At 39.0% G+C, this 288,358-nt stretch overlaps 1 non-coding gene across 1 annotated transcript; it reads left to right on the forward strand.

The window, feature by feature from the left end:
- The first annotated feature begins 241,530 nt into the window (after window positions 1–241,530).
- Window positions 241,531–241,603, forward strand: TRNAE-CUC (transfer RNA glutamic acid (anticodon CUC)). The gene has a single exon. It is a non-coding gene; the product is annotated as a tRNA-Glu (tRNA).
- Window positions 241,604–288,358: the final 46,755 nt, after the last annotated feature.

Below are 288,358 nucleotides of genomic sequence, written 5' to 3' on the forward strand. Positions count from 1 at the left end.
TTCCTGCAATTTCAGGCATTTCCACCAGGTGGACAAAGGAGCTGCTGCAGTTTGGTTAAGAAAACTAAGAAGGGAAATAAAAATATGAATGAACCCTGTTATTTTTTAGAAAAATTAACTGCTCGTTTCTATGTTCTTACAAATTAGATAAGTTGGTAAGAGATGAAATAAACACAAAGGAAGTGTACAACAAGATTTTTTTTTAGATATAGTATTTAGGCATAATGTGTTCACTCTTACTCAGTTTGCACAATAACCACTAACTTTTTTCTGGTTTCCTCCTTTATTCTCAAGACATCTTACAAAACAAGTACGAACTTTGGCTTATCTACAAACAGGTTACTCTTAGATTATTCATAAGCTGTTTTGCAAGCTTTAAAATTAAAATTCCCTCAGCAATTTTCCCCTGCTTGTTATGAGACCTATTGCTTCCCAATTACTTATTTAAGGAAATTCCCCCACTCAGCCTCTGTTTTCAGATTTTGTTACTTTCTCTCTATTCATTCTCTCCTAAGGGAAACACCAGAGTTTTTGTTTTCAATAATACTCTAAACTTTCAAAACACTGTTAAAAATGATATCCTTCGTTTGTTAAGCCTGGGAACTATGTGTTCCAAATACATGTTAAAGAGGAAAAAGAAATCTCTGAATAAACATTACTGTTTCCTTGTATAATTCCCAAAGTGATTTCATTAAAGAATATTAATAGAGCCTCTAGCATTATCTACTTGCTGTTTGATTGTAGATTATCCAAATCAGTTTTGGATGGAATAAATAAGATGGTCTTACTTTCTTTAGGAAGTAAAGGCTTTAGACCACAATATTATTCTGTACTCTGATATGTCAATAAAAAAGCTCTTCCCATGGGTCCCAGGTTGAGCAAGTCATGATATCTCTGAGCCTTAATTTTTACTTATTTTTGTTTAATGGAAGTGCCCACAATGTTTCAGGTAGAATAGTAGATTCCGGGGGTACAGTGATACACAGGACAAAGTCCAGGCTCCCAAGGAACTTACAATCTAGTGGAAAGTGAATAATAGAAAAATGGGAATAATAATATAACCTCACAGTGAAGTTTTCGGGATTAAAATGAAATAATTTATATGAAACTGCTCTGTAAACTCTATAACATTAATTAAGTACTAGATATATTAAATTGCATGGTACTTTTAAGAATCCAGTGAGAGGGAATATGAATATATATATATTATATGCTTATTTTAAAGATGAAACAGCCTTAGAGAAATGACGTGGCTTACTTCAGATCAGGTCATAAGCTCTACGATTTAATTAAACATTATACATTGTGTTAAATTGCTTTATGTTTTTAAAAAATCTCTAGTGAATGATCCACTAGTGAATGACTAGTGTAAGTGTGTGTATTATACATGTATTTTAAAGATGAAACTGAACTTGTGACAGATGATGTGGTCTGCTCCAGGTCACACTGTTTGAAGTCATACCGTTGGTTTGAGCCTAGGTGTTCCAACTCCTATTTTCATTCTCTAAACATTTAGGACTCTCTAGCCCATTCTGTTTATCTTTGCTGGTTCATTAAGGTATGCATGTATTCCTTTCTTATTTATGTCCATATACATTGTGGAATTGACAAAGCAGTCCTTCCAGGCACCATCTTCCAGAAGCAGGCTGGACTCTGTCTGTGCTCATTGGATCTTCAGTGTGCGGTTTGTCAAGTGGATACAATAGTTCTGTAGTCCGAATCAGGTTCATGTAGTAAAAATCAGCTGCAGCTCTTCATGCTTCAAAATGTTAAAGAGCGTTTTCGGAGTATCTGCTGTGTGTAGAACTCTGGGTTAAGTGCTTTAATAGAGGATACAAAATAAATGATAAGGCTGGGCCTCTGTTTCAAAGAGCACAGAGGCAGGGTCTTTCCGGGCTCCATGCAGTGAAGTGCCTCAGAGAACAACTTCTCACCATTTATCCCGGGTAGACCACGCTCCAGACTCAAGTGGGACTTGCATGACACCATTCACATTAAGATCTAGATTAAGCTCCTTTTGAGAAAACAAACAAATGCCAAAGCAACAGTAATAACAAGCAAACAAAAAATAGGGCAGTGGGGCATAGAGGGGTGTGTGTGTGTGTGTGTGTGTGTGTGTGTGTGTGTGTGCGTGTAGTTAATCCCACCATGTCTAGTAAGGAGATATCTCAAAGATAATTTGATCCACATTGTCTCCTATTCCCTAAATCTCCCAGGGGACAGAAAAGTGATTCAAACATCACAGATTCCAATGTTCAACAGACTGAGTTCTTTCAGTGTCTGTAATTACATATCCCATAAAGCACTTCAGGTGCATTTCTTTTTGTTCTGTTTACTCATTCCCAAATATTTATAGATGACCTATTATGTGCCAGTCATTGTGCTAGTAGCAGTTACAAAGAGTCATAGAAAATAGCCATGGTCCCTGCTTTCATGGGACTTCTTAAGAATGACTTTCTGAATCACCAATAATTTTTAAAAGACTATTTTCTAGATATTGCTTTCCCAAATTAACACATTAACTGAAGAAAAATAGTGAGGACTATTACTTTTAGTTGCTCTACTCATTCATATGATGTTCACTAGTGCAGAATAGAAAAGATTTTATTTATTTGGACTTCAGATGCAGAGAAAACTGAGCTAACCTTACTCCTTAGTTCATGGCACACTGTTGCTATTGGTCTGTGTACAGCTTTTCTCTTGTTTAGTTTTATTATCTTAGCCTACCCCATCATTCATGAAATCCACTCTTAGTCCCATCTTTCTACTTGACAGATGCCTTAGCATATATATCCTTGGATATGCAAGCAACCTTGAAAAATATATAATGCTGTTTTCTGGAAATATATCATTTTAATTAATACATGATGTTATTCTACATATTTTTCCTCTCCTTTTCATAATCAAGGCTATGTTTTTAATATCTACCCATGTTGTTGTATATATATGGAATTCAGTGCTCCTAACCACTACATCGTATTTCATAGTATGCATTTTACTTATTAATTCACCTACTGATGAATGCGGAGGTTGTTCCCACTGACTTGTTACCACAAACAACAGTATAATATGTACATCCTCATAAATGTCTTCTTATGCATCTGTGAGAGTTTCTTAGGAGTATATCCAGGAATGAGATTGTTGAGTCACTGGACATTTGCAGAGATAATTTCATTGAGAACTGAATGGCTGTTCTAGTTTATATTTCACCATAACGTAAGGTTTCTTGGTACCCCATACTCTTGCCAACAATAGGTATTGACTTTCGGACTTTTGCAAATCTGCTGGGTATGAAGAAATAAATTTTGTTGTTTCTGATGTGAATTTCTCTGATTGAATATGAGGTTCTTATATTTGTTAGCCAGTTAGATTAGACTTCTTCTGCCATTTTAAAATAATTTCTTGCTTTCTTATTAACTGGTAGATGTCTCTTGTATATTACAAATCAATCCTAGTGGATTTTAGAAGGTACAAGTATCTTCTCTCAGTCTGTTAAAGATTTGTTACCTTTGTTTTAAATTTGATGTAAAGTACATTGATTTTTCCTCCAATGACATGTTTTCAAAGGTTTTGTCTTAAGAGACCTTCTTCTTACCAAAGTAAGCATTTTTCTATGTTTTTTCCGTTACCTTCATAGCTTTAAATTTTTACATTTATTTTTTGATTTGGTTGGAGCTCACCATTAATAACTAGAGATTTGATTTTACTTTCCTCCGTCTAGCTTTCATAAGAGTATCTATACTGAGTCATCCACTTTTCGTGATGCTACATCCATCATTCCGCAAGTTGAATTACATATTTATAAGTTGTTTATTGAGTTTAATTTTGTATTAATCTGTTCTTGTGCCAGTAGTATATTGTACTTATTACCATGACTTCAGAAGGTGTCTTAATAATCTGGCTGAATGAATCTCTTCTTTTTCTTCAAAAATTTCCCATGAATTTTAGAATCACTTTGTCACGTTCCCCTGAGGGGGGGAAAAAAAACTAGCTATGATGTCTTATTTTACAGTTTTATTGAGATATGATTGATCTACAATATCTGCACATATTTTAAGTACACAATTTGATAATTTTGCCATTTTTATAAATCATCATCCCAATCAAAATAAATGCATCCATCATTCCCCCAAGTTTCCTTGTGCCCCATTATAATCACTCTCTCCCACTGCTTCCTGCTACCCCTCCAACTCCCAGGTGATAATTGATTTGTCTTCTATCACTATTGGTTAGTTTGTGTTTTCTAGAGTTTTATAAAAATGGAAAAGAAGTCCAATATCTACTCTTTTTTTTTTGAAGTGTTCAATCACTGAGCATATTTTGGGATTCCTTCATTTTGTTGTGTGTATCAGTAGCTCATTCCTTTTTTACTGCTGGGTAGTATTCATTTGTGTAGATTAAAAACAAGCACCTGTTGAAAGACACCTGAGTTGTTTCAGTTTTTGGTTTTTACAAATAAAGTCTTTGTATAGACGTATGTTTTATTTCGTTTGGGTAAATAACTAGAAGTGGAGTGGCCAGGTCATATGGTAGATGTATGTGTAACTTTTTGAAACTGCCAAACTAATGGAAAAGGGGTTGCACCATTTTACAATGACATCAGCAGTGTATGAGAGTGACTTTGAATTCTTTACTCTTGGATTTCTTTTACATCCTGAATAGACTTAACACTTTTTACTATAAATAAAGCATCTTAAATTCCCTAGATATAAAAGTAAATTTTTGTAAATTGATCTTATATCTGACAACATTACTGAAATCTAATGTCTGTTGATTTTATTTGGAGCCCTGGGTAGAGTTAATATCTACACATCTGCAAATAACTACTATTCCTTTTCTGATTATATTATGTGAGGACTTCTGTTGTTTCTATGTTTTATAGAAAATAATAATGGCTATCCTTATCTTATTCTTAACTTTAATGAAAATATTTCTAAAACTTCCTTATTACTTATGTTGTTTGATCTACTTTTTTGGGTAGATTGGCTTTGTCTTGTTAAAAACATTCCTTTCTATTCCTATTTTTATTTTTTTAAAAAAACTATAAATGTATGCTAAGCTTTATTGAATATTTTTCTCTGTTAAAATAATATGACTTCCTCATTTTTTCCAGTAGTGTGCCAACTATCTTGATAAATTTTCTCATGTTAAACCTTGAATTCTTAGAATTATTTTTAACATCCTATTAGGTTTAGTTACCTAATATTCTATTTAGAATTCTTACGCCTAAGTTCAAAAAGGAAATTTGGCCTATATTTTCTCTTCTTCATTTCTTTTCATCTTGTTTTGGAATAAAGATTTAGTTTTGGAATACATTTCATACTAGTTTCATAAGACAAATCAGGCAGATTTCCTTTTTTTTCCCCCCACAATAACTTGTATAAAATAGGGATTTTCTGTTTCTTAAAAGTTTAATAGAACTCACATTTTAAACTAACTGGGCTTGGCTCTACAGGACATGGCAATGGAAATTAATTTTTAAACATTTTATGTCTGTAGAGATTGTTTATTGATCTATTCAATTTTTAAAATTTCTTCTTGTGCAAATTATGACATTTTATATTTTTTCATAAATGTGTCCCATTTTGCCTGGGCTCTCATATTTATTAACATATGGTCATTTATAACATCCTTTTGTGATGGTAAAAAAACTCTATTTATAGTTATCTCCCATTTTTATTATGCATTGGTTTATTTAATTTTTAAAACACTTTTTAGTGCTTTTATTGGTCAGCCTTATCAGATGTTTATCATACTGATCTTTGTGAGAACCAGTTTTAGTTTGGTTAATATCTTGTTGCTGCTTATGTCAGTGATTTGCATTATTTCCTTTCTATGTTCTTCCTTCTAGTTTTTTGGTGGGGAGATAATGGCTTTTGAGGGGGGTGGTTGCCTCTATTCTTTTCCTAGTTTTTGTGTTGAAGCTTGAGCTTACTGTTTTCAAGCTTATTTTAGGATGAAAACATCTGAATGTTTAAATTTTCTGTTTATCACAAATTTTGATATGCAGTGCTTTCTTTTCTTTCAGTTCCCTGTATTTCATGTTTTCCTTGAAATGTCCTTTCTAACCTAAGATTTTTTTCTATTCTTTTGCTGCTGCCTCTTGTTGTTTGAAGATTATTTTTTTGTTGTTGTTTTTCGGTACTCGGGCCTCTCACTGTGTGGTCTCTCCCGTTGCGGAGCACAGGCTCCGGACGCGCAGGCTCAGCGGCCATGGCTCACGGGCCCAGCCGCTCCGCAGCATGTGGGATCTTCCCGGACCGGGGCACGAACCCACGTCCCCTGCATTGGCAGGCGGACTCCCAACCACTGCGCCACCAGGGAAGCCCCTAGTCACCTGTTTTTAAAAGCTTATAACAGGCGATGGTTTTTCCTTTAATAACACGTCACTGGAAGATAGAGTAATTTAACAATATATTCACGCAGCATGCCCCAAACTGAACTATCTTACTCCTCAAACCTGTTCCGGCTCCTGTGCACCCTGTCTCAGATCTCTGCATCTTCAGTTGCCCTGAAGGTGACTCTGCCCCTCCCCCATCACACTCTCACCCACCAACCACTGGGACCTGTTGATTTTCTTGGATTATCTCAAATGTCTCTTAAATGTCAAATGTTGCCTGAGGGGGATGTGGCCCCATGGGGATGAGACTCTGTCTGAGGAAGAGAGCAAGGGCTCTTTACTGCCAGGTGGAGTGCTGTGGTGTGTATGTGATTCAGTACTGCAGATTTGAATTTCTTTTTTTTTTTTTTCTGTCTCTCTACAGATTTTGAATTTCTAAGGAGGAGTTGGAAATTTCGATTTTATGTGAAATCAGTCTCAGGATTTTAAAATCTTGGCAACGAATTCAGGCAAAACAAGCTTACATTGCATGTAGTTCAAACAAAACATTACGACAAGGTTGAATTTGCAAGCTGTTTGTGATGTTTTCTCTAACCCTATTCTTTTTTTTTAGTTTTTTTTTAAATCGAAGTATAGTTAATTAGCAATGTTGTGTTAATTTTAAATGTAGAGCATAGTGATTCAGTTATATATATATATATATGTATGTATGTATATATACTTTTTCAGATTCTTTTTCATTATAGGTTATTACAAGATATTGTGTATAGTTCCCTATGCTATACAGAGATAAATTAGGAGTTGGGGATTAAGAGATACACACTACTATATATAAAATAGGTAAACAACAAGGACCTACTGTAGCACAGGGAACTATACTCTAACCCTATTCTTGTTCTCCATTCTCACTGCTCCTGTACCATCTTCTGTCAGCAGCGTCCTCACTGTTCTTGACTTCTGTCATGTTCCCACTAATCATGCTTCATCCTGGCTCTTGAGTGAAGATTTAAAAACACACAGTTGATCATATTACTCCACTGTTAAAAAGACAAAACAGAACAAAGCATGTTTGATGATTGCTGTGGCCCTCAGGCTAATCCTAGACTCTCTGACCTGGCTGGACCTTCCAGGTCCAACATGATGTGGACCCTCCCAACCTTCCTAGGCTCTGTCCCTGTGGTTTCCTTAACCATAGCCTTAGTTTCAGCATACTGAACCACTCATGAATCTCAGAAGAATGTGTAACTTCTTTTTAGATGTTGGTTCTTTAGCAGGGAATATCTCTCTCAAGTTCTGCTTATGCCGCAAAACTCAAATATAATTTCCCCTATGAAATGCAGGGTATAGTATGCACTCAAAAAATCATTGTTGAGTGAATGACCAGCTAATAATTTCTCTAAGCCTGCTCCATAGCAACCATTACCACTCTAGTCAAAATTAGTTTCTTCATGTTTGTTTATACCAGTAGTTTTGCACCTGTCACTCTGATCATGGTTAGAGGTACAGTGTGCCTATATTTCCTGTATTGAATTGTGACCTTCCCCTTTTCACAGATTCTAGCACAATGCTTGACATATGATAATCAGCAAAGAAATACTGGGGAGTTTCAAGGTCTGGCTTATACTCTAAGAGTTCTCTTGGCCTCTAGGTGAAGGATGGACTATAGGGGGCAAGGGTGGAGACACAAGACTGGGTACAAAGATTTGTGGTGACAGATAGGAGTAATTTGGGCAAAGGTGGTAGCAATGAAAAGGGCAAGAGTGGTCAGATTCAAACTACATGTTAGAAGTAGACCTAACAATGGGCTGATGGATTGGAGACAGGATGTGAGAGGAAAAGGGGAATCAAGGATGACTCCTGGGATTTTGGTCTGAGCAACTAGATGGATAGTGGTACCACTTATCAAGATGGAGAAGACTTGGGGACAGTGAATTAGGGAAGGAGGATGAGATTTAATAATTCTGTTTGGTCTGTGTTAAGTATGCAGTGAAAATTAGACAACTAGAGTTGTGAAGGAGCAGTTGGATACATAAACATAGAGCTTAAGACATTGGTCAAGTTGAAAAATAAGATTCTGAAAATCACCAGTTTAGATACACTATTTTTTTCAGCTATATATACATATATATTTTCAGATTCTTTTCCATTATAGGTTATTATGAAGTATTGAATATAGTTTCCTGTGCTATACAGTAAATCCTTGTTGTTTATCTATTTTACATATAGTAGTATGTACCTGTCAATTCCATACTCTTAATTTATTCCTCCCCTGACCCCTTTCCCCTTTGGTAACCATAAGTTTGTTTTCTATGTCTGTGAGTCTGTTTCCATTTTGTCAATAAATTCATTTGTATTATTTTTTAGATTCCACATGTAAGTGATACCATACAACATTTGTCTTGGTCTGACTTATTTCACTTAGTATGATATTTTATAGGTCCATTCATGTTACTGCAAATGGCAATATTTCATTCTTTCTTTATAGCTGAGTAATATTCCATTGTGTGTGTATATATATATGTATATATATGTATATATATACATATATATATACACACACACACACATCTTTTTTTTAATATCTTTATTGGAGTATAATTGCTTTACAGTGGTGTGTTAGTTTCTGCTTTATAACAAAGTGAACCAGCTATACATAACATATATCTCCATATCCTCCCTCTTGCATCTCCCTCCCACCCTCCCTATCGCACCCCTCTAAGTGGTCACAAAGCACTGAGCTGATCTCCCTGTGCTATGTGGCTGCTTCCCACTAGCTATCTATTTTACATTTGGTAGTGTATATATGTCCATGCTACTCTCTCACTTCGTCCCAGCTTACCCTTCCCCTTGCCATGTCCTCAAGTCCATTCTCTATGTCTGCATCTTTATTCCTGTCTTGCCCCTAGGATCTTCAGAACCATTTCTTTTTTTTTAGATTCCATATATATGTGTTAGCATACAGTATTTGTTTTTCTCTTTCTGACTTACTTCACTCTGTATGACAGACTCTAGGTCCATCCACCTCACTACAAATAAATCAATTTCATTTCTTTTTCTGGCTGAGTAATATTCCATTGTATATATGTGCCATATCTTCTTTATCCATTCATCTGTTGATGGACACTTAGGCAGCTTCCAGGTCCTGGCTATTGTAAAGAGAGCTGCAATGAATATTGTGGTACATGACTCTTTATGAATTATGGTTTTCTCAGGGTATATGCCCAGTAGTGGGATTGCTGGGTCATATGGTAGTTCTATTTTTAGTTTTTTAAGGAACCTCCATATTGTTCTCCATAGTGGCTGTATCAGTTTACTTTCCCACCAACAGTGCAAGAGGGTTCCCTTTTCTCCACACCCTCTCCAGCATTTATTGTTTGTAGATTTTTTGGTGATGGCCATTTTGACCGGTGTGAGGTGATACCTCTTGGTAGTTTTGATTTGCATTTCTCTAATGACTAGCGATGTTGAGCATCCTTTCATGTGTTTGTTGGCAACCTGTATATCTTCTTTGGAGAAAAGTCTATTTAGGTCTTCTGCCCATTTTTGGACAGGGTTTTTTGTTTTTTTGATATTGAGCTGCATGAGCTGCTTGTAAATTTTGGAGATTAATTCTTTGTCAACTGTTTAATTTGCAAATATTTTCTCCCATTCTGAGTGTTGTCTTTTGGTCTTGTTTATGGTTTCCTTTGCTGTGCAAAAGCTTTTCAGTTTCATTAGGTCCTATTTGTTTATTTTTGTTTTTATTTCCATTTCCCTAGGAGGTAGGTCAAAAAGGATCTTGCTGTGATTTATGACATAGGGTGTTCTGCCTATGTTTTCCTCTAAGAGTTTTATAGTGTCTGGTCTTACATTTAGGTCTTTAATCCATTTTGAGTTTATTTTTGTGTATGGTGTTAGGGAGTGTTCTAATTTCATTCTTTTACATGTAGCTGTCCAGTTTTCCCAGCACCACTTATTGAAGAGGGTGCCTTTTCTCCATTGTATATTCCTGCCTCCTTTATCAAAAATAAGGTGACCTTTTGTGCATGGGTTTAGCTCTGGGCTTTCTATCCTGTTCCATTGATCTATATTTCTGTTTTTGTGCAAGTACCATACTGTCTTGATTACTGTAGCTTTGTTGTATAGTCTAAAGTAAGGGAGCCTGATTCCTCCAGCTCCGTTTTTCTTTCTCCAGATTGCTTTGGCTATTCGGGGTCTTTTGTGTTTCCATACAAATTGTGGAAGTTTTTGTTCTAGTTCTGTGAAAAATGCCATTGGTAGTTTGATAGGGATTGCATGGAATCTGTAGATTGCTTTGGGTAGTAGAGTCATTTTCACAATGTTGATTCTTCCAATCCAAGAACATGGTATACCTCTCCATCTTTTTGTATCATCTTTAATTTCTTTCATCAGTGTCTTATAGTTTTCTGCATACAGGTCTTTTGTCTCCTTAGGTAGGTTTATTCCTAGGTGTTTTATTCTTTTTGTTGCAATGGTAAATGGAAATGGTTCCTTAATTTCTTTTTCAGATTTTTCATCATTAGTGTATAGGAATTCAAGAGATTTCTGTGCATTAATTTTGTATCCTGCAACTTTACCAAATTCATTGATTAGCTCTAGTAATTTTCTGGTAGAGACTTTAGGATTCTCTATGTATAGTATCATGTCATCTGCAAACAGTGACAGCTTCACTTCTTCTTTTCTGATTTGGATTCCTTTTATTTTTTTTTCTTCTCTGACTGTTGTGGCTAAATATTCCAAAACTATGTTGAAAAATAGTGGTGAGAGTGTACAACCTTGTCTTGTTCCTGATCTTAGAGGAAATGGTTTCAGTTTTTCACCATTGAGAACGATGTTGGCTGTGGGTTTGTCATATACGGCCTTTTTTACGTTGAAGTAAGTTCCCTCTATGCCTACTTTCTAGAGGTTTTTTTTTTTTAATCATAAATGGGTGTTGAATTTCATCAAAAGCTTTTTCTGCATCTATTGGGATGATCATATGGTTTTTCTCCTTCAGTTTGTTAATATGGTGTATCATATTGATTGATTTGCATATATTGAAGAATTCTTGCATTCCTGGGATAAACCCCACTTGATCATGGTGTATGGCCCTTTTAATGTGCTGTTGGATTCTGTTTGCTAGTATTTTGTTGAGGATTTTTGCATCTATGTTCATCAGTGATATTGCCCTGTAGTTTTCTTTTTGACTGATTTTGGTAGCAGGGTGATGGTGGCCTTGTAGAATGAGTTATGGAGTGTTCCTCCCTCTGCTATATTTTGGGAAGAGTTTGAGAAAGATAGGTTTTAGTTCTTCTCTAAATTTTTGATAGTATTCGCCTGTGAAGCCATCTGGTCCTGGGCTTTATTTGGTTGGAAGATTTTAATCACAGTCTCAATTTCAGTGCTTGTGATTGGTCTGTTTATATTTTCTATTTCTTCCTGGTCCAGTCTCAGAATGTTGTGCTTTTCTAAGCGTTTGTCGATTTCTTCCAGATTGTCCATTTTATGGAATATAGTTGCTTGTAGTAATCTCATGATGCTTTGTATTTCTGCAGTGTCAGTTGTTACTTCTCCTTTTTCATTTCTAATTCTATTGATTTGAGTCTTCTCCCTTTTTTCCTTGATGAGTCTGGCTCACTCAGGCCAGGGGAAGGGAGGGGTATGGAATGTGGGGCGAGCCTGCGGCAGAGGGCGGCGTGACATTGCACCAGCCTGAGGTGCTCTGTGTGTTCTTCCGGGGAAGTTGTCCCTGGATCACGGGACCCTGGCAGTGGCAGGCTGCACAGGCTCCCTGGAGGGGAGGTGTGGAGAGTGACCTGTGCTCGCACACAGGCTTCTTGGTGGCGGCAGCAGCAACCTTAGCATTTCATGCCTTTCTCTGGTGTCCGCACTGATAGCTGGGGCTTCTGCCCTTCTCTGAAGCTCGTTTAGGTGGTGCTCTGAATCCCCTCTCCTCGCGGACCCCGAAACAATGGTCTCTTGCCTCTTCAGCAGGTCCAGACCTTTTCCCGGACTCCCTCCCAGCTAGCTGTTGTGCACTAGCCCCTGCAGGCTGTGTTCACACAGCCAACCCGAGTCCTCTCCCTGCGCTCCGACTGAAGCCCGAGCCTCAGCTCCCAGCCCCGCCCGTCCCGACCCGCAGACAAACCTCTCGGGCTGGTGAGTGCTGGTCGGCACCGATCCTCTGTGCGGGAATCTCTCCGCTTTGCCCTCCGCACCCCTGTTGCTGTGCTCTCCTCCGTGGCTCCAAAGCTTTCCCCCTCCGCCACGCCCCGTCTCTGCCCGCGAAGGGGCTTCTAGTGTGTGGAAACCTTTCCTCCTTCACAGCTCCCTCCCACTGGTGCAGGTCCCGTCCCTATCCTTTTGTCTCTGTTTTTTCTTTTTTCTTTTGCCCTACCCAGGTACGTGGGGAGTTTCCTGGATTTGGGGAAGTCTGAAGTCTTCTGCCAGCGTTCAGTAGGTGTTCTGTAGGAGTTGTTCCACATGTAGATGTATTTCTGGTGTGTTTGTGGGGAGGAAGGTGATCTCCATGTCTTCTCCACCTTCTTGAAGGTCTCCATATACACATCTTCTTTATGCATTCATCTGTTGATGGACACTTAGGTTGCTTCCCTGTCTTGGGTATTTATAAATAGTGCTGCTAAGAACATTGGAATGCATGTAGAGATACTATTAAAAGGCATGGATTAGGTGAGAACACCCAGGGAAAATTACAGAGAAGAAGGAAGAGAGTAGATCCCTGAGGCATTCCCAGATTAAGAGTTATAAGAAAGGAGAAAAATCCTGCAAAAAAGTCTCAAAAGGAGGGCCAGTGAGGTAGAAGGAAAAGCCAGCAATTGCAGTGTTATGGAAGGCTATAGCACAGAATAGTTCAAGTAGGGTGGAGCCATGACTATAGTCAATGCTATCTAGAGGCTAAAGAAAGATAAGTGATGTTGACTTTGGCATGGTGTAGTATATTTGTGACCTTGATCAATGCAGTTTCAGTGACAAGTTAAGAATAAAAGTCCAAATGGAGTGGGTTAAGGAAAAGACAGGAGATGAGGAAGCTGGGCTTTGCTGAGAAAAGAAAAAGAACTTTTTGTTTTTTGAAAAATACTAAGTAAGTATAAAACACATTCATAAACTCTGTCCCACCTACTGTCAAAACATCTTTCTCTTCACACAAATCTGTATGTAAGAGTTTGTCATTATTTATTTCAAACATGATTCACTCAGTATTTTACTTCTACAAAACTTGGATGTTGGTAGATCCAGCCTTGTAGATTACACATCTTAGATCATTTCCAAAAGAACTGACAATGAAAGCTTAAGACACAAACATAATTATAAGACATTCTTAATTATTCTGCTCAGAACAATACATGAGGACTTATTAGTACATAAGCTTTAGAAAAACAGTTTTATTAAATATGTCTCAAACTTAAACTTAAGCAATGAACTTTTTGGTCATTCTGGTATTCTTTTCCAGTTTATCTTTATTCTGGTTTCTCTGCTCGTTTCTTGGAAACATTGTTTATATAATAAGATACAGACACAGCATGATCTTTGGCCCTCCAACCAGATAGTTGCCATTTTGATCTGCCAGTCAAACTCAAGTGTCTGCCCTGAAAGTTGAGACAATCGATCATAGTTTGGACACTTGAGCAGTGTCAACTAATTTTAGTCTCCAGGGCTGGAATGATGTGAGCGGTGACTGGCAAGGCACTTGTTCCAAATCCCAGCAAGGGTTACGACCGTCCTTATGGTTAACAACTGCACAAATAGAAACAGGCTGAGTATGAGGCTACCTCCTATCTGTATTTATTATTCCAGCTCTTGGCATAACGTAGATGAAAAACTCTGTTTACTTTAAGCTTTCCCATTAAAGGATCAGTGATGCTTCTCTTCCCTACTCTGTGTGTACATAACCAACCATATGCCTAGGCCAAGACACTACCTAAACAAAACCCCAAACAACCCTCCACCCGCACCCGAATATGAGGTCTGTATGAAGAGCAAGTCTCCTTGGCTTTACCTTTCTTCCTTCATAAATTTTTGGGGGATAGGGAAGAGATGAGCAAAACCCTACCTTGAAACTGGAATAAATACATTAAAAAACAAATACAGGAAGTGAAAGTTTTAGAGTCCTGGCAAGTCTTCACCCTCCCCTGTGATATGTTTCTTTCATGAAGGAGCCCACCCAGAACTTCAGACAATAGAGTGGGAGTGTGTGTCTAGGAGTCTCTGTGAAAAGTTCTGGATGGGAATAAAAAAGTCTGTTTGCTACTTTTCAGTTGCCTTATGTGTTGGACACTGATAACAGAAGATGACATACAAAGATATCTATTCAGGTTTTATGGCCCTTTAAGGTTGGCGTGCTCTCACATGACTGCCATTGGCTTGGAAGCTGGGGAAACGTTGAGCTGTCAAAATTTTATTGGGTCCCTAGCTGTCCATAAAGCAGCTTCCCAGCTTTCCAGGTTTTGTGCCCAGAGTTCCAGTAGTTTAGCCACAACCCACAACTTTCAGAGTCTCTAAGTGATTGGTGTCTCTGATGACAGTGATGTCCCTTAATCTATTCTCAGCCAAAATCGACTTACTTTTATACTTGACTGAAGCAATGTTTTTTATCTAAGGTGTTAGCACTCAAGGTGTTGAAACACAAAACCTAAGAATTTAGACTCAATCTTTTAAAAATTAATTGTTGGTGACATTTTAAATACATTTAAAATCTTTAATTTTTAATTACAAAGTAACAAATACTCATTGCAAAGTTTTAGAAAATGCAGCAGCCTGTAAAATAAAAAATTCTCTTCTTCCCAATCGACTGCTAGAACCTTAGAGTTTATCCTGGCAAAGATTTTATTCTATGTATATAATTCTATATATTTGTAATTATACACATACACATACGCATATTCTTTTTAAAACTGCAATTTTTTACTTAAATTTGTCAGAAAAATTTGTCCATGACACATATAACATGTCAGAGATAGATAAAAGCTATTTGTCCAGTCTTTCAATAACAGTACTATATAAATGTACAAATGAATGTATATTGGAACATTCATTTATTCACTTACAAACATTTATGGAGTCTTTAATATATTCTAGGCAGAGATGAACCAGGTTTGTTTTTCAGTTTGCGAGTTTTTCAGTTTGCGAGATTATCCATTCACTGTGTACTGTGAAAGATGAGAAGTTTGTACTGCGAAAGATGTGAAATATGAGAACTAGAGTAACTCTCTAGTTACTCCCAACGCACACCATATACCCACACCACACCACACACACACACACACACACACACACACACACACACACACACAGACTCATACTTCTTCATACATCTCAAAATAGTTATGTAGCTTTTGTTAAACAAGTATTCAAGTTTTTCATTATTATGACCATGTGACTTTATTCACAGCTGAGCCACACGGTATACTTCGATTACCTCTAATTTCTCTCCCCAGTGTTCCTGAGGGAAAGTGTAGCAGGACAGTAAGAACAGCAACTTTGAGACCAGGCTGCTGAAATCCATACCCCTTCTTGTCCATTTACTAACTGGGGTGACCATGGGCAAGATTTTCAACGTCTTTGTGCCTCAACTTTTTCATAAGAGTTATGACTTCACAGGAATTCTGCAAGGAGTGAGTGAGTTACTATATATCAAATGCTTAGAACACTGCCTGACACACACTGAATATTATGTAAGGTTTGTTATTTTTGTCATTACAGTCTCCCAAGAAAGGACATAAGTGAGGTCATTTTATCAACCTGTGTCTTTATTCTATACCCTCACTTGATTAACAGTCCTGTGTATAGGAACTAGGTTGAAAATCATTTTCCCCCCTCGGAATTTGAAAGCATTTCTCTATTGCCTTCTCATGAGTGGAGTCTCTTTTTTTTTTATGAATTCTAATGTTATTTCATGTCTTTTTTGGGTATGTGTGTTGATATTTGTTTGTTTGTTTTCACTGGTTAGTTTTGCTTTGTTTTGTTTCTCTGGGACTTTTAGTGACCTCTCCCAATACCTAGATGATGCAATATTTCATGATGACATGCTTGATTATGGATCTTTCTCATAATTGTTTGGGATATATGTTGGATCCTTTTAAATCTGGACATCACATCATTCAGTTTGGAGAAGTTTTCTTGTATTATTTTTTTATTATTTACTTTCCTCTAGTTGTTCTGTTTGTTCTTCCTGGAACTCTTACTAGTTACATATTGACCCCTCCCCGGAATAAAACATCTAATTTTCATATCTTTTGCTCCCTTCTTTCCATCTCTTTGTCCTTCTGTTTTAAATTTAGGGTATTTCTTCAACTTTGCTTTCCAACTCGTCTATTGAAATCTTTATTTTAATATGTTTTAGATTTCAGTGAGTTTATTCTTCCCTGAATAGCCATTATCATTATTCAGTAACATTCTGTTGTTTCATGGCTGCAATATTTTATCTTATCAACAAATATTGGTCTTTTACAACCATCTCAGCTCTGTCCTCCGATTGCAATTCCTTTTGTTTGTTTAGATCTCTGTCTTCCAAGTGAAAGCCTTCTCCAGAGAGTATACTTCCACTTTCCTGGACCAGGGAGAGGACTTGGGAGGGCCTCAATACAGACTTTCAACCAATCGTCCTGCTTTCATTTTTGCACCCCACCTTGGCTTCCATAAATACCTTGAACCTCCAACTCCTGGGCCTGGCTCAGTTCAGTAGCGTGAATTGTTTATGACTTGATGGCTTCCTCCCCTATAAGCATGTATGTTTCTGAGTTCTCTACTGTGAAATCAATTTTCAGTCTTTCTTTAGACTTCTTTCTTCAATTTCTTTTGATGTATTTGTTTGCTTTCATTTCCTCTGATGTGTCTTTGTCCCTGTGGTCTATATCTTATTTTATTTATTTATTTTTTTGCTGTCTTCTCATTGAATGGAGTTTCAGGAGGAAATGGGATAAACAGAGTTGTTCCGTCTGTCATGTTTAACCTGAAGTCTACAATACTTTTAAATAAACATTTTTTTAAAATTCAGGACTTTTACTAAATGCCTACTATGTGCCAAACTCTTCTTTGGGAGCTGCTTCTTGGACTTTTAGTGTTTACACTGTGCTTCAGTCTTCATTAAAACAAATCCCCTAAGTATTTCTGCTGAACAATCAATATATTAAACAAATGACTTCTTTTGGATTGTTGAAGTTACTAAATGTGTTTGAAAAGAAAAAGTTAAATGGTATTATGTTATAAAACTGGCATAAATCAGGTCATTTTTCTTCCAACTAGTGTAATACAGAGAGCCTTCCCCTTTAGGTCTTCATGCTTGTGACTGTACATGTATGTGTGCAAGTATATGTATGTGTGTGAGTGAATGTGTAGTGTGTGAGTGTATATATGTGTGTGAGTGTGTGAGTGTAAGTATGGATATTTCCATGTGAAAGTGTATGTGTATGTCTGTGAGCATATGTGTGTGCCAATGTGTATGTTTGTGACTGTGTGGGAGTATATCTGTGTGTATATACGTGTGTGTGTGTGTTTATGGCACCGATAGAAAACAACTCTGCTGGTGACTCTAGCACCAAGGTCCTTGTAATCCTTCTGTGCTCCTGTTTCTCCACTTAAAACACTGGAATTACCATTCATCTTGTAGATATAGAAATACATCATATTATAAAACACTTGGAAATACCTCTATTAGACATAAAATAAACTGCTGCCTATAAAACTGAGATTAATGAAACATTAGAAGCAAAGGTGTTTTCACACACAAGGTTTATGTTCCACTCACGCAGGATTATTGGGTCTGGAATTGTTGTTGCTTCCTGGAATTATACTGCTTTTCGTCTGAGAACCCAGTAGCCAGTTAAAGACGAATGTTGATGAGCAACCACAGAGTTGCCTTTGTTCTTTGCCCAGAGGGCTGGGGGCAAAATGGAAAGAGGAAGAAGTTGGAAAGCAGCTCATCACTAGTACTAAAGGCTCTCCAGGGAGAGCATTATAAAATTTAAATAAAACTGAGTAAATACAACTTCCTTTCAAACCTTGCTGTGCAACACCAGGAATGTTCACATAACTAACCAGCTATCTAGTCTGCATTCAGAGATATAAATAAAAGACTTCTTTCAAAGTGATATCATAGGGTTTTAGATAGCAAATATGCCATCCTTCAGTCTGAAGTAAAGAAACACTTACTTCATTCAACAGTTAAGTGAGCTGCTATCTGGCCCTCATTATAGCTGTGATTTACAAGGACTATGCAGGCCTGTGTTGCCCACGTCAGAGACCACCAATATAAAATGCAGCAAATGGGATTTTTATCTTTCAGCACGCCTCAGAGTTGTTGCACAAGATACACTTCTCAGTCTGCATATAATCAATCTAACGTAAACCATTATCTCTCCACAAAAGACTAAGCTGAAAGCCCCTGTGCTCAAGATCATACTTAAACATGCCTGACATTCACAGCTCCCTGGATTCCTTGCAAAACCCTGGGCCGTGCAAGATGTTCCATGCTGAGACCAAGCTGGGCTGAATGCGTGAGTAAAAAATACACTATCTCAAGAGGAGTTTGTTGACAAGCTGGGGAGTGAACATTTCACCAAAAATCAAAGGGTGATTTCTTCCCAAGCTTCCAAATTAACTGGTAAAAGCTGGCATATCAGGAGTGGGATTGTCCTTAATGTTCAAACTCAAGGTCGTTACTTTTTGTCTCTTGCCATTAAAAAGATGTACATGGGCACCTCGTATTGTCTTTGTTTGCTAGCAATATTATTTAGAGATTCTCAAAGATGATTGAATTTAAGCTTCTTTTAGAAATGACAAAAATGGTATTTTTTGGTAAAGGCCAGAAGAGTAGGTGACTTGCCCTACCATTTTGGCTTCGTATATTTTTACGTATTATTTTGCTTTACAGAGTCCTTATTAAACAACCATCTTCAGGGTGAATGTTCAAGACATATTCTCACCTTTCATTCTCAGTACTGATTTATGCCTTGAGTCCGGAGCTCATTTTCTCCTCAGGTAAGGAGTTTTGCTTCTTATATCATCAACGTCCATTGGGTGTTCACCAGCACTCACTTTGTAATGAATGAATAAACATCTTGATGTCAGCATAAATGACAAGTGAGGTCTGTGGTTCCAGCAGGGAGTCTGGGAGACCAGGCCACGTGTTAGATGCTCCCTCAGGCAATTAGCTTGTCCGCAAACTGCTAGCACAGGCCCTCTAGTCTCACAAATATACCCTCCTAGACACAAAAGAACCCAGAAAGGTGTGTGTGTGTGTGTGTGTGCGTGTGTGGATGAAAGTTTATAAATTAAATTATCAATTTTTTTTTGTGAACTCAATATGTGCCTTATTTTGAGAGAAAGTGACAGCATATTACTTTTTAAAATGAATTAGTTCACATAAGACTGAAAATGGAAAGGAGAGATTGATGACTACCATAGTTTCTCTGTTTCATATATAGAATCTGAGTTAATGTTGACACTGTCAGCATTAAGAAAAGGATTGTTTTGGGGCTTCCCTGGTGGCGCAGTGGTTGAGGGTCCGCCTGCCGATGCAGGGGACGCAGGTTCGTGCCCCGGTCCGGGAGGATCCCGCATGCCGCGGAGCGGCTGGGCCCGTGAGCCGTGGCCGCTGAGCCTGCGCGTCCGGAGCCTGTGCTCCACAACGGGAGAGGCCACAACAGTGAGAGGCCCGTGTACCGCAAAAAAAAAAAAAAAAAAAAAAAAGAAAAGGATTGTTTTAAAGAAATAAAAGGGAGTAAATGAAATATATCAGGTTTCTACAGATATCTGGAATATTAACAAAGACTTCAACATAATTGAGACAATCAAATCGTTCAAGTAAAATTCTGAACACCTGTGAAGACATACTTTTCAGATCTCTAGTAATCTGAAAAAGTAATTTTTCAAATAACTTTCGGTAATTCTATGGCAATTCCATTGTCTCTGGGGCATCACAGGGAGAACGGACTCCACAGCCTGGACAAGACCTCTTTGGCATTTGTCTTCTGCAGCCTTGAAGAGTCTTCGCTGACCACTCTGGGTAAGTAAAAATGCCACAATATTTATTCCCAAATAGTTAAACTGGTTTTGGCCAGCTTCTATTTTGGGAAATTGCACGTTGCCAACATAAAGAATTTCCCACATCATTTCTGTTATAAAGTATTCTTCATTTCCTGCTCTGTAGTGGAACAGTGCTTTCTTTTTTTTTTTTTCTTCCCATGAAACTGGCTGTCTTGTAGGAAGGAGGAGGAGGTGATTTCTTTATTTTGGGACCATTTTTCAGACAGTAAGCTGCCGAATCCATTTGAGTATTTTCCAAGAACCAGCATTCTTATACTTCACCTTGTAGCTGTTTAGGAGATATTCCAGAAACTTCACTTATTGGGTACCATAAAACTCAAGCCTTCGACATAATTCTTTTCCTATAAAAATAAAGACATGTGGTAAGGCAAGACATACTAAGAACAGCAAATATGTGGATAACAGGCTCACAGAAACTTCTCCTTCCCTTTCCACCCCGTTACAGGCACCAGCAATGCCAACATTTGCTAGAAAACCATTATGGTTGTCATGCTTGTTGGGACCACAGCTTGGCTGTGAAAATTACAACTCACTTTTGGTTTATGGAAGTCCTGGTGTATATTGAGCTGATGAAGCTAAGAATGAACAGTAATTTCTGCTCTAACTCAAAGTGACCAGCCACTGTGAAGCTGGGTTCTCCTTTGCTGAAACACAGTGGTCAGCCATCAAACTGAGGCAAAAGGCAGGGAGCCATGATCCTGGGATCAGTACTTGCAAACCTGTTCACAGTGTTACACTTGCCCCTAATGTTTCTGAGGTCCTAGCAAGACTACAAATAGAGGTCTAAATATTTATATATAAAGCTAAGAAACCAATGCACAATATATTCTGTCCTCCTACCTTGACAAGTACACCTTCATAGTGACATGGAAGTCTTAGACTTTGTGGAGTTAATTTATACTATAATGTGAATGGCAGATTTGAGAGAGTGCCTTTTTTTTTTTTTTTTTTTTTTGCGGTACGTGGGCCTCTCACTGCTGTGGCCTCTCCCATTGCGGAGCACAGGCTCCGGACGCGCAGGCTCAGCGGCCATGGTTCATGGGCCCAGCCGCTCCGCGGCATGTGGGATCTTCCCGGACCGGGGCACGAACCTGCGTCCCCTGCTTCGGCAGGCGGACTCCCAACCACTGCGCCACCAGGAAAGCCCTGAGAGAGTGACTTTTAATGGAAGGGGTGGGGCTGTATTACAAAGTCTTGGTAAAAGATACAGAGAGAAGATATGGATATGCAGAGACAAATGTAATACTACTCTGTAACTTTGCCAACTACTGGATTTGCTGTGCTACTTAGAATAAACATATCAGACATGGAAAGACCTCTGTAGATCTTTTTCCAGAGGTCTCTTTTAGACCATGGCTTAAAATAGGCCTACAGGTATGTTTTATCTCAGTCTTTCTTTCCATTCACCTCTCTTACTGCTTTTTTTCCAGGTTGGGGACCCCGGGAAAATTAGATAGCTCCCACTTCACCAAGCTCATGTTGTTCCCATTACTGTATGGAGTTCTTCCTTACTCACTGCTTCTCTATGTCAGATCTTCCAACCTTCTCCCTGCACATCTTCTCCTATTCAGTTTAAATAGAAAGAGAGAAGTTTCCTCCTCCTCCCAGCTTTCCTTAAGCCCAGGGTTGACTTCTTTCTCTTTGCATCACCTAAGCCACTTTCTATTTCTCTATACGGTCTTATCCCATTGGTCTGCTCAGACGTGTCTTAAATCCTACTAGACTGAGTGCGCTCAGTGATGGGCACCTTGGCACGATCATCTTCATATGTCCTATATCACCCTCTGTAGTTCCAGGAACATATTAATGTGCAGAGAACATGTTTTTAAAATTAAAGATGAATAAATAGCTAAAGTTAGTGTTTAACCTCAAGAACTCTACCTTCTAGTTGAGGAGAAAATCCTAAAACACGAGGCGGTATAGAATGATATCTTTGTTTCACCATCATTACTGTTATCATGTGTGATTAAAACTGGGTGGTAATGCCTATGCTTGGGATTTGGGGAGAGAAGCTCTATGAGGGCTGCCATGATGGGAGAGGCTTCATGGAGGAGACAGGACATGAACTTGACCCTGCAGGATAGAACACGGCACGCAGTAATAATACTAGCAGCTAACATTTACTGAAAACATATTTTGTGCCAGACGCTGTATCAAGCCCTTAACGTGCCTGATTTCATTTAATTCCCATAATATTCCTCTATGGACACTCTTTTTATCCCCGTTTAATTATTAGGAAACAGAAGCTTTTGCTGTAGAGTCATTAACTATCTCAAGTTTGGGGCAAAGACGGAATCTGAACCACACTTCCATATAGCTTTCAGGAGTAAGTGCTGATAAATAGGAGGATGGGAACAGTTTGCTGAATGACTAAGTAATCACATAATAGCTAAAAGAAGATGAGGCAGGAGTAGGCTATTCCGCTCAAAAACAACATGAGCATATGGGAAGACAGGCTTTTAACTCACAGAGGGTTTATTATGAGAAGGTTAGGGAGAGAAGGTTTTATTCCCAACACAAAAAGAAGGAAATTGTGGATTCTTACTCAACCCCAAACAGTGGGCCTCTCAGCCACTCGTCTTTCTCCAAGACTCAAGTCGCTCTTCCTGAGGGTTCAGGGATTTTAGGTGTTCATTTCACTAAATTTTGAAATGCAGGGCCTCGTAAGTTCTAAAAGGATCCTGGTGGAGTGTTGTGTGGACAGCAGGCAACACAACTCCTTCTACTAACTGCTGACCCCAGCATCACCTCACTTTTACAGCGAACTTTCACAAGCATTAGCTACTCAACAAGTATTAATGATAGGGACAATGGCTATGGAGTTTCAAAAAGTACATTATATTTGTAATAAGTTTGTCATTTTAAAAGTTGCTTTTTTTTCATTTTAATTATTGTTCAACTTTCTATCCTCCCTTGTGTGTTATGATTTCACCATGTTGTGTTCTTCTGGTAACTCTCCTCCTTGCCCAACAGTATGTGTTCATATAAAGTTATGTGTTGAAAAAATAATTTTTCACCACAAATCCACCGGGCAACACCATAAGCAAGAAAACATTATTTGTTACCATGGCAACAAAGAACCACTCTTCTTTCAAAAGTATATTTGTGGACTTACCAAGCAGTCCTTTTCCCTTCCTTTTTATCAATGCCTAAAAAGAAACAAATAACTAGAATACTGTTAAGTTCCTTTGTCAACATTGAGGTTGTTATGGAATTTTTTCCTAGGATTCTTGCCATGTCTTTTGGAAAGTAATAATTGTACACAAATGTGAGTAAAACTTCAGGTTACAAGCAGTATTTTATTACACAAAGCGAGAAAAGTATAGTTATTTCATTTTTCCATGTTTGCCCTGTGGCATCTTGTTACAGGGCATCTGGTTATTCCTGTCATTGCATTCCACATTTCTGATGGATGACTTAACACATGTCTACTTTGAACATTTCAAACTTGGAAAAGTAAACTCTTCAGTAAGTTTCCCACCACCTTCCCATCCATCACGGGGGTAAGCAGTTGTGTTTCACAGTATCATCTCCTTCAGAGCACTGCCAGACTCTGGAATATGGTGTGGAACTGGGGGAAAACAGATAACAAAGGTTTTGTATAAGGTGGCAATTGACAATTCACTTTAAATAATCTGGTTACTTTAATATGTCAAACTCTTGACAAATGTACAGATTTAGAGGAGGAATATGATGTGATTATTTTTTTAAAACAGGAAAAAAAAAGAAATATTGGCTCTGATTTGGGTTAAAGAATTGTGATACTTTACATGATTTGGTTTGGTGTGGATTTAATATTGGGGAATTCTTCTTTTGGGACCAAGAATAAGTAAAAATCATGACAGTCAAAAAATATCCATCCAGAATGTGAAGTTGAATGGAGAGTTAGGGGGTGATTATTGAAGAGTACACAGAAAAAACAACCATGAGAAATTAAGTGGAAAATATTGGAAAGGAAAAATACACATGGCTTGAATTCTTTATCACTATTAACAAGTCATAAGATTTATTGAGGGTCAGGTACTGGTTTAAATGCTTTGCAAGTGATATTTTTTTATTTAATCCTCACAAAAATTCTTTAATTATCATCTCTTATAAAAATGCATAAGGGCATTACATGACTCAGCTCCACAGCCAACAAGTGATGGAGATGGGGGATGGACATGGTTGAACAATGGAGGTTCCACCCTCAACTACATGACACCACCTTCCTCTAATATTCCTTAGAGGAAAGTCAACTTCCTTAAAAGAAATGCTCTACTAGCGAAGTACTCCTCAGCTGCTTGAGTAGGATCATTTATACCACATATGGGGTAAATCCAAAAATCACTCTTCTCGGGCTGCACCTAATGTCTCAGGGTAGGACAAAGGATGGCTTCTGGATGGACAGCTAGTATCTCTGCTTCTGAAAGTGGCTATCAGAAGGGTGGAGTGGTTGTTGCCTATAACCTCCAAAGCTCTCAAAAGAAATACGTGTGTCACCCCCCAAGGACAGAGGCCACGTGGCATGTGGAAAAGACATAAGATCTCAAGTGATGCAAATTCTTTTTTAATAAAAAACAGTACTTTAGCAATCTTGAAGCCATAGAATTAAAATTTCTCATTTAAATAAAGAGGCAACTGCAGACTTTTCCTAGCTTCTTAGGACCCCCCCTTGTTTGGATCATAATATAGCTGTGTATTTTCCATAGAGTCGGTCAAAATTGATAAAAGACTCTTGCTTCGAGATACATCTTACCTTTACCCTGAGGGATTTTTGCAGTTTGTAAGTGCGGAGACTGTATATACACACTCACAAATCCACGTTTAATCTTTCTTATAAAATTCTTGCTCAGGACAATCTTGTCAGGAATATTAACATATTAACCCTACCCCCATTTTTCTACTGCTTCCTCTTATCCCTTTCCATATATATATTTTAAAGGTAAGGAAGTGAAGCAATAAAGTAAACTCCCAAGAATTTCTCATTGGCTTTGAAGTGAGGCAGACATCAGTTTGAATCTTAGCTCTGCCCTTCCTAGCTCTGAGATCATGGGAAATTTTCTGAACCTCATTTTGCTTATTTGCTAAATGGGGCTGAGGTGAGGAATAATTTAAGAAAATGTACAGAAAGCCTATACATGTGTGTGCCCTGTACAGAGAAAGTACTTAATGAATGATGGTCCATTATTTTAAGGAAGTTAGGGGCCAAAGCACATTTAAACCTCAACACCTCCACATAGGCAGGCTCCAGCTAAACCCCACGCGGCTTGTTTTCCTTAAAAAAAAAAAGCAAGCAGTGTCTTGGGGGAAATGGGTTAATGACAAGTGTTCTAACAGTGCTGTAGCGTTAAAATGTCTTTCTTCCTACATCTTTTTCCATTTTGTCCCTGACAAGCACCGCCTCCCAAGTGATGAGTAGGTAATACATGATCTATGAACGAGCAGACTCATTTCTCTCACCAGCACGTTTCTCTGGAGGAGCTGAGAAAAACTGGTGTTTTTCAGGAAGAGACACTGCCACTGCTTCAATCACCTGCATATCAATCAACTTCTACGAGGCCAGAGTTCAATTAACTGATGACACCCTGGAGACACCCAGAGCAGTTAACAAGTCTCTAGAACTTCGTGAAAAAACAAGTTGCAAGATTCAATCTCCCAGAAATCCCCATTGTGGGGTTCCATCTCCTAATTTATCCTTGTACACCAAATACCCCTTCTGTTAAGAAATACTTTGCAAGAAGATAGCATAGAAGCCAAATATTGAAAGGTCACAGCATAACAAAATGAAATATTGGGACAATACCTTTTATCTATGACTGTGAAGGGATACCATTTTGTTTTAAATCCTATAACATAATCCATTCTTAAGAGAATGCATGGGGGGTTTCATAAAGTAACACCCCTCTCGCCAGCATGCATTTTAGTGTGTCAGCAAGTCCGTGTTCATGTTCTTAAATGTGATTGTCAAAAAGCTGAACCACAATGGGTCATGACTCTGCATGATGTCCTCAGTTATTACAGAGAGGTAGTAGCTTGGAGAAGATGTAGGGTTACAGTACTGATGCTTGGATGAGTTTTGTTAATATAATTAAACAAGGAGACCATTAGGCTGCGGTGGCTTTTGTTATCTATGAGGATACCTTGGTAACCTAGCAAACAAACCAAAAACCTAAGCCCGAGTCAGTGCACTGGAACCTTAGAAAATAAAACTTAAAAACAACCAATAAGAAACAACCAACTAGGATTTCCCAAATAAGGCAACTGTTTAAGTTGTAGCCAATCAAATAATTTCTAGGCTGTGCTTCCTTATCTCCTCCATAAAAAGCCTTGCTCCTAGTCTCTGTAGGAGGAGCACACCAAACCGCTTCCGGTTTGGGGCTGCCATATAGGAATCACTTAAAAAAAATTTTATTTATTTATTTATTTATTTGGGGCTGTGTTGTGTCTTTGTTGCTGTGCGCGGGCTTTCTCTAGTTGCGGCGGGTGGCGGCTTCTCTTGTTGCAGAGCATGGGCTCTAGGCAGGTGGGCTTCAGTAGTTTGGTACGCAGGCTCAGTAGTTGTGGCTCGCGGACTCTAGAGCACAGGCTCAGTAGTTGTGGCGCACGGGCTTAGTTGCTCTGCAGCATTTGGGATCTCCCTGGACCAGGGCTTGAACCTGTGTCCCCTGCATTGGCAGGTGGATTCTTAACCACTGCACCACCAGGGAAGCCGTATGAATCACTTTTTTTTTTTTTTTTTTTTGCTGTATATGGGCCTCTCACTGTTGTGGCCTCTCCCGTTGCGGAGCACAGGCTCCGGCCGCGCAGGCCCAGCGGCCAAGGCTCTCGGGCCCAGCCACTCCGCGGCATGTGGGATCTTCCCGGACCGGGGCACGAACCCGTGTCCCCTGCATTGGCAGGAGGACTCTCAACCACTGCGCCACCAGGGAAGCCCTATGAATCACTTTTGAATGAAGTAAACTCTTCAGAATTTTAATGTGCCTCAGTTTATCTTTTAACAGTTCATTTATGCCACTTGGTGGGTGGAGGAAAACTGGGTAAACCAAGGCTGTTTTCTGGCCCTTGACTCAGAAGCTGAATCCAAAGCTCCTCAGCTGGGACCCCTTTTACAGCAGTCTCTCTGGGAACCTCCAAACAGTCTAGATGATAGCCATACCTACAACTGAGAGAATTTGAAGGTGTAAATTACGGAGGAAGAGGACTTATGGTCCAGGGACAAGATTAAATTGCTTTTTTTCTTTTTCATTATACCAGCTAGCACGTCCAGGTAGTAGCTTTCATAAGACCTACTACAGTAACCACACACATTTGATGGGATCATCTACATCATATCTGTACCCAGGGGGGAAAACGGGGAGCCTTCTAATTCATCCCTTTCACTTTCCAATCTGCAGCACAGCCCTCAACCTGCTACTTTTCTGGTCTCATAACTATTTTGTTTATTGGCCCACATGATGTTTGCCTGTCTGACCCTCACCTATAATGCCAGTCCCTTGAGGTTAGGGTTAATGTCTTTTCTATTCTGGATTTAACCAAGTGCTCAGAGCCATAATTACTGGCTTACTGTCAGTTTATCTCACAGCTCTTTTCAGGGTTTCTATATAGGTAGCATATTTTATTCTCCAACTTGTATTTTAATTCTATGCCTAGTTTAAGAAAGAAGACTCTTCATAGAATCATTTGGTCTGTCATCAATTTTGGAGCCACACTGTCATGTAAACAAAACTAACGTTTCTAATCTCCAATAAAGGGAAGTACAAAAAAGTTCAATGTGCTTCAGTTTATAATGAAATATATAAATACTTCTGCATCTCATAAAAAAACAACACTAGACATATTGTAAGCCATTTGGATTTGGCATCACTCATTTTAGCATTAGTGTTTCATTTAGAGACAGATTCCTGAAAAATAGAACCGTGACGAGACACCTTTTATAAATCAAAGCCATGTTGTCACGAAACTATGAGGTCAATGGGAAGGGGTGAGCCATATGCCGACTTTCAGAACATAATGAGGGTACCTAGGGTTCCATTCTATGTCCCTACCCGGGGCCCCACCAGAAAAATGCTTTAGGACCAAAGTGGAACCCATTAATTTCATTTGTCATCCATAAAACATGCATTTTGTGTGAGTTTAATTGAAATAGAACTAATTTCTTACATTTTTCTTTATTAGAAATCATGAAAATATTTAACATACCCAAACTCATCTCATATTACAACTGCTAGTTAACCTTTTGCTAAAACAATTTCTGAAAGGTTATACTACTTTTCTACTTTGCAGTCACATTTTTTATCTCAATATAACAACTCTTTTACCCCAAAGCCCACTAAATAAACATGCTAGCAGAAGTCATGTATTGACATTGTGATTTCAGGCAAAGACCCATTACTTGACAACAGCAGTTTCTAATTGGAGAATATCATATGGAACAAATTTGAATTGTGTGCCCTGAGTGGATGAACCCAAGATGCTTTGCTTTGCAAATATATATCAAATGAAAGGGATAAAAAGGTAGTGTCTTCTATGGTTCTCCTTTCTATTGGGCATGTGAGCTCTTTCCATGTGCTTCAAAGCTCTCTTGTGCTCAGCATTTATTTTGTTCTAAAGATGTGTTTCTGTTCTCTAACTTTATACTGTGTGGTAGTTTGTTGTAGTAACGACATCCAGTTTGTTCAAACTTCTTTCCACCATTAGGTTTTCTTCTTTCACGATGACAGAACCCAGCCATATGACTTGCTTTAGCCAATGGGACAATGGCAAATGTAATGTAACAAGAGGTTTGGAAAGCACCTGTGCGTTGGGGTTTGCCCTTTCCTGCTGCTCTTTGGACCCTGAAACCACCCAGAAAAAGCCCAGGGTAGCCTCCTGGAGAGTGAAAGATACATGGAGCAGAGATGAGCCATCCTAGCTAAGATGTTGTAGATCAGTGGTTCCCAAGATGTGGTCCCCAGGCCAACAGTAGTAGCATCACCTGTGAACTTGTTATAAATGCAAGTTCTCCAGCTTTACCCCAGTTCTACTAACTCAGAAACTCCGGAGGTGGGGGCCAGCGATTTGTGTTTTCATGCTCTAGGTTATCCTAAGACATGCTCAAGTTTGAGGACCATCCCCTAGACCAACCAACTTGCTAACTGCCAAACACATGAATGAGGCCATCCTACACCAGGGGTAAGCAAGGGACACAGCCACACCCATTTGTTTACATGTTGTTCTGGCTGTTTTCACACTACAATAGCAGAGTTGAGTAGTTACAACTGAGACAACAGAGCCTGCAAAGCTGAAAAATATTGACAGAACAAGTTTGTCCGCTGCTGTCCTAAACCAACCAGTTCCAGCTGAGTCATTAGCTAACAACAGGGATCGGCCAAGCTGGCTGGGACCAAAAAAACGGCCCCGTTAACCCACAGAATAATAAGAAATAATAAATGTTTGTTATTCTGAGCCATTCAAGTTTAGAGTGTTTTAGCTTGCATTAAAATATGCAAGATAACCAGGAGCTCAAAAAGGTTGCCTGTGTGAAAGTCGATCACTGACTCACCACCTTTTCCAGAAAATGACTTGCTTACACTTTGCCTCCAGGCTACCCACCTATAATCAAGGCTTTTCTTTTTTTTTTTTTTTTTCCCTTTGGTGAGTACAATAAACCTTCATTACATTAAATTTTATGATCGGACTGTATTTATTTACTTTTCAATGATTGCTATTTATAGAAACTGATTTCATCATTAATTTGATATATTTTTCTATCTGTACAAGTCGTTTGATACCTTACATTGGGGTGGAACGTGTCATTTTTGCCATTAAAATTAATGGAAACAGTTTTGTAATTTAATGACTTTTCACTTAGCAGCAGGGTTTGCACAAATGAATGAAGTTATTAAAAAAATAAAATCTGGAAAGAAATAGATGTCAGTAGTTATGTGTGTTTAGTAGGATTATTTATGCTTTTTAACTTTTGTATGTGTGCACTTTCCTTTGTTTTCCCATTAAAAAAATCATGAATACATATTATATTAAAAGTGGGACTACTCTTTGTCCCTCACAACAGATATTATTCACTTGTTTTGTTTTGTTTTTGAACTTTGATTCAGTTGTGTAGTGTGTTCCAAAATATTGCCTATATAATTTAAATGACTAATGCCTCTGGGTTTTATCTTTACTACTTACTATTTATTGAACTTAGGGTGTGGTTGGAGGAGGTCTAATTTGAGACATGAAATGCACAAGTCCAAGTTAATTTCACCAGAGAAGACTCTGCAAAGGACAGCTTCTCTGATTTGGCAATTATCTGTGGAAGTGAATGAGACCCACCCCAGCGAGAAAGTGAGAAGAAAATATGCCCACTGGTTGGTAGCGTTCTCCAGTTCTTACGAACATGGCAAAAGGGGAAATGAGTTTTCCTGGGGATAGAAGGGTCATAGCAAAGGACATTTAATGGGGGAGGGAAGGGCAGATTCAAGAGCATTGCCAAGGTAGGGCTGAAAAATGTCCTTTGCTGCATCCCTTTCAACCTACATTAGACTACCATCCACTTGGTATTGTTGAGATGAAGAGCCTGCCGGAGACAGAGGGGCGGATAAAATGACCTATTGAACTCTCCAACCTTGCGATTTTGTGAAAATAAACCAGGAATGTGAGTTTTCGCAAGTAAATGTTCTCCATTTGTTTCAAGTTACCCATAGTGACTCCTGATTATTCAAGGAAGTGCGTGAGCATCTGGAGCTGGGGTGGATTCCCACTCATGGACAGATTCCTGCACAGTGTTTAACAAAGCAGCTTCTATGTGCAAGCAATCCTGGATAGATTGCTGATTGCATCAGCCAGCCTGGCTCGAAAGAGTCATGAATCTAATCAGACGGCACCAGCCTGTTTCAGAAAGTCCAGTTCGATTCTGGCAGAAGTAGATGTGATGTGTGAGGTTTAATGCTAGAGGTTATATGAAAACACATTCTCCACCACTTTCACAATGTGGAAAAGGAACCTTAAATTTTCAACTAAATGAGAAAAAAAGATGAGTAATTTGTTCAGAGACCTTTACAATAAGGTCAGCCTACTTCTGCTTCAGTAAAGTTATAAGATTTTTATGAAGCAGAAGATCTCATCAGTTTGCAAGTACCCCAGATGGGGATCCTTGGGCCTGATTCAGAGAGAAATGCCTGGAATGGGTCCAAATTCCAAGCTGGGGAAATAGCAGGGATTGCTTTCTCCTGACTATGTTCAGTGTTTTTAGTATAAATCACTTATCAGTCAGAGGTCCTTGTAACTTATGTACTAAGGTATTTTTTGTATGTGGAAAAAAAGTATCAGGGGAAAAATGAACTAATCTCTTTCATAAAACTCTGGTATTCAAAGCTCTTTTGGACACAACTGACAATGACTTTCACCACCCAAGATGAGGCGAACAAGCAAGTCTAATGGTCTTACATCTTCAGAGATGAGATGACAGCTGCCACTCACATACAAAACCTTCTATTGCTACAATATCCCCTGAGTTATCACTGTGTATGAAAATAAACAAATTCCAAGCTGGAAGGGTTTTGCCTGATTAACAATAATATTTCAGGGCTTCATATGAGTGTGAAATTACCTGGGACTATTCCAAAACACTGGATATTCTTCTTCTCTTTCTGCAAATGATTTTTCTCAGGGTTTCTCTTTGGCAGGCACTTAGGCTAAGATTGCTTTGGGGCCCTTGGACCAGCGGGGGTCCATCTGTTGGTTGTTCTGATCTACAAACAACGTTTCTTCTCTCTGAAACTATTTCAACTCTTCCTAAGAATTTAGGCCCAATAGTAGAATGTCTTGTGATGAACTTTACAAATCTCATCAAACATGCTAGAGGGGTGAGTAAATCAGTGCTAGCAGGTGCCTGGTTGACATAGCCAGATACTTCTCAGAAGCCAATTGCTGTGGTTTTATGTCTCTAACTGAAGACAGAATCAGACCTGCTAATTGGCCGAAAAAGACGGCAGGAAGCAGATGAGCATCTGACCTCCGTTGCACTGCTTTGAAGGTCTCAGCTGATCAGTCCTGGCAGGTTGTTAATCCACTCAGGCAAGACAAACCCCAGGGCCAGCTCTCTTTGGCGCTGCATGCTGAGAAGTCTACTGTAGTAGATTTCTTCGTAGGAGAACTCTGTTCTGTGTGATGTAAAGAATATTAAGCATTATCTACAGAGGAAGGACAAACAGAGGTCCTGAGAAAGTGGAAGTTTATGCAAATGGAAGAGCTAGTTCTACAAGGAACTCCAATTCCAGTGCTCTTGGTCTAATATCCATACTATCTTTATCATGGGTGGAGGGTAGAACTATGACCTGGGTAGACATGAGATCTCCATCATCACAGAAATTGTTTATTAGGTGCTTACCATATGCAAGGCACACTGTTAACAGAAAGTTGCAAGAACCAGTCCCAGGTCTCAGCAAGAAGGACCAGAAGGTGATGGCTAATAACAGTGGGAGTTTGAAGGGAAGATGGGTTTGGACAAGGCAGGAGAATCAGTGACCTCTTAATATGTGAAGATATGTTTCTCGCAAGCATAGAGTGGGCACTTGAGTTTAAATGTGCCCACAGAAGTTTTATGGTGTTGGATCTTTGTTTTAGTCTTGCCTTTAATTTTAAGAAAAATTTCCTCTGTAGGCTCTGATGATAGAGAGGGCGCTTATTGATCCATTTACTTGGTAACTCTCTGGGTTTGCCAACTCACAGTTGAGTGGCTTTAGAACAGGAAAATAGAACAGAGCTCAAATCACCTGACAATTTGCAGCAAATATATTATTAGAATATTCAAGTTAATTGGCTGATGCAATTAATTTCTTCTGCTTTTAATGGCTTAAAAATCCTTCAAATGCACTGTATTTTCTATTTGTTTTCCCAGTGACATGCTATACTACACTGGATTGCTTTAAATCCCATCTGGCCTGAGTCAAGGATGGTTCCACATGAATGGATCAGTTATTTGTTACAAATTGAAAATGACTATTTTCTATAAAGAGGAACCTTTTGCAATATTCTTCTCTGCCAGGGCTGCCATCTACAGCTCAACAAGGTACAGACTGGGCAGCTCCGCAAGCGTCACTGGGGACTGTGCAATGTTGCGGGCCTGTAAGTGATTCATAAAATTGAAATGGCTCTATTGACTCCTAACTAGCAAACACATCGTGATAAACTGTAGTGTGGTCTTCCCAGATTGTCTAACTCCTGATTCTCTTCTGCTTTAACCTATATGGGTTATACAGAATGACTGAGGCAGGACAAGGTGATGCCCTGTACAGGTATATCAGTTAGGATTTGATCAGGGAAGTAGGACAACTCTGAATGATACAGAATAAGGGATCTACTATAGAGATTAGATCTCACACAAGGATGGGAGGTGGTGAAGAAATCTATGGAAATCTATTGCCTCTATATCTGGTGTGGACCTGAAGTCATTGCAGGCCAACAGGACCAGCTGTTAAGATAGTAAACTAGACATGAAGTGGAGGAGAGCATGGTCATACTGGAACCTGTGAGGACAAACCAGAACCTACCTAGGCAAATTGGAACCTGCCTCTGTCTCTCACCATCTCCAACCTCAATGCCTTGGAGACTTGAAGAAGTAAGTACCTTTGCCATGAAGCTGTATATGCAATGGGCCCAGGGCTTGGAGAAATTGGAGGAAGAGATCCAGCAGGAGGCACTGTGGACCTGGCTGCTGCTCCATGAGCAAGCACCCCGGTGACAAGAGGTGTAAACTACCACAGAACCTGGTGCTTTTTTTGTTTGTTTTTTAATTGAAGTATAGTTGATTTACAATGTTGCACCAATCTCTGCTTGCAGACAAAACATAGAAATGACCTAAATGTCCATCGACGGATGAATGGATAAAGAAGATGTGGTATGTATATACAATGAAATACTACTCAACCATAAAAAAGAACAAAATAATGCCATTTGCAGCAACATGGATGCAACTAGAGATTATCATACTAAGGGAAGTAAGTCAGAAAGAGAAAGACAAATACCATATGATATCAGCACCTGATGCTTTGTACCAATCTTCAGGGTGTAATACCAACATCACTTTTGTCTTCTAAATCTTGTGCAAATTTTTCCTGTGGCCCTTCCTTAACTGGGGGCCATAGAGGATGGGAATTTGGGGAAATGTTGTTCCAACTCGGCTAAGTTGACCTAATATAAAACCAACATAGCAGATGTGTGGAAGACACAGTGACTCACTTTATATTTTTTGGTAGAGAGGGCAAAGCTAGGTGGCACACATATAAATATGTTAACTTGCTGTTCTCACTAAATGAGTCAGTCGCAGTGAAACAATAACTGATTTGAGTAGACATATATTAACGGTATAATTTTATTTTAAAAACTGCTATTCTATTCACTTCCAAAATGAGCCAGAGCTAATGTTCCTTAGATTCACAATTTTTTCTCAAAATCAAATTATTAAAGCGGCTTCAGAAATTCATCTTGGCCACTCCTTTATTACCTGCACTGAGCTAGATTATACTGCATTCATTTATTCAGCAAACACATATTGATCTACCATTGATCCACATTCTGAGGCTAAAAAGATGATCAAAATACAGTCAAAATACAGATCAAAATACAGCTGACTCAGGTCAGCTAGTCATTACAACACTGGTTGAGATGTCCTCAACCTGAAGGGCAGTACCAGGTGATATAGGGGTGTCTGGGAAAGCTTCTCTGGAGAGACAAATCTGAACTTAAATCCAGCCTTGGTTGAGAAACAGAATTTTTATTTTGAGAGGAACCTGAAAGACGAGTCAGTGAATGTGAATAAACTTGAAACGCCCACTCATTTTAACCTCTTCTTCCTGACCTCAGAATGACTTTCAGGAAGGGGAGCCATTCATCTCCTCCACTGGAAACAGCAAAGAAAATAAAAGAAAAGCATTGTGCTTTCTACAGTCACTAATCACTAGAAAAGAAAGGAGGTTGATGTATCACCCTTTAGAAAGTCAAACTTGGTGTTCTGGGGCTTCCCTGGTGGCACAGTGGTTGAGAGTCCGCCTGCCGATGCAGGGGACACGGGTTCGTGCCCGGTCTGGGAAGATCCCACATGCCGCGGAGCGGCTGGGCCCGTGAGCCATGGCCGCTGAGCCTGCGCGTCCGGAGCCTGCGCTCTGCAACGGGAGAGGCCACAGCAGTGAGAGGCCCACGTACCGCAGAAAAAAAACAAGCTTGGTGTTCTGAGTCAGATCATTCCTAAAAGTGAAAAACAGAAAAATTGCCTAATGGTGTTAATAAAAATAGGTAAGACAGGTTGAACCTTTTAGGCCAAGACTCACAGGGTGTTGCAATATTTGGGGACCATCTCGGATTCTGAATCTGGTCCCCAGCACTGCAATTTGAAAGTCTTGGTTTTGCTATTTCTATCCCAATGATCAGGCTCTAAGGAATTGATTTATGTCCCAGAGACATAGAAGATTGATTCATAAACCCAATATTAAGTTATAAATCTAAAGTTTCTTAATGATCTTCAAATGAGAGTAACGTAGTTGGACATTCTTTAGAGATATTTGTATCAAGATTGATGGATTACACTTCTTTACTGTAGAAGCATTTGTTTTTATCTAAAAAATGTGATGGGCCATTTGAAACAGACTTCCCCCCTGCCCTTTCCCCGCAACCTCTCTCTTCAACTGGGAATCACAGAAGAAAATTGTGCTGTGTGCGGGCTTATCGGTTCATCCAGGAATGGTGATAGGGTTCTATCCTGCTTGCAGGCTCTAGTATGTAACAATAAACTGAATATGAAGAAATTTTTATCAGAGAAGCAGGAGGAAGTTGTGGAAATTTGAAGAGAGCAGAGAAGTTTTGAAATAGTCATTATGGAGAAGGGAGAGTGAACTGACCAGGGATAGTGATGGGAAGATGGCTGGGGAGGGCAGTGGTCTTAAACTTATCCATCTTCCTTAGGAACTAATCCATGTCTGTCCACAGGTGCCCAGAGAAGGCAGGTGTTTGGATTCACGCAGGATTGAGCTCTGCCCGGCAAGCAGGTACAAGGGGATGAAGGATCGTTGTATGCCCTGCTCCACATCCCAGATAAACTTTATCTGCCCAGCTCTGAGGACTTCATTATCCATATCTCAACAAACACTGAATTCAAAATGAAGCATCTTTTCTCTCTAACCACTGGACAAAATTTAAATGTTCTTTCCTAAATACAGAGGAATGGACAAGTAAATTTAGCCAAGCTTTCCTGCTGAGTTTTAAAATACTAATTTCAAAAACACTTGGATTTTGGAGAAAAGTGTTTTCACATACAAGGCTTTGTAGTACTTCTAGCTATTTTGTGTCTTGGACTTTATTTAAAATCTAAAGAAAATTGTAACCATGTAAACATTTACAGAAATTTCCAAATGAGTTTAGTCATGAAGTCCAGGTTAAGAGCTCATTAGACATTTTATTAACATTAACTGGTATTTTTGCCTCCAAACATTTACTGCCCTTCCAGCAGCAATGATGATTTCATTCTGAGGAATAGCTTCTCTCCCACTCTGGGTCGTCTCGGTTCGGAAGTAAAGCAAGATACTCTATCCTCTCATAACCAAGAGGTAGTCACAGGTCCAAGCTAGACCAATCACATGTTTTCCCTGTATGCTCAAACACTAGCCAAGTTACAAAGATGACCGGTAGGAAGGTGGTAGGTAAGTAAGATGGCTGGAATGCATAAATTCATTTTGGACAATTAGAAAGAAAATTTACTTAATTAGCGTTAAGTAGTAAGAATTATGAGTCTGAAACAGTCATCCATTTACTCATTCCACAAACAATTATTGAATGCCTACCCTGTACCAAGCAGTTCATCCAGGGCGGAACTGGTGTGTAAGAAGTAAATGGACAGCTACAATACCACATAGTAAGTTGTACTAGGGGAGAAACAGGTGCTATGGGGGCTCAGAGAAGGGGCGGGACTAGGTGCTCATAACTAAGATATGAAAGACGCCATCAAGTAGTGGCTTTCTGAGCCCAGTTTACGGGAAAATGAAGGAATTAGGCACTACAAAGCTAAAAAAAAAAAAAAATGAAGGTCGGGGACCAAGCCTCAAGGGGAATGCCCAGGGAGGGGGACAATGGATGGACGTTGAAGATGAAGAAATAGGTGAAGACAAAGAAGAGAAATGGCAGTTCTCAAGCTTTCCTACACGGGAGAATCTGGGGACCTCACTTAAAATGCAGCTTCCTGGATCCTACTCTCCCAAATTCTGATACAGTAGGTTTGGGGCAATGCCAACGAAGCTGCATTTCTAAGAAGCATCCCAAATGATTCTGATTCAGGTGGTGGCTTCTGACCTCACTTTGAAAAATACCTTGTGTTGTTAAAAGTCCCCATCACAATATGGTCTCCTCTGCTTTCCCACTTCACCTGGATCTTCCCCGTGATCACATTTACACATCTTTCTTGGCACTCAAGTGAACAGGTATTTTGTAAATTTCTTCTAAAAAGATGCTCTCTTTTAAAAAGTCTTCAACATTTTGGAAACACGATGCATTGGTGACTGAAGCTCTGCTAACACCCCTCTCTGTCTTTGCTGCCTTTTCCTGTCCTTGGGGAGCAGGGTCTAGACACCAGGTTCTGTGGAGCCCAGATGTGAGCTGCTCCCTGGGTAACGTGGATGCTATCGGCAGGATAGAAAATGTGACCTTTGTCCCAAGGAGTCTATTTCTCAGCTCATATCCCCTCTTCCCCAGTACCTTCTGTGACCCCTCCGGAGCATGTGAAACTCTCTCTGTAAGCAAAGTAGGCTAGCATCCTGGCTTTGATTGAAAATTGGAGCAATGGAAGGCGTACTGTGAAGCAGTAGCTCCCCACAGCAAGGGTAGACCCTAAAGTATGATTTATAGTTACGCCACTCTCTTCTGTAGTTTACAGACCTCTTTCCCTGAGCAGGGAGTTAAACATGTCTTATTAACACTGGCAATTTTAGCACTTCCTTCCTCATGTCGTAATAGTAACTTCTCTAAGGTTTCTTGTTCGGGAACCAGCAGAAGTTATTGACAGACTGTAGAATCTTGCTGCGGGCCTTCCCAGGGCTGTCCGCTAATTAGCCGGGCTGAGTAAACTTGGTGAAGCCTAAAATTCAAACACACTTTAAAACATACTGCATTTTAAATGTGTTTTGAATGAATCAGATCTGTATTTCAAGAGACTTTATTTTTTTAATTTTTTATGACCTTTTTAAAACACGCATGTATGTAATGAGAATTACATAATACACCCTCTGAGCTCCATTACCCCAAATCAAGGAATATCCTGATTTTTCCATCTTACTTCTGTTTTTTGGATTACTTTTTTTTTTTAAACTGAAATATTTGAAAACAAATCCCATCCAGTGTTGCTTCATCCTTACATATGTTGAACATATTTCTTTAAAAATGGGCATTTTCTTATCTAACTACAGTGTCATTATCTCTTTTAACAACAATAATTCATTGATATCATCTGGTACCTGATCCATAATTAAAATTCCTGAAATGTCTCAAAATGTCTTTTTGCAATTGGTTGGTTAAAATCGGTTTCACAATGAGATCTACCTTTTAATGACTTCATTTTAGAGTTGGGTTTATGAAATCAGCCAATCTAATCATAAGGTGTTTTTTTTCCTTTCTTTCTTTTGGTTTTTTTTTTTTCTGAAACAAGCACAAGATACTGCATTGGTTCTTTCTGCTACCCTCTTTCCTCCAGAAACTTTAGGATCAAGAAACGCAACCTCTTTTCTCATGCCATCTTGCATTTCCTGTCTGTGAGGCTTAACTTTAAGACAGGATTGATATGAAGTCACATTAAACTACCTTCAGACTCCCTGAGCCTCCCTTGCGGTTATTTATGATGAAAATCGGTGGGAAGTTTGTTGTCAGCTCTGTATCGTGTGAAGGAGCTTAGCAGTGTTTCTACATACCCCTCCCCCTGAACCACATTTCTGCAATATAAAGTGATGGGGCAATAGGAACCCGATGTTCTTTTTTTTAAGGCTACACTCTCCAGAACCCCCTGGGACCTGCCACCCTGTTCAGACATTTCTAGTTAAGGCCAGCGTCAGAATGACATGGTACAAGGTTTCAGCATCAGCTACCCCTGATTCAAATACTCTGTCCTCACTAACTGTACCAGCAAATAACTAAATGTCTTCGAACTTCAATGTTCATATCTGTAAAATGGGTATAATGATGCCTATATTAGAGGTGAATTTGTGAGGATAAAATGGGGTAACCTGACTCACCTTGAGGCATAACTGCATTGTGGGCACTTAAATGTGACTTCCTTCCTCTGCCTCCTTTCCTCTTAAACTACTAAAGAAATAGGAAGCCTTTGACAACTTCTTACAAAATGTGTCGTGTGGCCCTTAATCTGCTTTGAAGTACTTTCTTGGAGGGATTTCTCTTCACCTGGTAAAGTTACCCTAACTTGGCAAAACTGACATGCAAATGGGACGGCTGTTACTGGTTTGAGGAGATAATACATGTAGACGGTGGATGGCTTAGAGACAATTTACATGCTGGTTTAGCAGACAAGCCTCCCAAGGCCTCTTTATATCCACACTGGCCAACTGCAGCTTAATCTGACAAGGATAATGTGCAGAATGTAAATATTACCATTTGTTCCATGTCATCTCAGATCAGACACTAATTTGCAAATGTAATTTATCATGTGTAAAGAAAACCAAAATGACAGCTCTTACCAGTATTTGGTATTTTTGTGTTAACAATAGTTCATTTATGATTGTTATTGTTTCAGGCAGAAAATATGTCTCAATATGTTCTGCTGACAATGTGGGCTTTTATATCTCAAACCTCTGCTAGCCTTTTCCATCTTCTCCCTTGTTGCACACTATTACCTAGGTTGGTCTTTTGATTGTTCCTCTCCACTACACTTTTATGCAGCTGAAGGAAATGTTGTGCCAATATTCCAAGTTCTGGGATCTGTTTCGGATGTAGGCTAACATGAAGACTGAGGGTCACATTTGATCTAAAGTGCCTTTTGTCTGTTTTCACTAAGGGTCTCCATCACAAAGGAAATACATAGAGCAGCGAAATTATTGAAAAAAACTGGCTAAAGCCAAAATATAGATGAATTCAGGCTGGCCAATTTGTGACACTCAACTTCAAGCACTAAACAGTGGGTTCACCGAGAAGCCACAGTATCCAAATCGACTAGGTTTTACGCACCACAGAATATTAAATCTGCCCCCAAGGCAAAACCATCTATCTGTGTGGAGGAAGAGGGTTCACTATGTTTTTTATATTAAGTGGGTTCCCATTAGTTCATAATTTGTTATTCTTTCTTCCTCCTCTTCATGTCTCTTTAAAAGTTGGCAGAAGATTCTATGTTGGCAAGTTGATAATCTCTTTTATCTTCGTAAGACCGCTGCCGTACCTTGCCCAGCAAGCTGTAGAAAGATCAATGTGTCCTTATGTGACTGCTGGTGAGTTAGATGCCAGGAAAGAGGGAGGGCAGCGAATTGCCACTGGCCCTGGCAGTCCTTGTTTCAGAGTGGAGGCCTGCCAATCCCAGTAAAACACTCATGACATTTCAGAAGAACTACGGGATCTTTCTGCCTCATTTCTCACATGGAAAAATAGGAAGAATCAAGTATCCCCATCTGGAAGGAATATGTTTTTGTTTATCTTTAATTGAAAACAATGTTCCACCATAGAATTTATACCAGGTCCTGTGCTTCTCCCAGTGGTGAATGGCACAGGAGATAAGAATAGAAAGGGTCCGGGAGGGGCCCGGGACTGCAGATAACACTTTTGTCATCCTGATTGGAAAAGCTTGTACAGCTGCTTTGATTCAGTAAAGCTAAATTTCTAAGATTTCCTTGACCTTTACTTAAACTGCTTTTGAGACAGTCTATTTTTATTATCGCCTGATGAGCTAGATGGAGCTTATAAATTAATCTCAGTGTGAATAAATCCTTTAAAAGTGCAAGATAACTGACAAAGAGTTCTGAGCTGAGAATTATCACCTGGGTGATGGCAACAATGTAAACATTATTCAAGGAGCCAGAAGTTGGATTTTGTATATTTTGTGCTAGTTCCTTAATTGTTGCGGACAATGGTTGTTTCAGACATGCATTTGGGAAGACTCACTAGTATTAACATAACTTGTGTGAAGCTCTTGTGAGTCCTTGCATGAAAAGTCTTAGCTTTGGAGTGGGCTGAATTTTCTTCCAGAACATCAGTGTCCACAGGGGCTTTTCTTAGAGCTTTGCAGTGGTTTTTGAGATAAAGTAGATACCACCACCATCAACACCAACAATGACAACAACAACAGAAACAAAAAATCTCTACATAACTCCATAGGGCAAAGGATTAGGAACTTGGTAAAATGAAGATTACAGTGAAACAGAGAGTGATTACAACTCTACATTTCTGCCGAACATAACTAAAATTCAGTCTCTTTGTTAGCCTGGGGAGGGTAGCTTGTCGTAATGGATATAATCTGAAATCCACACAAGAGTATTTGGGACTTGTGCCATTGATTATTTATTCAACCTCACTTTATTATTAAAAGATGTATGTTGCATAGTCTTCTTGATTTGCTATTATTTGTTAAACATATACTACCCTCCATTATGTAAAAATAAAACAAACTCAAACCTCCCAAGCATGATTTTCTCTTAAAATAAACTACATTATAGTCTAATCATCAATCATTTTACAGATTCCAATCATTTTACATTTTATAGACTACTTTCATAGTTTCTTAATTCCTACAACAAATAAATATTGAGTAGGGTATGGCCAAGTTGCAGAGTAGGAAGAACTCAGGCTCACCTCCTCCCACGGGTCCACCAAAATTACGACTATTTACAGAACAACCATCTATGAGAACTATTTGAAAGCTGGCAGAAAACATTTCCCACAACTCATGATAAAAAGAAGGAACCACTATGAGATGGGTAAGAGGGACAGAAACACAATATAGTCAAGACCCACACGCACAGACAGATGACTCACAAACATATAACCACAACTGCAGATATTCTCCTCAAAGAGCAAGTGTTCCAAGACCTACACTGGCCTCCCCACCCCAGGAGTCCTGCACTGCAGAGACAAGTACCCAGAGTGTCTGGCTTAATGCATGCCTGCCTTTGTGTACACCAGAAGGGCTTGCATATGGGAGAGCCAGAGAGCTGCAGGAAACAGAGGCTCCGCTCTTAAAGGGTGTGCCCCAGACTTCACATACTCCAAGGCCTCACACAGAGACAGTAATTTGAAAAGACCTTGGGTCAGCTGCACTTGCTGATCTTGGGGAGCCTCCTGGAGAAGCAGGAGGCAACCAGGACTCCTCCTGGGCACAGAGAAGCAGACAGCAGCAGTTTGTAGAAGCTCGTGTACCACAAGGACACTGGTGCTGGCAGGAGCCATTTTGGAGTCCTCCCTCTAGCCTACTAGTGCTGGGGGCTTACCCACCCTACCACAGGGCTGAAAGCAACCTCACGGCAAGCCAGGCCCCACAGCCAGCCGCACCGGAACACTGCCGCACTGCACAGCAGGTTAGCAGCCACTCCATGAGAAAAGGCCTGGCAACCAACGGGACCACGGGTCAGCCCTGCTGACAAGCACACCCACAGCAGCCATCCCATCACCACAGAAGGACCCGTGCAGCCCACATAGGCTGCACCCCTAGACATAGAGCTCTGACAAAAAGAGGGGTGTGTACTGCCAAGATGCATAGGACATCTCCTGTATAAGGCCGCTTCTCCAAGATCAGGAGATATAACTGACCTACATAATACATAGAAATAAACACAAAGAATTTGGCAAAAGGAGGAGACAGAGGAATATGTTCCAAACGAAGGAACAAGACAAACCCCTAGAAGAAGAACGAAGTGAAGTGGAGATGAGCACTATAGCCAGCGTCACCCTGATACCAAAACCAGACAAGGTATCACAGAAAAAGAAAATTACAGGCCACTATTACTGATGAACATAGATGAAAAAATCCTCGACAAAATGCTAGCAAACCAAATTAAACAATACATTAAAAGTATCATATACCATAATGAAGTGGGATTTATCCCAGGGAGGCAAGGATGGTTCAGTATCTGAAAATCAATCAATGTGACATACCACACTAACAGGCTGAAGAATAAAAATCCTATGAGTATCACAATAAATGCAGAAAAACGTTTTGACAAAATTTAAAATCCACTTATGATAAAAACTTTCCACAAAGTGAGTATAGAGAGAATATACCTCTACATAGTAAAGGCCATAATGACAAAACCACAGCCAACATCATACTCAACAGAGAAAAGCTAAAAGCTTTTCCTCTAAGATCCGGAACAAGACAAGGATGCTCACCTTTATTCAACATAGTATTAGAAGTCCTAGCCACAGCAATTAGACAAAGCAAAAGAAATAAAAAGAATACACTTTGAAAGGGAAGAAGCAAAACTGTCACTGTTTGCAGATGATGTGATACTATATATAGAAAATTTTATAGATGCCACCAAAAAGCTATTAGAACTAATAAATGAATTTAGTAAAGTTGCAGCATACAAACTTAAAATATAGAAATATGTTGTGTTTCTGTATGCTAATAATGAACCAGCAGAAAGAGAAATTAAGAAAGCAATCCCATTTACAATTGCATCAAAAATAATATACCAAGGAATAAATGTAACCAAGAAGGTAAAAGACTTGTACTCAGAAAACTATAAGACATCGATGAAAGAAATTGAAGATGACACACATAAATGGAAAGATATATTGTGCTTGTGGACTGAAAGAATTAATAGTGTTAAAATGACCATGGTACCAAGGCAATCTACAGATTTAATGCAGTCCTAATTGAAATATCAATGGCCTTTTCAGAGAACTAAAACAAATAAGTCTAAAATTTGTTTGGAAACACAAAAGACCCCCTAATAGCAAAAAGCAATCTTGAGTAGGAAGGACAATGCCTGATGTATCACACTCCCTGGTTTTAAACTATACAAAGTTACAGTTATCAAAACGGTATGGTACTAGCACCAAAATAGACACATATATCAATGTAGCAGAATAGATAACACAGAATTGAACCCACACTTATATGATCAATTGATCTATGACAAAGAAGGTAAGACTATACAATGGGGAAAAGACAGACTCTTCAATAAATGATGTTGGGAAAACTGGACAGCTACATGAAAAAGAATCAAATTTGACAACTTTCTCACAACATATAGAAAGATAAACTCAAAATGGATTAAAGACTTAAATGTAAGACCTGAAACCATAAAACTCCCAGAAGAAAAGACAGGCAGTATGCTTTTCAACACTGGTCTTAGCAATATTTTTGGATATGTCTTCTCAGGCACAAGAAACAAAAGCAAAAATAAACAAGTTGGACTGCATCAAACTAAAAAGACTTTGTATAGTGAAGGAAACTATCAAAAAATGAAGAGGCAGCTTGCTGAATGGAAGAAGATTTTTGCAAATGATATATCCAATAAGGGATTAATATCCAAAATATGCAAAGAACTCGTACAACTCAACATCGAAAAAACAAACAACTCAATTAAAGAATAGGCAGAGGATATGAATAGATATTTTTTCAAAGAAGAGATACATGTATCTGGGATATCAAAAAGATAACAACTAACAAACATTGGCTAGGATGTGGAGAAAAGGGAGTCCTTGTGCACTGTTGGTGGGATGTAAATTGGTGCAGCCACTATGGAAGACAGTATGGAGTTTCCTCAAAAAATTAAAAATAGAACTGGCATATAATCCAGTAATTTCACTTGTGGGTATTTATCCAAAGAAAACAAAACACTTGCACTCCAGTGTTCATTGCAACATTCTTTACAATAGCCACTATATGGAAGCCACCTAAGTGTCCACTGATAGAAGTATGGATAAAGAAAATGTTTTACACACACACACACACACACACACACACACACACACACACAATGGAATGTTACTCAGCCATGGAAACATGAAATCTTGCTATTTGCAATGACATCAATGGATATAGAGGGTATTATGCCAAGTGAAATAAGTCAGACAGAGACAGACAGATGCCAGATTATCTCACTTGTATGTGGAATGTAAAAGCAAAACAAATAAACAAGCAACAGCAACTTGTAGATACAAAGAACAAACAGGTGGTTGCCAGAAGGGAGAGAGTGAAGGGGTGGGCAAAATAGATGAAGGAGATTAAGAGGTATAAATGTCGAGTTATATAATAATTAAGTCACAAGGATGTAATATACAGCATAAGGAATAGTAATAACTTGGTACAGGGAAGACAGTTACTAGTTTTATCATGGTGATCATTTCACAATGTATGCAAATGTCAAATTATTATGTAGTGCACCTGAAAGGAACATAGTATTGTACATCAATGTGAACTGTATTTCTTTTTTTTTTTTTTAAAGCATATAAATAAGTAGATATTGAGCATCTGGGCCTCAGTTTCCTATCTGTAAGACGGAGACAAAACAATACCTACAAGTGCAAGATTGTTTTGACTTTGCATGAGATAAAATTTGTAGAGCACTTATAATAATTTTTATTTTTTATTTATTTATTTTTTAAGATTTGTATTGGAGTATAGTTGATTTACAATGTTGTGTTAGTTTCAGGTGTACAGCAAAATGAATCAGTTATACATATTCGTGCATTTGCTCTTTTTTAGATTTTTTTCCCATATAGGTCATTACAGAGTGTTGAGTAGAGTTCCCTGTGCTATACAGTAGATTCTCATTAGTTACCTACTTTAAATATAGTAGTGAGTTTATGTCAATCCCAAACTCCCAATTCATCCCTCCCCACCCTTTCCCCCTCATAACTATAAGATTGTTTTCTATGTCTGTGACTCTATTTCTGTTTTGTAAATAAGTTCATTTGTACCATTTTTTTAGGTTCCACATATAAGTGATATCATATGATATTCGTCTTTCTCTGTCTGGCTTACTTCACTTAGTATGATAATCACTAGGTCCATCCATGTTGCTGCAAATCACATTATTTCATTCTTTTTTATGGCTGAGTAATATTCCATTGTATATATGTACCACATCTTCTTTATCCATTCCTCGGTTGATGAAAATTTAGGTTGCTTTCATGTCCTGGCTATTATAAATATTGATTTTTAGATCATTATTGTAAATAATGATTTTTAGATCATAGTAAACACTCTGTATGTTCATGATTTTTCTCAACATTTATTCTGAACACAGAATTATTGCCAAGGTGGGGTGTGGTGCTGCAGATATTAAAAATCATAAATTGTGAATACTTTTCTCTGTGATACAGCTAGGAAGGGATACCAACCAATATGAAATAAGTAGGAATAAAGACCTGGAGCCAAATTATTATAACAAGATGAGGATCAACATCTGGGAGTGGGGAGTTAGTCTGAGTTGGTATATTTAGGAAAGTCCTATTAGAAGGGAGATATAAGACTCTTTCTGAGGGATAGGATGGATTGAAAAGAAAGGACAGGGACACTGCAGACCTGGTAGCACAAGATCAAAGACTTTATGTAGGGTGAATGGGGCATTTTTAGGATCAGAGGGGAGCCTTACTTGAGTAGAGACTGCATTGAGGGAGGGAGTACAGGCTAGGCTGGGAAGTACTGGGAGAGGAGATTCTTTGGATAGGCACGCTGTGAGACTATGCATGCCAGATTGAGGAATTTGGACTTGACCCTAAAGGCAGTGGAGAGCTACTAGAGAATTTTGAGCCAGAAAGAAACCAGATAATAATAGTCCTTTACAAAAGCTATTGTGTGAAATGAGAGACCCTAGAGGAAAGTGCAAAGATGAATACGTAAGTTAAGGCACAAAAGGATCAAGATTTAGATCTTAAAAATAATATTTGGGAATTAATAATGACCCATTTCTAAAAATTTCTTAGGCATATGTCTTTGAATCCACCCTGTAAATTAAATTACCATCCATATCTTACCAGTGAAGAACTTCAGGTAGAGAGAGTTTGAATGACAGAGTCACACTTAGTCTTATTCATTAAATATTTATTGAGTGCCTGCCATTTTCCAGGTTATATGTTATGGCTAGTGACGAAATTGAACCACAAACACAAACTCTAAGAAAAATTATACTGTGAGTGTAGACAATTGGGAAATGCTTGTAGAAAGAGTGATTGGCTAAAAAGGAGAATGAATAAGCCACATTACTTATAATGCTTTGGAGTGGTTTCATATCAAAAAATAACCAAGCATGCCGTTAGCCTTCTAATTCAACAAGTATGCACACTCTGTTCTTAGTTTTATCCACTTCAACCTACCATAGGTCAAGCATATCTGAATAACCACTTGGAGGATACAGGAGTTTTCTGTTACTGTTTTAACAAATTTCCACAAACTGTGGCTTAAAATAATTCATCGTATTATCTCAAAGTTTTGTAAGCCAGAAGTCTGATATGGAGCTCACGAGGGTAAAAACTAGGTGTTAACCAGGACTGCACTTCTTTCTGGAGGCTCCAGGGCAGAATCTGTTTCCTTGTTCATTCTGGTTGTTGGTAAAAATCAGTTCCTTGTGATTGTAAGACTGAGGAGCTGAAACCTGGCTGTCAGCTGAGGGCTGTTCCCAGCTTCTGGATGCTTATGGCCCCTTTCCTTCTATTTCAAAGAAATAGTGGTTTGACTCCTTCTCACACTTGGCATCTCTCCTGCCTCTTCTTCTACCACATCTCTCTGACTCTGACTAACCACTTTTTCTGTATTTAAGGGTTCATGGGATTACACTGGCCCATGTAGATAATCTGGGATAATCTCCCTATTTTAAGGTCATCTAATTAGTAAACTTAATCACAACTGCTAAGTCCCTTTTGACTATAACCTAACATATTCATGGGTTCTGGGAATAGGGTGGGGACATCCTTGGGGAGTCATTAGTCTGCCTTCTACAGAGTGAAATGAAGCAACAACATTTAATGGTTAAGATTAGGAGTAGATAGTTCTTTCATTCAGGATTGCTGAAGACATGTTTCTTAACTTCATCTCCTTTTCCCATTCGTACACTCACTATACCATATTTGAGGAAGAAAAACCAGAGGTACATATTGCAAGAAATACTACTTTATTTAAATGTTGAGGCTTTATGGACCAGGCAAAATGTCCTTTATTTGTGAGGAGATTTGCATGTTCAGGTGATGCATTTGTTCATCTCAAGTATTTTCTACTGAATTCATGGCTTTTTACTGGCTACTGTGGATATATGCAAAGACAAACCCTTACTCTCAAGTTGGTGATGTGGAAGATGTGATTAAATGGGCAAATGAGTTACTACAGTTCAAAGAATCCCTTCCTACTGTACGCTACCATAATGGAAGTACAATGCATTGTGGCGAATAGAGGATAAAAAGATTATCTTCCATCTGAGAAATCAGGGGTTAATTCATGGCATTCGGGTATGGAAGGATAGGCAGAGAAGGAAAGAGGCTTTTTGTTGGGGTAAGTTTGGCCAAACAAAGTTGAGAGCTGTGTATCTTTAAGTACTTGGAATTCCTTCAGACTGAAAAAAAAGGGGCTAGGTAAAAAGGTTTAATAGGATGAAAAATGAAGTGTTATATAGATTGGAAAAAAATACCTCAGTGGGTCACATTTGTCAGGAACAAGACTTTCAACTTTTTTTCCCATAGAGAATGGGGAAACAACAAAAGCATTTGAGCAGAACAAGGGCAAGAACAAGCGCCAGGCATCAGGAAGTTCCTAACGAGTGAGATGGAGAGAAGTAAGAGCCTGGAAGTGGGGAGACCTGCCAGAAAGCACTTATAGCAGGTCAGGAGAGAGATAATGAATGACTTCCTAATGAGAGTGGAGATGGTATGAACTTAAGAGAAAATGAGAAGGACATTGAGGACGTAGAAAAAAAAGGAATGTGGCAGTGATTAGAGGTGAAACAGAGGGAGAGAAATGTTAAGTCCAAGATAGTTCTAAAGTTTAGAGCCTGGACAGGAGGCTCTAGGAGAATAAAGAAGGAAATCAGGAGGAGGAAAAGTTGGGTAGAAGCGTGAAGAATGTGAGATTCGTTTGACCTGTGGATCCAGAGAAGCTGATAGAAAATTCAAATGATGTTTGATGTAAGGGAAAGTTCCAGCACAGATGAGATGAGGGCCAAGGAGAAGAATATCTACACTTATGGGGTGAGAACAAACTGATGATCAAAGAAGATGGAGAAGATTCATGGTGAGCACAATGGCATGGGAGGTTTTCAGGAAAGAATCTTATCCAAGATGCTGGGAAGACACTGAAGAGAAAAGCAGACATTGTAGGCAGACACCCACCTCCATTCCACATTTATGACTCCCCTTGTCTTTGGCAGGAGACTTTGGAGAGGAGAGAATCAAGGTGTCTGATCAATTTAAAGGATGATTTTTTGATGCTGTTGAGTAAGCATTCTGAGAGTAGAATTTAACTTAACAAAAGGGGGAAAACCCATGGAATATGACAATGTTGGCAAGTTGTCTAAAGCCAATTTGGGTGAGATGGAAGATTTTAACTCCTGCATTTTATTTACTTTTAAAAACATCATTTTAAACTTCTGAATAAGATAAGTACATTTATTGTTGTTGTTTTAGACTAGAAATTCTAGCAGTAGGATTCATATGCATGTGAATCTCCAATGTATATCCTATTATTAAATAACTTGAATTGTACATATGGTTTCTTATGAGTGTAAAATGCCCAGTCCTGAATATTAACTGACAAGGCTATTGATTTGCCCACAGCATCCCAGCTGAGAGGACAGGAAGGACATTTTCTGATTTCTACCAGAGGCACCACCTGAGCAACAGGATTCAGAGATCCTCTGGTGTCCGACCGAAGAGTGGTCTTTGGGAATTAGTGAGCGTGAAAGGAATGTGCTGTGAGCCTCCATCTCCTGTTTATCTGGGAGGGAAGGGCAGATAGTGAGCTTGACAGTGAAATTCTAACCCTGAAAACTGATGAGATGCCAGCATTTTCCTGCCTCGCTGGGGCTGCCAAGGTATCTCTTCTTACTTCATAGGGGAGTGACTGGTATTTGAGCCCTGATAACAGCAATCTTGGTGGGGGGGGGGACTGAGTCAGGGAGGAGATTCCAGAAAAGCAAATGGCTGAGGAAAGAGCAGGGGCCTGTGTGAGGACAGAGGTGCAGGACCTGGCTTCAGCTGCCACCGCGCAGGCAGGAGGGCAGGGCACCAAGGGGGGACGGCAAGAACATTCTTGTAGAGGATGACCAAGCACTCAAAAGCTTACATTTTTAAATAGGAGTGGTGAAGAGAAGAAGGAATTATGTTTGGTCTCTGGCCTAGAATCACACTGAACTTTGCTGAGGAATTTTTCATGTCACTGATGGTCAGCTGGGGCAGAGAGCCTGGGTTATGGAAATCCCGTCTGAACAGTTGCCTCTTGAAAATCAGATCTACATTCAATAATCCCAATGGGATAACCAAAAGGAAAGATTATATGTTAGCCTAAGATTTCTCAGAACACCATCTGTATACTACGTGGACTTTTCACAGGCAGTTGTATTTCTGTCCTTAGTAACTAAACACCATAGAACACTCTATGGTGACCAATCCTTAATTAGACCCTAAAAATTAAATTAAAAAGCTGTCTACCTTTTCCTCTTGGATTAGAGTGAACCCAAATCTGTATGGGAGGAAACGCCAAGACAGAAGAGAGTGCGGGTTGCCATCCTAAAAATCAGCACAATATTTGGTGAATGTGTTTCTAAATTCTAGCTTCATTTGTCATATTTAGATGAATTTTAAAGAAGTTGTAAACTTGTTAGGCCCGCAGCAAGGGATACAATAACACTGTGTACACAAAGAGCAGCAAGAGGGAGAAGCAAAGGCTTGTGGGAGTAAGATATGGCATGGGCTCAGAGGATTTCCAACTGGCTCGGTGAGACCACAGTGCCAGCTTTGAGGCTGAACAAATTTAAATCTTGTGTCATCATAAATGCTTTAATGATGGAAAATCAGCTTTAGCAATGGTATCTGCTCCAGGGAGGCACATTTATTATCTTTCTGAGTAATACTAAAACTCATCCTCTGATGACACCATAGTGTTCTTAGACACTATGTACAGTGGGTTTGTACATCCTCACCCTCCTTCCTTTCAAAAGTCCCCCAGTGAGCCTGCTACGTTCTACTGAGTGGGGTATTTAGTCATTATTTCTTTCCCTAATCACTTTCCAGAGTTCCTTGCCTTCTTTTGCTGTTAACTTTTTGGCTGTAAGTGTCTGGATTTCCCTGGCAGAGGGCTTGGCAAATGTCAAATACCCATGCATTACATAAGCATTGGATGGGTTCATGGCTTCATTCTCCAAAATATCTCAGAGGCAGAAGGCATTTGCTTTTAAGATGCTAGTCTGCTGAAATTAAGAGGCAATGTTGTTTCCTTGAAAGATTTGTAATGAAGACAGAGAAGTGGAGTCAAATTGCTTATATATAGCAATTACATTTTTATTATGCTCATTCATTTGCTCACATTGATAATGTTCAACTCCACAGTCTGTGCTGAATTTCTGGTGATCTGCACCCATTTCTCCAAAAGGCTTGGGAAACATCCCCTGTTTTCTATGAAACTCAAGCCCAGGTTCAGACATGGTTTAGCCACCAATCAGGCTTAGCACTATGTTAGTTGTTTATATCTCCCAGTGTCAGTATAACACACCAAGAAAGCCATTGCTTAGACAATTACTCTCTTTTTAGGACTAGATTAGATTAGAAATGCTTGTACTCAAAGAAGCACTGAGGATGGAGCGTGAGTTTAGTCGGTTGCCCAGTTAAAGATGTTAGACATGTCTTGGTCTACACTTGTGGTATCCCTCTATCAACTACATTTGTAATACTTTCTTCTCAAAAATATGCAAAACAGATATCGCATACATTTAACTGCTTTACCAAAGAAAATGAGAATTTTATTTAACTGAGAAGAAAAAAGGAGAATTTAAATGATCCTTAAGAGGGAAAAGCATATTTTGTTTGTGGATTGGTGTGGGCTGCTAAATTAATTTTAAAATGATTATAATAATTTCTATTGTATATTGAGCATTTACCCTCTGCCAGGTATCATGCTTAAGACCTTTGTGTGCACACCATCTGAGGATCCTATGTGTTTCATGTCATTGAATTCTTACGATGATCATGAACTAAGTAGCATTATTATTTTCATTCTACATATGAGGAAACTGGGGTCTGAGAGAAGACTTGACCGAGTAAAGCCAGGACCCTTCACCTCCAGAGCCTGCCTGCTTACACCTTAGTTTGGCTGCTTTAGAAGCAAATTACTTAGAAGATACAAAGCAATATGTAAGGATAATTAAGTGTGTGTGCCTCTTGGCGAAAATGAGTTTAGAAACTTACTAGTGGGTAAAGTATCTTATTATTAAAGATATTGTCAGGGGCTTCCCTGGTGGCGCAGTGGTTGAGAGTCTGCCTGCCGATGCAGGGGACACGGGTTCGTGCCCCGGTCCGGGAGGATCCCACGTGCCGCAGAGCACCTGGGCCCGTGAGCCATGGCGGCTGAGCCTGCGCATCCGGAGCCTGTGCTCCGCAATGGGAAGGCCGCAGCAGTGAGAGGCCCGCATACCGCAAAAAAAAAAAAAAAAAAGATATTGTCAGGCCATTTCTTTCCTGTGCAGCGAGGAAGGTGTTCAAGAAATAAATATTTCCTTTCATCCCATGCCTGGATTCTTTCCTCATCGTTCCAAGAAGTGTAATATCCTGTTTCTCTGAGCTGGAGAAAGGGAATTGTGGTTGGCAAGTTGACAGCCAGGTGACTAGTGGGATATAGTGGCTGCTACGTTTCAGGTGACTCCTGCATCACCATGATGGTAGCAAAGAATCCCCCAGTAAACTTCCTGCTCCACGTGATGTGAAGGTCCTAGCTCTGTCTCTTTGCTCACTGGGTCCTTTTGTTTGCCTGGGAGCATAGCTGGAACTCTCCCCAGAAAGTGCAGAATCACAGTGTCACTTTCCCTTTGATTCTAGTTTCCACAGGTGGGTCTTATTTTGTTTGAAATAGATGTATTCCTGAAAAGTTGAGGATAATCACATTTGAGCTTATTGATTTGTAATTGAAATGTAATGTGGTGATGCCACTGTTTCCATTTGTCTTCTTAGCATTGTTAAATAATAAAATTGCAGGGAACTTAATAGCTACAGATATTAAGATATTTGAAGGAACCAAGGAATGCTATGGTCATTGCTTTTCTGTGAACTTCTTGAAAGATGAATAACCTCTCTTTTTTTTTTTAAAGCTCTTCTTTCACTTAGTAAGATATCTCAAAACAGAATGTATCTCTGTATTAGGCTTCCAGACAATAGTAACTAGTACATTTTCACATACCAACTGCAAAGTTGGACATTTATTCATTTTCCCTAGTTCTCAGTTTCCTCATTGTAAGGGAGTAGGACATATTAGTCACAAGATTGTTGAGTGGATTTCTTGTACTGCAGTGTGCTCAGTATTGGCCCATGGTGGGGACCCAATAAGTGATAGTTGTTTTGGTTTTTTTTTAACATCTTTATTGGAGTATAATTGCTTTACAATGGAGATGCAAGAGGGAGGAGATATGGGGATATATGTATACGTATAGCTGATTCACTTTGTTATAAGTGATAGTTTTTAATAGCAATCAGTTTGAAATCCAGAAAGTTCTGCCTGAGAGTAGAGCTCTTTGATTTTAGTCTCAATTCCAGCTCCTACTAACTATCTCTGTGACCGCTGTTACTTCATTTCTAAAATGGGAGTGAGAGTTTACTTGTCCAAAATTTAAAGGACTGGACCAAAATATCTTTAGAGGTTTGTTCTAGGTCTAAAATTAGCATCTATAACCCCTAGAAAAGGCTTAATTCAATCAAACAGTTTAACTTGGGAACTAGTAATAACCAGTTGCTTGAGTAAACCTAGCACTTGTTTCTTCATTGTTTTATATCGTCTTGTAGTTACCACTGCCATTAAAGAGAAAGGGGATGGGCTGATTTCATGCGGGCTCATACACATGGATAATCCTTTTCTGTTTTATGTCAGTGGCATTTTTCCTAAGACCTTCATTCCTTTCAAATTCACCATACTTCTTCTTTTTCTTACCTTTTGGTTTTTGGTTTTTTTTTTCCACCAAGAGGGCTGACTTAAAAAATGAGCTCAGCAGCTCAGCATATTTCAGAGTTGTGATTAATTCTGGGCGCTTGCTCATTTATTAAAAGCTCCAATTTCTCTCTCATCATCCTTTCCTCCTGATAGATTTGCCCTCCTAATACTCTTTAACCCTTTGGGTTTACCTTATCTCCCTTGGCACTTTTGCTTCTCTTATCTCTAACCTGTTAGACTTAACTGATGTAATTTGTTTTCCTTGGGTTTCCTCCTCCTCTGTAAAGACATGAATACTCACTCTAAATATTTCTCACCTCCTGCATTAGTCTTTGTCAGCTGAATCCTAATCTACCCCACTTTTCATGAAAGTTCATAGCCACGTCCAGACTCTTCTCTGCATTTTCACTCCTCTTCGCAGAGTGTCATATTATACTCAGCAAACCTAACTCCTGCAAATTTCTTTTAGATGCTGTTTCTCATTTTCTGATATGAAATTGGTCTTGGTAGCAGGTTTTCAGCAGAATAGTCCATTTCAGCTTTGAGCAAATATTCTCCCAAATGACTTGACCTGTACCTTGCTGAGCTGGCTAGACTTGGGATACGTTGTATGCATAGTTTCTGGTCTCCCCCGTAGTCTGGTCTTGGGTAGGTCTCTATGTCTCTATGGTCTTCAGTATAATGCCAGATTGGATATATCATCATTTTCCAGACCTAAACGTCCTTGAAGACAACAGTCAGGTTCTAAGGGCATTTCTGAATTTTATTTCTAAGATTGCATAATCTCAAGTTTCCTTGCCTTGGGTTAGTAATTATTTCAAGTTACTGTGGGGTGAAGATCTTGGATCAGAAGCTCAGACTATATATGTATCCATATTTATATGGATCTTAGATGAAGAACATTGGCAGATATAGTTAATTATATTTAACATATTCAGTTCAACTGAACAATTTTTTCCAAAGCCATGGTCCACAGCTGAGATGTGGGAGAGGAGATAAAAGGAGTCTTGGCTGCAGGAGCACTTGGGAACTGCGGAACTCCAGGGCCCCAGAGATCTCTGCTGGTTCTTTGGTTGCAATGAGTACATGGCTCATTTGGGGTGGGAATCTATCTACCGAGGAAGCTCTCAGGTCTCAGGGTCTTGACTCTAGTTCAGTGGTGGGATGGAAGCAGGAGATTTTGCTCTAAGAAAGGGTCAATTGTCATTTTCTGCTTTCACAGTGGGTTTGACTTCACACAGGGCAGTGCATCCTTGAGAATTCATTTAATATATATGAAGCAAATGTTGCTTCAAGCACACTTTTACACTGTCCTTTATTTCAGTCTTCAAGCTACCAGAAAAACAACCCAGGGAGAAAGTTTTCTCTCTGTAGGTTCTGTTGATTAGGGTGACAATAATTTGATAAGTTACAAGGTAACCGCAGAATCTGACATGAGTTACAGGCCTAGAATTCAGTGCCATTTGGTTTCTCAGGAAATCTCAAAATTATTGAGTAAGAACCTTTGACTCATCTGGAGAATGAGGTGTCATAGATCGTATAAAACAGCCTGTATAAACCTTCGTATCATGGAGTTAGAAAAGAAGGCAGAGCAAAAAAGGTGATCACATTCCCCATTTTAAAGTTGTTAGGTAACTGGAATAAATGATCAGATAACAACCTAACTGGTGACGTATTTATAGCATATGTGCAACATAAAGCTAAAATTCTAAATGATAATTACATGACATAGAAAGTCATTGCATTAACGTGAAAATGATAGCTTGTTCTATGACATAATTTCCAAACATATCCATGAAAATTAAAGGAGATGTATGGCAATGTTACAGTGAATAGAAACAAAATTTAAAGTTAAAAATAAGGTATTCATTTAAATACCTGTTGCCATACACAGAGGTTGAGAGTAAGGCAGGCCCTGTAAAGAGAATGCCTGGGTACAGATCCTAGCTTCATGACTTACTAGTTGATGACCTTGGATGGCTTACCTATCATTCTGTGCCTCTGTTTTCTCATATGGTAAAATGTGGAATATATTGGCAGTAGTGCCCACTTCATAGATTTGTTAGATTAAATGATAAACACATATAAAGCACTTAGAACAGTACCTGGCACAGAGTGCACATTCAATAAATATTGCTGTGCTAACTAAGGCTGTGTACATCTTTGAACAATCAGAAGAACTACAGAAGATCCATGGATGAAATAAAAGTTCTTAGGAATAATTGAAGAAAGATGACCTGTTTCTGTGGACAAAACCAGTCTCCCCAGGCAATTATAATTGAAAATTATTTGAAAGTGTTAAACAACCAATATTTTGTTAGATTAACCAATACATTTGACTTAATATAGAGAGAGATTTTAATATTGAACCAACTTAGTTTGGAATCATTTAGCTCTTCCCCACAACAAGCAACATATGAAACACCAACATATGACAGACACACATGAAATACAATAGTCAAAATAAAACTAAAATCTGATGTTACTGAGCCAAAAATAAACAGGCTAAGAAAATATATAGACATCAAAGTTTTTTTGTACAGACATGATTTCCCTACAGTGATTTTGTAGGCAGTGAATATGCCCTTTTTAATTAGGACACTGTATGTGATTATGATCATCTCACTAGTTATTCATGCAAATGGAGTGTTTTGTTTAACTTTTTTTTTTTGATGTATAGTTGATTAACAATGTGTTAGTTTCAGGTGTACAGCGAAGTGATTCAGTTATACATATACATATATCTATTCTTTTTCAAACTCTTTTCCCATTTAGGTTGTTACATAATATTGAGCCGAGTTTCCTGTGCTATACAGTAGGTCCTTGTTGGTTATCCATTTCAAATATAGCAGTGTGTACATGTCAGTCCCAAACTCCCTAGCCATCGTTGTTCATCACTATGGCTTAGTGTCTGGAATTATGATTTGTCCTGCATGTTTCTATTGCTGTCTTGGATCCCTAAAAACAGTACGCCTTGAATCATGGTGGTCTTCTTCATTTAAGGTTTATATCCGACAGATAGGTAATACTTATTCATTCATTCACTCAACATATGAACACCCACTATGTGCCAGGCAGATGGGAATATTGTAATGTGTTTGTGCATAAGACAGACATTCTCCATACTTATAGGTCTTACAATTAAAGAAGAAGACAGACATATCAAAATTTTATAAGCAACTGGATAATTGTAATGCAGATATGTGCTATGATGGAAAAGTCCAGGTGTTGTGAGGTTTATATTCATAGAGGCTGGGAAAGGCTTCACTAAAGAAGTGACATTAAACTGAGCCCTGAAAGAGGATGAGGAGTTAGTGAGGTGAAGGGTGCAGATCAGGGAGGAGAGGAGGAGAGACAAGCATCTCAGGAAAGGGAATAGCATGTGTGAAGGAGCTGCAGTAAGAAGGAACCACAAAGCCATCATAGCTGACGTGAAGTGAGTTGTGGGGAAAGTGGCTCAAGGTGAGGCCTCGAGGGCCATGTTAAGAATTCTAAACTGTTCTAGAGGCAATGGCAGCTATGATGAGTTCTAAGTGGAGCTGGTCATTATCAGGCTATTGGTTTATAGGGGTCACCTGGCTGTCAAGACCGATGAGAGGGCATGGCAAGAGATGAACTAGAGAAAGAAGTGAAGAGGCTGTTTCTGAAGACCAAGACCAAGATTTTGGGGGTTGACTGGATGTAGAGGTAAAAAGAAAGGGAGGTATCAGGTTGACCAGCTTTCTTTATGAGTCTGAGGGGTGGTGTTGCCATTTACTGAGATGGGGAATGTTGGTGCAGATGGAGGTTTGGAGGGATAATCAAGGGTTCCATATAAATGTGCTGGTGAGGTGCCCAAGTGGAGTTGTAGAGTGGACATCTAGATCTCCACAGAGGGTCTAGATGTCCATAGAGGTGGATGAATGCCCAGATAGGCTAAGGTCTGAAATGTCCCCTGGAATTAGTTACTTTGAAATGCAAAAAAAAACTGCAGTGAGGTATCACCTCACACTGGTCAGAATGACCATCATCACAAAATCTACAAACAATAAATGACAGAGAGGGTGTGGAGAAAAGGGAACCCTCCTACACTGTTGGTGGGAATGTAAATTGGTACAACCATTGCAGAGAACAGTATGGAGGTTCCTTATAAAACTAAACATAGAGCTAACATATGATTCTGCAATCCCACTCCTGGGCTTATACCTTGCAGCACTATTTACGATAGCCAGGACATGGAAGCAACCTAAATGTCCATCGACAGAGGAATGGATAAAGAAGATGTGGTACTTATATACAATGGGATATTACTCAGCCATAAAAGAGAATAAAATAATGCCATTGGCAGCAACATGGATGGACCTAGAAACTGTCATACTGAGTGAAGTAAGGCAGACAGAGAAAGACAAATATCATATGATATCATTTATATGTAGAACCTAAAACAATGGTACAAGTGAACTTATTTACAAAACAGAAATAGTGTCACAGACATAGAAAACAAACCTATGGTTACGGGGGGGGGAAGGGGAGGAGAGATAAATTGGGAGACTGGGATTAGCATATACACACTACTATATATGAAATAGATAACTAATAAGGACTACTGTATAGCAGAGTGACCTCTACTCAATACTCTCTAATGGCCCACATGGGAAAAAAATCTTAAAAAGAGTGTATATATGTATATGTATAACTGATTCACTTTGCTGTACACCTGAAACCAACACAATACTGTAAATCAACTATACTCCACAAAAATTAAATAAATAAAGTACTAAAGGCTCTGACCAGAGAATTTGTTTTTTGGAAAAGGTGGTTTGACAAAATTGACAGGGTATGATAATTGAAGCTAATCATGACTTTATTATTTGTGAAAAGATTCACGATGAGATAATTTTTAAAGAGTGAGAAAGGAAAACTAAAGTCCCCTTTCTACAGTTGCCCTTTTGCAAGGTCTGGGGTGAATGCTCATATTTCTCTTCTCTTTTTGTAACACATGTTTATTCCAACCAATTTATTTTGCAGGTAATTCTAAACTCTAAAGGTGCAGGCCTAGAATGATTTAAACCGCACTCTAATGTTTTATTCCCTGTTACATTGCTATTTAATTGCTACCTTGCTGCTTCTTAAGTGAAAGTTATATCTTCCAGGTTTGAGGGTCGGGTTATTGGCTTCCATTTATTTACTGGGGTTTCAAAACAAAATACAGGGCATGTACCTAGATGGCTTAAGTAAGCTAATGTAGGGAAATTGTGGGAACTGTGATGTTGGCCAATGCTCCCTCCCACGTTCCTCTAAGGGTCCATGGATTCTCAGCGTCAGGTGTTTGCTGACATCATGATGAAATGTGGGCCTCCCCCAGGTTGCTAGATCTCTCAGTTTAAAAAGATGAGCCAGATATCTGCATTTTCATGTGAACTCTGATTTTCAACATATTTGCAGCTAATTTTTTTTTTTCTCAAAACCCTTAAAGCCGAAAACAAAAACAAGTCTGGGAGCCATCTGGAGGATGGGCGGCCCCGTTGCTCCTCCTGTTTTAGTATTTCCATACAGCATCTCATTTATTGCTCTAAAGAGAGGTTACACATCAGTACAATCATCCCACACTCTGCCAGTGGGTAACATTCAGCGCTCAGTCTCTTAAAATGTTGGAAGTTTTTGATAACTGTGTAAAACAAACCTCGTCACATTCCTCTGTAATCAGGAATTTTACTCTGTTGAAAACGCCTGGGTGATGATGAAGCCTCAGTGCCCCTACAATCCATCTCTCCTGGGGCTGACTATCACAGCGCCTCTGCAGACTGCCATGGCTCCCCGGCAGCACTCGTCCGCATCTCCGCGGTGTCCCCGCCGTCCGGAGTCCCGGGAGCAGGGATGCTCTCCTTTACCTGGGATGCAGCGTCGAGGCAGTTTCTTCCAAAAGCCTATAAAAGAGATGGTGAGGTTTTTAAACCATATAATGTTTTCAGACTAAAAGAGAAATTGCATAGCACAACTCTTGTTTGGGCCAATTTGGAAAAATTGCTTTCACCTTTTCCTCTCCTGACCGTCTCTGCCTCACCATGAGCTCTGGTTGTGGTCCTCTTCACGTGTTAGGAAAGCGGTGATAAAACTGTATATCTTACAACCTACCAGCACTTGACTGGTACTCCAGGGGGTCACGGAATAAATAGGTGTTTGATTAAATATGTGTCTGAAACCATTGGGAGCCTTTGAAAGATAGTGTCAGAGGGCTGGGCCCGTGCTTCTCGGGAAGCTGGTTGTAACAGGCCATGTACTTTCTCCTTTCATCAACTTTCTTTAACGGCTTGATAACATTTCTAGAAGTCCATCTAGGGGAACGGTGTGAGTGAGGATTTGCACAAAATCAAGGCTATTTCCCCTCCCTTTCTGAAGATGATGTCTCTCAGACTTGCTAATTAGAGAGCAAAGCAGGAAAGGATGCCTGAGTCATTGTCTCCAAAGCTAGTAAAACTAACCTCTGAAGAAAAAAAAAAAAAAAATTTCGTTGGAAATGCTCACAACTTAGTCACTCTGTTAAAACATAATTGACAAAACCTCTTTTCCTTTCAGGCCTCGCCTGAAACAACAGTTAAATCCGTGAATCAAGCTGAAGGCTTTCTCCCCAGTTTGTTGGACGTAATGGGGTCATTGCCCAGACTGTCATTAAACTGTTTCCATTCTGATGATTGATTCTAAAGGTCTTAAGGTGGATCCAGAACTCCTCTGGACAAGCCTTTGAATCATCTGTCCACCCAACGCACAATGTTGCCAACAACAGTGATTTATCTTTTAAAAGGGAAGCAATGATTTTCCTGTTAAACAAAAAGCTCAGTTTGGAATCAAAAGATCTGGGTTGGAAATCTGGCTCTACTCCTTATTCACTGTGTGTCCTTGGGCTCCTTATCTTACCTTTATGAGTCTGTTTTCTTACTCATATAATTGGGACAATAATTCCTAACAACAGGATTGTTGTGTGAATTAAATGAGGTAATACATTCATTGATTCATTCATTTATATGCCAAACAAACAATATTTCTCAGTGTAAGTTGGCATCATTTGATCTTAATGAGTAACATAAGTTACAAAAAGGAAAAAGATGATTATTTACTTCAGTTCCTTTCCATTTGAATAGATTCCATCAGTACTGTAAGGAATGTCCTTCCTTAAGAGTTATCCCCTCTTTCTTGAGGCTCCATGCTCCTGCCTTTCATTTGCTCTAAGTGCTTAATCTGTTTTTTAATCTTAAAACTACCAGTAAGTATCAAATTCGTTTTTATATTCTCTGGAGATGTATTCCCTTTAAAGATATATTTTCCTTCATTTTCAGGGAAGTTGCGTCAGTACGTCCTTTGGAGGGTCTTCCCTCTCCTGTGACCAAGCCTGTCTTAGGGATGAGTTGTGCCATCATTCATGGACCTGTGAGGGTGGACATAGGCTCACCTGTGTTTGGTTTGTTTATTTGTGTGTTTTTAATCCTCAAAATCTCCTCTTAATCAGCATCTTTTATTTTTGTTATTTAAAAAATCTGTGGAGCCATTCACCGATGGATCCCAAATCTATACAACCTTTTGGCTGTGCGGAAAGACCTGAAAAATGAATTCAAAACAGTGACTATGTTCAAAGTTAGGGATTGTTATCAAAAGTAGACGAAAAGAAGAAATATCCTTTCTGCCTTTATTTCACGGCACATTTCTCTCCAGGGATTCTCTGATGTGTGGTGACATGTTCAGGACACATCACAGATGCGTCCAAACACCATTCATGGCAAAAGAGGAGGAAGAACCGAACAATATGTTTTTACCTCTGCTATCCCTCCCCTGAAAGAACCTATCTGTAATTTCTGCATTAGTCAGAGGAATTTTTTTCATCTTTACTTTCAGGACATGGCAGAAATAATACAGTGTGTTCTTTTTTAAACAAACAAACAAACCACTTTGCTGTCAATAACTGTCTAACCTTTTGGGAACCACAGAAGCACATGAACATTTATTGAGAACCAATTATGTACAAGGTATTGTACTACAGAAAATATAAAGATAATAGGTGCCTGTCTTCAAGCAACTTATGGTCTTCTTGGGCAGATATAAAACATACCATATATAAAACTGTCATCCAAGGTAGTGGGTAGCACATGACATCTGAATTCTATGAAGGTGCTACGGTAGGGGATATATTGCCTCTGGTAGAGAGGTTATTGTAAACATCTGGGAGGAAAGAGCCCTGAGGATTGGTAAGAGTTTGATGGTCAGAGATAAATAGCTATTCCAGGTAAAATAATAGAATTATATGGGTAGAGCTTAATGACTGAATGAATAACAAAATGAGTACTTTTTTTTTTTTTTTTTTTGCGGTACACGGGCCTCTCACTGTTGTGGCCTCTCCCGTTGCGGAGCACAGGCTCCGGACGCACAGGCTCAGCGGCCATGGCTCACGGGCCCAGTCGCTCCGCGGCATGTGGGATCTTCCCGGACCGGGGCACGAACCCGTGTCCCCTGCATCGGCAGGCGGACTCTCAACCACTGCGCCACCAGGGAAGCCCATTGAATAAGTTTTGAATAGCTAAAAAATTGAATTTAATATAAATGCTAGGAGACAATTTAGTGTGGCTGCTATCATTTAAATTTTTGAATTTCAGGGGAATTCCTACCCAACCATGATGATGTAAAGAGTGCATACTACAAAATGCACAAATACAAACAAATGTTAGATGATGCAATCCAGATGGTCAATCCTGGCCTCAACTGCTTGTGGTCCTTGGATAAGAAGAAGTCAAAAATCAATGCCCAGAACTCTGAAATTCAGCCAAATTCCCTCTAAAATGTTTGCTATCTAGGGTTGCTCTGGGGTCAAAGGAATTTTTGATTCTGGACATTTCATCACAAAATAATTTAGCTCATATCCACAGTTCATGCTGGGTTTAAGTTTCACAAACCCTGAGGGAGATATAACCGGTGGGAGAAGATCTGTGTCATCCCTGGCAATTTTCTTTTGGATGGAGAATACTCCTCTAACAAGGTTGTCAGGCACCAACCCCGTGGAGCAGTGCCTTGTGCAGGAGGATTAATTGGCAAAGCAAGGATTCACAGCTATCAGAATCACCACTGCCGTTCATTGTAGGCTGCCCAAGTGCCGGGCACTGTGCATCCACTCTGCATACACTGTCGTGTTTGCTCCTTGTGGCAGTTCTGGGGGAGGTACTGCCATACACAGTGTGTTTTTTACGTATTAAAACACAAAGGATGAGAAAGATTAGAAAGCCTGTCTAGGGTCTTAACAGATTCAAACACACAAAGCCTGTGTTCTATCCATTTGGGATTGTGACAATTCTAAATAGTACATTATTTGAGAGTTAGTCACACTTGCTAAAGGAAAGTCTTACTGTTAAGCAAACGAGCAAATCAACCAATCAATAAATTGACCCTATTAACAAAAGCATGCTTGGGAAATACTTTCAAGACCTGAAACAATGAATTAGGGGAGAAGTTACTTTTCCTTCTCTGCTGGTGTTTGCAGTGACACAGGAGAAAACTACACACCTACCCCACAGCTTTGCCAAATTCCTCAGGCAGTTTGGCAGATAGGCTAGGTTTTATTTGTAAATATTGTAATTTGAGGAGATTTATTTTCTAAATGCTTTCTATTAAAGGTCCCAAATTCTAAAGTGAAGGTGAAGAAAGAGGAAGAGGAGAAGAGAACAAAATCATATTGGTTAGTTACCTGATAGTTTTTGAAATTCCCTAGTTTTATCAATAAATATTTTCCTAGTCATTTGTTTTCCTCTTCTAATGTCCCAATTGTTAAGAAAGAAATTTGAAATGAAATGTTAATTTTCCCCTGAAATTTCTCAACTCAATACTTATTTCCAAAGGAGTGAAGCACTGAATCATCATCAATTATCATCATCAATTATCTCACATACTGTTTATTAAATGATCTCGGGTGGCTTATTAAAGTCAAGCATCAAATGTAAGTGTAATTCATCAGACTGATGAATCCTAGTTTTCAGCTCAATACACTGAGCTGAGTATATAGTATTCAATAGACAATAACATATATACAATAAATAATGACAATACTGAATTCCAAGGCTTTTACTTGGTCTTGAGCCTTAAGGCTATTCTACAATTATACAATTTTTCTCTTCTCTTCAGAGTATGCTTGATCAGCTATAGATGTTGACGTTTCCTTCCATTTTAAATATTGAGTCATCTTTATGTATTGATATATGCACATACCATTTCTAAAGTGTTGGCTGCAGTTGCAATGCATTTGGTGGGGAAAAGTAAACTCTGCGTGTATCATTCTCCATTTCTCAAGAAGAGAGCATAATGTTTTGAATAGGAACTGATGCCCAGCAAATGTCCTGTACTCATTTTTGTGTTTGACCTTGTCATTATAGAAGTCACCTCGCCACATGAAGACATTGCTAGCACAGAGCTCGAATAATTCCCACTTTAACCAAATATTCAAATAAAACATATCTGCATTCAGAATTCTATGAATTAATGACAATACTCATTTAAAAAAAAAACTCAAAAGGGTAATAAATAATTAAATCTAATAGAAAACTACCCAACTTTTCTTAGGGAAAAAGATCAATGCCCAGAACTCAATGCCCACCTCTTCTAAGCCCTATAGATATAGCACTTGAACAGCCAAAGGCAGAATTGAGGTATTACATGCTAAATATTTTTTTTCTAAAAAACAATTCGGGAACAACAAGATATATTTTTATGTCAATAATAATTTTTTTCATGCTTACATGTGTATTTAACAGGTATCTGAGCTCTTTGGCCAAGACCAGGGAACTATGGGTCATAAGCAAAGTATGTGTTGGATGAGCAAACTCAAACTGCCAAAAGGTATTTCCATGGACTTGAAAAACATTTTTGAGGGGAACATTCAGAAATTTAGCTCATTTGGACCAGATCTTTTTGATTTTCAGTTTCCTTTTTTTCCAAGTCATGGAATAAATTCTTTGATGGAACATACCAGGTTTGCACAGGCTAATGAAAAAGCCACATATACTTTTTTTTTTTTTTTTTTGAGGCAAAACTCCTGGTAATGTTGTTCAAAGAAGACAAGAGCCTTGCAATTAGGTTCATTAATGTAGCTTAGGGTCTGGTTTCCTTTACTCCATGGCTTCCAAAGGAAGATCGATCTCTATCCTTGTCTAGTAAAAGTATCAGTTTATAATGAAAGCATAACTCTTTGATGTATTTCTTTGTAGAATTTGCTCTCAGAAACTTTTGATGCTTTGCTCTATCTCCTCCTATTAGGGCTTTTAGCTAACCCCCAAAAGTCACCCACTAAAGCAGACACTCTGAAGTCCCACTGGGCTCCCATCAGTCCAGTAGAGAGGGCTGACATGACATATTAGTCTTAAATCTAAAACATATGTTTGGAAAATGCCTAGTTTCCTGGCAATAATTAAGAATGCGACTGGCAGATTGGCAGCCACATAAAACAATCGTTAGTAAACCCTATATTTATTATGTTCCCATTTTATGGAAATGAAACCCACATTACAAATATGTATAGGAAACTGGACCCAAAATGGTGCACAGGTAGAATTAATTATGATGAAGATGAAAAGAACATCGGTAGTTTTTACTAATTCGCTTTCTTTATCCCAGAAAAGGTCTCCCCCAAAAGGAGCCACATCAAAACATTTTAAAATTTCTTTCTATTAACTTATACAATAAATAATGACATCTTGGATAAATTTCCTCATCAGCACTCATCTGTCAGTGTGTCTCACTAAAGAGTTCTGGTGTACAACTAATTAAGATAAGATCCTGGAGTCATAGGAGACTTTTGGTGTATAAATGTTGTAAAGAAAATTCCAGATACTTAAAAAGCCCCTTCAACCGTTCTGTGAATACATGCATTATAACCTACATTATATATATATATATATATATATGTATACATTTATATAATAAATAGACACACATATTTAGGAATGATATGCACTAAGAATACACAAGTATAGCTACATTTCTTGTTAAAATATTGAAATAATTCTGACCCAGTTCAAAAATATCTGCTGCCTCCCATGTGTAACTTTGTCTTTTCCCTTTGGACCCATTGGATCTCCCCATAATCTAGCAAATAGTTAATGGCTCCGGCCTCCGCTCCATTGTCCTTTCTGTTCAGTGGGTGCCTGTGTACTGGTTGTTATATACCTTGAAAATTACTTCTGCACACAAGTATTGCCTCATGTGCATGACCTGTCCACACACGAAGTGAGGAAACTCTCTACTCTGAATGGCAACAGTGTTAGTAGAAGCCACATGGTCAAGAAGGCTATGGAACCAGCCAACCAACAGCAAGTGGGTAAACACACACCCACATTATTTTAGTTATTCATGAATGTACAGCAAATTGTCTCGATATTTTTCTCCTGAAGAAGTAAATAAGTTGCTGTAGACTATACCAAAGAGAGGCAAGTAGGTCCAGTTCAGGAAATGTTGGAAAAGTGGCCATGGCCATGAAGTGTGTATAGGACAAAAAATATAGCTGGCCAACTTTCCCATGGTGCATCTTCCATCTATAAAAGTGAAGAGACAGAAGTTTTCATTCTCCATTTGCCTGGTTCTGTGTGAAATAAACCAGGTCATCTAAGCAATAACTCTTATTTTGTTTTCGAAATTGCTGACTCTGAAAAAAAATTCTCTTTGTTACAAAGTTCAAATTCCAAATAAAACCGTGGGATGGGGAATTCAAAAGACTGTCTGGAGAAAATGTTTTAAAATTAGAATCATCGTGTGACTATATCACTGCTTATGCCCATTCAACCATTGACTGGCATGTGTATAATGACCAAGGGTAAGCCAAAGAAGACAGACACAAAAGAGTATAAACTCTGTGAATCCCTCTAAATAAAGTAAAACCTGGCAGAAAAAAAAAAAAAAAAGAGAAGAGCAAATACATATAAATTCAATACTTCCTCCAAATCCCTTCAAATAAACTAAACTTTCCCTAAAAAAAAAAAAATAAAAACTAAATAAAGTAGATCAATTTAAAAAAAAAAATTAGAATCATCTTAAAATATGTTAGAGACTATGACACTAACTGTTTTCCTTTTATCTTTAATTTTTTGCATTTTTATATTCTCATTTGCTGATATTTTCTATATAAATTTTAGAGCACTTTTGGCCATTTAGATAGTAGTTTGTACATTATTAAACAAGAATACTAGTTTCATTCTTTCATACAGTCTTTCACTTTACATGTATTTACTGATTCTGCTTGGGAGTTTTATTTGACTTGGTAGGATGTCCTACCAACTCTAGACATAAGTGCACTTAATAAGAAATCAATAATTAAATTTAACAACCATATATTGTATCCAGCATTTTGTCACAATTCAAGTATTCATTAATTCAATTGAATTAAAGTGGTTTGCCATTTATCAGTGGTTTTTAAGCAACTCTTTGTGAGTTCTAACCATGATTTTGAGGCTCTCCAGAATTATAATGATTATAGCAAATGATGACGGTGGTATAATCCTGTGGTTAAGCACAGAAGCTCTGAAGGTAGAAGACAAGCAAAGTAAACAACCAGTTAGGTTTACACCTGAAACCGCCAGTTACTAACCCTATGACCATGTGCAAATTATTTTAACCTCTCTCTGTCTCAGTTTCCTTAGCTGTAAAATGAGGGTAAGGATTAAATAGAATAATGCGTGTGTCTGACATATAAATAAATAAAAGCCAGTAGCAGTAATAGTAGCATCAGTAGTAGTATTAGTAATTAGCATAAACTATGAAGACAGATTCTCAGAAAGTTATGAAAGCAACACTGGAATGTTTTCATCAGCTCAGAAGAACTGTTAACTCTGACTCTGCTTTAATCACCTCCTCTTTATCCTGTTGGTGAGGGAGGGATTCCCGCCCTAGGGTTATAAGGTGGACCAACAATACCCAACACTGGACGGATGAGATCAACAGCAGTTTGTTAGTCACATATACTCACAACCCAGAGGGTGGGACACTGCATGCCATGGGGGGCCACATGAAGGTTGTGCTCAGGAACAGAGTGATAAACCAGGGGCTGTAGATGTATCAAGAAGATGAAGTGCCCTGTGGTTTCCACAGGAGGATATGATTGACTTGTTTGAATAATTCCTTAGACCGGCAGGGAGCTAAAGCCCACTACTTAGGAATAAGCAGGCACTGTGCCTGGTCCCCTTGATAAGGAGGGCTGTTTGGCTAGGAGACCTCACCCGCAGAACAGAGTACGGAGGGGATTTTGCAGTTAGGCCAGAGGAGTCCCTCCTGATTGCACCAGATGTCACGGCAGCACATATATTGGGACTTAATATAGGCCTTACATCACATCTCTTCTCCATGATGTCATTATTCTCAAAACAAAACAAAAAACCTGAATGATGCTCAATTAAGTTGACTGAGTACTGCCAGGTACAGGAATGTTAAGACCTGCTGAGATTATTCATCTGGGCATGGTTAAGTCTCACTTGTGGGAAGGAAGATACCACCCATGGTTACATCACCACTTTTCAGAGTGAAATGGACACATGGCCACCCAGTACATGGTAAGGGAACTGCATCAGAGAATCCAGGTCTACAGACATGCAAATGCTCTACTCGTGCTCTGATTAATTCAGATCACCCATCTACTGGGTCATTATATAATTATGTGACCAATATTGACATCACTTTTTGGTTTAGAGACCAGGCTGCCAAATAACATTGCTCTCCTATTAGTCCTCTTCTTTATGTACCCAAGAGTCTACTTCATGTGGCTGCCCAGCTAGCTATTTCCAGATGGCAGGAGAACAAAGAGCTAATTGCTTTCTCTGTTTTATCTCACTGCTCTAAAATGTGCTTTCGCATAGGGAATAGTCTCTGTTTCAGCAAGTCAAAGGTTAGGTGTCCTCTTTATACTATTATTTGGGGAGACATCCAAGAATAACCATACTTTTCCTTGTGATCAGCACATCATCAGAGTTGCTTCTTTTATCAAATATTTCCATTTTAAAGAATGAAATGTTGTCAATGACTTAGATATCATTGGATATTCATTTTTCTTGTGTCATTATTGTTTCTCTTGGGTATAAGAATAGAGAGACATTTTAATTTTTGTCCCAGAAAATTTAGAAAAACAGTATTTAAATTTTAAGTACAGAAATTAAATTCTCAAACTGTCAGCAACTGGCCTTGAAGCTTCTGTCAAGAGATGAACCCAGAGCAGCTTGGTGGGTCTGGGTAAGTGTTTACAGTCAGCACCTCATAATTCAAAAGCCTACAGTTTATTCCTTTCCTGCTGTTTTTCACTCCTCTGGAGATAGGGCTTTAGGATTTTACTTTGCTATTAGTATCTCCAGCACAGATTTTGTAGGGGGCATGAAAGAAGAAAGAATTTAAAACCATCAATTTCACTATCTTAGCAACTCTGGTAAAAAAAAAAATATTTAAAGAGCAAAATTAAAATTAAAAATGACACTGGATTATTGCGGAACTCAGTTATACATTCTCACCCTCTCTATATCATATACATCTGATAGAGCTTGACATGGTGTCATTTATAATGTGACATACGGCATTTACGAAGGGGTAAAAATACACATAGCAATGTATTCAATTGGCTTATATCAACTAATTCCAAAACAAATCAACAATTAAGTTTTTGCATCTACTACGTATACAATGTTGCAACATTGGTGGTCAGCTCTGTAGTTAAATATGTGTCATTTTACTTAGCTTCAAAACTTTTAGAGTTATTTGACTAGCCATGCAACCTAATTACAGTTGACCTTTGAACAACATGGGTTTGAACTACAAGGGTCCATGTAATACAGGGACTTATTTTAATAAATAACAGTAATACAGTTTCGCAGTTGGTTGAATCTGCAGATGCGGCGGAACCGGGATACAGTGGCTTGTCTTTGAGACTTGAGCATCCATGGATTTGGGTATCCCCTGAGGGTCCTGGAGTCAATCCCCTGAGGATACCCAGGGCCAGCTGTATGTGGATTTTCAACTGCACAGAGATCAGTGCCCCTAACCGTGGCCTTGTCCAAGGGTCAACTATAATTTCTTTGAATCTCAATTATAATCCAAATGATGGTTGTAGAACTCTATGAATTAATGAATAAATAACCTCAAATAGCATATTTTAAGAGCTAAAGTATTACATGTTAAACTAAATATCATCTTACAGCCCATAAATGCAGTAGAATTTTAGATAAATATTCAGAAAGGCCTCAAAACTTTTAAATTCTAGAATTTGGACACTGTAACTTAATCCTTGTATCAATCACAGACTCACCAGGAAGACAAAGATTTTGGAATATTTACAACAGAGGGGGATTTAGTGTAGGGATTGATTACATAGATGATGGAGAGTCTGAGAATTTAAAGAGGGGATGCTGAGGTCATCAAAGTTTAGCAATAGCAGGAAGCCATTACCACTCATCAGCTGAAGACATAAAGGAAGGAAGGGGTGCTAGTGGTGCCCATGGCAGGAGTTACAGCCACTGCAGAGTCATCACCAGAGGAGGGAAAGAAAATGAGAAATACCCTAAGTTCACTCTTCCTCTTGCCCTCCAGCCTCTAGCTGTGTTTCCCATTGGCCGAACCCCTTTGGAAGCCAGCTTATATGGAAGTTAAGAACATGACCTGCAAGGACCAGTATTCTACCTCTCTGCTCCATTTCCTATCACCTCCTGACCCTGAAACATGGAGCAGAGCAAGAGAAGCACAACAAATAGACGCAATGGCATACAGGCCTATAGCTGGCACTGAGCACCATTCCTACATGTTTCATTCTAAACAATCTAGAGCACTTTCATCAACACATAAAAGTACCTAATTATGAACTTCTTGTTGTAACAGTTATATGGAGATACCTGTGTAAATCCTTGTCTAAATATGTGAGAAATAGTTTTCAAACTGCATTGTCTAGAAGAAAATATTGTGAAAGGGTTATGTTATATGCTGTATGCTTGATGCAGGTCTCTGTATTGTATACAAATGTTATGTCTTGCAAGTAGTTAAGAAAGGAGTATAACGTACATACGTTGTAAATTCTTTTGTTTCTATAGAGCTCAAATATTTTAATAAAAATAATAAGTGCAGTGCTTTTTCTTTATTCAATATGTATTCATGTTGACCATCACCCATTGCTTCTGAAATTCATTGTCCTTTTTCTGTAACACTTATCTCTGCACTTTACAAATTATCTCTCCATTTTTCTGTCTATCTATCCTCTTTCTACCTATTGAGAGGAGATTAGTTTATTAAGATCCTTAAAAAATCCTTTTTCATTGGGCCTAAACTGCTGAAAGCATTTCTTTAGGTCACCATGCAGCATCCCCAATAAGTAATGTATAAAAATATCTTTTACAAACAGTAAAGAGCATTCTTTTTAGTCGACATAATTAGAACCAAGGATTGTTTGGCTAATTTAAAAAACTAGATAAAATCAGGAATCATAAATATCTCTATATTAAAAGTTTTATTTCATGTTACTATACACTGATTTGCCAGTATTTTCATGCCTTGTGGTTTTCCTTGGGGATGCTTTATCAATAATGCTTCATCTAGATGCCCACTACCCATTTATTTAGAGCTGAGTGAAATATAAAAAAATAAATTAAAATATAAATAATATAAATATATAAAAAATATAAAATAAAATGACAAATATAAATTAATATATAAAAAATTATAAAGTATTTGAGGGCTGAAGCATCCTAGATTTTTATGTTGCCCACATTTTTGTTATTTGTACTTATCTAATTCAACAAGATTATTTTTGCAATTTGTTTTTATCAAATCTTTCACAGGTTTAAACTTAGTTTTCAGAGAATAAACAAGTTTCTTTTCACATCCCTGTTTCATTAATATGTGGATAATTAATTTACCTACATACATGGTAAAATCTTATAGGCATAATCAGTTTTAAGGATGAACACAATGGGCTCTCAGTAAGTGTACATCTCAACTAGGAGGAGGGAGACATGCACAGGCAAACGAGAGGTTAGACAGCATTGGCCATAAATGTTCAGTGAGTTCCATGGCTTGAGTAAGTATGGTTTGAGGAAGAAGCAGAGAGAGGTAGTTAAGATATTGAGTTCTTTCCATACAGAGGATTAATGAAGGTTAAGAGGTAAATAAAGCTTTGGTATAGAGGTAAAAGAAGACATAGAAACACTAAGGCAAAAACTCACTGGAATTAGAGGCATTAGGAATTCGGGTATTAAAGGTATTAGAGATTAAGTACAACTATAGTTATAGAGAATTAGTGAATTGAAAAATATACAAGAGAAAATTACTCAGACTGTAGGCAGAGTAAAAAAGATAGAAAATATAAAAGAGAAGATAAAACACTTGAGACAGAATAGTTAATACATCTATTAAGTTTTCTGAAAGAAGAAAATTATAAAAACAGGGCGAGACAATATTTGAAGTAAAAAAAAATGGACATTTGCAGAATTGAGGAAAGACATGTCTTCAACTTGATGGAATATACGGAGTCTTGACTAAGATAAATACAAATGAATTCAAGACTAAACTTATGGGAATGAATTTGAGAAATATCAAAGACAAAGAGAAAAATCTTGAAAGCTACCAGAGATAAAAATTAGTTACATACAAGGGAATACAAGCAGACTGAAAACTGACTTCTCATGAGCAACAACAGATACTAGATCCCAGTGGAATACTATCTTAATAAGGTGGAGGAAAAATTAGAGAACCTAGAATTCCATACCCTGGTAAACCATCATTTATATGACAAAAATAGGTGTAGACAGATTAAAAAGACTATTTATAGATATTTGCTAAGAGAATCAATAAAATATATTCTTCCTTAAGAAAATAATTTTAAGCCAAAAAATGTAGAAAGGGATAAGCAACAATGAGCAAAGAACCTAGAAAGTATATCGGTAAATATAAGTAAGAATTGATAATAATAATAATAAATTTTTACTGGGGACTCTGTGGGCAGAAAAATGCCACCCTCCTCTCCCTTCCTAAAAATGGATATGTTACCTTATCACAGGTTCCCATGACATATCCATGGCAAAAGGGACTTTGCAGATATGATTAAGGTTAAGGTCCTTGAGATGGGGAGATTATCCAGGATTATTCAGGATAATCCCTTCTTAGGTGCTATCTGATCTAATCATGTGAGTCATTAAAATCCAAGATCCTTTACTGGATGCCATGAAAAAGATGCAACAATGTCAGAGAGAGTGCAGTATGAGAAGGATGTGACCTGCCATGGCTAGCTTTGAAGATAAATGGAGACAAGGCAAGGAATAAGGGTTGCCTCTAGAAGCTGGAAAAGTTTAGAAGACAGGTTCTCTCCTAGAGCCTTCAAAAGAGAATATAGCCCTGCTAACAACTTTATTTTTGCCTGGTGAGACCTGTGTTGAGTTTCTGATTTATAGTACTGCAAGATTATGCATTTTTATTGTTTGAAACTACAAAGTTTGTGGTAATTTGTTACAGCAGCAATAGAAAACTAACATGGGGTAAATAGGCAGAACTAAAGGCAATAATAAGAAGAAAATTAGGAAGGGGAATAGAAGAATTCTCTTAGAATGTTTGTGAATATGATCAAGGCATTGTGTAATGTTAGATTTTGTTGAGTGAAGTAAGCAAGTTAAAAATGTAAGTGTACGCTTTTGTGTTTTGTACCGTACCTTATTAGACACTCAGATTGTCCCTCCCATTGGGAGAAAACCTAAAAATTCTATATTAAGTATTTAAATTTTGTTTTCTTAAAAACATCAAAAAAGATGAAAATACAATCAAGACTTATGGGCCTGGATGTGATGGAAGTGGGTAAGGAAAGTATTAACCTGTGTAACTGGTGTGGCTAGGGAAGATATTACCCTGTGTGATGGGGGAGGGTAGGCAATGTAGGGAAAAAAAAAAGACTTGTAAGACCAAAATCTAGCCCCAGAGATATTGAAGCAGCTTTTGCTTTGAGGTTCTCTCTCAAACCTGAGTGACTTATATTTTTATTTTCATTAACTCTTGGGATGGAGTTCAGGAGACATAGCCCAGGCCTTCTCAAGGTTGGAGGCTAATAGGAGATCCTCTGCTTTTAAGTTTGGACTTTAAAAGTCTACCTTCAGGGTGAAATGGTGAACAAGAAATAAATCTCTCCACCTTGCCACACTCAGGAAAAGTTGCCTTATTCCTGTACAAAGCAAGGTGTGGAAATAAGATTTATCAATGGGTTGTATTAATAATTTCTCCTTGGATGTTCAGCCCATATTCACATCACTTGGGTGACCCAAAAAACTTCAAGCTGTAAATTTAAAATGGTTCCATACTTTCAAGAAGTGGCGACTGGAGCCATGTGGAAGCAAAACTAAATCTTGCCTAGAAGACTGAACTTTAATCCTAGGTTTCAAAGATTGCCACAAAAAATTCTCCGAAGAAAATGAGTAGCTTATGGTCAAAAATACCTAAGCAATTATATGAACATAATGGGCACAAACAGGCAAAAAGGACAGATAACAGAAACAGAGTAGCAAATATTTTCAACGTTGATATTTTCAGCCACAGATTACAACATAACAAACCTTGAAATGAGAGAATAGGAAAGAAAAATGACCCAGCAACTTTGTAGCACAGTGAGCGCCAAGGGCAACCAGAGTGCTTTCAATCAGGGGGCTCTGTAGAAAAGATATGGAGAGCAGTATATGTCCACTGGCTTGCCCCAGAGCTTTGTTAACTGCTATAAGTCACAGTATAACTCACAGGGACCTTGATCATCTTGACATCCCGTAGAACATCACACTGCTCACCAATATCGATGACATCATAGTAATTAAATATTCTAAGCAACAGAAACTGTAAAGTATCTCATAACGTATCTAACAAAGAATGTGCAAATTCTTTATTGAGAAAATAGTAAAACATTATTGTAAAACATAAAAGACTTAAGTAAATAGAACAGTATACCAGGAAGAATCTATATTACAAATACACCAACCTTTCTACATTTTACCTATAAATTAATATAATTCCTATCAAAATTCCAAAAGGGATTTTTGTGAAACTTGAAAAGCTTACTTTAAAATTTATGTGGAAGAATAAAGGGCACAGAATAACCAATAAAAATTGAGAAAAAAAGAAAAAGGAGTCAAGAATTACACAACAAGATAATAATTGAAACAGTGTGGTATTGGTGCACAGGAAGACAAGCCAATGGGACAGAGAGAGAACTAAGAAATGGACCCATGCATTTATGGAAATGCATTTTGTGACAGATCTGGCTTTATAAAGGAGTAGGGAAATGATGGACTCTTTAATAAGTTGTACTGGGACAACAAGCCATTGATATAGGAAAATGTAGATTAGATCTTCAATCCACAGCATATACAAAATTAATATAGGTAGAAAAAATACCTTAATTTGGAAAGAAAAACTTGAACATCTTTAGAGAAAAAAATAAGAACATCTTTATGATATTGAACAGGAGTAAATCACTTAAGGCACAGAAAGTAGAAGCAAGAAGAGATTGATTAAAATGACCACCTTAAGGGGAGGGAGATGGGGGAAGGACGGAGTGAGAGGTTGGGCTTAGTAGATGTAAACTTTTATATACAGAATGGATAAACAACAAGGTCCTACTGTATAGCACAGTATTCAGTATCCTATGATAAACTGTAATGGAAAAGATAAACCGTAATGGAAAAGATAAACCGTAATGGAAAAGATAAACCGTAATGGAAAAGAATATGAAAAAGAATATATATACATGTATAACTGAGTCACTTTGCTGTACAGTGGTAATTAATACTACATTACAGTAGTAATTAATACAACATTGTAAATCAACCAGACTTCAAAATATATATATATATACATAAAATAGAGATGTTTCTAAAAATAAAAAGACCACCTTAAGATAAAAATTGTATATCACAAAAAACACAATAAATGCCAAAATAAGCAATAGTTTGGGGAAATACATTTGCACAACATAAAAGCAAAACATTATTGTCAAGACTTTATAAGGATTTCTCCTAAAATCAATTTTTTAAAAGTAGCTGAACAACCAATGGAATTGGGCAAAAATATATGTAAGGACGATTCACTAAAGAAGAAATGCAAAAAGCCAATGATATAAGAATAGATGACCAACTTCAGAAGGAATTGGAAAAATGCAAAATAAAATAAGACACTACTTCATACTTATCAGATTGGTAAAATTTTTAAAGTCTGAGAACAAATGATGAAGAGATTAAAAAAACAGAACTTCTCTGGGTGATGTATACATCGGCACAATAACTATGGAGAATAATTTGTTGATGCCAATAATGATTATGATACGTACACCATACAACCCAGTCATTTTACTCCCAGATATATACCCTAGACAACTAGCTACCTAGACAACTTCACAAAGAGACATGTTGCAGTCATTTAAATGGTGCATCTCCACTACTGTGGTTATTCTTATGGACTCGAGGAATATTACCATAGAAATCACCATCTTCATCATCATGATCACCATCCCAAATGTAGACTTTCTTTTCAGAAGTTCGCGTAGCACTGAGTACAGTACGTGAGACAAACACAGCCCTTATCTCGGAGGGCATGAAATTTGGTACACACACACACACACACACACAAACTATAAAATCATTTGACAAACTCATAAACTATTTATGTAGTGACCTCCTAATTATCAATGGTAATGGAATACAGACTTGATAACATCCTGAAGAGGCTTATTATTATGAAGCCCAGACCTTATTTTAGCCAATAATTTTAACCTTCTTGCCTGTCAGCTTTAATGAACTTTCTCATTTATTGGAAACTTTGTTGAGGACATAACCCTAGCCTAACTGGTTAGGGTTATGTCTAACCAGTCTGAGGTGTAAGACTGGAAAAACCAACAAATAGCTGAAGAATTTAAGGTCATCAGTTTTCTTTGCCTAATTAGCCACTCTAGGGTGTTTTTCTCAATTCTCTCATCAAAATTCTCTGTTCTCAGTTCTGTAGTGTCTATCAGGTTTCTCTCCCCTGCGATCTTCTAAGTGAAGAGTTGAACTCTTTATTAGTAATACTACTAAATTGACATGAAAGGTGGACATGCAGAAAGAAAAGTATGAGGTCATGTCAATTAGTTACTAACCTACAAAACAAAAAGTCCTTTCCAGATGTTATGCAGATGGGTTTACAGTCTTGGTAATATTGGATCAGAAAAGTTTCCCCAAAGCTCCAAACCCAAACGTTGGACACATTTGTGTTGAAGTATCTGAATCTGTGAAGTATAGCTGTGTACTTGCAAACAGCCACCAGCAGCATTATGCAGAGTTTAAATCAATGGTTATCTTTAGCACGTAGTTTTGGGACTCCAGAGAATTTTCATTTAGCCCCAAATTCTCCTGCCACTGAACTTGCTGACTGCTGAGACTGTACTATCAATGATTCATTTCAATCATGTAAGAGTTCCTTCACTGCTGAAATGTAAAAATTCTCCAGGAAGTGAATGAATTAAGCATCATCAGTCATTTAAATCTTAATGGGAATGAGACTGCAGGACCAACCCTACATCTCCTTTTACAAATGATGGATTTCAATGTGTTTGAAACTCAGGTATCGTATGTACTCAATAATTTCATTATTTGAAAGAAATCTGGCTGAAAAATTCTTGTTAGGTTTTTATTTTGTGGATCTATCCAGATTTCAGGTAATATTTGTATGTTTGAATCTGGTTTCCATATTCCTTTAGATATTTTTTGGTGAGGCAAATACCGGAAATATTTTTTAAAAAATAAAAGTATACGTTGATGTGTTTATCCCAGATTTGCACACACATGCAACATGTGTTCATGTGTATACAGAAATTAAAATTCATAGCAATAATAGTTAGTAGAGAAATGTGGTTAGTTTTGCCTTTCAGTAAAACTTTGATTTTTTAGAGTGAGAGTTATTCTAGATAGTCTTATTTTCCCAAATAACTCAAGGTTATTCCTTTAAATTCTGAAAATGTAACATTTTAAATATTAAAAATCATGGTAAAATATAATAAATAGTTACCTGAATTTATTTTAATATTAAATTTAGTTTTCATTAAAATTACAGTTTGACTTAAGCTTTATTCCCTGTCAAAATGGAAATATGGGAAATAGGATACTTTAAAACTATAATTAAGTATTGAAAATAGAACTTAATAAAGAAAAAATAATCCAGTCATGTGTAATATCCTCATTCAAAATACTCACAGTTAACATTTTATAGTATTAGTTTATATTCTTCCAGTCTTTTCTCACGTGCATATGTATTTTTAAGATAGTTGTAATCAACATATAAGTAAAAGTTTTATACTGATATTCTCTAAACTTTGTAAGAACAGTTTTCCATGTTTTAAATGGGCTTCGTATCTGTAATTTTACTTAACAACAATATATTACAATAAATTACTTAATTCCCCTGTGGTTGACTGTATAGTATTTAAATACCAATTTTCAATTTATAAATCGTACAAGGGTTAATATCTTCATGAATGTAGCTTTTTTACAGATCTAAGATAAAGTCCAAGAAATAAAATTCTGAGTCAGAGAATGAGAGAAATTTTTAAAAACTTCTTTTTTTTTTTTTTTTTTGCGGTACGCGGGCCTCTCACTGTTGTGGCCTCTCCCGTTGCGGAGCACAGGCTCCGGACGCACAGGCTCAGCGGCCATGGCTCACGGGCCCAGCCGTTCCGCGCGCGGCATGTGGGATCTTCCCGGGCCGGGGCACGAATCTGCGTCCCCTGCATCGGCAGGCGGATTCTCTACCACTGGGCCACCAGGGAAGCCCTAAAAACTCTTCTTACATGTTGTCAATTTACCTTATAGAAGTTTATTTTTACCAATTTATATAGGTGCAGTATGCATGGGAATTCCCGCTACCATAACAGAGTTCACTAAATATAGTTTAATATTTTCTGATCACTATTATGATTATCAGGGATAGAATATCGGTGCAAAGAGTTAAAATGTCATGAACCTCTGAAGAAATTGTGGAACTTGATAAAGGACTTGATGTTGGACAGTGCTTTATCTTCTCCCTCCCTCCTTCCTTCCTTCCTTCCTTCCTTCCTTCCTTCTTTCCTTTCTTATTTTTAATTATCATGAGGAGGAGTGGTGGTACATTATCTTTTTTCTTATTAAGGTTGAATGAAGTCAGGTAGATGCATGACCTCTAGTCAAAGTATTAAATGTTTTGTTATAAAATTAGCGAGTGAAAGGTGAAGCAACCTCCTTTTAGATTTTACCCTCTAGAAAATCAATTTTTTCCTCTATTGCTTTGAGTTGAAGCACATTAAAAATAGAATCTCTGGACATATAGGTTGCTTCCATGTCTTAGCTATTGTAAACAGTGCTACAATGGGACCTACTGTGCAGCACAGGGAACTCTGCTCAATATATAAATGGGAAAAGAATTTGAAAAAGAATAGATACATGTATATGTATAACTGAATCACTTTGCTGTACACCTGAAACTAACACATTGTTATCAACTATACTCCAATATAAAATAAAATGTTTAAAGTATATATATACATATATATGTATACACACACACACACACACACACACATATATATATATATATATATATATATATATATAAAAATCTCAGTGTACTTGTGGACTCTATTGGACTGCACACAGCTCCCTGAGAGTCTGCACCCAGCGTTCTATCCATTGGCCTTGGTTTGCCAACAGAGCCAGATTCTAACTGCATTTCTCAGTGTGAAGTTTTCATTGCATCATAACAGAACTACTGCTATGTGGTTCTTCTCTTTAGCAGGGCTAATACATGCCCTTAGGGGCTTCTCATCACTACTTGGGACTTTTCCTCCTAATCTTGGTTCTTTGGTCCTTTGGGACACTGGATTCCTTTATCTCTACTTTCTTCCCTTTCCTGAAGAAATGCTTCTTGTTCCATTTATTTTCTAATCAGCAGGCTGCTGGCCTCTGCATCCCCTCCCCTGTCTTCAAATCCCAGTTGCATCACTTACTATGGCATAACCTAATGGAAGTTACTTAACTTCTCACTTAAGTTTCCCAATCTTTAAAATAGAAATAATATTACTTATCATGTGGTTGTTGTGAGTGCAGAAGGTGTGAGTCTCATTCTCTAAACTCACGTATGCAAGAAATCTAACTTCATTTGCCATAATGTACATTTAGTTCTGACTCTAAGCCTCCTTGCCTGGCCTGTAGTACATTTCAAAGCATTTGTCCCTGGAACCACTCACATCACAACTGGGAAGACTTGCATGTTGCCTGGAGAACGGGGAAGGCAGTTTGGACCACTGGTCTGCAGAGTTTCACGAGCATCGCTGATGTCCTGTATGTCCAAGCCAGCAGTAGCACCTGGAGCACATTAGCATCCACTTTTCTTAGGATTTGGTCATCTTTGACTAGGCCAGGGACGCAGTTCCCGTGATCATCCTAGATGCACCCTAGAGCTATTTGTCCTCCCAGTGAGCTCTTGCCCTTGGTGCCCCTTCCTTGGAACCACAACCCCCGCCCCCACCTCCTGCCCGGACTGGAGCACATATATGTGTGTGTAGTGTTCAACTGCTGTTTGTCTGGGGGAAGATTTTCACTCTTGAATCTTTTGGAAACCACTGCTGAAAGAATATTAAGAGAAATGGAATTAGCTTTTTAAAAACAAATCTAGACAACCTTGCTCTTCCTGCTCTTCCCTGTAGAGAAGACACACAGAGCTTGCTAACATCATGAATGAGTGAAAGGAGACAGGGACAAATACAAGGAGAAAGAATCCAGTTATTAATAATCTCAAAATTTCATCTCACCTCGTGGGGATTTAACAAGATGCCTCCTTCTCTTCTTTCTTCTCTCTGTATTTTCTATATTTCACTTCTTCTGCTTCCTACTTGTTACTAGCAAAAAGCTGGTGCTGGGAGGTGCAGAATGATCTTTTATAACCTTCACAAGCCAATCATAATGCTCCTTCCCTTAAGAGTAATTAATGGGCCAATCACAGTGTGTCTGGAGCTTGGTTCCTCTCTGCTGTCACTTATTGGTGACTGGAAATTCAGGACTGTGCTGCAAGAGTTATTGGTTCATTCTTCTGGTTATTTCTGGGCCTAGAATTGTTCTGGAGAGCTGAAGGTCTTGGGAACTTAGACACTAGGGAGCTGGGGTTTTCTGTGTTAAACCTCTACATGTTTTCTCAGGATGTATTGACCAAAATGTCCAATGTAGTATACCACTTTTACTTTATGGGCACTTAGCAAATCCTTGTTGACTAATTGGCAACAATTCCTGGTCTACTTGTGGGAAAATGGGGAGGGAAAATAAATTAACCAGGCCACCATGTTTCCTCAGTCACCCGAGGGAAGAGTTATTAGTGGCTACACACAGTAACTGAAAATAGACATCTGGTCAGAAAAACCTAAAGAATGAAAGACTACTGGGGCTGCTTTCAGTAAACACTTACACAAGATATTTCAGTAAAATGTGAAGGAGTGTTTGAGGTAAGCTTTTTTGGGAAATCATCAGAAAAAGCCCTTATTACCAACAGAGAGGTCATTGAAACATGAATTACTAGTTTAAAATATGATGTCAGAGAACTTTCTCTTTTCCAACTCAGAACTCTCTGCTCTAACAAATGGGAGACTGCTTCATGAAGTAGCCAATCTTGTTTTAAGGAATTCTAAGCAATATTCGAGGAAAAATAGTCAATACTTATTTGGTTGTTTGACAACATTAATGAAGTTATACTCTAGTGAAAATTAAAATATAGCTAGATATAAACTTACTTTGAATTTCTTTTAGAATCTAGGCTTTCCATTATTTTGGAAGAATAGGTGAACATATGTTCCTCCATATACACTTATTTATGGTTTCAGGATAGAAAGCCTTTTTTTCTAAGATGAGGATCTTCCCTGGATGCCTTTAGCCAACATTTGGAGTTCTAGCCAAAAATCTCAGGAAAGTTGACAGCCTGGTTTATCCCTGTAGGGTATTAGTCACCCTATAAAACTTTAGAAGTATTTATATCGGCTATACAAAAACACCTCTTCTATCTGAGAGGGAAAGGTAACCCTTTTCACTTAACTCAAAAAACAGAGCTTCCCTGGTGGTGCAGTGGTTGAGAGTCCGCCTGCCGATGCACGGGACGTGGGTTTGTGCCCCGGTCTGGGAAGATCCCACATGCCGCGGAGCGGCTGGGCCTGTGAGCCATGGCCGCCGGGCCTGTGCGTCCGGATCCTGTGCTCCGCAACGGGAGAGACCACAGCAGTGAGAGGCCCACGTACCGCAAAAAACAAACAAATCAAAAGTCAAACTGGGACGATGTAAATCTCACATATGAAAGATTACCTTTAAAATTATCTGTAAATGCTGGGTCTTCTGAGTTCCACATGCATGTGTAGCTCATGAAGCACATACTCTTTATTTCAGTTCATTTTAGCTTTTACAACAACCAGAAGAGCTGTTCTGGGGTCACCAACTGCCTTCTGCTAACTACAGCTGATCAATATTACTAAACAAATGAGGAGGGACAGGAAGAGTGGAGGGGATGCCACTTGGAGGAGGGGAGAGCAGAGCGAGCAAAATCTCCACATTTCTACAGTTTGAGGAGATGTTTTATGCCAATGCATGTTTTATGTCAATCAAACATATAAAAGTTACCATGGCTGCATAGGCCATAAAGATGCACTTTTAAACTCTTAAAAATAAGGTACCATAATTACATCTCATAAAACTGTGCGTCCCATGAGTCTCTCTGCTGTTTTTAAGGTACCCATGGTGAATGAGGTAAAGGAAGGGAGAGGGAAAGTGGAGAGAAACCCTTTAAGTTGTGTGGAAAAATGCAAAAGTTGTCCAGATTTGCATGTAGGATCTCTCTCTTTCTCTCTGATTTATTAACTTTAATAACTGTGGGATCTCTCTCAACTTTGAGTTTGAGAAATGAAGTCATTACAGTTCAGGACTAATTTTTTTTCCCTGAAGTAATCTCTGGTGGTGTCTGTCATCTGGGAAAGCAAAACATCTTCGTTCCTTTTTCTCTTTCTTTTAACCCTTAACTAACATCTTAGACATTTCTGCTTTTGAAATTGAACTTTTGTGCGTTCATGACGACAATATCTGTTCAGCAGTAATAAACTTAGACATCACAAATGTTTGTAATTGGAGTCACTAGTTTTATTGGACAGCTCTGAGGGTCTCATTTCAGAGAAATAAGTTCACCAGCAGCAGAGCTTCGTAGAGATGTTGCAAAGGTGATAGGAGAGGGCTCCTCCTTCAGCCTCTGTGCTGGGAGCTGGCTGACCTGGCAGACATGGCACAGTCTCCTCTTTCAGAGGCAGAGAGATTATATACCTGCCTTTCTCTGTCCTGTGGTTCTTGATTCTCTGCACATCTTAAGTTTGTCCAGAGCTTTGCTGAGTAAGAACAATGATCCAGACTCAGGAGTTCATGGAGAAAGTGTTAGCCGTGCCCTTAACTAGTGATGTATACAGAACATTTTTCTCTATTAATTTCATTTTTATTTTCTGTGACTAGATGATAACAAAGCAACTTTGAGCAAGTCTTCGGGTTCCACTTGAAGACTAGTGTGTGGGGAGGCCCCGTGATGTGGGCCTTAGGGACAGGTCTTTATCTGTTGGAGATGCAATGCTTCGTATGATTCCAAGTGTATGAACCTCAGTGAGCCAGACTGCTCAGTCTGAGTATACAGTGAATAGGCTTAATCATACTTACTAATCCCATAAGAGGGCCTACCTATGGGGCAACACTGGTTTGATGTCACTGTCATAGAAAGGCCTTGGAAGTTGTGATTCATCTAAGCCTTGAGAGATTTCCACAATTCAATTGGACCTCGTTTGCATAGTCCTATAGACAGGAAGAAAATGAAACAATAAAAGCTTAAAAGTCCATTTCAATTTAAGAATCAAATAAACAGCCTTTTCTGAGTTCCCTCGGGATGAAGACTACAAAGGAGGCCACAAGAACAACTCAAGGAGTAAGTTATGAAGCAATTCCTGCAGTAAACCCATCAGTGTCACCATCAAGCATCTAGTATATGTATACATATAACTGAAACACTTTGCTGTACACCTGAAACTAATACAACATTGTCAATCAACTATACTCTGAGATAAAGTAAAATTGTTTTGAAAGTGGCTCTACTATATATAAAATAGATAATCAACCAGGACCTACCGTATAGCACAGAGAACTCTACTCAATATTCTGTAATAACCTATAAGGGAAAAGAATCTGAAAAAGAATAGATATATGTATACATATAACTGAATCACTTTGCTGTATACCTGAAACTAACACAACATTGTAAATCAACTACAGTCCAATATAAAATAAAAAAAAATTTTATTGGAAAAAAAAAAGTATCTAGTAGCATTTCTGGTTCATACAACCCCAAGTGGATAAGAAGGGACTCCTCAAATTTTGCTTGGTGAGACATCATTGTTTTCTTAGTAGGCTGGAATCTTTTAAGTTCAGGATGGTTTGTAATTAAGTATAAAATGTTTAAAAGAATCAAATACACAGCATTAATATTTTTCTGCTTAAGAATATGTGCATGTTTAATAATTCATATCATTGCAATATGTAAGAGAATTTTACCTATTAAACGGGTCTGTTTTTAAAATTCTTAATTTAGAATGAATAATTGAGTAACTAACTGCTTTAAATTGTGCTTTTCAAGTTGAAATCTTACTATATATATATAGCCTTATAACATTTAAGGGAAGTTAATTCTCATCATATTTATAAGTTTAAATCATTAGATACATGAATTATGTCAAGAACCTGGGAAAGGTTTGTTAAGTCAGATATTTGAGCTACCCCCCCAAAAGAAATCAAACATATCAAATGTACATATGCCATTTAATATATTTAATGGAATTTTATTAAAAGTTTGTAAATTATTCAAAGTCTCTTAAAAGTGATTGCTGTACTGGACTTTAAAATAATAAGATTGCAAGCTAGACTTGAAAGCTTAAGGAAAACTAGGCCTGGAACTTGTAACTTTAATAACTCAGATAATAATTTTAAAGCTAAAGAAAGCTTCACAAATTTTTTAAGGTGCACGAAACACATCATTAAGAAAACTTCATATTTGATAGTTAATACAGTTTAAACTGACTTAAAATGTTGTGTTTAGACTTGCCTTAAAGAAAAATGCATTATTTTTAAATCCACTCCACACAAAGGACAACCTCCCTCTTCCTTCTCCAAAGGTAGAACAGGCTACATTGCTGTGATGCATAAAGTATAAACCAGATAGTCACTATTGAAAAATATTATCCCTTCAAATCTCTGTGGCTTAAACAAACAAACAAAAAAGTTCCTATCTCACTGATACCATAGTGAGTGATTCTCAGGGACTGGAAGGGTCGGGGTTGGAGAAAAGACCCTAGAGACTGTGTGAGAGATACACACCACCTCCACTTCCTCTCCGTTGGCTGAAGTCAGTCACGTGGTTGGGAAACCAGCCACCCTCTGTATCCAGAAGGAAAAAGAAATTGTCTGATGGACATGTAGCATTGTCTCTGCCATACTTCACAAGTTAATTTGCTCCTCTAAAACAAATCCATGATATAAATGTATCATTTTCATAGAAAATACTGATTGTGACTTGAGTGGAAGGAGATATTTCCACAATGTATGTAAATGAACAAAGCACTACGAGTGAATTTTACCCCCTTACCTTAAGAATGCTTAGCCTTATATGTGTTGGTCCTATTAACACAGCCACAAGAGCAGGGGAGACTTGGCAGTTACTAGTTAATGCAGGTATTCTGCATTGAGTAATTTGCATTCTGGGTCCCCTGAAATGTCTTCATCAGTTGTCCGTATACCCTAAATTAAAGATATAATTGCTATATTATCTCTTAGCTTTGTGTCTAGTAAGTCCAGATTTCATCACAGAATAGAGAAAGTAAAAAAATTTTCCCAAATGCCAGTATATGTTTTGAAACTATTTTTCTAATAAATCATTTAAGATTGATCTTACCATTTCAATCCAAAAAAAAACCTATTCCTTTGGAAAGAGAAACTTCAGAAAATGAGAAAAGGGAAACAATTTCATTACATGCACAAAATCATTCATTATTATTTCTTTCAATAATAGTATCTATATTGTGAATGATGTACTCAGCGATTGGTTATTTTAAGCCCAAAAATATTTGCTTGACTATTGCGTATTTTTAATACTAAGCATGTATTAAACACTTACCGTGTGTCAGATTATTAAACATGTATTGTGGGTCCCAGTTCTACTTTTTTGTCTGACTTACATCCAAACACTTTTTATCTATGGTTATGTCTTGATTTATTCATTCACTGAATAAGCATTTTCTGTGTGATTACTGGGTATCAAATCCAGCGAGAGACAAAGTGAGAAAGCAAGAAAAGTAGTCCCTATTCTTGAGAGGTTTCATTTCGGAAAACCTCAGACCTAAGTGCTCAGAACTAAAAAGCCCCAGTTGCCACCCCAAATTACCCGTTATTGTAGAATGTTGCCTGGTACCATAGAATAAAAATACTTGAGTTCTGATCCAAATTTGGAATAATTTGGGTGCATTAACTTTGGGAATTCAGTCTTAAACAATTGAAGTCACCAAATTATGTCTAGGAACATTCAAAATAAGCTATAGAACAAAACTTAAAAATCCCCAACAGGAAAAATTCTTTCTACTTTTGTCATAAGAATTCCCACATTGCCAGAATCCATTTGCAATAAAAAGCTCCTGCAATTATTAAGAATCCATTCACTTGGGCTATTTTACTCATGTAAAAGCTATTTACGGTTTAGCCTCAAAATGTATCCCTCTCGGTATCATTTAAAAAATGAAAATCATGCTGCATTTACAGTTATATCCTGGTAAACACAAAAGTGCTGTAGAATAAGATATCAGTGTCCTTTGAAAGAGCTATTATAAAAATTATGCACTGGTTATTATTCACTACAATCTACAAGTTAGCAGATTTTTGCCCAGGTTAGTGATTTTGTTACAAACCTCATGATTGGTGATGTCAGGTTAAGAAGTACAGTAAATTCAAGCATCAATATACCTCCTTGTGCTCCAAACATATAACAATGATGGATGAGCTCTGAAAAAGAAAATTAAAATTACATCGGTAAGCTCAAAAATAAGACCAGCATCACTGTGGACCAGAAATGGAACAATGCCCAAGTATGGAGCAGATATGCCATACATCTGCTGGGTTCCAAGGCTGGAAACAAGAAATAATGACCAGGAGTTCAGCTTGTGTTGACTAAAAGGTACCAGAATCACTCCAAGTAAGGGAAGGACAGAGACAGATCTACTCTGAACTTCTGTGAACTGTGTATCTTTGAATCTTTGCTGATGCACTAATTTCTCAAATTTCTCTAGAAAGGTGGTATTGATTTGATTCATTACTTTTTATTATTTTGATAAGGAGAAGCAGTTTTAGGGTTTCTACTTGGCCCTTCCTCCCAGAATAACTATTTCTCTGCAGGTTGAGGAATGAATATGGGCATTCTGCTGGCAGCCGGTTACGTCTACTCTAGTTATGAGTTCAGGCACTAAGGAAATAACCTTGGGGTGGGTTCAGGACCCTCTGGCCAGACCCAGATCAAAAATCCATGTGTTACTTCACATTTATGAATACTGGATCACCGTGTGATTTGGGACCCGTAAGAATTAGCAGCAGTTCAAAGCTATTATCCAGTATTTACTGATAGTCTGAAAATGTCCATTATTCCAATAACAAGTCACCCTGGTAAATAGGTCCATCTCACTTTGGGAAAGAGGAGGAGAACGATTCACATCAATTTCTGGGAATGTAGCTGGGTCCATCTTCAAGCAGACTCTCTCTCCTTCTATCAAGAGGTTCTAAGTCTGTGAACTTGCTCAGGTATGAGAGTTGAATTAGATCATGGTTTTCTAATATAGTGACACAGAATAGGTTTCTGTTCATCAGACTTAGAGTCTTTACCATGTATTAATATTAAGTAAGACTTGCATAAACTGTCAACCTATCTCAGTCATAGAGACAACATGACCAATTAACCACCACCAAAGCTCTCTGCTTTGATTACCATTCCAGTCCTACCATGCATTAGAGTAACCATGCATACCTTATTTCTGGTGGTTAATTGCTGCTGACATCATTGAAGAAAGGATCCAACTGTCCCCAGAGAATCCAGGGGGAATTTTTCAATGTTAGCATCTGCCACTCTCATCTATGGCCTGAAGAGAAGGGTCACTACAGAGAATATCAATGATGCCAGTTGGCCCTTCAATAGTATATTTTTCAAAGTCTTGGTGAAAGGAATGTCTGCTGGACCCATTAGAGAACAGAGTTAAGGGGTGGGTGACCAGGTTGCACTTAGTAAATATCCAGTGTTCTTGCCTCCATATGCCTACGAGTTTCTTCCTCTATAGTTTGTCAAGGCAGTTGTAGCATCTCACTCTTTATTTATTTAACATAGGCCACCATTGATTCTAGGTTTTAATCAATCAACCAAGCAATCTGTTAGAGACCGGGTCTGAAAGCAGTGATAGGTGTTATGAGGTCTTGAGGATGACCAGTTTTTCCCTGCAAGAAAATTACTCCAGTTGGTGTCACTGATATTCTTTAGACAAGAGAAAGCTAATGACCTCAGACAGGAGAGGAAAGGCTCTCGTAGTGAAAAGGAATGTTGCAGAATTTGGTGATCCAGTTTATACAGCTTCACCAATATCTACCCAGATGTCCCCGGACCAGTCCTCAGAGTTCCACTATAGCCGAGTCAATGCCCCAACTTTAACATAAGAGTCATAGCAAGGTTGTAAATTCATCAGTGTTGTTTTCATCATCTAAGTGTATAACGCATTAGTTATTAGAAATCTCAGCCATGCAGCTGTAAGAAATAAGGATTCTTTCACAGCAATCATAGATACTATCTAGTTTTCCTATCTGTGCAGGCAGTTCACGCCACAGTTCTATATTTTATGTCACCCACAATATTCTATTAAAATCATACATGGTTTCTCAAATTCTTAGCTTTAATAACTCGACTCTGACAACTACTGATAAAAGGTTTTTAACGTAAAAGTTTTATAACATAGACACAAAAAGTACACAAATCGTAAAGGACCATCTTGATAAGTTTTTACAAAATGAACACACCCTTGTTATCAACACCCAGGTCAAAAAACAGGACATTATCAAACTACCAGAAATCACTGGTTAGTCACATATCACTGTTAGTCAATCCAAACATGAAAACTATCCTGATTTTCACATTTATGGATTAGTTTTACCTAGTTTTAAACTCTCTGTATAGATTAAGTACATAAATTTTAAAATCACCTTATATTCCTAGAACAAACCCTAGGTTGGTTTGCTAATTTTCATTTATGATGTTTGTATCTATGTTCATGAGAGAGACTGGTCTCTACTTTTCCTATAATTTATTGGCCTTCTGAAGTTTGGGTTACCAAGATTTTGCTGGACTTATAAAATGAGTTGGAAATATTCACCTTCTCTTTCTAGTATCTGCAAGAATTTGGATAAGACTAGTGTTATTTCTTCCTGAAATAATGAGAAGAATTCATTAGCAAACAATTTGATCTTGGAGTTTTCTTTGTGAGATTTTTGTTAACAGATTCAATTAATTAAAAAGTTATAGAGTGTATTCGTTCCCTGTGGCTGCATAATAAATTACCACAAATTTGATGGCTTAAAAAATATAGAAACTTGGGCTTCCCTGGTGGCACAGTGGTTGAGAGTCTGCCTGCCGATGCAGGGGACACGGGTTCGTGCCCCGGTCCGGGAAGATCCCACATGCCGCGGAGCAGCTGGGCCCATGAGCCATGGCCGCTGAGCCTGCGTGTCCGGAGCCTGTGCTCCGCAACGTGAGATGCCACAACAGTGAGAGGCCCGCGTACCACAAAAAAAACAAAAAACCAAAAAAACAGAAATTATTCTCTCACAGTTTTGGAGGCCAGAAAGTCCAAAATCAGTGTGTCATCATGGCCACAGTTCCTCCAAAAACTCCTAGTGGCCAATCCTTCCTTGCCTTTGTCATTGGATTTCGAGCTCTCAGATAATCCAGGATGACCTCATCTCAAGATCCTAAACTTAATTACTTCTATAAAGATCTTTTTTCCATAAAGTTGTATTCACAGAATCCTGGTGGACATATCTTCTGGGGAGGGGGGGCACCATTTAGCCCACTACTTAGAGCTATTCGGGTTTCCTATTCCCTTCCTATAATTTTGCAGATTTGTCTTTTTATCCTTACAGTTTTTAATAAAGTATGTTTTTCAAGAAAAATTCCATTTTGTCAAGAGTTCAAAATATATTGGTATAAAGACATTCACTGTTATCTTTTTAACGTTTGCAAATTCTGTATTGATGTTACCTTATTTATTCCTGTTGTTGGCATTTTATGATTTCTCTCTTTTTTTTCTTCATCAGTCTTGCCAAGGATTTATAAATTTTATTAATCTCTTCAAAGAACCACCTGCTGTCTTCACTGATTCCCTCTTCTGAACTTTGTTTCGTAATTCATTGATTTCTATTCTTATCTTTATTTCCTTCCCTTGATATTTCATTTTTCTTTTTCTAATTTCATGAGACAAAGCATAAATCATTGATTTCAGTCTTTTTAACTTTCCTAATATATGCGCTTAAGGTTATGTATTTTCCTTAAAGTACTCATTTGACACCCCTTCTCCAATTTTGAAATGGCATATATTAATCATATTTGATTTAAACCATTTAACATTTGCAATGTAATTTCTTCTTGGATTGTGTGTTATTTAGATATACATTATTTAATATTCAAGAGGTTGGAGATTTCCTAGTTATCTCTTTGTTATTTATTTATAGCCCGATTCCATTATATTTAGAGAACGCTCAATGATTTCTCTCAAATAATTTTTCTTCTGTCTAAAAAATCTCTCTTTCTTATTTCTTTTAGTGCATGTTTTCTAGTGACACATTCTGTTTTTGTCTGAAAATATTTTAATTTTATTTTCATTATTGAAGGCTATTTGTTATGAATATAGAATTCTCAATTGGAGGGTTACTTTCTTTCAGTATTTTAAGGGTGTCATTTCACAGCCTTTTATCTTCCCATTTTTTTAAAAAGTCAGTTCTCAGTTTACTGTTGCTTATTTGAAGGTAATATGGATTTTTTTTTTCTGGCTACTTTTAAGAATCTTCTCTTTATCTTTAGTTTTCAACAGTCTTATTATGATGTATATAATATTATTTTATTTATATTTACCCTCCTTGATTTATCCTGTTTGGGGTTCACTGAGTTTCTTTTTTTTTTTAATTTATTTATTTTATTTATTATTTTTTTTGGCTGTGTTGGGTCTTCGTTGTTCCGCGTGGGCTTTCTCTAGTTGGCAGTGAGTGGGGGCTGCTCTTCATTGCAGTGCACAGGCTTCTCATTGCGGTGGCTTCTCTTGTTGTGGAGCATGGGCTCTAGGTGTGCGAGCTTCATTAGTTGTGGTGCATGGGCTCAGTAGTTGTGGCTCATGGGCTCTAGAGCGCAGGCTAAGTAGTTGTGGTGCATGGGCTTAGTTGCTCCGCGGCATGTGGGATCTTCCCGGACCAGGGCTCGAACCCGTGTCCCCTGCATTGGCAGGAGGATTCTTAACCACTGTGCCACCAGGGAAGCCCATCACTGAGTTTCTTGAATCTGTGAGTTGAGGTATTACATAATTTTTTAAAATGTATTGTCTATTATCTATTCTAATAGTGCTTCTCCACTGGCCTCTCTAGCTTTCATTTTTGTACTCCAGTTATATATATGTTGGCCCTTTTCATCTATCCCACACATCTCTACTCTCCTTTTCTGTGTTTTTAATTATTTTTTTCTCTGAGTACTTCAATTTGGATATTTTTTTATTAAGTTTTCTTCCATTTCACTAATCCTTTCCTCTGCTGTGTCTAGTCTGATGCTAAACTCATCTAATGATTTCTTAATTTAGACATTGTATTTTTCAGTTCTAGAATGTCCATTTGATTATTTTGAATACCATATTTCCATTTCTAGGTTACTTTTATCTTTCCATCTATTTTATCCGTGTTTTCTTGAACATATTAATCATAGTTGTTTGAAGTCCTTGTCATATAACTCCAGTATGTGGGTCATCTTTGGTTTGGTTTGGTTATTGTTGTTTGTTTGTTTCTCTTGTTTTCTGGTTATGAGGTCCTGTTTCTTTGGCAAGTCCCTTAATTTTATTTGAATGCCAGCAATATATATGCAAAGTTGTAGATATTTCAGATAATAGAGTCACCCTTCCATCTGGCTAGTCTGTCTACTGGTGGCTGATCCCCATTATAAATTAGGGATTGTATAAATCAAGGCTGGTTTGCCAGATATGGTATTAGTCCATCTACATGTATTTTGCTTCTGGCCATTCCAAATTATCAACTCAAAGCCTGAGGCACTAAACTCTAATCATTAGCTTATAAGACTGTTGAAAGCTCTGCTCTTCTTTAGAGATGGTTTCCAATTTGACAAATGTTCATAGGGAAGCAATTGCTATTGAGTTTGAGGTCTCCCAATTTTCTTCTGGTTTCCCTGTCCATGTGCCATATATTAAAGTAATATTGCTCAACTTTAAACCCCTTCTTCAATATTCAGCTTGTAACATGAAGGACTCTCCACATTTCTCTTTTGCCAACTGACAACCTGCTAAATGCTTCTAATAGAGTCAATAGAGGGTGCTATGAATCTAGGGATAAATCTAGAGATATAAATCTAGAGGATCATACTGGAGGAGAAGACATTTGTTTATTCCTGTTTACTTTATGTGAGCTTCCTGTTTGCTTCTCCTTCCTGTCAATGGCTCCCCAGGCTCACTTCTTGATAACAACTGTGGTAGTTCATTCCAGTCATGGTAGTTAAGCTCAGTTTGCAGTTTTCCCAATTCTTGAGAGAACTAGCCTCACTGTGCCACCTCAGAGACACGAGAAGCAGCCAGCTCAGAACCCCTCCTCAGAGGTTGGGGTTAAAGCTCATGAGAACCCTCCTTTGAACTCGGAGAGACTAGCACCAACTGACCAGCACTCCTTTCTCAGAGGGGTGAATTTCAGTGTCCTGGCTCCTTCCTCTAAATTTTTATGTTTTACTAATTCTAACCTCTTCTGTTCATTCCCCCAAGCCTTGAGTGTGGTAGCTGTTTCCTGCTATTGTTATCTCTGTGTTCTCTTTTTTGCTTTATGAGGTCTTCAATATGTATTATAAATATATATACTCTCTGTTAAAATAATTGGTATGGTTTCTGTTTCCTGGCTCTACTATAAATGATATGGAACATTTATTTGCAGACAACATGATTGTGTACTTAGAGAATCCTAAGGAATCTACAGAGAAGCTACTACAATCATTAAATGAATTTAACAAGGTCACAGATATCAGCTCAACTTACAAAAATCATTTTATTTTTATAACAAACAATGAAAAATAGGGGGTGGGGTAAAACAAAAAGCATTTACAGCAGCCTCAAAAAAACCTGAAATACTGAGGCATAAATTTAACAAACTATGTGAAAGTCTATACATTGAAAGCTAAACAATATTGCTGAGAGAAATTACAGACCTAAATAAATGGAGACATACACCTTGGTGGTTTTAAAATATGTCTACAAATTTTTTATACTCCTCTTTTCAAGCAGTGGGTTCTAATTCCTTTCCCTTTTGAGTGCGGGCTGATTTGTAAGAATAAGGACATAAGGGTACTTGAACCTTGTCAAAGAGCATGAAGGGGGCTTATGGGCATTGGTAATGTTGTTTTTTAATATGGATAGTGGGTATGGATTGTCTCATTTTTGAAAAATCATTACACTGTACACTTATAATGTGCACTTTTGTGTATGTACATTATACTTTCATAACAAGTAAAAAATAAATATATAAATAAAAACCTACGGCAGGTAAACTTATAGGTGAAAATGGTTATCTTGAAACAAGGATGCTCACTATCACTGCTTCTTTTCAACATTGTACTAGAAGTCCTAGACAACACAGTTATGCAAAGAAATAAATCGTAGTTATTAGTATTAGAAAGGAAGAATTAAAGCTGTCATTATTTGCAGACAACATGATTTCTTATGCAGAAAAGGCAAAATAATCCCAGATAATCCACTAACATTAATTAATGAATTTAGAATTTCTATATATCAATAACATTACATAATAAACAGGTTAAAGAATACTTTATAATGATATCAAAACAGCAAATTCATAGAAATGAATCTAATAAAAAATGTGTAAGACCACTAAACTGTAAATATTGTTAAGAGAAATGTTTTTAAAGACCTTGAAATACACCATGTTTATGGATTAGAATACTCAGTATTGTAAAGATATTAATTTTCCTAAAGTTGATGTTTAGATTCAAAGCAGTCCTAATCAAAATCTCAATAGTGATCACTAGGTCAGTGATGACTTAGATTTCTTGCTTTGAAATTTAGCTATATGATTATGGTATCCACTGGTGTTAGAAAAGGTGGTCTGTACAGATTTTGAGTGGTTATTGAGGAAGTGGGCTTTCCTACTGCACAAAAGATCATGACTTCTGAATTTAGGTCTACATAATGCCACTCAGGTGAATGACTGGTCAGCTAATTTGACAAATTATCATAATTATGATCAATTGCTAATAACTGTAAACAATTATGCAAGAAGCCATGCTAATTACTGAGCTGGGAAAATTAAATTCTAGCATGGCTGGATTAATTAATTTCAAAAAGTCTGAAATATAGGAAGTCCCACTAGTTTGGCTTTTATTTACCAGTGAATTATTTTTAGAATATACAAGGTAATAATCATATTGTGAGTTTATGACAAAGAAAAGAGGATGAAAACCTTTGGTTTTTCACTGCGTCGTATTCAAGGAGACTTTGAAAAAGACATCCTTGATGAAAATGAAAATGGTTCTGGGTCACTTTGATCATCATGATAATTATTCAAACACTAGTATGGTTTTTTTTTTTTTTTTGGTTTAACTTTAATTTCTAGTAACTGTGATGTCATCAAACAGAAATGCACTCAAATGCTGTCCACTTTCACCCTCATCACTCTGAGATTCAGAAAAAGAAACCACCTTCCCTTTCAAAGCAATTCAAAAGCAATGATCCCCTCTTTCTCTTTCATCTCTGTAATATTGCTTTATTTTCCCCTCTCTTCTGTTCCACCCTACAGCCTTGGTTTCTCACTCCAAACAGGTTCACTTCTCTTCCACCCAAAAACAAACAAAAGGTTTTCTATGAAGCTTTATCTTTCTCTTGCTACAGCCTTATTTCTGTTTTCTCTTCAGTCAAACTCTTCAAAGAATAATGTACCATGCAGGTTAAAGTATCCTTATTTTCTAAATGGTCTTTGACTGGCATTTCTCTTCTAACCCGACCATTCCATTAATATCTTTCTAATCATTTTATATGATGTACCATGTTCAGTTCTTATTTGATTTCCCTACCTTCCTCAATATTTATTTCACCACACCTTCCTCCTTGAAATTCTTTCTTCCTGGGCATCTACTCCTCCACACTGCCTTTCTCCCCACCTCTTTATTTCGTCTTAGTCTTCTTCACTAACTCTTCTTTCTTCACTCATCACTTAAATATAAGTATTCACCAAGATTTGTCTTTAATACTTTTCTTTTCTCAATCTACATCTCTTCCTAGACCATTTCATTCATGCTCTTGCCTTTAACTATAGCATGATAAGTTCCCCAATTGTGTTTCTAACATAGAGCTTACCTGAAAAATCTGATTGCCTACTAAAAATTCCCATCAAAATGTCCCATGAGCAGTCAAATTCAACATGACCTAAACCACTCCTTATCTTTCCACCCACTCCCAACTACTTCATCCAATTTTCTTTAACCCCTTTAGTAATTCAACGTCTATCCAGTCTCAAAAATATTTACAACTCAACGATATTTTAAATCTTTATATTCTCCTTCCTTGGCCATATCCAATTAAACATCAACTCTTACGTATCCCATCTCTCAGATATCTCTTGAATGTAGGCCTTCCCAGTCACTGTCTTAGTTCTGTGTTTTCCCATCTCTTACATGGACTTTTGGGTTAATTTCCTGACCTTCCTGTCTCCAATCTTCTCCCTCACCCTCATTCTTTTCTTTTCTGTTAGGTGAATTGTCCTATTAAAATGCAAATCAGACACTTCTCTGTTTTCAGCCCTGCTTGGGGTCTCCACTACCCTTGCCCAAACTCAAGGACCTTACATTGGCCTTACAGTGTCCTCATAGCTCTCTAGTTTTCTCCAGCATTAATGAACTAACTACATCTTCCCTGAGTTTGCTATGTTGCTCAGTCCTCTCTGCCTTTGTACATGCTGTTTCTTTTTCTTACTGTGCTTTCTGCAATTTGTTCATCTGACATATTCCTATCTATACTTTAAAACTGTTCTGGGAAGCCCTTCCCTGACAGAGTCAATCAGTAATTCCTTTGTTCTACCTGTTTACCATCTCCGTACTTCTATTATTACAGTTCCCAGAGTGGCTAGTGATTGCCTATTTACAATTCTGCCTCAGACACTACTCTAAATTTCTTGAGAACAGGAGCCACGGTTTATATATTTTCTAGTGTCTATCACTGTGTCTGGCACATAGTAGGTGCTCTAAAGCACCTAATACCGAGTTGAATGAATTCTTTGTAGATGTCTAGCAAGAGCATGACATTTCACGAATGAATAACAGAACAAATTCAAATGGTTTGAGGTTTTTTAATTCAAAAAACCTCATTGTCATGTGATGTGTGCCAACCATGCCGGCTCTGAGGATACATAGCAAATGAACAATCATTATCTTCGCCTGCACAGAGCATAGAGTCCAGGAATTATCAGGGTCTTCCTCTCCACCCCGCTGAGACCATGGCTTCCTGCTCTCCAGGTTGTCCTGCTTTCTCTCTTCCCTGTTTCTTGTGGTTTGTTTGAATTTTGTGCTAATCTGAATTCCTCACGAACACCTTCCATCACCTGCTCACTGATCCATGACCTGTTCGTTTGACTGAATTGCATTTTAAAGGTCCCTGGCTTGACTTCACTGGTCCCAATGCTGACTGCTGTGAAATGACCTCCATCCCAAGTGACTATCATTCATGTTTTCTCCCAAAAATACAATGTACCTACAGTGTTAATGCAAATAAGCCCCATGTCATATTAGCAAATATGGTAAATTCAAGACCAGTAGACCAGAAATAACCTGCCTCTTGTTATCTTATGCGGTCATGTGCACCAAACTGGAATATTTCTTTCCTCAAAGGTGGGAAGTGAGTCAGAGGCCATCTGTGTGGCCCTTGCTCACCAGTCCTGAGTGACCAATAATTAATTTAGGTCGAATGTGATTAGTCCCTTGTTAACAGCAGTTTTTCTGCACTTTCCTCAGTTGGCTCTGGAGATACACCGTCGAGTGTGATGTATGACTCCTGGCACAGAATGAAACCTGAGCCTGTGAAAGGACGGGGAAGCTGCTCTGTGCCTTGCTAAATGAATTTAGGGCCTCAACACTCTTATCTAAAGTGCAGCAAAGAGGGGTCCTCAAAGAGCAGGAGTCCAGGCTACACAGAAGAAACAACAGGAGAAGCTTCACTTTCTTTGACTTTTCGAGTCCTATCACCTCGGTTTGCGCTTCAAAGCCACTTACGCTGCTCTAAGGGAAAGGGCAAAGTGTGTTTATTAAAGAGAGGGAGGGACCTGAGAGAGGGAGGCTATTTGTAGTGAACTGAAAAAATTATTTTTTATCAGAAGTTATAAAATCAGGCTAACTGAAAATATTTCAATACATAAAATTTTCTTTTAAATGGTAAAAGATCATTCAGCTACTCTCTTACCAATTCACCATATTTGTATATTGCTATCATCCTTCTGTATCTACTTTGTATATGAATTTTATGAAAATTTTATTTTCCAGGAAATAAAAATTGAGAGTGTTTGATTAATATTCATTCCCTGCACTGTAAGGACATATAAAGGAAAGGAAAAGAGAAGAAGGTGGGGAAAAAGAGAGAGGGAAGGAGGAAAAGAAGCAAATAGAGAAAGGAAAGAAAGGAAGGAAGGGAGGGAGGGAGGGAAGAAGGGAAGAAGGGAGGAGGGGAGGAAGGAAGTAATTTTTCCTTCTTACCAAAGTAAGGCAAAATGGTATCCTCCTACCCTCAACTCCCAGCACGAACTTCTACATTAGGACCATGGACAGCCAAGTCAGTTCTTTCTCTCCTAGAGAATATTGGAGGCAGGCTCTCAGACTTCCATATAATCCACGTGGGCTCACCCTCACCCTCATCTCTGCCCGCAGATCTGTCAGGCACATCCCACAAAGATCTCAACAAAGGTGAAAATGACTGACTAGTACAAGGACTTGGTTCTCTGTTTTATAAGAAGTACAAATTTACATTAAACTACCATAAATTGATTAGAAGAATTCTAACATGAGATTTAGAATTTCTCCACACCATATAACTGCTTAAAATTATGTCCTACCTAAAGTGAAACTGTTTTAAAATATGTTTTGGAACTAGGGTCTTGCTTCGTGTTACCGCCTCCAGTCCAAGACCACCAGAAATACACCAGGAGTTGAACTGGTTGCCTTGTTGCAATGAGGGAGAACGCACACCAGAGAGATGGTGGGCATCTCAGTAAGTGGGTGTTAGAAATTATTACAGGGCTTGGGCTTGTGGTAGGTGATTTGGGGCACAGTTCATGGGGGCTTTTCTCTGGTTGGGTCACTTCAGGAAGTGGGGGTAATTCTGTAATTTAATATCAATAAATTTTATCTAAAAGGAGGGAAGACTAGAGAGGACAAGGCTGTAATTGGTGAAGAAGCAGCAGTCACTCATGTAGCCCCGACGGGGCAACTTTTGGTCATCTTTGTGGGTTGGAAATATTCCTGTTTTTGTCTGTGTTCAGGAAAGATCAAGGAGTGCTCTCATTTTTTGTCTTGATCCACATGGACACAGGATGCCTTGGCTGACGTTGGTGTTTTTTTGAAATGGCTTCTGTTCAACAGAAAGCCAAGGCCTAGCTGGTGGTACCAGCCCAACTCCTGGATGTCAGGGACCACTTTCCTCTCGTGGAAGCTAGAATTCACTAAAACAAAGGAAAAATGATAGAATTTTCGTTTGTAATTCAGAAGTCAAAATAAAGAGGTACATTTCTTTCAATTTTCCAAAGGCATGTAAAGGGAACCTAGATTTTAAAGTCAAATGGACGTGGAAGAAACTGAAGAATCTAGTTATCTTGAGATATATCTACTAAAAAAGGCAAAACAATGTAATCATTATTTAGTTGTTTAGGACATGTTGAGATTGAATCTGTGTACTCACTTTTTTTTTATATTATTATATTTTTAACCTGAGATGATACACAGATAAGTTGGCGTGTTTTTTTACTTTTTAAAATAGTTATTGAAAAAAGGAGTAGTTCTATGTAAATACTTTTGTGTAAGTCATGCATTTAGAATAAGACACAAAATATATACATCTGCTGAAAATACAAGAAAATCTTATTTAGTATAGGAATTTTAAATGGAATAGAGTTTGTTGTAGTATTCCAGGATTTAGGACAAGTCTACCTAGTGAAGTCTGGGTCAAAGCATGAACAAAACGTTGAGAACTTAGACAATCAGAGAATATTTGTCAGTGATTCAAAAAAGCTAGTAACTAGAAAGATAGTTTTCCACTGAACTTATCCTCAAAAGTGCCTTACTTTTCAACTTCAATTTGCTAGTATAGACTTGGCTTTAGTTTTGTAAATTAAAAAAAATGTTTGAAAGGTAGTTAGAAACTACAACAAAATTAAGACCAAAACCATGAAAGTAAAGCAAACTGAAAAACCCAAGTGAATACTGTGAACGCTCCTAGACTAAACTGATCAAGGGAGTGAGTTTGGATCATATTTGATATTACATTTAAAATTGACATGTTAATTCTTAATGTTTAAATCTGGGTTTGAAAGAGTTTCTCAAAGATTCCTAAAATCACTTAAGGCTTCCAGAATAGTACAAATTGTTATTCTTGAGAATTTTGCTGAAGGGCTTGACAATGGACTGTTAGAAAATATTTACAGACACTTTCTAAATAATTCAAGTTTTGAACTTTGCAGAACATGTCTTCATTGTGTAGAAAGAAATTATTATTTTGTATATATTGAAATCTCCCTTCAGATGACAATCATACAGTTCCTCTGCAATAAATATATTTGCCTTTGAGGCCATTCTACTTCAAAAATGAACTCAGACATGAATAGTTTACCATATACTATTTCCACTGGAAGACCACAGTTATGCAAGAAAGGGCATTTTGCCTGAGTAGGTTTAGGAGAAACACTGACATTTAGTCTTTGAAAAGACTGTGAAGGGGAGACTGACTCAAGTCAAGTTAAGGTACTTGCGACACAAATCCCTAGCAGGTTTCTATCCCAGGCCTGAGTTGAAAATAAATGGGACATGGGGGTAACCCTGGTAAAAGAGCTGTTTTCAAAATCTCTGCACAATGTACAGAGACTGCTGGCAGAGCAAGTTGTGTGTGCATTTATATAATGGTGGCATCTGAAGAAAAAGAGTTACATGGATATGAAACTGTATATCATCAGAATGATTTGACTTTAATTTAAAGGAAACTCTAAAGTGACAGAGTGAACTGCTGCAGATCCATGTGGGAACACAGACATCACTGTTATCCGATATTTGAGAAAACAACTCAGACAGTGGATCCTAAAATTTCCTCTGGAAATTTTCTTGGAGTCTAGGGATGGTGCTTTCTAATCTTCCCATATCCTTTTCACCTACAGCTAATAACTCCTTGAGGGTGATGGGTAGGGAAGACCCTCAGGTGATGGAAAAGAAGTACTATTTCAAGAACCATGAATGATGCCTTTGGAAAATCTGGTCATTTGAAACAAATAAAAAATAAAGTTTCTCTTTAACAAACACTTACATTGTGCCAGTCACTCTTCTAAGCACTTTATGAATATTGAGTCATTTACTATTCATAGCAACTCTATATATTACCCAAGGGGAAACTGAGGCACCCAAAGTATTTTTTTAAATTTTATTTAATTTATTTTTTTTAGACAGCAGGTTCTTATTAGTTATCCATTTTATACATATTAGTGTATATATGTCAATCCCAAAGTTATCCAGTTCGTAAATGTTGGTGTCAGAATGCAGACCCAGGCATCTTGCTCCGGAGTCTGTGCACTTTATTATGCTCCACGTACAGGTTTTACCATTTGTACATCAGTTCTGCACCAGGTGGCCAGGCTGCTCTGCAGCTGCCGTGCACCAAGCAGAGCACATACTTCCCTACATTCTAGTTACTCCACATGATGAGTGACCTGTTGAGAACGAAAAGTTATAACTTGCTAGGGATTGCCCCCAATCCTAAGCAAGTATTTCCACAGATCTTGCTTTGCCCCTTTCTTGCAACATATCTCTGTATTTCAGGTAAAATCAAGTACCACTTGGCATATGTGGGTCAGTCTTCCTTTAAAGATCTGTGCTCTGGATTCAAACAGCCAGATTTTATTTCCAGATGGGAAAAAACAGACATGATAGAATTGGGAAGCACAGACAGAAGTAGGCAATTTGGAATTTTAAACAATTTTGATGGCTGGGAAGAATGGAATGATGCTGATACACTGGAGACAAAACTTACAGACTGAGTTACAGTTGGTCTGTGTTCTGGGTCCATGCACCATAGATTAGTAGACATGACGGACACTTGAATGAGAAGAGGTCCATTAACCTTGGAACAAAGTTTTTGTTCATCTCACAGAATTTCTGTGTGAATCTAAGGGCAAAGGTAGTGCTGTTTTGTAATCTAAAAGTAGGGGGCAACATTAGTGAGAAAAACGTTCCCCTCTGCTTTCAGTGTGGGCAGTGGCAGTGGAATTGGGTAAGGGGAGAGGTCCTGGCTCAGAAGCCAAGAAAAGAAATTTCTAGAGCATCATGTGCCTGACCGTATAGATTCTTCCTCCAGAAGATGAGCAATGGTCCCTCTAGTCCTTTCTCTAGGGAAAAAACAGCCTTGATAATCCTTTGAAAGTAAATCTGATCAGCTCTTCCCTCCATATCAGTGTTCTCATCACTGGCTAATCTCAGTAATCTTTGAGGAGACCTCTGGGCCTGGCATGATCTGGCCCCTGTCTACGTTTCCGCCTCACCGCTCACCGAGTTCCCGCCCCTGCACTCTGCTCCCAGCCTGTGTAAAGATCTCTCAATTCTTTGAGTCAAGGACATGCTCTCTTGTCTCAGGGAACTTCTCACCCTTGCCTCTGACTTAAATACTCTTTTCCTACTTCTTTTGTGGCTGATGTTCACCTCCATGCATGACTCAAACGTAGAATTCTAGTCCATATTTTTCCTCAGAACTTAAGACCCATATATCCAACTGCAGCTTCAACTTCTGCACTTGAGTGCTTTAAAATTATTTCAAACTCAGCAAATCCGACACTCGACGCATGATCCTTCCTTCTAAACCTGGTCTTTTTCCAGTGCATAGATCTTAGAGAAAGTCCTCCTTTCCATTTAATTGTACAAGTCAGAAATTTAGGACTCATCTTGTCCTCACTGCTTCCCCACATCTGATCTGTCACCAATATGTATGCCTTTACCCTCTTAATATTTCTTGAGCACATTCCCTTCTATCCATCTACCCACCTCCAGTGTAGTCTAAGCCCTGATTTTATTATGCATAAAAGTGAACCACCTGGGGAGCTTGGTAAAATGCAGATTCTGATTCAGCAGGCCTGCATGTCTAACAGCCCCCTAGATGCCCATGTTTTTGGTCCACAGGTACCCTTTTCGAGTAAGAAGGCTGTAAGCCACGAGCAGTTCTTTCCTGGGTGATTGCAGTATCATCCTAACAGGTACAAATAGCCCCAGCTATTCCATCACCCACATTAGAGCCAGGGTCGTCATCACCAAGTACGGGTCTTCAGAGACTTCCGCTGCTATTGGGACCAAGTCCAGGAGTCTCAACACAGCCTATGAAGCATATTCATGAGCAACTCCTCCCTACCTCTACTACCGTCCTATGCCAAGCCTACTCTTACTTTCTGCCCTGTAGCCACGTCAGTATACATTTATTACGCTTAACTATATACATTTATGATGCTTATTAATAATAATTATTATTAGTTATATTATTTATAACTATATACATTTATTACGCTTAACTATATGAAACGCTGCCTCTTTGAGTTAAAAACTTAAATTGAGTATCAGCAATTTTGTACTGTTCAACCTAACAGTTCTTGAATGAGCTGAGCTCCTTCCATGCATAAAGCCTGTTTAAGAAGAACACACGCTCTGTTCTTCCTCTTCATTGCATCATGGCCCATGCATCCTTCAGATCCCAGCCTAATGGCCCCTTCCCTGGGGAAGGCTTCCAGACCTACCTGACCAGGACAACTCTCCAAGTGCTATTAGACCATGTTCTTCTCCTTATTTGCACTAACCACAGTTGCAGTTTGGGATGATTGTTTGATTATTCTCTTTCCTCTACTTAAATGCAAGTTCCAAGGAGTCAAGGATCAATTCTGTTTTGTTCATTGTCATATCCCCAGCCTCCGATTCTGTGTCATCACGTTTGCTTAGTTAATGACTTAACTAAGATGGAAGCAATGTAAAATAGTCTATACAGTGTGGTATTGGCATAATAATAGACAACTTGATAACTGTAACAGAAAGTGACTCATATGTATACAGTCATTGATTTACAAAAAATGTACTAATATAATTTAGGTGGAAAAGAAAATACTGGATCAACCAACTATCTCATGTGGTGTGACCTTTCCCACACCATACAGAAATTTGGTTTGAGATGTTTAATCCTACAGTATTTGTGATTAGTGAAACAATAAACTTTCTAGAAGGAAAAAACAAAGAATAGTGTATAGATCACCTCCCTTGAACTCCAGGGTGGGCTTGGGAAGGAGCTAATGCTCCAGGCGCTGTTGTCAGGGGATCCAAGGAGTTTGTTTCCTTCTGTAACTGTGATCCTTTCCTACAGGTTCCTCTTGTTCACACTGGTTTATACCTACAATAGTAAATTAATCCACACTAAATATAATGAACACCTGCAGAAAGCATGGCCATTTTTTTCATATTGCTTCATAATTGATGAAGCCCTTTCACACACATTATTTTATTTGCACATCCTAAGGATCCTGTTGCTATCAGTAAGGCAAGCATTATTATCAACTCTTTTGCAGACAAGCAAAAGTCAATGCCTAACTTCTAACTGAGTTGATAAACTTATACAACTGCAAAGCAAGTACTTTAACTCGGGCCTTCTACTGCCAAACCTAGGTTCTTTCCATGAGCAGTGCCCCCGAAATCAGGTTAAATACACCTTCCTCCTGTGTCCTGCCTTCTAAGCTGGAGGTGGAGCAGTGTTACTCTGACACTGGCAGCGGGCTGGAATTAGGTCATAAGAATTAAAAATCTCTTTGGGATTCTGTGGTTGATGGCTCATATATCACATAACCATTTTATTTTTAGATCACCCTAGATTTTCCCACATTCCAAACCGTTAAGGACAGAGACTTCTCAAACGTGATAATGCCTGTACCAATAGACACATGTTTGGTACAGCTCATAGGATCCTTTTCCTTTCATCATAATATTTTGCATCATTCACATTGAAAATGACTGTTTCATAGGGAACTAATGACAGCCACTTTCCCAGACATTTTCCAAACGTTTTACAGTCACTGATGGGTGGACCTGCTAATTCTGTGAGTCAGCTCAGAGTCACTAATGATGGGCTAAGAGACCACAAAGAGCATCAGTGAGAGGATAATATTCACTACCCCATGTCAGAGCCGCAATAGACCTTCAGCATTTAGATAAAGCAAAAGCTTTTGAATTTCCCCTACTAGTGACACAAAGAGGCACTTGGATTTTCTGATCCTGTAACAATTTGAATAATATAATCATTAAAATCTTCACCGCAATCATACCTACTCAAGATGCATTTCTTTTGAATGAGAACCTCTTTCTAACATAGGAAAAACAACAAAAACAACAACCAAATTCCCCCCAGTTGGGTCGCCCACTATAAGAGCCAATGTCTGGAAAGAGAGACACTCCCACATTGGAGCAATTCTAGATCTTCAAGAAGCTGAATTAAGAAAGTAGATGTGTAGTCTCTGGACATGAAGATGATAAATCTCTGATTCTTGGGGTAAAGTTTAAGAAGTGAGCGCCTAGAAGGATAAATTAGTCACTTCAGCAGAACACAGAAACACTGGAGCCAGGGGAATCTTCAGAGTCTACTTCACTATCATTACCTTTTTGCTCAAGGTTGTGGGATCCCATGAGCCATAGTCTCTTGACTGTCTTTTCAAGAGAGCCGACAGCCTGATGAAACCTTCCCCAGGCAAGTTCTCAGCACTGTTCATCTGTCCCATTCCTCTTCTCCTGAGGGTCACATCTTTTGTTCCAGAAACCTCTGGCTGCTCAGATGAGCACAGGTGAGGAATGCCATCCAACTGAAGGAATGTAGAAGAGAGATCCTCTTGTTTCTAGAAATGCAGCTGTTTGGAGCATTGAGGGGGCAGTCTCTCTGGATAGCTAAATGAGATTTTTGACGTCTCACTGGATATCTGTGGCTAAGTGGATGCTACCCAAACCTCTAGTCTGCACCTTAGCAGGATTTCAATGACGTAGACATTTTTATTCCTGCTTTAAGAAGTCTAGTTCTTTGAAATGATAAGTATATTTCAACTTATAGTTAATTTCATCTAAAGGCTGCATGTATCCCCTTGGTCACAGGGTTTTAAAGCCTGGATTACTGAGAAAGTCTCCAATCAACTTTAAAATCCACCTTACAGTTTATGGTATCACCAGACTGGTAACCCACACATTTTGTATTCATGATGTAGATCCCCACTTAAAAAGTTTGAATAGGTGCACTTAGAGAATAAAATCCATACTCTTCCCTCTAAGATTAAAGGTTTCCCACCATCTGAGTCCATGCTGACTTTCCAACATGATGACCCAGGACTTCCCAAGGAAAATTCTTTGTCTAGCTAAAAATCCATCTATTCTCTGTCATCCTTCATGTACTCATTTATTCAATAGATATTTATTAAGCACCTATTATGGTCCAGACATTATTCCAGGCACTCAGGATTATATCTCTGAACCAGGTAGATGAAGTTCATGACCTGAAGGAGTTTATACTCTGGAGGGAAGAGACAGACAAACAAATAAATTTAATGGGACTGGTATTGATAAGGGCTATGAAGATAAATAAAGCACAGAGGGAGCTAGAAGCTCGGGAGGTATTTTATGGGGAGGGAGGTCATGATAGTCACTAGCTACATCACAGGTCATGTGGATAGACAGTGGAAGAGGGAACAGCACGTGCCAAGGCCTGGCAGTGGGAATGTGCTTGGAGTTTTCAAGGAGAGCAAGGGGGCCTAATGTGGCCGGGGTGGAGTGAATGAGGAGGATAGGAGAGGAACAAACAAATAACGGGAGAGTGAACTCGGATCGGACAGATTAAGCCATGGTAAGGACTTTGGTTTTTCCAATGAGACACATGGAAGACCATGAGAGGGTTTGAGCACAAAATAACAAGACCTGGTGTTCTTTCTAAGAGGAACACTCTGGTTCGGTCTGAAAGTAGCCAGTTATTGCAATCATCCCAGTGAGAAGGAATGACAATTTGGCCCAGAATAGTGGCATGAGAGTAATGAGAAGTCATTAGATTCTGGATATATTTTGAAAGAGGAGTGGGAAGAGTGGTTGATGGGATAGATTCAGAATGAGAGAAAAAGAGAAGTGAGACATGACTGTAAGATTTTTGGTAGGAGCAAATGAGAGAATAGAATATTCATTTGGGGAGCAGATTGTAGAGGCAGGAGCTGGGAAATCAAAATTTCAATTTGGGGCAAGTTTGTATAGCTTTGACATGCTATTTGACATACAAATAAAGATGTTGAATAAGCAGGATATCTAAGCCAGGAGAGATAAAAATTGGGAAATTATCACTATGCAAATGGCTTTTAAAGCAGTAGAACTGAACGGCATCCCTTAGGGCGCGAGGGTATGTAAAGTTGAGAAGAGATCTGAAGATTGAGGCGTTGGAGGTCAGGAAGAGAAAGAGGAAGGAGATGGAGAAGGAGAAACCCATGAGGCGTGAGGACAGCCACCTTAATTGCTTCCTTGCCTTACTTAGCTCATGTCAAACTCTGTACCAGAAATGCCTAGAAATACCTTTTTAATCTCCTCCATTTATTCACACCCTACCCATCCATCAGAGTCAGGCACTTAATTCTATGCTATGTGTGACTTGTCTTGTGTTTTATTTGACAACTTAACTCTTATTTATGTCTTAGTTCTTTCTAGATGAATTAGTTTTTCTTAATCCATCAATATACTTTTCCATCTCCAATGCTGTCCTCTGCTTCAATTTTGTTAGTTGGTTCCCCTCTGAGTGTATCTAGGAAATCTATCCTTCTATAATTTCCCAGCCATCCCAGACCCCAAGTGTAAAATACACATGAAAATCATTGGTAGCACCAGCCTAACAACAGAAGACAAATGAAACTAGGGGTGCTTGGGGTCTGGGATCCAATTCTGAGGTGGTCCTAACATCTGGAGATGTGGAACTTGTGGCCATCATGCTATGGCACAAACTCAGTAGCACTTAGGATCATCAATCAAAACAAATCAGTAGATAATATGTGTTCAGTAAATTACGGCACAAGGAAATAGACATGTATAACTGCAATGCCTGCCCTTATAGAATTCACTCTCCAAATAAGCCAGGAAATAGGCAACAATTTAAATAAAAATCAAGAGTTTAGGGGCTTCCCTGGTGGCGCAGTGGTTGGGAGTCCGCCTGCCGATGCGGGGGGCGCAGGTTCGTGCCCCGGTCCGGGAGGATCCCAAGTGCCGCGGAGAGGCTGGGCCCGTGGGCCATGGCCGCTGGGCCTGTGCGTCCGGAGCCTGTGCTCCGCAATGGGAGGGGCCACAGTGGTGAGAGGCCCGCGTACCGCAAAAAAAAAAAAAAAAAGAGTTTAGGAGAGCAATTTTAAGTTTTAAAACTAGAAAAATTAGTTTCAAGATACTATTTATACATGGCAAAAATCTACGTATATAGTTAATTGGTATCATTCACAATTGTGCTGTGAAAGGAGAACAAAACATGACATCTTGTCTATCAAAATAAAAGATAACCCCAGAGCCAGGCCTGGCCCAGCACAAGGCCAACTCAGAGTCGGCAAAAGGCAAACACATGTGGGATGCATTGAAAACTGACTCTGAACGCCACTCTGTGCAAATAAGGAGAGCACGGGTGCCCCTCAGCTGACCAAGCACAGCTCTCCAAAGGCAAGGGGCAGACCTGCTGCAGACCTGCAGTGGCAACATCTGCAGACCTGCTTCCTGTCTCTCCCCAGAGACCTGCCATTGTTACATGAAGTTTAATTTTTATTTGAACTAGAGAAAACTATTTTAGGCATTTGGTCGCTGGTACACGAAGTTAGTCCACAGCGTTCTGAAGATGCTTCTCCCCAAGACTGGTATTTTAGAAGGAAGAATGGTTTTGAATCTGTGCTGGTTATAACTGCAAATCAGTTGACATGTACTAATCATAGCATATATGCTCACAGAACATGGGGATGAGTGATGTCATTTTGTTAACTGATAACACAGGCATCGCCATCTAATGAGAAGCCAATAGGAAGCAAGGTGACATGGGCTAATTTTATTCAGGCTAGCCAGAGTGGACAGGTCCACAGTGATCTTGTTTAAATGTTACAAGAAGAGCATAAATTCAGCAATGATGGATGATCTGATCGAGACTCTAAGTAGCACAAGGCGGAGCTCGTTTGTCTTTACAGAAGCCATGACTTAAATGCTCTCTTTTATCAACATTCAGCTTAAAGTTTGTTGTTCCTTTTAACAAAGAGTTTTTTAAAAATCAAATAATGTTGCTCTGTGAGGTTAATGTTGTCTCATAGTTAATCCAACTTTATTAAGTCACAAACAAAGCAGGTAAAGATAAATTGAGGAACTAAAGCAGAGTTTCTATTCAACAATATTTGTGGAGGTTACAATATTGGTAAATAATCCCATAAGTGGGAAAACGATAAATAGACAATAATTACCAACCAAGATTCCTGCAAAACCAGATTTTAGACAATCTTATTGAAATCTTAAGGTTTACAGATATCTTCTAGAATAAAAAACCAATTTATTTACATCTGTTGCTGTAACCTCCATCACATAGAATTTTAAACTGATTCTGAAAACCATACAGGTTATATTTTATTTTACTTAAATGTATTAAATTGTTTGCATCTTCCTTTTGTTCATTTGGTTTATTATATTCTGGAAATATTTGTTGTTTATCTTCAGAGGAACGTAATCCCTTTGGTGAATGGGAATTTAAATGAGTCATCAAATTCAAGATGCTTTTTGGTTAACAAAAATTGCAAACCCAGACTAGCTTTAAAAGTGTTATCATTCTGGTTTTTTAATCTTCCTTTCTCTCGTTCGTGAGCCCTAGACACCAGGTAAATCACCTTGCTTACTGGTAATGCCTCATTTGGGCTTCTTTTCTTGAAATTTTTTAATTTAAATAAGTCTTTGTCTTAAAAGAGCGTGTCATCGGTCAAAATAATGCTATCACTTTTGAAACTATTTTCCTTTTCTGACACGCACCAGGGTGCCATAAGGTAGTGCTGACAACTCCACCTTTAGCGTTCCACAAATCTTATGGAGATATATCACTGGAAAATGGTACCGTCTACATCCGGGCTTTGACAAAAACTGAAACATGGGCTGCCAGCCACAGATAAGGTTTTGAAATGTTAGTCACGGAAAAGGTGATAACAGAAACAAGGATCAAATGCATGTATCCCTTCACCTGCGGCAGCCTGCGGGTTCGAGCCATGCCACCTGTCTCCTGGCAAAGTCAGTGGATATGCCGAGTGTGCTACCACGTGAAAACACACACTGGACATGGTGTTAGATGCACTGCTGGGAGAGGGCTGGCATTAAGAGACGCTAGGAAGCAATACCCCAGCATCTCTAGCGAATTAGCGAACGAGGGACTCCGGGTTGGCGCAGCACAGAGCTGCGAAGATCCAAGCGACACGCCATCACGAGGAGACAGTAGCGGCTCAGGCGGGGACTATGAAACACTCTGGACCAAGTGGCATCTTGCCTTCCTCTTCTCCCTGTCTTTCTCCTCGTCATCCTCTTCTTCCTCCTCCTTCTCTCCTTCTTCTTCCTTTTTTTTTTTTAAATCCTCAAGGGTTTTGAGATTTCAGGCTGTTCTCAACTTCCTATGGAAAATTTCAGTAGATATGAGGGGACAAAAACTCATGACGGTGGACACAGACATGAAATATTAAACCAAAAGTTTTTTTTAAGACTCTGTATAAAAATATAACCAGAATGGCCACAAAGAATACCTTTAAGACAGAATTTATAATCATTTACTTCTTAATGGTTCCTCCCCCATGCCATCCATTTTCAAACAAAGCTGAGTTTATGGCCATCATACAAGATTACATTCCCGTGCAGTTGCAGTATTTCTTCTCTAATGATTTATTTAAAAGGGCTTCACCATGATAGCTCTCCAACTTTGTTCCTTCCTGTATATCACTGTTCAGGGTCAAATGCTGGGAAAGGGCTGGTCCCTGAGGCCTAACATATTTCACCAGTGGAGACTCTGGCTTTTCACTTCTCTTTCCTCATCACTTTAGGCTTAAAGAAGAACAGATGTGGAAACGTTTAGAAAAAGACTAATTGAATTTCACGTAACACAATTTCGCATTGTTTGAGGAAGTACCTAAATCAACAGCACATTTTCCAAAGTCCCAGCCTCGCCTAATTAGAACACCAAACGTGTGACTAATTGGCCACACTTCCACCAAAGGCTCCGCGGCAGATGCGCTGCGGTCCGCTCGCCACCCGGCTCCAGCAGAGGCCGGCGGTTTGGCTGCGAGGGGAGGCACTGGCTCTAAATGAGCTGAGCCTGAGCGGAGCCGGGCAGGATGGGGGAAACTTCGGGACGGGCCGGGAGCAAATCCGGGCGGAGCAGGAGAGAATTTGGAATGTTTCCTCGGCGGCAGCACCCCGAGAATTACCAGGAGATTATCAGTACATAAATTAAGAGATATGAGGACTCCGAAACTGGGACACTGAATAGCCTGCTCTTTATCACGTCGGCTTCGTGGTTTTAGAACTTGACGTCTAATTAAAATATAATCCGATATCGTTAGCGAAAGGCTCCATCTCACCCACCCCTTGACCACGGGCAGATCTGCTTTTTGCATGCAACAGGAGGTTTTTCTTTCTTCCTCATTGTACTTCCTAATGGTGTGCTGGGGAGTGCGTGGGAAAGAAAGGACATAATTAGAGCAAAAGGAGAGGAGGATTCCGGACTGGGTTTTATTATAAAACCCTGAGCACATTGCTCGAGGGGATCTGTCGCCCTCACTTTCTCCTCCTGGGCATAAACCCCACAGAACTAGAAGTGATTTTAAAAGTCATTTAAGGCAGCTTTCACGTTTTATAGATGAGGATTCTGAGGCCAACAGAGGTGAAGTAATTTGCCTAGGGCCACACATCTCTTTGGTGGCCGATTTAGGACTAGAAATCAAAACTGACATCCACCTCTGGTGCCATTTATACTTCCTCATTCATGCTCTAGCTGATGTTGAAAGAGTAACATTAGTGCCGGGGTTTCACAGTTACCTGATGTTTGGAGGGTTTGTCCAATCCCGATTACTTAAACAGCAGAATAATCTGTTTGGTTGTAAATTTGCTAGAGAAATTTACACAGTATTCTAATTTGCTAGTCTAGATCCTGGCTTCAGGGTAATTGGATATGTAAAAATCTGAGTATTTGCTTTAATTCAGTCTTGTCACTTTCCGTATGATGAGAAATGAGAGTGAAATTATTCTTCTTTAACAGGAATGCTTTTCTGAAAGAACAGGCTGTTTCTCTAGACTCAAGCTAAATAGAAATGCTATTCATATTGATTTTGTGTCTGTCAAATCTGTATTTTACACTCATTAAAGACAGAAAACAATCTGGCTTTAAAGTGTAAAATATATTTACACTTTAATATGTGTAATGTGTTTTATGTTTGGGGAATGTTTGAGCTTTTCCTTTGCTACTCAGATTGTGATTTTTATACTTCTTTCTTCACAATTGTTTGATAAAAGGTCAGAGGATAAAAATTAATGTAGCATCTTAACAAGAAAATTATGATTATTCAAGAAGACATGAATATGTCTTTGATCATCTACTACTTAGAATAATCCTTGCTCCTGCGTTTCTCCATGAAAACAAACTAGAGTTGATTATACTCATTTAGAAGTGATCTCCAACTTCCACCTGTCAATGAAAACAAAGCCATAGAACTCTTCTTTCTTAAGTTTTAATCAAATATTTAGAAAAATGGAAATGAAGTTAATAGAAGAAATCAAGATCAGATGTTAGCAAGACACTTCATGCATTAGCAATCCTGAAAGTTCCTTATTGAGAAGTAGCTTAGTTCAGATAGAAAAATACTGTTCTGGATTTTTTTTTTTTTTTATGAGAGGGTGTAAAGAAGAGTGATCGTGACACTGATGGGCCACAGAGGGACTGACCAGAAAATAAAATCAGGTGAAGGTGTAATGACTTTCTAATAATAAAATGGGATTGTCTGTGGAATAGTTAAATCAACTATGTGACGTGGTCAAATAGGTGAAGAAGTGAATCTATCATTTACGAGGAACTGGCCTTGGGAAAATTCCTTCAACTCCATTTGCTTCAGACTTTAAGCACAACTGAACAAATGGACTGTGGCATGATGGTATGTCAGCGTGGTGGGGTTTGGCCATTTCTCTTCGTCCCCCTGTGTTCACCACAGCCAAATGGACTGTTGGGTGGTCAGGATTTGTCATGAAGATAGACGGCCACTGGGAAACAGTGCTGATGGGTCTTCTGGGCTGTGATCCAATGCTTTGCTTCGTGAAAAGGAGTACTCCATGTCACCATGTGTAACACAGTGGCTATAAATTTTCTTTCCTTCCTTCTTTCTTTATTAACTATCTCACTGAGATAAACTGAGAACACCTAAAAGTAAGGGAAGTATTTGACCTCTTAAGAAGAAAGACCATTTAAATGCATGCATTTACTGATAGATTTCCCCATCAAGCAGAAGTGATCACTGACTGACTATCTTTAACACTGATGAAGTTGATTTTAATATCATTTGTAGGCAATAAAGAAGCTATCATTTACATTTAGCAAACAATCCAAAATTACATTCTAAAGAAATAAAGGAAGCCTTTCCAATTAATCACTGTGAAGTATATTCTTCAAATAGCATATAAACCTTTTACATTTTAAATGAATTATTTGGTTTGTATAATGAGTTGAAGTGACACTAGTGGACCGAACACACAGATATAATGAAACACTTTTCTAGAGAGAATAGGCCCACAGAGCACCAAATGGTAAGATGAAAATGGAGGGAAAATCTAGATGTTCTGTCTGTAAGATGTAGATTGCCTAGACTTCTTTTTCTTCAAGTCTGTTTTCTCTCCCCACTTTCCCTACCCCTATCTGTTCAATTTTGTGTCTTTTCTTGTAATATCAAGGAATACACCTCTCTTTGCTTGGATAGTGAGAAAAGACATCTCCAAGATATGCATTATAGAAATACACATTTCTCCCTGTTTCCTTCTAATCAGGTACATTGAAAAAATATGTCTTCTGAAAGTTTTATATCAAAGCAAAGTATTTTTAATTAAAGCGTGGGTCTCCTCTGATCTATGAGGACTAGACCAGACCAAGAGCTGCCACATCATTCTTCTCCTCATTATCACCTCGTTAAGACCCCAGAACATGCCTGAGAGGCAGGGGGTTGCTTAACAAGGTGATAACGAGGAGAAAATGTCTCCAGCCTATTTGGGGCACAGCCCATGCCAGGTCTGATGATGGCAGACCCGGTTGGACTGGAACAGAACACACTTTAGGTACTCAAATGTTGTTCTCTGAATGGGTTGAGCTCTTTTAAGGTGTATTGTGTTTTCTTCCTATTACCATTGGTAAGTCAATGGAAAAATAATGGGGTAGAAAACTTTGGGGTAGAGACTGTAAGCTTCTTCCTAATATTCATTCATCTGTTTATTTATTTTTATTTTTATTTTTTTGCAGTACGCGGACCTCTCACTGTTGTGGCCTCTCCCGTTGCGGAGCACAGGCTCCGGACGCGCAGGCTCAGCGGCCATGGCTCACGGGCCCAGCCGCTCCGCGGCATGTGGGATCTTCCCGGACTGGGGCACGAACCTGCATCCCCTGCATCGGCAGGCGGACTCTCAACCACTGTGCCACCAGGGAAGCCCCTATTTTTAATAATGTGAACTCTGATTCATAGCCAGGCATTGCCATCCAGCTGAAAGACTATATTCCTTATTCTTCTATGAATCTAGAAGCGCCATGTAACTATGTTTCGGCCAATGATATTTAAATGGAAACATGGCACTATAGCAGCCTAGGCAGTCTCCCTTTGGGTTTACCTAAGAGAGAAACCAACTTCTTTTTTTTGGGGTGGTGGGGGGGGCCGTTTATTCATTCAATATGTGCCAAACTAGCAATTTCTGTCGTTGTTGTTTTTATTTTTTTATAAAGCAGGTTTCTTATTAGTTATCTGTTTTATATAAATTAGTGTATATATGTCAATCCCAATCTCCCGATTCATCCCACCACCACCCCCTGCCCCCGCCTTCCCCCCTTGGTGTCCATACATTTGGAGAAACCAACTTCTATCTTGTTTAAGCCAGTTTTTGTTGGTGGTGGTCTTGATGTGTGAACTGAGTCCACTATCGCTACACATATGAAAAAAGATTAACTTTGTGTTCTTGTGGTGCTGTATTTACCTGATCCAAAGTGTATGTCCTTTCATCCTCAGTTCCAAGTTGTCACCCAAGCCAGACCATCTGCTGGTAGCGGGGCATGGAGCCAGTTCATACCAGCTCACACAAGCCAATTTTTACAAACTCAGAACTTTGCAAACCAGTTGTTAAAACAGCCATCATTAAAATTTAAACTATATAAAATTATAATTTAATAAATTATGCTAAAACCAAAGGTCAGAAATATTTGAAAAATCACCATTTCCCGATAATTTTACTGTTTCCTAGGCTCTCGAGTTTATACTGTACCTGTATATTGGAAATACTATATCACGGGTGTTCTATGCATTGCTTCCTAACTCCCTGGTTCGTGACATGACATAGGTAGCTTGAAATCAGTTGCAGTGGGAAATTTTCACCATGGAAACTGGCAAATGCCGCACATCAGGGCTTGATGGGGTTTATTTTGGCTGTCTAATCTTAAGAAAGTGATGGAGAAAAGTGTTAATAATGCAAGTTAAAGCATTAACTTTTCATGTCTAGTGCTGAAGCTGGAAGAAGTTTCAGTTTACTGAATATTACTTGTAGGAGGGTGGGAAATAGTTTAATAGCAGGCCACGTCAGACTTAATGGAAATAATTCTATTGGGTAAAGTGTTAGCAGGTTGGCATGCAACTTCATTTGTCAAACTATGGGTGGATTGCAACTATAGATGAGCCACAGATATGAGTTCAGCAAAAATTAATGAAATGAAAGCATTCTGTGAGAATCAATTGGCCTTATGAAATTTACAGGGAAGAATACTGCATACTTTTATTATTTTTTTTAAATTATGTACTATACATACTTTATATCAGTAAAATTTATAATAAACTTATGTATTTTTATATATGCACACTTTTTTTCTTCAGGGAGGCAGTTGCTAAACATTTAGCATACCACTATCTGAGAACTATTTACTATTTCTCCACTTCCCTCACCCCACATTCAAGTGATTACTAAATCCCCCTAGAGTTTACTTCAGCGATGTCACTTGAATCTATATATTTCTGTCCATCCCATGGATAATGCCATAGGTTAGGTCTCCATTGACTTTCTCCAGTTCGTACTCCAGGCTGTCACTATAAGGGTTCTCTGACAGGGCAGATGTGCTACTGCCACTTCCTGCTTAAAGTCATTCAGTGGCTCTCAGTGGCCTAGAGGATTACACCTTATCTGCTCTGCATGGTTCAAACTCCTGACACACCCCTTCAGTCATTCTGAGCTCCTTGCTATTCTCTTCCTTTATTCCAACATCAAGCCTAGTACGTAGGACGTGGCACTCTGTATTGCGATCTTTTGTTTACAGATCTCTCTTCATGTAATAATAAGGATGACAGTTAGCTATCTTGTATCCCGAGCCCTTAGTACAAATGACTGGCATGTGTTAGGGATTTGAGAAAGATTTGTTAATTAAATGAAACAAAAATCCACTCTAACCGCCAAGCCGTTCTCCAAAAGTACCTTAACCATCTTACATTCTCTCCACCAGTGTATGAGGGATCTCATTTTCCCACATGCTTGTCATCACTTGTCATTGCTTACCCTTTTTATTATGGCCTCCTTAGTGGTATAAAGTGATATCTTACTGTGGTTTGTACTGCATATCCCTAATGGCTAATGATGCTGAGCATCTCTTCAAGAGCTTATTAGCAATTTGTATGTCTTCTTTGAAGAAAAGGAAGGAGACCAACATCATACTTTGCCTGTGGATATCTAATGGATATTTGTTGAGGATAATATTCCCCATTGAATTTCTCTGACACTTTTTGTTTTAGAAAATCAATTGACCATAAATGTAAGAGTGGTTTTTGGGTTGTCAAATCTCTTCCATTGATCTATATGGCTAGTCCTATGGCAGTACCATGCTGTCTTGATTATTGTGGCTTTTGAAACTGGAAAGTAAGTCCTCCAATTTGGTCTTCTTTTTCAATATTTTTTGACTGTTCTTGGTTTCTTGCATTTCCATATGAATTTTAGAATCAGCTTGTCAACTTATGGAAACAAACTAGCTGGGATTTTGATAGGATTTGTGTGAAACTGTAGATCAATTTGGATATTACTGTCGTTTAACAATATTAAATATTCTGATCCATGAACATGCAATGTATTTCCATTTATTTAAGTCTTGTTTAATTTCTTTCAACGTTTTATAGTTTTCAGTGTAAAAATCTTGCACTTATTGTATTACATTTATTCCTAAGTGTTTTATTTTTTGACACTATTGTAAATGGAATTATCTTTTTAATTTCATTTTTGTATTGTTCATTGATAGTGTATAGAAGTAAAATTGATTTTTCTATATTGATTTTGCATCCTGCAACCGTGCTAGACTTGTTTATTAAGGATTATTTTTTCCAGCAGATTTCTTAGGATTTTCTATATACAAGGCCATATCACCTGAAAATAGAAATAGTTTTACATCTTCCTTTCCAATCTAGATGCCTTTTATTCATTTCTTTTTCTTGCCTAATTTCCCTTGCTAGAACCTCCAATACAAAGCTGAATTGAAATGGTGAAAGCAGGCATCCTTGTCTTGTTCCTCATCTAAGGGGAAAGCATTCAGTCTTCCACCATTAAGGATGATGTAAATGTAGGCATCTCTTGGATGCCCTTTATCAGTTTGAGGACACTTCTTTTCACGCCTTGTTTGTTGAGTGTTTTTTGTTTGTTTGTTTGTTTTTTAATCCTGAAAGGGTGTTCGAATTGTCAAACACTTTTTCTGTATCTGTTGAGACATTTTATGGGTTTGTTCTATTATTATGTCTTACCTTAATTGATTTTAATATGTTAAGCCAATCTTGCTCTCATGGGACATGTTGCTGGAATCAGTTTGTTAGCGTTTTGTTGAAGATTTTTAGCTGTATATTCATAAGGGATATTGATCTGTTGCGTTCTTTTCCTGTGATATCTTTGTCTGGTTTTGGGATTAGGGTAATACTAGCCTCTCAGAATATATGGGGAAGTGTTTCCTCCTCTTCTATTTTCTGGAAGAATTTGTGAAGAATTGTATTAGTTCTTCCTTGAATGTTTTTTGGAATTCACCACTGAAGCCATCTGCACCTGGACTTTTTTTTCTTGAGAAGTTTCTTATTCAATCTCTTCACTTGTTATAGGTCTATTCAGATTTCTATTTCTTCTTCGATTTCAGTAATTTGTATTTTTCTAAGAAGTTGTCAATTTCACCTAGACTATCTAATTTGTTGGCACATACTTATTCATAGTATTCCCATAGTCATCCCCTTTATTTCTGTAAGTTTGGTAGTGATAGCCTCTCTTTCATTTCTGATTTTAGTAATTGAGTCTTCTTTCTGTTTCTTTTGGTCAGCCTAGCTAAAATATGTCAATTTCATTTATCTTTTGAAGAACTAACTTTGATATACTTGATTTACTCTATAGCTTTTCTATTCTGTGTTCATTTATTTATGGTATGAACTTTACTATCTCCCTTTTCATGCTTGATTTGAGGTTATTTTGCTCTTCTTTTCTGGTTTTATAAGGTGGAAAATTAAGCTACTCATTTGAGAACTTCTTTTGTAATATAGGCATTTACCTATAATTTTTCCTCTGAACAGTGCCTTAGCTGCATCCCATAAGTTTTGGTATATTGTATCAAGTCACCTCAAAGTATTTTCTAAATTACCTTTCTAAATTACCTTCTTCTTTGACCCATGGTATTAGTGAGTGTGTTGTTTAATTTATACATTTGTGAATTTCTTTGTGTTATTGATTTCTGATTTCATTTCATTGTAGGTACAGAACATACATTGTATAACTTCAATACTCTTAAATTTACTGAGGTTATTTTACAGTGTAACCTATGGGCTATCCTGAAGAGTGACTTGCACATATTTGAGAAACATGTATTCTGCTACTACTGGATGAAGTGTTCTATAAATGTCTATTGGGTCGCATTGGCTTACAGTGTTCAAGTCCTCTATTTACTTGTTGATATTCTGCCTAATTGGCTTATCAGTTATTGAAAGTGGGTTATTGACGTTTCCAGCTATTATTCAGAAAGTGTCCATATCTCCCTTACATTCTGTCAATTTTAGTCTCATGTATTTTGGAGTTTTTTTGTAAGTGCATACAGTTTATCATTTTTATACCTTCCTAATAGATTGACCCTTTTGGTGTATGAAATGTCATTCTATATGTCTAGTAACTTTTTTTTAAAGACTGTGTTTTTAGGGTATCAATATAGCCACTCCAGCTCTTTTATCATTGCTGTGTGTATATTATATCCTTTTTGCATTTTCTAACTTTCAACTTATTTTTGTCTTTGAATCTAAAGTGTAGATAGCATATAATTGTATCTTTTTCTTTACAGCTTTATTGATGTATAATTGACAAATAAATTGTAAGATATTTAAAGTATACAGCATGATGATTTGATATGTGTATACATTGTGAAAAGATTCTCCCCATTGAGTTAATTAACACACCATCATCTAACATATTTAGTTTTTAAAATTTTTTTAACAATTAATTTATTTTTATTATTTTTGTCTGTGTTGGGTCTTTGTTGCTGTGTGTGGGCTTTCTCTAGTTGTGGTGAGAGGGGGCTACTCTTCGTTGCAGTGCAAGGGCTTCCCGCTGCGGTGGCTTCTCTTGTTGCGGAGCACAGACTCTAGGTGCAGGGGCTTCAGTAGTTGTGGCACTTGAGCTCAGTAGCTGTGGCTTGCGGGCTCTAGAGCGCAGGCTCAGTAGTTGTGGCACACGGGCTTAGTTGCTCTGCGGCATGTGGGATCTTCCCAGACCAGGGCTCGAACCCATGTCCCCTGCATTGGCAGGAGGATTCTTTTTTTTTCTTTTAACATCTTTATTGGAGTATAATTGCTTTACATTGTTGTGTTACTTTCTGCTATATAACAAAGTGAATCAGCTATACATATACATATATCCCCATATCTCCTCCCTCTTGCGTCTCCCTCCCACCCTCCCTATCCCACCCCTCTAGGTGGTCGCAAAGCACCGAGCTGATCTCCCTGTGCTATGCAGCTGCTTCCCACTAGCTATCTCTTGTTCATCTGGTAGTGTATATATGTCAATGCCACTCTCTCACTTCGTCCCAGCTTACCCTTCTCCCTCCCTGTGTCCTCAAGTCCATTCTCTACATCTGTGTCTTTATTCCTGTCCTGCCCCTAGGTTTTTCAGAACCATTTTTTTTTTGATTCCATATATATGTGTGAGCATACGGTATTTGTTTTTCTCTTTCTGACTTACTTTGTATGACAGACTCTAGGTCCATCCACCTCACTACAAATAACTCAATTTCGTTTCTTTTTATGGCTAATATATTTGACAATTTTTACAATACTTATTAAATCTACTTAACTACCTCAAAAAGTAATTATAGTGAGAGAAAATTCTGTGGATTAAGATCTTGACCCAAGTACCACCATTTGTATTATCTGAAGGAATTAAGAATATTCATTTGACCAAATTCATAGAAACAGAGAGCACATAGGTGGCTGCCAAGAGGCAGGGGTATGTGGTGGGTAAAATGGGTGAAGATGGTCAAAAGGCACAAACTTCCAGTTATAGAATTGATAAGTCCTAGGGATGTAATGTACGGCAGAGTGACTATGGTTAATAACACTGTATTGCATATTTGAAAGTTGCTATGGGTATAGATCTTTAAAATTCTCATCACAAGAAATAAATTTGTGTGTTGATGGATGTTAACTAGACTTATTGTGATGATGATTTCACAACACATACAAACATAAAATTATTATATTGTACACCTGAGACTAATATAATGTTATATGTCAATTGTAGCTCAATTTTTTTAAAAAAAGAATGTTCATTTGGACAAAAGGATAAATAACAAACAAACAAATATTTGTGTCAGGAAAAATCAGACAGAAGAGTTTAATTACTATTATAGTACCAGCCTGGCCATCAGTGGAGATTGGAGAAGAAGAAATATAAATCAGAAACCAACTTCCTTGGGGACTAGATATTTCTAGTGAACAAACTCAAATTCCTGCTTAATAAAAAAGAGATACTTCTGCTCCAAAATGATCTGATCTTGACTCAGGTTTATTCATGAAATCATTCATTTACTCAACAAATATTTGTTGGTTACTTTCTGTGAGCCAGCCCTGACTTGGATGCCCAGATACAGGGGTCAACAAAACAGACAGGGTCCCTGCTCTCTTGCCACTGTGGGTCTAGAGGAGCGTGTTAAACAGGGAACATGAAGTACATTTTCCCTTCCTGGTGCTGACTCTTCTCTGAAATGCTATCTCAGGGCTGGTCATTAGACAGCTTTCCTCTGTAAAAAAAAAAAAAAAAAAGCATGTGGTTTGCCCAGCCAACACATAATTGTCAAACTGCATCTTAGGATAAGTCTAATTCAGCCGATGATGTGAGTGATTAAAAGGTGATTAAGAGGACAGCAAGTCCCATCTTTCTGACTGAAAAGTCATTGACGACACACTTCTGTCCAAAGGAATCAGTCCCAATTCCCCTGTATGGCTTCCAGGATTCTTCATGGTTCTGCCCCCTGCCTACCTCACTAACCTTACTTCCCACCCCTGATTACTTTCTGCCTGTGCCCCATGGCTAAACACACAATGCTACTGCATACACAGCCGGCCCTCCGTATCTGTGAGTTCTGCATCTGCAGAAGGGGTGTATATGCCCATGTAAGGGTGTGTAACCCTGACTTGTAAGGAACTTGAGCATCCATGGATTTTGGTACCTGCAGAATCTTGGAACCTATCCCATGTGGATACTGAGAGATGGCTGTATTCTTCTCTCATCCTGGAATACAACCCCACTGATATTGTTTGTATGAAAAATTCATATGCGTAAATGAGGATGCTTCCCCATTGCCACCTTCCCTAGGACACTTTCTGTGGCCTTTTTTTACTCAGTTAACGATTGGCCCCTTTATATCACAGTGGTCATAGTCATTGATTACCAACCATTTACATCACAATCATTCATCTTTCTCAGCAAGATTGGGAGCTCTTGAGAGAAGAGGATATAGTATTCACCTGTGCTTCCCAATGGCTTAGACCAATGCTTAGAGCTTAACTGGAATCTAGTTAATTATTTATTGAATGAAAAAATGAATGAACGAAGGAAGGAAGAAATGAAATAATGAGAAAATGAAGAAGACCTAGGCAAGGGATTATTTTATATGGAGACAAGATATTGGCAAATAATTCTGTGAGGATCAGTTAGTGAATTAACCTTATTGTAAATATTGTGTTGAACATCAAGGAAACTTACAAAGTCAACAAAGAAATGACCCCTGACCTCATGAAATATCTAATCTGCAATATTTAAGGAGACAAGACTAATAATGGGATTGACATATATATACTAATGTGTATAAAATAGATAACTAATAAGAACCTGCTGTATTAAAAAATTAAATTAAATATAAAAAAAGACTAATAAAAACAGTAAGTGACACAAATAAATGGAACATAAACTCCCAGACCTAACCCAATCCCTGCAGAAAGACCTGCAGGCTGGAAGAGTGATTTTAAAGATGGTCAGCTCTTTTCATGAAGTAAATGAATCTTATGCAGAGTTTTGAAAAGTTGAGTCATGAAGGGAGAGTATTTTGGAGGTAAAATAAATAGCATAAATAAAGATGGGGGAGAAAGGAATAATTCTGCGCTGGAGCTGGCCTGGTATTCTATAATCCCACTTTGGAATATTGACCTCTTGGTAAAGGATGATTCCAGGGGCTGCTGCAGTGACTACAGTGGCTTTCAGGGTCACTTGGTTTAGCCATGGAATGAACTCAGCTGGCTGCAGAGTGTCTCCAGGGTGATGCTGGAATGAATCACATTTGTTTCTAGCAGTCAATCAGATTCCCAAGTCCAAGTTAAGTCATATTTCTGAGTCAAGGCAGAGTGGTGTGGTGGCAAAGTGTATGGGGGAGGCACAGCCCCATTCATACTTGTTAATAACACAGGTGCTTCACCACCCCAATTTGGGACAGCCTTTGATGGAAAGCCCTTTCCCGATCTGCAAAAGTCTGGCAAAGTACGGATTTACTCTTCTTGTTGTAGCTTAATAGATTGGTCAATGAAGACCTATTCTTTTAAAGGAAATAAGTGATTTTTAATGGGAAATTTCTCCACAAAAATTCTTCTTGGGTAGGAAAAGGAAATAAATATTGACTGAGTGCCCTCTATTTGCCAGGAATATATGAACTCCAAAAGCATCTTGGAATGTGGTATCATTATACTGACGTTACAGGTGAGGAGACAGACTCAGAGAAGTGACTTTCTCAAAGGCACATGTGTTAGGATTCGAATCTTGGACAGCCTGACTCCAAAACCCAGCCTCTTGCTGGTGAATCTCCATTACACCTGCTGTTTATAGGAAACCCACACAGAGTTATAAGATGTAGCAATTGTGTACTTCTCAAAACTAAGAAAATTATTTTCTTTTTTATGGCATTGATATTTAATAGGGAGAAAGAACTTTAAAAAATCTCTATCTAGATACTTGAATATGTTCAAAAATAAGTGCCTGAGAATTGCAACTAAGCAAGGGAGCAAAATGTTCTAGTCTTCCATCTAGTGGAAGGTCAGGACAAAATAAGGTGAAGAGCCAACTCACAAAGCTGCCCACAGAGTGAGATCTGAGGGGTAAAGAGGGTTCCATCTGCCCTCAAAGTTTTTCACTCTTATATGTTAAGGTTTACAGGTTCCTATCAGTAAAGAACACCTCAGGGTAAGACATTCTTCCCAGGAAGTCTATTTTAAAGTGTACAGATTATTTATTAGATTTATTTCAAATAGGATGCCAGACCTGTGTATTTGATTAGAGGTTGGAGAAGGTGAGAGACGGGAGTTCTAAAGGGGAGCCACGGTGCTGGAAGGGGCTTGTCATGCCACACTATGGGGCCCTGGGCCCCTAGAGATTGGAAGCTGGTGACAAGCTTGAAGATAAAACTCAACACAAAAGTGTTATTTCATTCTACCCATGGCTTTCATTTTGGTGGAGACAAAGATTTGGGGAGTGACAGGAAGCAGATGTGTGTAAGAGTCAGAGCTCACCATAAGAAGAGAAGGCCATCCTGTGATGTGGAGAGGTCCCTGAGATGTTCAGGGAGGGTGGCTAAACTAGACAGTCTACAAAGTCCCTCCAATTATAGAATTCTCTGAGGATCCTATGAATAATTTTTCTCAGTTCTCAGAGATCCTTTGGCACCATTTTAGTGCCATTTAAATTTATTGATACATTCCACAAACATTCATTTACTCATTAACTACTGTCTATGTGCTGGGCCTGTTAAAGAAGCTAAGTACATAACCCCAAAGTTCTTAGTGACCCAGGTAAGAGGATAAGTCCAACAAGATATAGGATCTGCAAGAAAAATCATGATCTAAGAGTGTAAAATCATCGGTGCCACTGATATTTCTCTGCACTTCATATCCTGGTGTCAGACCACAGGGTTTCACATTCTGAGATACTTTGCTCTCACTCTGGTAGACTGGCATAGTAGAGATTTATATCACACTTCCTTTTTCAAAAACTATAAAACACTATATTTTAAAAACTAGTCCAAATGTCATGGGGGGAAATGTGTTCACCTGTTACTGCTTGTGGCCAAATGCAGGAGTAACTTTCCATCCTTTTGGAAGGGGCCACTGCAAATCTGCTGGCACCCCAACCCTAAACAAGTAGGACTCCCTGACCTTGGTCATCCCTTTCTTTTTGTCTGTTTCTTCAAGCCTAACATTTGCCCAATTGAACTTTGCACTTGTTCCTCAATAGATGCAGAAGAAGCTTTTGACCAACTTCAACATCCATTTATGACAAAAACTCTCCACAAAGTGGGCATAGAGGGAAACTACCTTGACATAATAAAAGCCATTTATGACAAACCCACAGCTAATATTATACTCAATGGTGAAAAGCTGAAAGCATTTCCTTTAAGATCAGGAACAAGGCAAGGATGGCCACCCTCACCACTTTTATTCAACATAATATCAGAAATCCTAGCCACAGCAATCAGAGAAGAAAAAGAAATAAAAGGAATCCAAATTGGAAAGGAAGAAGTAGAACTGTCACTGTTCGCAAATGACATGATAATATACATAGAAAATCCTAAAGATGCCACCAGAAAACTACTAGAGCTCATCAATGAATGTAGCAAAGTTGCAGGATAAAAAATTACTCTACAGAAATCTGTTGCATTTCTATACACTAACAATGAACTAACAGAAAGAACTAACTAAACTCCATTTACCATCAAAGAGAATAAAATATCTAGGAATAAACCTGCCTATGGAGGTAAAAGACCTGTACTCAGAAAACTATAAGACTTTAATGAAAAATTGAAGACAACACAAACAGATAGAAAGATATACCATGTTCTTGGATTGGAAAAAAATTAATATTGTTAAAATGATCATACTACCCAAGGCAATCTACAGATTGAATGCAATCCCTATCAAAATATCAATGGCATTTTTCACAGAACTAGAACAAATAATTTTAAAATTTGTATGGAAACACTAAAGACCCCAAATAGCCAGAAGACCCTGAATAGCCAAAATCTTGAAAAAGAAGAACAGAGCTGAAGAAATCACACTCCCTGACTTCAGACTATACTTACAAAGCTACAGTAATCAAAACAGTATGGTACTGGCACAAAACCAGACACATAGCTCAATGGAACAGAATAGAGAATCCAGAAATAAATCCACACACTTATGGTCAATTAATCTATGACAAAAGAAGCAAGAATATACAATGGAGAAAAGACTGTCTCTTCAATAAGTGGTGCTGGGAAAACTGAACAGCTACATGTAAAAGAATTAAATTAGAACATTCTCTAACACCATAGAAAAAATAAACTCAAAATGGATTAAAGACCTAGATATAAAACTGGATACTATAAAATTCCTACAGGAAAACATAAGCAGAACACTCTGACATAAATTGCAGCAATATCTTTTAAAATCCGTCTCCTAGAGTAATGGAAATAAAAACAAAAATAAACAAATGCCACCAAATTAAACTTGAAAACTTTTGCACATCAAAGAAAACCATCAACAAAACAAAAATATAGCCTACAGAATGGGGAAGATATTTGCAAATGATTTGACTAACAAAAGCTTAATTTCCAAAATATACAAACAGCTTATACAACTCAACATCAAACAAACAAACAAACAAACCAATTAAAAAATGGGCAGAAGACCTGAATAGACATTTTTCCAAAGAGGAAATACAGATGGCTACTAGGCACATGAAAAGATGTTCAACATCACTAATCATCAGGGAATAGCAAATCAAAACCACAGTGAGATATCACTTCACACATGTCAGACTATCATCAAAAAGAACACAAATAACAAATGTTGGCAAGGATGTGGAGAAAAGGTAAACCTCATATAGTGTTGGTGGGAGCGTAAATTGGTGCAGCCAATGTGCAAAACAGTATGGAGGCTTCTCAAAAAACTAAAAATAGAACTACCATATGACTCAGCAATACCACTTCTGGGTATATATACAGAAAAAACAAAAACACTAATTTGAAAAGACACATGCAACCCAATATTCATAGCAGCATTATTTACAATAGCCACAATATGGCAGTAACCTAAGTGTCATCAACAGATGAATAAATAAAGAAGATGTGGTATATATATATATATATATATACAATTAAATTGTACTCAACCACAAAAAAGAATGAAATTTTGCCATTTGCAACAACGTGGATGGTCTTGGAGGGTATTATGTAAAGTGAAATAAGTCTGACAGAGAAAGACAAATACTGTATGATATCGCTTATATGTGTAATCTTAAAAATGCAACAAACTAGTAAGTAAACAAAAAAGCAGACTCATGGATATAGAGAACAAACTAGGGGTTTCCAGTGGGGAGAGGGAAGAGGGAGGGGCAATATAGGAGTAGAGGTACAAACTATTATGCATAAAATAAGCTGCAAGGATCTATTGTACAACACAGGGAGTATAGCCAATATTTTATAATAACTATAAATGGAGTATAACCTTTAAAAATTGTGAATTCACAATTATGGTACACCTATAACTTGTATAATATTGTACATCAACCATACTTTAATTAAAAAAATAAATTAAAAAAAGTTTTAGTTCAAACGGGTTCAGAATACAGACAGTTCTGGACTTAGGATGGTTCGACTTATGATTTTTGAAGTTTCCAATGGTGCAAAAGAGATATTCACTCAGTAGCCACCGTACTTTGAATTTTGATCTTTTCCTAGGCTAGCCTGGTGTGGTACAATCCTCTCTTGTGACACTGGGCAGCAGCAGGGAATTGTAGCTTCCAGTCAGCCCTGCCATCAGGAGGGTAAACAACAGACGCACTTAAAACCATCTGTACCCATACAACCGTTGTTTTTTTATTTTTTTTCTCACTTTCAGTACAGTATTCAATAAATTACATGAGATATTCAACACGTTATTATAAAATAGGCTTTCTGTTAGATGATTTTGTCCAACTGTAGGTTCGTGTAAGTGTTCTGAGCATGTTTAGGGTAGGCTAGGCTAAGCTCTAGGTTAGGTGTATTAAATGCATTTCGACAAGATATTTTCAACTCACGCTGGGTTTATCAGGAGGTAACCCCATTGTAAGTCAAGGAAGATCTGTATTATCAAAGAATAATTGAAGGTAGGGTTGATAGTCAAACTTCGTAGCAACAGGTATTCTATAAACACTGCCCAATGAAGTATGTTACATGTACTGTAACACCTGGTCAGGCCCTGCCCATGGGTACCTGCTGGATCTCAGCCCTTCCTAAAGGGAGAAAGAACCTGCAAATGGAGACGATCCCAGAACAGGTAGAGACCAGTGCTTGAGTCAACATTCCCTTGGATTAAAACACTGGAACTGGAACGTTAGTTTGGATTCACTGCAATTCAGTGAGAGTGAATTAATCTACCATCTTATAGCGCTGCTCTTCCATCATTAGATTTCTTCTTTTCACGCCGTCCACAGCCTCGTTCCTTTCCCTCTTCCTGTCCCGATGATTTGTTCTCTCTAATTGTGCATCCTCCTCTCCTTTGTCAAGTGCTTTGATAAATATGGACACTGCTTTATTTTCCTCACATTCTCTGCCTCTCCCGAGTAATTGGTGAGGGCACTGAATCATTTTCATCACCGCTCAGCCTCCTCCTGTTTGAAGTCCTTGTCTGGATATAGGCTTATTCATCACCACTCTCTCGGCAGCCCACATGTGTCCGGCACACTGTTTACACTGGGCTTTAAGCTGGTGTTAGTGGCTGACTCCAGCGTTCCCCTTCTTCCTCAAGGGGGCCATCCCTGTTCCTCCTGCCTCTACAGCTCCAGTGGGAAGGCATAAAGAGCAGGAGTTCTGGCCCTTAACCTTGGCGTATAGACTGTGGCCCAAGTCTTCATTCCAGACCTTCCCCTTTTGCTTGTCCTTTATAGCAGCTTCTTCCTTGGTATTGTCCACACTGCCAAAGAGGCAGAAAAGGGGGTTCCTTTCAAGGTCAGCTCAGAGACCACCCTGGGATAACGCACAGTGATGGGAGCCCACGTGTTCCTGCCCTCTCACATGCATTTCCCTCCTCTTACAAATGCCAGTGTTTTCTGTTTGGTTTTATTTTGTTCTGTTTAAACACACTTCAAAGTGCAAATTCTCTAGTTCCCCTTGGTCAATGGCATACACCGTTTTATGACCCCAAACACTGAGATTTTGCACGAATGCATTGATATTTAGTAATTGGTAATAGATCTTGACATTTCAACAGGCTACAGTGGGTTATCCTCCATTCTCCTTTTTCCATCCCCCAGCCAAGTTGCTCTGGAATTGATTTATGAAACTAGCTTTGCTTTTTACTGATTTTATTCCTCATTATTCATATTTAATGTTACCCACACTTGACCTTGTGACTCTAATTCCTTAAACTGAATAATGTACACACATTGACTTTGTTCTTCCTGACAGGTCTTATCATTTTTTATCTTTGCCATCCCTCTTTCAGCCTTTTAAAAGTCTAGGGCTCTCTGAATCGCTTATCTGTTTACATTCTTCTTCATTATTTAGCATTAATGTTCTTCTTTCAGCCATTATTCTCTGGGTTGTTATTTTCCCTCATTTCCTGATTTGGGTTGTCCTGTCACTGAGCCAGATCTCTCACTACCACATTTTAGAAGTTGACTATAGCTTCACCCGTGAAACTAATTCAGATATTATAAAGAGAAACCATGGAACCAGGAATTCAGCAGCAGCTCAACGGATTCTTGCATGAAACGTTTAGTGTCTTTTAGAAATTGTTTCTAAAATTATATGTTTAATCAGACCAGGAAGATCACTTGGTAGTTAAAACACGGGACGTAACTTTTGCCCCTGACTAATTCTTAGGCCACAGATACACCACAGAATACATAAATGCCCATTATTTGCTCAGCAGTGTTCCATAGGAAGAGTATGCAATACTTTGGGAATATTTTTCACAAAGATTTGAACTGGTTAACCACTCATGCCTTCTCTATGTTAAAAGTATATATGATATTCCTTTTCTTAACTTCTTATGAGGTGTTGTAATGATGGTAGCAGGAAATCAAGTATATAACATTGGGGGTTCTGCATATGTACTTTTAACATAACTGGTTTGATTAGCTCAGTTATTTAGACTTTTTTTTCTGCTAAAGCCAAGTGTGGGCCAGTTAGTTTCACATGATCCCCCTGGCTGGGAGAGGAATTACACATGCACGTTATAAAGGGAGTTAGGATGAACCACTACATTTGTCCTAAATTAATCCATTATCTGACTAGAAAAATGATGTTAAACTTTTGAAATATAGGCCGTGAATTAAGCCCATGCTTTTGAGGTGAAAGGATCCCTTTATCATCCCCATAATATCAATTTTTATCATTATTATTTTTATCATGACATGTTACATATTAAGTTTAGTGCAGACAGCTCAAAGGCATTTCGTTCTTATTATAGATTAAAGTTGTGCTAATACTGGTGTATGCACCCATATTATTGTGTTTCTATTGGCTGGTAACAGAGCACTGTGATACAAAATAATAATTACCATGTCCTATGGGAAGTAGTAATACATGCAGAGAAGGGAGTTAGGGATTGGTACAAAGAGACTTCACTCTTTTTGGTATCAACAGCTGTCATGTATGTCAGATTTGACAGTATTGCTTTCTGTCCCAGATTCTCTAAAAGGCATTCTTACCATAAAAGCCAGGACACCATCAGCAAGCAATTTCTATTTGTACGACCCTCAGTCTTCCTTCCTTCCTTCATCTATCTGTCCCCCAAAAATAAAAGATAAAGAATAAATAAATGCCACAACTTTTTCAGTAGGTATCAAAAATTATCTTTTATTTTTGAACTAGTAACTACATTCTGCTGCAAGTCACAATGATTGACAGATTCATTTGCATCACAAAGGAGGTTTACTCTTTTAAGTTACAAACATCCGTTAGTTAGTCATCCACGGCAAGAGCCCTAACACCTAGGAAGGATGTGGCCAACTTGTTTCAATAGGGTTAAGGTAAGTTGCTGCAAAAAAAATAAACTCCAAATGGAATGGATCAAACACTATAGAAGTTCATTTCTTTTCTGCATTACAGTCCGTGGAATAGAATGCGTAGGTGCCTCTTCTCTTCAAGGTCATCCAGTAACTCAGGTCCCTTCCATGTTGTAACTTTGCACATTGCTAGGATTTTACCTTGTCCACATGGTTGATATAAGGTCACTGCCCCAAACCCAGCCTGTGGGAAGGGGGAAAGAGAGATATGGAGGGCAAGCAAATTTCTTTCTAAGGACGTGACTCAGAACTTACATACACCACTATGCTCCCATTTAAATGGCAAGAACTTAGTCACCTGGTCACACCCGGCCATAAGGGGGACCTGGAAGGGAGTTTCTGGCTGGGTGGCTACAAGCCCTGACAGAACTGGAGGATGGGTGTTCTCTATCTAAAGGGATGAAGAGGAAAATGGATCCTGGGGGACAATCTGTGGTCTCTGCTACTTGTTGGGAGAACGCTGTTGTGGTATATGTAAACTTTCAGAGAAATGCAAGTGTGTGTGCTATGTGTGTGTTCTCATGGGCGCTGAGATTTTCCACACATTCACTGATAGCAAGTATTTCCTCCATACATTTAATAAAGGAGAAATTGAAAATGGGCGGGAACATAAGTGATCTGTTTAAGGTCATCAAGTAATTATAGAAAAGTGTCTCAATAGCCCAAATCCTATTCTACTTAGTAAATCAGATCTCCTACTTTTCTATTATTCATCAGAATAGGTGACTATCCTAGTCCAGGAATTTTACTTCCGTCTTTTCCACCTCACTCCCTCTCAGCCCACAGCTTCAATTAAGTTTAAGTGGTTGCTACCAAACGTAAGGTAGATAGGTAGTGGGAAGCAGCTGCATAGCACAGGGAGATCAGCTCGGTGCTTTGTGACCACCTAGAGGGGTGGGATAGGGAGGGTGGGAGGGAGACGCAAGAGGGAGGAGATATGGGAACATATGTATATGAATAACTGATTCACTTTGTTATAAAGCAGAAACTAACACATCATTGTAAAGCAATTATACTCCAATAAAGATGTAAAAAAAAAAGTTTAAGTGGTTGAAGTACTCCTTGAATCCACTTTTTCAGTTTCTTGTTTTATTTCCTGTTGAAAATTACAGTTGTACATTTCACTGACTTTAGTAAACAAAAGAGACAATAGCAATGAAGTTTCAGGGTTTACTACCATTGCTTGAAACCTGCTATGCATTTAAATGCTGTTTTATTTAAATCCTTTTCACCACCCCGTGAAAAAGGTATCCTTATACAGATGAGGGAGCTGAAACTGAACACTCTAAGTCACTTGCCCAAAGTGGCCTGGCTAATGTCCTTGCATTGCAGCCTGGGCTCAAATCACAACACTACCTCTATAGGACCATCAAGTCCTTAAAGCTAAATTGTACTCACATGGACGTATCGATGTAACCTGGGCAACGCATAATCTCCAATTCTCCCAGTGGCCTGGATGCAATACCTTGGAAATCACGGTATTTTGAAAGAAGCTGTCAAAATAGACATATGCTCTTCTCGGCTTTCGTTTACTCTTCAAAAATCATAACACCTTTCAGGATAATAGTCAAATGAGTGATTTAGAACATTCCTTTTTCAAGGATTCATAAAAATGCAAGTATTTTTGATCCTTTCTCTATTGCCAAGTGCAGAGGCACCATCCCGCCTGTTTTCTTACTGGAAAATGACTATAAAAATACAGCCCTCCATCTCTCAGCAGTGATAGATAAGAAGTACTGAAACAGCATTAATAATTAATGGGCAGACAAGATGAAACTCCAGTTGCTCAGACTGCTGTCTCCACATAATCTGTATTTTATACAAAAGGAGAAAGAACTCAATGGAATTTCAGCTGTGACCGGATAAAAACTGCCAGCACAATGTGATAAGGAAAGTCTAATGTGTATATTAATCATGTTTATAGCTCCTCATTTGTTGATATATTAGCCTAAACTCCCTTTAAAAATACATTTTTGATCACCAGTAGATTCATTTAATGCAACCAAACCTCAAATAGGGTCCAATTAAAGTTTCCAATTTTTATTAATCAAAAATAATTAATCTATCCCATAAATCATGGAACAAATGGGTTAAGAATTTTAGTGCAAGATGAGAAGCATTAAGAAAAGAAATCTAGAAAAGTTTGATGCATGATGTAAATATGCCATTGTATGTTTATAGCTTGAGTTAACATTTGGCACTTTTATTATCCAAATTGTTTTTGTAGATATAATGAACATATAATATGACTCAAAGCAAGACACGGTTTACCCTCGAATGGCATAGACTTCAAACATGATGCATTTTTATTTTCTCTGGATCAGTCATAACAAAAGAGACTACAGGGTTGGGGTGGAGAATGGACTGTTTCTAGAAATATCTATATTTTGTAGCTAAAAAGCCTAAGAAAATAAAGCCCAGTTTAATCCAGAAGAAAAGAAGTTGCTAGACACAACTTGGTAAATTTTTTGATGTTGAAAAAGATATATAGAAACTAAAACCTAGGGGAAATTTGTTCAGTTATCTATGTTCAATAATCCTTGAAATTTACACCAAGCTATAGTCATATCCCAAATTTGTCACAAACCTTAAGACTGAATTGCAGATGATGGATGAGAGAGAGTAGGAGAAGATATATTAAATCTAGGAATGTGTCATTTATCCACATTATCGAGGCTGTTGGACAGGCAGAAAACTTTCCCAGGTACATGCAGATCTACGCTCACTGTTTGGAATCGTTCATTACAGATGTGTTTAAACATCTTATAATTTAGCTATTAGTCTAAATACTTCTGTGGCAGTCATGTTTGAATAAAAGCCCTTAAGTCTTGGGACTAAAAGAAATTAGAATAAGCCCTAGAGAAGTCAAGCTGTAGAAAATGTTAAAAAAAAAAAAGCCATAAAAATAAAAGACAAAATGTACTAGGATAATAACCCTTTAAAGCCTTAGGTTTTATGTGCTAAAAGAAGTACAAATTATATCAGTGGAATATGTTAACTCATGCAATCAGGGCATAGTGTAGGAGCAATCTAATTCATGTCTTATAAAGACCAAATAAAGTTACATAGATGAAAATAACTTCCCAGTTACAAATCCCCCCTCCCACAGCCATGGCTGTACATAATAGCCTGGACCACTGGACTCCACTGAGTACAGAAAGGATGAAGAAGGGGACCTGAGTTCAAGGCAATTCGTCACCACTATTGGAAAAATAATTCACAGGTCTTTCTACCAATTGCCAATCGGTATCATCACCAGTTCCATTAAAGAGATAATACATTATTACTGAATGTAGCAAAATTTTAGAGGCTGATATGTTTTGGGAACCTTAGCTGCCAGGTCATCTAAAGCTTGGATGCTATAAAGAAAGCACAAGAGTCAGAGATGCATGACCTGGGGAGGCAAAATCTTTACCCTCCATAAATGTATTTATTCACTTGTAATATGGGGATAATAATACCTGATCTGCTTGGCTCACAGGAATCAAGTGAGGATTTTTCTTTAACGAGAAAAGGTGTGAAAAGGGGCCTGTGGAACCATAAAAACCACAGAGATGTGAAGTGTAATTAATAAGCTATGGGGTTTTTCGCCTTTCCATAAGGATTCCTAAGAATCAAGAATTAAAGCTGGGGCCCTGGTTCTCCAAACCTAGCTCATCTACTCTGGAAATTCTACCATTAGCCTGCAACTGGCATTTCCCCAAAGTAAGCCTGAAGAATACTAGTTCCACGGAAAATCAGCAAGTGTTATTCCAAAAAGAAAAGTCCTGTGGTGCAACCTGCCTGGGAAACACTTGTGTTTAGTTAAACAGGTTTCTTTCCTGCAGTACTTCTCAGAACCTTTAATGTGTATGACAGGAACCTCTAAGAGGAGGGATCTTGGAAGGAATTTTCCCAAACTTATTTGACCGTGGAAACTGTCTATTACAAATCATCTCTTGGGATTGTTATGTTGCAGAAATTGCTTTAGAAAACCCTGATGAAACCTTTTGTAATTTCTCAAAATGTATGCACTGAAGATACACTGGCTTCCAATTCTCTTGAGGCTCACAGAGCTACTATTGAGACCAGCATTCCTCAAAATGTAATTACTTGGGAAGACTGTTTAAAATGAAGATCCCAGAGCCTCACCTAGGACTTCAGGTAGAGTCACGTGGAATCTGCATTTTTTTTTAACCAGCTCCTTAGATGAATCTGAACCAAGCAATCCCAGACCACAGTCGGAGAAATGCTGCTGCTCTAAGATTGGCAATGGTGGTCCTGTGGTTTTAACGGCTCAGAGCATGAAGTGTGTCTCATCTATGACGGACCTGTGCTTTGTGAGCCCTGAAGAGGCAAGTTCATCCTTGAAAATCTCTAGGTAGATCAATTCCTTTAGTACCCACCAGTGACCTCCTGTCCTGCTTGACCAGAAGCTGTAAGGACCATTATATTATGTACATAAATCTCTCTTGATATAATATTTTGCCTTTAAAAATGGCATACTTCAAAGAGTAAGAGCACAAGTCTTTCCCTACATGAATTCTTTGGAACTCCAAATGCATATATCCAGGCAAGTAGAAATGTAACATCCCCTTTGCTAGCAGAGCTATTATAAATAGAGATGGAGAGAGAAACTGGACACCTTTCTTGGACCTTGAACATAATAGAGTGAATTAATACCGTCTAAAAATGGCCAGGCTGCCTACATGACATTATAAATATAGTCAGCCTTGGATAAAGACACAGTTTGAAATTCATCTAGACAGTGAGACATAGGCTGTTTTCTCTGTAAAATCTACTGATCCTGTGGCCCATATAAAGAGTAGAAATGCTACATTTAGTATGAATGCAAAGAGAGGACACATTTAACAGTCTCTGTAGCACTCAAAAAACTTTTGTGCAGGACCCTTTCTATGAATTTCCCAAAATACTATGAGACTATTATGTATATTCTCACTTGTGAATACCCAAGTGAGAAAAAAAAAATGTCTGTACTCAACTGGCTTTGGGCAGTGTTTGTCACTAGTTCTTTGGTTCATCAGATTGCAACCTTTTAGACCAGTTTCCAATCCCATTGATACATCATGGAAGAAATGAGTTCTGGAAGTCAGCTGTCTTTAATTTGAATTCCAGCTCTTCCACTTACTGAGGGTTTTTTTGTTTGTTTTTTGTTTTGTTTTGCGGTACGCGGGCCTCTCACTGTTGTGGCCTCTCCCGTTGCGGAGTACAGGCTCCGGACGCGCAGGCTCAGCGGCCATGGCTCACGGGCCCAGCTGCTCCACGGTATGTGGGATCTTCCCGGACTGGGACACGAACCCGTGTCCCCTGCATCGGCAGGCAGACGCTCAACCACTGCGCCACCAGGGAAGCCCCACTGAGAAGCCCCACCTACTGACGTTTTAAACTCTCTAAGCTTCGGGGTTTTCATCTGTAATGTGGGATAGCAATAGTACCTACACCTCAGAATTGTTACGTGAATCAAATGATAAAATGCACAGTGCTCCGCACAAGCTAAGAGCTCAGGAATGCTACTTCTTATTATCCCACTCATCTCAGGGAGGGTCATGTTTTACGGCTCTTCTCTATCCTTCACTGAGCCTAGAAAAAGGCTTTGCATGTAGGAGGGAACCATTCGATGACTTCTGGAAGAGGAAAGAAGGAAAGTGTTGAACTGAGGATGTTTTAAAAACCTCTGGCTTTTTTCTTTGGACTTTGAGAATATTGTGAGACAATTTGGATATGAGTAAGATTCGTGATGCTATGGTTTTGCCTAGACCTTGCTTCTCTATCCTGGTCCCAGGAATCACGGGTGGGCTTCCCGGGCCTGTGTGTTCTACCCTTCCCTTGGCCTTGAATGTACACTACTTAGAAGATGTCTTTCAGAATGATCCTCTGAATAAGGATGTAGCTAACCTTCATAGAAAACTTAAAGGTGAAACACATTATCAAGTAATAATGATTTATTTGTGGAATTACCACACTGTTACGTGCACTTTGGTATATAAGAAAGTATCTTTTGGTGCAATGCAAATAAAAAATGGTGAAGTATTGATGCTTCATAAGCTGAAAGCAAAATTGCTACTGTGAAAAATGTGGTGTGTACTGATGAATATCACTTACATGCTGGTGTGTAGGGAAGATGTTGCTAGACAGCATGCCAGGAAAAGCTACACTTGCTAATTGCACTTTTAACCCAATGATAAGCGGACGCTGAAAACCCGGTAGAATAAGAACTACAAATATTTAAACTATCATTTCACTACTGCATTTGATGATGTAAAATTTTATCTTAGAGTCTGGATAAAAGTGAAATGAGTTGCTTGTATCTACACATTAAGATTTGGCTAAAACGTAACTGGTATATATCCTTGTGGCCGGTATGGCAGGAATATGGATGCGGTGGTGGTAGACTGACTTTCATAGCTGGTAGAAAGTGCAGCAGTGGCATTCCCTCTCTCCCTGACACTGCCATGTGAGCCCATTCTCAGTCCTGTTGGACCAGAATACACATTCTTTTACTCAAAGCTAAATATGACCCAGTCTGGTACTTTCCTAAATGTGACCTATTGGGTGGAGACCCATTACTAGGTTATAAAATGTGACCTATTGGGTGGAGACCCATTACTAGGTTATAAAATCAATTTAGGGGTTAGGAATTATTGTCTAAAAATAAGATAGAGGGCTTCCCTGGTGGCGCAGTGGTTGAGAGTCCGCCTACCGATGCAGGGGACACGGGTTCGTGCCCCGGTCCAGGAAGATCCCACATGCCGCGGAGCGGCTGGGCCCGTGAGCCATGGCCGCTGAGCCTGAACATCCGGGGCCTGTGCTCCGCAACGGGAGAGGCCACAGCAGTGAGAGGCCCGCGTACGGCAAAAAAAAAAAAAAAAAAAAAAAGATAGAATTAGAATAGGATGGAATAGAATAGAATAGAAGAATAGAATAGATCAAAATGCAAAACACACAGTAAGAGTTAGATTTGTTTGGTAAAATTTTGCTTTAGTATGTTTGTGTGCATGTGTGTATAGCAGGTTAGGATGTAAATTGCATTTCTGACTGAGTCTTAGTTTAGAAAATTCCGAGAGTCACTGGCCAGGAAGCCAGGTTCCCGTGTCCCTTATATTACAGGTTACCAAGTAGCAAGAGAGATGGTTCCACTGTATCTCTCAGGTTGCCAGTCATTGCCTACACATTTTCTGTGCACTTTCTTGAGTTGCCCACCCAGAGTCAACGCAGCTAACAGCTAACAGTTACTTAAGCAGTTGTCAAGCAGTGTGCTAAACTTTATATCTATTTAAATCCTTAAAACAGCCCTACCAATTGGATATTCCAGTTGTGTAGGTGAGGAAACTGAGACCCAAAGAGATTAAATCATTTGCTCAAATTTATACAGCTGGAAACGTTGGAGAGCTAGGACTTGAACCCAGGTGACTTGGCTTTAGGGAATCCACACTTGACAACTATTAAAGTCTAAAGCCCAAGGACCCAGTCCCTCCTTTCATTTTATTGCCAACACTATTCCTTCCTTGCCTTGATTCAAGGACATTAAAGCCAGCACCTCCTGCTGACGTATTATTGAGTATTGATTATCTCAATTTAACACAACACTTACTGGGTTGAACTATAGGAAACTATATGAACAATATGAAACTATATGAAACACTATTTGGGGTTGAATTACATGAAATATTTGCCTACATTTGAACTACTAAATCAGCAGTTTCATATGGTTCAATCTAACAGCCCTATTAATGTATTGTCCCCTACCTTAATACATTTATCATCTAGGGATTGAAGAAGATAGACACTTAGAAGTTTTTCTATTGCACTTTCCATTCCTTTCTAGTTGGGTTTTCACAGGGACATGTTTGCTAGAAAACTTTATATACTAGGATGGTAGAATATTCAAGCTGGGAAGGGCTTTATTGACTGTTCAAACTAAGACCTCATGAGATTAAAGTGATTAGTGTCCACAGCCATTACTGGCAGAGCTAAGACTAGAATTTAGGCTCATATGCTTTTTATTTCCAGTCTTGAAGACTTTCGGTTACACCAGAATAATCACCTATGGAGTAAAGAGTCCTAAGATTTGTAAATCCTGTAAATACTGTTTGGTCCCCCTGCCCCCTGCACTTTGCTTGCTAACATGCTCAGAGCCAAATTTAAAATCCATCATTAGTAGTTACAGTTAAAATTTTATTTTGCCTTTGCCTTTATTTATGTATTTAAAATATTTTTTGGTGCTAATGTCTTTATCTTTTAAAATCTTACTGTGTTGTGTGATTTGGGGAGCTACTTCATTTGTTTTTTCTTCTCCAAATGAGGGAAGGTTAATTTTTAAAAGAGCTCCAGTAATACAAAAGGATTCAATCATATGCGCTTGAATGATTGAATGGGCTGTGAGAGCTGAGGAATGAGGCCAGCAAGGAGAAGCAGTGCGGGGGAAGAAGGAGCAGGGAGATAGAGGACAAGTTAAGAAGTCATGGAAGTTCTGCCATGAAGGAGCAGCATGCCGGACAAGGACAAGCAACAGAGATGCTGCTGCCCACATCTCCTGACATAGAAAGTAGAACGGGTCTGATATGTAACTACAACATGGCTTCAGAGGATGCTTCGTCCCACTACTCCTTACCTGAGCCCCTTATTACAGTAAGGCTGGGCTCCTATACAGGTCCGACTTAATGTGGATCTCAACCTCCAGCTTTGGTTTGTGCTACTGCCATTTGCTCACCTCTAAATATGTTAATCTTTCAAGGAGTACATCCTTCATCATGAACTCTTCCTGACCACTGAATCCCCAAATGATCTCTTCTTTATCTTAATTTCTCTACTACATTTAGTTATCGAAATGCTCATATTTTACGACCATATTTCAGACTGTGAGCTTCATAAAAAATGTGTTCTATGTGTATATGTGTGTGACCCTGAAGACATGCATCAATATTTTATACATTAGAGATGACTATAATGTAGCTTAAATTAAAAGAGACAATGGAATTTTATGGCTCCTTTATGCCTACATATCATATTCAGAAATTTAAAAAAAGATGAAAAGTTTATTCCACCCTTTATGGCTCTAACTTCTGATTTCCTATGATCATTAGGAAAGTCCTTATCCTGACAGAGACAAACAGACGTCAAAACACTTTTGAATATTTTTTGGAGTTTTAATGAGCAACAGGCACTGTTTGCTTTTATCATTTTCAAGAAGTTTAATTTTATGCAATTTGAGCTGAGTCTAGTTAATTCTAATAAAATCAATTGAAAAGTCACAGCATTTCAAACTATTGGAATGTTTTTGTCTGTTTCTTCGTGATCCTTGTATTCTGTCACTGACATGGAAAGGGCAGTGATATTTCAAGGAACGTGCTACCATATCATAATGCTTATTCTGTCATCAGAAGATTGTGAAATGAAAGCAAGATGGCTCCCAGAAGTTTCCTTTGATAGCTGTTACTTCAGTGACCCAGAGCTATGTAACTTTTCAAGTGATAACTCCCTAATTAGTTGGAGCTTTAGTATCCTCTGCCTACATCTTGTCCTCAGCCCAAATGTTCACTTATCTAAACCAAAGTGCTACATGACATTTTTGTTGTTTTAAGAATGCACAGTTACCATTCCCAGGCTGCTCCCACATTATCTCAGATATGTGTTATATGACACATCTTCAAATTCAGAGAAGGGTGTAGGAAAAAAAAAAAAGACCTTAATAGTTTGAATTTTTTTGCTAGCAATTTAAAATAACCAGTTTTTGAAATGCATTTTTACTCTATGTGCTGCTGGGTTTCAGCTTGTGTGTACAGACCTAAAGCATGGAGTGTTTATGCGTGTTCAAGGCAGTGAGAAGTCTAAAAGTTTAAAAGAGGGTCTTTCAGCAGCAACAATATGAATATGAGTAGTAGTTCCCACATGGAAAATACAAGCATTTTGTCTCTTATCTTACAATTGTGAAAGAACAAAAATGTTGGAAAGGGAAATAAGTAAAAAGCATACAGAAAGGGGCCTGTACTTGAGAAAGTATTAAACTGTCCTTTCTGAGAAAAATTATCGAGGGATATTAACAGCTTCTTCCAGTAAATTAGAAGGAGCTAAAGGCATCTGAAAGTCAGAAATAAATAAATAAATGGAGAGTGTGGGGGCTGTATAAAACATAAGCCAGGATGGTCAGCATGGTTATAGTTCAAGATAGTCAAAGGGGTCAGCAAGATCAGAAAGAAGAAGTGACCACTAACGTCATTAATCTGATGATCTCCAACTAGGTGGAGGCATTGAGAAGGCCAAGAGATTTGGGTCTTATCCTTAAAAACAGAGACCAAAGTGAGAAACAAGTGGAAAAAGTGGAAGCAGAGGGGAACATAGCCTAGCACATGCAGTAACATGGGGAAAACGAACGTGGGGTAAATTAAAGAAGGTAGCAATTGTGTACATAGGAGATATATCTAGATAGATAGGTAGATAGATAGATAGATCCCCTATTGGTTTTGTTTCCCTGGAGAACCCTGACTAATACAGGCTCAGACTCAGGAAAAAATGAAGTTGATAAAACTGTTCCTGAGGAATCCCAGATGTTGGATTTACTAGACAAAGACTTTAAATCAGCTATTTGTAATACGTTCAGAGAATCAAAGAAAACCATGTACAAATAATAAAATGAAAAACTCAAAACAATATCACACAAAATAGAAGACGTCAATAAAGAAATAAAAATTATTTTAAAAACAGAAATTGTAGAGTTGAAAAGTACAAAAGCTCAAATGAAAATTTCAATATAGGAACTCAACAGACATTTCAGTTGGCAGAAGAAGAAAAATCAGTTAATTTGAAGGTAGGCCAGTTGAGATCACATAGTCTTAGGAAGAAATAGAAAAAGGAATAAAAAATAATAATAATCAGAGTCTCACAGACTTGTGGGATATCAAGTATACCTACACACAATGGGAGTTCCAGAAGAAATCAGAAAGGGGAAAAAAGAATAGTTGAAATAATGGTTAAAATGTATCCCAAATATGATGAAAACCATTAATCTACACATCCAACAAGCTCAACAAACTTCATGTAGGATAATCACAAAGATATTCAAAGCTAAACATGCCGTAATCAATCTGTGGAAAGAAAGACAGAGAGAATCTTGAAAGTATGAAGAAAACAACAGCTCATCATGTACAAATGATCCTCAATAAGATTAATATCTGACTTTTCATCAGAAAATACAAAGATTAGAAAGCAGTGAGATAAAATGTTCAAAGTGTGGTCAGATAAGAATTCTGTATTTGGCAAAACTGTCCTTCAGAAATGGAAGAGAAACTAATGCACACCCAGGTAAACAGAAACTGAGAGCTTGTTGCTAGCAGGTCTCCCTACAAAAAATGCTCAAGAGAATCCTTCAGTTTGAAATGAAAGGACACTGGACAGTAACTTGAATCTATGTGAAGAAATAAGGAGAAACAGGAATGATAGCTACATAGATAAATATATAAGGCAGTATATTTTTGTTTGTTTTTAACTCTTTTTTTTGTAATTCTATCTGATTTAAAAGACAACTTTAAAAAGCAATAATTATAAGACTGTGTTGATGAGTATGTGATGTATAAAGATGTAATTTGCACACAATTGTGCAATATGAGCAGGACAGGAATGAAGCCAGATAGAAGAGAAGCTTTTATTGAAATTAGGTTGATATTAATCTGAAATAAAGTGTTTAAATTTAGATATAAATTGTGATCCCCAGGGTAACCAGTAAGATAATAACTCAAAATATAGTAAAAGAAACAAGAAAATTAATGTGTGTATTAGAAAATATGTTTAACAAAAAAAGAAAGCAGTGATGGAAAAATAGAGGAAAAAAAAGATGTGGATAAAAGAAAGCAAACTTTAAAATGGTTGATGTAAATTCTACCTTTAAGTAATCACATTATATAAATGGATTAAACACTCCAATCAAAAGGCAGAGATTGGTGGAATAAAATTGTAAAATTTTATGATCCAACTATATGCTATAGAGAGGAGATACATTTTCAAAGATGTAAATGGATAAGAAACCAAAAGATAGGAAAAATATACTGTGTAAACAGTAACAGAAAGAGACCTGTAATGGCTACTTTCATATCAGAAAAAAATGGACTTTAAAACAAATTATTAGAGACATTTTATATTTATCCAAATTGTTATAGGAGAGCATCTTACAACAATAAAAGGGTCAACTCATCATGAGACATAAAATTATAAACATACGTGCACCTAACAACAGAACCCTAAAATGTGACAGAATTGAAGAGAGAACCAGATACTTCATCAATAATAATGTAGACAGCAATACCTTAATTTTAATAATGGATGGAACAAATAGACAGAAGATGAAGAAGAATACACAATTTTCTCAAGTACACATGGAATATTTTCCAGGACAGACCATCCTATGTTAGGCTATAAAACAAGCCTGAATAAATGTACAGGATTGATATAATGCAAAGTATTTTCTACTACCACATGAAATGAAATTAGAAATTAACAACAAAATATTTGGAAAATTCATAAATATGAATTTCCTCACAAGCAAAAAGTAAGCAAAGATTTCTTAAGCAGGACACAAAAAACAATCTTTTAAAAAAAATGATAATATAAACTTTATCAAACTGTAAAATTTTGCTTATCAAAAGATACAATAACAAAAATGAATAAACAAACCACAGATTGGGAGAAAATACTTGCTAAAAATACATTTGACAAAGGCCTTGTATAGAGAATATACAAAAAATTTGCACAACCCAGTCACAGAGTTTCTCAACATTATTTTCATTACAGCTCTCCCTAGGAGACCTTTTAGACATTTGTTTCCCTATTCCCCCCCAATTAAAATTTAATACGACAAATATACTGTATATATTTTTATGTACTGTGGCCCTTTGTATGGCTAGAAACCATTGTAATACTTGATATTTTCACCCCTCCTCTCAAGACACCATTTTCATCCACTTGGGAGTAATATTGCTGCCATTAAGAATTCATGCTTAGGGGCTTCCATGGTGGCACAGTGGTTAAGAATCTGCCTGTTAATGCAGGGGACACGGGTTTGAGCCCTGTTCTGGGAGGATCTCACATGCCGCAGAGCAACTAGGCCCGTGAGCCACAACTACTGAGCCTGCGTGTCTGGAGCCTGTGCTCCACAACAAGGGAGGCCGCGATAGTGAGAGGCCTGTGCACCGCAATGAGGAGTGGCCCCCGCTTGCCACAACTAGAGAAAGCCCTTGCGCAGAAACGAAGACCCAACACAGCCCAAAATAAATTAAAAAAAAAGAAAAAAAGAATTCATGCTCAATTTTTTAAAAAGTTTAAGACGAGCAAACAGTTTGAACAGTCATTTAGTAAAGAAAATATATGAATGGCCAATAAGCACATGGAAAAATGATCAAATCATTAATCATCAGGGAAATGCAAATCAAAACCACAATGAGAGACTGACACACAGCAACCAGAATGACTAAGAAGACTGACATCAAAAGTTGTGAGGACATAGAACAACCAGAACTCTCATACGTTGCTGGTAGAATACAATCTCTTTGGCAAAATGTCTGCCAACTTCTTATAAAATTAAAGATGTAACTACCTATGGGTGAACAGTTCCAATTCTAGGTTTTTACAAAAAAGAAATGAAATCATATGTCTTCACAAAGACTTATAAAAGAATGTTCACTGCAGGTTTTATTCACAATAGTAAAAAGTTGGAAACAACCCACTAATAACCCATTCTGCTGTCCATCAGCAGGAAAATGGATAAAGTAACTGTGCCATATTCGTTCAATGGGATGATATAAATATGAAAACAATGAAAGTAATAAACTATTGACTCATGCAGAAACATGGATGAACTCTCCAAAATAATTATGCTAGTTGAAAGAAGTCTTACACAAAGTAGCTCTTATGGTATGATTGGATTTATATGGTGTACTAGAATAGACAAAAGTAATCTATGGCGAAAAGAATCAGAACATTAGTTGCCTCTGAAGGTAGAAGTGGGGGTCAAGATTAACTAGAGAGGTGCTTGAAGAAATCTTCCGCGTGATAAAAATATTCCACAACTTTATAAGGGTATGGGCATACGTAGGCATATGCATCTGTCAGAAGTCATCAAATGGTATATTTAATATTTAGGTGAATTTTACCTTTAAAAAAAGCCCGAATACATCTAAAACTAATACAATGTTATGTGGTCAGTTATGTCTCAATGTTTTAAAAAAGAAGCCTATAAATCAATATTGAACTCATTAATAATATACATGCTGAAATGTTTAGGGGTAAAACGTAGTGATGTCTATAACTCACTTTGCAATGCATCAAGAAGTAAGATGATTTGATGATTAGACAGATGCTCAGGTGGGTAGATATACAATAAAGCAAATATGGAAAAATGTTAACAATTATAGAATCTACGTCATAGAAATAAGCACGTTCACTATAAAATTCTTACAAATTTTCTATACGTTTGTAATTTTTCACAACACAATGTTGAAAAACAACTGTATTTAATTAAATCCATGGAGATCAAGGTCATGCCTGAAGCCAGCATACTCTTAGAAGAAAAGTGGCCTGGTGAAGGGAAGCATGAAACAAGCAATGCTGTCCAAAGAAAGTTGAGCACCTTGTGTAAACTCTCTTTATCCCATTTCACTAATCTACAAAATAAGTACAGTAAAGCCCCACCTTACAAGTTACTGATAAGGATTGAAGATACTTGGTCTTCAGTGGGTAATGAAAACTTAGCAACTAATTTGTTGTTGCTTGTTATATATTTTGCTTAACTTCTTAGCTTCTTTGTTGTTACCAGATGTTGTAACCACAGTTAATCTGCAAAGGTTGTTAGGATAATTAAGTATATTAATACATGAAAGGTGCTCAACACATAGCCTAGGAAAATAGATGTAAATAAAGATAGGTTGAATATGAAAAGGCTGGGTTTGGTGGGGGGTTTTGTCAAACATAGTTGAATATTGTCAATTTCACATGATTCAATCTAATAGCCATATATAGATATAAAATATATGAAGATGAGACATAGACCCATAAATATGCCTAAGAAAGTCTATATGGAGTCGATACAGTGTTTAAACAAACATTTTGGCACAATTTTGGTGCCTGAGAAAGAGCTTCTCTTCTGTAACTTTGTCAAGCCACCAGCTGTTAGGGTGACCAAGTTGTCCTGGTTTTCCTGGGGTTTTCCTCATTCTGGAATTGAATATCCCACATCCTGGGAAACATTTCTGTCCCAGGAAAACCTGGATGACTAGTTACCTTAGGTCTCACAAAAGTTATTTCCGGAACTAGCACTCAATTGGGTACTTCCTCTGCATTGGGTGCTGCCTCTTAACTCAGTCTTACAAATACATCATAGAAAATTACAGTGAAATCCACTCTCCAGCTGAACAGCTTTTTCATACCTGACATATCTTAATTCCCAGAGAGCAAAAAGAAGACCTGCTAAAGTCTGGACTTGATCAAATGTTGCTACTCTTTAACAATGGTGTTATATGCTGTGAGTCACAGAATCCACTCTGCTCAGTTCAGCTAAGAGTATGTAACATGGAAGTACAGGTGCAATATCACCCGGTGCTCGGACCGGGGTGTCACCACTTATCCAGGGCAAAGGAAGGGTGAGAAATCTGCAGACAACTTAGGTAGTTATATTCAGAATTATGTACAGTAACCCTCAGCAGGAGGCAAGAAACGGGATGGGGACATAGAAGGATACTTGCAGTTACAGCTTTTCCAGGCAAACCCTCTTCTAGAAGCATGTGGAGCCTCCACAGTGTAACCCAATCTAGAGGTGTGTTAAGCATTAACACAGCAAGGCTTCATCTGCAGGGGGGACTCCCTGACACTGAAGGCTGAACCCTGGGGAAATTGCTTATGAGCTCCAGCTGGAAAACACATATGGGTTTATCTTTGCAAACTCTGTTTACAAACAAGGTGCATTTGTTCTCCACACAGTTTGTCTTTGCCACTGGCACTTGAGGAATCCAGTTTCAACTTTAGAACTACAAATTTGGATCACACCCCCAAATCATGTATAGTTTCTTGTCAGGATTTTTAGGTAATTCCCTTGCCCCAGGGTAGGGGAATTAGGGTGCATTCATTCACTCAGAAGTGTATTCCAAGGTTTATTGGACAAGCCCTATGGCCCAGGAGAACGTACCAAGGACAAACAAAATTCAATTAGACTTCCCTACCCTCAAAAGTCATCTGATAATACACAAAACCCAGTAATGTTGACACAACACATGTAATGCCATGAAAGGAGGGTGTTTGCCGTAACGCCAGAAGAATGTGTATGGGAGAATTAGAATGGTCTCAGTGGACACAGTAGCTTGTGAGTCGGGCTTGAAAAGATGAACACAGTTTCAACTGGGAGGAATCAGAGACCAGTTGGTGAAGGCTGGTAGAACTAACAGAAAAGTCGATGAAGTGTGAGGGAAGAATAAGTCATTTAATTTGACTAAAACACAGGGTCCAAATAGAGTGTGAAGGAGATACAGCAAGAAAAGTAGGTTGGAGTCAAATCAGACAGGTCCCCAAATCTCATGCTATAGAGGTTAAAACACTAACAGCTGGGTATAAAGAGTGAGGAAAACAGACACAGTCTCCTGCCTCACGGTGCTTACCTTCTAGTGAGGGGAGAGGGTATCTTCGGGAAGCCAACTGGGATGAAGGCCATAGATAACAACAGCGGTTTTTGCCTACCGTGTGGCAGGCACAGTGTTAGGTGTTTTCTGTACAATATGCCAAATCCCCCAAGAATGTTTTGACTGTAGGATTTGAGTAAGGAAATAGAGGCTCGGGGAGGCTGGCGACTTAACCAAGTGTCCTGCTGTCTGGACCAGAATCCAAACCCACGGTTCTCTGGCACCAAAGCCCATGTCATTCTGCTCCAGGATAAATGAGAAAGCAAGAAGAGGAGGGGGCGGGGGAGGGGGATCGAGAGGCTGAGAGAGCAGTCAGATTTCCGCAAAAATCAGGAGAAAATTAGTAAAGCCTTGAACTAAGGTGAACTCAAGTGAGATGGGAAAGGAAGGGTGACTGAGGCTACTGTGGGGCAGCTAGATCGATAAGATTTAGTGACTAATTGAATCTGGAGGAAATGAAGACCGAAGAAATGGACCAGTGGGAGGGATTCTGGGAAAATGGAAGGAGTGCGTGACTGGAATCAGGGAACAAATGGAAACCTTTTAAAGACTGGGGGATCAGGGCTTACCTGGTGGTGCAGTGGTTGGGAGTCTGCCTGCCGATGCGGGAGACGCGGGTTCGTGCCCCGGTCCGGGAAGATCCCACGTGCCGCGGAGCAGCTGGGCCCGTGAGCCATGGCCGCTAAGCCTGTGCGTCCGGAGCCTGTGCTCTGCAACGGGAGAGGCCACAACAGTGAGAGGCCCGCGTACCACAAAAAACAAAACAAAACAAAACAACAACAAAAATTGGGGGATCAAGGGAACTCTAACAGGTTTATTCAGCCAATTTTTATTACTCATTTGCTTATGTAGCAAATAGGGAGCAGGCCATGTGGCAGGCACTGGTCGGGCACGACGGGTCTAGTGTGGAGTAGAAGCTGCTCTCCTGAGCTTCCGGTCTGGGGTGGGAGAGGAGCACAAGCCGACATCCCACAAGAGTGTGTGATGACAGCCAAGACGAGGCAGGACAGCAGTGGTGGCCAACCCTTCTTGCACATTAGATTCACCTGATACCTACTCTCACCTTCCCAGAGTTTGTGAGTTAAAGGCTCTGGGATGTGGCCAGAGCCTCGGCCATTTCAGAAGCTCCCCAGGTGATTCTACTGTGCAGATAAATTTGGGAACTACTGCGCTAGAGCAGAGGTGGTCAAACTACGGTCCTCAGGCCAAATCCGGCCCATCGCCTGCTTTTGTAAATAAAGTTTTATTGGGACACATGGCACACACTCATTTATGTGCTGTCACTCACACTCACACACAACTGAGTAGTTACCAACTGAGACCATGTGGCCGGCAAAGCTATAAAGATCTACTATCCAACGCTTTACAGAGAAAGTTTGCTGACTCCTGCTCTAAAAGAAAGGAATGAGGTTTCAGACAGCATATAACAGAGCAACATGACCTAGCATCATGGAGGGGACTTGCGGATGCAGTTAGAGAAGCATAGGAAAAGAGGAAGATAAGAGCAATGTGGACAGAAAGAACAGCAGGAGAAGCCCTGTCCCAATATCTGCTGCTATGTAATGATCGCCCCCCAAATGGAGCGGCAGGAAACAACAATCATTATGTGATTTCCTTTCACAGTTGCAGGGGTTGACCGGGCTCTACAAGGCCTCAGGGTCTCTCATGTAGTGGAAGTCAGGCAGTGGCTGGAGCTGGAATCATCCTGAAGGCTTCTTCACTCCTCTTCTGGATGGTGATGCTAGCAGCAGGGTCCCCAGCTTGGCTGTAGACTGATACACCTGCCTACAAAAGGCTCTTCATGTGAGCTCTGTGTTTGGTCACCACACAAGGACTGGCTTTTCACAGCCCAGGAGAGCCAGGTGGGAGCTGCATTGCTCTCTGTGGCCTTCGTTTGTACTTCACAGGGCATCACTTCTGCTATAACCAGACGCCCACTGACACTCCAAGGTGCGGGGTACACAGATCTCATGTCTTCATAGGAGAATCTTCATTGCTACCTTCTAAGAAGTACATGCAGGCTGGGATATATTTTGGAAAATACAGTCTGCTGCAAGCAGGAGGGAGTGTGAGCCCTTCAGCATCTCAGAGAAAGAGCCAGAGAGGTCCTGAGTCCAGACCAGGACTTTTAATCCATGATCAGAATTTTTATCTTTATCGCAAGCTATGGAAACTTAATGGAGAGTTCAGCCTTCAGTGTCAGGGAGTCCCCCCTGCAGATGAAGCCTTGCTGTGTTAATGCTTAACACACCTCTAGATTGGGTTACACTGTGGAGGCTCCACATGCTTCTAGAAGAGGGTTTGCCTGGAAAAGCTGTAACTGCAAGTATCCTTCTATGCCCCCATCCCGTTTCTTGCCTCCTGCTGAGGGTTACTGTACATAATTCTGAATATAACTACCTAAGTTGTCTGCAGATTTCTCACCCTTCCTTAGTCCTGGATAAGTGGTGACACCCCGGCCCGAGCACCGGGTGATACTGCCCCCGTACTTCCATGTTACATACTCTTAGCTGAACTGAGCAGAGTGGATTCTGTGACTCACAGCATATAACAACATCGTTAAGGAGTAGCAACATTTGATCAAGTCACTTTAGCAGGTCTTCTTTTTGCTCTCTGGGAATTAAGATATGTCAGGTATGAAAAAGCTGTTCAGCTGGAGAGTGGATTTCACTGTAATTTTCTATGATGTATTTGTAAGACTGAGTTAAGAGGCAGCACCCAATGCAGAGGAAGTACCCAATTGAGTGCTAGTTCCGGAAATAACTTTTGTGAGACCTAAGGTAACTAGTCATCCAGGTTTTCCTGGGACAGAAATGTTTCCCAGGATGTGGGATATTCAATTCCAGAATGAGGAAAACCCCAGGAAAACCAGGACAACTTGGTCACCCTAACAGCTGGTGGCTTGACAAAGTTACAGAAGAGAAGCTCTTTCTCAGGCACCAAAATTGTGCCAAAATGTTTGTTTAAACACTGTATCGACTCCATATAGACTTTCTTAGGCATATTTATGGGTCTATGTCTCATCTTCATATATTTTATATCTATATATGGCTATTAGATTGAATCATGTGAAACTGACAATATTCAACTATTTTTGACAAAACCCACCCGTTTCATATTCAACCTATCTTTATTTACATCTATTTTCCTAGGCTATGTGTTGAACACCTTTCACGTATTAATATAGAAAAAATAATGCTAGCATTCAATAGACTGGAGTGTCTAGAAGCACAAACTCTGGAGACAGACTCTTTGGATTCAAATCCCCACTCCATCATTTGCTTGCTGTGTAATGTTGGGAAAGTTATTTCACTTCTCTGTACCTTGATTTCCTCATCTTTAAAACAAGGAAGATTGTTATTTTCTGCAATACTTACCTCATAGCGGGGCTTGGGAAGGTTAAATGAGTTAGCACAAGTAAGCACTTAGAACAGTGCCTGGCCCTTAGTGAACACTATACGATTGTTAACCAGTGTTAGTACTCAGTACCAGTACCTGCTAAATAGTTGGTGTTCCATCTCTCTGTGTTAAAGTGGAATCCTAGCTTTCAGGGTAAACTCGGTGTTTTTCCTGCACACTCTGCTCAGGGGTTGCACACAACTGGACCCTTTGTTTTCTCCATCCTTGTTTTTTTAATACTGATGCCCAAGGACATGACTGGCAGCCCCGTGTTGCCATCACAGCTTCTGCTTAGCCCTGCTGGCCCACACTGACATTAAGCATTACCCAGTGGGCTGTAGGAACGAGGTTCCACATCTTCCCCCGCCCCCCAACACATTCCCCAGATGGTTCTTCCACCAAGTAAAGCCCTTTCTCTAACCAGGTTCTTCAGTTGGGAAGGGTTCTTCATCTTGGTGTGTACAGTGAAGTGGGACTCCATGCCCCAAATCACTTCTCTGCATGGCTAACTCCTTATATCTCAAGATTAAGCTCTGGCAGAATTTCTTCTAAGACCCCTTTTCTAACTGTCCCCCTGCCCTACCCCATAGTACACCACTTGCATTTCTGTCAAAACTAGGTCCTGCTACAGAATGTGTGGGACCCAGAGAAAGGGGAAAAAAAAAGGATTGCCTTTCTCAAAAATTATCAAGAATTTCAGAAGAGCGATAGCAGAGCGTTAAACCAAGCTTGGGGCCCTTCTAATTGCAGGGTTCTGCATGACAACACAGGCTGAAGGCCACAAAGCCAGCCCTGGTCAAAGCACTTATCAGGCTACACTTTAGTTGGCCGTACCCTCGACTGGTTGTGCGACTAAACTGTGGGCCACTTGAGGACTAGGACACTCTCTCTCTCACTGCTACAGATAGAGACCCTATCAATGGATAGATATCTGCATATTGTGCTCATCTGTAAAATGGGCAAAACCACAGAGCTTGCCCCTTGGAGCTGCTGTGGGGATTAAATGAGCTAATATATGTTTGGGTGTGGCTTGCAAATTCAAATTAGCTCATTAATAACAATTATCATAAATGAACATATACATCTTCAAAAATGACTTTTACTGGGGTTTTTCATAGCAGTTTTATTCATAATAGTCAAAAATTGAAAATAACCCAAAATGCCCATCCATCAGTGAATGGATAAGCATATCATGGGATATGTATTTTGAAATTAAACTGTATGTGTATATATATATGTGTGTGTGTATATATATATATATATATAAAACAACATATATGAAGGTCAGAAACACTGTATTGATTGAAAAAATACAGATACTATAGTTTTATTATATGAATTCCAGAACAGGCAAAGTAAACTATGCTGATTGAAATCAGATCAGTAGTTTTTATGAAAAGGAGATGGGAAGACTGCAGAGAGGCATGAGGGAACTTTACTGAATGATGGAGATGTTCTTTACTGAATGATGGAGATGTTCTGTGGTGGTGGTTACACAGGTGTACACACTGACCAGAAATTATTGAACAGTAAACATATATGCATCTTATTGCTTGTGTGGGAGCAGGGAGTATATGGAAAATCTCTGTACCTTCCTCTCAGTTTTGTTGTAAACCTAAAACTACTCTAAAATAATAAAGTCTTTTTAAAAATAAAAAAAAATTATCATCAATGGACAGGAGCAGTTAAATTTACACTGGTACTTTCTCCCTTTCAACATAGTTTCATGTTCACTCTCTCATTTGATTTAAATTCCACTAACATTATTTTAAAGATGGGGAAAGGAACATAGGCTTTCGATGATTTATCCAGAAGACAGGGGTAGAATAAGTCAGGCTTATCTCTTTACCCTAATCCAAATTCTTTCAGTTGCACCAAGGGTGTTACTGCTTGCAATGAAATGAATCTGTAAGAAGTTTCCTGCACTGAGCATCCTTTTAATTACATAACTAAAATTTTATTCTTCTCCTGGCTACAGTGCATCGCACATAGCTTTCATATGATTTAATACACTTGGAATTAAGGAACTAGTGAGGTGATTTTAATCTTACAAATGGCTACTTGTTCTTTAACTGCAGCAGAGCATCACTGAGAGATTCTTTAATTTGGTGCCGCTTAACAGTTCACTCCTTTTGCTGATGATGGGTATGAAGTACAGGTCCACAATTAGTTGTCATAGAGAGGGAGTAGCTTCAACCTAAAGATAAAAGCTTCACTGGATCTGCCTCCCTAGACCAGTGGGATGTTCCCTAAATCTTACCATCCTGACTTCTTGCTGACTGATAAGGAGCTCATAGTTTTCTAGGAAAGTTGAACTATTTTAAAAAGAATATTGAAGCTCTCATGGTTGAGTGACAGTGAATGGAGTGGAAGAAAGAGAACCTTTTAGAGATAATGTTAGGTAGAAATTAAAATTTTTTTCCTTGAAAGGGTAAAAGTCCTGAAACGAGAGATGAAGAAAATAATCTCAAACAGGTTTGTTTTTTTTTTTTAATCTCAGACTCAAAATACTGTCTTATAGCGCAGCCTAAGACTATTTTCAATCATTCATTGAACCAAACTCAAAGAGCACATATCTTAGAAGAGCATGACTCAATGGAAACTGTGTATATATATTATTTGTGGAAGGGTAAAATAAGAGGCATTTTTGTGTTGAAAGGAGTGTTGGGTTAGGCACTTTACAAACATCCAGCATTTTGCCCCAGCTCTCCCTCCCCCTTGCCCTTTATCTCCAAAGCCTCAGTTTTGTCACCTGTAAAGTGGGAATCAATAGGACATTGTTCTCAGGGATTTGGGGAAGGATCCAAAGAGTTAACATTTGTGAACACAAATGTTACCATAGAAGGAATTTTATTCGAATGCAAATACTTCTACAAGTACTTCAATTTTATTCATGTACTTGTCCAAAAACACAAGGAAAAAAATATTTTAAAACACTCATTTACTCCAGTGTTAATATTATCATTTCATTATATGTTTTTCAAATGATTTATTTTTTAAAATAGAAAAAAAATTATAAGTTTGGTTTAAATCCTATTTGTGCCCTTCTCTGGCATCATCACCAGTCCTCTCCAGAAGCAACCAGCACCATGAATTTGGTGATATTTGTCCAGTCCTCGACTTATGCTACTACCACATGTGTGTTTCTTAAAATGTATACATATGGTGTCATACTCCAGACATCCCCAACCTTTTTGGCACCAGGGGCCAGTTTCATGGAAGTCGATTTTTCCATGGATGGGGTGGTGGGGGGATAGTTTTGGGATGATTCAAGTGCATTACATTTATTGTGCACTTTATTTCTATTATTATTACACTGTTATATATAATGAAATAATTATACAACTCACCATAATGCTGGCAAGAGGCAGAGCTCAGGTGGTAATGCAGTGATGGGGAGCGGCTGTAAATACAGATGAAGCTTCGCTCGCTCTCCCGCCGTTCACCTCCTGCTGTGCAGCCCGGTTCCTACCAGGCCATGGACCAGTACCGGTCGGTGGCCTGGGGGCTGGGGACCCTGTCATGCTCTATATATTATTCTACAGCTTTCCTCTCCTTCTCCTACCTCTTCCTCCCCCCCCTTCATCCTCCTCCTTCTTCTCAAAACATTATTATTGTGGGAGCTAGCTCATGCTTAAATGATTATACCCACTGTGTGTAATATTTATCCTATTCATTCTATCTACATTTATTTTATCCATTCCACTATTCATTTTTTTTAACAATGAACATCATGTACAAGCTCCAGAGTCTAAGACATATTCTTAAATGTCTTCATTTGCATAACATATTCCTTAATTATATTTACATTACAGATCTGCGATTCAAGTGTGATGGTATGTTTTTATATGGCTTCTATATTACATTTTCCCCAAAATTTCTAAACATGACTTTTACTGATTAAGAGAATTTCTCAGTGGCTTGTAATCCTGAAGGAAACATGTGTTCTCTGGTCCCTCACGCATCTGCATACCATCCTTTTCCCATTCCTGTTGGCATCTCCTGCAGGTGTCCTGGTTCATGTCCAGCTCCTCTCTCCACTCTGTACCTTTATATCCTTCTTTCTGGCTCTAATATCTTTTTGAAGATTATCATAACTCCTTTATCTCCTTGAATTCTATAGCCTTTATTTTCACTCTATTTCAGCCACTCAACATTATAGCTATGCCTGAGATGTAGAGTTGACCTATCTTGCTAACATCTCAAACTCTGCATGACACCTCTCCAACCAAAATCTATTGTCCTCTAAGATATCGGGCTCACCGATTGTACTAGTCACATGACTTCTAGTCCCTTTATCCTGACTTTTTCATCCCCTACCATCTCAGACCTCACTGTTAATCTTTCTACAATTCACTAGCAAGCCCCTAGATATATACATCCCCTCGACATTCATAATATCCTGTTTGCCAGCCTGATTAAAACCAACTTCTCTTCTACTCAACCTTTTGCTGGTAGGGGAAAAAATTCACATTTCCTAATATTGAGTTCATTCCAAAACCAAGAAACCTCCTTTGAGAAGGTGCAGTAGGAAAATGTGGGTGCAGTGCAATAAGGGGGTCCTCACTGCTACTGACCAAGCCTTTTATTCTTCTCTGCTAAGATTTATTTGGGTTTCCTGCTGTAAATGTTTTCCTTCTTTTCAGGTCTTTTCCAATTTGACTCTTCCCGGGTGGCCTCACCTCCTACAAGCTCAAGCTAGGTCACTTAATCCAGTAGTTCTAAACCTTGGCTGTTATTGTGGTCACTTTGGAAGCTTTAAAAATGCTGATGCCTGGGTTCCACTTTTGGAGATACTGGGCTTAATTGGCCTAGGGTGTGGCCGGGCATTTGGGAATTTTTAAATCTCTCCAGGTGATTCTAACTGCAGCCACAGTTGAGAACCATTGATCTGGTCTGAACAATCTTCATCTCCTCTAAATTTATTGTAGTCTTAATGAATTATGAATCTTCTATTTTTCTTCCTTGAGCCTATCCCTTCCCTTCATGAGAGAGATTAACCACATCCTTGGTTAATCAATTATTCTCTCTCTCCCACTCTCACTCTCCACCTCTCTGACTTTCTCCCTCTCTCTCTCTCTCTCTCTCTCTCTCACACACACACACACACACACACATAATTTCTGTGATTCTCTCTCCTTCATCTACATGTTCAGTAATAAGTGGTTCCTGTTTTCAAGGAATTTGACCAAAACTGAATGGTACCATCAGTCTCCTTCATCCAGAGACAAAACTTAGAAGCCATATTTTATTCTAATCCATCTTTCACACCCCTTACATCTATTCATGTAGCTATTAAATCCTATTACTTGTATGCTCAAAATGGATCTTGCATGTTCTCTATCTTTTAAATGCTATTTTCAGCATCTAATTATGTATCACCCATGGAATCTCTAGGTATCTTATTTGAATGAAGAAGGCATTAATACCTCTACACTTGCCTCTGGTTCTTCAGCCTTCCTATCTCAACTTCTTCTCAACTCCCAGCATACATATTTTTACTGTTGCATTCTCAAGGTAAATAACCTTTCTGCTGAGCTCTATACTCATAGTTAAATTGTCTATATTTGCATATAAGTTGATTCTAAAAGTAAAAAATAAATTAATGGCATGATAGTTTTATGATTATGCAGATCACCAATTGCTGTATCAAGTGACCTGTTATGAGTATTTTCTTTCTAATAACTTATTGCTGTTTTCCCTAGAGTTTCTAGTGTCCTCTTCTCCCCATCCCTTGCATTATATACCATTATGATATCCTTACATTTTTCTATGTCTCAAGCATGTCCTGTAAGTTTGGACATTACCTTATTTTTCCTCCAGAGGTGCTATTGTCCTGTCCTCTTGCTAACTAACTGTCTCCTATTTCTTGCTAATACTAATCCTCACTGAGGACTAACTACCTACTAGTTCTTCTGTGCAATGGTCAGTCATCCTTAAACTCCCTTCATTGCCTTCTCGGTAGAAGCTGCTGTTTACTGGAACTCATGCCTTCCTCTCTCCTGTTTACTAACAGACTCAATAAACTGGGGAGGTAAATTTTCTGAGTTCTGCAAGTCTTTATTCTGGCTTCACAATTGATAGTTCGTCTGGGCTGATATTTTCCAGATTGAAAATAGGTTTTCCTCAAAACTTTAAAACCATTGCTTCTACCATTCATTGCTGGTTTTGAAGAATCTGATACCAACTGGATTCTCATCCTATGTAAGGTAGACACACTGGTTAAGTCTCTCCCTTAAGCTATGGGAAGTTTCTTTTATTATTTCTCCATTCTGTCAATTCTCTGCTGAAAATGCTATTCTTCAGATGCCGGATCTCGTGAATTATTCTTCTATATCAGTATTTTCTCTCATGTTTTCCACCTGATTCCAGTAAAGTCTTCTCTAGTCATCCCAAAATTCCATCTCCCATATAAATATTCTCCCTGTCCTGGTTTATTTTTCTCCTAATCACTCATCTCTTTCTAATTTACTATATCAGCAAAGTTAAAAATATATATACATCCATTCTTAAAGAAGATGTGGTACAGGGACTGCCCTGGTGATCCAGTGGTAAAGAATCTGCCTTCCAATGCAGGGGACGTGGGTTCGATCCCTGGTCAGGGAACTAAGATCCCACATGCCGTGGGGCAACTAAGCTTGAGCACCACAACTACTGAGCTCACATGCCTCAACCAGAGAGCCTGCATGCCACAAACTACAGAGCCCACGGACTCTGGAACCCATGTGCCACAACTAGAGAGAGAAAATCCGCATGCCACAATTAGAGAGAAGCCTGTGTGTCGCAGTGAAAAATCCTGTGTGCCGCAACTAACACCTGACGCAGCCAAAAATATAAACAAATAAATTTTTAAAAAGATATTGTACATATATACAATAGAATATTACTCAGCCATACTAAGGAATGAAATTGTGCCATTTGCAGAGCCGTAGATGGACCTAGAGCCTGTCATACAGAGTGAAGTAAGTCAGAAAGAGAAAAATATTGTATATTAACGCATATATATGGAATCTAGAAAAATGGTACAGACGAACCTATTTGCAAAGCAGAAATAGAGACACAGACATAGAGAGCAAACATATGGACCCAAGGAGGGGGAAAGGGGGGTGGGATGAACTGGGAGATTGGGATTGACACATATACACTACTATGTATAAAATAGATAACTAATGAGAACCTACTGTATAACACAGGGAACTCTACTCAGTGCTCTGTTGTGACCTACATGTGAAGGAAATCCAAAAAGGAAGGAGATATATGTATATGTATAACTGATTCACTTTGCTGTACACACATCCATTCTAGTTTTTTCTCCCCCTCCTGGAGCACACTGTGCAGTTCTCTTTAGTAGATCTGGTGTGGCTCCTTGTAGACCATCAACCTTTGAACAAAAAGACATGGTATCTGCCATCCCCACCCAGACATAAACACACCTCCAATGCACAATGGTGAGATAAAGACAGTTAACCTTAAATAAAGGTCTCATTTGGAAAAGAGAAGAAAAACCTGAAATATAAACAGCAGTCACTGGTCCACAGCAATGATAAATCCTGCTGTGGAGAAATTATAAAGGGGTTGCAGTTTTTGATAATGATAAGGTTGGTAATGACCCAGAGAGTAAGGTAGAGGAGAAGAAAGATCACTAGAAGAGAGGCATTCAGGGAACTGAGAGACCCCAGTAATGCAAGGATCATCTACCTGGATAATGCTGTAAAAATCACCAGTCAGAAAATATTTCAAAAGAAGCTGCTTTCATTGTCCAAGTTAACCAATAACCCAAGTATATGTGGTGAGGGACAACATTCAGAGTGCATGTGAGCATGTGTTCCCCAATTGTTGTAAAAAAGGAGATTTCTCAAGGGTAAAGGGCTCACAGATGCATTTTCTAACTTCTACAAGAGTTTCTGCTGCATTACAAAATTATCTGGCATTTCCCATCTTTAGAGTTTAAGCTCTTTGAGACAGAGACATATTCTTTGTGTGTCATCTTCAGTTTGGAATTCCCAGGCCTAGTACAGCAGCAAGTGTCTAATAAACACCTACTGGGAACTAATGTAAACATCCATGAGAAAGAGGTGTCTCTGGTAACCCTCACGTCATCATTTTAAGAAACTTCCACCGAAATAATATATCATGAGACCGTGAGGATTTGGGGAAGACAAAGCCAGAGGGGAATATTCCTCTAGGAATGGATATGTGAAATGGGGAGAGCTCCACATTGACATTAATTTGTTTGAGCATATTTTCTCTGTATTTAGAACAGTTCTGAATCTTTCAAGCATGTGAATCCTTTTGTTACAATACCCAGTGATGTTTTGAAATATCATGTGATTCCAACACATCTTACTCTCGCTTCAAAATGAGAAGTGTTTGAAACTGCTTTAATGCCAGATAGACCCAGTTTGGTATTCTTATTTGCTGTTTCTTTGAGAGTCATGTTCTTGGTGTAAGAACGTTGCTGATGTGAATGCCACTAATTTCAGCAGCACCCCGCTCAGCCTGTGTGAATGATGTGGAAGTTAGGGCACTGCTCTGTTGTGAGCATCTGGAACCCTGGCCGCCACACACAGGGCTCCTCTTCTTCCAGAATGTTCTTGCTCTGCCCACCCAGACGCTCCTGGTCTTTCCTGACTCTGCCCCTTTCATTTCATGATGGATTCCTGGCTTCTCCATGGCTTTACAATGGTCTCTACAAAGTAGAAAGGAAGAGTTGGCAATACCCAGTTAAAAAAAAAAAATCACTCTAGATAAGCTAGATCTTACATGCATTTTCATGGCTTACTTTACATAATTGGACTGTCAATTATCCTCATCACACTCTAAATTATTACTGTAGCCCAAAAGCCAAACGTTCTTCTCATAGTATTCTGCAAGACTTCTGCAGGAGGAAATTGTTATCTTTCTTAATCTAGAGCCAAATATGAGTTTGGTGGTCATCCAATTCACTCCCTTCATTTAGCAGATGAGGGAACCAAGGCCCAGGAAAGATCATGGACTTGTCCTCCATTCTACAACCGATGAGTATTGGAGTTGGGACCTTGTTGTGCTACTTCTTCAAATGGACTCAAATATCAATGTCTGGTTCTCTAATCGAGCCCCCTTGAAACATGATGGCGGTTCCTAATTGAATTATTTCAATGGCTAGTACCCTGTTTCATTACTAAAAACTACAGCCCAAGTCTTAAAACTCATCTGCAGCTATCTAACCTGCACCATGCTTTCCGGGCCCCTCTCTGAGGAGGGAAGCTGGGGGACAGCACTGCACAAATAAACAGAACAACACTGGCAGCCTTTGGAGCTTTGCCTCAAGCTAAGCACTGCCAGGAGTGAAAGTCATTAAAGGCCCTTTGCAAAAGTTGTTAAGAAATGTGTAAACAGCCGTGTAAACAACACCAGGTCAGGTCAAGGAAGGAGACTGGCAACTGGGGAGGCCGGGAGGAGAGCCTGCCAAAGTGTGAAATTCCCAGCAGGGAGAAGACATTTGGAAAAACAACTCCATCAAGTTTTATCAACACAAATCATTTCCTAAGTGGTATATTTTATTTAGAGTATGTGTGGCCTACATTTAACAAGGCAAGCTTTTATCAATCGTAGTTTTTATCACTTCCAGATATCTCGGTTTCTGAATGACTAGCAACGTTTACGGTGTGCTCATTTTTCTGGGCTCTGCTGTCTAAACACACCACGGGTGATGCTCTCGGTGTGGAGAGCGGCAGTGCCCCGCACACACGCTTCCTGGTGGCCAGACCGTGTGGTTCAGGCCTTGCACATGCTGAACTGTAAACAAGCGTGGGCCTGGGGTTCTAATTTTAAGCCTTAGAGAAAACAGACATACTAATAATCATAGCGGTAGAGAAACACCCACAAGTAGGCCGCGTTATGAAATCCCAGTTTCTCTGGCACTGGAAAGGCTTTGGCATTTTCTTTTTTGAAGAGGTTGATGCTACAGGAAAGTGATTTCATGCATAACTTCCTTGACCTTCTTGGGAATAGTGTCAATGGGCACAGACCTTCAAGGGAGTGGTGTTGAATGTGGAAAAGTGTTTTCTCCCTGTGTGTGACTTTCTCCTCACGTGGAGAGTGATTACATGAAGATGACAGGGCAAGTCTTATGCAGATAACTGCCAGGAACCCAAATTCTTCTGTTTTCTCATCCAGATTCTTTCCTCCCTGGCCGTTAAAGAAACTCTTTCTGTTTGGCCTCGTTTTTACTCTTCTTCTGCCAGTGTTTTCTTCCTCTGCCTCTTTTTTTTTTTTTTTTAATGAATTTATTTATTTATTTTTGGCTGCGTTGGGTCTTTGTTGCTGCCCGGGCTTTTCTCTAGTTGCGGCGAGCGGGGGCTACTCTTCGTTGCTGTGAGGGCTTCTCACTGCGGTGGCTTCTCTTGTTGCGGTGCATGGGCTCTAGGCGTGCAGGCTTCAGTAGTTGTGGCATGCGGGCTCAGTAGTTGTGGCTCGAGGGCTCTAGAGCGCAGGCTCAGTAGTAGTGGAGCATGGGCTTAGATGCTTCATGGCATGTGAGATCTTCCCGGACCCGGGCTCGAACCTGTGTCCCCTACATTGGCAGGCAGGTTCTTAACCACTGCACCACCAGGGAAGTCCCTTCCTCTGTCTCTTTTGTCCACCAATAAAGCCCATCTCCTCAGCCTGGTTGTTCAGTTCTGCCCTGATTTAGGAGGGCTAGCCCTCTGAGTACACTCCTGTGTACTCTCTGAGCCACAGACGTCCATGGAAATTTCTTCCACAGCGGTTTCCCCATTGTCTATCATACTGAATATAAAGTGAAGCCTTTTTAAATACAAATAAATCATGGTAAATTTCTGTATCTCTTAAAAATAGTGGGAGAAGTTTGCACCAAATTCAGAGGGTATTTTTGAGCTTCTCTGATTTAAAATATAGACTCTCTACCCTATGAAGATTCCGCCTTGTGGATACAACTCAAAGAGACATGCCTACCCCCGCCCAGGACAGCTGAGAACAGAGTTCATTGTGGGGCCAGGCTATTACGGATGCCCTTGAGAGAGAAATAAATCATGGTCAGATCTTCACCATGAACCCCTGACTGAAAGTCACCATGGTGGATTTTCAGAAAAGAAGGCATTATTTTGTAACCAGGCTGTTTCTCACAAGTGCAGCTCTGCACGGCCGTCACCAGGGGGCTAGAATTAGAGATTTCTTTGTTTAGTGATGACTTTTTATTCACCTGAGTAATGCAAGGAGGGACCAGTATTTTACAATTATACCCCACATGGCACGTCATGTTTTCTTCTTCTTCCCACATGGCACAGGGACTGTTCACTCTTCCAGAAACCCATATTAAGTGTTAGTAAAATACTCTATAAATTATTTCCTCCGCAGAAAATTTAGTTATTTCTTTCTTTGCATTTCTATTCTCAATGATATAATGATAGAATAGTCTATTCCAATTAATGATCACAACTAACATTTGCTCAGCACTTAGTATTTGTCAGGCAGTGTCAAGTACTTACCTATATTTTACTATTTTTAAAATATCTCATTTAACCTGTTTAAGGTATATGATTCAGTGTTTTTTAGCACATTCACAGAGTTGTACAATTACCATTCCAATCTAATTTTAAAATATTTTCACCACCCCAAAAAGAAACCCAGAACCTGTTAACAGTTAGCATGCCCTCACTCACATCTCCAGAGCCAGGCAACTACCAATTATCTTTGTCTCTGAGGACTTTTTGGACCTGTCATACAAATGGAATCATACGATGTGTAGCCTTTTGTGTCTGGCTTATTTCACTTTTTGTAATGCTTCTAAAGTTCATCCATGTTGTAGCATCTATTAGTTCTCTCTTATGGCTTAGTAATATTCTATTGTATGGACACACCACACCCATTAATCAATTGAGTGACATTTCGTTTGTTTCCACATCTTGGCTATTTGGGAGAATGCTGCTATGAAATTCGTGTACACGTTTTTGTGAAGATGTGTGTTTTCTTTTCTCTTGGGTATATATCTATCTAGGAATGGGACTGTTGAGTCCTATAAAACTTTTTAACATTTTGAGAAACTGACAATCTTCTTTCCAAAGATGCTGTACCTTTTTACAATCTACCAGCAATATATGAGGGTTTATTTATTCTGCTAATTTCTGGCTTTTGATTGAAATGTGAATTTATACTTAATGTAATTAATGATAAAGTAGGATTTATATTTGCCATTTGCAATTTGTTTTCCGTATAGGTCTTATGTATTTTTTGTTCTCTATGTCTCTATTACTGCCTTCCTTGCCTTAAATAGATATTTTATAGTTTGTCTTCTTTATTCTCTTGTCATTATTTTATTATATTTTTATTTCTTTTCTTAGTAGCTTCCCTAGTGGTTAACATCTTATCTTATAACAGTCTAGTTCAGATTAATAACAACTTAGTTTAAGTAACATTAAAAAACTTTGTTTCTAAGTAACTCCATTGCCTTCCCCCTCCCTGGTGCTATTATGTTTATGTAAATTACATTTTCATACAATACATGCCCATCAAAACAAATTTATAATCATTGCTTTTTGCAGTTGTTTTTTAAATCAGGTAGGAGAAAAATAAGAGTGACAAACAAAAATATACATTTATGTTGTAATTGTCTTTGTGTTTTGACAATTTGATTATGATGTGTCTGGGAGTGGACCTCTGAGTTTATTATACTTAGAATTTGCTGAGCTTCTTGGATAGGTAGATTAATAGTTATCATCAAATTTGGAGTATTTTCACCCATTATATCTTTAAATAGTCTTTCTGCCCCTTTATTTCTCTCTTTCTTTTCTGGTCTCTCCTTCCTTTCTGGAACTCTGGTTTTGTGTTTGGTATGCTTGTCTGTGTCTCATAGGATGGTGTCCTAGGGCTCACCATAGGCTCCATTCAATTTTTTTCATTCTTTCTTCTTTTCATTCTTTGAACTTGATAATCTCAATTGACCTGGTTTTAATTTATTGATTCTTTCTTCTTCCACTTCAAATCTGCTTTTGAGCCCCTCATTTGAATTTTCATTTGACTTATTCTTCTTTTAAACTCCAAACTTCTATCAGATTTCTTTTTATTTCATTCTGTTTATTGGTATTCTCTATTTGGTGACCTACTGCTCTCTACTTTTACCCTTTGGACATGATTGACTTCAGTTCTTGAACATATTTAAGATATTTTATTTAAAATCTTTGTCTGCCAAGTCCAACTTCTGGGCTTTCTCAGGAACAGCATCTGCTGACCGTTTCTTTTCATTATTTGCTACTCTTTCTTGTTTTCGTGCATTTGTTTTGGGGTTTTTTTGGGGTGAAAACTGGACTTTTTAAACACTATAACATGGCGACTCTGGAAATCAGATCCCCCCTACCCCAGGGTTTGTTGTTGCTGCTGTAGGTTGTTGTGGCTGCTGGCTGCTTAGCTAGTGAGTTTCCTGAGCAGATTGTGTAAGTGTGTATTCTCTTTCATGTGTGGCCACTAAAGTCTCTGCTCAGTTAGTTCAGTGGTCAGCTAATGATCGAATAGAGATTTCCTTAAATACCTGGAATCAGTAAGTCTTCTAGCCTTTGCCAAGGGGCTCTGTGTGTATCTGGGGGCAGGCACACATTCAACACTCGGGAAGGCAATTTACAATTCTGACCTGACTTTGCATCCCTGTTTCTGTGGCATCTCAAGTCATCCAGAAGTGAGAGCTTAGGACTTTCTCAGGCATTTCCGTGGGCATTTCCATAGCCTTACACATGTACATGACCTTGAAGATTCCCAGGAATAGTCAGACCTGCTTAAAGCTCCCTGTGAACATCTCATTCTCCAATTTTTCTTATAAGTGTTTTGGTCAGATTCTTTTTTGCCCCAACTATTATCACTGCCTCAGGTAATGGCAATGTTAACAATCGTTGCTGATTATTTTTGACAAACGCTCCCAGGAAAAATGCTGTTCGTACTGAGTGAGGGCAAGCACTTTGAGTGGGAGTTTTCAGGAACTATCAGACAGCTCAGATAAAGACAGTTCTTTGAGACTGATGTTTCTGAGGAGATCCAAACCTGTTCTGACCTCTCTAGTGCCTGCTAGGCTACTATTTTTCACAGCGATCATGGTTGTGAGACTGCTGGTTTTCAAGGCTATTCCAGAGGTGAGAAGAGGGTAATGGGAGTAGGGCAAGTTCAAACATCACAAAACCTGCTGTTTTTAACCCAAATTCAGATTTTCAAAAATTTTCCATAGATTATTGAAAATCTTTGGTTAATTTCCAGAGTGCTGAAAAAATTTGTTTTTGATGATTTTTGGCAAGGTACGCCTTGCTTTTATGATGAAGCAGCCCTTTGGAGGTCCTTACTCCACCATTCCCCCTAATGTTCACTCTCCTCTTGCCTTATAATAGAATATTCTTGACATAAAAATATTGTTTAGAAAAAAAAAATATTGTTTAGAAAATTCCTGACCATAAAGATTTTAAATTATTTGCAAACAATTAAATGATTTGTATAACCAATGTAATTGTATTATTCTCCTTTTCTGCCAGCTTGTTCTTTGATATTTTTTACCCTATGGAACATAGGTTTTCTTTATCTCTCCAGCTTTCCACATTTATCTAAGGATGATAAGAAACAACAAGAACTTACAACATTTGCTTTGTGCCAAGCACTGTCCAAGACACTTCACAAATAATAACTCATAAGATCCTATGATACAGGTGTCATTATGACTCCTGTTGTAGTCATGAAAAAGCCTAGGCACAGGAAAGTTAAATAATGCATTCAAGGTCATGCAGCTAGTAATAGACAGAGCTGGGTTTTGAAATGAAGCAGCCTTAGCTCTTAGCTCTTAACTAGGACACTACACTGAAGACAAATTAACCAGTCTAAAGGTTGACATATAGATTTTTAAAAAATACAACACTATTTACTTTTGTTATTTTTAGGGCTACAACGACCTTGACTGAACAAAAGGTAACATCTACTTATTTGCTGTCCTCCACATGACAGGTCTATAAAAATGTCCACTGTGGAAAATGTAATGAAGGACGAACATCAACCTACTGATGTTATCTAAGATGTGATTGTGTTATGTGATACAGTGTAAGCATATGCTACATACCTTTTAAAAAAAACGTCAAAGGTACAGATACAAATTTTGGCATTTGAATCTTGAATCTATTCCAAGTCTTCTGAAGCTGTGTGTAAAATTCTACATGCTGCCATGAGATTCATATTTTTTAAGAGTGATTTTATAGAAAGTTGGCACCAGAAAATAAGGTTCTGTTTCATTATTTTGACATATAAAAGTTTACTGAGGTCACAGCATATTCTCTTTTGGAAAAAAAAAAATCATTAGCACATGGTGAAATACACAATTTATTGGTAAAGTCACAGTAGCACTTTTTCTGTGTAAATTTCTCACAGCCCATCCAAAATATATTTGAGACGACTTCTAAATACGGCTGACTGATGAATAGATTAACATGAATAAAGTTCTGCATGCCAGTCTTTACGTTTCTAGCTCTCAAATAGCATTGCTGATCATTTAGCCACATAGGGCCTGCTTTATTTTTAAAATGCCTCTATACATGCTTTGCAATCAACACTTCCCTTTCAAAGGCCTTGTTTTACTCTTTTTATTACAACACCCTCTGTGTGATGGCTCGCTGAGAGTTTCCTTACCTCCCAAGCCTCTTCTCTTTAGAAGAGAGCGCATGTACTTTTTTCCATCAAAACCAGCAACATAATGGAGGTGTTGATGTTTTTCAAACACTAACATTGAGCAAGTCTTGAAATAACTGACCTACAGTTGATTTTGGCCAATTAAACAATTTACAACTTACCTCTCTGATTTGGTGTTAACTCACTGTAAACCTCGAGGATCTTTTGAGTAGAGAAGCAAACCTGGAAAAATATTTGCATTTATAGGTTAAGTCAAAATCTGTACTCTCAGACCCCCCTCCCTTTGAGGAAACCCAGAAATTTCACTAATATAAACTTCGTTTATATGTAAGAATTATGGCAAATTATACCTGAAAAGGATTTTATCAGCTGGCTCAAGCTTTATTGACGAATGAGGAAACTGAGGCCCAAGTAGATGATGAACTTGCCCAAGTTTATACAACTCAGTCACACGTGAAATATGGCTGCTCCAGGCTGGCTTCCTAGGACACCATTAGGAGCCTTGGAGGCAATATTCCTCTGCCTTAATCATCCCAGGGCCGGGGACCAGGCAACCAGAGACCACCCCTATAGCCCAGAGCCCGCTGAAATTCTTCAAACTAACCAATCCTGAACTGTTCACCCAGCCCTGCCTTGCCTTTCTTGAGGAAATCTCAATAAATGTCACAGCCTAAGCTCTCTCCGAAGACCCGTCTTCTGCCTCCTGACCACATTGGGGTTTATCTGCATGGCTCTGCGTGCCTCCTGTCTCTAGGACCTGTGAATAAAATAAAGTTTATTTTCTCCTGAGCCTCTCTTCTGTCTCCTCTCATGACCGGATCTGAATGACCACCTCCTAAAAGGGTATAAAACACTCCCTGTTTCTTAGAGATGGAAGCTGCTGGAATCCGTGGTTACAACTTCTTCTTTTCACCACTCCTACTTTCCCCAAGAGTCCAAAAGACAACATCCCGTTCATGCCTCCTGGCTCAGGGACTCGAGTCTCAGTTGACACGACAGACTAGAAGTACAATAGGAGTTTGACTATGGGTAGAAGATGCTGGTCTCAGGATAAACAGAGCGAACAAGGGAAGAACCCCTGGCTGTAGTCAGAAGTGGTGAAGTCCATACGGGGTAACTACACAGCTGTCATTCTCTGCAGTAAATGCCCTCATCCCCCCGAACTCCCTCCCACACTGCGGATTTGTCACTTGATGCCACTTGAAGAGAAGACAGCACATTACTCTTGCTTGTGCCAACAGCAAGACCGTGAACACTACCACCGAGACACAGCTCTCCACCAATTTCCATTTTCCCCGGGGCTGCTGGTGGGTTTCCTTCAACAGAAAATTGTTACTATATGTAGCCCTTACCAGGTCAGCACTATTGTTCTGGACGTGGGTGGATATCTTTTTGGTCTCTAATGGGAAAGAGCTTCTTGCCTGCAGCACGATGTGTATGTAGGAGAGTATGGACCTTGCAGACAGACAGACTTGTTCACATCCAGCTGTGTGATCTCCAACCATTCTTTAGCCTTTCTGCGCCTCAATTCCCTCATCTGCAAAATAGAGAAAATCATACCCTATTGTGAAGAATCCGCCTGCCAACGCAGGGGACATGGGTTCGAGCCCTGGTCCGGGATGATCCCACATGCCATGGAGCAACTAAGCCCATGCACCACAACTACTGAGACTGCACTCTAGAGCCCATGTGCCACAACTACTGAGCCCACATGCTACAACTACTGAAGCCTGCACGTTGTGCTCCGCAACAAGAGAAGCTACTGCAACGAGAAGGCTGCTGCGCACCACAACAAAGAGTATCTGCCACTCTCCGCAACTAGAGAAAAGTCCGCACACAGCAATGAAGACCCAACACAGCCAAATAAATAAATACACAAATAATTTTTTTAAAAAACCACATGTTGTAAACCGATGTGCTCTCACGGCTTTCTTTTTCCATTTATAGAGCACAGGCAGGGTAGATTTAGCATAATTCTAAGGGCCCTAGCATTTTTGGAATGGTAAGTGAGCATTGGCTTCAACTTAAAGTCACCAGCTGCATTAGCCCTTAACAAGAGTCAGCCTGTCCTTTGCAGCTTTGAAGCTAGGCATTGACTTCTCCTCTCTAGCTATGAAGGTCCTAGATGGCATCTTCTTCCAGTATAAGGTTACTTTGCCTGCATTGAAAATTCTGTTGCTTAGTGTAGTCACACTAAGCATTAATTATCTTACCTAGAGCTTCTGGATAACTTGCTGCAGCTTCTACATCAGCACTTGCTGCTTCATCTTGCACTTTTATGTTATGGAGATGGCATCTTTCCTTAAACCTCATGAACCGACCTCTGCTAGATTCAAACTTTTCTTCTTCAGCTTCCTCACCACTCTCAGCCTTCATAGAATTGAGGAGCTTTAGGGCTTGGCTCTGGATTAGGCTTTGACTTAAAGGAATGTTAAGACTGGTTTGATCTTCTATCCAAACCATTAAACTTTCTCCATATCAGCAATAAGGCTGTTTTGCTTTCTTATCATTCATGTATTCACTGGAGCAGCTTTTTAAAGCTTCAAGAACTTTTGCATTGCATTCTTGGCTAACTGTTTGGTGCAAGCAGCCTAGCTTTCAGCCTATTATGTCTTTTGACATGCCTTCCTCACTAAGCTTAATCATTTCAATCTTTTGATTTAAAGTGAGAGACTTATGACTCTTCCTTTCACTTGAACATTTGGAGGCCATTGTAGGGTTATATTAATTGGCCTAATTTCATATTTTTGTGTCTCAGGGAACAGGGACGCCTGAGGAGAGGGAGAGAAATGGGGGAGAGGGCCAGTCAGTGGAGCAGTCAGAACGCACACAACATTTATCAATTAAGTTCATTGTCATATGGCCACTGTTTGTGGTGCCCCAAAACAATTACAATAGTAACATTAAAGATCATGGATCACCATAACAAATATAATAGTAATGAAAAAGTTTGAAATATTGTGAGAATTACCAAAATGTAAGAGACATGAAGTAAGCAAATACTATTGCAGAAATGGCATTGATAAACGTGCTCGATGCAGGGTTGCCACAAACCTTCAACAAACATGTAAAAAGCACAGTATCGATATCTGTGAAGCAGGATAGAGTGAAGCACAATAAAACAAGATGTACCTGTATAAGGATGTGGAGAAGTTTGACTGTGAGAAAAGAGAGACAGACAGACAGCTGGAGTGGTTATGGAGACCATGGAAGATTGGGGTTTCAGTTGTTTTTTACATGGCATAGAATGTTTGAATACTCCAGCAGTGAGAAGAAAATGGAAAATATGAGATTCACCCAGGAAATATGCCTAAAAACCAATGAGTATGAACATTTCCCCTGACTGAGCTGAGCAGAGTATCTAACTCTAGACAAATCCAAGAGTGGAAAATAAAGAAATTCTTTAAGCACCCTGATAGGGGCTGGAAGCCCTGGAAAACTGCTAGAGAACATACTGCTTTTCAAACAAAACATTTTATTCATACCAGAACTTTTCAAGAAAAGATGTTGCTGGAAATAATAAGACACTGGGCAGTGGTCAGCTTTGCTGGGCTCTTTGAGTCCCTGAGTAATTTGCAGTACAAGCCACCATCCTGATGGGCCTTCATTAACACCCTGTTGGATTTTTTTGGTTGGTTTGTTTTGGTTTTGGTTTCATTCAGTCAACCTAAATTCCAAATCTATATCTCTTCTTATCTGGATTTCTATTTATGACCAGTAGTCCAATGAAAACACTTAAAGAGTATCTTTACTTTTAAGCATTTATGAGAGTGTCTGTGCTTGTAGACCATAGGAGTTTAGTGTGGGATCAACTCAAAGCAGTTTTTATGCCAACAAAAGATAGTTTGCTGAAGGCCTGCTTGCCTCCTCTCAAAAAAGAAGGCAATGTGTTTTAGCCCATTCATTTTATATCTAGATGTTAGATTCCCTTCTTGCTGTCTCTTTAAATGTGTCACCTCCCATGTATTCACAGTTGTTAAACCCTGGGTCATTATCCTTCCTTTTTGTCCCCAATATAATGAGCCCAGTTCAGACTCCCACTACCTCTCACCTGATTAGACACCACTTCCTACATTCTTTTCTAAGGTATAAAACATTCTGTGCATGCCAGAGTGTGTAGTATGGTTCACTATGAGAACCTACTTTGCAGAGTGACTCAAAATCTTTGCCACACTCTTCCAACACATGTGCCAGAGGGCATCGTCTCTTCAGCCTAATTATTTGCATACTAGCGTTGGGATGTACAGTAGTGGTATATGTTTGCTGTCTCTTCGTTTTTGAAACTTTACTGAGGAAACCCAAACCTGCTGTTGAAGGAGCCCCAGGCTGGAGATGGCAGAGTCAGGAGGAATTGCTGCCGCAAAAGTTGGGGATGCAAATAAGACCGCAAGTCATGCTGAGAAGGAGACCAACGTAACTCAATCAAATGATTCTTCCTCTGGAAAATGAGCCTGAATTATTGATGCCTGATATTGCTAGAATTACCACAATACAGGCTTCAATGTACCAAGTTCCAATTTCAAGAATTGCTACCTTCCATTCTCTGATTTTGATAGTGAGTTATATCCTCTGTTCTTCTTCTGTAAAACAAATCACACTAAAACTCAGTGGCTAAAAAAAAGAAAAAAATATATATATCCCTCTCTGTAGGCTGGCTAGGCTCAGCTGGTGGTTCTTCTGCTCCGTGCTGCTGCTGCAGGTACTTGGGACTTTATTTAGGCTGGAACAGACAGTATGCCTACTAACATGTCTGGGACCTTGGTGCTGGTTATCAATTGGGGTGCTTCATCTCTCCTCTACATGGCCTCTTTCCCTCTCCACATGGTTTCTCATTATTCACTAAGAAACCAAAACTTCTTACAAATTGGTAGGCCTCCAAGCAATAAAAGTAAAAGTCACCAGGCCTCCTAAGATCTAAACACAGAAGTAGCACAAAGTCACGTTTGCTGCATTCTTTTGATCAAGACCAGCCCAGAAGAAAGGAGGCATGGCCTGCCTGGATATGGATAGGAAGACATTGGAGGCCATCTTTGTAGATAGTTTATCATGTTACTATTAGTCCTTAAGCATATAGAACCTCAGTTAATTTCTCTTCCACTAAGCAAGAATATTTCAAAACTTGAATAAACAAGACTATGAAACCAAGTTCTACCTAAAAATAGATTGTCCATTATGACTCAATGACTTAACAAGAGATGCTCAGCAATCATGAGATCGTCACTGAAGTTGTCTCAGTGTTCATCCATTTATTAAAGGCATGAAACCTTGCTATGGTGGACCACTGTATTTTATAAGCATTTTGAATCAAATAGAAATTTGCTAAGAGTAATTCATAGCACCAACAAACATAAACACATGTTCTGTTATCTTTGAGGGACAGTCAACTGGAAAATTTTGTGTTATTCTAACTCATTGTATAAACATGTATTTCAAGATTGCTTTTCAAATTCAAGCTCAGATATTTCAGATAATGTCATTTTTTCTGCCTACTTTCAGTTTGATTTCAAACAATTGGAAAACTTTTAAAGACAGAGCGTTATCTCATGTAAGGAAGAATGGACATTGTGTCAATATTTCCTGTAGGGAAGAAAAACAGATTAGATTAGTTATCTATGTCATTTTTCCATGATTAGGTTTTAGCAATTTTTTCTTTTTTTTCCCCCAGAATATCATAAGACTTAGCCGAATCTCTAATAACTGAAGAAAAATGTTTGGGTGTGAGAGACTCTATCAGCGCTTGGAATTTCAAAGCCATCTGAGAATTCTTAGAATGGGTTTTGAAAGATCTAGGTAGTAACTACTTAAAGGTATTTGGTGACTAGAAAAATTAACTTGTGTGGGGAGGAAGCTAGGGTGATTGGTAGGGTAAGACTCTTCCCTGAACCATACAAGAAACATGTAACATTTCAGCTCCTACAGATAACAGTGGTTAGTTGAAAAATCTACTCTGAACCAACTGCTCTACTGGCTGGCTTATGTACATCATCCCATAGTAATTAATGGGCTGTTCCTCTGTTGTCATGTGTAGGTACCACCTAGCAAGAGTCAAAGCTCAGATTTGACCCACATGTCCCTGTTTCTAAATTCAGAGCAGTTTACATTGTGGTATACTGCCCTCCAAACCATAAATGAATGAAATTCATGATAATGTTTCCCCTGAATATTTCTATTTCTATTCCCACTCCTCAGTTGTGAAGTAGGTACGCAAAGAGACTCTCAAACACAGCCAGACAGAGAAAGATCTGGATGGTGCACAGGGAAGAACCTACTTCTGTCAAGTTTCTGATTTCTGGAATGAATTTTGTGATTCTTCCTCAAACTTTTTGTCTTTAGCATTCTGACACTTTGAACTGGAGGATGCCCAGGATATCAGTATTTGATGCGCTGTTTAAGATCTTAACACATCTTTACACAAGAAACTCAGAATCACTGAAGGAACAACATGGGGCAAGGAATTACTGATAAGGATTTCAGACAGTTTTCACATCAAAACACTAAGTCTTCAGAGTCTCCTACCCTATGAGGAAGTTGCAATAGGTACCAAGATCTAATTAAAAGCAGTAAGAGGTTATTTCACTGGTCACTACACAAACAGGGTTGTTTCCTTCCTGTTGAGTTCTTGCAATGCAAAGCAAACTTCTAAGGACCCTGTCTGGGCCACAGATTTGGCTTTACTACAATCCTGCCTCTTCAATATGCACAATAACTTTGCCCACTTAGACCTCATCATACACACCTAATAACTTCTCCTCTCTGAGTGTTGAGTATGCTTCAATTTTTCAGAAAGTTACATAATAATACAGCAGAGGACCTTTAATAATGTTACTGAGCTTGGGTCTTGACAGAGGTCCTTCTGCCTCCAAGTGTAAACTTTGAAGTCCATTCTGAGGATGTTGCCTGGCAACACAGTGTGGTGGTGGTAATGGTGGATTACACATCCTGAAGCTGTGAGGAGCAAGACTCGAGGTAGAGTGACATCGATTGGGGTTCAAACCCAGATTTCCTTCTCTCTAGTGTCTATAACCCTTGGAGTGAGGGAGAGGGAGCATGAAAATGAACCATAAAACATGGATAACCATGATGACTTCAAGTATGGAGATTATTTTACAAAGAAAGAAGAAAGCCATATCCGAAATGATGCAAAATTATTTCTGAAGGATAAAGTGAAACTTCCATTTCAGTCAAGGATTTGCAAGAACAAATGGTTTGTATTTAACACACATCATATATTTGACATAACTATTGGTCCTCGCTTCATCTAATAACTCAAGGTGTATTTTCCCATGAAAATTGACTAGATTTCTCTCTGTATTCCCCACCAGGAAATTAGCTGACTACTATAAACCAAGAAGGTATTCCCAAACAAAAATTTATATGAACTTGGGGAGAGTGTGTTCCACCCCTTCAAGTTCAAGACCAGTGCTGCTGTGAAATCAGGACTGTGTCTTAAATCCAGACTCAGGGACATATGACTGGGAGTGGAAGAGAAGACTGTATTTAGCATAATTGGACCAATGGAAACATTGGTTCTTGCCCTAAGTCTAGCTGGTCGTGATGTGCAACTCACAGCCTTGATCCTTCCCTGAAACCAGTGTTCCTTTGTTGCTGTCCTTCTTCCAAAAGCCAACTCTTCTGCCCTATTGGTTCCAAATTCTGGCAATTTCTTGCTGATTTTCCCTAGTCACCTTTGCTCCTGGGCCCCAGCTATGTGAGGGTGAGCCCTTCCTGGATGTTAGCATTGATATATTCAATAAGCAAGAGTATATGACCTGAGAAGACAGGGTCTTAACTGAATCCTGAAGAAAACAGGAGCAAACCACATCCACTGCTTAGTATGTCATGTGCACTTCCCTCTAACAATAATGAACACGATGATTTTGAGACTGTATTATTCTTGTGATATACATTCTAGTGTTCATTTAATATACATCTTGTTTTGATTCTAATCTTACAGAAGGCTGCAATTAGTTCCATTTCACAGATAGGGAAGCTCAAAGAGCTTAAGTGGCATATCAAAGGTCACACAGCTAGTAAATACAATAACTGAACTAAACTCAGCCCTGACTGCAACCCTTGTGTTTTTTTCTCTGACAAAAGCAATACAAATTCTGTATCGTTTGGTGGTTGTTGTTTTTAGCAGACTGAGACAAACATTTCTAAGGAATATCTCCATATTCATCAAGTATCAACTTCACTGAAATCTCTAGCATGGTTGAACAGTGAACAGGAACCTCTTATAGAGGTCTTCTAGAATAATTCTCTCACCTCAAAATAGAAATATATCTATGAAAGACTTCAGATGGATGGAGCAAGCTGTGTGAATACCAGTTTTAACGTTGGCTCAAAAGCTAAAATGTGTCTCGTGCTTTTGTTCAATTGGTGTTTAAGCAAATTGTGTTGAATATCCATGTTTAAGTCAATAGTGATTTTTGAAACATTTTGGTATTCTTATATAAAGTCTTAACTCCATATTATTATAATATATCAGGGTTGGTCACCAAATGCATAAATACTGAGTGCAGCTGTAGAATTTAATAAAACCCAAAGTTTGAGCTAGCAAATGAAAAATTATATATTATGGAAACTTGTGCTCAAAGTTGAAATCTGAAGGAAATATTTTAGCACTATCACAATATTACATTGCAATCATTATTTAATTTATCTCCTCTGAAATGACTTAGGGGAAGTACTCGCAAAGCCCTATTTACCTCAGCCAGGAAGTAAGGCAATGGTCAGTGAGTGAATGAAGTCATGGAAAGCTGACAATGCCACCATTGTAAGAGCACCTCAGGGTATTGTTTGACGTTGACCAAGTGAGGAATAAGTGTTGGGAAGTTTTTGTTTCATCTTAACAAAAGTTTAGGGCCCGAGCAATAATATAAAACTAGCTTTTTCTTAAATTCTGTTTTTTTCCTTTTAACTGAAAAGTATCAACTTAAGTGCACCTGGAAGAAAGGAATGTCTTAGTAAATTATGAAGACTTTGGAAAAGAGGTTTACATTTTTAAAACATACCTTAAATAAATAGCATTTAAGACTTATCTGTAAGTATATTCTACAAAAATATTCATAAATGCTATGTATCATTCATATATATTTAGATACACATATATATAATTTATATATTCACCAATTTTTCCAGGAGAAACTTCAAGAACTCCTAAGCAACCTGTGCATTTCAATTGTCACTTTGAACTTTGGAACAAAGGAGAGATTGTAAAACCAGTTTATAAAAAGTATTATGAGATACCACAACTGGCATTTTTACCACCTTATTAAACTACATTCAAGTGGCATAAATTATACATAATGAAAGTGAAAAGGATCTCTGACCCGATTTTAATATTGGATGCATGCTTATTAGTTTGAGTTTTTTTCTGAATAGAAACCTTTTTTCAAACTTTAGCAGTTGATATTATGTGGAAGTCATAAATGTCAGATTACATTACACTATTTTGTTCATAGAACAACACAGCCATTAAGTTACTAGAGAGTAATGAACAGGTCTTCTCACAAAGTAAAGCCAAAGGTGTTAATTTAGATTTGAAACATTCCACCTCATTATAAAAGCCAAATTAATCTGCCATGTGTAGAAGCAGGAAAAGCCAATATTTGAAATGTGAAAGACCTCCTTTTTGCAGAAGAATGATAGAAAGGAGCATTACAGAGTTTCTATTTTTGAAGAGTAGGCATACTGGTCCCTCAGAGGTTAATTATTAGGTGTTACAGAGTCTCTCATTAAGAATTTCTATTCGAAAAGTTGAATTGATAGAATTAGTTAAATGTTAATGATGAAAGGAAGTCTGGGCACTTCCTAGTTTGAAAATGTGTAGACAATCATAAATGCAAAGTGAACCTATTTTATCTCCTCCAATTCTCATAATGTATTATGAAGAATGTATTTTCATCTGGTTGTAGAAATTTTGTTTAGGCATTAGTCACAAGATCTTAAAAAGATAAAAGGAAAAGCCCCACTAATTTGGAGGACTATAGAAACAAATCATAGAGGATCTTCAAGTGTGCATTTATTAAGGTCAGGCCAAATGAATAATACCTAAAACATAAAGAAATGAGGACGCTTCACAGAAAGTGTCAAAACAACAGCCTTTACAAACCTAGACGACATATTGAACAATGGTAAAGTGATAAGAATAATGTTGAATTAGCTTATCATTTTTAAAATGTGAGGAAAACCAAAATACAAAAGCCAATTATGAAAAAAAAAAAGGCTAGTTCATAGTAGCCAAGCCCAGAGACCGACAAAAATACCAATCATGGTGTCTCCAGGATTAGGCATACAGAATGGTCACCTGAAGAACCCTAAATGAAGTTGTTCTGGTCAGGATAGCAGGCATTACTGAGGCATCAGTAAAGACCCCACAGGGATTCCTAGAATCTCCACTCTGATCTTAGCAGTAAAGGTATCAGGCAGTGGTATTAGATCCTGAGAAACTGGGAAAGGGAGGTCATGCAGAATCATTTAAATTTAGAGTAAAAAGTAACTGTAATACCTTTTGTTTGTATTTTGCTTTCTAGCTCAGAAAGTGCTTTATATCATCACTGCAACCATGCCAAATGACCAATATTTATATTTTATTTTCCATATGAGGACACAGATTCAGAGAATGTAGATCATCTACCCAAGATTACTCAGCTCGTTAATATCTGAGACATTTATAGATTATCTGGCCAATGGCCATATCATATTGATTTAAGTGTCTCCAGCAAGAATATTTCATGATTTCCTGGGAAAACTCGCTTCACTGATAAAAAATCTTATACAACAAACTTCTTATATTTTTTTAATATCTAGCCTTTTCCATCTCTAACACAGCATTCTGGATCAATAATAATGTACTAACATTTACGTGTCATTTTACAGTTTGCAAATTGTTTTAATACCTGTTACCTAAGTTAAAACATGTAAGAACGCAGCTTCTGCTTTCACACTGCAAACGTTTTTCAAAAACATACAGGCATCTTGTATTTCTCCCTTAACTTTCTCACATATTCAGACTCTTCACTCTTCTCTAGGTGGGCTCCAGTTTGCCCATCCTTTAAAATGTGGTTTCAGCTATAGGGATAATATTCCAGAAGCACTCTGAGCAGAATGGAAATGAAAGAAGAAGAGGGACAGAGCTGGTTGATCCGATACCAACCATCAGGGAGGGAGGAAAGGATGTAGCGGATTAACGGATCATCTGTGTTTGCCTTAACAGATTACTGCCAACTGGTGTCTTATGACAACAAAATTTATTTTTAAATGAAATAAAGAATTCTTTTTAATAAAATAAAGGAATTGGTTTATTTCTGAAGAAAAGGATAATCATCTTAAAATCGTACCTCAAAGGCGTGTCAATCAATTTATTCAAATAGCTTCTAAAGGTAGGCTGGTATAATCGGGATTATAATAATGACTAATGACATTTAAAGAGGGCTTAGTAATTTACAAAATAATATGATGTTGTAAGCCAGCAGTTTGCAGTTCTGGAGTCCAGAAGGCTGAAACCAAGGCATCATTTCTTTCTAGAATTTCGTTCCTTCTAGATGCCATGCCTCCCTCCTAGAGTCTGGTGGTTGCAAGGCAATCCTTGGTGTCCCTCGGCTTATAGACACATCACTCCAATCTCTGCTCCATCTTTACATCACCTTTTTCTCTGTGTCTCTGTGGGTCCTTTTTTGTCTCTTAGAAGGATACTCATTGGACTTGAGGGCCACCCTAATTCAGTACGATATCATCTTGATTCTTAACTAATTACGTCTGTAATAACCCTATTTCCAAATAAGGTCATATTCTGAAGTTCCAGGTAGACATGAATTTGGAGGGGACACTGTTGAACCCACTACAAGGAGGAAAAGGTTTTGAGAGCTTCATGCCTGCCCTCATTCTCAGACACTAGGTGATTTTAAAAACTACTGATTGAGGGGGATTCCCATGGGCTTCCCTTCCCTGGTGGCGCAGTGGTTGAGAGTCCACCTGCCGATGCAGGGGACGCGGGTTCGTGCCCCGGTCCGGGAGGATCCCACGTGCCGCGGAGCGGATGGGCCCGTGATCCGTGGCTGCTGGGCCTGTGCTTCCGGAACCTGTGCTCCACAACGGGAGAGGACGCAATGGTGGGAAGCCCGCGTACCGCAAAATAAAAACCAAAAAAAACAAACTACTGATTGATATGAGCAAATTGACTACATTGATTTTTCGGTGTCTTGAAGACAAGAGAGAGAGAGAGATTAGAGATATCATGTTTCTATCCAGTAAAGTGATTTTTATTAGTAGAGGTGGTACAGTCTCAACGGTAAGGAACCTGGTGTACAATGTGGCAATTTTCAGTGAGGTGCCCATCATTCCATTGGACAGTCACTAGATACTCAGTCACAGCACATGGAGAAGGGCCAAAATGAAATGGAGGAAGGGCAACAACCGAACATATGGAAGCAATGCAGTGATTATATTAAGAAGTGACAGATAAAGGCCATGGGGATTGCAAATCCATCACCCAGTTTTCAATAATATATAAAGAACAGAGACCCTAAAACACCACTCATTTATAAATGATGTCTTTCCCCCTTGTCTAGATTCCCTGAGGACCTTGGCTAACAGTACAGAATGTCAATGGAGATTGAACGTGGGATCTCAGAAAATTCAACAAAGTTAGAAAATAGAGAAAGGGAAAATTGGTGCTCAGGACACTGATTGAGAAAAGTGTGGGTGTCAAACAGCTAAACATTTTCTGGACAGATCTTACCAGGGAGATTGGTTATAAGTTTGGAATCTAGACAATACATGAAGGTGAATATGGTTGGGATTACTTGTCAATGGAAGAAGAAATGAACTCAGTGGATGTCTGTCTTTCATAAGACGTAAGTGGTGGAGTGAGAGAAGTGCTAGTAGTTATAACAGAAGTGCTAAAAGTCAGAGTCTAGTGGAGCAATGGCATTTATTGGCCTCTGTACTTCCTCATTGTGGAGCTGGCTAACCTCAAGTTTGGCCTGAACTTCTCTAGAGAGGTAGCATTGCTATAAAATGAAAATCATTTAAGCCTGGGATGATGGTGGAACACAGGCATTAAAACCACCAATTTTCTCTTTCATTTTACTTCAAATCATTGTTGTTGTACAACTAGAGTTCAGTGAAAACAACATGACAAATTAGAGAACTTACAAGAAACCACATGTTCTTTATTTTATTTAAAAATGTGACCTGTAGCATGTTTGTGTTCTATACACCTAGAAAAAATATATATCATAAGAGCTCCTTCTTTGTCCTCAAATGGAAAGTCACCAGAGTCCGTCCATCCCTTAATAACTGGTTTTTCAATGACCATTGCTCAAGCCCAAGTGGTCACATGTTCATGAACAGCCCAAGTATCATGGAACTCTAATGGATGCTTCAGAATCACTCAAGGCAAAAGCTTTTTTTTTTTCTTTCAAGAAAGGAAGACAGGTTTGCAACCTCACTATTTTCAGAAATGTCTTCATTCTGTTCTTGTGTGCACTAAACACAACCAAGGTTTTATGATGCCTTTCTTAAAAGTATGGAAGTATGTTATGTATTTTAATAATATATGTTAAATCACCCCCCCAAGTCTTACCTAGAAGCAAAATAAACAGTCTTCTGATCTATAGTATCTGCCATAGCATAAAAATGTATTAAAGATACAACTGACCCTTCTGAATACTTGCAAGAATAAGAGGTGAAACGCTGTGAACGCAAAGCAGATTGAGTGACTGGCTCAAGATAGAGAATAAGTCAAGAGCAGAACAGGCCTGTATGTTCTATTACCCCAGAGATTTAGTTACCTGCAGATTGAAACTTTGTTTCCTACTACCTGCTATGCTTTTGATGTTATCACCCACTGGTCTTAGCGTGGTGAGCCTTCCCAGAATGCTCTGCATCTCTAGCATATAAAAGCAAAATGACTACACCTGGTTTTTCATTCATTTATTCCATAATAAAGGGTAAGCTTCTCATATCTCTTAAGGACAATGTTAGTTTCTGGGATTGCAGCAAGGAGTAAAAGGGAAATAGCACCTGACCTCACAGAGCTTATTGTTTTGTCCAGCTATCCAACACATACCCACTGAGTACCCACCAAGCACCATTCTAGGTGCTTGGGATATGGCAATGAACAAAACTAAGATCCCTGCCAACCTAGAGCTTACATTCCATTAGAAGACAATAAACAATAGATGTGTAATAAATATGTGAATTTTACAGTATGTTCAAATGTGATGCTGTATGAGAAAAGTAGACCAGGACAAAGGGAGATCTGGAAGAGTTAGGACCAAGAGAGGGGGTAGGACCATGTGAGTTGCAATTTCAAGATAGGATGGTCAGGGTAGACTTCACTGAAAAGGTAGATTTGGGTAAATACTTGGAAGAAGAGAGTTCTTGTAGCTATCTGGAGTATGAGGATTCCAAGCAGACAAAATAGCTGGTACAAAGACTCTAAGGCAGAAGCACGCCTGGAGTGCTGGAGAAAGAGCAGAGTCTAGCTTAGCTTACTACCTTGGAAATGAGAGAGAAAATGTACTCTACCTGGATGCATTTTTGCAAACTGTCCCAATAAGTACCGGATCATTTCTCCTCAATTGTTTGAGATGTATGTAAGATTCACTTATTTTAGAAGGTGAAATTATTTCTTTGGGAAATCTGGAATTAATATGCTACTATAATCGGAAACCTCTTTTTCTTGAGTTTTATCATATGAGTCTTCCAATGCAGTTAGAAGAAGCATCCTTGGCTATTAATAGTAATGTCCCATACTTTCTATAGTTCCTTTTAGTAGTTTTCTTTATCATCAATATAAATAAACATCTCAGCCTATTCCTTCCCATGGCAAGGTTCAGGCATTTGGATTCAGCTATAAAAGCAATTCTCCACCCCCGATGTTAATCTAGACAGGAATTGACATCAAAACAGGGAACTCACAGAGGTTATATTAATGAACAGATATAGCTCTGGTCAGGACTCTTATCACCACCATACAATGACCATTTTACATGCATAATGATTTAACATAAAGCTGACTTGTGTTAGAACCCAGTTCTTCTTTCAACCACATGTAGACTTTTAGCAATGTGTCTGATTCTTCAATGAAAAGCATATTTTGAAGAAAGAAAATGGATTAGTCAAGATGTCTTTCACTGCTGCTTATAAAATACCCACCTAGTGTTAAGATGAGACTCTTAAACCTGGAAACTATAGCAAAACACGCAATCTGTCAAGGAAAGATTAAGATTTATACTTCCTTTCGAAGTAAAATTTCTTCATTTTTACCACCAGGAAAATCTAGATCCTGGGCCACTTTTCCTCTGTGAGAAATTTTCACAAGGGTATGATTTCAAGTCCCTCTAAATTCAAGGACAATTGAGTCATTGAGATTCTACTGTTTTTCTGTAGAATGCAAGGCAGTGGGAACCGAGATCTTTGCTTTACTGTCACAGCTCAGCAGTTGTGTAAATCTTGAGGGGAAAATGAATTCCAAGTGCCTGTCAGCCACTTTTTCAGTCCAGAATGGAAGGTAGAAGAGACACGTCTCTAAAGCGAAGAGCTGATGGCTTCCCTCGCGCACCTGTGTGGAAGGAGGCTCTTGAATGGCGGTGGTTCACTCTCAACATCTGCTCCTTTCATTGAACAGAGCTGTAAATTGAAATTCCATTGCAATGTTTTTAGAACGAGTTGAAGTAAGGAGACTGTCAGAAATCCTCTTTAAACTCACCCTTATCCAAACAGGAAACTGACCCTTGGCCCCTGGACGTAACAGTACACCAGTGGAAATTTCATTATCCTGTTTCAGATGAACTAAGTGAAAATTAATTGTGTAATTATCTGGATGAGCGCATGTGTAAAATTTTACAATGTGCCAGTTAGATTAAGTAACGTGTTAGAGGCATGGTTTAGTGCAGAGTCAAAGCTGTCCTATAAAAATGGGACAAAAAATCCAACAAGGTTGAAGGAAGGAAAAAAAACCATATGTCGGAACAAATGCTTCACATGAGAAAGTCAGGTTAGGCTTAATTCCATAACCTGATGAAAATCTTACTCTCCCGACCCTAGGTGAATCTGGCAGGGTTGGACAGGGTGTGTGTGTGTGTGTGTGTGCGTGTGTGTGTGTGTGTACACATACACATGCCCACACATGAGACATTTTGTAAATGACTTCTCCATTTATTGTCATTTTTAAGTGAAGTTAGTACTAAAATACTTAACCTGACGACTATTGTATTTTTCATATTTAGTTTCCTTTACCAACCACATAAGAAAATACAAGCTATATTCAGTAGATGGGATTATTTGTTTCAGATATACTTCATTCCCCTGTTCACTGAGCCTCTCTGACTTTCCTTCTGGAATTAATTCTTCAAATGACGAGATAAACGCTGCATCCTGACTTAAGATCATTTCATTAAAATATACAGGCAAAGCATGAACCGGCTTTAACATCAAATGCATGGGGAATTTGGATTTGAAGTTTTATTCGCTTTGATAAAGATTTTAAGGAACATTTTTCCATGAGAGTTTGGCCTCCCCCCTAAAAAAATATTGCTTTATGGAGACAATTTCCATTTCAAAGTCTCCGAAATGTTTAGATAGTAGAATTTCTGGATGAAAGATACAACTTGGGTAGACACTCTTTGAAAGTGAGGACCATCTTTAAACAACATTTGAGTAGTGCCTTGAAATCCTAGCAATTCTGATTGCCAGATTTCACGATGTCTGTGTTGTCTTGGCAAATCCAGATACTCAGTTATGTATCTTGCCAATGAAACGGTTCTCCTGTTTTTCTCATTCCTTGTACTACACATTGTCTCCATAAAGCTATGTTTATGGTAAAATTCTACTGAGATTTTTTTTCCACTACTCCCCTCAAAAATGAAAGTTCCACTAGACAAAAATAGTAACATTCTCAAAGAAAATACACTCAAAATGTGTTTCAACATTTTTTAACCTTGGTTTAATATAATGCCATTAGATATTTGTACTTTGGCTTACCAGCGCTTTAAGAGAGTGTTAGTACTTTAAGAAAGCTGTAACAAATATGTCTACATTTAGTGGAAAACATTCTAATGTATATAAACATGATTAAAAGAAAGCACCGGTGTGATTTATAGAACAGGACAAAGGGCATTTAAAAATAATCAAGACTATTCAAAGGGAAAAGGAGAACCTCAGATCAGGGAACATTAGCCTCAAAATGAAAATGAGACTCTGGTATGAAACCTGCATTTTACCATAAATTAATGATCAGGAAGGCTTTGGGACTGGCCATTTTACTCTGGAACAGTGCCCTTCTCACCAGTTTTAACATGTCAGGAGTTGGTGGGGAGGGGCGGTTGTTGGTCAAACCTTGGAGAACAAAATGGCAACCAGGAGGTGGCCTTGGGGACCGCCCCAGAGCCCAGGGTGGAGCTGGTGTCTGGGGATGTCCTGGTCACATGCTCTATCAGGAACCACGGGCCCCTTCACTGAAGCCACAGTGTTTGCCGCCTTTTCTAAAGCCTGGCCTGGGAATTACTTTGTGCCTTTCAAGTAACAGTTTTAAAAGATATATATATATATATATATATATATGTAAAATATTAACTAATAAATATGGAGCTTTTTCAGTCATAACTGTCCTGACTTGAGAAGAATTAAATTTTTAAATATATTTCAATCCATATTTAACTTTACAGCTATACTTGATATGAACACATTTTAAAATGTAATGTTTTTGTATATTCCTTCTTTTTGAATAATGGAAAAGCTTGGAATATAGCTTCCAGCACTGAACCACTTATATTTTTAAATTATATTTTATTCTTATTGGTTCCAATTAAGATCATTTTATTACCATAGAATTTCAGAACTGAAAGAAGTCTTAAAACTCCCTTTGTCCATTCTGCAGGTAAGAAAACCAGGCCCTAAGGAATACCTTCTCTCTTAGAACAGTGCTGTTTTAACTAATCGACATTTTCTGGTTGTGTGAGTGTTCCCCCACCCCCAAAAGGACAAGAAATAAATATGTGACTATGTAGACAGTCAGATGATAGGTTTAATAGACAAGAGGAGGAGCATGGGATTTAAAGCCAAGAAGACCTAGGTTCGAATCCTTGTTCCCTGTCTTGCCTTCTGTGTGACTTTGAGTGTGTAACTTAACCTCTCTGAACTTTACAATCCTTCGTTTGGTAAGTGGCATCTACTTCATGAGTTAGTTGCGAGCATAAAATTAAACAGTGTATTATGGTTTTCTCGGGGTATATGGAGCTGCCCAGCACTTGATGGAGAACCAACAAAATTCAAATATTTTAGAAGAAGTTTTCAAAGTGACAATCTATTAAATTTACCGTCAAAAGCATATGAAAAAATCTTTGAGAGCAATCGGGGAGGAAATCAGTTTAGCAGAAATTTCCTTTCTAATAAGATTTACTATACATATCCCCTATAGAACATGTTTATTCAATGCGCAAGTAAATTTTTCATTTGGGTATATGGAGAACAGAGTTGGAGAGGAGAGGGAATACCTGATTACTCAGGAGAGAAATGTGTGTGAAAAATATGTATATGTTACTTTTATTATGACTTATTATTTGTACCCACATTTGCTTCCCCAATGAATTCAACGTGGCAATGTCATTGTGTTTTTATTTCTCATTTTGCAAACGTTCATAAAATTTTTAATTTCACAAGTGGTAGACAGCTTTGGATTCTCTTTTCGTCAAATGCTGATATACTTTGCAAGACCAGATACTTCTGCAGAATTTCAGGAAAACCCAGGGAAACAAGACTAGGATATACAAAGTCCAGAGAACCAAGTCCTTTGAGTGAGGAACAAACACTAGAGCTCCCTACTCAGGAGACAGAAGGGGAGAGGGAGGGAAGGAGGAAGAGAGGGAGGGAGAGAGAGGGAGAGGGAGGATACTTTCACTTCAGTCATAAAAGTGAGTATACAGATTTGCTCTCATTGCTTGTGGAATTTGTGGAAGATTTTAATGCAAAGCAGAGCCAGAATTATTTAAGGTGAGAACTTAAGAAATTGAATAATAGCTTTGAAGCTGATTTCAAGTCAGCATTCAGTTTTCTTTAAATATACAAATAGGCTACTCCTCCCTACTGTGGGGTCATTCATTCATTCATCAATTTTTATGCACCAGAAGTGCAGCAGAGGTAAAATCCTTTCATTTATGGAGATTTCATTCTAGTGGACAGAGACAGACAATAAATAAACAAATACGATGCTAGGTGTTGAGTGCTATGAAGAAAACTTAAGCCGACCAAAGGTGACAGAGGCAGGGGGCGTACCATGTTATAAAGTCAGGGAAGCACTTTCTCATAAACTCTCAAGCAGATAGTCTCAAACTTATTCTGACAGTCCACACCTCAAAAACTTCTACTATGAACTATTTTAGAGTATACTAGAAAGGTTAATTACTTCATTAGTTTTTAACTGATTATAATTTCTACTTACGATGGACCTGTGTCCTTCATTTCTACATCAGTCAATAAGCCTATGATGTGTGAAAGGCACTATACCTGTATTTTAGCCAAAAGTGGAATCCCATGAAAAGATCCAAAACAGGAAGAAGCAGAGGGGGAGATATTCCTTTGAAAAAAATGGGGACTGGGGGATGTAAAATAATACAGTTACCAATGCTAAAAATAAACGACAGAGTATCTGATCTTAGAAAACATAACATATTTTCCTGGAGAACAGAAATCTAAGACAGCAAAGGGAATTCTTTTCCTTACTGTCCCACTTTTATCCCAAAGATCTGAGGGAGCCAAATGAAAATTTCCTGGCATCCTGGGGCAATAAAATAATCTTGGTCTTCTTGTGAAACCACATTAGTATGGAGAGGGAACAGAGGCTCTTTGAGCACTCCTAAGTGCTGTGTAAGCTGCATTTTTCTCCAGGAACTCAAAGCTTTGTTTATTTGCAGAGTTGTGCTACGAATACATGGAGGCCCGAATGGCCCAGGTGACAGGCTCGCATCTGAACACTTATCAAAAAGAAGCTCTCAATTAAGTGCTTGTTCAAGAGCTGGGAGAGATGCATCAGTTATTATTGGTTTTTTCAGAGATGTTGATGAGAAGGAAAATGGCATTTCTTTGGGGAAGGTCGACTCAAGATAAAATGTCTTTGGAAAGATACAGCTTATGGGAGCCCTGGGTGATCTGAACCAAGGTTTTCTTCACCTTTACCAGCTTCAAGCACTTAGATCCATTGACTTTCCCATTAAAAAGGACGTTAAGTTTAACTTTTAAGTGACTGAGCTTGTGAGTGCGTGCATGAGCATGTAACTGAGAGAGAGAGAGAGAGAGAGAGAGAGAGAGAGATGGGGTTCTTTGGCCAATAATAGAACTTTGTGAGAGGGAGAAAAGTTCCTTTTACTTTAAAGCTGCCCTATAGAGCAACACTACTTATATACCAAATGTTGTAAGATCAAGTGCTCAGCTGCAGGAAGTTTGTGGATTACTTACCTCCTCAGAAACATAGATATAAATACACACAGAGTCACTGGTATTACTTAAAATCTGGTCTCTATTATTTAGGGCCTGGGTTACCTCCCATCATTCGTTTCTAGCTATAACGTTTGAGTTGAAGGTCTAACTAACATTTTGCTGATGAATTTAGTGCCTGTAACAAAGCTAAATTGATAGCCCACAGAGCAGGTCCCTGTTTATAGAAGTTGGTGTTCTCTCCTCCGGTCCTGTTGCTCAAATTCATCCGTGAAGATACAAGGATCCCACATCGTCCGCTGGGCCACTGGAGGTATGGGTTGTGGGAAAAAGGGGTGGATACAGTCCCAAGTCAACTCATGATGGCTTTTCCTTTGTTCAAGGCACTGTATCTTCCAAGGAGGGCCAGGGGAATGCCTGCCAAATGTCCTAGATTTTCTAGCACAGTTGTGGCTTTGAACATTTTGCCCTGACTCAGACCTGTGTCCCGCCGACCTTGGTTTAGAAAACCTAGTCACCACGGTATTACGTTGCTAACCTTAGTTTCCCCACTGATTTCAGATGCACTTCAGACTCTCCTAACTTTGCAAAGTAACTCCATTCCCAGCATTTGATCCTTCCTGAGTTCTTGCATCTTCACTTTCCAGACCTGGCTTTCTCATTTCTTGGCTGGGCTGTCAGTCTTGCTTCCTGAGCTCTACCTACACCACTTATTATATAATATTGCATTTCCTTTACCTACTAATTTCTCTTACTGAAATCATTACGGGAATAAAATTCAGATTTGGAAATAACCTCCCGTTGAGACCCCCAAATCTTCTAGAAAGAAAAGAACATGTATAGCCAGGGATAAGAAGCAGTCTTTCTTAATGATTGTGTATGGTGTCCACCCATTCCCAATGTATTCCCAAAGGATACTAAGGAATCTTGGAGGAATCTCTGAACCATCCTTGGTCTACTCTCACTCTCCACATATTTCCTGAGGAATTCTATCCACACTCCTATCTGATTTTCTCTCTCTTTTAACTTTCTTATTGTGGTTAAAAAGAAAAAAAAACACTAATATTGAATTTACAATCGTAACCATTTGTAAGTGTACAGTTCAATAGTGTTAAGTATCTTTATATTGTTGTGCAACAGGTTTTTAGAACTTTTTCATCCTGTAACACTGCATCTCTAAACACACTACGCACTAATTTCCCCTCCTCCCAGCCCTTGGTAACCACCTTTCTACTTTCTGTTTCTATGACTTTGATTTCGTTGGATGCTTCATGTGAGTGTAGAATCCTACAGTATTTGTCCTTTTGTGACTGGCTTATTTTGCTTAGCATAATGTCCTTGAGGGTCATCCATGTTGGAGGATGTGACAGGATTTCCTTCTCTTTTAAGGCTCACCATATTCTGTTGTCTGTATATACCACATTTTATGTATCCATTCATCTGCCAATGGACATTTAGGTTGCTTCAACCTCTTGGCTCTTGTGTAGCCAAGACATGGAAGCAACCTGAACGTCCATCAACAGATGAATGGATAAAGAATGCGTGGTACATATATACAATGGAATATTACTCAGTCATAAAAGAGAATTAAAAAATGCCATTTTCAGCAACATGGATGGACCTAGAGATTATCATACTGAGTGAAGTAAGCCAGATGGAGAAAGACAAATATCGTATGATATCACATACATGTGGAATCTAAGAAGTATGATACAAATGAACTCCTTATAGGTTATGTGATTTGCCAGCATTTTCTCCCATTCCATAGGTTGCCTTTTCATTCTGTTAATTGTTTCCTTTGACACGCAGAAGTTTTTGTTTGGGGTAGTCCCATTTGTCTCTTTGTTATTTTGCTGCCTCTGCTTTTGGTGTCATATGCAAGAAATCATTGCCAAATCCAGCATCATGGAGCTTTTACCTGATGCTTTCTTCTAGGAGTTTAATAGTTTTAGGACTTATATTTTAGTCTTTAATCCATTCTGAGTTAAAGTTTGTAAACACTGTAAAGCAAGGGTCCAACTTCATCCTTTTGCATGTGGATATCCAGTTTTCTCAGCACCATTTGTTGAAGAGATTGTGCCTTCCTTATTGCATAGTCTTAACATCCTTGTCCAAAACATTTGGCCACATATGCTAGCATTTATTTCTGAGCTCTCTATTCTCTTCCATTGGCCTATATATCTATCATTATGCCAATACTATACTGTCTTAATTACTGTTGCTTTGTAGTATGTTTTGAAATCAGAGAGTGTGAGGCCTCCAACTTCGTTCTTCTGTGTCAAGAGTGTTTTGGCTATTCAGGGCCCTTTAAGATTCCATGTGAATTTTAGGATGTTTGTTTCTTTCTTTTTTAATTGAAGTATGGTTGATTTACATATTGTGTTTGTTTCAGGTGTACAGCATAGTGATTCAGTATTTTTGCAGATTATATTCCATTATCGGTTATTACAAGACAGGGGTAAAATTCCCTGTGCTATATAGTAAATCCTTTTTGCTTATTTATTTTGTGTATAGTAGTTTGTATCTATTAATCCCATACTCCTAATTTGTTCCTTCCCCCCACCTTCCCTCTCCCGTTTAGTAACCACAAGTTTGTTTTCTATGTCTGTGAGTCTGTTTCACTTTTGTTTTTTTTTTAACTTGGGAAATGATTTTTTTTATATATATAGAAGTATAGTTGATTTACAATATTGTGTTAGTTTCAGGTGTACAGCAAAGTGATTCAGTTATATACATATATATATATATATTTTTCAGATTCTTTTCCCTTATAGGTTATTACAAAATATTGTGTATATTTCCCTCTGCTATACGGTAAGTCCTTGTTGGTTGTCTATTTTATATATAGTACTGTGTATATGTTAATCCCATGTTTTGGTTTTGTGTATACATTCATTTGTATTATTTTTTAGATTCCACATATAAGTTATATCATATAGTATTTGTCTGAATTATTTTGGTAAGCATAATATTCTCTAGGTCCATCCACATTGCTGCAACTAATAGTATTTCATTCATTTTTACAGCTGTTTAATATTCCACTGTATATATGTACCACATCTTCTTCATCCATTCATCTGTTGATGGGTACCTGGGTTGCTTCCATGTCTTGACTATCAGAAATAGTGCTGCTTGGAACCTTAGTGTGCATGTTATCTTTTCAAATTCGTGTTTTTGTTTTTTCTGGTTATATAGCCAGGAGTAGAATTGCTGAATCATATGGTAGTTCTATTTTTACTTTTTTAAGGAAGCTCCATACTGTTTTCCATAGTGGCTGCACCCCAGGACATGGAAGCAACCTAAATGTCCATCAACAGATGAATGGATAAAGAAGATGTGGCACATATATACAATGGAATATTACTCAGCCATAAAAAGGAATGAAATTGAGTTATTTGTAGTGAGGTGGATGGACCTAGAGACTGTCATACAGAGTGAAGAAAGTCAGAAAGAGAAAAACCAAATACTGTATGCTAACGCATATATATATGGAATCTAGAAAAATGGTACTGATGAACCTTGTGACAGGGCAGGAATAAAGACATAGATGTAGAGAATGGACTTGAGGACAAAGCGGGGGAAGGGGAGGCTGGGATGTAGTGAGAGAGTAGCATTGACATATATACACGACCAAATGTAAAAAAGATAGCTAGTGGGAAGCTGCTGCATAGCACAGGGAGATAAGCTCAGTGCTCTGGGACAACCTAGAGGGATGGAATAGGGAGGGTGGGAGGGAGGCTCAAGAGAGAGGAGATATGGGGATATATGTATACATATAGCTGATCCACTTTGTTGTACAGCAGAAACTAACACACAATGTAAAGCAGTTATACTCTAATAAAGATGTATTAAAAATTAATAAAAGCAAAAAAATAAAAGAACTTAGCTCTGACTTTGCTGAATGGCTGATTTAAAGTAAATTTAAAGTAAAAAAAAAAAAACCATAGTGGCTGCACCAATTTACACTCCCATCAACAGTGTATGAGGGTTTCTTCACATCCTCTCCAATATTTGCTATTTGTGGAATTTTTTTTTTATGATAGCCATTTTGACAGGTGCAGGGTTATACCTCATTGTGGTTTTGATTTGCATTTCTAGGACTTTTTTTCTATTTATGCAATATATGCTGTCACAATTTTGTTAGGGATTTCATTGAATCAGTAGATCATTTTGGGTAGTATGAAAGTTTCAACAGTATTAAGTCTTTCAATCCACAAACACAGGATGTCTTTCTATTTTTTTATATCTTCTTTTATTTCTTTTAGCTAGTAATATTTTATAGTTTTCAGTGTATGAGTCTTTCATCTGATTGTTTAAGTTTATTCTTAAGTATTTTATCCTTTTTGGTGCTATAGTAAATTGGATTGTTTCCTTTTCAGATTGGCTATTTTTAGTGTATAGAAACACAATTTATTTTGAGTATTGTTTTTTATCCGGCAACTTTATTGAATTCATTTATTATTTTGTTGACTGTACTTTAAGTTTGCTTTTTTAACAGCTTTTTGGTGGACTCTTTAGGGTTTTCTACATATAAAATAATGTCATCTGTGAACAGAGGTAGCTTTACTTCTTCTTTTCCAATTTATATGCCTTGTTTTTTTTTTTTTTCTGCCTAATTGCTCTGGCTAGAACTTTCAGTACTATGTTGAATAGTTGTGGTACAAGTGGGCATCCTTGCCTTGTTCCTGACCTTAGAGGAAAAGCTTTCAATCTTTCTGCATTCAGTATGATGCTTGCTGTGGGGTTTTCATATATGGCTTTTATTATGTTGAGGTAGTTTCCTTCTATGCCTAATTTGTTGGCTATTTTTATCAAGAAAGTGTATTGAATTTTGTCAAATGCTTCTGCATTGATTGAGATGATCATATGGTTTTTGTCCTTCCTTTATTTTGTTAATGTAGTGTATTACATTGACTGATTTTCATGTTGGATCATCCTTGCATCTCAGGTATAAATTCCACTTGGTTATGATATATGACCCTTTTAATGTGCTGTTCAATTTGGTTTGCTAGAATTTCGTTTAAGATTTTTACATGAGTATTCATCAGGGATATTGGTTTGTAGTTTTCTTGTTTTGTCTTCATCTGGTTTTGTTATCAGGTTAATGCTGGCCGCATGGAATGAATTTGGGAGTGTTCCCTCTTCTTTGATACTTTGGAAGAGTTTGAGAAGGATTGGTGTTAATTCTTCTTTAAATATTTGGTAGAATTCCCCAGTGAAGCCATCTGGTCCTTGGCTTTTATTTGTTGGAAGATTTTTTTTTAATTGCTTCAATCTCCTCACTACTTACAGGTCTGTTCAGATTTTTTATTTCTTCATGATTCAGCCTTGGTAAATTGCATGTTTCTACAAATTTATTCATTTATTCTGGATTATCCAATTTGTTGGCATATAATTGTTCTTAGTAGTCTCTTACAATCTTTTTTATTCTGTGACATCAGTTGTAATGTCTCCTCTTTCATTCTTAATTTTAGCTAGTTGAGCCTTCTCTCTTTTTTTCTCAGTCTAGCCAAGAGGGTCTCAGTTTTGTTGATCCTTCTGAGAAACTTTTCTTGGTTTTGTTCATTTTTTTCTATTATTTTCCTATTCTCTATTTCATTTATCTCTGCTCTAATCTTTATTATTTCCTTCCTTCTGCTGACTCGACCCTCATGTTTTTATTAAGACATTCATATGCTGAAATTTTAAAATATCTTTACATCCAGCCAAGCCCTTTCTCTGGAACTTCAGATGAACATATCAAACTAAATACTGGATGTCTTCACATGGATTCTCAGTACCAAAATGTCTGAGGCTGAACTCAGCCTCTTGCCCTTTAAAACTGTTCCTTTCCCATGATGAAAGTGGTAATTACTTCTATAGTACTTGCTGTGTGCCACCGTAATTTTAAGTCCATTACACCTATTTATTCATTTAATCCTTACAAGAATCTTAAGAAATAAATATTATTAATACCAACCCCACTTTACAGATGAAGAAACTGAGTCATAGAGAGATTAGGTCACCTCCTCAAGGCCACACAGTTAGCAGTGGCAAAGCTGAGATTTGAACTCAGGTCACATGGCTCCAGAGACGATGTTTTGAACTACTGTGCTGTCTCATTCTTACACCAGTTACCCAATCCCCAAGGTTGTATACCCAGGGACCAGCTTCATTATCTCTCCCCCTCACCTCTATACCTAAGCAATTTTGTCTTCCTCAAATCCATCCTCCTCCTCTCAGTTACAGTATTCCATTTTTGCAAATCTACTCAAAATTCTTCAATAACTCCTCAACAAAGAGAGAACAAAGCATGATTTCTTTGTATGATCTGAGCCTGCCCTGCTCCTCCAGCTTCACCCTTTCCCATTCCCCACCTGAAACAAGATGCTCTAGCAACACTCAGCTGCTTCTCTTTGCCCTTAAACACAAAATTGTTCTTGTCTTACAGATTTTCTCATGTTGTCCTTTTGCCTGAAATGCCCTTCCCATTTTCAACTACTTACCTCCAAATTCCTGTTCATTCTATAAGCTTTAGGTCAGACTTCCTTTTCCAGCAAACCTTCCCTAACATCTCTACCACTGCTGTCTGCCCAAGTTGGTTGTTTAGCTCAATCTCCTTCATGCTTCCATAACAACTGATGCATGTTCCCCTCATTGACTTTTCTGATTTCACAATTCTTCTGTTCATTTCTCTGCCCTTCCCACCAGAAACATTTGCTCCTTGAGGGCTGTGACAGCACTCGATCAATCTGAGATCCAGTATGGTGACTGGAAAAATTATAAATTTAATGAATTTTTCATGTGTGAATAGACATGAAGAGAAGCTGAAAATTAAAAATAGATTAAATGTGCATATGTCTATAAGGAAAAGAATGGATAAAGCTTGCTGGATTATTTAACAAATATTTATTAAATACCTGCTTTGCAGCCAGCCCTGGTCACTTGCAGTGACTGACAACATGACAAACCATTGAAATATTTGAATTGAAAATAAGGTCATTCCAAATTAAAGCCAATACAACAATTCATAAGAGGGTTTCCCAGAGCCTAAGTCACTCTCCAGATATCAACCATCCTCTTGGGAAGTGTCAGGACACCTCTTGAATTTCTAGAGCTGCAGGTAATACTAGAAAAGAAGAGCCATTGCATCCGTGTCTTCCTCCTCAAGGTGGATGAGAAGCCAGAAACCTGCCTGCCCTGGTGCTTTTCTTCTGGAGTCTTTCCTTGCTTGGCATGTGTGCTCTGGACTGGACTTCCTTGAAGGTGAAGCAGTGAAAGCTCAGATGCAAAAACAAAAGAGGCTAAAGCCAAATTAGATTTTTCACCATGCTAATGACATATCCTAGATGATGGGATAACCTTTTAGTTCACCAGAGTGCCACTTTGAGATATAACCAAGAGCATAGCTCTTAGTACTTAATACTTCATAGAGTTATTTACATGTAAAAATTAAGTCATCCATCCCAGATGACAGAGTGAGTGAGGCTTCCTTTTCATTTTTCAAAGAACATATGTGCCCTACAAGGCGGCCATTACTGGATGCCCAACCAGAGAGACTAAGGGGGTGGAAAGGCTAATGTCTGAGACAGAGAATGTGGACAAGACCTCAAAGTTTAGATTGGAAGTGAAAATAGAAAGAGGCATGACCAGAACAGTTTCTTGGGTCAATAACCATAAAGATTACACATATTATGCATCTGCCATACGCCAGGAAATGATGGTGCAAAGAGGGTCTTTAGTCCACCCCACTTTCACCTCAATCATATGGTTTAGATAAGAAGAGTGGGATTCATCTGCCAACACAACTTCAAGGCAAATCCTTTAGCTATCACCCTCCTTACAATGAGAAGGTGGCCCGAAGATCTCTCCTGTATGTAGGTAACAGTCTTGGTTTATACCTGTCTTCCAGGAAAATTATTAATAGCACCTTCTTTAATTCTCAAAAACAGTTCTAATTTGGACTATAAATTATCACCTATACCAAGATTCTGGAGTCCAACTGTGCCAGGAACTGGGCTCAACACATTGCTTCCACTATGTTATTAAATTTTCACTGTTATCATCTCTATTTTTACAGATGAGGACTTGAGGTTTGGAAAGTTTAAGGAGTTTTCCCCAAATCCTGCAACATTAAATAGAAATAATAGGAATTAAACTCAAGCCTATCTGAAGTCAAAATGTGGGCTATAGTTTACTTATGTTTCTGCAGTGCAATATGTCTCCCTTGCCAAGAGCATGAAAAGCTACATTCCGGATGAAACTAAATAAAGAAGTACCTAAGGATTTAGTCATTCAAAATCAGTGTATATTTGCCATGTTTCAAGCAACCATGTTCTAACGTACTTTAGTTGGGTCTCAGAGGATGACTAGTTTGACAGTAAAAGGAGGCTAGCATGGGGGATTGTATTTCAGGAAGAGGAAACAGAGATGAGGAAGAATGTGGCCTAACAAAGAACTTCTGCATGTTCAGTAAAATGAGAATAGAAGGTTTAGGTTTGCAGAATAAGCAGAAAACAATTATTAAACCAAACAATTCACAAGGGCCAGAACTAAAACTGTAACAGTGGTGAATGAGGGGAGAGTTATGGTGTAAGAGATACTTGGTAGATACAGTGGACAGATCCCAGTGACCAAATGGGTGGTGTAGGAGCGAAGCAGATGGAAAGGGCAAGAATGATGCCCCGTCCTATCTATGCTTTCCAAGCTACCCACCGCAGTCAACTGAATCAGAATTTCTAGGTGGGAGGCCTTGTAATCTGGTCAACAGGTGTTGCCAGTGATGCTTATCATCTGGGAAGTTGGGGAAACACTGGAGAGTGGATAGTGGTTCCATTAATAGAGTCAAGGATAGAAAGAAGAGCTTTCATAAAAAATATAATAAATTCATTTTGCAAATAATAAATTTGATCCAAGTGGAAATGTTTAACAGGTAACTGCATATCTGAAACTAAAGAGAGGATCATGCTGGAAATTTTTTTACTTTAATTTAGGAAATTTAGGATAACGGTTAAAATCATCCCATGAGAACAGATATTGTGATAACAGTGAGGAACCAAGTACCAAGCCTCAAATAATGGTAACATTTAAAGAGCAGAGGTAGAAAAAGGAACCAATTAGAGAGAATGAAAAGTTCTGGAGTTTCAGAAAAAAATCAAGAAGGGTTGATGGCAGAAGGCAAAGAAACAGTTTCTCAATGAAAAGGGAGTGGTCAGCAGTGTGAAATGCCACAAAGATAAGGAATTTGAATTTTCCCTTGAAATTGGCACTTAGGAAATCACTTGTAACCTTCCTAAGGCCATTAGATTACAGTGAAATAGAAAGTAAATGGGAATGAGGAAGTGCAGACAAGCAGCCTCAGCTACACTTTATAAAACCCTGGCGAAGAAGGAAAGGATAGGAGAGTGAGAAGATGATAACCACAGAGGAATTTGGGGTGGAAGGAGAGCTTTTCTTTTTCCAAGTCCCCATCAAGGCTGTCAGGACTTGTCAAGGAAGCAAGGGCTAGAGACTCAGGCAGAAGAGAAAAAACAGGAGAAGACCATGGCTTGAAACCTTCCATGGCTTAAGACCATGGCTTGAAATCATGTTTTTAGGCCAAGAGAAAGGAATCATGAGGAATGAGAAGATTAACATGTAACAAAGAGCAGATGACTAATGGGTGAATGGCTATAGGAGGAAACAAGACTAAGTTATAGATAGTTTTAAGAGAAGAATGCATTGTTCTCTAAAAGAGGGGTAAAGAGAAAAGAATGGATGAAATCAAGGAGAACTTTTTGAAGGACAAAGAAGAATTCAAGGAATATACATGCCTGGTGGCCTGGTCCGAGGAAAGTAGGAAATCAGGTCATCCATTGAGAGGGGGAGAGGTAAGGATTGGATCGAGAGCCTAGGGTGACAGCTCCGGAGAGAAACATTTGGAAGACTATGGCAAATCGACACTTTGAACCCCTTGGCTCAAAACGCCTGCCTTGCTGCGTCCACCAAACCAATATTATGACCCTTACCCAACTGTATCCCAGCCCTACTTCACACACTAAACCAGATTTCAAAGTGTCTGTAAAGATCCCAGCTTCATCCTCACTTCTCTGAGATGCTGGTGAGTGACCCTCTTGGGATATGCTATCCCAATATGGTATGCAATAAACTTAGCTTTTCCTTATCCACAGATTGTTCTGGCAACGTTTTGGGGAGCCAGCATTCAACAGTTGTTTATTTTAAAAAAAGGAGAAGATAATTAGACCTTTTTTTATTGAGGTAACATTGGTTTACAACATTATGTATGGTCATGTGTACAACAGTATAATTTGACTTCTGTATGCCCTACAGCATGCAGCCACCAAAAGTAATTAGACCTTTTCTTGATGACTAAAATCCAACCATTCATGCGATAACACTAGGTTTCTAAAAATGGATTTTCAGAAACGTAAATGTTGAATAGTTTAGAGATTTCCTGATCAAATGTATCCATTTTACAGATGAAGTAATTGAGACTCAGGGAATGCAAATATGATACAAAGAGATGAATAAATAAAAACCTAAGAAGTGGCTTCACAGGGCTTCTCTTAGTAAGGGATCTTTGTAATCAAGGAAGCTGTTTTCCCTCCTCTTCGTCCCTGGCTCTCTGCTACTCACTGTACAATGGTTCCCATTAACAAGTCCACCAGCTGCTCCTGCTTCTGCTCCCTCCCCTAAAAGGCAAGCACCTGGGAGATGGGGAGAGTCCCTTATTAGCAGGCACAGTGAGAACAAACTGAGAACAAACTTTGAAATATGTCAGAGAGAATTCTAAACTCAAGCCAAAGAAGTATATCCAAACCAGACTCTCCATCTACAGGGCATTCCCTTCACCCCAAATTTCTTTGTTGTATGTTGTTCTTCTAACTCTCTGACTTTTTGCCTTTCTTCAAAATAGCTCACCTTCCCTAGTACCAATCAGAGTACTGTTTTTGTTCATATCACTGAACTAACCAATGACAGCATTATGAACATAATCTTTATTTCATTTCTTTCACTTTTTAGGATAAATTAGTTGATTTTTTTTTTTTTTTTTGCTCACAAAGGCACTTTTTTCCATTTGTTCTGTTTTCTTCTTTATTTGCTCTTCATTAAATCTATGCATGCCTAAAGTTTGGTTTAATTTCTAGGTATATCAGTTATCCATCTCTCTGTCTTACAGCACTAAAATCATAGTTGGAGTTCAGCAAATGCTTTTTGGTTGAGAATAGAATTTTTTTTTAGCTGGACTGATATAGAAGTCCATTAATCCCTAACCTACATAACCCCTGCACCAGATTGATAAATGCTTTAACTATAACCACTAATGACAGCTTACAATGACAGAAAACTCCCTGTGCCAGACATTGTTCTAAGATGTTAACCTGTGTTAACAGATTTCATCCTTAAGCCAACCCTATAAGGTAAGTACTGTTATTATCCGCTGCATTTTCAGAAAAGGAAACTGAGGGCGAGAAAGGTTGAATAATTTGTCCAAAGTCAAGCATGTGAGAAGTGACTGAGCTAGGATTTGAACCTAGGTCATCTGGCTTCGGTCTCTTAACCACTGCACCATGCTAAAGACCAATATAATTTTTTTGTGATTAGAAAATGTAAAAAAAAAAAAAATTACAGGATTAAATTTGGAATTAATAGTTAATTTTAATTTTTTCTTTTGGAATAGATTTGTCCACATGACTTTTTACAAATGAATGGCCATTTTCTGTTTAACAACTTTTAAAGAAATATTATTTGATTTTGAATAATAAGAAATTAATGACTTTTAAATTCTATGAACTATATTTATGCAACTCTATCTTGTTTGCAAAAAAGAATCAAAGTTCTTTCCTTATGATTAAACTTGACTTTTGGGGTAATATACAAGGAGAGAGAGAATTTGATTTATTCTTTTAATTGAGAGAGCTAAAATAAAAATAAGATTGCAAACCTTACAACTAGTGGCAGAAACATTTGGAGATTAATATCTCTGCATTCTCAAAAAAATAAGTGCTAACCCAGGAAAGTTCCTGGGCTCTATTTCTCCTCAAATGTTGGGCTGTGTTTTCTCTACCCACATTCTATTTCCACCTGGGGAAATAGGGAAACCTGGGTGAGTGGCTGTGAAATTCCACTTTATTTTTCTTGAAATAAAATGTGTCTTCTTTGTTCTTTAAGGCACTGCCTCTGTACTTGTAATTCTTAATAATCTTTCCTTTACAGAGACTCTAAGTGGCACAGAAAATGGTTGCCAAGAATTCAAAACCATCACAAGTCATAAGGGATTATGTTTGAGTGAGAAGCTGCTAAAATTGTTTCAAATCACCCAATTTCGCGTAGTTGAAATGTGAACAGGGGAACAGAGGTGAAATGTAAGCTTTTAAAGGAATGTTAACTGCTATCATCAGGGAAAGATATCAAAAAAAAAAAAAAACCTACTGTCAGTAAAAATATGGATATATTCACTAGGATATGGGGGAAAAAAGCCAGATGGGGGAAATGATGGAACAGAAAACAAAAGGGCAGACAATGTGAAATCTGTTTAATAAACACAGCTGGGATGCAGCTGAAGTTGAGGAGACATGGAAGCTACCTTTTTACTCACAAAGAAAATCTGCTAATGGTGGAAGTGAAATTGAATATTTGGTGAATGAATGGACATTTTCATGCCAAGAAATAGGCATGATTATTTATTCCCAACAGCTTGTAGGACTTAACATTAAAGAGAAATTGCAAGAATTGATGACTGCCAGCAGAGGATGTCTGCTGGCTTGCATGGGAAGCACATTGACTGTAAAAAGAAGAAATGTGCAAATCTTTGCAGCCATAAATGTGCTCAGAAAGGCAGCTATTGAGAATATCCTGATGCCCTTGGACATTATAATGTATGCATGATATTTTAATTAAGGAAGAGAAGAATTTTTTATTCCATAAAGGATTTCTTTTATGACCAAATTATTTTATCTATGAGATAAATCAACCAAAAGTAGTGCTTTATTGAAATATAGCTGTTAAAATATAGCCTCCTAGACATGAAAGTTGTAACTTCAGTAGATTTGCAGATCTTAATTTAGATTAATTTTAGTTATGAAAATGTCAACTGGAATGCGTGATATGAGAACTCCTTCTAACCCTAACTGTTATTCTGAGACATGAATTTGATTTTCACCTACCTGGATAATTTCATATGATAAGCTTTGTAGCAGCATGAATTCAAAGAGTCATCATCAACAATTATGAGATATTTTTATTTTTCAGCAAGAGTACACACCTCCTTCACCCAAATTACCTCCCTACCTTGGTCAATACTAAGGCTAAAGCAATGCAAATTTGCTCATCATGCAAGATGATAGTTGGATTTTGCATTAGCCTCAAACTGATTTAATCTTTTAGGAACCTCAACTAAAAATTTCTTTATTCAGTTAGTATAGGTCATGAACGATCTGAATAAAAATATTGCTATACTAGTCCTTTAAATACTACCTTATGATAAAAATGTCCACTCTATAGAGTCCTTACAAATTGAGAGCAGAAAATAATGAAATTATGAATTTTTTTTAGAGAGTAAGCTATGTATGTTAATAACAAATATTTGTTGGGTATCTACTATATATAAAACACTATTGTAAGCCCCTGGTGGATTCAAAGATGAATAAGGTGCAGTCCCTGCCCTCAAGGGACTTATAATTAGTAACGATACACGGACCAGACAAGGCATATGGAAGGGGATGAGGGTGGAGACCAGAGGCTAGAAGAGTTTGCTGTTGAATATCATAGTAACCATCCTCAAAATCCTAAATTGGTGTTTTGCTGTGGCAGTATTGGTTTATGTTTTGCTACGAGTTGTTGTAAATTCCTGTTCCATGCTCAGTATTAAAAGCCATCTCCAGAAAAGCAAAAAACAAACAAACAAAAGGAACGAAATAAAACAGGCTACATATCCTTGCAAAGGGGTGCTCATAAGAGTACAGGTGGAAATAAATGCCACAGCCTGGGAGTCCGGAGATTAGGACATTAGTAGTCTGCTTCTGACTTCCTGTTTAACTTTGAACTAACCATTTAAACTCCTTGGACCACAATTTCTCCATCTTTGAGGTGGTGTTAATAACATCTACTAACAGAAGTTTGGGATGACAAAAATGATATTTGTTTATTTAATGAATTCTACTGGCTAGGTTTAAGTGATCTAAAAAAGCTCTCCAGGCATCATCTGAGGCTGTGTTCTATGTGAATGGCATCCCTGAAGTTGCGTGTTTCAGCATCTTGCAGGAAATCCTTTCCCGAGGGAGTAAATGGGAATTCAAACCCACCAGCCTGGCCTGAGGATTTATGGTCTTTACCACTGAGCAACACTGTCTCTCTGAGGCTAAAGAGGAGATGATGCAAATAGGAATGTTGAAAATGCTGAAAATACCGGAAGTGTTGAGATTAAAGCCCACTTACTTCCTAATTTTGCATGACAGAGAAAAGCCGTCCCATGTAAGGGCTTCTTTCAAGACTTCGAATATTTTTTTCAAGACTTAGGCCCCCAAATCCACAGTGCTTGGAGAAAAACCTCCTCACTAATAAAAGCATTGCCAAGTCACACCTGAACGTAACTGTATAGAAGCGGGGATGCCGGTATATCGTATCTCAGGTAGGATGGATATGGTGGGTTTCCCTGTCCATAGGACCATGAAAGGATAAACTGCCTCTGACCGGGTCATTCAATGAACTGGAAGTGCACTAATATTTTAACACAGCCCTTTATTATTTATGTGACGAAATAAAAAACACATAAGAAGACACATAGCTGCTCCATTTTAATAATCTCTACATTGATGTCATGGGGTGGTTAGGAAAAATAATGGCTGTTCATCCGTTCATCCATCCACCATTCGCTCAAAGGTCGTACTTACCACATGCCAAGCACATTCTAAGTTCCAGACTTCAAAGATGATTGAGAAATGTCCTTGCCCTCAGGGAGCTATAATCTGACGGGGGGGGGGGGGGGTGAGGGCAGGGTAGGGACAAATCAAAAGGTAACTAAGATTTTGTGGCAAGGGCCAAAATAAAAGAAGGAATCATGTGCGATGAGAACACAGAGGACGAAACATATAAGCTAGTGGAGGCATAAAAGGCTTCATAGAAACAGGGACATCTGACCTGGGTCTTAAAGGATGTGTACAGCCTGTTTAGACAGGCCATTCTTGACAGGGGAAAAGCTCCCTCCACCTACATGTCCCACTCCCATCACCCCGCCAGATTAAGGAAAGCAAAATGGCTTTATCTGCAGCTGCTTTTAAAGCACAGGTGAATCCTTTTTTATATTCTACAATGCTACATGAACAGCTTAGATTAGTTATCATTAGTTAATAAGATTATCAGCCCAAGTCAGAATAAATATTACACTCTGAGATAATGAAGACAGAGTGGACCCGGCACGGGAGACCCTTTTCGAATCCCAGTCTGTACCAGCTTTCAGTGCAATCCTGGGCAATACAACTGATAGAATGAGAATAAAATTTTTTTTTTAGTTGCCGTTTGAGCTGGAGCCCTAGAATGTATTAAGAATGACTCTTTGGAAAGAAACGCTCCCTCATTTTAAAACGAAAGAAGGGAGGAACGAAGGGTAGGAGGGAGGGAGGGAACCATATTTGTTGTTATGTTCTTATTGAAAGGAGGTCCCCTGGGTGGGTTCTGAAAGGCAAGCCATGAACAGAGAGAAAGGTAAATCGTCCTTCATTTGGAAAGTCAGTCGTCCCCTGGAGACTCATGAGGTGGGAGGTCCTGGAGATGCCGCGGAGGAGTCTTGGGAGAGGGAAGATTTTACAGGCAGCAGCATGGAAGGCCAGGGCAGGGTAAGAACTGAGATATCTTGCACTCAACGTTAGATTGTTTCCTGCAGTGTGCTCTCTGTTGTGTTATGTCGTGGTGCTTTTGGGAAATTGAGAAGGGGGCTGGGGGGTGGCGGTGTCCATCCTGTGTGAGCCAAATGTGCCGCCACTTGAGAACAGGAACAGGGTCTGCTGTGTCCACCGTCGCATCCCGGAGCTGGGAACAGTGCTGGGCACACTGTGTGTCTTCACTGAGAAAGAAAGAGTGAAAGGAGGGTTTGTGAGAGAGCTTCATATGTGGGAGTATTATTTAGTATACACAATGCAGAAAATAATCTGGTAGTATCTATTAAAATAAAATCACTGCACCCTTAGACACAGCATTTACCACTTATGAGAAACTGTTTGCCAGAAATAAAATGACCAGCAGGAAAGAATTTGTGTACAGAAATGTTAATAGCAGCAATGCTGGGTAGAAGTCAGGAGATAAGAACAACCTGAATGCCTATCACAAGGAGAATGACTCATTAAATTATGTTTTACTATGCCGTCCAGTACTACACAGCTATCTGACATGCGGATGTATCTAAAAAGTGATGTATCCGTGTGTATTAAGATAGAAAGAAGAACATAAGTGAAAGAAGGTAGGCTTTAAAGCCGTGTATATAGGATAAGCCAGAGGAGGAGGAAGAAGGGGAAAGGAAGAAGCCAAAGGATGAGGCAGAACTCAGACTCTAGATCCAGCCTGCCTGGCTTTGAAGCCAGTGCCACCACTTACTATGTGACTTGAGCAAATTATTTAGACATCTCCTGACTCAGCTTACTCATCCGTATATCGAGGGTGATAATATCTACCTCATACATTTGTTATAATAAACAAATGAAATAATTCAGGTAGAGTGCTTAAAACAACGCTTTGCACTTAATAGACATTTCATTATTATTATTTATGATTACTGTTTTGTCATAAGAACACAGACTGAAGTGCAAAACGTTATTCATCAAACTCTAAGCCTTGTTTTCTCAGGAGAGTAAGACTATAGAAGGAGGAGGGGAAAGTCATTAGCTTAATCTTTACACCATGCTCTGTTGTTTAATTTGGTATAAGAGCATGTGTTCATGTAGTAATTTAAAAATCAAAACCAATGCAATATTTTAAAAGAGTGAAAACAAAAAGAGGTAAAATGTTGAGGTCCACCGGTATGACAATATATTGAGGAGTATTACTGAATCCAAGTGGCTCTAGTAATTAAACGTATTTTAATGGGATGTAATAGAAAGGTCTGAAACAGACTGAAGTAGATATCAGATTTCATTATAGGCTAAGGTTGGTATTTCTAATCATTACAGAAAAGTGGGATTACTTAAAAATGGTACAGAAAGAATTTGTTAGCTCTTTGGAAAAGATAATGTTAAATTTCTCCTGACCTCTTACATTGAAATAAATACCAGATGTATCAGAGATTTAATATAAAAAAAAAAGAAAAGAAAAAGTAGAGGAATATTTTTCTGATATTGAGGTGAAGAGGGCCTTTTAAAGCATAAACAAACTAATTATAAGAAATAAAAAGAGAAATGGCTATAGAAGCATTAAAACTTCTGTATCTCTCCCCTTTCCTTTATCCAATTAAAAAACTATACATTAGAAGGCAAATGAATACCTGGAATGATTTTTAAATAATATGAAAAAAGTGAACACCACAGTAGAAAAAGAATTAGCAAAAGAAGTGACGACAATTTACAGAAGAAATACAGGTGGACATACGCAAATCTGTTCAGTTTTCTTAATACCCAAAGAAATCTAAATCTAGACAACAGCATACCACTTCTGCTTATCAAATTGATAATGATTTTTAAAGGTTAACTTCTAAAAGACTTCTTTAAATGAATCCATTCCTAAATGCCCATGACATCATCCAAGTGGCAGCCGACGCCATCTGTTGGTGGCAAGCAGAGGTGACCTGCCTTTGGTCTGAGGCATCCTCTTCATGAAAGCTTGTAAATCAAAAGTTTGGAAGTATAGCAATGCCTGTACCTGTGTGGTTTGGTGTGTGGGGAAATGGCTTTCTCATTCTTTGCTGCGAGGGGGATAAAATGGTACAATCTATGGAGGGCATTTAGCACTAGGTATAAAAATCATTTTAAAAAATGTATCTACAATTATATATTCATGTGTACACATACTGTTTTTTTAAAACAATTCGAAGGGACTATTTGGATTAGTAGAAATCTTGTATAATCCATTTTATGTTCATATTAGTACAAAAGAGTTCATGCCATTCTTTAGGTAGAAGATAATTGAGCTAATATTGGTCACCGACTCTCTTCTAGAATTGGATCCAGTTTACACATTTCTATAACCAGAAAATTTCCCATTTATATATCACTATAACACAGCCAATGTTGTGAACATTCAAATCCATTAGAACTACCAGAATTTATATAAGCTCCATATGTAAAACTAAAATGTACGCATACTGTTTGAATGAGTCAGTTAATATGAAATTATAATAAAGAAATAATCTCAAATGGGGGAAATATTAACTGGAAAGTATTTCCATTAAAGCATTGTAAGGAAAAGCAAAAAAATGGGAAGAATCTACCTGTTAGCAATAGCAGATCCGTTAAATAAATAAATTCAATTTGTTGCACTCCCTAAGATGGTGATGTACACACCTCTGGAAGGTGGAATTATAAATGTGTTTATTTTCTTATTTCTGTGTGTGTGTTTTATATGTTTCATATTTTCTACAATAAGTACATACTACTTTGTAACCAGAAAGGAAAATTCTTGAAAAATAGCTGGAGTGGCAGGCAGGGAAGAAAGAGTCTACTGATTGCCAAGTTCTTTTAATCAATGTAATAGGTGAAAGTGACGAAATCAAGTTGCTAAAAGCCAGAAGCTCCCCCATGGCTGCTCATGGCTGCCTTCAGCTGCCTTGGGGCACTCAGTCCCCAGCTGCCCTCCTGCTCTCTTTCCTCCCCTGCCCCAGGCTGGGTCTCTGCTTCCCTCCAATAGATTTTACAAAAGTCTCCAGCATCTATGCTCCTTGTGCGTCTGCCTCTGTGGAACTACAAACGCTCTCCAGTCTCCTACCTGCCTTTCATTCCCATTTCAAAGGTTGTTTCCTCTAAAAAGTTTTCTGGAGTTCGCCTAACTATTCGCTAATACACTAGAACAACCTGTGATCTTGGGTAAATTAATTAACCTGTGAATCAGTTTTGCTACAAAATGGGAATAATAAGAGTACCTATATCATAGGGTTGTTATGGTGTTTAAATGAGTTAATACATGTAAAATGTTTAAAATAATGCCTGGTAAATAAGCTAGCCACAAGAAATGCTGGTTATTATTTAGCAATTGTTCTTATTTTACTATTTTTCCAGAGTCTATTCTATAGCATCCTTGTTCTATAAGATATTAATAGGTATAAGATTGCAAAAGTAAATCCAAGCATATGAGGGTAACACTGGCTGAACAAAATTAATAAGGTTCTTTATTGCAAAATTAATAGAACGTGTGTTAAGTATGAATGAAAGAGATAGTGTGTGGTGAGTTTTCCAAATTTTCATTTAAAAAAAGTCTCTGGACCCCTTTTCTTAAAGCATCTCAAGGAATGGTTCTTTTGGAAAGGCTAATTTGTTTGTTTATCCTTTATCATAGATTTGTCTTTCTCTCCCTATTCACTTCTGCTCAGTAAATTGAGGGCAAGGACCTGGTTGCTTTTATTTTTAAATTTTAAATTGATTCATTAGTTCTTTTGAAAGCACTTTGAAGTAAGAACCCCGTAAATGCAAGGTGATGGCTCCTTTCTAAAGGGTTTGCATTTCTGAGACATGAAAACTTTCTTTCCTGCCTCATATGAGTTTGCAATAAATTTTTACTGAATGGAAGAATGAACAGATGAATACAAGAAAAACTATTCCACAGTCTTAAATAATGAATTAAACTAGTTTTGAAGAGCTGACTAATGTGGTGGTTCTGGGAAGGGAGACTACATTCTAACATGAAATGTGTGTATTACACGTATAATTGACATTTACATCACACTACACGTTTTCAGAAATTTAACTTAAGAAAAGCTTGGAAATAACTTGGAAACACAGCAGCACAATTGTGTCATAAAGAGAATCCCCAAAACCCATACAAGTGCAGATACAAGAGCTGGTTTAGGCAGTGATCTTGGCCGTCTGCTCTGTTTGGGTTCTTGGCATATTGAGATCAATGAAACAGAACCTTCTACTGATTCGAAGTTGTTCCAGTGGGACACGTGCAGCTGATCTGGGCTTGTAAGCTTGGAGGCTCACCCAGTCCTCAGTTTACAGTTCACACTCTTGTTTCACCCACAGGTAGGCTCTCTGGTCCTCTGACAGGTAGGCTCACCCAGTCCTCAGTTTACAGTTCACACTCTTGTTTCACCCACAGGTAGGCTCTCTGGTCCTCTGACTCTTGGTCACCCAAAGAATTGTGTTTACACCCGGGATAGGAGTTTTATCTAAATTACAGGATGCTTGGGACTGCCTGCCCTTTGCAGATGATGGATGTAGATTAGCCGATCTAAACAATTAGTTAGGGAACAATCTGATCCCTGGTGACAATTAGGGTGTTTAAGGCATCTTGCTGACAGCTGTGGTGACAGCAGACGGACAGTAAAACTCCCCGTCACTGAAATCAAGAAACTGGGTCTTTCTGATTTACAAGCAGTTTCTTTGTTTTTGGTTTGGGGGTTTTCCTTTGTATGGGCTCTTAAAGGACTTAAAAATGACTGAAAAGATGGCTAAGTAGTGGAAATGTCTGCTACATAGTGGAAAATGTGGAAATGGTAACTTATAATTCTAGCTGAATCATTTCTCAGATCTGACTCTTCGAAGGATTAAGCTGATAAGAGAAAATGAAGAAAACTGACACCTTATACTTTCCCTGAAATAAGTCAAATTTAAAATTTAAGTCAAGATATTTTCAGAGACAGTACATGTGGGGATCCCCCCCGCCGTCTTTTAGCTTCCCTAAGTATGAAAGTGATCTGCAGCGTACAGAGCTATACACTTTTAACCTTCACTAAATAAGTTTTAGAAAAACAGTGTTTAGAGAAAATACTTTATTTCAGGAATCTAGAAATCCTAAGATGTCAACAGAGTACTACTTTTTTTGCTACCACTCTCAAAAAGGAAACATTTTAATTATAAATGCTCTGAAGGATGAATTAATTTTTAAAATTTAAACATTTTGGTATGTTTACATAGGATCTTTTCCCAATTCCCCCATCAGTTGAATAAGCCTGTGGATGTTCTCCAAGCTGGCTCCTTCCCTACAGAAAAGAACACATTTCTCCAGAAAGAATTTTGAGGAATGTGTCCAAATCTTAAATCCCTTCTTCCCCATGAGAAAAAATGGGGAGGGAATCAGGACATGGATTTCTATTTCAACTCTTCTTTCTTAGATCTTTGAATTACAGGATAATAAAAATAAACCTAGAAGACATTGCAGTGAATTTTTGGAGCAGCTGGAAAAGAAACCATAAAATGAGTGATTACAATCAGCAAAGTGTGATAACAGCTGAACGCATTAGACCCATCCTTAAAAAGCCAGACCCCACCCCCTTCCCCTCTTGGACCTTTTTGATAGAGAAGGGGGTGTCACAATACAATCCAAACATGTTCTCTGTCCATATTGGGTTAAGAAAATATAGCGCTGGTCGTTGTCTCCAAATGACAGACATCCACAGATGGAGAGTGCAGGATTTTACTGTGCTGCTTATTCCACCAGGCAGATTCTGTTAGGAAAGCACCCACCTGCACCAGGGTCTGGCCTGGGTACTATAAAAAACAAATCCTTCACCATGGTCACTGCTCTCTAGAAGCATAGGTAATTTCTCTTTGCCTGTCTTCCTTTGGCTATGATAGTAAAAGGAAAGTCCTAAAAGTATGTAGCTTTTCTTGCCTTTTGGAGAGTTCTCAGTTAAAAGGGTCTTGTCCTCTTTACTACAGAGCTTTTAAACATTGCCCCGTAGAAGAAATGCCTTTTTTGATGTGTGAATATAAAAATCACAATTTCCCAAGTTGTTATCTGAATGCATGTAAAGTTACTTAAATAATGGGAAAAAAGTTAAAGGTGAAATTTGGTCTGATGAAAATAGTTGTAAGATTTTGAAATATCTGCTCTAAACTGTATTTGGTAATTATAACAGCCTAAGTGAAAAAATTTCATTTTCTGTTAGGAAAAGTCTCTTTTATTTCCTCACTGGCAAATATTTTTAAAAGCAAAAGTTTTTCTTCAGTGGGAAATTATAACTACAATGGGTGTAAACAGAAAGTCAAAGAAAAGACTGTGCTTGAATACCTCTGAAGAAATTCATGCCTAAATATAGAGAGAATTTCAAAGCAGATACCGTAGGCTTAACTCCATATTCAAACATAACCCTATACATCTTCAGGTTTTTTCCCATTATTTTGAGATCATAGACAAATGTCTTCTGTATTTAGCAGCCTGCATGTGGGGAACTCATTTTCATGCACAAAATTAAACACGTGATCCTCTCAAAAAGAATGGCACTCTCCTAGAGTCGGGGCAAAAGTTTTACCCAGCATAGCTCTTGGTTTCCCTTTCAAATCCAAAAACTTCTGTAAAAAGTAACATAAAACATCAATATTTAAATACTAAATTAGGTTTAATATTTCAGATCTGTTGAGTATGAAACCTGACATAAACTGAGATATTAACAGATAGTTCCAGAGGTAGCTTTTATATTTCTAGAAATGCAGCATATCAAAATTCATCCAGGTCGTTTGGGTACCAGTTTACTCTCATTAGGGAATTTAACATCCAGACAAAAAGGAAAAAAGTGTCCATAGCCCATCAATTTTATTTTTTTTATTTTTATTATTATTTTATTTTTGGGGGGGTACACGGACCTCTCACTGTTGTGGCCTCTCCCGTTGCAGAGCACAGGCTCCGGACACGCAGGCTTGGTGGCCATGGCTCACGGGCCCAGCCGCTCCACGGCATGTGGGATCTTCCCAGACAGGGGCACGAACCCGTGTCCCCTGCATTGGCAGGCGGACTCTCAACCACTGCGCCACCAGGGAAGCCCAGCCCATCAATTTTATATCATATAAGCTTATATGGATCTAATTCTGCATAAAGAATGGTTTCTTTAAAAAAAAACAAACCTTTTTAAAAGATCAGATATATTATTTTTCTACTCAAAGAAAACTTCCTTTGAAATTTAAAGACAGTTGCTTGACAAGAATTTATGTAACTATCTCCATGAAAATTTTATTTACAGTAGTTATTAAGCCATTATTTAGAAAAATAGAAGATAGCTGGCCAAATGATTAATAAGCAAATTGTTAAAACAATTATGATATGACCATCAACAATCAGATTTTTTAGAGCATTTAATAATTTGGGGAAGTGCCCATGATATGATATTAAGTAAAACAGGGACTTCCCAGGTGGTTCAGTGGTAAAGCATCCGCCTTACAATGCAGGGGACGCGGGTTTAATCCCTCGTCAGGGAACTAAGGTCCTACATGCTGCGGGGCAACTCATCCCGTGTGCCACAGCTACTGAGCTCCTCAACTAGAGAGACTGCGTGCTGCAAACGACAGAGCCCATGCGCCCTGGAGCCTGTGCACCACAATTAGAGAAGAGAAAACCCACACGCCACAACTAGAGAGAAGCCCACGCTGCAACGAAAGATCCTGCATGCCTCAATGAAGATCCTGCGTGCCGCAACGAAGACCTGTCGCGGCCAAAAATAAAAAAACAAACAAACAAACAAAAATAAGACGAAAAATGGTAGAGCACAATACAAACTACGTATATGGGAGAAAATTTTCCTCTTGGTGATGGAAGTTGCTGGTGGCTGACCAGAGCACTGTCTTTAAGAAGGCTCCATTTTGAAATGAATCATATGTATTTTTGTAGCTGTGAACCTTATCCTCTATGCTTCTTTCCCTTTGAAAATGGAGCACTCTTTTTTCCCTCTGCATAGAGCAATATATCTGCCCTGTTAAACAATAAAAATGATTGAGATTATTAGGGGAACAGAGTTTAAGTTGTAGTTTATTCTAAGACTTTGCATGTTTCTTTAATACTTCTCATAGGGCGTAGTCCAAGGTGCTTAAAAAAAAAAAAAAAAGATGCTGCCCTGAAATCTTTATTTAAAATGTGGTCCCTTTTCTTGTTTTATCATGAAAAAAATACACACCATAACTCTGACTTCAATAACTCTGGGTCGCTTTGCGTCATTGGTTTTTAAAACTGTGTTGTATGGCATAATTTATTAAAAAGTTTAAAGTGGATCCCTGGGAAGTTAGGTATGAAAGTTTTTTTTAATCTACTAAAATATTTTCAGGAAAAAAATTAATTCTAACTTTGAAATTATAGCTACTATTCATTTTATCCAAAACCTTCATTTCTATCACCTGTATAAACATAGTTGGGATAACTAAGTATACAGATGTCCAACCGATTTCTAATTACTTTGTTATTTTCATCAGTGCTGGACGGTCAGTGAGTTTTTCCTGTCAGTATTTTACATGCACAGTGTGAAAGAGCTACGAGAGAGCTTAAGAAGTTTCGTTCTCTGCTGCCTACAATAGCTCAGAGGAGAGGGTGGGCAAATCTGGGCCTTAGAGCGCCACCCCATGGTAAACTGGGCGAAGGGCACCCCGGGGTGTGCTCTGCTCTTTCACTCATTCTCTCCTTAGTCACGGGAAACGGAAAAGGAGCGTCAGTTCACTGGATTTATTCAAAACGTCAGCAATTCTAAATAACTTGCTTTCTCTGCACTGGTGGCCGAGCAGTTGCTGAATTTAGGAAACTCTTTGAATACTCTGCAGTATAACTTAAAGGGCAGCCTTTCTTTTTTTCAGGTAGAATAGAAAATGTGTGAGGATCTGAGTAAATAAATATTGCTACAACAAAGAAAGCCTTGTGAGCTTGTGCCACCAGATTCACTCTCACAACAATTCTAGTTTAATTATCAACTTCGATACCTAAAATCAGTATTCATAATGCTTCTTACTGTGCAAAGGAATCATAAGCTTTGCTAAAATTGCCAAAACCAATAAACAAGAGTACAGGCAGTTGTACCTTTTGGGGTATTAGAATAGAATTTGAATGTGTAAGTCGCTAGATTTATGGATAAGAAACTTAGGAACACAAAGCAAGATATTGTGAAATGACAATTAAATTCTTGCATGGATTAAAAACATTTTTTTACAGCTACAGATCACCTTCATTTTCACCCCAGTGATCTCTTTTATATACAGTCAAGAGAACATTACCTTTCCTGTGTTCATTCCAAAATTACTTTTTTTAGAGTAAAAGGGAAGAATACAATTGAAATTCTACTTGCCACTTTTAAAATCCACGTTAGCAGAATAAAAATGTGTTAATCACCCTGACTCAAAGGCTATGTGTGTGTTTTTACTATATTAAATGTTTTTCTGTTGTTACAGCGTTTGAGATTAATAAATCCTCAAGAATTCCTCACACACAATGGAAAGAATCCATTTGCAAATGTAACAAGTCCTGGCAGAGGCATTTCTTCAGGCAATTCCCAAGGAAGGGAATTTGGGACAAGGGGCCAGATTCAGGAGTCTAGTTATGTCTTTTCTGGAGCCATGCTCCATACTTTTTTCCAAAGTATCTTCCAGTTGACTTCACAAATGGCTTTTGCAGGCATAATTGGGGTGAAAACCAGCAGCAGTTGGGAGAAGAGACATAAACTCTGTAAGAAAAGAAAAAGTTAAGTTTTGGGGAAATTGGACAGGAAGACTAGTTAAATGGCATTTTTCTGCCCATATGCCAAACCTCTCTTCTAACTGCCACTTTACTTATCTCTCAGGATTTCTTTTTCAGAAATGCTAATGATAATAAAGCATGTTTAATGAGCAGAGCTATTGTTTACCATGCTCTGTCCTCACCCCTGATGAGAACTTCCTTTGTGTTCTAAAGATGGGGGTATGACAGTTTTCAACTTAAAGATAGTACCTGTTAAGGGAACTGTTGTTTACTGATTGACAAATAAATGTACAAATCAGGTGTACTGTGGAAATAAAAGATTATATTAAATAAATGGAAGAAAAAATAATACTTTTTATACTTCATAGTCCAAGTTAACCCAGTTATCTTTTCTTTAATTGTAGAGTATAGCTTACATAGAAAAGAATATTACTGTATGAAACATTTAAAGAATTAATTAATTATTAATTAATAATAAAACACACATGGAACTATCAATTGACTAAGAAATAGAACACTGCTCTGCTTTAGAAGGACTCTACAGCCACTTCTTCATTATATTAACTCGCTTTCCAAAGAAATAGCCTTTATCCTGACTTCTGCGATATTCATTCTCTTGGGTTTTTTAAAAAATATAATTTTACTATCTATGTAACTATAAACTGAATGATTTTGCATGTTTTTATCCATCTCCTCCAGGATGGAAATTTTAGAGAGTTCATATACTTCTCACCTCTTTCGCCTGGCCAAAAGACTCAAGTTTCCCAGGATCCGCGGGCCCTTCCCAAGCAGGCGTCAGTCTCCTTAATTCTAGTTTATTCTATGAGATGCTTAGGCTGTAGATGACAGAGTGCCTGTACATAGCTAATAACCAGTGCATTCTATGGATGCTCCAAAATTGCTAGTCCTGGGTGTAGGCTAATGTGTAGGAAGAGTGGGTGGATAGCTATGTGGTGTGATTTCAAGGCACCAAACCCCTTCATTCTGTTATTTCAACATATGTCTCAAAATCAGGTCAATGCCTTAATGCGACAATTTGGGGCTTTATTGCTTTGACATAAGGCTGTGTTTTGAAAGCAAATAACCCTGGGATGTGCACCCTAATCTGCTTTATCAGTTATGCATTCTTCATAGTAAAAGAAGGTCTTAGGCTGGTTTCTGGGATCGTGTTTTCAGAGAGGACAAGGTGAGGTCATCAGGACCGATAGGATCATTGATGGAACCTCTTGAAGACTTGCATTTGATGACAATAGCCAAGCCAGGTAGAAAAGAGCAGTGCATTGAATATTATGTGCATGTCAGCAGGAGCCCATTGTGTTTAAGCTTTGGATGGTGGTAGTATGCATTTGACTGTGATATATGCTGGCTTCCTGAGGCAGGTGGCACTATACTAAGTTTCCTTCCCAAATTTCTTCTGGAGTTTTGCTGAGAAAGGAAATCTGTAACCCACGGAGAAGTTCAGTGTGTGAAACACCATTGAAAGAAAATAACTGAAAGAAGAGTTTGCTAACACTTTGGACAGCCCAACCCAGCAAACTTCACCTACACTAATTAACATCCCAAGAGCTCTTGCAAAAAACAGCGCGGTTTTTTTATTAACATGATGTGCTTAGGAACTTTAGGAAGGGATTCTTCCAGCAATACTGTGCTCCCAACACTGCCTAAAGCCTTGGCTTAATTTAGATTTGGAGACAAAAGATTATGTCTAGATCCAGCCCCGTTGCAGAGTGCTCTTGTATCAACAAGGTCACCAGGCTGGAGCTTGATTTATCTTGTAACTTTCCATCAAATACCACTTTAAACCCTTCTATTAAACTCTACTCCTGCAGATGAGAGCCGGCACAAAGCACAGGCAGAAATGGTGTGTAGGGTGAAGCACCTTGATTTGCATGGGTGAGCTGATGAAACAATGTGTTCCTATTGAAGCCAAATCCAGCTTCTGTGCTTCAACACCAAATTAATTCTCAGAGACAGAGTTTTGGGTGAAGTAAAAAAGAATAGCTTTATTGCTTTGCCAGGCAAAGGGGACCACAGATGGCTAATGCCCTTAAAATTGTGTGTCCTGACATGGAGGGAGTAGTGAGAAGTTTTATAGTAATGGTTCAAAGAGGGCATGATCAGCTCATGGACACGCTTCTGATTGGTTGGTGGTCTGGTTCCAACCAGTCTGAGGTCTAGTGCTTGTGGGCAGCATACTGTTAATTTCTCCCACCTGGTAGGGGTTTCCCTATCTGCAAAACAGCTCAAAGATATTGTTATGTATATCCCTTGAGGGAGAACCAGACCCCTGCCCCAAGGCTGTACTATTGTTTCTTTTGACTATTCCTCCCGAGTAGCCTCATCCCCTCCCTTCCCTAATTAGCAACTGTTTCAATCTGCTCAGAACTCAGGGAAAGTCACAGAGGCTGAACTAAGCCTATTTCCTGTAATCGAGAAATGGGGGACACAGAAAGGCTTTTGGGCCCAGGAGTCCCACAGGGTCCTGCTCGGTATCACTATATCCCAGAGTACTAGAGTTGCTAATAGATAAAACCCAAAGTTTCTGGATTAATTCAGAAAACCCAGGGTCTCTATGAATAGTCTCCAATTGTGCCCTTATCCAGCAGTTCCTAACTTTGCACTTTGGAATCACCTGGAGAACTTTGAAAACTACAGATGCTTGTGTTCTAATCCCAGGGATTCTGACTTAATTGGTCTATATTGCAGTCCAGGTATTGGAATTTTAAAAGATGCCCCCTGGTGATTTTGATGTAAAGTCAAGACTAGGACCACTGGGCTAGTCAGTCTAGAATTGACCACATTTTATGGTCTGAATCAAGGAGAATAGAAGTGGTAGACACAAGGGTTTGTTCCCAGCACTGTGCGTAATGGATTGAACGGTGACCACCCAAGAAGATATGTCCACCTCTTAATTCCCAGAACCTGTGGATGTGACCTTATTTGGAAAAGGGTCCTTGCAGATGTAATTAAGTTAAGGATCTCAAGATGAGATCATCTTGGATTATCTGTGTGGGCCCTACATTAGGACAAGTGTCCTTACAAGTGAAAGGCAGAGGGAGATTTGACATGGACACAAGGGAAAGCCATCTGAAGAAAGAGGCAGAGATTGGAGTTATGTAGCCACAAGCCAAGGAACGCCTGGGACACCAGAAGAGTCTCTGAGGGAGTGTGACCCTACTTTCAGACTTCTGGTCTTCAGAACTGTGAGAGAACAATGCTTTATTTATTTATTTATTGCCTCGCCACATGGCTTGTGGAATCTTAGTTCCCCAACCAGGGATTGAACCCGCGCCCTTGGCAGTGAAAGCTCGGAGTTCTAACCATTGGACCACTAGGGAATTACCAACAATGCTATTTTAATTCACCCAGTTGGGTGCCATAACATGTTATGGCAGCCCTGGAAAATTAATACACAATTCAATTGCTTTACTCACATTATCTCATTTCATTCTCACAAAAATCCCTACAAGTGAGGTACTATTGTCCCCATTTTAGAGATGAAGAAACTAAGACTGAGAAAGACTGAAGAGCCTGCCCCAGATGCAGAGCTACCAGTGGTGCAACAAGCATTTAAACTTGACCGGAGTCATGCTTGGTGGGCTAAAGCTCAGAACATGAGACTTACAGAATGTTGTTGGCCACTGTGACTTGGACCCAGTGAGTCCAAACATACCCTGGTTCCAGCTCCATCTCTCACCCCCAAGGACAATATGCTTCATTTTTTAAAAATTTAGACACATTTTGTGTGAATGATTCTTCAATGTTCGTACACATTAAAATATGCAGTTGGAATTAGATACCTGGGAGGAAGGATATTAAAATACATTTATATTATTGCAGCTATGAAGGTTTTCCAGGCCTTGGGAAGCTCACACAACTATGCATGTTTAATGGTCTTTAAAATCACTAAATCTAGGCTAGGTGTCTTAAAACTTGAATTGTTTTTCCAATTCAGTTACTGAGATCTGGGACCTAGTGGAGATTACTCAACTCTTCTGTATCTCAGTGTTCTCATCTGTAAAACAGCGTGGAAACTCTGCCAACCTCTCAAGGTTTTGTGTGTGAAAACGTTTTGAAAATGATAAAGCTCTCTACAGATTTATGTTGTGACTGTGTTTGCCATGATACTTCTGAAAGCCATACAGGCTCTGTGATTTAACTATGGAGAATGGAGAAATCAAATGTCTTTTTTTAATTAAGAACTGGGTGTTGAAATAGTAAAGAACACTTTGCAATCTGCAGAGTCATTAATTCTTTATTAAGGCTCAGATCTCTAGAGAGACTCATACAGTTGCCTTAATATGATTAACAATAAAAATAAACTTGTTTGAGAAGAAATTGTCATGATTCTGGTGGTTTGTGTAAGAAATTTATTTTTATTGTTTGTCTTTCTTCAATACCCCAAATCATTCTTCATTCTCATCTATTTTGAACTTAAAGCCAACAAATATGTTGAATTCTTAGATAAATTAAGTGGAATGCTTTTTCCTCACATACAGAAGACAGAGAAATGGATCTTTTAAATAATCTTTAATAATTTTAATAGTACCCACTGTAATCATAAAGATCAATAGACAACACATAATTTTATAGAAAACTAATTAAAATTTTGTCAAATTTTCACATAATTTAGTTAAGAAGAGATGGTAGTACATAATTTTATTTATAAAGTTACTGTCTAAAATAGGATTGGCTTAATATGCTATTGATTTAAGTGAAGCTCGTTTTAATTGGAGATAACATAACATCTATACTTCTATACAGTGGAGATCCAACCTCCCATTAGAATTACCTAACATGCTATTTAACAGTGTGAGAAAGGAAGGGATGGAAGTAAGATCTATGAACATATGTAGCAGCTCACATTTCTTTATGACACCTTTGAAGCACCTGCATGGACTTAAAACTAGAAATAATCTCCCACATTTTGACCATTTAAAATTTTAAAAATAAGCATCATTGTAAAACAACTGTTTTTATTTGTTTCAAATGACATTTTCATTTGTGTGCAATTCATTTCTTTATCAGATGTAGCCCATATTATACAATTTGATGATATTTTGTCATAATAAGATTATAAGAAAAAATGATTTTTCTTGTCAAGTGAGAACGAATGCAATAACTTCTTAGGCTTAATTTGATGTAGCAAAATAGGAAACTCTATAGTCACTTTCTCAAGAAACATGGTATTTTTTTCCCCTTATGCAATCACTCTACTTGTGCAATATCAGACCTCAGTTCTCTATAGAGTAATCCTTCTTTGGGAAATATCCAAATATTTGGTAATCTGAAATCCCTGGAGTGCAGTATCTTCAACCTTCATTACATATAGGGACTTTTTTCAGAAAGTTATCACAACACAGTAGAAAATAAATAAAAGAGAATAAGTTCAGAAACAAACACCGATCACAGTATTACAAAATAAATACACTCTGATGTTTCTATTTAGTTTTAGCCAATAAAAACACGGGAGAACACAATGATGAGTATGGATCAGAACCTATTCTTTTCTTAGATAACGCTAGGATTGCTAAATAGAAATTCTCAGATCCCTGAAGCGATCTAGGTTTTATCACTCCCTGATTCCCATCCAGGAAGTTACAAAACTACTTCTCTCGTTGTTTTACGAAATACACTATTTAGAAGTCTGAAAGGTTCTGTTATTTAATAATCAATGTTTTAGTTAGCTGTGAAATTGCCTGCTTGCATTTTTGAGGTCTGGCTAGATGGTGGATGAAGCGTGAGCTGTGAACCACGGGGTGAAAAAATTTCATGGTCACGTTTCAGCCTCCTTCATGTGGCACAGGCATTAATTTATGAAACCATATTTTACTTAAAATCAGGAAAAAAATCCAAATTTTATGAGAGAATAAATTTGCCTTTGCATAATACTCTCTTTCCTGTGATCTGCCTAGGATTTGCTCTCTGGCGTCTTCTCTTTTAGCCGGTTTAAAACTTCAAAGCCCCGCAGTCCTGCTGCAGAATCCCGCGGTCCTCTACGCGGGGCTACCGCACACCTCCACCACCTCCAGAGCTTTCTCTTCTGCGGATCGCTGGTCCACTTGCCCCCAGGCATCTTTCAACAGTAGTATCAGATTTGCTTGTAGTTCTGAGTTAAATGTTTTCATGGTCTGTCACCTTGATTTTATTAAAGGTGTTGGGACTAAAGCGTTAAGCAAGGGTAAAAATAACTCATATAAAGGTTCTGAAATGTTTGGAATTTATATAATCACCAATCTTTCTCAGCCTTGTATCAATCGTTTTCACGTGGGGCATATCTATAATTAATCAGAAGTTAAATAAGACACCACAGATGTTTTCAAGTAGGTAGCATTTCATTTTTGTGCCTATAAGGCTTAGATCTTTAGGCAACTCAGCTAGATTTGGGATACTTTCAGTCATTTTAGGTGGAGCTTTGCCTTCCATGCTCTGGTTAGGATCAAGAGTTTTCAGGATATATAATCTGAGTATAGAAAGTCCTTCCAGTTGACTCCAGCCCTGGTTTCACAATCTCTTTAAAAGATTCTATTTCCAGAAAACAGCAGAATTAGAAACTGATTTTATTAAATTTGTATTGACTTTCCAGGCTTTTGCAATAGAGAGGTCTTGCTTTAGTCTTACTTTAGCGCTCTGTTCTTTTAAACGATGTGCACATATATTTCTTTTAAAAAAAAAGAAACTGCCCTGTACTTCAATTAAAAAAAACAACTGCTCTAATACACATGACTATATATAAAATAAACAACAAGGACCTACTGTATGGCACAGGGAACTATATTAAATTTCCTGTAATAAACTGTAATGGAAAAGAATCTGAAAACATATATATATATATATATATATATATAAAACCGTATCACTTTGCTGTACAGCAGAAACTAACACAACATTGTAAATCAACTATACTTCAATTAAAAAAATAGTTTAAAAAAACTGGTCTAAAATAAAAAATTTTAAGATGAAAATGCAAGTTTTGCACAGATATATGCAACCCTGTGGAATTTCAGAGCATAAATGTACCTCTCTATTTGCACACTGCCCCTGCTTCCCGCCCACCTTTATTTTTTCTTAAAGGAAACATCCCTTGAAAACTGACCTGCTTGGAAGAAATATAAACTTTTTAACAACACAGATTCTGAGTCTCTAAGTGCAAAATTTAATTAAGTGGCAGGAGCCATCCAGTCCCCACGTGAAGCGCTCCAGGCTGCTGATAGGTGGGCGAAACAAAACAAGTGTATGTTGCAGGACCCCTGTGCAATGAGACTGAGTTGTGTGTGGTCCGGGTGGACAATTTTGTCATCCTGTTTGGGAACCAATTCAGGATCTGTTTCTGTTGGCACTTTCCTCCTGTTGTGAATGTATTAGTACATTTCTCAAAGTCTCTGCAGACCCAAAAAGCTGGTAATTTAAGCCCCGCAGCTATGACAGACAGTTCTTCTCCATCAGTTCATGCATGGGTGATAGGATTTCTCAGAAAAGAGGAGAGGACGGTTCGAAGCAGAAGGAAGTACTGGCCCAGTGCTATACAGTAGGACCTTGTTTATCCGTCCTATGTATAATAGTTTGCATCTGCTATTCCCAAACTCCTATTCCTTTAATCAGCTATACTTCAATTAAAAAAAGAAAAAAAAAGAGTACTGGCCCAGCTTTAGCCGAGGGTTCTTATCAGCCTTTTAGTTTTTACCATAAATGTTCAAGAATGCTTTATCTCTGGTCTGGAAAAGTTATGAGAAAACCATGCCTTGTGCTCGGGTCCATCAGCTGATTTCTGAGCCACAGCTTGAAAAATGAGACGAGTTTTCCATAGGCCATAAAACTTCAGATCATTGTGAAAGTCGTATTTACGCCTACCCTGATGAACTGGTTTTTGCTCTCTTCATTCTGTGTTCTTTGCTAGAGCCATTTGAAGATTTCATCACCACCCTATCCTTCGGAGTGCACTAATGTGCAGTTATGTGGAAAGATTCGCTTTCATTAAACTCACATTTGTGCATAACTGTTTTCCTCAGGAGTAAGAAGAAAAGAAAAACTATGCAGTTATTCAGCTGTTTACAAACATATGTCTAACGTATTTAATATAAAAATCAAAATTTATTTTAAATGCGCTAAAGTTTCCTTCTATATCCTACAGACCCCCAAAATCCTGGGATCAAGTGAATGCCAACTGTTCCATCTTGCGATGTTTTTGTAGATTTTTGAATATGTGAATGTTGACTTATTTTGTGCACAATGATTTATACATGTAGAGGCATAATTCTTTGTGTTTCCAAGAGTGAACAGCAGCAGTGAAAAGATACCATGTGGGTACGTGGGGAGATTTTTTTTTATTTTTCCAAAATGCCTAAGTAAAGGCAGCATGGAACATTCATGTGTCAGTCCTGGGGGTTCTCTGTATGTTCATTTATGTGAAATTTCGCACTCACTGAAATTAACTATCCACCTGACACCATAAAACAGTACAACCACGACATAAGCCATTCACACCGGTCACATGTGCAAATATTTCTTTCCTCTGAATTTTAGTCCCATTAATGAAGATGTGATTGCTTCTCCGTGACCTTTAGCACACTCCAAATCCTAGGAGACGAGCTGCTTCTCTTCCTGACCCGACTGAGCCACAGATGTTCCCGTTCACACTGAGTATCTCTTATCTCACCAGTTAAGGGAAAGTTGCCCCCTCCTCCAGATTCAGGATTGAAAATGAAGCGTAAATCTTACGGGCTAATAAGCACGGCAGTTACTTCAATAAAATGTTACTTAAAAGTCAATAGGCTGCACATGTTAAAGACATTAGAGCTGTTAACAGACCGTTGTAAAGTAAGCAGAATCTTTAATAACCTGCAGGCAACATTGAACAATTCCATTTTCATCTCAGGGCAGGCTTAGCTCTGGCACTGAGGTACCACATTTGTGGTATTGAAGCTCTCTTGCACTCTCAGAATTAACAATCCAATGAGGCTGGATCCAGGATGAAAACCCCAGGCCTCCAGGAAAGCTTAAAATCTGGAGAGTCTTGCCTTACCCCCATCGTGAGCAAGAAGACAGCCAAACAGCTCAATGCTCAGATCACAACCAGTGTCTCCAATGCCAAGAGGCAAGAGACGCAGATCTGAAGGAAGTGAGACCCCGTTAACTAGGGCCAGCTGTGGTCTTCACTGGACCAAACCCAAGGGACACCCTTGGAGGGCACTCCAGAAACCCAACTGCAGGGTCAGAGAAGGGTCGTATTGGGAAGCATATGACAAGAGCAAAAGAACAATTAGACAAAATTAGCTCTGAAGCCTGTATGCCACTTTTCTCCCTAAGGAAAACAAGGTGCTTGTTCTTTTGCGTAAGGAACCTTCTTTCATGCTCTCTTAAACGGCAGCTACTTTGAAAGACACCTAATCCCACAGATAGAGAAGAAATAAAACGTAAGGGTTGAACATCTTATTCCTTAGAGAGCATTCCTAACTGCCCTTCTGATGATTCTGGGCTCTCCTTCATTTACAGAGTATGTCATTTTCTAGATGGAGAAAAAGGCAATGAAGAGAAACAGATTTTCTTTATAGTTCAAGTAACTTTTCAAAGTGACAAACTAAAAAATTTAAAGTCAGTTATTAAAAGAATGAGAACCGATTAGAAATTCTATCCATAAATTTAACCTAAGTGATAACTTTTTCCTTATGGCAATTCATTTTGTATCCCGATCATCATTTCCATTTGGAGATGGAATTTCTGGATCTTCCAAATTGTGAACTGAAAGCGAGTGATCTCAGTCTAATGTCGAAAAAGCCGTGTTACTAAGGGTACTAATCACTTGGGTTGGGGAGAAAAGGGATAAATCAGAGACTGGGACAAAACTGAGGATTATTATCAAAAGAGCATGACAACTTTACAGAAATGTTTTACATTTGAAAGTTCTGGTAATCTCATCATCTATATCATCTATATTCTTGTTTTACGTATTCTATTTCAGGCTTCATCCATAGGCATACAGATTAATTGAATCATAATAAACCTAACATTTTGCATTGTATTTTTTTCACTTAACATTTTATCAAAACTATTTTTTTCATATTTCTCTATTACCTTTATCGTGATCACTTAAAATTGTCCACTGAATTGAAGTATCCTAAATTTAGCCAGTCTTTAATTGTGGCATTTAGGTTTCATGTCAATTTTTGTGATATTTGAAGTACTTATTCTGAGATCAGTTTTTCCGATGGTTAATGACAAAAGGTTGAGCTAAATGGATGCAAAAGAGTGTGTCTGAAATAGCCTCCGGATAGGTCCTCCAAAACCACTGATGAGTTCTGAGAAGAGAGGCAGGGGAGACAGATGGTTGGATATGATCATTAAGAAGAGATATAGCAAGTAATGATGAGGCAATATGGCAGAAAGGGAGCATAGAGGATAAAAGATGAGGATATTCCCATGGTTCCCCAAAGGTAGGATCGGGGGGAAGGAAGAGAAATCAGCAACAACAACAAAACAAGGATAAGCAAAGAATCTTGGCATCCACCCAGGGAACAGAGCCAGATACAGCAGTGAGAGATGAGGCGTTCCCTGGAAATTTCACAAGGACCAACTCCATGCAACGGCTGGGAGAGGCTCCAGCAAGCGTTTGGGGAGGGAGTTGGATGAGAGAAAGAAGTGAAGGCCAGCTCTCCCTGTGAGCATTTAAGTATTTATTTAGTTGTCTAAAGCCTTTGGTCTCAGTTCCTGAGTAAGTACAACTAGTTAGTTCCACTTCTACCTTTGACAGAGAGGGTGGCCGCGAGTAACCTCTTTCCTATTTAGTTTCTCCTCAACTATCTCATAAGGGTAACAGCTCCCTTGGTCTACTGTGCGGGGGGGGGGGGGGGGGGGGGTTAACGAGTGGCTGTAAAGATGGTGTAAAAGATTTAACACCTCTCTTGAGAAAGAAAATCCTAATTGTCCACCTGAAACTGTCTCCTACTCCAATTAATTCCAGTTTAGGAGATTCACCCGGTGGGTTCCACCAAAACAAGTGCATGCCAAGGATGGGCTTAGACAGGTGAGGGAGTGAAACTACCCCTCTCAACAAAGTTATAAGGCCCTTTGGAGGAATTACTGCCTGCAACAGACCAGCCAACCTGACCTTGTGCTTTGCAGGTACTATTTTCAGAAAAGAGGTTTATTTTTGCCCAGTTTGCCTGGTCAGAACATTTAGGGAATACTGAGTAGCTAATGAAGCTAACCAGGGACGTTTTTCCACCCAGGGAATTTTCCTTATGTTCAACATTTGAAATTTTTAGCTAAAGATAATTGCAGGTAAGTGTTCACCAACAGAGGTATTCATTTTCCATTGTAGTTTCTTAAATGGGTACTTGTACACAAAAGACTTTCTTCCTGTATATTTTCAGTTCTCCAGGGTACAATTACATTAAATTATTCAGCAGCGGCGTTTGCTTTGTATCACTTAACTGGGTAAGGACACAGAGAAAGCTGCTCTCTATGGCATGGAAAGCTGCAAATCTTTTTTACCTAAATGTTTAACAGCCACATTCATCACAGTCTAATAACAAGGCCTCCCACAGACAATGTACGTCACTTGTTTTCACCCTCCTGTTAAAAGAGTTTACCAGAAAGACCAACACGGGTCTTGATGTTGATTTGATATTCCAAGTAACTGTGTATTGGCTAAAATGGACTGGTCTAACACAAATTGGTTTTTCTTACCATTTGCAATTTTCCAATACCAGCTACAATTTAAACGTTCTTGCATAATGTTTACATTTTTGAATAGCAACATCTTATATAAGCTACAATAAATTTAAAAACTGTAACACATCTTACACTTGAAAAGTGTTTTACTAGTTATAAAGCACACTGATGTGTTGTACATTATTTCATTGGTTCCTTAGAAGAACCCCGTAGATATTATTCTTAGTTTAATGATAAGACCAGAAAATGTCTTATTTGCAAAGTTAGGGAAAGAATTTATCCCTTTAACCTTCAAATCCCTGCTGGTGGTTCGTGTTTACTTATTTGTATTTTGTTTTTGTTTTCTTTTTCAGTTTGACATTGACTAAACACTGTGTACCAGAAGCAAAGCCCTTTACATATATCATCACATTTAAGCATGAGACAAGTGAAGAATTTGATCGGAATTTATAGAAGTCCTTTAGTTATTTCCCTCCAGAAAATAGCAAATGTGATTTTCTATATGGATGACACGTGAAGGTAACAATAATACCCCCATCTCCACAAAGATCTTGGCTATGAAGGAGGGAGGTCTAGTTGCCTTCTGAGAGTTAAACAGTAAAACAAAAGAATAACAGAAGAACTTAGCAATATTAAAAAACAAAGCAAAACAGAAAAACGACTTTAAGGAGGACAGACTGCCTTCCAGACCAGAGCCAGAGCAAGACTGTTACCGAGTCCAAGCTTGTACTGCTTGTACTGCACAACAGGCCAACAGATCAAGAGACAAGGTGTTGGGGCCAGGAATAGCAACTTTATTCCGGAAGCCAGAAGACCAAGAAGATGGTGGACTAGTGTCCCAAAGAACCATCTTAGAATTCAGGTTTCTTTTATACTAAAAGGGGAGGGGGTGTGGCTGGTAGTTGAAAACTTTTTGGTGCTGGCCAGACGCCAGAGAGGATGTGATAATCTCGTTCTTGCAGCTGTCCGCATAGGTTTGGTCACCTGTTCCTATAAACCTCCAACAAGACAAATGTTATTCTCTGTTCTGCAACTTTTTACACCTATATGAACGAAAAGCGTTATACCTTTAAACATCAAGCCTGGGAGGCAGAGCCTTGAGAGTAGGCTATCCTGTGTATTTCAGGCTATAGGCAATGTGCTCTTACAAAAGGCGCAGAGCCAGTATGACAAAGCATAGGCAACAGAGCACAAAGGTTAGAGACAAAAGAATAGATCCAATATGGAATCAGATTTGTTTTTCTCTGTTACAAGACCTCATTGCAAAGACTTACGTGCATACATTTTAAAAAGGAGGGTCAACAAAGACATTGGTCAGCCATGGAAACTCAGTAGATGAGACTTACAGAGGCACATATTCAGGGGTGCTCCAGGATGTGACTTACTTAGTCTCAAGACTAAGTTACTCTTTGAGGCAATCATGGTTCCTTGCTACCAAACATTTGAATTACAAACAAACCCCATGCCTTCTGATTCCATGGATTCCAAGACCTATTCATGAAGACATGGCTTCCCTCCCAGATGCTGTCAGGAAAGAACTCACTAACAGAGCTGCTAGTGGTGCTTATAGATCTCGTAAAATAAAGTTAGTGCTGTACTTATACACCCACCCCTGTAGGGTCTGTGAATTTGAGCACGCTCCTGAAAGGAGACTCACTAGCAATTTTCTAGTGCTGCAAACTTGAGGACTACAATCTGGACTGTGATAAAGTCACTAAGGGAAATGTCAGCACTGTGCTTTCCCAAGGTGCCTTTTTGGTTTTTTGAAATTTCAACATGATAAAAATATTTTTTAATCCATGAGAGCCTTACCTACTTCCATATAAGACTAAAGGTCATACTAGGCCATTACAACAAATTTAAGATGCTTTCAACTATCTCAACTATCTTTTTGAAAAAACCTTCCAGAAATAAGAATAAAACCTTATTTTATTTAAAGATGAGGAAAGGGAATCCCAGAGAGATTACTCAATGCCATTCAATTAATGTGTCAGAGTCAAAAGTAGACTTCATATCTCCTCCCTCTGCAAGACATTCATATTCTCCAAGGAAATACTAGTTGCTTTAAGTATTTTCTAACATGGATGTATTTCAGTTAAGTATCTGCATTTCCCTTGCATCTGCCTGTCATTTAAAGCATAATCAGCAGGACTTCCCTGGCAGTCCAGTGGTTAAGACCCTGAGCCCCCAATGCAGGGGGCATGGGTTTGATCCCTGGTCGAGGAACCTGCATGACGCATGGTGTGGCCAAAAAGAAAAAGAAAAAATTAAAGAATAATCATCATCTACCCTACTATACTCTATTCCTTCCCACTTCTCCACTTTTCTTAAATCCCTTCATCCCACTCCTGAAATCCCAACTTTAAGTGAAAAGAGACCCATGCTGTAGAAATACTCAGAGCCTTTATATTTTCACTAATAAAAAAGTTATTGAGATATTTCACATTACTTTGCTCATCCCAGGTCTTTGAAATCTGGTGCATGTTGCCCCCCGACAGCACATCTCCACTCGGATGTCAAGTGTTGAGCAGCCACATGAGACTGGCGGCCAAGTACTGGACAGTGCAGGTGTGGAAGCCTGGCTGTGGGTGCCGGAGTGGAGGCAGGAAGGCCAGTGGAGACTGCTGTCCAGGGCAGAGTTGTGGTGAGCTCTGGGCTCCCTCCTCAGATGTCAGTTCAGGTGGGACACACAGAAGGGACCCAGAATAACCGGTCCCAGCTTGCACAGAAGGCAGGACTGGGAGTGTCCAGTGAGCAAGTCGCAGAGCAGCAGAAATACCCAGAGCCTTTCATACGGTCATGTTAGTTATAAATCCACAAGGAGGATATAGGATGCCTTATCCTCAAGCTCATCTGACAAATTTTTGCACAGAGCATCTCATTATACTGTGAACACATTTTTCAGAAATGCTGCATCCGAATGTCATGCTGCATGTGCTTTTTTCTTCTGACATTAGATACTCAGCCTCAGGAAGCACATGAGGTGGGAGCAATGGAGAGAGTTGAAAGATAACAAGAGTGGTGAGTGGAGAAAGTTAGCAGAGTCATTTAACACGCCTGCCTGTAAAACCAACCAACTCAAGTGCTATAGTATTTCTTCACACAGGTCCAGAGAGGATTCATTAATTAGTGTTTGAAAAACAGATCATTGGGGAAGGTACCATGTGAACGTGGTAATCATCAGCACCACTCACAATCACGTCAATAACATGTGGTGATGGCATGTTGACTCTGATTATGAACAGTTGTTGGTGTTGATAAAGCTGTGAACTTTGAATCATTAAATGTGCTTGCTTTGTGGTTTTGAAACCCCAAGGCAGATGTTATGTAGTAGAGTTAAGTTATATCTTGAATATGTGCCTGGAGTCCAAAGCTGAGAAAGAAAACCATCAAAGAGCCCAGAGCACATGACAAACAGGCTTTGACAAAGCATCTCCCAGGAGAGCCGCCACGGAGAAGTGATGTGATAGGTTAGTTCCATTGTCCTATTTCTCTTTCCTGTTAAAGAGTATTTTGCCAGCTCGGCTTGCTGTACATGGAAGTTCACAGTGCACTGTCAACCTTAATACATTTTCCATTAACTTTTATTCATTCTAAACACAAAGCACCAGGAAGAAAATCTTGATGATCAAATACATTCCCAAATGACTCTTCACTCCTTAAAATGGATAGAGCAATTTGAGAATAATTTTTGAAAATGGATAATCTTCTGAAAAGTCCCTGTGAGATGTTGCCTGCCCACTCCCACTTGCCAACTATATCGTCCTACAGAAGACTTATTTTTCATGCCAGAAAAGGGGGAGCAAGTAGGGGAGAGAAGCAAAGCACAGAAATGTAACTATCAGCCATTGAAATGAGGTATTTGGCTGGTTGAAAGAGAAAGACCAGCTATATTGCTTTGACCTCTAACTTCTATTTGTCCTTTGGCTATTAACCTAATTTTGGTTCACTCCTTGGCTTCTCCAACTAGTAACTGAATTGCCCCCAAATTAGGTTTTCATCAGTTTCCACACCCTGAAAACCCGTGTGTTCAATTTCTGGACCATTCACCTAACCTTTGATACTGGATTTTATTGTAACACTCTCCTAACAGACACTTACATGGACAGGAATATTCTAGCAGGACATGCCCCAATTTAGAGCATCCAGTTTTGCCTTGGCCTTCTTGGTTCTGCTGCCCACTGTGTTTTAGCAAACCACTGCTAACTGCACTCCAGACCTACTAAAAATGATTTCTGAGCGTTCCTCCATGCACTTGAAAAAACAGTGGCTAAACATGTGGCTGAGAATATAGGAGGTAGTATTCTTAATATATTTCTGGAGAAGAGAGACAGTTGTAATAACACACTGCAACATAAAAGTCCTTTATAATGAACATGTTGAAGGTTTCTGTGAATCCTCAATTTTTTTTTCGACTTTCACATGATCATAGAAGATGCATTCTCGTTTTAAGAGAGATAAGCGCCCATGTCATCAGCAGTCTTTGAAAAATTGATCACTTCTGTGTCCCAGCAAGAAGGGCACTTTACAAATGGTGTTGCCTATAAACTGTGGGAAAAAACATTTAGGGAATAATAGTGGCAATCCCTGGGGACAAGATGGCTATCTCTGGTTGCTATGCTCCTTGCTCCTGCTTTAGCCCCACTCTCTTATCCCACCTTCTAAAAATGACTTAGTGGAAATGAGGGTGGGTGAGGTTAAGGTAGAATATGGGGTATGGAGTGGAAACTTGTTGATAACTGACTTCAGTAGTTTCCAAACCAAAAAGCCACCCTGAACGTCCCACAAAATGCAAAATGTCCTTCCATTAAAACAGTTAGCTTTATTGAGAGTGTTATAAGAGATCTCTCCACTCTTCCCCATGTTTTATTATTGGTAGGTATAGTTTGGTATATGCATAACAATGTCTGCAAAGATCCCAACCAAATTATGGAAGGTGTTTCTGAAGTCTCTAATAATGTCTACATGAAAGCCTCATATATTCATAACGCATGTGGTATGATTTGCATCTAGATGAAGGGTCTGTCCTCTTTGTGCTTAATGCATTCATTCGTCTGCCTATTTAAGCAAATAATTTTAACTACACTCAACTTTTTAAAAGAATTTAGACTTAGTTATTTGAATATCAGTTAATGTGCTTTAGAGTAAGACAGTAGTCCATTCAAGGGATGTGGAAGTGTTTGCACCAGCACAGTTGTGCTTTCAGAGTTTCACCTGTTTTTGCTTTTTGTTATTTTTCTTTGTCAACACTTGCTGTCAGTCTTTTTTTATGCTGTCAGTTTAGACTGTAACGGCCTCCTCCCCAACCCCATCCTTTATTGCTAGACCTAATATGTTGTGGGTTGGGAAACCTCTCTGTTTTGTCAGAGTTATCTGGAAGATAAAATCAATGGATTCTCTTTAGGATAAGCATGACATATTCATGTTTATTTTATGGGCTCTGGGGTTCCTATCACTGCTTTTCAACAACTTTCGGGAAGGGAGCTGAGTGCCTAGTTCTCAGCTGAGTTTTGGGTAGATGATTTTATCATAAGATGAGTTCTGATTGGTAAAGGGTTCATCCAGTACAGTCCTAATATATTCTTTAAAACTTGTCATTTTACCATTTCTCTCTTCCATAGCCCTATGATATAAAATACTCAGTGAGGGAGAATTTAAAATTTTTATAGTTTAGTAATTTCCCTTTCACTCTTGTTGGTCTCAGTTTCCATTTTCTCTTCTTCTCTCCTTTCATGTGTTGCCCTGCCATTTCCCACTGTATTTCTCTCTCTCTCTGTGTGTGTGTGTGTGTGTGTGTGTGTGTATGTGTGGGTATCAGGAGGCTTAATTAGGGGGATCTAAAAATATGGGGTTCAAAAGAAATTCGTATGTTTTTAGGTAGTGAATCTGCTTCTACATTTTTTCCTGATCTCAATTTATACCTCCTCATCATGCTTAGTCCTCTAATCTGCTTGATTTTTCTTCCTGGCATTTACCACCTGAGGTATTATGTATGTATTTGTTTTGTTTACTGCTATAGGCTCTATATCTAGCATCTAGCTTTCTTTTTTTTTTACAGTGAGGCCCTCAGATTCCTGAAGTCACGTTTAAGATGAGTTGTCATGCTCTGCTTTAGAGAAATTCAGAACACGCTTTTAATATCCATTCTTTCATTGGTGTTTGGGTTACTTGTAAGATTTCTATATAAGTAAGATATAGTGCTTACCATGTATATAAGCTCTTTATAAGTATTTACCCATTTAAGCCTCACAACATCTCTCTAAGCAGGAGCTTTTATTACCCCGTTTATAGATGAAGAAAATGAAGCACAAAGATGTCAAGTATCTTGCCCAAGGTCACACTGCTCTTACACGGCAGAGGCGGGAATTGAACGGGCAATCTGTTTTCAGTGTCCTTGCACTTAATCACTAAGCAGCACAGCCTAAAACTTCATGCTGGACTGCATAATAATTTATTATATACATCTTCAATTGAGCCAGTTTATTATGTTTCTGATGATCTCTCTTATTTTGGTGGACCTATTAGAATTATCACCACTCAAGGTGAAGATTTGTAACAGGCAAAGCTTTGCCAATTAATCTCAACATTCATAATTTATTGAACAAGGGAAGCAAATGATTTCTTATTTTAGTTTCCTGATCAAAGTACTGAAGCCAAAGGAGGAAAATGTGACTTTATAATCTTAAAAACATTTCCCGAAGAAATTAGTGTCATATCTTCTTTTGTATAGGGGTATATTCTACCAACATTTTCCCAAAAATCCGAGAACCAATACTGAACAAAATTCTACTACAATTCTCAGCAAATTCTAGGCAGGGCTCAGCAGCAAGTATATACATAACTACATACATATGTATGTAGAAATTTACAAGCTACAGTATCCAGACATCATGAGGTGAGGCTCATAATTTTCTCAACCTTGCCAGACTGTAGCAACATTTATGATCTGGAGGAGATTTATTGATTTTAGTTTTTATCCTCTCATAATAGGAAACCACGCTTTAGACCATTGACCTCCTCTTGTTATAATGAGAGTAGAGTAAAGACATATATTTATAATACCATTCATGGAAACAGGCAAGCTTTTTAAGGCATTATGAAGAAGTGCTGGTACTATAATGGTGGTGCTTATAACAAAGGTTATAAAATAGCCATTTAACACTTGAAAATAGGAGAGCTTATTATATTGATTGGATTTTCCCTTGTCTTATTACTTGAGTAACTTCACCGTGTTTCATTTTGTGACTGGTTATTTAAATAACTGAGCGAGCACATTTCAGAACATTGTACTCTAGGAAGCAAATACTCTTCAGAGAAAATCAGATGTCAAAACAGGTCACTATCTAGTCTTGAGTATGGATTATTCTAGAAGGGATTTTATTAAAGAAATAGAGACAAACAGAGAAGGAGAAAGTATTCACCTCTAGATAATGAAGATATAGAAACAACAATCTTTTAAACTTTTGTAGTGACCTTGAGAAGTAGGCAAGGAAAACAAATACTACACAATGTTTGAATTCTCTTGAGTTAGTGTTACAGTTTCTAGCTGAGGGATCTAGGCATATATAAATCAGTGAATCTCTCCATGGCTAAATTCTTCTATAAAAGTAGTCAAGGCTATCCCTTGTCTCACAGAAATATTTTGGTTAAAAATAAATTCATTATAAATATAAGCTGCTATCATTAAGAAAATTTTGAAGATATTAAATACCATCTGTTGCTATTAAATACCATCTGTTGCTAAATTAGTGGACTGATAATTTAAGATATGCGTGTCTACTTTCAGACCTCCAAACGAACGCAAGTACAACTTGCTTTTATCAAATTAGTGTGTGTAAAATAAGAGGAGAATCAAAGGAACTCTGAGATGGGTCTGATAGAAGAGGGAAATCTTATATCCACAGGAGGGTGAGGCTGCGAGATCTCTCAGCTCCCCTCAGCCATATCCTCCTAACTCATAAACCCATCTCAGCCCCAGATTTCGGGGGCCTCTCCTGACCCTGTACAGAGGGACCAGATCCAGACCTGCACAACCTCCATTTGAGCATACACCTGATGGAAGAGGTGAAAGCCAGGCAGGATATCTTACAAACATTCCACTAGCTGAGATTGCTGACCAGCATCCTCTCAGATCAGAGGGGGTCCTACACAGCATTGACTCGAATACATTCAGAACAGCTGGCATGGCATCAAAGCAGTCCAGATACCAGGAAAAATCCTTGGAGATCTCTACCGGCTTTCTACTAACCTTATATAATAATTCAATAGAACTATATGACCTAGCTCTTTCGATTATTCATTTTGGCAAAGCCAAGTGGATTGCTAGTATTACATCATGATCGCTCAGTTAGAAGTGCTAACATGCAAACATAGTGAAAGAGACCTCCTATTTTACCTCATTTGTAAATCAAATTACAAAGAAACATTTGAACATGTGATACCCTCTTAGAAGCTTAAAATTACAGCCTCTATCAAAGTTCTAAAATAATTCAGCGTTCACTGAGTAATTTTAATCGCTCTTGTCTATTGAGTTTACTTCATTCCAGGGACTGGGCTAAGTTTTTCCCATGTATCATCTTACTTAATCCCTACAACAACCTACTGCGATAGGGATCAATTTTATCTCCATTTATAAAATGGGAAATATGGCTCAGAGAAGTGGAGTCATTTACCCTTGATGCTAAGACAGTGAGTAGTGGCGCTGGAGTTCTAATTTGAGGTAATTGGGCTCCAGAGCCAGTGCAAAGAACAACTTCCCTCACCAACAGAAATACTCCTGGAAGGAATATATGCAGATTGTGTGTCATGCTGTAAGCTAATGATTGACATATTTAATGAGATTTGGATTTCTAATATTATTACTTACATCTGGAATGCCACATCTAGGATTTGCAAACTTAATCCTTGTGGAGACCCAGCATTTGAACTGGGGAGAAAGCAGCATTTTTTTTTTTTTCAATTTTGCTCCACCCTCAGGAGCTTTAGTTAAATCATTCTTTTGCCCAGTGCTTCAGAGAGAGGGTCTGTCTCTGTGCTTTTGTAACTCTTACCGTTTCTTCTGAGGAATGGAATATTGCCTGCCATATCAGTAAACAAAGGATGTTACAGTCATCAGCAATTGCAGCCACTGTCCACGGTGAGCTGGTGAGCCCTGAGGAAACTCAGTATGTGAAAGCACGGGGTACCAGGCCCAGATAGCTGAGGTGCATATCAAACGAATGATTTCAGTGAGCCCAGACTCTTGCATCTTCCCATATATAGAAAAGCGCTAAATTCCTTAACTTGAGATCTCTGGTTTTCCTTTATTAACAGTAATCTTCTGTTCCTACTGCCTGCCCTTTGTTGCAAAACTCCTGTGTATCCTGGCTCCCCCCTTACCTCCTGGGAATTCTCTCAGGGTTACTTGAGATACTGCCTCCAGTGCATGAAGTCCTAAAAATTTCCGCCGAATAAAACATAACTCTCAACTTGTAGGTTGTGCATTTACTTTCTTAGTCGACACTTCTTACTTGATATTTGTTAGTCTAGAGGTGGGGAGCTTGCTCTGATGACCTGATTTTTGGGGGTATTTTTTTGGTTGTGTTGGGTTTTCGTTGCTGAGCGTGGGCTTTTCTCTAGTGTGGCGAGCGGCGGCTACTCTTTGTTGTGGTGCGCAGGCTTCTCGTTGTGGTGACTTCTGTTGCGGAGCACGGGCTCTAGGCACGTGGGCTTCAGTAGTTGTGGTACGCAGGCTCGGTAGTTGTGGTGCGCAGGCTCAGTAGTGGTGGCACATGGGCTTAGTTGCTCTGCGGCATGTGGGATCTTCCCGGATCGGGGATCCACCCATGTCCCCTGCATTGGCAGGCAGATTCTTAACCACTGTGCCACCAGGGACGTCCCTCTGCTGATTAATCCTCACTCTTACTTAGTGAGGCACCGTGTCCCTATTTCTTGGGGGTGCGGCCTTCTCAGAACTCCATCCCTCTCCCAGCTGTAGTTCTGGGTCCAGCACTTTATTCCTGCCCCTCGCTTAGGGCAAGAGGTGGTTGTTGTTGTTTATTTGTTCTCTGTTCACTTCTCTCTAACTGCAGTGGATTTTCAGCAGCATCCTAAAAGTGGCTGTGCTTCTGCACTATATACTTTTCCCCGCGTGCACACATAGTTTAAAGATTTTTTCCCATAGGGAAGGATTTGGGTGAGCTTGTGTGCCTTTCCCACAGTGGTTGCTCTTCCCTGCCCCTGGCTTGGGCCATGAGGGACCCTTTCTCAGGCCCCTTGCCAACCTGCGAGCTGTGTGGTGAACAGGCTGCAAGTGGGTGAAAACTCCCTTTATAACAGCCTCCCCAGAGGTTTCTGTATTTATCCCTCATTTTGCCTTTACTGATTTAATAACTTTAGCTAACTTCTTCTTACGGTGTCTGTCCCAGATAAACAGTGTTTCCGTCTTATCTCTCCTTGAAGTCTCTGTGAACTCAGTTTTCTGATGGGTCAATAAAACTTGTGAATTTGCAGTTTGTCAGGCTTATTTATTTTTTTGTCATTGTATGTGTTGGACCTATGCTGTTTCTGGCTTTCTACATCCCAAGGAGAAATTTAAAAGCAATACAAGTTTATTGCAAAAACCTGGGAAAAGGCACAAGAATATTAAAGAGAAAATAAAAATCACCCACAGCCTCCCTATGTAGGGATGAATGTTTTGGCATGTTTCTCATACAATAATATGTACCTTATAAAGAAAGTTTTGAACAGACCATGTATATTGCTTTGAAATCTACTTTTTTTCCTGCTTGAGTGTCCTTGACTCTATGGACAACAGTTGATACGGGCTCAGGATAGATCCCTAGATCTACAGATGCTTTCTTAACTATTCACCTTAATACAACTATCAAAGCCAAAACTCTGGATTGCCAGAATTTGGCATAAACTCTTCGGACAACAGCCCGTGTTAAGGGTTTTGTTGTTGTTATTGTTGTTGTTTTCATTTCAGGGTTTCTACTTTCTCTTTATTTGGAGACTCTGCCCATTTCTTCCTTTTGCGCCAGCTTGGTGATATATTTTAAAAGATGAGTTTTAATATTTTAGCCACAATTTTTTTGTTCCTTTGAGTAGGATCCTTTGGATGATCTCTTTGGGAATAGAAGTCAAAAGTCAATTTTAGTCTTCCTGTGTTCCTCTTCAATCCAGCTTATTTGGCCTTACTAAATAAAAATACCTGATTATATTGTTAGCCTTTAGGTATGGATGGATTTTTTCCACAACTTGATTATAAATTGTTTGAAAGAAGGAATAGTTCATGTTTTTGGTTGTTTATAGTCTCTGAAGGCTCCAGCAGAAGATACTGAATGTAAAAGTGGTTAATAAATAGTTTTTTAAAAATAAGGCTTCATTGATGCAAGTACCATTTTTTTCTCTAGGTTGGAACGTGGACCATCAATATGAGCAATGTGGGGACTTCCCCGGTGGTCCAGTGGTAAAGAATCCCCCTTCCAATGCAGGGGACGCGGGTTCGATCCCTGGTTAGGGAAATAAGATCCCAAATGCCACGGGGCAACTAAGCCCGCGTGCCCTGGAGCCTGTGCGCCACAACTAGAGAGAAACTCGCGCACCACAACGAAGAGCCCGCACGCTGCAGCGAAAGATCCCGCATGCCTCAGTGAAGATCCCGCGTGCTGCAACTAAGACCTGATGCAGCCAAAAATAAATTAAACAAATAAATAAATAATAAATAAATCTTTTTTAAGAATGTGAACAAACATGAGAAAACTCATGACAATGCATTTGCTATTTAGAGTAGAAAAGTCATGTTTCTTTCTTGTTGAATATGAAATTAATTTCTTACTTTGTAACACAGCTCTTCAAAATTTATCTTAAGGCTAGATACAGCATTATTTAATGGAAATTCCACAATGCTGAAGTTTGACCAACTTGGGTTTTGAATTCCAGTACTACACTAACTAGTTAAATGACTTTAAGTGAACAGTTGTTCATTATTCAATCACTCATTCAGCAATACATATTGAACATGTGTCATATGTCAGACATTAGTGCTAGGCATGTAGTTACCGGCGGCACAGACAAGACGCTCGTCCTCATGATGCCTACAAACTAGCAGGGACATGCACATTAACTAAGCGAACACATGAGCTAATATTACATAAACACACAATTAGTTTTTGTTTTTATTTATTTCATTCTATTCTTTCTTGCTCTCTTAAAACAGATCTTTTCCATCAACATTTTAAAAAGTGTTGGGCTTCCCTGGTGGCGCAGTGGTTGAGAGTCCGCCTGCCGATGCAGGGGACATGGGTTCGTGCCCCGGTCCGGGAAGATCCAACATGCCGCGGAGCGGCTGGGCCCGTGAGCCATGGCCGCTGGACCTGCGCGGCCGGAGCCTGTGCTCCGCAACTGGAGAGGCCACGACAGTGAGAGGCCCGCGTACCGCAAAAAAAAAAAAAAAAAAAAAAAAAAACCAAAACATTTTAAAAAGTGTAAATGACTACGTTCCAATATGTAGCCAATGCCTCTCACTGGTCGCACACGGAAGACGTGGGAGCGTGGAAAAGGCAGCCTGTGAGGATCAGTTCTCCTGTAAAAGGTCATCCGTCATCCGTCCCCGTTCCAGTGGAGGATGGGTGAGAACTGGATATGACAGTAAAAAGTCCAAAACTGGCACGAGGTCCACTGCTATTATAGTCACAATGGACCATAAACTTTCACTGATTAATTATATCTAAAGTTACTTATCTGAAAATAAAAGCTTCCTAAACAAGCGTTTCAGAACAATAACATTCTAGACAATAAAAGGAAGCATGTTTCCACATATAATTTTTAGGTAGTGACCACTTCACAAAATCCCACTTTTAAAGTCTGGTAGTATTGTTTTGGGGATTTTTTGAAATGCTATTTTAAACCATTTATTAGACTGGAAAATATGACATTTGACAATAAGTTCATCCTTGCTTGAGGTTTGTTTATATTGCTTTGGGGAAAATCGTTTGCTCAAGACATTTTCTGTGACTTGAATATATCAATTTATGTGATTCAGTGACTCAAACTTTTCAAAATAGTGATAGATTTCCATTTAGCAAACACTCTGTGTATTAACAGCCATTGGTCTATATGAAGAATTGGTTAAATTTCCCTTTTCTCCCAAGTTTTAAATAGAATTTTTCAATAGACTGATGACTTTTTTCCCAGTCAAACTGAAAATGGCATTTTGGAATCCTTAAAACATAGACTGCTACATCCAGGTTGCTCAGTCACACAAACAGACAATCAAAATGGACTTATTATACAACTTTAAACTGTTTTTGTCTCATAAATGATGGAGAGAGAGATCAGCCATTACCATAGAGGGGCAGACTCAGGAAATCCACAAACTTCCAAGGTCAGACATACTCATCAGTAGCTGCCCAACCCCAGGTCAGCCTAAGGAGTAAATTGTTTTGACAGATCTAGAAAAACAAGGACACTTGCTCCTCTGTGAAGCCTGCAAAGCCACAGGGACTGATAGCGGTGAAGTTCTTAATACCCTGTTTCTCCCTTAATTCAGAACTCCCCACAAGGTGTGTAGATATATGCTAAAATCATGATATAGAGACCACAGATACCAGCCTGAGAGAAGCATACAACCCTTAGAACCAAAATAGTGACAGATAACATTTATGCTAAATGCTTACACGTGTGCATGATATCATTTAATTTTTACAACGATCCTTTAAAGTAAATGCTATAATTTTTTACAGTTATAAGGATATTGAGTCAAAAAGAAGGTGGGTTACTTGCCCAAGGTCTCAGAACTAGTAAGATACAGAACCAGATTTTAATCCATTGTCTAAACTGAAGAGGATGAAGCTAAATGTAGTAGGTGTTAGTGCCTTTCCTATACTTCATCACTTCAAGTACGTAACACATATTTATTGTATTAGTCATTGTGTTACAGGCTGTGTCAGAGAAATACAGGTTATCTGTCACTAAATTCTAAACTTCAGTGCATAATGTATATCATTTAGAGCACTACTCTAATAATAGTGGGAGTAATTTTGATATTACTTGATATTATTTGGCCACAGGACACAGGAAATTCTGAACCTTTCCCAGAAAATCCTTTCCTTCCACAAGGTTCCCGAAGGAGTTATACACACAAGGAGAGAAGAATCAAAGTATCACTTTCTTGTGATACTCATGCCCCAAATCCTACAGTACTGAATTCTGGTAAAGTTGGGTCAGAACATGCTCATGACCCAAATCCTACAGTACTGAATTCTGGTAAAGTTGGGTCAGAACATGCAGCTTAAACTTTAATTCTAAACAAAGCTTCTGTCTCCTTTAAACCAGAACTTCAACCTTGGGTTCTCAGACCCTCTGGCCAGCCACATGGCACAAAATCCAAAGCAAGGATCTAGTGTGCATGAGAAGGGAGAAAGATGCATGGCCTGCCTCAAGCTAAAACACACCTAATGATCATTCAGGAAGAGAAAAGGAATCAAAAGATATTGAGACATGGCAGCACATGACCACTTAGCACACTGTGACTCCCACCCATCAAAACAAGGTCGAAGAAGTTCTCTGTGATCTGAACAATTGGATGATAATCCCCTCTTCTTGGGTAGAAGAAAGAAAAAGGAAGAAGGAGCAGGGACATTCCCTTGTTAGAAGGAGAGTGTTGAACGTTCTTCTCTCCCTAAGAAGCCTGTGACTAATATAAAAAAAGTGATGCCCTCACAGTCATCACTGATAAGAAACAAATACTAGGGTAACAAAAACCCAGTGAGTAGCAGTGGGCAGATTAAAATCAATAGCGTAGAATCAAGTTTCCTGCCCAGTTTCCTATCCTTCTGGGACAAATCAGTTCTAGGTTTTGAGCAAGTTAAATAACTTTGGGGCTTAAGAATCTCATTTTTGAAACTAAAGAATTTTGTAAGCTAATAATGAAGCTCTAGAGAGAGTATGATTTCCCAACTATAAATAAGATAATACCTTGACAACCCATGAACTATAGAGACCCTGAAGTTACACAATAAGCAGGAACCTAGTGCCTCTTTATAGGAAGTTGTTATTGGATCCAAGTTAAGGAAAATGGAAACAGTCTTCCAAGATTTACAAACAGACAAAAGTAATGTAACTAAATGTACATAGACAAAGTCTCAGAGACATCACCATTCTTCGTGTTAAAACTAACTTGACAACTGGCAAAGCGTATTGTTATTCTGTATTGCCAGAGAGATCCTCTGCAGAAGCCTTTGGATCTAAATGCTGAACACATTCTCTAAGCCCAGGGGATAGTTCAAAATTCCCCTTCCCCCCAGCCCTACCCCCAAGAAGGAGAAACACTGAGACAGGTCAAGCATGTTCCATTGCAAAAGGCAGAGCTTCGGGTATTAGAGTAACTTTGCGATTTCTTGCTTCTCTCTCTCTTTCCCATCTATTGTGGGTGTTGTTCGTACCCTGCCAAGATTCCCTTGAGGTTGGTGTACCCATGCCCTAGCGGCTGTAAGTACTGACTGCAAAGGCTTCACAGCTGCCCTCTGCTCCAGAGAACTGCCCTTGGCCAAACAGAAGTGGGAGTTTCCCTACCCCTCTTTAGGGACAGCCAGGGGCCAATGACTGACGGACCGGGGGTACAAATGACCAGACCCACCCACTTGCCTCACATTGACAACAACTCTGCAGTGCACTTCTGTCTCAGGGCTTCCCCATGGAACGAGGTGGAAGCTAGTTTCCAGGATAAACAACTTCCTTGCGTTGCTTTCTTTCTTAACCTACACTGCTTCCCTCACCCCTCTTCTTCTGAGGGGGTACCCCATCAATAAATCACTAAAAAGAATCCTCATCTCAGGCTCTGTGTGTAGGGAACCCAACCTAAGACACATCTATGAGGCTGGTGATATAAGACAGGCTTGGAACCATCTCTAAGATGGGAGTGGAGGCTTCCTTGCTTCTGAAATGTCACCGGACCAGGGTTGTCCAAGGATAGGATGCCTGAGGTTCTGCACCTCTGTGGGGAGGGGTTTGTTTCTGGTCAATTCTCAGGCTTCTTCTCATAATCAGAGTGAAAAGATCAAGAAGGCTGAGATCAGGATATGAACTAAAAGAAACAGAGTCAAAAGAGCCACTTGATCTTATGAAAAAAAAAAAAGGCTTTTATGTGGTCCACCTTAGTTCAACATAAGACACATAGAGATTTGTGGTTCAAATTCTGTCCAGTAGGAAGTAACGTGAATTTATCCACAGGATCTTTGAGTATTAACTCTCCTTGTAATTACTGAACGGAAGAAGTGGCCAAAGTTTGTTATTCAGAGATCAACTGAAGATCAACTAATACAAAATACTGCTCGACACCAGGCTGCATATGGTGTAACGTGACTTTACACACACGATGCTTGGACCAACTCAGAATGGTTTCTTCTGTTTCAAGCTTGTGATTGGTCTAGTGATATGAAATTAGGCGAGAAAAATCTCATGATTAGAATCCACAGAGAAGCTTAGACTAGGAACAGATAGAGTTAATCTGTGTCCATCTGTTTTTATTTTTCTCCAACCCATTCTGTCAGCCACTACAAAATATTCCCATGTGTTCCAGGGTACTGCTGAACAAGACATCTGGAAACAAGCATCCTTGTTTTTAAACCATGATAACAATAGAGGAATTAGAAAAATTAGGTTAAATGCTTCATTATTCTGTTGGGAAAAATCTCTAGCCAGGGAAACTATGTTAATGTCCAGATTGGAAAGTGTTGTTCTCCTATGTGTCTTGTCCCAGTTCACAGGTCTGATGGGCAAACTTACAAAGGAGGTGGGATGGATGGTAAAAAAGGCAGGACCAGTCAGGTGGCTGTTAGAATCAAAACAGCCGAGCAATGTTCTGAGTTAGGAAAAAGAATCAAGTCAGTGGTTAAGGACCTCCAGGCTGTCGCCAATGAATAGCAAACACTAAAGGAATAAAAAATACCAAAGAGAGAACAATTAAACAAATAAAAACACTCTAATAGAGCACACTTGCATGTACTTAGTTATACATGCAAGATAATTATTCCCTAATCTCAGTTTAAACATAATCATGGAGTCATAGAATTTTAACCAGGGTAGGACTTTTGTGCTTACCGAGGATAACCCTCTCATTTTACATTGAGACCCAGAATGGTGAAGGAATAGCAGCTGATATGAGCACCCAGGGCTCCACCACCCAAGTCAGTACACTGTCCTGTGCTGCAGAATATGACAACTCCCAAAAGAATAGGACAAACCCCCAGAGTTAGCTGTGGTCACCAAAGCTGAATTTTAAAACTTTACAAGGGACTTCCCTGGTGGTCCAGTGGTTAAGACTCTGCACCCTCAATGCAGGGGGCCCAGGTTCGATCCCTAGTCAGGGAACTAGATCCTGCATGCTGCAACTAAGACCTGGCACAGCCAAATAAATAAATATTTAAAAAAATAAAAACTTTATAAAACTGTGTTAACAATATCCTTTCTCAATAAAAATTAGTTCAGCACAGAGGGATTAGCTCTGTCTCTGTCATTTCTTCCTTGCAGATTGAGTGGTACTATCATTTTTCTCTGTTGTAACAAAAACTCATAACAAAAAATGCAATGATATTTAAGAAAAGTTTTTTATTGAATTAAAAGAAATATCACTGTATTGTGAATGCATTGGTATAAATTATCTCCAGATCAAAGCCAGGACACTATGAGACTGGCTACGGCCTGTGAGGACAGGGTACAATTAAAGAGAGCCGTAAAGCAAGTTACCAGCCTGATAATTCTGCTCTCCTTCAGGCCAAGACCAGAAGGGTAACCTAACACTGAACTCCTTAATCTTCACAAGCTTCCAACTGGGAAACAGAGCTCGGCTGGCCCACCTCACTAACATTCTGTGAGGATTCATGTGTTAGAATAATTGCTCCAAATAAAGGCCCACCGTGGAGTCGATGCAGTGCAATTTTGTGCTGGGGGGATGACTGCCAAATACAGAGATGAGGGTGAAATTAAAATTAAACAAAATCCCCCAACTCCGCTAGAGCAGCAGCAGCTTTAATTCCGTCCCAACCAAGTGGAAGGCTTGGGCCACCCTGCTGACATCGAATAAAGATGGATTAATTTGTACTTACCCAGGGTTGCCAGGTAACCACCCCTTTTCTCCCCACTCATTAAAAGCCCTCCAGATGTGTAAATTCCACCTTACAGCTATAGTCTTTCTGCGGCACATTAAGAGTCTCCTTTGTGGATTTTAACGGGGATGAAAGACAAGGCTGCACCTGGGCACCGCTAATGCTCAAAGTACGAGCTTTGGGATTTTCGAAATGGCCAGACACTCACAAGAAGAAAAAGGGCAGATTCCATCATCTTCTGCTTTGGAGACTTGTTCCTGACAACTCCCACTGAAAAGGGTGCATTCCCCTCAAGCTGAAGTCAGCCTGCCACCCTTTGTGAGCAGCATTCCTGAGGTCAAATAAAGGCCAGAAAGAGCCTTTGGGAAACCAACGGTGACATTCCCCCCAGCCCCGCACCTTGCCACCCCTTGCCAAGCCACCTTAAGGAGGTGTTAGATTTAAAGCCTAGCTTGGACTATTCTGTGGTCAGGAAGGCAGTGTCTGCACAGTAAGGAACTCCTACCTTGCTGGCACTGGAACATGGCTTTCGTTCATTCCAGAGACATTTACAGTGTGCTTATGAGATGCCAGGCTGTGCTAGGTGCCAGGGATTTAGAGGAGAATCAGAAAGTCCATGCCCACCCAGAGCTCAGCCTGTGGCACTGTAACAGTGTTCACTGGCCATTCTGGGTTTCATTTGTTCATTTATTTCGGTTAGCAGCCTTGGAATAAGAACGTTTCCATCTTTTTGCCAGTGTAGGTCTACATTTAGGACTCCTTGTCCCTTTTCTGAGGTTTTATTAGATCTGAATATCCCTATCTTTATGACTAAAAACCTTACTGAGGCTGAGAATCATGCAAGTTAGCAGACAAGGCAGGAGCTGGTGCCCTGAGAGGTGGTCAGGCTGGGGCACGTGGACAGTGGGGAGGAAGTAGGGCAGCCATGTTTTCTGCAATGCCCCATGCGTAGGGCTTGATTTCAGAAATCTACCTGGACACTTGCTAGATTAGTCATTACGTTAATACATGGAAGATAGCAAAAAACAATGCAATCACAAAAGGTTACTTTTAAAAGGGTCTTAGGTTTGATCTAGCACACACCTCTTTTTATAGAGATGAAAAAACTGGATCATAGAGAAAGAGTTTTACAAGGTCACACTGACTGCAGTGAGACCCTGGGTTATTCGGTTGTTTGTGTTTTAATGGCATGCTCAGGCCTCCAGCCCAAAGGAGAGATGACGGGAGGATGCCAGAAGCCTGGCGGGCTGGAAGGGGAGAAGGGTGTCTGGATGCTTCTCGGATTGAACCACATAGATGCTGCCCATTCCAAACACGCTGCCCTAGCAGCCGCCCTTGCTGGAACACCTTCTGTATCTGTATTATGGTTTTCCAGAGAAATAGAACCCATAAGATTGACTGATTGATGGATTGATTATTCGCTCATACAATTGTGGAGGCTAAGAAGTCCCACGATCTGCAAGCTGGAGACCCAGGGAAGCTGCTGATGTAATTTGAATGCCTGACTGCTAGGGAGCTAATGGTGTAGACTCCAGTCTGGGCATGAAGGCCTGACAACCAGAAGCACCAGGACAGGAGAAGATCCATGTCCCAGCTCAAGAGTCAGTCTGAGAGCCAGCAATCCTCCCTTCCTTCACTTTTTTGTTACATGCAGACCCTCAGTGTCTTGTGATACCAAGCAGGGCCCTGTGGGTCTCCTGTGCACGAAAGCCTTTCTGTATCCCGCATTTCTTTGATTACAGGAAATAGACTTCAGTCAGCCTCCATGAACTTCCCTGAGTTCCAACGGGCAGATTCAAGTGGTCGTTAATTAGGGAAGGGAAGGGATGCGAGACCAGGGAGAAACAAACAGTCGAGAGAAACAGTAGTGCAGCCTTGGGGCAGGGTCCTGGTTCCCCCTCAAGGGATACACACAACAATATCTTTGAGCTGTTTTGCAGATACTGAAACCCCCTCCAGGTGGGAGAAGTTAAGTTATTGAGGACAGTACACTGCCCACAAGCACGTAGACCCCAGGCCAGTTGGAACCAGAAGGTTGACGATGTTGACTCCCACTTACCTCACCACCAACCCATCAGAAGAATGTCCACGTGCTAATCACGCCCTCTCTGAACCAGTATTACGGAACTCCTCACTACCCACTCCAGGTTGGGACACACAGTTTTGAGGGCATTAGCCCGCTGTGCCCCCCTTCGCCTGGCAAAGTAATAAACCTGTCTTTCTCTACTTCACACAAAACTCTGTCTCCTAGATTCAGTTCGGCACAAGTGTACAGAGAAGCTGAGCTTTCTGCATCAGTTGTGTGATGCCCACGCACTCTGGGGCAGATAATCTGCTTTCTACCAATTCATATGCTAATCTCTTCCAGAAACACCCTCACAGACATACCCAGAAATGATGTTTAACTACTTATGTGGGCATCCTGTAATACAGTCAAGTTGACACATAAAATCGACTATCACAGTGGCATAACTCATATCCCCTCTTGCTACAGAAGAAGAAAATGTAACAGATGGTGATGGTCTGTGCTCTACTTTTTTTTTTTTTTTTTTGCGGTACGCGGGCCTCTCACTGTTGTGGCCTCTCCCGTTGCGGAGCACAGGCTCCGGACGCGCAGGCTCAGTGGCTACGGCTCACGGGCCCAGCCGCTCCGCGGCATGTGGGATCTTCCCAGACCGGGGCACGAACCCGTGTCCCCTGCATCAGCAGGCGGACTCTCAACCACTGCGCCACCAGGGAAGCCCAGCAAATCAAATTTTGAAAAGTCACTCCAATTGCTTTCCCAGTAGTAAAATCCCAAGATTCCATGGCATTACTGTCATCCCTTTGAATGCCTAGGTTAACATTTAAATTGAAAATCAATACAGATTTAAAGTGGTTTCACCACAGACTCCTAAAAAGTTGATCTGTTGTTGAGATCACACTCACATTAGCTGTGGTAAGTGGGAGGGAGAAAACACCTAAAAGGGGGGGTGAAGAGGATATTGGTTTAAGTGGGCAGAGCCTATGCAGTTGATGAGGCCAAAGTTTGTGGAAAAAGTTAAACATAATTTGAACTTGTCTGCTAGGCAGCTTTAAGACAACACGAACTTTTAAAATATTTAATTTAGGTGAGTTGTTTAAAGCTGCTACATATGAGGCTACATCATAAGTAGTTGAGTAAAAAAGTATACCTATGACAGAGGTATAAAAGCTAAGATGAGACTTCTCAAAAGAGAATTGTAGTTTCGAGCCCTACAGATGGGACAGAAGGAAAGGATCTGGGCACAAGGTAATTCTTAATTTATCCATCTTTTTATTTTACACAGTTGAGAAGGATCCCATTTGACATATGTTTTCCCTGGCTTGCCCATCTGGCTTTGCTTCATCCTCCTGCGCTTTTTCTTTGATTCCCTAGAATGTACCAAACTCCCAGTTGACTTTGGCCCACATACACACGCCTTCCTTTTTCCTGAAGACTCTTTTCTAGTATCTTCACTGGCTGACTGCTGTATATCCTTCAGGTCTGATCTTACACAAGTTTGCCAGAGTTCCCACCACTTCTTTTACATCCTCCACACCTTCACTCAACTATATCACCCACCAGGATCCTAAAGGCTTTTGAATGTGAAGCTGAAACTAACCTAGGGGCTAACTCAATGATGTCCAATTGTTCTTTCATTTGCAATTTAGGGAAGATGTGACAGAACCTTTGCTGTATGGTGCTCATCTGATGTGGCGTTTTGACTGAGGCAACGAAATCCAGAAGCTAGTTTTTTGGCTCTATAGGGATAGTGATCAGCTTCATTTAAACCCAGGAGAATGCTGGGTTCTTCTCTGTCCTTTGGGTTCTGAATAATACAGATATGTATTTAGCATTTTCTGCTTTACCAGTTTCCTCTTAAAGGCTTTTATTAAGTCCTTGTTTGTAGATGACATAGTCCTGGGCACCACTCAAAGAGAACAGATCGGAAATGGCAAAAAAGTAAATAGTTCAGACATGGAAACCTATCTATCTATCATCTATCTTTACTATACACACACACTTTAATTATATCTATATAAAATAAATGTCTACTTCAGCATAATTCCTGCCCCTAAGTGTAGCAGGTATAATTTTCAGGCCACAGACTCAGGCGCACACACAAAAATTTTTTTGTTTTCCCGTAATTCAACTTCTATTCCCAACTCCATTCTCACAGACGGAAGAAACTCAAATTCTGGTGACTCCATTTACTTCCGTTCCGAGTTTTTCAGTTGTCCTAGGTCTGCATCTAAGTTCTAGGTGTCTACAGAGAGCCAAGGTGCCAGGAGAGTGGTGAAGAGAACCTCAGGTCTGATCGTCACCCCTTCGAGTGGGCACCTGCGGAGTCATCTGTATGCTGATGAGTCTCCTCCATTGCCTTGCACATCACTGTTGCCTTTTCCTCGTGCTGCCCTTGATGGGCCCATCAGCTTCCCCTGCCAAGTCTGGCCCCTCTCAGCCACTCTGCCCCACTTCCTCCTTCCCCACACAGAGTGTGAAGGAGCTCTCTCAGGCTGTCACAGGCTATTCTGCCTGCAGATGCCACCCACAGCCTTTTTTATCCATTTCCCATGACAGCTGGGCTAGAGGCAGGGTGAACTGCTACACTAACATCTGATAGCTGAAGAACAGTGGAAACAGCCATGAAGTGTCTGAATATATTCTTAAAGGACAGGAAAGATGGCATGTGACATGGGTTGGGTGCAGGTTCTGAGGCTGACGGGAGATAAACCAATAGAAGTGTTGCTGAACGAGGAAAGGACTGAAGTGGGATGTTGAAGGAATGGAAGAGATGGGCTCTGCTGAAGAATTTTGACAGAGAGGCTAAAAATGCTGTCCAGTGTCCTACAGAGAGAGGAGGAAATATAGCACATGCTATTGTTTCTAGAAATGTTGAAACTTAAATGGACTTGAATATCGTCAAACCATCTGCAGGTCTCAAACACAAGAAAGGCTCCTAGAACTCGGAATGTTTGACTCATTTGCTACCCGTAATATGGAATTCCCATCAGCTCCTTGGTTTAGAGGTTCTAAACCATCCTAGCTACCCAGTTTTTACGTTTGTATTTAGATAAATATTTTGGAATAAAAAAGATAAGCACCACTTCTTAAGTATTTTTGCTCATTTTCTAAAGTGGTATCTTTTCTGGCTACTAAAATAAAATAACTTCATTGTAGACTATTTGAAAAATACAGAAAAAGCTTAAAGAAGAAAATAAAACCATCTATAATTCCATCACTCAGAGATAACCACCATTAACATTTTGATGTATGTACTTAGTCTTTTTCTCTATATAAAGATGTGAATTTCTTATCACAAAAATGTAGTGGTACCTCACATAGTATTTTCTAACCCACTCTTCCCCTTTAATTTATTGTGACCATTTTCCAAATCACTATTATTCTAAAATAATTCTTAACGTTTGCTCCAGATTTAATTATGTACATACACCATAATCCATTAATCTAATTCCCTATGGTTCAACATTTAAGTTGTTTTCAATTTTTTGCTATTACCAAGAGTACAACTTTCTTTTAAAATAGTAAAGAAGAAATTGCTTTGCTATTACTACTACTTTTTTTCTTTTTTTTTTAGAACAGTACACAAATTGAAATCACGTTTACAGTTCAGGGAATGAAAGAACCAGAAAGAGAGGCTTACTTTGGTAAAAGTGATGAGAATTTTTAGAGTCTGTTTAACTTAGGATAAGAAGTTCTAATCATCAGTGGGGGAGATAACTAGCAGTTGGGCTACGGCTGTAAGAGGAGGGATTATCACAAACAGAAACATAAAGGCAAGTAAGAAGGACTGGAGAACAAGATCATGTAGAATCCAAAGCAGAGGTTTTTAAATGGTTTTTTAAGGAGCAAACTTTTGTTGACTTTAACGGCAAACAAATCAGGTGCTAAAGTCGATGAAAGGGCAGCAAGGCAATGCGATGCAGACAGCTTCCTGACAAGGACTGTGGCTTCCGTGCTCGCAGCTGTGCATTGGGTCTCAGCCTCAAGCCAGTCCAGTGAACACACTGACCTGTGGTATTTACAACATGAAACTGCAGCTAAGCTAAGTATGATAAAAAAGAGTACGATTCTTCAAAATATCGTCTACATCCAAAGTATCTTTGGAAAGTCCAATCCTTTGTGACTCATTCGTCCTGCCCCACAAGGAACATTATTTTGAAACGATTTTTAGCACAAAGGATTTTCTCCAAGTTGAAATGGGAACATGAGAGAATGTAAAGTAAAAAAAAAAAAAAAATGAGGCAGGAAGTGTTTACTCCATGTTCAGGACATACAGAATTGCTTAGAGAGACCACGGATACCTTCAAAGAAAAGGAACTGGATATGATTCCCCAAGACTCTTCCCTCCTTCTGAGTACAGCCCAAGCAACAGCCCACTATGGAGAGCTCTGACTCTGACTTTCAATTTGTGTCATGATGTTGGAAAAGGCAGTGCCAAGATTTTTTCACTCTTCAGATCTTTGCAGAAAGATGTTTGCAGTTGGGCGAATGAAAGTGTTTGTGACATTAAAAGGCAGTGGTGACCTGTCCTGGACTACAGTTTGTATGGCAAGTGACTGGTCTGAATTGGCTTCTACTCAGACAAGCAAAAGAGAAAGTTGAAAAAGAAGTTCGAGGATTAAGTTTCCATGTGTGTCCCCATTCACAACAGATGGCCTCCACACGGACAAACTTTACGCATTTGGTGATCTCCAGATGGGCAAATAAAATGCCATTTTTGATCTTATTGTAAATTGGGGAGGGGGGTTTATTACATTCTCTCAATCAAACCGAAAAGGAAAATGAATTTTCTCCAGGCAGAGACTTTAAGCTAAAAGAATAAACATTAAGGCTATGAAGGATCCTCCGTATCAATGTATTAGTTTTCACTGAAGCATAAGGTTTAAGTCGCTGTAACCCTTAAAGAAAAAAATATGAATAATTGTCAAACATTTTTGATAGGTCATACATATGGCATATTCAAGAAAAAAATTAGTATTCAACTTTTGGCAAATCCTATGAGATTCAACATGTATTGTGGAAATAAGCCCTTTTAATAGTTTCACTGAATATTTGATTTTGTAATTATCTTCACGATTATTTAAAACACACTTAAGATTATCTTTTTCTTCTTCTCTCTCGAAGCAGTCAATTTTCCTCTTTATTCCTAAAATATTTCCTTTCCATACAACTAAACCACATTTTACAACTAAAACCACTGCCATATCATCTGGCGCCTCTCTGATTTACACAGTACAATAACAATGGACATCTTGTCTTTGATTTGGTGTTTCATTCTGCTTCCCCACCTGAGCCAGTCTCTCCAATATTCTTCTCAATTACGTGACACCCCCCATCACCCCCCCCACACACACACACCCCTGAAAGCACCTGATTTTAGTAGCTACCCCATGACTGAAGTCCAGGATCTTGACGGCAGCAATGAAGCTTAAATCACAATTGAGTAAAATAATGTTCTGTACAAACTTCAATTCCAAAAACCAATTGCTCTGCTTTAAAAAATAGTACGATAATAACGCGCACATGTTTTGATTCTATAATTATGTTTAAATGTCATAGACTTTATATTTCACACTAGGACACCCAACAGCCAACACACTTATATGGAAACATTTGATGGATGCTTACATCTTTAATGAAACCAAAATACCTAGCCCCGTGTCAAGCTTAAGGTCAATTTTCAGTGAATAATGATTAAAAAATATTTTTACTGCCTATTAAAATCTTAATTTTAAAAAATGCAGTCACGTCTGACAGCTACAGTGCAGCGTGTAGAAGTGAGGCCCAGATACATTTACCCATGGACAGCCAAGTGAGAAGCAGCGCCACCTACTGGTAATGACTATAGTCTCTGGAATCCAATAGATGGGTTCCCATCCTGGCTCTTAAACACTAGCTTTTACCCTGGGAAGTTCCTAACTCTCCAAGTCTGAGTTTCTAAAGGGATCAAATAGAGAAAATAATAGAAATAATAAAAAATAAACATCAGGTTGTGTGAGGATTAAATAATATGGCACATGTAAAGCCCTTTGTGCATTTTAGCAATACCCCCTCGCACACACACACAATTATGATTATGTTCAGGATCTACAAAATCCTAGAAGAGAGGGGCTCTGTTTCTGTCATGTTGGACAATGTTGAGCAAAACATCTCTTGGGTACTTTATTATGCCTTTGTTTTACCGTAATGATGAAAATTCTGTTGCCGTATTCCCTTATTAACCCTCTACTTCAACTTCATTAAAAGTATAATCTTTCCAATAAATTTCTTTTTTTTCCACACCTCCAAGATTTCACCCCATTCTCTCACCTACAACACCATTCTCTTTCCCAAAGGTTCTGGGAAGCAGCAAGTCACACAATGGTTTTCTAGTTAGCACCCATTGTGTTAACGGTCACCTGGCTTTAGCATCTGTTACCTTGTCCATCACCAGGACTGATGGGGCTGCTTTGGGTTATCTGTGCCTATATCTCCTTACTTTTTCACCTGGTGGTCTCCTTTCCAGAAGTCACAGCTTCAGCCAAAGAGACCAAGGGTTCCTGGGAGACAAGAAGCATCCTTGATTCTAGGGTGTGGGAAGGAGCATAACCATATATGGCCCTTGCCCATAAGTAGGGAAAGCACTGGAATTTCACCCAGCTGGGTGCCTACCATTACAGCCACGTCACAGGTCACATCCTTGGCACATGATTGGATCTGCAGGCCCTAAGAGACTCAGAATTTCTGCTCTAATTTACTGAGAAGCCACTCTTCTAACTGGTTGTGGGGTATATATCACTACCTGCCTTATCTCCCCCACAAGCTCTATGTTCATCTGAATCTTTTCATTGGCTCTTGCTCTACCATATGCTGGCCACTCTTTACTCCAGCAGAAGAGTTGTCCCCCCGATCATCTGCTAGAAAAAAAGGGCTTTAATTTTAACTTTTAAAACCTTCATTAGTTGAATGCAGAACATCTCAAAGAGTCTTGAGAATATTTTAGAAGAAAAATCCCATGGGCGCTCACGGCAGAATGCAGTAGTGGAAGAGGCACAAATTTGGAGTCTTATAAACTCTGTGAGATCTGCACCTATTCTGTCACCTGTGAAAGGAAGGTTAGCATACTTAGGGTGCAGGGAGTGAAACAATGCAAGTATGTAAAGTACACGGGTTCGTGCCCCGGTCCGGGAGGATCCCACATGCCGCGGAGCGGCTAGGCCTGTGAGCCACGGCCGCTGAGCCTGTGCGTCCAGAGCCTGTGCTCTGCAATGGGAGAGGCCACAGCAGTCAGACGCCCGTGTACCGCAAAAAACAAACAACAACAAAAAAAACTTGCAGTGTGTCTCTCTCTGTCACTGTCTCATTTCTCTCTAGTTATGGATGTTCATAGTGATTGACTGTTCTGCAAACTCTTGCTTTGTGCCAAACTCGCTCCTGATTCTCTAGAAGTCTCAGATGGAGAAACAATCAACTTCTCATAGGTGTATCTGAACACTTCACCCTGTGGCCTAGAATTTCTATATTTAAAAAGGAGCAAACTTTTTTTAAATGAAATTGGATTACAAACTCAAAATATTGTCCTCTAGTGGTAAACTCTACTATTCCCTGATACCCACAGGTAACACTCAAATGGGTTTCCCTGTAAGTTAAATATATTAGGTTTAATATACTTAAATATATAGTGCAGATCTTTAGGTTTTGGAAGGAAAAAACTTATGGTTCTTGGCAATTGTTCTTTTTCTTTCTCTGCAAAAATGACTGTGGAACCATCTTTGGATTCCTTAGTCTTAGAGACATACATATGCTAAGTTTATAATCTCATGATGTCTCCATATAACACGCGATTTGTTCTAGAACCTTAGCTCTGAATGCATGCTTCTGTGAATTAAAATGCCAAACTATTAATCAGCTTTTATGATCAAGAGAAAAACAAATAGATTACTATTATATTTTTAACAATATACTAAAAGTGAAAGATGATCTTGTAGACTCTGTGGTCTGGTCTCAGCCAATGCAATCATGCCAGGAGTTCCCTGTAAAAGTAATTAGGGAGGTTGAAAAAGTGAGCGCTTCCCAGATGTGATCTTACCAGTGGCCTTAATATATGACATCAATGAGTTAAATGAGGAAACTACCAGAGGCTGAACAGCTAGGTTTTAAGTTTCAGATGAAGTTTTTGCTTGTGCTCACCTCAGGAAATGAATATTGCATTCATAAATTGTCGTTCTTATCCAGGAGATGAACCATAGCGGTTTCATTTAGCCCTAGAGTATTAAATTTCTCTAACACTTTGCCACATTAGACTATGTTTTCCAACTGAATGTGATGATGCTGTACTGGAAGGAAAAAATCGTTAGCCAAGTGACATTCCATAAAAAGCCATAAAAGTTTATGATGCCCATAGTAGGATAATTGCCACGACAGGAATTGAATACTTCCTTATGGGTAATATTTGATAAGAAATGGCATGTATAACAATCATAACATTTCAATCGATCAATGATGGCTACTTCAGAATGCATTTATTTCACTGTTTGCACGATGGACTTTACAGTGCCAGAATTGTTTCTACTCCACTAGATAGATGAGGAAAAGGACCATATTCCTTTTCTTCCTGCATTTATTTTCTATCGTAATCATTTGTCTGTGCATTCTTATCCTCCCCCCAGCGACTAGAATGTTTCAGCACAAGCTGTTGACAAATGATTTGTTGAAAGCCAAAGCTAGTAGACAGCAATGTTTTCTTTTTCTTCTTGAGTCGGCATTCTTCTGCCTCAAGTCCTTTTGCAATATTAATTAAATAATTCATAGACAGTGTCCTTTCTCCCAGTTTCCAGATACTCTAAACCTCACACCTGTTTTTCTTTGGGTTTGTGCTCTCTCAGCTTATAAATCTTCCCATATTTCCCAGTATAGTTTCTTATGAAATGACACTTTTCTCCCCACAGCACAAACTTTGACCCAACTGTTTTCAATAGTGGCAGTCAAGCCTGAAGCTGTCAGTCAAAGAACAGCTTATCAGTCTGAGCTTTTCCTTTTTAAGCTTTTACTCAGTGACTTTGGAGACCCGTCAACACCCAGTTGATTTTAGCCCTAACAATAAAGTCACACTCTGTCTCCCACATAGAAGCTTTAAGATTAAATTCTGATGTCATAGACGTCATATTTACATAGTTAAAACTCATAACGAGCAACCCACAGGCAATAGGATGTAATAACCGTGCAACAGAGCCATTTCCTGTCCCCCTTTTTTCTCTCTATGTTTTGTGCAGTTTATTGGATGTGAATGTTATGAAAATGAAAATCGTCTGGGAGAAACCTGCTGGCCAGGTCTGAGGTTTAGAAGAATTCCACTGGACGAGTACATTGAGTTGTAAAGGCGTGGCCACCTCTTACATTATAAAACAGAAACCCTTTCAACATTCTTTCATTTCCAGGAAAAGGAGAGATGGGAGGCCACCGTTACAGGCTCGAACAGCAGACTTTTAACAGCTTTAATTCTTCTACTATTAAAGGAAAACAACCAACTTAGAGTCAAAAACTGTGAAACACCAGGAGTTTTACAGTTTTCATTTTTAAACACAAAGCACCTCCTTCAAATGCCCTGCGAGGTGAACTTCCACCGTGGATGAGCTGTCACGGTGAGATCTGCCCTGGCACTTGAAATGGCTGATTTAGAGGAGTTAAGCATTTTCCTGGCAATCACTTTACAGCAAGAAATGTGCGTATCATGTTAAAGCGGGAAAATGAAAGACACTGTCCCTGATTGAAGTCTCCATCCCATCAAAAGATTAGGCTCCAAGTAGAAATACCGACAAGAAAATAAGGCTCTGATGGAAGCATATGATAAACCATGATGTGGACACTTTCTGTAGTTTCATTATTTAAAGAGAAGCAGAATGAAATCATTCTCTTAATAGTGTTACTTTGGAAAACCTTCTGTCTAAATAAAGCCTAGGGACTTCCCTGGCAGGCCAGTGGTTAAGACTTTGCCTTCCAATGCACCCCCAATGCAGGGGGTGCAGGTTCAATCCCTGGTCAGGGAGCTAAGATCCCACATGCCTCGGAGCCAAAAAAACAAAACATAAAGCAGCAGCAATGGTGTAACAGGTTCAATAAAGACTTTAAAAATGGTCCACATCAAAAAATAAATAAATAAATAAATAAACAAATAAAGCCTAAAATACCATTTTGAAATAAGGTCTTATTCTTTCTGGGGCTGATCTTTCTTATCAGTCATGTGAAAAGATGTACGCTGAAATTTAACAGTCAGATTTGACTAATATGTTAGAACACATCTGCCCTGACTTTCTGTAATACATGAAAAGCACAGTCATATTCCCATATGAAATAATATTAAGAAAAATTCAATGGAATTAATATTCTCTCATGGCTATAATTCTATCTGAAAACAAATAGAGAAAAGGACTATAACAGCATTTTTCATAGAGTCCCAAATTCCATAGCCTCCATACAAAAACTAGGCTCTTTCAATAGTTTTTTCCTGCTCAAATTATGTAGGAAGATTTTTGGACTCACAGGTATTGTTTCAGCAAATAAAATAGAATTCCTAGAAGTACATAAGTCTTTTGTACGTTCCCAGAAATAGAAATTGGTTTTTTGTCAGTAAAAGATGTATTTACACACTTCCCCATCCCCTCTGTCTCATGCACACACATGCACATGTCTACACCACACAGTCATGGAATGACTGAGAAAATTCAGGAGAAGACTCCTGCATCCGGACCTAAGTGCTTTCTCCTCCCTGGCCCAGCCCTAGGCCCGAGGTTCTGCTAACAGAATCCATCTCTCCTTGTTAGGCATTTTGCCTTTAATAATTCTCAGTTCAAAAGAAAATACTCCTAAAGTAGGAGTTTGTGGAGCCCCTGAACACCCCCCCCCCACCCTAAAGACCTAACACACTGGGCTCATGTTGGTTGCTGGTGCCATTGAGAAAGAGTTTACATTTCATTGGAGAAATAGTCATCGCACACCCTTGAGTGTGCTGTTTTAGGCACTGTGGGGAATGCCGGGATGACTTTCTCTTACCTTCTGGGAAGCAAAACACAGGTAGATGCTGTCAAGGAGAAGGAGAGAGAGAGAAAGGAAGTTTACAGTACAAGGGGCAGAGGAGGAGAAGCCAAGAAGGGAATTAAAATGGGAAACTAGAAAATGCCGAAAGCATATTTCCTCTTTTACAGTTTTGTGTAGTGTAACCAAAGAGCTAAAACATTGCAATAATTTGTCACGTCTGTATTCTAGGTCCCCTTTTGCAGGCCAGAGAGACTTTCAGAATAAGAAAAAAAATCAGTTGTGCCCATGAATTTTTTAATTGCAAAATATCTGACATTTTAACCCAACTATATGTCTACATGAGTAAAAGAATACTATTAAGGATTCTATAGAATTGTAAACTTTTGCATAAGGTTTTATGAAACTTCAGTTATTAATAAAATTGCTATGGAAACATGAAACCAAGACATACCTCCGTATGAAAAAACATAACCCCTTTGTCTCTGCCTGATTCTTCCACTTGTGTGTGAAAGTAAACTACCGCTGGAAGAAGTGCAAAACAGCTTCTCAGAACTGTAAACCCTGTTGAGGGTAAGACACTTAGAAAAAGGATGACTTGTCAAAGATTACTGGTCTCTTTCAGCTGGTATCAAATGTAAGGGCTAGATTCAACTCCTGGAGTCTTCGACAGCAATTACAGATGGAATGACTTTCAAACAATTTGGAGTTTGTGTTTAATTCAGAACAGCACGTGACATCTTGGACAGATCCCAATATGCTCATGAAATTTCAAACGGAAATCTCATGAAATAAGTCAAAGATATCACCCTTTACGAGGTATGACTGACTATAAAGTAATAGAACTGCTTTTGAAACCAACATTGCAGAACCTACACGTGCACGTTGAGTGTTGCCCCTTTAAAAACAATCATGTGGGAGTCTCTGCATCCATTCAGTTGTTGATGTCAGAACCTGAGCCACCTTCTTTCCCATCTTCCCCCTGCCTCTTCTTTGGAGTGTAAATTTGAAATCTGAAAATGGATGAAGCTGTGCAGCCTCAGTTCTTGTGATTAGAGTGAGTAATTAAACTGAGGGCTAGAATTCATTGGGGCCGTAAATAAATGAAACTCGTTAGGAAACGCTGCACTGTAATATGTAATACAAAGAGCTAACACTTGCATTCTCACTATGTGCCAGACTCTGTTCTAAGCATGTGACACCCATGATTTGTTTTCATGTTTATTTAAAAACAATTTTATTGATGACACCTATGATTTTATAGCATGCCCACACTAATCCCATGATACAGGTCATACCATCACCATTTTAAAGTGCTGGCAACTGAAGCACAGAGAGGGAAAATAAAAAGCCCAAGCCCACACAGCTAGTAAGTGGCAGAGTCAAGGATTCCAGCCTAGGAACTCAGTATCTCCAAAGCCCTTGCTTTTAACCACCATGCTCTACAGCAGCGGCCCCCAACCTTTTTGGCACCAGGGACCGGTTTCGTGGAAGACAATTTTTCCACGGACGGGGGTAGGCAGGCGGTTCAGGCAGTAATGCCAGCGATGGGGGGCGGGGGAGTGGCAGATGAAGCTTCACTTGCTTGCCCACCGCTCACCTCCTGCTGTGCAGCCTGGTTCTCAACAGGCCGGTACTGGTCCACAGCCCGGGGGACTGGGGACCCCTGCTCTACAGTCTTCCCTCAGTATCCGAGGGGGATTGGTCCCAGGGGTCCCCGCAGATACCAAAATTCACAGATGCTCAACTCCCTTATATAAAATGGCATAGGATAGTCTGCCCTTTCTATCTGTGGATGTGAACCGCACGGATAAGAAGGCAAATAGAGTGGTACTAAAGAGAAGCCCTGATTGAGTTCTGGTGCAGTGCCATGGGCTGTTGGACTTATTAAGAACATTTCCTCATTATCAACTCTAAACATTCATGATGTAATAACGTGCAGTTATTCCTCGGCTTGGGTTTGAATGTTTTTGGCCAGCTTGCAGGATTCTATCACACAACGAGTGACTGCGCCTCACTGACCTTCCGCAAGTCCATTTCAGTACAACTTTGCATCAGTTGTGGAGAAAAGTTTACACCATGATGCACTCTGAAATTGGGGAAAATTCTCAAGATACAGTGTTTGGAAATGCCAGACTCTCTTACAGGTATAAACTTCCATAATGGCTACTTTCAAGGACGGCACTGACTCGGATGTCATAAATTCAGGGTGCTTGGACATATTCAAGAGAACGAGGGATCTTGGCACCGGCAAGCACGTTTGTGAGGTGCCTCAGGTCTTAGGCCAGGCGAGCAGCGGAACAGTATGATATGCCAGTGGGACTGCAGACTTCGTAATCAACCAGACCTAGGCACAGATCTAGAATTTTCCACTTATCAGATATGTGACTTTGGGTAACTTGGTTAACTTCTCTGAGCCTCAGTTTCTGGGAGCATTGGGCGTCAATGCTCACAGGTGTGAGGATTAAATAAAATACAATCAGTCTAATTTTGCATGGCACAATCTGTAGCAATACACCTTCCACGAATAATGTTTTCTGCCTTTTTCAGGACTATACTTGGACTCTCCAATTGAAAACAAATTACCCTCCAAATCATTGACTCCGCTTTCTGAGTGTTTAGGACTGTCCTTGCCGTACTATAATTTAGCGGCATTGGGGAAGGTTATTTTTACGGGTCTTGTTCGATTCACCCCTGCTATTTTATTTGTCTTGAGTTTAGTGCCTGTTGCAGGCACCAACTGGGTTCCAACTGATAGAGACAGCACGTGGAGGGGAGGAGGGGCTGACAAAGGGCTTGCAGCTGTTGAGAGAGCAAATGGATTAGGCAGCCAAGTCCGCAAGCATCTGGTAAAACTGACACTTTTTTTTCACAATATTGACGTTTCTATCATAAATGATAATTCCCAGCTTTCTTTTAACTATATTTGGAAACAGTTTTGTTTTTCTTTGGTTTTGGGTTGTTTTTTTTTTTTGTGGTGGGAGTGAGGGTGGTGCGAAGATAGGGGTAGTTCTCTGTCTGGTGATCCCCTTCTTCAGAGGAAGAGCCTTTCTCTGGGCACAGTAGAGGTCAAGGAAGTCGCGTGTGTGTGTCTGTGTGTCTGTGTCTGTAGCACAGAGAGGGCATGAGGGAAGACAGGGGCCCAGGGAGACTGGGAAAGCTCACTAGGGTGAATCCTGGGGAGAACAACAGAAATTTTACTAGTGAGAGGTGTGCATCATCAATCAGATATCATGGCTCATCAAACATCATCAACAGATGTCCTAGGATGTCCCTGAATTTGCACTGTCAAATGTTGCCTGGTTCTCCTTTCCTCCTATACACCAAGTACCACCTTGGCCTTGAGGGGTGATTCCAGGTAGAGAGACATGGAAGGAAGTGGTCCCTCCAACAAGGATCATCCCACTTCTCAAGATCCCTTAGGAGGTGTTTGCAGGGACAACAGAGGGGTGATCTTGTCCACCCCAAAGATACCCAAAGGTTCAAAACCCAGGACCATCTGAAAGCAAAGCAAGACTAAGGCCTGGCCCAGGATTTATCTGGTCTAATGATGCTCCCCATTCCAGAAATAGCCCAGTGATGGCTTACTATTGCTGACAATAATTCATTCAGTAAACATTTACTAAACACCTGAGGTCTGCTATTAGTGTGGTTAGAAATTAGGAAATAATCACAAAACAAACAAATACCTCTGCCCTCCTGGAGGTGCTACCGGCTGTGCAGATATCATGCCTTTAGATGTTGCTTTGAAAACCTAAATTTAAAAGAGAGCAGTAAAGGAAATGAGCCTCCTCTTTGATGGCATCCCAATTCGCAATGTCCTCTGGGCTGCTTTTGCCAATGAAAGTGCATAACAACTATCTTGGGTTTGTTTGGTGACTGTAATTTCATGTCTGTCACTTGTTTTATTGTGTACATTCAAAAGGAAGAGAGAAGATATACATGATAATCATTTCCATGTAACTGATTTTTACTCCCAGCTGGTAAATGCAGGGAGCAGTGCAGGGGTGATCTCTGCTTCCTGTATCTTGACATGCAAAAGGCTCCCCTGATACTCTACATTCAAACTGATGAGGAAAATGGAAATCTCTGATGAAGCTTAATTAATGAATAAAAACTGCTTGGATGGTTTACTTTAAAAAACAAACAAAAAACCCTTGTAGTAGAAAGAGAAATAATAAACAAGCTAAATAAATAAAATATATAGCATAATAGATGATAGTAAGTGCAAGAAAGGGGAATGAAAGTGAGAGTGAAAGAAGCAGTTTCAACAAAAAGTAGGGGAGGAAGCCGCAGGCAGCTGGGGGAAGAGGCTCGTCCAGGTGCAGGGCTGGGGCAGGACAGCAGAGAGAAGGGGGCAGTGGTAAATGAGGTCGGGAGAATGGCGGCAGGGACACAAGCTAAGAAAGGCCCTCCGGACTTTTACTCTGTATGATGGCAACAGAGCACCTACGACTATTCCAGGCACTGAACGGGCTCTTTTCTTACCGCTATTCTCTCTAGTGCTATTGAACAGACAGAATTCGCTCCTTACTCAGACAAGGCAAGAGGAGCGGACAGCTAACAATTAGGCCAAGGTCAGACTGCTACAAAACGGGAGAGCCAAGGACACAAACCTGAGGCCACGCCGGTGGAACCTGAAGCCACGCTGGCGGAGCCTGAAGCCACGCCTCCTGCAGGTAAGAATCGGAAGGCCTTCCAATAGGGTGCCACCTGCCGTATTGCAGGGCGGCCGAAAAGCAGTCCTGTGTGGAAGAGTTGTCAGAAAGTGTTGTCGTAAAATATTTACATCCCTGTTAGACCCCAGTGCCAGCCGCTCTGAAGCTCCCTGAAGTATTCATGGTTTCTGAGTCTGTATGTGTGTGAAACGCTTGAAGCATTTTTGAAAGTACTTGATTTCAGAGCCCCACCCCCAGTCAACTGAACTAGAAAATTACAGTTCCCAAATCTTCTGATGCTGAAACTGTTTTTTTCCTAGAACACCTCGTAGATACGTGAAGAGGAGGCATTCTGGAAATGAAACCACAACTACAAATCTTGGGATGTGCAGACTTAGATGTCAACAAATTAAAGGACAAAAAAAAAGCCTGACTTGTGGCTTGGTTGGTTGCAAACATAATTGACTCACTTTTTATTTTTACATTTTGGGGTCATAGCTATTGAGTGCTCAGTAAATGTGCTTGGCCGACAGGTTTTGAAATAACCTTTTTTGTGCTCCACTTACTATTTTAATAAATACAACACTCTACCTGTTAGAAACAAAAATCTGACGCCAAGGAAAACAATTGATACAAACTGCTAGAAAGTTTTCAGTTTCTTCCGTGCCTGTAATTTCACCATATTTATAACAGAGAAGTAAATTCTGCTTTCTCAAGGACTAATAGAATAATCTCCAGCAATTGTTTTAAAAATCCAGACCAACAGACGTCTCTACGTTTCCTGACCAAAAATGTCTCATTTTTATAGTGACCGTGAGTTGGTTTTGCTTTCTGGATTACTGAAATGTTTGTTTGCTTCAAGTGGAATTATTTAAAAGATTATGCTACCACATGTAAGTAACTTGCTATTATTGTTCAGATGGGTGGAGGGGGTATGAGCAGAGCTTTGATTGTTGACGTTGTGGAAGATCCTGAGGATGTGTGTGCCCTGGAGCTGTCATAACTCTCAGGTCCCTCCTTCTACTTGTTCTGCTGCTCAGTGGCCCAAGGATAAATGAATAATCTCTAAAAATAGACGGAGTACCAATCCACTATGGCAAAAGAGCAGTTCTTTTGTTTTTTTGTTCGTTTGTTTGCTTGTTGTACATGTTTGTTGCTGTCAGATCACACTGCAATGCTTGAAACAGAGCAAACATTACAAAAATCCCTGCTCGTTAAAGATCAATGAATATTCACTTTTCAAAAATCACTTCCAGAGAACATCACCCACTTAAAATTGTTTTAAGTACTTTAATGCAGAAATGGTTGAAATTAAAGTGACACTTTTTTGCTAGCTGAAGGAGTGTTAGTTTATAGAAATTATTTTAGTAAAGTAGTCATAAAAGCCACGGTCTGAAACACCAACAGTCTTAAGTATGTGTTACAGATTAGTGGCACTCACAATGCACAGCCCTTCTTCCCTTGCAGTGACGCAGGGCATATGCCTGGTTCTGGTAGATGAATTGGGAGTGGAAGAGTTGAATTGTCCAGGAAAGTGCTCCAGCATTTTCTCTCGCTCTGCAGCAATCACAGAGCAGGTGGAGGTGATGAAGCCCTGAGACTGAGATAACTGGATTCCTGGGTGACCGCATGGAGGACAATTGCCCTGACAAGACAATCAGACTTGCAGTAGACTGTACACAAATGAAAAATAAAACTTGTGTTGTATTAAGCAAGTGAGATTTGGGTGCTATTTGTTATTGCACCATAACCTAACCCAGCCTGACTAATACAGTGTGGACTAGATAAATATGCTTAACAATGGTAGCATGCCAACATCACAATAACTTCATTAGAGAGAATTCACCAACAGCCATTCTGTGCATTTGGGCCCTACCCACTCCCCCTTTTTGGGGTAACTTTTGTTTGTATCCATGTATTATGGCCAAACATTTACAGTATTTTTTTTAATTGTCATCTCCAAACGGGGTTCAAGATACCTGTATTAGAGCTACAAAAATGTTAAATCCTTCCAGTCTCTTACTCCTGATCCCCCACATCATTACTATTCTATTTCTTCTCCATGTTCATAGAGCAGTCTCATTCCATAGCATTTTCAGTGGTTAAGAGCACAGGCTTTAGAATCAAGTAGACCCAGGTTAAAGCCACTTACTAGCTATTTCAGTGCTTCCATTTCCTCAGTGCAGAACTATGATGATTGGAGAAACTTCCTCATGAGTTTTCAGTTTTGTTTTTGTTTTAAGATAAACAAGACAAATGCAAATAAAGCATTAGCACAGTGCCTGAATAAATGGTTCTTTGAGTTATTTAAAGAGGAAGAAAACTAATATTTGCTGGACAGATTTTACTGTTTTTACATGAATTATCTCACCTAAAGCTCACAACAGCCCTGCAAGGCTGGTATCATCCCCACTTTATAAATAAGGCAATGAAGACTCTGAGAAGTTAAGGAATTTGTCCAAGCTCACAAAACCAGTCACTGAACGAGCTGTGAGTGGGGTCACGTCTGTCAGGGGCCAGGCTGACTGCTCCTTTCACTGCCAGGCTGTCTTTCTTCACAATGACATGGAGTTGGAAAGGAACATTTTCTGGGCACATGTTTTTAAAAAGCATTAAGAGGCAACAAACTAAAAATTGTTAAAAATCTACCCACAATGACTAGACAGTTGTTTAAAACAAATATTTATATTATCCACTAAAAATATTTTAATTATTTTCAAAAATAAATTGTTTATATAATCAAGTCAAGTTTACTGGTGTTTCCTGTTCCTTTAATTCCTTAGCTCCTCAATCAAGATCCTGTCAGTAAAGACTGTACCTTTTGTCATAAAAGTGGTTAAAGCCATTGGGGAAATTAATTAAATCAGTGGAACTGACATTTTTCTCTTTAGGCATATCACTTATTAAATACAATCTTTAAAAAAAATTTCTAGTAAAAGTTTTTTATTGGAAATATGAAGCAGTTACAAAGAAGTACCTCCTTTATTTGTATTTCTTCCTTCCGTAGGTGTTATAGTTTGTTTTTCTAGGTTTCTTAGGGGGCCTCTCCCATCATCTAGAGAACCCATTTAATAATGAACTATAACCTTCACAGATTTCCCCATGTAGATCGCCGGCAACCAATATATAAGAAAAATCAACTACCTAAGGGAAGGATGTTACTTTGAATTTTGAATGTGTTTGGTTTTGAATTACCTCCGCCTCTGCCTGTGCCCTCATTTTTAAAACGCACCTGATCAGAGTGAATTATTCCCGAAATGGCAAAACAAACAGCACCTCCACGTACGTATTCCAACTGCAACTAAAGAGCTGCTAATTGTGATTTGAGGTAATTTTTTTAATGGCCAGTCCTGGCAATTTTTTATGAGTCCCAAATGAATTTCAGTCTGAAACGTTTGGAAATCAAGGTGATAAACAATATGTCTAATTGCCATGTTCATATTTTACACACCCTTAAATTTGGGGTTTCGTATAATAAAAATTTTATTTTTAAATAAATAATTGACCCCAAGGCCACTGCCAGTGCCAATGACATCCTTCTTGGAAGAAAAGCATAGTACCTGGGCTGCCGAAGTGGCGCCTGTGCATCGTTCTCAACTTCTTGCTGAGACCTGCTCCTTTCTCTGAACCAGGAAGATAAATACAGAATGTACCTGAGCAACAAAGCTTTACTTTGTTTCTTTCCATAAGTGGTACATATATTTTAGCTTTCAAAATAATCTCGTTTTTGGAGCAAAAACCATCTCCCTTTGAACTTTATGACCTCCTTTAAAAGGCTTGATTGTCAAACTAAAGGTTAGTTAATGTCTTGGCTTCAATAAAACTTGATTAAAGCTGAAAGACATAATAGTTACGAAATCATATGAAATAGAAAAATGACATTGGATTTTTTAACCTAAATCTCAGCAAATATCTGGAAAGTAGGATTTTCTAGAAAAAGCCATATAGTAGTTATTCTTTATGCAATATATTTAAATTGTTTTGTAATTTCCCTGCCCCAGAAGAAAAATTACTTTTAAGTTAAAAAAAATAGGGGCTAAAGGATATAGTATATGTGCGTTATTGATAAAAAACTTAAGGGATCAACTTTTGTAAAAAATTTCTGTTAACTAAACCATTTTGAACTTATCCCTAAAAAGGTATTATAAATGCCTATACTGTACAAGTAAGTGCTATATTATCTTGGAAGTTAAAACCCAAAATTTAATTGGGAACTAAATAAAGAGCTGAGACTATTTTTTTTTTTTTTTGGTTTAATGAACCTACTTAAAGTTTAGAAAAATGCATCCAATGAAAAACAACCCTCAATTTAAGCTGCAACACGAAACACCCACAGACCTCAGGAAATCACCAGGCTCTTTCACCTTGACCTCTGGCCTCTCACACATTCTAACATTTAGCTTTCTTCCTTCTGCCCATCTGCTTGAACCATTAGTAAAGTTCTTTTGCAACAGCTTGCACAAGTAAGCCAGCTGTCATCGAGCACATTTAAATTCTGCCTCTTAGTTTCCACCGAGTCATGCGTTTGCCCACAGGTCTCATTAAATACAAGGAAGGGCAGTCGTGCAGTTTCCAAATGCTGTGAGGGAACAGACTGTCTACATAACAGGGTGGTCCAAAGGCCCTTAGACTACTTTGCTTGCTTCCTTTTTTTTCTTTTCAATCTATAGCCGAGTTGTCTCTAGAGATACAAGGTAAATGGAAAATATATGCAAGGTGATCTCTAGCCAAAATGTTGGACAGGTACATTAACAAAAGAAAAAAAAAGGAATCTTTCCTTTAAGAATTGGCTCTTATAAAAAGAAAGAATTAAAAACCTCTTGCACAAACTCCCATTGTTTGATTTGATTTAGGAAATAAATGACTCATTCATGATAATTTCCTGATCTCACCACCAAGGGCCCAATAGAGGAGGAAATTCAAGAAAATGGTTAGATGTAAAGTCGGAATTGTCACACCTACTGTTCAAAGGTTAACTGAGCTGTCTTTAGTAAAGCCCCCAAATGCATCCACTTTCATACTGTGGAAATTGTTCAAATACTGGACTTCCAAGTGAACAGGATACGAAATAGAAAGGTCCATTCTAAGGGTAAGACCAGGAAGCAATTAACACCAGGTAAATCAGGCAGATTAGAATGGATATCAGGGTATTCGGGGTTCCATTTTTCATAGGTGCGGCATAGATATTTTGACTGGTCTCCTAAACGCCTTCCATTTTCACTGCCATCAGTCTGCTGAGACCTAGGTCAGACTGCACAATCAGTCGTGATGAATACTAACCAGGGCACACTCTGCTAAAGCCAGCCCATCAACAGAATGATCAGAAGCACAAATTAAGTAACCAGCCTAAGAGGTCTCACTTGTGCATCACTGGAATGGCTTTTCATCTGAACCAATATTGTCTAGTCCAAAGGTGAAATTAACAGGGGTGTTTCCCAGGTCTCTCCGAATTAGATACAGCTCTGATGGTTCGAGTCACATATCTTGAGCTTTCTCTGCTTTTGCTCTCCCCCCTGCCCATTCTTGTCAGGCACACTCATGCACATACTGCCCACCTGATCACCAGGTACTACAGCATAATGTGTCATTAGTGTTTTCATAGGGAAAGTTATTTCACCTAGAAATCCCCTCTGTGCTAGACACACATTTTAATTCAAACTTGGTTTGCAGTTGTTTATTTTTGTATATTATTTTTCTGGATTGCTTTGGAGACAACTTCTCAAGGGGAATTTTTTAGAATATTCAAGATTCGTGGGCAAGGGGGACCGCCTCTCTATGCTCTTTTCCTCACATTTAAACTTCTGCCCTTAAAAACTGCCCTTTCTCTGGGAGTGTGAGGTAGCAAAATATGGCATTTCCTCCTCTCTCCCTGGCCTTCCCTTACTTCTGAGAGACTGAGGATACAAAGGGACAATGCTCAGAAATGGAACTCTGACCCACAGCCTGCGGCAACCTTCCCAGGAACCCAACCCCTTTATCTACACCGTTAAGACCCCTACCTACGAACCTTCAAGTTGCAAACTTTCAAAGATGTGAACGTGCGTTCCATCAACGTCAGGCGTGAGTGAAATTGCAGCTTGCCCTCCCTCTCCTATTGCTGACAATCCTTCAGCTCTACCATCTCCCACCTCCTCTCCCTCCTCCAGTCAGTAACTCTTCTTGCCTGTTCACTCGATGCCAGCCCCTGGATGTCAGCTATTGTACTGTACTTTTCAAGGTACTGTACAATAAGATTAAAAACGTTTTCTTTATTGTTTGTGTTTGTTTGTTTTTTATGTATTATTTGTGTGAAAAGTATTATAAACCTATTACGGTCCAGTACTATACAGCCACTTGTGTTAGTTGGGTACCTAGGCTAACTTTGTTGGACTTAAGAACAAAACTGGACTTACGAACACGCTGTCGTTCCTAGGGTATTTACTGGAATATCCAGCTAGGAGGTCAGTCGAATGTAAGTCAGGCTTGTAGGAAGTCAGACTCTTATCTCTAGTAACAATCCAGGAAGCGAAATAATCTGCCCCAAATGGTCAGGCCTTGATTAATAATTTTTGTTTGCACTTCCAACTTAGGACCAACCAGAGAAAGCCAAATATGCGCCCTAACAAATCACACAGAATTTCCCACTACGAGTTACCCCACCTCCAGCTTCCCCAGGCTGCAGAGAGGGCGAGCCCTGGTCTGAAACTGAGCAAAATATAAAATCGGAGACGGAAGAAGCTGCAAAATACAAAATTGTGGAGGGGGGCATTTTGGGTGATGATTTATAGCAATGGGTGTTTCATTTTAGGGAATTATTTCATTCATTGTGTTATTTGAGCTTGTTGCAAGGTCTCTGAAGAGTTTTGCCGGGTGTTTTGACAGTGCGTAATTTGAAAGAAGTGTCATAGAGGGTGAATTTTGGGTTCAGCATTCAGGAGGATAACATAAAAGTCCCCTCTGACCCACCTCAAAGGCTTTGGGACAGCAGCTGAATTGCCCGTCTCACCGACTTAGAACATAAGGGGCAAAGCTGGAGTCGGTGGAATTGAACCACATACATGGGCCAGGACTCACCTCATAAACTGCTGTCCTCTTCTTTAAGAGGACAGCTGCACCCATGGTTTATAGTATACTTGGCCAGGAAAAAAAATATTTGGGCAGTGTAGAGAAACTGGGGAAATATTTATGATCTTCTTCTTGTGTTCTGCCTCTGCCCATAGAGGACAGTATTTTTATCCTCCTTTTTTAATACAGGGAAGAGTCTGGATAAAGCTCCCTTTCTTCTATGCCCACCTATACTCACTGCTGCCCCAGAGGTGTCTTATCTGATGTCCATGGGGCCCCATTTCAGTAGTCACGATAGGTACATAAATGCATCCCATTCTTTCTCTTTATCTATCTGCAGCTGAGGAGTAAGTTCGAGGGGCTTATACCAAGCTTTCTCTTGCCTTCAGTTCAGGAGCTACACTTAGGCCTCCTGGGTTCTACCAAAGCTTTGTACTGGAGTAGTAGGCAGTTGTCCAAATTCATATAATTGATCATTTCCCCCGCTTTGGTTAATTATGTTTACTTGTGAGCTCCATCGACCAATGTGCCAAAGTGGGGAATCCTTAAGTTCTATACTGAGGGATTCAATGATAATTTCTCAGAATAAAGATAAATTAAAAATATTAGAAGTGGAAAGTATCTTCAAAATCATCTCTTCCAAATTCCTCACTTTATAAAGAATTGAGGTCCAGAGAGATTATGTGCTTTCGCAAGGCACAGAGTTGATAAATGGCAGGTATGAAATCAGTGGTCATTATATGAAGGGATTTTACTATTGGACAGACCTGAATTTGAAAGCTGTCTTTATCCTTTAGTAGCTGTGGAATCTTGGGTGAGTTGCCTAACAGTTGCCTAACATCTGTTTTTTTTCATAAATAAAGAATGCCTAACATTCTTTTTTTTAAAAAAAAAAACAAGGAAAAGGGAATTATAAATACTTACCTCACAGGGACATTGGGAGGAATAAATGAGATACTATTCAAAGCTTTTAGGCAACGTTTGATGCATAGTAATTTATCACCTCAAGGTAGTTATTAACACTTAAAACAGCACCATCATTATCATCACCACCATATCCTGATTCTTATCACAAGTCCCAGTACGTGCCACCATGCTGATTCCCAGGAAACTCACACCATCTCTATAATTTTTAGAGGAGGGGTCGGCTCACACTAACCCAGGTAAAAGAAAGCAAATTGTTTTATTTGCAATTAGTTGATTTGAATTTTGACTTTTTATGCCCACGGGTAGGAAATAAAAGGGAACTTAGATCTAATATTGTTGTGTCTTTCCATAGGATACATTAGAAATATTAGTTTGAGTGATTTATTTAAAGTCATTAAGCCTGATTAACTGCATGCCAAAATTACAACTCCATATTCCCAAGTTAATTTTTTTGCTTTTCCCTTTTTTATAATAAATATTTTATTTAAGAATACTTTTAGATTATGGAAAAATTATAAGGAGAGTACAGAAAGTTTCCATATACCACATACCCAGGTTCCCTTATTATTAACATCTAACATTTGTATGGTACATGTGTCATAATCCAAGAGCCAATATTGATGCATTATTATTAATCAAAGTCCATCCACACTTTATTCAGACTTCCTTTATCTTTACCTAATGTCCTTTCTCTATCCCAGCATCCCATCCAGGGTACCACATTGCTTGTAGTAGTCATGTCTCCTGAGGCTCCTCTTGGTCATGACAGTTTCTCAAACTTTCCTTGTGGTTTTTTTGTTTGTTTTGTTTTGTTTTTTTTACGGTACGCGGGCCTCTCACTGTTGTGGTCTCTCCCGTTGCTGAGCACAGGCTCCGGACGCGCAGGCTCAGCGGCCATGGCTCATGGGCTCAGCCGCTCCGCGGCATGTGGGATCCTCCCGGACCGGAGCACGAACCCGCGTCCCCTGCATCGGCAGGCGGACTCTCAACCACTGCGCCACCAGGGAAGCCCAGACTTTCCTTGTTTTGATAACCTTGACAGTTTTGAGGAATACTTGTCAGGCATTTTGCAGAAAATCCTTCCGTTGGGATTCATCCGATGTTTTCCTCATAATTTGACTGGGGTTAAGGGTTTGAGGAAGGAAGGACACAGAATCAAAGTACCATTTTCATCACATCATTTCCAGGGCACACACTGTACACATACCTTCCCACTGTTGATGTTAACCCTGACCACCTGGCTGAGGTGGTGACTGTCAGATTTCTTCACTGTAAAGTTACCCTTTTCCCCCCTTTTCATACTGTACTCCTTTGAAAGAAGTCACTATGCGCAAGCCCACGCTTAAGGAGTGGGAAGTTATGTTCCACCACGTTGAAGGCGTAGTATCTACAGAGATTATTTAGAATTATTTTGTCTACTCTTTCCCATTTATTTGCCTATTTGATAATTTCTTTATATCAGTGTGGACACACGAGTATATATTTTATACTTTGGGTTCTCATTCAAAGCTGCCATATATATATATATATATATATATATATATATATATACATACATACATATATTGCTCTAATTATTCTAGTATTGGCCATTGGGAGCTTCTTCAGTTGGTTCGTGTGTCTTTTTGACGTGCCCCCATCCTTGTGGATTTCCTGAGCACTTCCATACTTCCTGGCACTACAAGATGATTCAGGCTCATCTTGCATATGCCCCAGCTAGTTTTCCTCCCACATGCCTGCAAAAATAATAATGTATCTGGATACAACATTATGTCCCAGCGGACATCAAACAAGTTACCAAAATAAGGCAGGTATTCAAATTCCCAAGAAAATTATAACTTCACATCTGGTAACTAATAGGACAAATCAAAAACAACAAAAAATGACAAAAATCACAAACATACTCCAAAGATATGCCAAGCATTGTGCAATTGTGCAAGTATCCAGAAGATATGAGATACAGAGAGCATCCTTCCTAAAAACTGGATCCTGGAAATTCTGTTTCCATATGGTTGACTAGAGATCCTGACAGAGCTTTCTGCTAACAATAACTTAAATTGCTGGGTAATTTTTAAAGTATCTTTTTGGATGCTTCTATAATTTGTCAAGGAAATAAGAAATTTTCAGACTCCAATAACTAAGGGAAAGAAGGAACCTGGAGCTGTTAGCCAAGAACTAAGAACAACTTGCATTCTGAAGACTGATCCCTGGTTAACTTGAGCTTCTGTTTTCAAGGTTTATCAAGCTTTGAAGACAAGAGATAAAGGCCAGGGCCCACCCACCATGTGCATTGTGTATTCCCTGAAGGCATCATCCATGTTACAGTGAGCTATAAATAAACACATCTTTCTTCTCTTCCCCAAGAAACAGCAAGAAAATTGTCTCAGACATTGGTGCTGGGGGAGGAGAGAAAATAAACTCCCTTGAAAATTTGTAACCACAAACTTGCCTTACATGTGTTATAGCCCAAATTCACTCAACCTGGAAGATATGAAGAACCTCAAATCCAGAGTTCAGTTTAAAGTGATTCCAAGTTGGAGGTAGCCCCAGTTGACTAGCAGAACAAATATACATCATTCCTGGAGAAATCCACCTTCGATCTAGTCTTCAAAGAATTTACTCAGATGAAATTCCAAAGAATTAGAATTCAAGATTTAATAAAATTCCTAAAAGGTACTAGGAAATAAGGTACTGTTGTTAAAGAGAAAAACCGCAGGCCCAAAATGGTGTCACTTGTGCTAACTCCCATGATACTGTTGTAGGAAGGGGGACCCCTTCCAGGGCCCGAGAGTGGGCTCTTGTCTAACACTCAGAAATGAATTGTCTGAGGAGACACATGTGCTGACAAAACAAGAGACTTTATTGGGAAAGGGCACCCGGGTGGAAAGCAGGAGGGTAAGGGAATTCAGGAGGACAGCTCTGCCACGTGGCTTGAAGTCTCAGGTTTTATGGTAATGTGGTTAGTTTCCGGGCTATCTCTGGCCAATCACTCAGACTCAGGGTCCTTCCTGGTGGCACGCACATCACTCAGCCAAGATGGATTCCAGCTAGAAGGACTCTGGGAGGTCGGTAGGACATAAGGACTGGAGTCTCCTCTCTCCTCTTGACCTTTCCCGAATTCTTCCGGTTGGTGGTAGCTTGTTAGTTCCGCATTCCTTACCAGGACCTTCTGCTTAAGGTAACTCATGCAAGTGGTCACTATGGAGCCTGGCCAGGGCGGGTGGTTTCAGTCAGTGGTTCCCCTACCAATACCGAGCCTAGATTCAATACCTAACCTAACTGCAGTTTCCACCTTCCCCAGAAATGTAATCTTCATCAACAGTTTGAAATTTTCTTGTCAGCACCAACGAAGTGATCTGTCCATCCCCCAGAGGAAGAAGAGATGACCCATCTGGTAAAACACTTGCCATTCCCTCCCCTCCCCCCAAAAAAGATGTCCTAGCCCAATATAACCCTTTCTTTTTTTGCTAATGACTTCCTTGCCCCACCCTCCTTTCTATAAAAGCCTTCCATTTTTTATTTCTCCTCCCAACACCCTTCTAGTTGCTAGATAGGATGCTACCTGATTCATGACTCATTGAATAAAGCAAATTAGATCTTCAAACTTACTCTGTTGAATTTTGTTTTTTGACACCATGAACAACCCAAAAAACCATCAGCTATTGGTATCATCAGGCAAATTATAAATTAAGGATGTTTTATATATTTAACCAAATAAAGTGAGAAGTTTTTAAAATAGAAATAAGGTGAAGGAGACTTTTCAAAGGGTCAAATAGATGCTTAAAAACTTTAAGAACTTCAAGAAAGTAAAAATATAATTATTAGAATTAAAACTCAGTGGAAAAGTTCAATAGAGCTGAAGAATGAATGAATAGAAAGACAAATCTAAAAAATTGTCTATAATGCAACACAGAATGACAGAGTCAGAGAGAGTTCAGAGTCAGGAAAGACAGGAAAAAGTTAACACAGTTTCCAAAGGGAAGTGAGTGAGAACAGGAAACAGCTACATTTGAATAGATAATGACTGAGAATTTTCCACAATTGATCTTCTTACCCAATCTTCTTATTTAGGTGACCCAGAAATCCAAGACAGGATGAATATAAAGAAACCCACTCATGATGAAAGTACACAATACCAAAGGCAAAAAAAAAAAAAAAGAAAAAGTGTAAAAGTAGCCAGAAAGAAAAGTCAGTTCACCTAAAATGAAACGACAATCTGTGAAATGACCTCCCAAAAACAACAGAAGGAGAAAGATAGTGGAATTGTATCAACAAGATGTTGAGAAAAAAATATAGACTGAGAGTTGTACACTCAACGAAATATGTTTCAAGAATAATATACAAAGACATTTTCAGACAATATAAATTGAGAGAGTCTGCCAGCAACAGACACTCAACAGGGAATTTCTAAATGATGCACCTCAGGCAGAGAGAAAGCAATTACAAATGGAAGGTCTGAGATGGAAGAAAAAAGAATGATGTGCAAAGAAAATGATAACTAGGTGGATAAATCACTGATTGTTGAGTAATAATCTCTTGCAAGGATGTGGTGAAAAATATACCTAAAATACCTGCCACCAATAGCATGTAAGTCTGCAATGAGGTGTTTGGAGTTCCAGTGATCTAAGGGGGCTGGGAGTGTTCAGAGGTAGATACAGATATAGATTAGATGTAGACTTTGATAAGTTAGGTATGCAAGCTAAAATGATTAGGGTAACCAATTAGAATACCAATATCAAGTTTAATTTCCCAATAAATGGGAGACATGGAATAAGAGAAAATATTCTGTCAATCCAAAAGAAAGCAAGAAAAAATTACAAAAGAGACACAGAAAAGGTGGGAGAAAAGAGTACAGAATAAGATGATAGTACTAATCCAAATTTATCAGTAATAACAATAAGCACAAAAAGACCAAATATTCCAGTTAATTCATTTTTTAAGAAAGACTCAATATATAATAGCATCAAGCATATAAATTTCCTAGGAATATATGTAGCAAAATCTGTATAAGAGCTTTATGGAGTCATAAAATTTTATCAAAATACATTAAATAAGACTCTGTAAATGGAGAGATATGTCTTGTTCATGGAATAAATTGAGTATATATATATATATATATATATACACACACACACACAAAATGGGAAAAATAAATATGGAATACAGCAGCTGAAAGTGATAATTTTTAATTCCGTACAAAACCATAGATGAATCTCATGAATCTCAAATAATACACACCATCAGTTGAAAATAATTCCATGCCTGCTACTTTTTTGAGGTAGTGCCCTAGTAATTAGAATTTTCTTCATAGTTGGTGGTCTATTCAAATATTCAACTTTTATAATTATTTAGAGTTCTAGAATAAGAACACTTATTTTATCAAGATTTTCAAATTCCTAAGTATATCAAAGAAGTGAGTATAGTATACTCTTATTTTGTAAATATTTATTTGTCTCCCATTCCTTGATTATATTTGTCATATATTTTTACTACGTTATTTCTGGCTTGTTTGTCTGTCTCTATTGTCAAAAAATCAATACTTGAACTTTTTCAACAGTTAGTCAGTGTAGAAATCAGTTCCCCAAAATTTTTCTACGCTGAAATATTTTTTAGTATCTGGATAGTTAACAGCTCAGGATGGTAAAATTGCTGAGATGTTTTAATCGCTCAACTGGTATAACTTGTTATTAACCTAAGTTTACAAACAGTTATTAGCAAACCAATCTGGATTAGCTGTAATCTCTGGGACAGTTAATCCACTGCTCTTTATAAACAACATATTCTTTAACTTTATAACAGCCTAGAGACCAACTAACCTGTCAGATGCCATAGATCAATATTTCGGATTGTGAAAAATAAAAGCAATAGCTGGAAACACCGATATTAAAACAGACAGTGAGAATTTAGGTATAATTTTAAAACAATCAAAATTCTTCACTATGTAAACCACATATACAACACATCGGGTCTGAAATGATTGTCCTATCATAAATTGCTCTGAAAGAAGCCACAGGTGGCCCAGAGCTAGCAACCACAAGCAGCTAACATTTTATAAATGCTTATTATCTGCCAGGCTTTTCACTAAGCACTCTTTAACTGCAACAAAAACTCTGTGAGAAAGATACTATTAGTATAGATGAAGAGACCCAGGCTCAGGTTAATTAACATATCCAAGAACAGAAAGTTCTAAGTGACAGAATTTAGATTTGAACCCAGATATATCTTTCAATAATATCCATTGAGTACCTGCTGTGTGCCAAGATTTATGCCAGGTACAGGGGATCCAGAGGGGAATAAGGCAGACAAGGCATCTATTATTATGTAGTTTTTGTTCTAATAGAGGGAAACAGATACTAAGTAACAGGTAAATATTTATATATATTACACACACATATTCTTTCAGAAAATGAGAGAGCTATGAATAACTATCTCAGACATATTCAGTTAATATGTAGGGAGTGAACAGGAATGCAAATCCTTGATTAAACTAACCCTTCCGAAGAGTTCAAAGGAACAGAGCTACTGAGCAAAGAGGTTTTATTGCTTAAAAGAAGAGACCGAAAATATTTTAAGGTAGCAATGTTAATTTAAATCATCTCCCAGAAACTGCTAGTATTGTTACCAAAGAAAAAAGAAAAAGATAACAGGATGGCCTCTTGAAATTCTTTCAACCCAAGGCCTGAGCGGCTTAGGAAAACCTCTATAGTCTGTTCTGCTCATTCCCATTCCATCTCCCCATCCCTGTCTCTACACCCTATTCATCACTTTACAATAGTTCATCCAAGAGATACTGAGCACAAAGATGGCTCTGGCAGACTTTCCTGGCCAGAGGGTGAGGGTGGAAAAATAATTTAGCCATCGATGTCAACGAAAGTCAGGAGCTGGGAATGACTCTGGTAAGAACTTAAAGAACTTAAGACTTCCATCTCAGCCTCATGATTTGGGGGTAAACTTCCTCAGTCCACAATAAAGTCCTATTTCTTACCAGTTGTTGAAGTTCTTTTCCCTGTCAATCAACATCATTTTGGTTGAATGTAAGACATGTGGATTTCATCAGGACCTCTTTTTTAAACAGAATCTCAAGGAAACTGTTCTGTTTGGATTTAGAACATATACACTTTATGCTCTTGTATAGAGTAACCCTACTCTAGAGGTATGTATAAGAGAAATTTATGATCTCTAGTTCTTCCATTGTTAAAAGTGAAATGGTACAATTGCAGTAATAAACTTTACACTTAATGTGAGAATGATTTCTGATTGTGACGTTCCTTTCACACCACAAAGACAGTGGTCACCGTTGGCAGTGTCAGGTAAGAAGAGTGTGTTTCCCCCTCAGAGTAACTCAGTTTCTAGTGAAAGGTTGAATTTTACCATATTTGATTTTGAGATTCCTTTCTTTCTTGCTTGCTTTCTTGCTTTCTTTCTCTCTCTCTTCCTTCCTTCCTTCCTTTCTTTCTAAATTTATTCATTTATTATTTTTATTTTTGGCTGCATTGAGTCTTTGTTGCTGTGCGCGGGCTTTCTCTGGTTGTGGCCAGCGGGGGCTACTCTTGTGGTGCGCGGGCTTCTCATTGCGGTGGCTTCTCTTGTTCCAGAGCACGGGCTCTAGGCACGCGGGCTTCAGTAGTTGTGGCTCACGGGCTCTAGAGCACAGGCTCAGTGGCTGTGGCACACGGGCTTAGTTGCTCCGTGGCATGTGGGATCTTCCTGGGCCAGGGCTCGAACCCGTGTCCCCTGCATTGGCAGGCGTATTCTTAACCACTGCGCCACCAGGGAAGCCCCTCTTTTCTTTTTTTAAAAAAATTTTATTGAAGTACAGTTGATTGGGAATGTTGTGTTAATTTATGCTGTACAGCAAAGTGACTCATTTATACATATCTATATTCTGCTTCCTATTCTTTTCCATTATGGTTTATCCCAGGATGTTGCATACAGTTCCCTGTGCTCTACAGTAGGACCTTGTTGTTTATCCAACCTATAGATTCTTCTCTTGCTGTATGGAATGCCAGAATGCCTCCCATCACTCTTTCAGCACACAGACCCCCAGTGAACATCTCTCAAGAGAGGGTACCAATTAGACCAATGAGTCTCTGCATAATTCTGAGGTAACACCCACCTCCTAACTTAAAGGAATTGTTGGTCTGTCTAGATAAGTCAAGACTGATCAACAAATGTTAGCATAAACATACACATTTGTTTATTTGTCTATTCTCTATTTCCTAAACTGATTTAAGGCAGCTTAAAATAAAAAGAACAGAAAACTTTGTGACACTAGCCTTGGTATCCTTCCAGTGCATTTTTTTTTTTTTCTTGCGGTACGTGGGCTTCTCACTGTTGTGGCCTCTCCCTTTGCGGAGCACAGGCTCCGGACGCGCAGGCTCAGCGGCCATGGCTCACGGGCCCAGCCACTCCACGGCATGTGGGATCTTCCCGGACCGGGGCACAAACCCGTGTCCCCTGCATCGGCAGGCGGACTCTCAACCACTGCGCCACCAGGGAAGCCCTTTCCAGTGCATTTTTATTCAATCCAAAGTACTTGATTTCATAGAATGAGCAGTTTCCTTTGTTCTGGGCAATGTCATTATTTTTCTTCTTAAATCCAATTAATTTACTTAATTCATTAAGTGTGTATTACCTTAACATCTTTCAGAAATAAAATAAACAATAAGAAGTCATACAATGAAAAGTCCCTTACCTCTGTCCCATATTCGCCTAGTTCCCTGTTCCTACTTTCAACCCATCCTAACTGGAACCACGCTTGTGAATTTTCTTATGTATTGCTTGTGAGTTTCCTTAGGCATATTCAATGTACAGACAAACCTCAGTGATATTGTGGGTTTGGTTTCAGACCACTGCAATAAAGCAAATATTGCAATTAAGTGAGTCACATGATTTTTTTGTTTTCCCAGTGCATGTAAAAGTCAGGTGTACACTGTACTATAGTCCACTAAGTGTGCAGTACATTATATCTAAAAAAACAATATACATACCTTAATTAAAAATACTTTGGGGCTTCCCTGGTGGTGCAGTGGTTGGGAATCTGCCTGCCAGTGCAGGGGATGCGTGTTCGAGCCCTGGTCAGGGAGGATCTCACATGCCGCGGAGCAGCTAGGCCCGTGCGCCACAGCTACTGAGCCTGAGCTCTGGAGCCCATGAGCCACAACTGCTGAGCCTGTGTGCCACAACTACTGAGCCCGTGTGCCATGACTACTGAGGCCCACACGCCTAGAGCCCGTGCTCTGCAACAAGAGAAGCCACCGTGATGGGAATCCAGCACACTGCAGCAAGGAGCGGCCCCTGCTCACCACAACCGGAGAAAAGCCTGTGCACAGAAACAAAGGCCCAACACAACCAAAAAAAATGAAAAAATAATAAATAAATAACTAAATTTAAAAAATACCTTCTTGTTCAAAAATGATAATCATCATTGAGTCTTCAGTGAGTCATAATCTTTTTGCGACAGTAACATCAAAGATCACTGACCACAGATCACCATAACAAGTATAATGATAATGAAAATTTTGAAATACTGTGAGAATTACCAAAAAATGACACAGAGACACGAAGTGAGCAATTGTTGTTGGAAAAATGGTGCCGATAGGCACCACTCTAGGTATCCTGGGAAATGGAGCCAAGATCAGGAGTTATTGATAAGGTAGAAGATGAAGAGAGGCACAGAAGGGAACTAGATACCAGCTGGTTTCGAAAGGGGATCAGGAACCAGGCTGGTCAACACAGAGAGCCTCTGGGGTGTGGGGATTACCTACAGCAAGCAGGCAGTATTTTCTACGAAGCCTGGAATGGGCCTGTTCTGGGAAAAACAAATTCAGATCACCTGGGTAAAACTGGCCTTAATTATGAAAAAGTCTGAATTAGGGACTTCCCTGGTGGTGCAGTGGTTGAGAGTCCGCCTGCTGATGCAGGGGACGCGGGTTCGTGCCCCGGTCCGGGAGGATCCCACATGCCGCGGAGTGGCTGGGCCCGTGAGCCATGGCCACTGAGCCTGCGCGTCCGGAGCCTGTGCTCCACAACGGGAGAGGCCACAACAGTGAGAGGCCCGCGTACCATTAAAAAAAAAAAAAAAAAAAAAAAAAAAGTCTGAATTAAAGAACATTTTAAATAAAATGAAATTTTTATGTTCTCAGTTATATTCAATAACATGGGTTTCTCTGTGCAAAGCAATTTGTTCTCTTACGCAGCATGATCTTATTTGTCCTCCTAATTTACCTACAATTCTTCATAGATAGTACAGAAACGAACTGCAGTCCCTGCCTTGTCCAAATGATGAAAGGTATTTTATGAATGAATTGCCATTAATGAGGTTTTCCCTGCTGTCTAGCTCCCTCATGCTTCCTCTTTTATTCTGAAAGGCAGCTCTAGTCTGTTTTGCTACTTCTCAGCTTACTATCCTCTTCTGTAAACTCAGGTTGTTGTGGCAGGGACATCTCAGGACAGAGTTATACCCAGAGTCCTTCCAAGAGTGGAGAGAAGCGGTGATGCTTAGTTAAACAAGAAGTCAGAGCCCTCCGTGATAGCAGCGTCTATTAGATTCTCATGTTGGTTGCCTTCTCCTGGCTACTTGGAACTGGAATTCCCTATGGCTGGAAATGACTTCCCCAGATGTTATTCTTGCAGAATCCCTAAAGCCAGGTGCTGCTTTGATTCAGGAGGCTCAGGAAATAAGTATTTTTGAAGTACCTTCCAGCCGGGGGAATCCCCGTTCACCTCCTTGCATCCTGAAGAACCAGATTCGGCAACTCTGCGGAGACTGACAAGAAACACTGGAGCCAAAGGCTGGCAAAAAAGAGTCCTTTCATGTACCAGTTCTGATTGGTAGTAGCTGTCTGGAGCATGCCACTGAGAAAGATTCTGAAGGACACTCAAATCTATGGGAAGGCATATGCCACAATGGGTTAGTAATGTCTGCCGTGGACCGTGACGGCAAGTGGCAGCACGTGGGCTGGTTCTGTGCTATTACAAGTCACAGTTGCCCCACAAATTACCTTCTGAAAAGTCCTTAACGAGCATCTAAGACTCTTCTGGTTGTGAAAATAATCACGAGAATCGACGATTCACACAGAAACAGAAAATAGTAAGGAGCTACAGCCTGTTGAGAAGGTATCTGCCCACCCTGGAAAAGGGCCCTGATTCTGAGAGGAATGTTTGATTAAAAGAGGAAAAAAAATTCTGGTCTACAGATTCCTGGTGAAAAGAAGAGGAAAAGAAAACCAAGGGAAGGGTGATGTTTTCTAGTTGTTAAAGTTAAAGTTAAAGGAAGCTCGTGGCAAAAGCCAAAAACTCCACAAAGAAAAAAGTAAGGAATTCCCGAGTGTCCTACGTGCTTACCTCCCTCCTTTGCCACCATTTGGAGAACAGTACAAATGTTTAGGCGATGATTTTTCATCTCTGTGGTATTTCCATTCCTCTAGGTGTTGGTCCTTTTTCATATAACTCATATTACTTAATAAAAGTATGAATAAAATATTGAAAACATGTTTAACTTTATTTATTTTTGGCTGCTGCATTGGGTCTTCATTGCTGCACATGGGCTTTCTCTAGTTGCGGTGAGTGGGAGCTTCTCTTGTTGTGGAGCACAGGCTCCAGAAGCACGGGTTTCAGTAGTTGCGGCCTGTGGGCTCAGTAGTTGTGGCGCACGGGCTTAGTTGCTCTGCGGCATGTAGGATCTTCCCGGACCAGGGATCGAACCCAAGTCCCCAGCGCTGGCAGGCAGATTCTTAACCACTGCGCCACCAGGGAAGTCCCTGAAAAAATTTTAAAACTGGCAGACCTTAACAAAGATGGGTATTTCATCTCTGAGGACAGCGAACTTTGCAATGAGGAACTGGGCCTTAGGTTTAGGAAGGATTCTATTTAAGTTCTGCACCACAATTTCAACAAAAAGTGGCTGCACAGATCCAGTTGGTGTGGCTCGTACTCCAACACCACCACCAGAGTACCAGAGACTTGGCCCGAATGTTCCCATCACAGGGCATCAGTGGCCAGAGGCAGTTCTCTTGGCCAGTCAGGACGACTGACAAATCACTGGATCTTTTTCCACTACAGGGTGCCGAACTGTGCACTCAGTGACTCAGAAATCAGGTCCGCTTCAACACACCGAGCTATGAAAGGAAAACAAAGTCTATCAAGTAACTCTTTTCATTTTAAGTTCCCATTTGTTCTTTTGCATTCTTTTAGCATTTCAGCATGTTTTGGAGTGCGCGGCAGGAGACGGAAGCAAGAGTAAGGGGCAGAGACTTCCCTTAGATGCTGGAATCCATTTTTGCTGGGTCAGCTACACGATGCCAAAGTGGGTCACACCAATCGTGGTATGGTACCCTAGAGCCGGGACTGAACCTGAAGACTTGGACAGTGGTAATGCCAGATTCACTGCAGAGCAAGAGGGCTCTTCTGAGATCCACCAAGTAGGCTTGAGAGAGATGGATGGAAACATCACAAGGTACAAGAAAGGATAAGCAAGAGATACGGTCACAAATCCTGCATGGCGTGTTTGTTTCACCGGGATGTTCCAAGTGTGTTAAGTGATTACGGGTGTTTGGGTTTTGCTGGTTACTTCTAAGGTTTTGTCTTTATCCAGCAACTTGAAAGCACGATCTTCCAAGCTTACAGGAAAAAAATGCTTAAATACTTTATGTTTGTCTCAACTCTGGTCTTCTTTAGGCTTCTAAATTAAATGTCTAACAGTGTCAAATGCTGATTCTCCATAAAAAAGCATGGGGGCGTTATCCTAATAGCCACCACTCTCTTCACAGCCATACCCTTGTATATGTGCTGTGGTGTTTGATTCATCAACTACTCCCCAGACCTTCAAACAAGATACATAATCCTGAAGTTGACCTCATTGAATGGAAAACTTTTCGGCAGCTTCATAGATTTACCAAAGGTTTTATTCAACCCCTGCTCCCAGATTTTGCTTGCAAATTTAGCAAGTGCATTGCATAGCTCCTCTGCAAATCAAATCAGAGTAAGAAGGTAGCTATCATAGTGTCTGCCCTAAAGAAATGCTGAATATGCCTGTTACAATATTAATTATCATAAGGCTGATTATTTTGTGAAAATGCTGCTATAGCTTGACAAGTCACCAATACATCAGTTTCTTTGAGACTGTTTTTGTTTTTTTTATTTTTAAACAGTCTGTCGTTATAGTCTTGGCTCAAAAACAAATATCCGCCTACGTGGCAGGCTGATCAATTCAGTGCTATTCAAGCTCAGCAATCAAAATTCATGCCATATTGTATGTAGCTGACTGTTCCCATTGAACCAGAATCAAGGTCTGAAAGTCACAAGGAAGTGGTAAGTGACTACACCAGCCCCACCCACAGTGGCCCTCTCCCTAACCGATTGTATCAGAATTGCTCAGGAATGAGACACCTCTTGGGAAAAACACAAACTAAACAGAATCAGAACAGTGTCAATGGCTGCATCTATACAGACATGTCAGCTGAATTTAAGAAGACAGTTGAGAGCCAAATAGCAATGGAGGTGGGGGGAGTCAGGGTGCCTGAGGCTTGTCCCCTTATAGGGGAAGGAAACTTGCACATGAGCCGCACTCTAGTGGAGCCCGAAGTTACAGGGAAGAGGGTCCCAAATATGGAGCCTGGCTCAGGCTCTCTGAACGTGGGTGAATGTGGCCACTGACAGCACGGTCGCCACTCTACTTAGTCACGCCTCGGGCTCACCTTGCTTTGGGATTTCTAAATGAAAACATAGATGGAGGCTTCTTCACATTCAGCAACCGCCCGGAACAGTCAGCAGGAATTCTCAGCCCGTGAAGGGGACTCTGCTCTGCAGAGACAATGACACACTGGCTGGCAGATTTCAGGCTTAGCTCACTCTGGGAGTAGCAGAACCTCTTCTGAGCCACAGCTGAACATGTGGCAACAGAGAGGGAAAACCCAGACCAATTCTAGAGGCATGTGAGACCCCTCCTGGGACTCCCAGAAACACTCTGGGGAAAGTTCAGAGAGGGCAAGAGTTGTCATGCAATAGGATTTTTTGGTGATGGAACTTGCAACTCAAGTTCCAATTCAAACTGGTTTAAGCAGGAAATTTATTAGCTCACATAATGAGTAATCCAAGGGGGCAGTGCTGACCTCCAGCATGGCTGGATTCAAGGTTTCAATGTCATTAGTCAGTCTCTGTCTGTATGTTTGTCTCTGTTCCTGTCTCTGTTTCTTTCTCCTTCCATGTCTCTCTTTCCCTCTGGTTCTCCCTTCTCAGTTCCGCTTTTCATTAAGAAGACTTTCCAAGTCAGGAAAACATCTACCAGGCTCAAAACATATTTGTAGCCAGTGTTCCTAAAAAGGAGTGTAATCTCCCAGTATCCACATCATTTCTCAGAAGAACCCAAATCTGTCTGGATCGTGTAACTTGCCCATCCCAGAACCAACTGCTGTGGCCAAGAGTTTGAAATACTCTGATTCTCAGCCTGACCCATGGCCCCTACTCCAGGGTTAGAGGTAGTTGAGGCCTGTTGGCTGATGTGCTCACAATGGGAAGAGCCTGTCATCAGAAGGGAGGGGGAAAAAAAAAAAAGAGGGACAAAAAGTTACAAAGGACCTCTATACTGCAGAGGCAGACAGGGGCTTGGACAAAACAACTATACGATTAACAACTAACTCATTGTACAGCAGAAACTAACATGATATTGTAAAGCAATTATACTCCAATGAAAAGAAGAGAAAAGAAAAGAAAACTTTTAGCCAGAATTCACTGTAAAAAAAAAGAGAGAGAGAGATTAACTACTAAGATAGTATCAATAACAAATCTGAGTACATTTGAGAAATATCTTATTGGCATCTTTGAGCCATTTTTACTATTTCGTTGCTGATAGCCATCCTACCTCATTGCCCCCAGGCAACAGCTACTTGGATTTCTTGCTTTTGCTCCTAGATGAAAATACCTCTCTTTTTTCTAAAATTTATGGACTTACTGAAGCACATCTGGATTGAACGTATACATGTCTATTTTCTTTTTCTGATTATGAGTAATGAAACAGTATGCTGGTCACCTTGCTGTCCTTAACACAAAAAGCAGTTTCTGCCTCAAGACCTTAGCATTGGCTATTCCCTCTGCTGAGATCACTCTTCCCTCAAAGATCCACGTGGTTAGCTCCCCCATCTTCTTCAAGTCTTTGCTTATCTTAATCATCCTATTTAAAATTGTAAACTACCCCCTTCACCCCCTGCCTATCCACACTTCTGTTCTACTTTTTCTTTTTTTCTATAGCACTTCTTACTTTATAAAACTTTATAAAAATTACCTATTTATTATTTTTCTTTTATACTGTTTGATCCTTATCCAAAAGCAAGCTCCAAAGGACAGGGATCTCTGTTGTATCCCAAGTACCCAGAATGCCAGAATGGTACCCGGCACAGAGTAGAGGCTCAGAAAATATCTGGTAAAGGAATGAATTCCCCCAAAGCACCAAAAGCGTAAGCAGACTGTGGTTAAAATTTTAGAAATGTTGGCACAAAACAAATAGCAATGACTAAATATTAGGTATATATTCTAAAAATTCATTAAACAATTTCTGGCCACAGGAAATTTCTCTCCTTAGACCACAGTTTATTACCTTCATCATAGGCTTCTTTTTTTTAAAGCCTTCTATTTTCTCTTCCTCTTCTCCACTTTCCTCTGGAACACTACAGATTTGCCTTTTTATTAGGAAGAAAAATTCAGTCCTCTCTTTTCTCACCTACTTGCATATGACATGCTCATGAGACCTCATCAGAAAATTCCACCGAGAAACATGATGGTGTTTCCCAATAAAAGAATCCCCTAGCTCTGAGATGGCATTGCTCCTCCCCAAACTGGAGTGAGTAGTAAGTTTTTGTTCTAAATAGAACTCTCTTTTGCTGCATATGTCAGTCTATCAGGAAATGTCAATGTCAGAATAATAACCTCAATGTAGAAGACTTAAAGGTGATTTTTGCTTATTTTCTACTTTTTTCCAAATAAACATGTAGTACTTGTATAATAAGAAGAACATTTTTTTAAAGTATTCTGCTCTATAATATGAGTGTGTACATCTAAAAAGTAAGCAGGTAGCTCTTAAGACATCTTAGTCAGTCACAGATAAAGTAAGCAGGAAAGGACCATAGACAGGAAAGGATGGAAGGAAGGAGCAAATGACTACCCAGGATTAATGAAGCAACTACCACTTCTGGTCAAGATGAAGGAACAGAGACCTTCCTCTTTAAGCAATTAGAAAACTGAACATAACTTACATATTAATGGTTTTCAGACACTGGACAGCAGGCAGTACATGACAGTGATCTTTGGTGAAAAGAAAACAAATGTGGTGAGCCCTGCACTGGATGGAATAACAGGAGACTGGAAGAGAGTTTATGGAGAGTTTCCAGGCCATAGGGAAGGGAGGGGAGACTCAGACAGAGCCCATCAGATTCCCCAAGCTAAAGATACAGGCTTGAGAATTCAGGGACACAAAACAGCTAGGATTTGAAGAGTAGAGTACTAGCAAGGACAGAGCTTCATGGAAAGGAGTGAATACATTTCATGGAAAGGAGAGAGCTGCAGAGAGGGAGAGAGATAAAGTTAGAGATAGAGATGGAGAGAGAGAGAGAGAGAAAGAGAGAGAGAAACTACACAGAGTTCCCCAGGGTTTTCAGCTGAACTCTGGTCAGCATATGTGTGAGAAAGCTGCCTGATACTGGGGAAAGACTTGCAGGAAAGAAACAGGCAGAACAACACTTAGAGCTCATCCAAGGTTGGGAAGAGTTTATGTTCCCATCAGCCATGGAAAAATCTTCATAATATATAAGGACTCAGGTAAAGTACTCAGAAAGGTATTGCCTCAGTAGTGGGGAAAAATTAGCTCTAGACTAAATGCTACTTTTTCCCCAGCTAACAAAGCCTAACAGCATGCCTTGAAAGGATCAAATTGTTGCCAAGGAACTTAATTGCATTCTAGAACAAAGCTCAAGCATATTTAAAGAAATAGAAAAATATCCAGCACCCAACTAGGTCACAATATCTGTCATGCAATAAAAAATTACCAAACATGAAAAGAAGCAAAAGAATGTAACTCATAATTCAAAGAAAAATCAGTCAATAGAAATAGACTCAGAAATTATATAGATGACATAATTAGTAGGCAAAGACATTAAAACGTTTATTATACATATATTCCATATGTCCAAGAGAGTGGAGGAAAACATAAGCATGATAAGGAGAGACATGAAAGATTAGAAAAAAAAAAAAAACACCCAAAATTGAAATTCTGAGCTGAAAATGACTGGATGGGACTAAGAGCAGATTAGACAGTGTAGAAGAAAAGGTTAGTAAACTTGAAGACAGGGCAATAGAAACTATCTAAATTGAAACACACAGAGAAGAACCTAAAAAAAGGAAAAAGAGAAAGAATAGAGAAACAGGAAACTGTGAGACAGCAGCTTGAAGCAGCCTAATAATGATGATAATAAGCAGACTGGGTTCTAATCTAACCTCTTCTCTTGTTCCAATTATTAAAGGTCTCTGGGCTTCCCTGGTGGCGCAGTGGTTGAGTGTCTGCCTGCCGATGCAGGGGACATGGTTTTGTGCCCCGGTCCAGGAAGATCCCACATGCCACGGAGCGGCTGGGCCCGTGAGCCATGGCCGCTGAGCCTGCGCGTCCGGAGCCTGTGCTCCGCAACAGGAGAGGCCACAACAGTGAGAGGTCCGCGTACCACAAAAAAAAAATTAATAAAGGTCTCCAAAATTCATTATTTGTAAATCTATTAGAAATCTAGACTCCTCAGATATGGAAATCTATGGAATGGGAATGAAAACTCCCTTTCTTGTCAAGTTTTGTAATGGTTCAATGACTTATCTTTCTAGTGCCTGCGATGGAGCTTAACACAAAATAAGTAATCTTCAAATGTTCACTAAGTTTTCTTCTTTCCCTTCCCCCTGCCTTTGCAACATTTCTGCTGAGTGGCTTTCCCTCTCTTTCATTTCAGCAACCCTGGCCTGCATGCCATGTGCATCATCTTCTGTCTCCAGTTAGATGCCTTCTCCCCTCTGAGATGCTCCCATCGGTGGCTCCACCCTCCGCAGCCTCTACCCAGGCAGGATGCTGTTTTTGTGGTCCATACCCTCGTTTTCTAAGAGCACTAAGAAAGTGCCCCGGCCCATCCTCTCTGCTGGCTTCATTCTCATCCTCCTCTCCCTCTACTACTAAACCAGTTACAACTTGCATAAGGCAGGAATCAAAGGTCTGTTACAGGCCCAGCCCAGAGGAACAACTATAGGAAAAGGAGTAATAGTTAAGGACCCTGCAGTTAGTTCTTTCAGCATCACTGTGAGTGATTTTCTTATAGATTCTCTAAAACTTCAGGTACCCTGGTTGCACCCGTCTAATTTCCAGCCTCGAAACTTCCTGCCCTGTTTCTACTGAAGTGAAAGACTTATAGGAGGTGTTGTAACCCTAACCATGGCTGAGAGAAGGTAAGAGCCACCTTGTGATTCAATGATCCAAAACCCAAATTCAGGAAGGCTTTCCCCCATTTCCCTAATTGGACTTGTCACCTCTCATGTGTCCTTTATCTTCTCATTACCTAGTTCCACTCTTGCTTCTCCACATAATTGCCTCTTATTTTAACAATTGTTCTCCTGATTCAATGAGGGAAAGAGCTCATTTGAATTGATTTTTATGTTGAAGTCCTGCATTTCTGTCACTGTATTCTTGTACACTTGCTGTTTATATTTTGTAGGATAGTCATAAGTAAGCAGACTTATGATGTGTGACTGTCAAAAGTGAGAGATAAAGAAACTGAAGGAGAAGGAGAATGAGAAGTAGGAGAAAGTGGAGGAGGAGGGCAGAGGGAGAAGAAGAGGAAATAGGAAATATATATGTAGGGAATCCATTGCCTTTGGAAGTTCTTTGGGAATCAAGTTCTTTGGGAATTCTTTTAAATTCCCAGGATTCCTTTGGAAAGTTCAACCCTCAAAGGCAGTAACTGCACACATAACTAGCGTGCAACTAAAGAGCCATGTCCTTACTGTTATTTTCACTCATTGGCTGAATCAGTTACCTGAGCGTCTAGACTCAAAGCAAAATGTTCTAGGTACTCCAGACATGACCAATCCAGTTCAGGTTGTGTATTGGAGTATTTCTTGAATACACACACACACATACACACACACACACACACACACACATGCACACAAACATACACAAACACAAACATTTTTCTATGTGGAAAATGACAGGTTCCCCAAACTATCCAGTTTCTGATTAAAAACCTGAGCAAAACTTGGAAGTACAAAAATTGACATAACCTCATCTCTCTAAATGCTTTCCTGACTATATTAATTTAAATCAAAGCCAGAAAAAATAGCAGAATACATTATAAAAGAATTCTGTAAAACCTGAGCTTCGTATTTTTAACTTGTGGGGAATAAAGTGGTTTTACTTAATTTAGCCTGACGTTGTCCTTCCAGATGAGCTGTGCAATATCTTTGGCAATTAGTTCTCAGATTAGGAAACCTGAATTTTTTCTCGCTTTTCCCATCTTTTTCTTTCTTTTCAAATAAGACTGTTTTGTGAGCCACATTTCAGGATAGACTAAGTTGCCTCTGGCGTGGGAGTTAGATAAACTAGGAATCCATTCAGATCTAAAGAGGTCTGCAGTGGGTATTCAGTTTCATATATTGGTGATACAGTATAGAGGATGATGCTCCTGGGCTTAATTTCCCTCAGTCCTTCTGTACCTTTCCAGCTCTCTCTGTCCTTCCTTTCCTGAGCAGAGAGAAGGCAGGGTCACAGTATGAAAACAAAGATGAGACAAAGCAGGGACCTGTGATAACTGTCTTTCTCCACCCTAATGGAGACATAGGACTCAGAGTTTGGTAAACCAGACTGCATCAGTTAGCTGTAGAATCAGATTATTATTTTGGCAAACTGAATCGTTTCAATTCCCGCCACCGATTTTGCACAGTCAGCAACAGATGTCATGGCAAGTCTGACGTTGCTATCAAGTTTAGCCCATTAGAACTGGTATCTGTATGGGTTTTTAATTTTTGTTTGTTTTTGATAGAGACAAATTTTTAAACTTAAAAATTAATATAATAAAGGACAACAAAGTATTTTAAGATAAAAATGTGAGAAGACAAATGAAAAACTAATAAACCTGAGAAAAAGTAATTATTTGAACAAGATAATTCAAAGGTTGAAACATGCGTGGCTCAAGGATTTCCTTTTTTTTCTTCAAAGAAATTTTGTTTTTCTTAATTCCCTTGACATCTGAATAAAATTCTCAAAGCCAAGAGGGACTTAGGGACAAAACCTGGCTGCTTGGAGGGATTTCATGGAAAAATTAAAAACATAAGTCTTTTT

The sequence above is a fragment of the Lagenorhynchus albirostris genome, chromosome 12 (assembly GCF_949774975.1).
Source record: "Lagenorhynchus albirostris chromosome 12, mLagAlb1.1, whole genome shotgun sequence".
In the NCBI taxonomy this organism is placed as follows: domain Eukaryota; kingdom Metazoa; phylum Chordata; class Mammalia; order Artiodactyla; family Delphinidae; genus Lagenorhynchus; species Lagenorhynchus albirostris.